We start from the raw sequence: 273844 nt of genomic DNA on the forward strand, positions 1-273844 counted from the left end.
TAAATTAATTTTTCTTCCAATGTAAAGTAGAGATTGGAAAATGCTTTGTGATCTGTTTTAGATGTGGTGCTACTTATTCCTAGATTAAGTTTTCTCTCATTCGTGTAGCATGTCTCCTTGGGGTCTCCTCATGATCTCTCCAGAGTTGTGATATTTCTGCTGTATGAACACCATCTCCTCCTGCATTAAAAGAGTTTGTCAACGAATGTATGTACAGACGTGTGTATGGTGTTGTTTAGTCGCCTTCTTTTATGTAATTATCAACTTGTTTTGAGATTCAAGGGAAGGCACTCGTGAGCTGTTTTACTGAATCCTAAAAAGTGACTCAATGTAAAAAGATTTGCAAACTTTAAAACAAATTAATCCTTGCCCCTTGTGTAATTTAAGTCCAGGCTTAAAGCTTATGGGTCCAATTCTTATGGTGGGCTTGAACTCTATTTTACGTCTTGTTCTAACAGAATGCCATGTCTGTAGAAATGTGTCCATGAAAGTGGCCATTATTTATTTCCCTGTGTATGAAGTCCTTCCCTTGTTGTTGTTTATTTTTTTCTATCCGCAATCGGGTGTGTGCCAGTGACGCAATAAATTAAAACGGAAAGATAAAAAACTAGTCTGCAGTTTTGCCTGTTGCGCGCTGTTGCGTCCCGTGCTCAAGCGTCGGCGTCCTCCAGGGGGCACGCGCCCATCTGGTGCAGGGCGCGGGCCAGGCTGAGGGCGAGGCGCGGCGACGGCGGCCTCGTGACGGCGTGGGGGCGCATGGAGCGGGCGGGGACGGCGGGCAGCGGCGGCGGCGGCGGCACCAGCATCTCTGCCGACACGACGGCCGGGACCACCCCTACCCCTACTCGCACCACACCAGCCGCACCTAGGGGACGCACGCACAGACCGCCCAGTCTCAACGCCCCTGTCGTCTTCGTCGCTCGGCCTCTCTCGCAGTGCGAGGGAGACAAAGCGACGGGAATGGCTCTCGGAATGGCGTACTGACGGCCAACTCGGAGGCGCTCGGCCGTCGCGGCGACCGGTGCAGCGTCCCGCACCACGACGACGGGGACGGAGGCGGCCGGCGCTTGCTGCCGCTGCCGCTGCTGCGTGGCCGCGGGGGCCGCGGGGCCGCGGGGGCTGCGGGGGCCGCGGGGCGTGGCCGCGGGACTAGCGCTGGCGTAGCCGCGGGGGTGGGCGGCCGCGCGGGGGTCCAGGACCAGAAGTGGCACCTCCGCAGCCCGCGGGCCAGCCTCGCCCTGCCGCGCCCCGCGGCGGCCTGCACGCGCCGCCACCAGCCCATGAGGACCCGCCCGGCATGGCGGCGGCCGCGAGGGGGCGGCGGCGGCCGGGGGCGGGGGCGGTGCCAGTCCCGGCAGCGACCTGGCGGACATGCACCACGGCGTCAAGGAGCTCGACGCACGCATGGTGCATCCCGTGACGGAGCGGTCCTTGGGCTCACCTCGGCCACACCAGCCTGCTGGACGCCGTGCTGGGCCTGCTGGACTTGCTGGGCCTGCGCAGCACCGCCTGGACTCACATGGCGGCCGGCCCGGGCCAGCCTCCGCCGGCCTGCTGCCCCTGCTGCCCCTGCTGCCCCTGGCCGAGGAGGCAGAGACGGGCAGCCCGCGCGGCACGGACGGGGCGAGTGTTGGCGCGACGGCGCGCCACGGTGCCATTGTCGCGCTGCCGATAATGCTCCCGCCGCTGTCTCTCTCGCACTCATGGGGCGCCCCGTGTAAGTGCGAGAGAGACAAGCAGACACTGACCTTCGAGGCACTCCTTTGTGGCGAGTCGCCCTTCGGCGGCATCGATCTTCGCGTGGGCCTATCGCAACACGCCGGCTGACTGATGGTCGCTGGGGGCGCCCCGCGAGTGCGAGAGAGACAGGGCGACGAGAACGACTCTCGGGTGGCGGCCTGGTGGCAGCGGCCCCGCCGACCGCGGACCGCGATGCAGTCAGACGACCCGGTCCATGAGGCTGCAGGCTGTTGCATGGCTAGCAAGACTAGGTGCACAAAAAAAAATACGAAAGAAAAAAAGCCTGAGAAGGACCCAAAAACGAGAGACTTCATAGTAAAACAAAGAAGCAAAAACTACGCAGCAATTTTTATTATTTATTTCAAAAATTAAGAAATAAAATCCAGAGAAGAAACAACAACAATATTAACAACAGCAACAGACGGGACGAAGTTTTGGTCCTCTGCAGAGGCACCGAGGCCCCGTCCTACGATAAACTTAGGCGGGGGTCGTCGTTGGCGTGTGGCTCGGTGTGGCTCGGGGATTCGAGTCCCGGGGTCCCCGCATATGATTACACTTGGCGGGTGTGGACGTGGACGCCAAGGTCCGCGTTGACGGCCACCTCGCCGCGGTGGGTGGCGTGTGTCATCTTCGTTGCCCAACGGCCCACCGCGCTGCGGCCGCGCCAGCCACACCCGCCCTGCCCACAGAGTGACAGAACGACCCAAAAGCCGAGGCCTGCATGCCTGCATAAGCACGCCGCACTCCCCCGCGCCGCGGAGCCGCGGAGCCGCGGAGCCGCGGCCTTGGGGACGGCCTTGGCGACGAGGAGGCTGGACGTGTTCCCGGCGTTCACGGCCAGCCCGCGGATGCTGCGCCGCCGTCCGCACCCGTTGCGCGAGCAGCCGCTCTGTCTCTCTCGCACTCCAGGGACCTCCCGCAGGGGTGCGAGAGAGACAGCGCGCTTAGCTGAATCTGCCCGCAGCGTACTTTTCGAATCTCCAGCCAAAACAGTCGGTCAGACGGGCGGTGCAGTGCTCTCTCCGGGAGACGAGCACTAAACCCTATCTCTGTCCACGTCAGAACGGCGAGCCTTGCGCAAACGCTCGGAGCGCTGGCAACGCTGCAACGCTGTCGTCTGGCGATTTTTAGGCGCGCCCGCGGAGTGCAGGCGCAGTGCGTCGCCGAGCAGGCCGTGCCTCTGTCTCTCTCGCACTCGCGGGGCGTGTCGTACGGGTGCGAGAGAGACAGAGCGACGAAAACGGCCCTCCGAATCGGCCCGCTGCGGACGATTATTGGAGGGAGAAAGAGGACGCCCCGGGGAAGGACACGGCCCGGGCGCGTGTCACAGCGCCCGCCTGGCCTGCGTAGCCTGCGTGGCCCGTCCTGCGTCGGTCGGGTCAACCGGGGTCAGGTGGGCGGGGGGCGGGGCGGGGCGGGGCGGGGCGCTCGCTCAGAGGCGGCACCACCATGCGGGTGAGGATCGGCCCGAAAAGGTCACTGCATCATTGTCTAGCGGCCTGACCCGAGCCAACCCAAACACACACACAGACAGGCACGCGTTCACGTTCACGAACACACGCCTTTTCATCAAATTTTAAAACATTGGCAAATTTTTTTACGCAGCATCAAAACAAAGAAACATAACTTACTGCAATAAAGTCCTGCATCAACGATAAGAGCAGCCAAAAAAAAATGGACACAGTATAATGATCTGAAGCTTGCGGCGCTATCAACACCCATCGCCTTGCTGAGTGCCGAGTTAGCGCTCTCTTTTCTCTCTCTCGCCCGTGCGAAAACGAAAGAAAGTCGGCGGAGCTGTTTTTGGCCGCTTTGCAATCGCCACCTGGGAACCGCGACGTTGCATAGAGGCGCGTGGCCGCTGGGTGGCGGAGAGAGAGGGGGGGGGGGCAACGAGAGGGGCCTAGGTAGATGCAGAGTGTCGACACCGAATCCAGCTGCATCGCCGGGGTATGCAGCATGGGGACTACGTGAGAAGCTGGGCGTGCTGTACCAGGGCGTGGTGGTGGTGGTGGTGTGGTGGAGGGGCCGCCGCATCGCCAGGCGCCAAGGCTGCAGCGCGCGCCGTGCCGCCTTGCAGGCCTGCAGGACTCTCTGGACTCTCTGGACGCACCGAACCGGCTTTTGGAACACCGCAAAGGCGGCGCAAGGCCGGGCGGCACTGCTTCTCCTCCTCCTTCTCCTCTTTCTCCTCCTTCCTCTCCTTCTCCTTCATTTTCCCCTGCTTCTTCTTCTCCTGCTTCTTCTTCGCCTTCTTCTCCTCCTCCTTCTTCTCCTCCTTCTCTTTCTGCCTGATTAAAGACAGCCAGGTGTGGTGGAAAACGCCGCGGTGACCGGGAGTCGAACCCGGTCACGACTCGTTCCCAATGCTGACGCGTGATTGACGGTGTAGTCGATGGATCATGTCCGATGTCACTGCGCCGTCGCCCAGAGAAAATGTGCGAAAATGTGCAAAAATGTGCGAAAATGCTGCCAATTTGGGGCCCGATGAGTGAACCGTCTCGGCGCGAGACGAGAAGGTTGGAACAAAACACCGACTCATCGACGCCGCGCCAAAAAACGAAAGAAAAAAAAAACGTCTGACATTGAAACGGCTGAGGGCTGTCTGGGAGCGTCTGGAGAGGAACGGGATTGCCTTTATTTTATTTATTTTTTTTTTAAATTAAAAAAGGCGCGAAAAGGGAAACAGTGCGCGAGGTGCGTGTCGACTGCTGCCAATGCCACGCCCCGCGTCACTAAGCGTGTGCGTGCGAGGGGGCGGGACTAGGCGAGGGCCACATTTTGGCGAAAACGGTAACGCCTGACCCTGGCACGGCACGAGCAAGAGAGAGAGAGAGAGAGAGAGAGAGAGAGAGAGAGAGAGAGAGTCAGGGGCATCGCGCGTGCACATCAACATCCTCTCTATCGCAAGTCGAGCGCGGGGATGCGTCCGAGGGCCGCGTGTTGGCGAACACTCAGTCTTCCAGTGTCGAGGCAACAAAGCCCAGCCACTGGAAGTGCATGCACTTGCAGTGGCCGACATGAAGGAGAAAAGCATAGACATAGTGTGGCGGCGTACCCCGCTCCCGCGTCGAGGTCTCTGTGACCGCGCTCCGGGCACGCTTGGGGCCGCTGGCCGCCCGTCGCCGACGGTGTGCCGACGGGGTGCCGACGGGCTGCTGACCCGGAGCACGCCGGGGGACAACTTCGAGCACGTCATCGTGACCGTCATGGGCCGCGTCCGCCGGCCAGGCGGCTGATACGAGTTAGTGCGGCTGACGTGCGAGTCTGTGTGCGCGCGCGGTGGGCGGGGCGGGGCGCGGCGGGGCGGGGCGGGGGGCCTCGCCGGCTGGCCGCATGGAGCGCGGCGCTGGCTCGCCTCGCCTTCAGTCCACCGAGCGTGGCCTGGCCGAACGCATCGCACAGGCTATCACCGAGTGACTTAGTTCTATGTGCCCGTGCTGCCCACGACTGCCGCCATGGGGATTAGGATTACCTTCTTAGCGCTCTGCGTAAGTCTGCCCATCACCCATTCATCACCCATTCATTCATCATGCACATGCATTCATTCCGAGGCACATTCATCCATTACACCATGCCACCACGTGTCACAAAATTCATCACGTTTACTCCTAAATTGAGCCAGCTTTAAAAGTTCATAAGATATTATTTTTCCCGGAAAAAAAATTACCCCTTGCACTTGAAAAAAAATTTTAAGTGCAAGGGGAAAAATGTGATTTATCTGATTCTTTGTGAATGACAGATTTTGAGAATCGTCCCGTTTCAAACATAGGCCATGAAGTTTCATTCATTCATTCATCAATTATTGTCATCATAGCTTTAAGTCCAAACTATCTCCAATGCTCTGTGAAATGCCATCAACGATATTGGTCAAAATATAACTCTTTCGTCTTGCATCTTTTCTTGTCGCGCGCGGCCGGGCAGGGACTGGGAGAGCACTGACATTTACATAGACGTTTTTCTGCCAGTGCCGTGTCTTCCCCCTAAGCTCGCCGTGACGCTTCGCTGTGCCAACCGGTCTATGAGTTTTTGACACTCCGGGGCACTACACTTGCGCGCACTGACACACACACACACACACACACACTCATGCTCGCGCACACGCACACACCCACACACGAGCTCGGTCGTGACTCACCCGTGACACCGGCTCAATGAGCTAGCGAAGAAGAAATGCGGCTGGTTTTGGCACCAAAACAACCCGACACCTGAAGGGTTATCCACTCACTGTATGGTACTGCGAGTACTGCTCTGAAGAGTGCTCCGCCAAAGTACGTACGTCTCTATGTTTTTTTTGTTTTTGTTTTCAATTTTTTTTACGCGGACATTGGGACAGTGTAGGCGCTTTGTATCGACAGAGTGGGTACACTGCCCCCGATTCAGCCCGCCGTAAAGGTCTGGATCACTTGCGTGTGCACACCCAAAGCTTATAAATCGAAATGCCGAATGGCTTTATGGCAGGCAAATTAGAAGGCAGGTGCTAGAGGTCACTGGGCTGGACGGGGTGCAAGCACACACTCAGACACACACTCACACACACGAGCGCACGTAAATTCATCCAAGATTCATCTTAACTCATCGGCAATGGGCGAAAAAATCAAAAGTCAAAAGTCATCAAAAGTCACCGACACCACACTGCTGAAAGTGTGCGCGTGTTCTGGTGTGGTATTACTCACGGAAAATTAAGCCTATGTATTGCATGCGGGGCTTTGCTGAAATGAAGTGGATTTCGAAGTTCGTACCTGTGTGTGTGTGTGTGTGTGCATGCGAGTGTGTATTCGAGTGTGTTGGTGCTCACACACTCGCGCACGCGCCGCGGCCAAGCCGTCACTTAGCGCCTGGACGCATCGCCGCCACACTGCAAGGCTCGACCGTGCCGCGGCCGAAACGAATTAGTATTGCCCAAGCACACTTTTATTTTCTCTGGTCGTCGAGACTGTTTAGCCGAAAACTGCAAATCACCGACGGGCAGGGTCAACCATTGTGCATCTCTGTTTATGTGAAGCCGAGGCTCGAGAACCACAACACTGCTGCGACGACGGTCACGTGGTTTGGTCAACTCGTGTTCTTTTTTTGGTGTTGTTGTTTTTATGGTGTCGAGAATCAAGGCGAATTTCTCCGAACGACAGCGACGGTCGACCCCATCATTCAGTAGCCAATCTTCCTAACGAACAGGTTCCCCGCGTCGCCGTCTTTTTCTAGTGGAGCAGCGGCGCGTCCTTGTCGCTCCTGGACTCTTTCCATCAGATTCGACTGCCAGCCAGCTGCAGCCAGCCAGGCGCCGCTTGGCCGCCGGCACGGAGCAGAAGGACAAAACCGTACTTTGTACGGAATGGTACAGAAATTGACGGAGGCAGGAGAAAGACACGCCGACTTGCCCCAAATGAACCCAGACAGGGTACGGAAAAAAGGTACGGAACGCCGAGTGCGACAGTACGGACGGCCCAGGCAAATATGACCAGACATGTCCGACTCGTAACGTGGACAGACACCTAAACCACCGGCGCATCGTCCTCCGAGCGTCCCCCTCCCCTCCTCCCCTGAGACGCGCTGGGCCGCTGGGCAGCGCTGGTGCCTAACCTTGACCAGGGCTGACCGCTGCTCCCCCCCCCCCTCCCTCTTTCTCTCGCCCCGCGGCCGCTACTCCCGCACTTGCGCTCTGGTGCCGCAACGCCTCCCGTTGCCCCACCCTTTCACCTGCTGCATAGCTCTTGGCGCCTGCCAAGGAACGGATAGGCAACCCGCCAAGGAGCCATCCACCCGTGGTGCCTAACCTGCGTTACCATTACCATTGCGGGCTAGACCACAACTTAACCTGCAGGTCTGCCTCCCTCGCACTCATGGGGCGCCCCGTCTAGAGACCGAACGACGGAACAGAACGGCGGCCAAAATTCTAGCCGCGTTTTGAGCTCCAGAGTCGCTAAATGGGACTCGAACGAACGTGTGACCCCACCAATGGATTGCTCTCCGAACGAGGAATCCATTGGTGGGGTCACACGCTATATTGCGAAGTAGTTTAATTTCCAAACACCATGTTAAATCGTATACCATTTTTTTGTGTTGCCTGAAATGCTTGGCGTGTTTCGGCGAGTGTAGTACACGCGGGATGGAAGGTTTGGAACAAGCGACATCATAACGAGAATGGCTGTTGCTTGTCGTGTGACGCCTCAGGTGACAGTCCGCGACATGAGCTATTGTCTGTTCATGCACGCGTTGCCTCACGGGGCAGGGCGGCAGGGCCCCGCAGGGGGAAGGGGGCACTAGGACAAGGATAATGAGGATGGAAAGCAAACTTGACAAAAGGAGTTTCTTCCTGTGGAATTCGGCTGCCGAAATGAAGGAAAGTTGGCAGCGTTTGCTCGCCTGCATGGTGGAACACAGACCGGCCGCCGGACGGGCGACTGGTTCCAGGCCACACTGCAAGCGAGCCACTCTTGTGCGAAAAGACAGTGATTTTGCTGGGGCCGTATCGGCTTGCTAGATCTCCAAACAGTGTGCGTGCAACAAGTCTTCTTTCCCCGGCCGGAGGCCCGCCCGTCCGGAGCCAAGAGCCGCCAGGCTGCCAGGCTGCCAGGGCCCGTCGGGCAGATAGCCCAGGTGGAAGGCGGTTGCGCAACTTGCCCTTGCTCCTTGAGAGTCCGGTGCGAGTCGGGTGCGTCCGATCCGGTCCGGCCGAGGGCCCTGCCCGCTGCCAGCCTCGTCTGGGCGGCGCGCCCGCCAAAGGGCCGCCAAGGGCGTGGAGGCCGGGGCCATGGACCGCCGCCCCGGCAGGGCTGGCAGGGCCGCAGCCAGAAGACCCGCGCTGCGCTGGCGGCCAAAACTCTAGACGCGTTTTGAGCTCCAGAGTCGCTGAACAGGACTCGAACCGAACGTGTGACCCCACCAATGGATTCCTCGTTCGGAGAGCAGTCCATTGGTGGGGTCACACGTTCGGTTCGAGTCCCATTTAGATACTCTGGAGCTCAAAACGCGTCTAGGATTTCGGCCGCCTCCACTGGTCCTCTGGCAAATCCGCTGTGCGGGGCACTGACGGCGTGCTTGCTCTCGCACCCAAGCAGGGCGGTTCCCTCGCGGTTCCCGCCTCCACCGTGAGAAGCTAGAAGCAGGTTGCATTTCGCCGGGCGAGAATGTGCCTGAGATGCGACCTTGAGACAGAAAACGCGTATAAAACGAAAAGGAAACTGGTGCAGGGCGTCAACACACGAACGCAAACACCTAGACGGACAGACACGCATACTCGCGCGCGCCATGTGGAATGGAGGGGAGTGAAGAGTCGGAGTTTAATTACGTATTAGGCAACGCAATGAATGCACTCGGGGATGAATAGGACGTACGTGTGTGTGTGTGCATATACACTGCAAATTCAAATAATGCCTTGCTATCTGAGCCGATCTGAGCGCAGCGCAGCATGTCGTGTGTTGGTGCGCTTGGCCTTTTAGTTTTTAGCGCGCCTTTCGAGCGCCGAGATAGTTTATTCACTGGACGAGAGCGAAAGTGAGCAAGCGAGACGGCGGGACGGTGAAAGACAGAGAAAGACAGAGCTGGCCCCGGCGGCCTCGCGGCCCGCGTCGCGAACCGGTCCACCGTGCAGCTGCACCGGCCTGGACTCGCCTGGACTCGCCTGGAGTCCAGAGTCATGTCCAGTGACTGTATTCCAGTCCAGTCGGCTCAGCAGTGTCGCCCTTAGTGCAGGCCAATCGCCGTGGGGCAACGCTCGCGCCGTCAAGGTGACGTGCCTGCGTTCGAATACCGGCCGTAACCTATTTTTTTTTCACCCAGTTTTTTTCCTTGTTCTGCTATTTTATTGGGAATTTTGTTATCTGGAATCCCCCTACACCCCAAAACAACAATCGTTTCTTCATCCGAGATAATTTTCCTTTCCATGTAATTTTCTTGGAACAGTCAAGTAATTACACTTGTTGCGCTTAGAAATGGAAATTAGTTTCGATGCACGGGCGCGGCGAAATTCGAGTTGAATCGCGCTGTTTCGACAGCGCGTTCACAGTGCAGCTGCACGGTGCTGCCAACTGCGCCGAACGAACGACATAATGCCTGACACTCTCCGGCGACCGAGTGCAAACGTTTTACCGCAGAGAGAGCTTTTCCACACAGCGGGCGTTTAATTTTTCGATGGCGTCAGAGGCTGTAACACTGCGCCCTCAGTTAATAAATTAATGCATTAAAAATATGCTCACTTCGAAAAACATTTTTAAGGGGGGGGGTGTCTCCTTACTCGAATGGATTAATTTTAAAGGAACTAATCCTCAAAACTAAAACAATGCAATGTTGCCTGTGAGGTCTGACACTGTTAGGATTGCCCAGATGACGCGACTCTCGGGTCCCCGTTGACGCAGCAGGTGCTGGACTGTCCTTTCGGGGATTGGCAACGGGAATGATGCCCGTTGGCCAAGGCAGCTTTTACAGCACCGCTGTATGCAAATGCCAGCGCCAATCAGAGAGCGCACAATGCCATCAGGTGGCATCGGGTGCCGCGGAGCACGCCGAGCAAGCGGAGCCATCAGGCGGACCTTTGGAGAACACTGTTGGAAACACAGTCAAACGGGGACGCTGTCACTCCATCAAATCAGTCAAATGGTTTCATTCTGTCTCTGTCCCGCCGCGGTGCGAGAGAGACAGGGCGACGAAGCAGGTCCCTCGCACGGCTCTGCCAGGCTCTGCCGACTTGAACTTGAAACGCGTTTGTTTACCCCTGGCGTTGCGCCATTTCACCGTGTTGTGGTCCGGCGAAGGTCCGGTGGTGCGGCCGGCGGCGCAGCCGAGCAGCCCGGCGGCCAGGCGCAGCCGCTACTGTACCCGCACCCGGTATAGCCCGTCCGCGGCCGGCCCGACAGGACAGGCCCGGCCCCCTCCAAGGGGCGCGCCGGTGGCGCTGGGCAGGCTTGGCGGCGACGCGCTGTACCTCAAGGTCCTCGACGCCCGGGTCAATGCTAACGTGCTGGCGGGGCGGGGCGGGGCGGCTGTCCTTTCTGCACTCGCCGGCCGAAATGCAGCGGCTGGCGTTTGGCGCCCCCCCCCCACCTCGGCATACATTATAGGCACGCGGCCCCAGTGACACAGTCACGCACACACACGCAGGGCCGAGCCTAGATGCTGAGATTGCCTATCGCCGTGTCGACAGCAGACAAAGTATACCTTGAAGCTGCCGCTCTGCCGCGTCTGGCGGCGAGAATTCGGCGTTGGGTAAAAAGTCGTGACAGGTCCGAGCGTGGATCCTCGGGTTCAAGTACCGGCGGCAGCCGGCAACTCAAAAATACCGGTGGAGGCGGCAAAAACTCCAGAAGCGTTTTGAGATCCAGAGTCGCTAAATGGGGCTCGAACCGAACGTGTGACCCCACCAATGGACTGCTCTCCGAACGAGGAATCCATTGGTGGGGTCACACGTTCGGTTCGAGGTAGAGCAGAAGGAATCATCTGCTTGCTTTTGTCGACAGGTGCTGGCGTGGGCGTCGGTGGGCCGGGCGTCCCCCGCCCCGCGCGGCATCCTCTACACGCTGCTGCGCGACAACGTGGCCGGCGCGCCGGTGGTGCACGAGAAGCAGCAGTGGTCCTTCGACCCGGACGTGGGGCTGCGGCGCCGCGACGAGTTCCAGCGCATGCACGGCTACCGCGCCTACAACCTGGTGGAGCAGGCCGGGCTGGGCGAGGACGGCCGCATGGAGGAGCGGCGCCAGCAGCAGGCGTACCGAGACTCGTTCCCGGTGCCGCCCGAGCGCGACTGGCAGCCCGGACAGCCCCAGCCGCCCCTGCGCAGTTCCAGGAGCCCCGGCCGCGCCGCCGGCACGCGCACCCTGCGCAGCCCGCGCTTCGGACTCCTCGGGATGCTGCTCTAGAGCTCTAGTCAGGTGCGTCTGCGTCCACCAGCCAACACTCTGGACGCGTTTTGAGCTCCAGAGTCGCTAATGGGACTCGAACCGAGCGTGTGACCCCACCAATGGATTCCTCGTTCGGAGAGCAATCCATTGGTGGGGTCACACGTTCGGTTCGAGTCCCATTTAGCGACTCTGGAGCTCAAAACGCGTCCGGGGTTTTGACCGCCCCCACCGGTCTTCTGGCCCACTGTGCTAGGGAAGTCCCCCGCGCGCCATGCGGGGCTACAAGTTTGGCGGACGCGTTGCGACAAGGGTCGCGCAGCACTTGCCGTTTTTGCAGTGCACTGTGCCGGAACAGGACACGGCACGGCACGGCACGGCACGGCGCGCGGGGTGACGGAAGGGCAGAACCCATTGTTTGCTTCTTGTCGCACGACGCGTGCTTGTCGGTTACGTTTGAGTGGCGTGCCGGGACGTCCTGGCTGGCTCTGTGTATGTATGTGTGTGCGTGTGCGCGTGCGGGAATGTGTGAGCACCGCGCATAGACCCCCGGCCTTCAATTGCGCCACTCTTCGAAGGGCAGAATAATAAGACTGTTTTGGCAGTGCCCTAGCTAGGCGCGAAGACAGTCGGACAGTCGTCGGAGTGACGGACGGGCGCAGAAACCGGCTGGACCGCGATGGATTTGTGACGCTGATGTGGCGATTATCCAGCCCGCCCCGTCAACCCTGGGCCTGGACCGCTGCAACCCCCCTCCCCTCCCCCACCCCGGCCAGCTAGTCTGTCTCCGTCACACTGTCAGCGGAGGGATCCCTCCGTGGGGGACAGCGAGACAACGGCGTGCGTGCGTCAAGTCACGCTCGCGCCTGGGAGCGCCGTGAGGGTAGGCAGCCCATCTGACGGCCGCGCCCGACTGGCTGGCTGCCCCGAGGCGTGACTGGCACACTGGCACGGTGACTCGTCTCTCGCTGGCTGGGCGATATGGAGATCCGGTTCCGGTCGGCACCACTGACCGCGACCTTGGGGAACGGGCTGCGTATTTCCCTGCAGCGGTTACGTCCAAGGCGGCGCAGTGGGCCAGAAGACCGGTGCAGGCGGCCAAAACTCTAGACGCGTTTTGAGCTCCAGAGTCGCTAAGCAGGACCCGAACCGAACGTGTGACCCCACCAATGGATTCCTCGTTCGGAGAGCAATCCATTGGTGGGGCCACACGTCCGATTCGAGGCCCGTTCGGCGACTCTAGAGCTCTAGGTGGCGTTTCGGAGCTTCGCTTCGACTCTTCTTTAGAGTCGCCTTTGGAACAAAGGGAGTGACCGTGAGGAGCGGCCAGTGTGTCCCCCTTACCCACTTTCATTGGCCGTACCTAGAGGCGCGGGCCGGGCCGGGCCGGGGTGGGTGGTGGCGGGGTGCTTCGGCACGGCTTGGCTCGGTGTCATGGCACGTCTCACAGTGCATCAGAGGGGGGAGAGAAGAGAAGGGGGCTTTTCGAACGCCTGGCTCGCCTGCCTCTTTCTTTCTTCCTTTTTTGTTTTTCTTGGGGCAACAGTGCGGGGTGCTTATGCATATTTGCAAGGTGGGCACACGTCGCGGAGGTGCGTGGCGCGAGTCGGCCGAGGGAAGCCCACACCGCTATCCTTGGCGGGCAGAACACTAGACGAACCTGGTGTTTACCTGCAAAGCTCGGCCTGGAGGAGAAAGGGAAACACCGTTTTCAAATTAACGGGACGCCGGGCACTCCACTGTTTGTTGTCGCCGACAAAAAGAAACACTTCTCTCCGGACCCGGTAAGAAAAAGATAACACGCCCGCGTTTCTGTCCATCCCGTCCTTTCAGTTGTCACAGTTGCCTGTGTGTGTGTGTGTGTGTGTCGGTGTGAATGTGAGCATCAGGGCAATCCAAATCCGAACCACAGGCCTATTGTGACAACGCTCCGCGTATCCTACAGACATCATTAGTGCTCTCTTAAGGTCCTTGATCCCCATCTTCCTCAGTCAGTCAGTCTGTCTGTCTGTCTGTCTGTCTGTCTGTCTGTCTGTCTCTCCGACTACCCGTCTGTCCGCCCGCGAGCTAGTGTGTCAGTCCGTCTGTGGAACGCAATCCGCGATGCACCTTGCTTGAGACTTTCTCTCCGCTCTGAAACCGAAAGTGAATCTGGGGAGGGATGGGCGAGAGAGGGGGAGGGGAGAGGGGGGGAGGGGGAGGGGGAGAGGGGGGAGTGGAGGGGGAGGGGGAGTAGGTGCAATGAATGGTCGGTCACGCACGCCATCGGTCGGCCAGTCTTCGCCCGTCGGTGCCAGAGTGAGGTGCACGAGTACATGCGCGTGCGTGTGTGAGAGAGAGAGAGAGAGAGAAAGAAAGAAAGGGCGCCATGGTCTCCAAAGTCACGATGCTCGTGGTCCTGGTGAGTTGCCGAATGTTTCGAGGACACCGGGGTCGGAACTTCGCTTTATATTTTGAACTTGCCTTTGTCTTCTGAGTCGGCAGGCTGGGGTTGGCAACCCTTTCGACACTAGTGCATCGTAGCATCGTCGTGTTGCAACACTCTTGACTGCATTTCTAACGCGGCTTTGGTGTTGCAGGTGGTGGCGGCGTTGGTGTGCCTCGCCCCGGCCAGCGAGGCGACCATCCCGCAACCCCGAGCGCCCAACTTCCAGTATTTTGAAAGGTGCGTACAAAGCCGCTGCACAGTGGGCCAGAAGACCGGCGGCCAAAACTCTAAACGCGTTTTGAGCTCCAGAGTCGTCAAATGGGTCTCGAGCAGAACGTGTGACCCCACTAATGGATTCCTCGTTCGGAGAGCGATCCATTGGTGGGGTCACACGTTCGGTTCGAGTCCTATTTTGCGAGCTCAAAACGCGCCTAGAGTTTTGTCCGCCGCTTTGTCTTCCGGCCCACTGTTGGCACTCCTGGCAGTGTGCATCCCCTACATTTGGCGGGCCGGTGTTGGCCTGCTGGTGTTGCAGGCCGCAGTACCGGTACCCGTACTACGACGCGGCGGGCCGGGGCCGCCTCCTGTACGGCTACGGCGGCAACGAACTCTACCAGTACCGCACCTACAGCCCCCTGGAGGGCATCCACTGATGCAACCGAGCCCCGCCCCGCCCCGCCCGGCCCGGCCGGAACGCCGACGTTGGAACCAGCCCGTCGGGCGACACCGACCGCGTGCGGGTGAACGTCAGTGTAGCAACTCGCCCTCCAGAAATGCCAAAGCCTACCTCATCACGTAGCGAACGACCGAAACTTCTTCGGCAACTTTCCGCTTTAGCAAAGGGGTGTAAGTCTTTTTCGGGGTTACAGAGAAAGCGAAGGTTTTTTAAAATCTAAATATTTCTTTACTCTTTGTGGGCACTGTGAATTATTCAAGACCAACGAGATTTACAGAAAAGGCCCGCTCTAGAATGTTTCGTTACCCTGAAGAATTCAGAACTGATGGAATGGCCCTATTAGTTAGATTAATCAATTTGCGCACCAATTCGCCATGATCATGTCTGCTCATTATTTTTCATCAACCGAAAAATGTCATTGTCATTCAAATCAAAATCGTTTAGCAATGTAAGGACTTTGCCTGAATGGCATCTGTAGGTTTTAGTTATGAATTTGAAAATGTGATATATGTAATGTGAGAAAGTTTATGTTAAGCTTTCTTTGATGTAACTTATGTGAAATTCAAACGTCATGCCTGAATGTCCATATTAAAACTAGTCTAAAAAGTTTTGAGTTACTCCTTCCTTCCTGGTCCGTGGGATTGAAATGAAAGAAACCAAGACGAGAAACAAGTTCGTTTTAATGCCATAACATTAAAGCAAATAATAACTAAAAATGAATAATGATAATATCACATAAGTTCGTGAACGAAACAATATCTCCGAGGTCGTGCCAAGGAAAGTCAAAAGACCGCATTAACCAGTAAATGAGTATTGCAAGCGTTCATTGTTTGGTATGGCAAGTACTTGCAAAAAAAAAGTCAACAATGCGTGATTGCAGCAGTTGTAAACAAAAGTAAATAAATAGCAATAAATAAACACAAATTAAATCTAAACGGCAACGAGTTGCTCGGAACATAATAGCATCAACACAAGGGCAGAATCACTATTGGTAGAGTTTTGTTAGAGACACCTCCGGAAAATTGGCGCAAGTTACATGAGGTAGCTGCTAAGACGTGCGCCGCTCAGACGGCCGGCACGGCGGCCAGGGGCGCCGCGGGTGCCGCCGGCGACGCGGGCGGTCGTCGAGGAGTCCGCGGCCGCGGGATGGCCAGGACGACGCCGGCGCCGCACGACGGCTCGGGTGACGGCGCCGACGCCTCCGAGAAGGCCGAGGACGGCGAGTGGCAGAAGCTGGGGCTGGCGCTGGGTGCGGCGGGGGCGGTGCCCGCCTGCACCGGGGGCGGCCCTGGGGGCGGCGGGCAGCACGTCGTCAGCGCCAGCGCGGCCAGGGCCACGGGGCTGCGGCGGGGCGCGGCGTCCCGGTCGGGCCTCTTCAGGAGCTCCTCGATGGAGTACGGGTTCTTCTTCTTGGCGGCGTGGGGCGTCGCTGGCGGCGGCGTCGGGCACGGCGACGGTGACCGGCAGCGCTTCTCGCCACCGTGGCTCTGGAAAGCAAACAGTCAGTCATCACCACTGAGCGGCGATACTCCGGGCGCTGACGATACTCCCGGCTCGTCGGGCGTGGCGTGGCGGGGTATCGCCGCACGGCGAGCATCCCGTGGGATCGTCGACACCTTGCCGCCCTGCCGCCTAAACGCGGATGCGGTGCGCGGCGTCACAGCGCGGCGTCACAGCACCACGCTCGACCACGCCATGGAAGCCGCGCAGTGCTCCGCCGCTCCGCCACGGCGCGCGCTCTATCTGATCCACGCCCTGCACCCCGTGATCGAGCGATTCGGCGGGTGTATACCGTTTGTCGACCTTTTTTTCGACGGCCTGCCCGATTCTCTCCCCACCCCTGTGCGCCAAAAAGGGCTCGCGCGAAGGGCTCTGGATCCACCCTAGCTCCAGGTGCCAAAATTTGAACAAGTGCCATCTTTTTTTGGTGTTTTTTGTTTTTATGAGCGTTCTACGGCAGTGACATCGGCGTGCCGAAGCGATTTTCACAGGTGTGTGCGTGCATCTCTTCCCCTTCCCCTTCCCCTGGCCGGCCTGGCCGGCATGGCCACACGCAATGGGGACAGGCAGCCTCAGTAATAATGCATGCTGGGCATGGTCAGGCACTGCAGGGCCATGCCTGGGCCATGCCGCCAGGCTACGCCGTGCCATGTCGGGGCGACGGGGTCGTCATCAGCGGGGTCATTCCGAACCGTGTTCTCTGTCTCTCTCGCACCCAGGGGGCGTCCGGGCGTCCCCTGGGCGTGCGAGAGAGACAGAGCGCTGCCTGGAATCGGCCCTCAGATCAGCCAGATAGCGCGGCCAGCGCGTCTACACCTCGTCGTTGGGTCGACGGTCGAGCCATGCCGACGAACGCCGTGAGGGTGGGCAGCCCAACGTACGCCCCCAGCGGCGCGGCCCCAAAGTTGAGGCGCCGGACTTGAACGGATCGCCATAAAAACGTGGAACTCGTTTCGGCGGGACACTTATTGAGAGAGTCGTCTTCGTCGCTCTGTCTCTGCCGCACTCGCGGGGCGTCACGGTGCGAGAGCGACAGAGCGACGGAAGGGGTAAAGGTCAAGCTCACCGCGGCGTCGGTCCTGTCGGCCCTGTCCATGGAATCGTCGTCGCTGACGGCCGCGTGCTGGTGCTGGCCGTGCTGGCCGTGCTGCTGCAGGTGCGCGTGCTGGAGTTGCTGCTGCAGCAGCTGCTGGTGCAGCGAGGGGAACAGGGCGTTGTACGGGTGGTGCGGCGGCGGCGCGCACAGCAGCAGCCCCGACCACGCCCCCGCCGCCACCGCCTGCTGCTGCAGCGCCGCCAGCACGTCCCGTCCCGGCGGCCCGGGGCTTCCGCGCGAGCCTGCGGGGACGAAATCGCGGGTTCAAATACCAGCACTCGGACCGAACGTGTGACCCCACCAATGGATTCCTCTTTCGGAGAGCAGTCCATTGGTGGGGTCACACGTTCGGTTCGAGTCGCTGAATGCGGAGCTCTGGAGCTAAATGGAGCTCTGCACGCGTCCGGAGTTTCGGCCGCTCGCAGTGCACCTCCTCGGACTCACTGGCAGGGCTGGCGTGCTGCTGCTGGGCGTGCTGCTGCTGCCGCATGAGGTCCGCGTCGCTCCACGCGCCGCTGTTCCTCAGGATGCGGTTCACCGAGGACACGGAGGGAATGGCGTGAGGCTCGCACACGCGCTGCGTCACCAGCTGGTCGCGGATCTCCCACGCGAACATGCCCGGGTTGTCCTGCTTGTAGCGCAGGATCTTCTTCACCACGGTGGGGGTCGCCACCTGCTGCAGGGACACACGGAGGAGGCGGCCATCAGTACGGGCGGCCAAGACTCTGGACGCGTTTTGAGCTCCAGAGTCGCTAAACGGGGCTCGAACCGAACGAGTGACCCCACCGATGGATTCCTCGTTCGGAGTGCAGTCCATTGGTGGGGTCACACGTTCGGTCCCATTTATCGACTCGGGAGCTCAAAACGCATGTAGAATTTTGTCCGCCTCCACCGACCGCAAAGCGAAGGCACTTTCCGTGGAAGAGACGGACACACCTGAACGGTACTTCAAAAGAAAAAGGGGGCGAAAAAAGAAGGAAAAACTGTCACTGCACGGCAACGCGTGACGCGAATCCCCATTGCACCCCTTGCAGTGGCGTGGCAGTGCCGTGGCAGTGGCGTGGCAGTGCCCCGCCGCCTTATCTGATGCCGAGCCCGCATGCCACACGGCACTTTTCTCCGTCTCTCTCGCACCCACGCCCCGCGCAGGCCCCGCGCACGCCCAGCCCTCCGTCTGTCTCTCTCGCTCGCGATGCGTCGCCGCGTCGCCGGCTTCCGGGTGCTAATTACGACCCCGTCTGGCTGACCTAATTTGTCCTTACCCCTCTTTTATTAATAATCTTGTTTTATTTTGTGTTGTTGTTGTTCTTTTCGAGACGCACGCGCGGGTCGCGCCGTGTCGCCTACTCGACTGTGGCTCTCGTTTGTAACGGTTCTCGGCTCGCGCGCCGGAAAAAGCATTTGATCGTTTCGAGACAGTTTTCCGGGTTTCCAGGGCTTTTCGAGGATAGTTTGAATGGAAGTGACTGCTACGAGTCCGGCTTGTGCGCGGCCTGGCCCTGTCACTTTACGACCGTGTGTGCCGGCTGCCCTGCCCTGCCCCCCGTGGGGCCCTGGAGGCCCTGCAGGCCCTGCAAGCCCTGCACGGCCCCGTGGGGCTGCGGCGGCGCCTTTGAGCACGTCGGCCCTCCCGGAGCAGGCCGAGGGGCCGAGAGGCCCCACGGGGGGCTATTAGGGAGTCACGCCTCGCGTTCTGCTAACGCCTGCTAACGCCCCACAGTGGGCCAGAAGGCCGGCGGAAGCGGTCACAACTCCAGACGCGTTTTGAGCTCAGTCGCTCGACAGGACTCGACGCGAACGTGTGACCCTATGAATGGATTCCTCGTTCGGAGAGCAATCCATTGGTGGGGTCACACGTTCGGTTCGAGTCCTGTTTAGCGACTGTGGAGCTCAAAACGCGTCTGGAGTTTTGGCCGCCGCCTCTCGCTGTGCGGCGCTCTGCAGAAACGGACAGCAAACAGACGTGAAGCTCGCTCGGCCGCCATGACGACGTTATGGAATGAGAGACAGAGGCCGTTACTGCGTTACCGCTTCACGCTGAGCCAGGCCATGAGGCTGTACAGTGGCGTGGCCGGCCCGGCCCTGTGATGCTGTGCCGACAGTGTGCCGACAAGCGCCAACCGGCAGCCCTCTCTCTCGCACTCACGGCGCGCCCCGAGACGGAGCGAGAGAGACCGTGCCTGACCGGCCTAACAGCAGTGATTACCGCCAGGCATTAAAGCGAGATGGAGTTATTAGCACCTCTGTGTCGGCCTCCTGGTACTCCTGGTACCCGTCGGGGAGCGCCAGTGGTGGCGCCCTCACGGCCCGCGCGGACGGTGCTGCACTAGTCGTCGGCGAGGGACCCGGGGCGTCCCCCTGACTCACCTCGGCAACCTGGACAACGCCGGGGCGCCGCGGACAGAGCAAGGGGGCCTGCGTTAGCACACATTCCAGAACCAAACCCGTTCTAACGCAAACCCTGAACCCAACCTCGGCCGCAGAAAGATCACAACGCCAACCAAACGCATGTTTTAGAACGGAATTTCGGGACTCCATTTTGGCAGCCTGATTCCAGTGTATCGTTTACGTCGCCCCCACGCGGAAGACCCCAAGAGTGCGAGAGAGACAGAGCGACGAAATCAGTCCGCAGGCGGCCAGGGGCGGCCAGCACCGAGCCCGCCGGGATTCAATCGTGTGCGAAGGCCCACAGGCCCAAAGGCCCGAAGGCAGGGCCGACGATTGAAAGCCATTCAGGGTGAATGGGGCGAGGAGCAGCGCGGGGGTGGGTGCCCTGCCGTGCCATGCCCGGCAGTGGGGATGGTATCAGTTGGGATTAACGCCCACAGCACTGTAGCGATGCCGCGGCAGCGCGGAGGTCACGGCAGTGTGTGTGTGTGTGTGTGTGTGTGTGTGTGTGTGTGTGTGTGTGTGTGTGTGTGTGTGTGTGTGCGCGCGCGCGCGCGCGCGCACGGGGGGAGGGAGGGGGGGCTATTGATCAAGCGCATCCGGCCTATGGCAGCCCATGGCGGCCGGTGGGAGGGGCTTAGCGCGTCGCTGGCTCCGCCCCGCCCCGCCCCGCCCCGCCGCGCCACTGTGGAATGCGTTTGGCGGGAACGCCCTTCCGCCCAGCCCTAGCAGTGCAGGCGTCTCCGCCTCGAGACTCGCGGCGCGGAATGCGTCAGGTTTACAGTGGCACCGTTCAGTTCCATTCAGAAAACGCGTCACTCTTTCGGCTAGCGTCAGCCTGCCTCGGCGCGCATTTTGTCAGTGGTCTCCTTCAACGGCCACAGAGGTCTTAAGTCTAAATTTAAATAACGTGGAGTTTTGAACGTACCCATTTCCAGTCCCCCCGCCGCCTGCCTCGGTCCACATTCTGAAATCACGTAACATTTACATCAAAACACATAGACACTGACGTGCGTTCAAGTCTCCCCGACCGGCGGATGCGGTAGACGCGTTTTGAGCTCCAGAGTCGCTGAATGGGACTCGAACCGAACGTGTGACCCCACCAATGGATTGCTCTCCGAGCGAGGAATCCATTGGTGGGGTCACACGCTCGGTTCGAGTCCCATTCAGCGACTCTGGAGCTCAAAACGCGTCTGGAGTTTTGGCCGCCGGCACGCCTTGCAGGCAGGTGGCCTGAGCGCCGTGCTCCCTGCCTCCTGACAAATGCCCTGATTTCACGGTACCGCGGCTGAAGGCGGCTGAAGGCGGCTGAAGGCGACCCTGATACCCTCTCGGCCCCCTGCTGACCCCTAACGACACTCGCAGTGAAAGCCCTGAGGGAGCAGGACGATCACACACGGGTACCAACGCCATAAAACAAAGAGTTTTGGGGAAGTTCTTGCTCAAAACAAAGCAATTGATTCACAATTTCTGCCCTCTTGGGGTCGATCTAGCCCCGGCCCTGTTGCGTCTAAAGCCGTTGGGGCTCAACCGCGACGGGGATCACGCCCTGCATGCCGAAAAAACTTGGAAATAGAACGAGATTACTCTCTGTCTCGCCGCTCGATTAGCCTAGTTAGCGGTCCACGCGTGGCCGGGGCGTCATTAAGCCGCCACACTTTTTTCTGGTCTTTTGCTTTTCTTTTTTGGCTGTTATTCATTTTTCTGATCGCGATGCGGACTCCTATAGCTGCGGCCGGTGTGGCTCCGCGAGGTTTCCTAAAGTGTTTCCCCAAAGAGTGCATCGGCGATGCCGTTGGCCAAACCCTCGAAATAATGGCACGCCTAATGCGTGCACTGTGTGTGTGTGTGTGTGTGTGTGTGTGTGTGTGTGTGTGTGTGTGTGTGTGTGTGTGTGTGTGTGTGTGTGTGTGTGTGTGTGTGTGTGTGTGTGTGTGTGTGTGTGTGAGGGGTCACGGGGCGTGGCGGGGCGTGTGCGGCGCGTGGCACGAACAAATTAAAAAGTGTTGCGCTTAGCTGGGCAGGGCGGTGGCGGGGCGGGTCGACCGGCAGCAGGTGTGTCGTCCTCCTAGGCCTGTCCGCACGACCAACACGCGACCGCCACAAGAAGAAGAAGAAGGAGAAGAAGAAGAAGAAGAAGAAGAAGAAGAAGAAGAAGAAGAAGAAGAAGAAGAAGAAGAAGAAGAAGAAGAAGAAGAAGAAGAAGAAGAAGAAGAAGAAGAAGAAGAAGAAGAAGAAGAAGAAGAAGAAGGGTTATGGCGCTGTAAAACTTGGTCCGCGTGTCCATCAGATGGGGCCTTTTACTGTGGGGAAGGGGGTGCTAGGTCACTACTACGCACCACTACAAAAATTGAAAACAAAAACAAAAAAAAATTGTTTGTTGTGTAATGAAGCTGGCGTTATAAACTACTGGAAAACTTGTGCGCCCAACGACAGGCAGGTTCAAGCAGGGGGAACGCCCCGGGTCAGTTCGAACACGACGGGTGCTAACTAATGCGTTGGCGCCGCCCCCGCGCCGCCCCCGGCCGAGGCACCCCTTTCGACATCATTTCGCCTGGATCGACTGCACTGAAAGTGTTTTATGGCGGGCGGCCGGGCGTTGCCGCGCTATTTGCTCAACAGATAGGCCCGGGCCGCCCCGCCCACGCCGCGGCGAGCGCTGGTGAGGTTAGGTTTGCCGCCCACCGAACTCACTCCGCCGGCGGGTGATAAATTAATCGCTTCTTTACACCTGACTGACTCCCGGCACCTCCCGGTCGTAAGCCGACCCCCGTTTATGGTAATGAAGTCGCTGATTGATATTAAATATTCCGCGCGCGTAGTGTGGGTGTGGCCCGTCATGTTTTACAGCGCGCCGACTGCAGTTGGGGTGGCGGCACAAATCTGGAGACGTTACGTACGTACTTTTCAAATATTGAATCAAATACCATGATATCATGGTACCCGATGGTACCGGTACCAATAGATTAATTTTTTAAAAATACAGATCTGAAACCGCGTGTCTTGAGCAGTCCATTTACCGATGACTTAATATTTTCAAATTGACATTCGCTTCCACCTCAGACGTCGATTCACCTAATTAACTTTGGCCACGTGTTATGACAAAGACCTGTCAAATCAACGGCACTTGGACATGATCGCCTTTGGGAAAGAGAGACATTCGGTTTCCGTGTCGACAAGCTCGGCATGTTCGGCACGCGAGGCGGGCGAGACGTCTCGGACGGGACGTCTCAATGAGGGGCAGATGCGGCGGTCAAGGGGCGCCTCCCCCGGCCGGGCCCTCTGAGGGGCCCTCCGAAAGGGGCCGTAAAATACGGCCGAGTTTGCGTGTTGCCGCGAATGCGGTCAGTAAGCAGGTAGTCGGGCCGAGGGCAGCCGAAGGTGCGAAAGCCGGCGCGAAGCCGACACAGCGTGGGCCGAAAATTCCACAGGTGGAGGCGGCCAAAATTCTAGTCTCGTGTTAGGGCTTTAGAGTCGCTTAGCAGGTCTTGAACTGAACGTGTGACCCCACCAATGGATTCCTCGTTCGGAGAGCAATCCATTGGTGGGGTCACACGTCCGGCTCGAGGCCCATTCACCGACTCTGGAGCTCAAAACGCGTCTAGAGTTTCCGCCACCGCCACTCACTCTACAAAAAATGTCCTGTCAACGCCGTTAATTTATTACCAATGTTTGCTGTTATGCAATTCACGGCGTTTGCTGTGAACTAGTTCACGGCGTTCACTGTGATCTCGGTTACAGTGTTCACTGTGATCTGGCCACAGTAAACGCCGTGAATTGGAGCCTGATTTGCAGAACTTCGGTGCTCAGCGGCGTCAAACTCACAGTGTTTACTGGGGACCAGATCACAGTGAACACTGTAACCGAGATCACAGTGAACGCCGTGAACTAGTTCACAGCAAACGCTGTGAATTGACCTACAGTGAAAGCTGGCAATAAATTAACGGCATTTACAGGACATTTTTGGTAGAGTGCTGCCGGTCTTCTGACAAATCCACTGTGTTAGAACGTACCTTGGTCTTGCTGCCGCCGATGGAGCCGGGCCGGATGGAGCCCGTCTCGTAGAAGCGCGTGAGGATCTTGGAGACGCAGCCGTGCGACACGAGGAGCTGCCGCGAGATGTCGCACGGCCGCACGCCCATCAGGGCCAGCTCCACGATGCGGCGACGCACGCAGTCCGGCAGCGGCCGCCCGTTCACGAACACGCCGCCCAGCTGGTTCACGCCGGCCTGGCCTGCAAGCAAACGGGGGGAACTTAGACCTGTCTCCCAAACATATGGGGTTAGGTTAGGTCAGGTTATCTCAGGTTGGGTTAGGTTAGGTTAGGTTAGGTTAGGTTAGGTTAGGTTATGTTGTCTATGGGTCTCTCTCGCACCCCTCGCCCGACAGCCTGTCGGTGGTTCGCGGATACACCTGCTTGTCACACGTGTCGTGTCGCCGGGGATTGAGCAGTCTAAGTCCTTGGTCCTTGGGACAGGAGCGGAACAAGAGGGGACGCCGTGGAAAGCCCCTGGGCGAACTGTGCGTGCGCCTGTGTGTGTGTCCACGAAATCCATACCCCGTGCCCCCGAGCCACGACGCTGTCGGAACCTTTGAGCCCTTGGGTGCCTTCAGACGCCGGCACTTCCATCTGTCTAATTATCACACGCACATTTCGGGGCCTCACTCTCTCTCTCCCTTCTTTTTCTTTGTTTTACCCCGTCAATCATTGGCGGTCATGGTGTCGATACAGTTTGGCGTGCGGTTTGACCGACAGGAACAAAACGACTGCTACTGCTGCACCTAAGGCAGCTGCTACTCCTACTGCTGCTAATGCATCCTACTACTACTGCTGCTGCTCCACTACTACTGCTCCTCCTACTGTGCTGTTGTTGCTCTGCTGCTGCCTACTGCTCCTGCTCCTGCTCCCACTGCTGCTGCCGTACGCGCATGCGCAGGCCCCGGCGGCTTTGACGGACAGGTTTCAAGACAATAAAGCCGCAGCCGTTCGGCCCGATTGAGACATTAACGCCCGCCTACTTGTTGTTGCTTTTCTTGTTGTTTCGTAAAAACAGGTTGCCGTACGTTTGCACGCGATCGGGCGCCCCGTTCCCGCTCCTTTCCCCGATGCATCGGGAAAAGCGTTTCAAACGCCGGAAAGATGAGACTCTGGGACGAGAGGGGCCGGCGGTTGCCCGAAGCCCCGCAAATCACCTCACTACGACCTAAACGCGGCCAAAATTGGGGATTGGGGCTCATGTTTGGGATCAGTGCTGATACACAAGTAGGCGAAACTTCCCACGACGTTCCAGCGTCGACAGGGTTGCCAACCTCAGAAGTTGTCTTGTTGGCAGGCTAAGGTTCGCAACCCTCTCGACACTGCACGGTTTTCCAAAGGAGCTCCCAGGTTATCACACCTTTGGGTACCGCCTCGGGGAACCAGGGATCGTTCTCAGAGAGGAACGAAGTGAGAATTTCAGCCGAAACTTACGCGGCACCTCTGTTTGGGCCTTATTGGAGCACTGTACGCGCGTGGCTCGTTTGTCACCCTCGTTTGGCGCGTTTGGCGCTTGGCGCACGGGGGCAATCCAGTTAACGACCGTGTTTGCTCTCGCACGTTGATTCGAGAGGATCGATGGCAAGGCCTTGATTGCGCGGTGCGTGGCCTCCGCCTCAAAATTGTTCACGATAAAAAAAAAAGAGGAAGAAACTGCTGCGAAAGTTTGCTCTGGTGACGAAGCATCTGCCAATAATGAGGGGAGGCCCAATTATTATTTATTGAGTGTGTACCGGAGGGCGTGGCAACGCAAATAAGCAATCAGGACTCGTGATCAAGATCATCGTGCCAAAATAAAAGAAAATTCAAAGCCAAAAAAAAGTGAATTTTTGGCGTGACTGGAGAAAACTTTGTCAATGTGTTCGAAATATTTATTTTTTTTTTAAAAAAAAAGCTGTTGGGAAAGACTTTTCACGAGTCCCACGTTTCTCCGACAGTGCACTCCGAGCAGTGTCGCCAACGAAAAAAGAACGTAATAAAATTTCCCGAATTACTGCTTATTTTGTGCGGCTGCCGGCGCGGCGGCTTCCATGTGCTGGCCCATCAGTGGACACCGCGCTCCGCACGAACGTCTAGCGTGCCGTAATTTATAACGGTAATTATTGGACTTCGTATGTGTGGTCTGCAGTGCTGCGTGGGCGCGAGGAGTGGAGACGAGTGGCGAGGAAGGGACACAGTCACTTACGTGTCAAAACGGGTAATTGTCATCTGGACTTGCTGAAAAATTGGATCGTCACTGGTTTTTTTTATCAGTCTGACCGGAGTGCCATCACTGGAGAAAGAAATATGCTACGCCAAAATCGACTAAAATTGGTTTCAGTTTTTTTTTTTAATTTTTCGAGAGAGTTTATTGGGCACTCTCATAGTCAAAATGATTAAGAAATTGAATTTTAAAAAAATTTTATGAAATGGGATAACCAACTTGACTTGACCGTACTTTTCATAGTGATATGGTGCGATATGAGCTAAGCCCCGGGCTCGCTGAAATTTTAGCATACGGCACTTGAAAAAAGTCTAAACCGAATGCTACCGAGACGAAAACATGAATGAAAAAGGAGCGAGAAAAAAAAGAGAAGCTGAGGAAAAAAAATCAATCTGCTGCTAATCACCGACAGCGAGTGCATTCGGACTCGGGACGACATCCAGCGACCCAGGTGCAGGGAGGCACCTGCTGCAGGGACCAAACGTCCCAAAAACGCCGAGAGAAAAAAAGACGACGGTGCTCTGCCGGCCCCTCCCGCCCACTGTGCCGGGGCTTCATAAGGTAATTTTATAGCGTAATGAGTCCAATGCTTATCCGGCGGATCTGGCCGGTGGCGGGGCCGTGGTGGGCACGCGTGACTTTGGCGGACCGTTGCAGTTTCGATACGCGGTCGGGAGACGGATTCAGACAGAAGTCGTTTCCACCGCTCTGCCTGACCCCTGTGGCTGCGAGAGACGCAGAGCGAAGAGAAGGACTCTGCTGGGCACGAGCCACGGGGGCGTGGCGGTGTCCAGGCGGTGTCCGGGCTGTGTCATTAGGCCAGTGGCGGTGCAGACGGTGCCAGTGGCATGCCACCCCGGTGGACGATTCGGCGATCGGCGGTGCCAATCATTGGCCCGAATTACAGGCCGCGGCGCACACCTACTCACTCACGGAACTCATTTGTCAGGCTTTTTGTTTTTTCGGTGGAAGACTTACCGGTGTGCGGCATGGTGGCAGCGTCTGTCCGGTGTCCTGCAACGCAAAATTGGGCAGGTAAGCTGACTGTCGCAGGAATGATTTGTACACGAAGGCAAGTTTTCGACAAAGTCCGAGCTGCGCGCCGCCCGTCGTTCATGTCTCCAGCCAGCAGTGCTACGTCCGCAACCGTCCCGTGCGTGTGCTCCAGATTTCTTCTCTTCGGCTATTTCCGGACATCAGTGAAGACATCAAGACTTCAAACAGAAATTATAAACTGTGCGGAGGCATGAATGGAAGTCGGTGAGCCAGGGCCGAAACCAGGTCAATCTTTCCTAAAAGTAAAGTGCGACCTGCCTGGGTTTTTTCTCTGTTTATGCTGTTTAGCCTTTTTTTCTCCCAGCAAACACCCTCAAAATAACAAAAAAACAAAAAAAAGACCACAACTGAAACGTACATTAGGACGAACAGACTTTAATGCGCTTTTTCGGTCGGCACCGCCACCTACACTGCCGCGCGTGTCAAATGACCGTTTTGCTGTTGGTCAACTGCCCCCCCCCCTCTCTTTCTGCCCCGGAGGTTCCCGCGCGCACTTCCCGACCCTCCAATCTAAAACGATGGATGGCACAGAGGTCGTCATCAAGTGCGCGCCGCACCTGTCTCATACCTGTAAACACACCTGTACCGATTTCTCACGCAACCGCCGCCACCCCGCGGCACGCCCTGCCACGCCATGCCGTGCCTAGCCGCGGCCCTATACGTCATCGCGCACCTCTCTGCTTATCAAGCCATCCTTCCATCGACCCACCCGCCCGTTCTAGGTTATGGCTGGACACTTTCAAACTACGCTCATGTTTTTTTTTTCTTGTCGGTCTGACAATGGATGGACAGTCGGATTTTCTAGTGCCTATTGTGTACTCGTGGGGCGTTGCGTAGGGGTGCGAGAGAGGCCAGGCCGACGAAACCACCATATCACTGTGCAGCACCCCTCTAGCGGCCCCCGCAGCCAATAATTGTGGTTGTCTTGTTACGAGGGCGGAGGCAAAGGCACCGCCTCGTTTGCGGTGTGGCGGCGCTTCCGTGAAGGGAGTCCAACAATCTCAAAGGTAGCGCCTTGCTTACGAGTCGTTTCCGCGAGATTTTCTTTTCGTCATTCCTCGAGGAAACGACGGTAATTTTAAATTCTACATTTTTTGTGAATGTCTCTTAAATAAACGTGCAATGCAGTCAATGGATTTCAAACTATGCTTTTCCTTCATTTGCCCCCTTTTTCGCACTCGGATCATTCTTTAAAAAAAAAACTTGTTTTTGACCTTGTGTTTTAACTACTTTTTTTGGACTAGCGTCAAAAACGTTGCCCCCCCGGAATAAACGGTGAAAACGACTTTTCAATTAGCTCCCGAAGCGCGCACATACACACGCATAGCGGTGATTGTGATTTTACCCCTTTTTTTGGGCGTCGTCTGATCCCTTCCTGTCGACGTGTGTGGGTCCTGTTAGTAGTAAGTGACGTCTCACTCCCCCGGATCCCAAAGTCATTTCCCCATTTCCCACAAAAGGGTTGCAAGGCGCTGCTTTTTTGTCGCAAGCAGAAGCGGTGGTTATCGTGATAGGACCCGCAGGACTCGGAGGACACTCGGGGAGGACAGCCCCGAAGGCGAGGCAAAGAGTCGGTGAAATAACGGGCAGATAGCCGAGCCCAACGAGGGGGCCAAAGTGACGTCACTGGTACAAAAAAAAGTGCAGCAAACGTATGGAACATGTCTGGTCGATTTTTCACTCAGACCATCGTACGTACCTAACCGAGTTAGGTACCTAACCTAACCTAACCTAACCAGCAACGCACTGCGCGACGACGACCCCAGTTCAAAGTGCACTCATTCGCTTCGACATGTCAACTGGGCGACACACTTTTCCCTCACACGGTGAGCCTTTCCCTTTATGTTTCCCTTGTCGTCCGTCCTCCCGGCCCGAGTTAGCGAAATCGCCTTGATAGCAGTTATTAAAGCCATTATCATTATATCGGCTCCTTTCGGCTCGGCGTCCCCAAACCTCAATTTTCCGAGGCGGCGCGGAGCCACCGGCAGCAGGCTGGTTTCTGTCTCTCTCGCACCTAACCTAACCTGCGGGGCGCCCCGCGAGTGGGAGAGAGAGAGGGAGGTGCTGTTCGGAGGCAGCCTGCAGAGCGGCACCCGGGGGCAACTCGGACACGTCGTAAACATCGACTTGATGAAAAGGCGGGGACCAGGCGGGGCCCGGGCGGGGTCGGCTCGCGACACCAATGACACCGCAGCAGTCGCACACATGCACACAGACACACAGACACACAGACAGACAGACACACACACACACCACACACACACACACACACACACTGCTGAAAAGGTGACGGCCCCGTTCAGTCATTTTGACTATCTTCCGCCAAACCACGTGATGCGCCTTGCGTGTTGCAGTGAGGTTGCGGGGATGCGAGGCCCGTCCGAATTGTAATTGATAGTGATTGGGGGGATAATCGTGGATCGCAACGAGGGAAGGCAAAAGGGGGCTTTCGATTAAACGGGATCACGCGCGTGTGGAGTGAGCGGTCGCATTTCCAGGATCACCAATTGAAGGGGTGGCGCTCATTCGTAGAAGCGAGGGGCGCACAGCACAGTGGGTCAGAAGACCGGCGGAGGCGGCCAAAACTCTAGACGCGTTTTGAGCTCCAGAGTCGCCAAATGGGACTTGAACCGAACGTGTGACCCCACCAATGGATTATTTCAATGGACTATTGGTGATTCAGCTTCACTGTCACTCGTTCTTACACAGACAGCCGGACAGGCAGGCACACACACACACACACACACACACAGAGCGTGACGATACGCGTCTCCTTACCTTCAAACGGTGTCCTCCACTGGCAGCATGTCCTGGCGCACTGGGTTCTGCACTCGATGTACGCTTAGCTCCACTGGGCTGGGCTCGGCTCGGATCCGCTTGGCTCGGCTGGCTCGCGCGCGCCGCCCGTGACTGGGTGGCGACCGGCTCGCTACGGTGGCCGAGGACGATGTGAGGCAGGATGCGCTACGGAACGGCCACGGCACGGCCACGGCACGGCCACGGCACGGCCACGGCACGGCCACGGCACGCGGGGCGAGGCGTGGCAGAGCGTGGCGGACGGGTTAGTGGGAGGAGCCTACTGGTCCCTCCTACCAGCCTCATCAACCCCGTGCCGCCCGCCCCCCCGCCCCGCCCCGCCCCGCCCCGCCCCGCCCCGCCCCGCCCCGCCGCTCAGTCCACAGTTACGCTGTCTCACCTAGGGCAGAACACGAAGCCACGCGAAGCCACGCGAAGCAGGCCGCGCACGCCAGCACGCAACACGCCAAACAGGAAAAAAGGCAGACTGCGAATCGAAGCCAATGAAGCCATAAGTCGGAAGGCGGTCCCACGATCCAACGGTTCAAAAAACATGTTTGAATGAGGATTTTGGAGCGTGACGCTTTGATGCGGTTGCGAGCAAAGCCGAGGAAAATTCGACTGCCGCGTTGAATCGAAGTGGAAAACCTCGGTCCTGGACGCCGAGTTGAACTTCTAGCGGTTCCAGAGGCAACCTAACCTAACCTAACCTAACCAAGCATGACACTCCGCCTGAAGGTTGGCCAAAGGGGTGTCGAGGGCCCCCCAAAAAGCCGTCCTGGATCCGCCCCGGAGGCGCGCCGGCGTGGGACAGGCGTGGGCGGCGCTGCGGCGCGGGGCATGGCCCACTGGGCATGGCCAGGGCGTGGCGGGGCGAAGCGCGAAGCACGCAGTGCACGCGGCACGCCAAGCATGGCGAGGGGGAGGCCGGCGTCGAGGACGTCGCGGGCGTGCCGTGCCGTGCCGCGTGCCGTGCCGCGTTGCGGGGCGTGAGGCGTGAGGCATGCCGTCGCGGCGCCCCCTCCCGTCACACCCCGGCCAGGCCAGGGCAGGCCGGCGCGGCGGCGCGGCTCGGCGGCCAGCCAATGGCGGCTCGCGTCAGCAGCGGCACGACGGATGCGCTGCGGCCGACCGACCAATGGCAGCGCGGCGAGCACGGCGACGCCGCGAGGCACGGCACGGCGCGGCGCGGAACGGGCGGCCCCACCACGCCGAGCCACGCCGAGCCACGCCGCGCTGTGTCCGTGGTGATAATTCCGTTCCGAGCCCCTCCCCGCCCTCCCCGTCGGTTAGGGGCTTAATTCGGGAGAGCGCCACTCCCGGCCCGCAGGCCGATTCGAGCACGTCTCTCTGTCTCTCTCGCACCCGCACCGCGGCGCAACCGCCCCCGCGAGTGCGAGAGAGACAGAGCGACAGGCAGCCCGCTCGGCCGATTCACAATATAACTCCCTAGAGGCTTGCCGGGCTTTATCGCTGGGCCGCACCTTGGTGGCGGAGCGCAGCCAGCGCAGCGTGCAGGGAAGGCCGCCGGGGACGCCGAAAAGCGAGGACGATTCTACATACATTTTAGAAAATCGAAAAGAAAAGAGTGCTAAAACAGCTTGCCTCAGGTGAGGCTCGTACTCTGAAAATGTCCTTGGGCTGTGGAAATGCTCTTGGCTTGTGGCGCCGGCGGCAGAGTTTTGGCCTCACGCCGCCGCGCCGCCGACGGCCATGCGGTCATGTCGAGTACCGACGCGACCGAAGCACCTCGGGTTCCGGCGCGGCTCGCCCGGTCTTTATTGGACATTAACGGTAGACCGAGTCACTGATGTGCCATTCGAATGAGTCTGCGTCCGAGGCAGTGTCGCCGCCGGGCTGCAGTGTGCGAGTACGTAAGAGACGACAGAGAGACCGCTTCGGACGTCGTCGCCGGGGCGAAGCGTCTGGACTGGACTCATATACGCCGGGTGATACTTTGGCGGGTCGCTCTGTCCCTGTCCCACTCGCGGGGCGTCCCGTGTGGGTGCGAGAGAGGCAGAGCGACGGCCGAGGTTCGCCATTCAGAGCCACTTCGCTCCGCGCCACATGTTGCTGCTCCCGTCTGCCTGTGCGACACTTGAAAAAACCTAACCCAGTCATATGAAACAATTTCGCAAAAAAAAAAATTAAAAAAGTTTGAACCCGCATCCGTGAAAGCTTTTACGTGAGTGTCTGTCTCTGCAAACCCACATGCAGTACCGTATCGCTACTCGATTCCTTTGTTTTTGATGAATGTTTTTTTTTTGCGGTGCACGCGGTTGAAAGGCATCGATGAGGCGCTAATTTCGAGTTTAGCAGGAAGGGTTGCGGCGGCTCCGGACCCCTTCGAGGGCTGCGCTGTCTCTCTCGCACACTGACGGGACGCCCCTGGAGTGCGAGAGAGACAGGGCGACGCCACAGGGACAGAGCGTCGTTAATTACCGACGTCCCCCCGTTTTATAAGTCAATCTACCGCGAACATGCTCAGCTGCAGCCGTGGTGGTGTGCGTGTGCACCTTGCTGCACCTGCCTGCATCGCCCTGCACCGCCCTGCATCGGCCCGCTTCGCCTGAATCGCCGCCACCCAACGGCTCGGGGAGGAACCCTAACCCTAACCTAACCTAACCTAACGTAACCTAACCTATCGTGTGAGCCCACCAATGGACTCCTCGTTCGGAGAGCAATCCATTGGTGGGGTCACACGTTCGGTTCGAGTCACGCTTAGCGTCTCTGGAGCTCAAAACGCGTCCGTGATTTTGGCCGCCTCCACCGGCCTTCTGGCCCACTGTGCGGGGCGAACCTCAGGCGGATGCCCCGGCCGGCGGGTACCCCGTGTACTTTGTGCGTAAAACGAGCAGTCGTTTGTTTGCCGTTGGGCTGCTGCAAATTGGGTAGTCCAGGACGTCCAGGACGTCAAGACGGTCGAGACGGCGGCGGACGTTCCGCGCGCGGCGGAGTGGCGGTAAAACAAATGCCCGTCGGCTCCGGACAACCTCATCCACAGACTCGTCGCTCTGTCTCTCTCCCTGCCGCGCGGACCGCCCCACGAGTGCGAGAGAGACGGGGCAACCCAGGCGGCGGCTTTACGTTTTAATTCGCAATCCTCCATCCGGGAGCGGCGGTTCGTCGTCGGCTTGCCGTCGCCGTCGTGCCGGGGAGGAGGCCGTCATCGCTGGTATGACAAATGCAGCGGCCAGAACCAAATCGTGAACCAATCCGAAGCGTTCCCGTCTTAGGCCGGATACGGTGCTACACTGTCTGCTACACTGTCTGCTACACTGTCTGCTACACTGTCTGCTACACTGTCAGTGACACTACACTGCACGAGGCGCCTTGCCGCTTCCTCGGCGCCATGGACTGCCGTCAGGCACTGCTATAAGGCTGTCTGTCTCTCTCGCACCCGCAGCGGATGCACCACGGGTGCGAGAGAGACAGAGCGAAATAGTTTTCCCGGCTGGCCTCTACGCGACGGCAGGCGATAGCCTCGGTCGCCTCGCCATAAAGGTGCAACAGTGACCACCAAATTGGCTCGTTAATTTCAGATCGGTCCAGTGTATCCGCACCACTGCAAGCAGACCGGACTGAATCGACTTTTGCAGTCCGATTTTATTATTAAAGTAAAGGACAGCAGTGCACTGCTCGGAGTAAAATAGAACGCATAAAAAGGGTGGGGCTGAGAGGCCCTCGAACCGAACGTGTGACCCCACCAATGGATTCCTCGTTCGGAGAGCGATCCATTGGTGGGGTCACACGTTCGGTTCGAGTCCTATTTAGCAGGGGGTGGAAACGGGGCTGATTTGGCGGGCCTTGGCTGCGGCGATGCGTGCACGGCCGTTTTTGCCGTTTTCACCACTTTACCGCGTTAGTTGGTAAACCACTTTCCAGCTGAAGTAGTCGTCTTAACGACAAAACCTCAACGCGTACTTAAAGAGTAAGGTTGAAGGATCAGCAAATAAGCTCCTTGGGCCGAATTGATACTTACAAAATGAGATATTCACATTTTTGTAACTTGTTTACATTTTTTTCGGCGTTTTCAGGCCAGAATCGCCGCGCCCGAACGCGGATGAGCCATTTAAAACAAGTTACAAACATGTCCATGACTCGTCCTGTGGGTTTCAAATCTTCAAAACGGGCTTATTTTCTCGAAGAGACAACATTACTCTAGAAGTACACGTGCAGGATTTGTGCATAAGATGTCTACTTTAGCTAGAAAGTGGGTTTCTAGGAACCACAAAAAAACAACAAACAACGGCCGTGCACGCATCGCCGCAGCCATGGCCCGCCAAATCAGCGCCGTTTCCACCCCCTGTATTTAGCGACTCTGAAGCTCAAAACACGTCTGGCGTTTCGGCCGCCTACCGGTCTTCTGGCCCACTGTGCGTGGTGGCCGCTGGAATCGGCGTTGCGTGTTGAGCGTGCTCGGCCGGCACGCGCACGCACGCTCCACCGCCACCCTGGGTCATCCCTGCCGTTCTGTCTCTCTCGCACGCCCGCGGGGCGACCCGTGAGTGCGACAGAGACAGAGACAGCGGTCTGATGGGCCGTCCCAGAGTCCCCGCGCGAGGTGTCGGTGAGAACTTCTGCTTCAAGTGGCAGGCAAACAGGCAAGCGCGTGGTGGCGGTACGTTGGCACGCCTGCCGGATCGTTCCGACTGTCTATCTCTGTCGCACCCGCGCGGCGTCCGGTCGGGGTGCGAGAGAGACAGCGCGATACTCATGGGAACCGCTCGGTCGCTGTAATCGGCTGGATTATCCTGCAGTCCGATTCCGCTCTCGCTGTCCGTCTCCATCGCACTGCGCGGGGCGTGGCCGGAGCGTGCCGCGCGCAGTGCGCAGTGGGCCAGAAGACCGGTGGAGGCCAAAACTCGAGACGCGTTTTGAGCTCCAGAGTCGCTAGTTGGGACCCGAACCGAACGTGTGACCCCACCAATGGATTCCTCGTTCGGAGAGCAATCCATTGGTGAGGTCACACGTTCGGTTTGAGTCCCATTCAGCGACTCTGGAGCTCAAAACGCGTCCGGGAGTTTGTCCGCCTCCACCGGTCTTCCGGCCCACTGTGGGGGTGCGACGGAGACGGCGACATGGTGTCATGTCAACGCGCCCCTCCCTTATCGCGGCCCGCCCCGCCCGCCCTGCCCGCTGTCGTGGCTTTTCGACCCGATTGCACCCGCTAATGAAAATCCAAGCGTGCCCGCTCCGTCTCCCTCACACCGCCACGGCGCGGCCCGCGAGTGCGAGAGAGACGGCGCGACGACGCCACGGTGTGGACTCCGTGTTGCACTCCACGGGGGCGGCCGAAAAGCGCCCGTCAAAGTCGCGGGGGCGTTGCCGCACTTTCCCACACTGGGACATCGATTCCAGGGGGCATATTTTTTTCGTTGTGGCCACTGTGTCATGCACTCTCGCGCCCGTACGGCCTGAGACGCTCCGCGAGCGCGAGAGACGGTTGGCAACCCCGAGTTGACCCCGACAACCCCGAGGTGACACCGGAAAGCCTCTCCGGTTGCACCGACTTGGCAGTGCACTGGCAGTGAGTCGGCCGCAATGTGTCCGCGGGGTGCAGTGTGGTGGTCCGAGGCCGTGCCGCCGTGCCGGGGGTGGCCATGGACCGTGACGGTGTGGTGGCTAATCTCTTCCTGTCAACAAGTCTGGCACTTGGAGGGCAGCAGGTCGGGCCATAAACGCCGTATGTCGCGTGGAGAGCCCCGCAGCACAGTGGGCCAGAAGGCCGGTGGAGGCGGTCAAAATCCTGGACGCGTTTTGAGCTCCAGAGTCGGTAAATAGGACTCGAACCGAACGTGTGACCCCACCAATGGATTGCTCTCCGAACGAGGAATCCATTGGAACGCCTGTGTGACTACTGAGGTACGCAAGTTCTACCATGCGACTTTGGTTTCTACGAGGCTTCAAGTCGCTGAGGTCGCGGACATGTGACGCGCTGGCCCGCCCCCCGCCGCGCGTCGTGCCGGAGGGGGAGGGGAGGAGGAGGGGGAGGGGAGGGTGCCGGCAGGGCCAGGGGGTGCGCGCGTCGGCGCGTCCACGCGTCCGCTCGCGAGGAACGTGTATACAAGGGTGGTTGACTTTTTAAACGCAGGCAGCCGTGAAATGGCAGAGTGCGCGGCTGCAAGACAGCGACGCGTGTCGCGTGTCCCCGACGACGGCGACGCGGCGCTGTTGGGGAAACAGCGTGACAGTGGCGCGGTGACGGGGAACCACGGGGGACGCGGCGACGAAACGCGGCAGACGCCGCGCAGAGACAGCAGCGCGACCACCTGAGGAGTCCTCGGCGCGGTGCCGCGTGCTGTGGACCTAGAGGGTCACGTTGGAGGTGCAGAACGGTGGGCGCGTGCCGCCGGCAAAGGGTTGGACGGCCAACCGCCGAGGCCTTCCTCGAAGGTGGCGGCGAGTGGCCTAGACGTAAAGACCCTCCCCGCCCTCGCCAGTGGCCTTGCCGGCCTTGCCAGTGGCGTGGCTACTGGAGGGGCTGGGAGGGGCCGAGAGGGACGGTAATAGAATGGTTCATCTTTCTTATCGCGCTGTCCAGCCCTCCGCCACCCCGCTCGGCCACGCCTCCAGCGGCACGCAAGGGATGGCCAAAGCCCGGACAGCAGCCTTTCCAGCCTTCGCAGAAGTGGCCGAGCGGACACACTGGCAGAAAAGATAAGACAGGCAGGCAGGGTGGCCGATCAGGCGATGCAAAGTCAAGTTTTGCGCTTTGGATAACACTTGCAGTTAATTGGTGTAATTCATTTTATTTCATCACAATTATCTTTGTTCTCCGATGCGGAGCAATAGGTGTAAACTTGTCGAATATCACAGAAGAGGGAGCTGACTCCGCTCCGCTTCAGTTCCTGAGGAGCCTGCCCTGCTCGTCGTACTGCTCGCCGCTGCGGGCGTTCTCCTCCAGGGACCGGAGGATCTCGGCGGGGATTGGCGGAGGGGTGGGCAGGTGGTCGCCGGCGGCCCTGAAGCCGTTCTCGTCGGCCACGTAGCTCACGGAGTAGACCTGGCCGTCGTCACCGGTGTAGGAGTAGGAGCCCTGGGCGGCCACGGCGGGGCCCTCGGCGCTGTTGACCAGGGAGCCCTGCTCGCTGACCTGGATGCCGTTCTCGGTGGCGTAGCTCAGCTTGTAGGGGCCGGCGGGGTCGGCCTCCTGGACCTGGGACACGATGCGCCACTTGGGGGCGTTGAGGCCGGAGTAGCTGGCGCTGCTGGCGAAGGCGGCGGGCGCGGACGAGTACTGCGAGTACTGCAGCACGGCGGGCTGCTGGACGGCCACCTGGGCTAACACGGGCGCGGCCACCTGCCTCACGGCGGCGTACTGCTGGCGATAGGCGGGCACGGCCTGGACGGTGTACTGCTTCAGGGAGCTCTTCTGGAGGCCGCTCAGGCCGCTCAGGCCGGTCGCGCTGCCCAGCGACGAGAAGTGGAAGGTGTCGTCGTGGTAGTCGGCGGCGGCCACGGCCACCAGGGCGGCGAGGATCTGCGAGGACAAAGGGCGTCACCGAGACCACCAACACCCCCGAGGACTACGACGACGGCGTGCTGCAGAGGCGGCGTGCTTACCAGGAACTTCATGGTGCTGCTCGGTGGACGCTGGGCGACTGAGTGCCGTACGGGTCCACGGTCCTGCTTTATATACCGCCACGCCCGAAACCGAAACGGCATCGGAATAAAATGGGCAAAACCTCGCGCCCAGACTACCAGCGATGCGGGATGCGCCGGCCGGCGACAACCTGGCGGACTTGGCGACGAGATGAGTCGAGGAGGAGGAACGGTCCGCAAAGGTTGCTCCCGAAACGAGACCGGCAAAAAGAGCAAAGAGGCTGGAAACTGGAAGCGGAGCATCAAGGTCTAGGCGCCACCGCGTGGAGTCGCTTGGAATCCACGGCCCAGCGGCCCCATTTGAATATTTATGTCCGCTTATCGGAGAAGACGCTCCATACCGAAGGTTGAGCAGACCCGGAAGGGATCGTTATTGTTTTGGTTTCGTTTTTGGAATAAAATCCTTTTTTTGCACCACGCGGTCATCGCACAGCAATGCACCTGTCGCGATGCGAGCACGTGTCTCTCTAATGAAAGGGTTGGTGGCCGGCCACTGCAAGCGCGCGCGCGTGTTGGTGTGTGTGTGTGCGTGCGTGTGTGCGAGCGCCTTGTCCTATTGCGACTGCATTTCGATAATGACCGTATTGATTTATTGGAGCGGTGTGTGTTTTGGCGTCCTGCATGCTACGCACTCGGAACCATAACCTTGTTGCGGAGAGGGTTGTAAAGCTACCCCCTTTTTTCGTGCGTGTGTGTATGAGTGTGTGTATGTGTGTGTGTGTGTGTGTGTGTATGGATGTGTGTGTGTGTGTCCTCAGGGACCAGCCGACGGGACAGCCGGCCGGGCCCCAGCCTCGTTACCAACCCCACTCAACCCGAACGGCCATGCGGCCATCCATCCGTTCAGGCGATGACTTTATAGAATGTGCCGGGGTTGCGGCGGTAATGGCGTTGTGGTGTGGCGTGTGGTGGTTCCTCTGCACGGCGAACGAACGGAGGACCCGAACGGACCCGAACGGACCCGGGGACGGGCCCGAGCGGCTGTCGGCCAGAGAACCCAAATTCTAAGGCATGCCACCGTTGCTGAGGTGGGAAACTCTTAGCTCGTGCACCGTTCCGGCCTAATTTAAAACACTCAGTCTGTTTACTTTTCATTCACTTCTTTTATTATTTGTTCTGGCATCCTTTTGATTGAGATCACTTGGCAACTGTCCCCATCATCCTGCCAAATGTCTCCTACTTTGACCACAACAAGAATAAAATAAACGAAAACAAAAGACAAGACCGCGTCGTTCAGCAGAACTAGTCTTTTGGCCGGCGTGGGGTGATTCGGGCAGAAAGGTTGGCAGCGATGCACCGTAAGGAGTGTCATAACAAAATTACGGTTGCGCCAATTATCCCGTTTTAGTAGGTGGCCCCACTGGTGCGTCGCAGGCAGTCAAGGCGGTCGCAGGTGATGCGCGAACCTCCTCATCTCCCCCCCCCCTCTTTTTCCAATTCGACTGCGTCTCGTTCGATGCCCTCCGGCGCAGCCGACATCACAACAGAGCGAAATGGGCCGCGCGTGTGCGGATATTCAGCAAACGTTTCGAGCTTTTTCGAGCGAATTTCAGTCGTGGACTTTTCATTCATCACTTCATGCGCGCGTGAGTTGGCGGAGGTACAAAGTTCTCAAAACTTGTAAACTGTTGACGAACATCTCGGAACGGTTTTCCACCACACTGGTAACGCGTTCTCGTCCACGGCGTGGACTCCACGCCCCCGCCGAGTGGACTCGATGCATGAATTGGTATGAATGGAGAGGTGCTGCAACTAAGCCAGCGCCAAGGCATTGCTAGCGACCCCGTGCGAGTTCGTTAGTGCACTGTTAGGGCACCGCACTGTTCGGTGTTCACCTCATGAACAGCCGGCTTCCATCTTGCACGGTTCATAAAGCCGTCTCGTCTTCATTCACACGTCGCAGCGCTCTGTCTCTCTCGCACTCGTGGGTCGGCCCGCGGGTCGCGCAGGGGTGCGAGAGAGACAGAGCGCGTCTGGCCGGAGATCAAAGCGTTCCGTCCAGTGGCTGGACGACTCCAGCGCCTCAGCCCACTGCCATAAAGCAGCTCGTCTGCAACATTAGGTGTGATATTGTGATGCGATGCTCCGACAAAAACCAACACGACAGCGTCAAAACCGCTCAAAACTCTCCGGTTATTATTTTATATTATGCCCCCTACTCTGTATTTTCACTTGCAATACCCACTGCCTATTGAATAAAAATCTATCAAAATGAGGTCCTGTCCCATTCTCCGCTGTGCTGCCTGGAAAGCATCTCACCAAGCGGATCCAGTACTTGACTGTTCACGGAGCTGTCAGGGGGGCGTGTGGCCCACACTGTGGGCGGGGAAAGGGTGGGGGTGGGAGAATTCCGCGTGAGTTTGCGACGCGGGTGGCGGCGGTGGCAGCCTGGTGGCCGCGCGGTCGGGAACATCCCTAAGTCCCTACTTACCCCGCCTCGCCCGGCCCAGCAGGGTGAGTCTGTCTCTCTCGCACCCGTACGGGCCGTCCCACGAGAGCGAGAGAGACAGAGCGTGCAGGCCAGTGTCACAACCACCCTCCCCTCCGCGCCGCTCACTCCGCGCGGCTGCGGCACCAGCGATAACACCAAGTTAAATTGTACAATCTAATCAAATAATTAGATTCCCCCTCCAGTGGGCCGGCCCGCCGCGGCCCGCCCGGCACAGGGATTACGCCGGATGAAAAAAGGCGAGCGATCTCCTCCCTCTGCGCTGCCTGCGCTGCATATCCTGGGCGCGCCAATCATTCTGGAACGGACCCCTTTTCAATTCCATTTTTGGCCCGCCAATACGTGCGAGCTTACCGAGGACTTTGGAGGACGTGCAGGTAGCTGCCAAGTAACCATTTTGAAAACTCAAGGACTTATCTTAAACGCTCAATAAGTCATCCGCTGCCGCGCTGTTTTTTCGTGGCCGAACAGGACTCGCTGGTCCACTGTGATGCATTGGGTGCCACCGTCTCTGCAGTGTGCATCCCATTCCAGACGCCTCGTGAAAACGTTTTAGATAAGAGGGAAGTGCCAGTGGCGGTGTTTCGGCATCACACTGCAAAACAACCACGCCCGGAATCAACCTAATCCTCGGGTCCGCCCGAAATTTGCATGAAAACGTAAATTTGCATAGGACAACAACCACCCGGTTTCGTTTTCGTTGATTTGAAATGGTACCTGCCGCCTTTGCCAGGTTTTGCGGTTTTTATGCTGTCCACTGTCGGGCCCAGCTCTCCCTGCTGCATCTCGCAGCGCTCTCTCGCGGCGTTCGCGGCAACTTTCCGGGCGCGGAGTATCGGCGGCCGTCGCGGCTACTCCGCTCACTCGGCCGCGATACCCCGCAAGTGCCACCTACCGTGCCACCACGCTGCTTACTTTATTTTGTTCTCAAATCCCCGTTACAGTATTTTTCAAAATATCTCCGTCTTCTGGTCGTTTCAGCCGGTCCTTGCTTATTGGCAAAGTCTTGACGTGCTTCGGACTTGCACGGTCTCTCGGAGGCGCGCAGCGCAACCGTCAGGAGGAGTCCACTGTGAGCGCGCCGGCGCGCCGCGGACAGAGTCCGGCAGACGGCACGCGGAGACACCTCCTCGACCACATGCTCCCCGACCAACTCAAACTCCTTTCAGCCGCTGGCCAGCATAGCGGACATACTGTGAATACCGCGCATAGCGGACAGACCGCTCCCACTTCCCGAGCGATGTGCCCTTCTCGGACCCACTCAGGATATTTTACATGACAGCGCCGAAAGCCTGTCTCAGATAATGGTGCGCGGAACTTGGACGACTAACAGCCACAAGAACTCAAATTTGAGCTTATAAGATACATTTAAATATTGGGTGGGGCCACTCAGGTTATCCCCTTCCCATCTTGAACCCGAAGATCCAAAGAACGGTCATCGATGACTCAGGGACATGACGGGCAAACGGGCAATGTCCACTGAAGTCGGCCTCACGCTCAGGGAAGAGGATTACACCTCATCATCGTGGAGTTTTCTATTCTACTGTTGAGTAGAGAGAAAGGAAGATATACTACAGAAATGATTCTGTGAAGTATAATCTTAGATGTGTGAGTGCTCAGTTGGTCCTACCCAACCAAACCGGCGATGCGGGACCGCACCGCGAGGTAGTGTACAGACGGTGCCGCCTAACTTGCGCGCTGGGAAAACGCGCTCCGTGTGACGGGGAGTTAGTGGGGACCGACTGTGGCGTGGAAGTGGCGCCACCTCTCGGCCGCGGAGAGCGACAGGCGCCGCAAGGGTGGCCGAGCCGCGAGGCGCTTCGGCCGCGGGCCTGCATCAGGCACCACTCTGCGTGCCGCGTCGAGCCGGACCGACTCGGTGTCGACGCACCACGACACCGCCAGGGGAGGCATTGTTGGCCGTTCTGTCCAACAGTGGCTGGCGCGAACCCGGAGAAGACGGCGGCTTTGGCCAGGATGTTGTCGGTGTCGTCCTCCGTCCTGCAGCCCTCCTTGGCCTCGCTGCGGCCGCTGCGACTCGCTCGGGGGCTGCAGTGGCGAGCACCCGCCCGGGCTGGCGGAGGCAAAGGGCTCGGAGGGCCGGGCTGCGGCGACGGCGCGGCCTGCGCGCCGTGCCCGGACCCCCAGGTCTTCCCCCTGCCCGCCCCCGTGCAGACACAGCTCAACCGGCAGATCGGCCAAGAGCTGACGGCCAGCCTCCAGTACACCGCCTTGGTACTCACGCCCGCGGCGCTGTCTCTACGGGCGGCCCCATGAGTGCGACGGAGACAGAACGACTGACCCCAGGGTAGGCGGCCCACCTCTCGGGGGTGGCGGTGTCCTTGGCGGGCGCTTCCTCCATGTTCCGCGCCAACGCCGAGGAGGAGCTGGAGCACGCCGCCGTGCTGGGGCGCTGGCTCGTGAGGCGCGGAGGCCATTACGTGCCCGTCGACATCCCCGCCCCGGAGACCCCCGTCGGCTTCAACTGCCAGGGCTGCGCCTGGGAGACGCTGCGAGCGGCCCTCTGCACCGCCGTCCACATGGAGCGACAGGCGAGGCACTGCACTGACCGAGCCCGGAGTCATTTCGTCGGCTGTGCCGTGTCTCCCTCGCACCCTCAAGGGACACCCCACGAGAGCGACGGGACGACCCCTCGAAATAGGTCTGCCGGTGCTTCAACCCCCCCTCCCGTCTGGTTGACTGTGCAGGTCACAGAGTCCCTCCTGCTGGTGCACCAGGTGGCGCGGAGATGCAAGGACGCACCCACCGCAGACTTCATTTCAAAAACAATGCTATCAGAACAGGTCACCTGCCGGATTTTCCCTGCATTCCTGGTGTTACTTCAGTTTATTTTAAAATGGATATAAATAAAAAGGTTCTATATTCAGGTGCAGGCCCTGTACTTCCTTGGCCAGCTGCAGACTAAGCTTGGGCGTGTACGAGACTCGCCATCTGGTCTGAATCTTCTTGATGAATCACTGCAGTGCCAGTTCAAGAAAAGAAGGTGAATATGCAAGGAGATAACAAAACAAAGAACTTTGAGATTAACAAAATACAGCACTCGTTCTTTATTCATCATACCAGACATCACATTTCTTTGTTAAGAATAAGGAAAGCGGAGAGAACTAACTTCAAAGTCCATGCAGACGCAAGTAATGTAAAATACATTCTTATTTCTTAAATAGTAGAGTAGTATTTTATAAATTTAGAGGACACTAACAAAAATGACACTATATACTGATAGTGCATCAACTTCAAGACTTACTTTTGAACCCCACCAAACTCAGCCCAGTTCCTTTTTTAAATATGATATACATACTGTAGTACTACAGAGTAACAAGACAACATACAACAGTGTTATTAACGAGATTTGTGGAGAAAACGAGTAAAATCAAAATCTCCAAGAAAATAAAAAACCAATAAAAGAAAAATCCCAGTTACAAACTACTATAAACTAGATACACATATCACAAAAGTTGACACATTACTCACGTATATGATCAAAAAATAAATAACAATAACAAAATAAAAGTATCCTAATCAAACCCTGGAATCTCTCACAATGTTTGGATTATTTAGTAATCTTGAGCGTACACTCCTCCATCCCCCCCCCTTTTCCCCCCCAAAATAGAAAAAAAATTGGTAGGAGTTTTCATTTGATTTCTTCTACCGTGTTTTGAGAAAGTCAGTCTTCAGCAGCAGTTAGCGAGAGCTTCATAAATTTGCTAGCTTCACGCAGAACTCTTATCCATGCTATTTCTGATAGCTGGCTGCATCCTCTAGAGATTATAGGCTCGCTCTGTAAAAAGGAGAACAAAAATTCTATTGTTAAGGATAGTGTAAATACAAAAACAAAATGGATGCAGTTGAAGAAGTTGCACCTTTGGTTCCAAAAGGAGCATATCCTCTTTCTTTACGGAACTGCCAAGACGATCCTGATTGGGCAATAAAGATGAACTCTGGAAAAGAATTGAAAATTTTAAGATATTAACTAACTGTAACCAACATTTATGAAGTGAACGAAAAAAATTGTTATGCAATTTGACATGCCTTTAATGATGCTAATAGATTTATTTTAGAAGCTTTTAAAGACATTTGAAGAGGACTTTTTCGGTCTGGTGATGAATCTAGGTCTGCATCGCTTTCCTCCTTGACCATGGTGTTTGTTGGACTAGACAGATTGCCATCAATTTTTTGAGGTACAGAGGAATCGGAATCATCATCGATATTGCACCTCCGCTTTTTACAAGGCTGAATAATATCAGAACCACTAGAGTCACTTTCACAAGTGTTCACTTCTTGAGGTCTATTTTTCCCATCTTCCAGAACATCCAAGCCTTTTTTATTTTTTCTCTTTAATCTTGTTCTAACAGGTGGCTGTTGCTGTTTCTTTTTTGAGGTATTCGTAGCAGCAGAAACAGTCTCATTTTCTTTCCCAGCAGCTAGTTCATTATCGCATCTGGTTGCAATGCGATTATCAGCTTCAGTAAAACACCTCTTCTTGCGCATCAGCTCTGTGAAAGCATTTCTTACCACTAGTTTGGCATTTTCTGCACTTATCTTGCTGGCCTCCAATTGCTTCAGTCTCCTGCTTCTTCGTATCACCATGGAGTTATCCTTCTCTGGAGAGGGAGCACATTGGGGTGGGCTCTTGTTGGTTGCAGTCTCCTGTTCCTCTTCCTGTGAGCTCGCCTTACCTGCCGGGTCTTTTTCACTTTCATAAGCCTCAATGTCAATGACGAGATCATCACTGTGTGTGCTAAGAACATCATCTTCACAAGAAGCATTTTGTTTCGGACTAGAGGCACGATCAACCCCCAAGTCTGACCCACCATTGATATGTTGGTGCCCATTGGTAGAGTCAGGTTCATGTGGCTCTTCTGAACCCTCAGAATTAGGTTCATTGTTATCATTGTTGTTATTATCATCATCATTTCCGTTTAGGTTCCCTGCCCCATCATTCCCATTTTCATCATTATCATTATTCTCTTCACCATCTTCGTCTTCACCATCAGCGTCATCATCAGGCTGTTCATCAACCTCATCATCATCATCCCCATCTTCGTCGTCTTCATTTCCTCCATCACCATCACTGCTGGCATTATCATCAGACCCGCTGTCATCTTCGTTGTAGTCGTTTCGGTCATCATCTGAACCCGAATCACTACGGCTGCCATCGGACTCACTAACGGAGGAGCTGTCAGAATGAGTTGCCTCCTGGGTGGGGCCTTGAAGGTTGTCTCGATGTGATCTCCCTTTCTTGCATTTACCAGCTTTCAATGGAACTATTTCCGCATTGGCACGAATGAAATTTGCCAATTTGCAGACAACATTGTGATAATGTGCTGGGTTCCTCACCAGCTTGGCAGGTTTCGATGCACTCTTTACACTATTACTAGAGGGGTTAGATTTGTGTGTTAACTCCTGTAAGAGTGGCTGCAGAATGCTGGCTACGGAAGGATCATCTAATGTCAATCTCTTGACAGGGCTGTTTTCGGTACTTTCATTAGAGCTTCCGAACGAAACTTCATTAGCATTTTTTCCTGCCACAGAATACACTTCCATGTCCCCACTGAGCACTTCCACAACTCTGGCACTTGAAGCCTCACCAGCAGATAGCTTCTGTCCTGGGATGAGGAGAATTGCTTCACTCTCCCCATGTGGACCATCAACTATAGTTTCAGCACATAGAGTTGCTGACAACATGCACCCACTTTCATAAACTGCTGCAATTTCATCAGCTTGTGAACTAAATGGAGGACTGACAAGTTTCACAATATTTCTTATAGTGGTGGGCGTCACAGGCCTTTCCACAGGGATTACATCACCATTACTTCCTTTTTCCTCACATGAAAGTGTGAGAACATTGGATTTCACAACATTATCAGATTCATTAATTTCTATCATAATCACATTTTCTTCAGGAGACTGTAGATTAGTTTCATTATCCTTCTCTAATATAACTGCACTGTTGAGACATGTTTCAGCACATGGTTGAGTCTCTCCAGAGAGAGAGTTTTCATCCAATGTATCTGAGATATTATCAGCCATGTCAGCAGCTATCAAAGAACTTCCTCTCAATTCAATTGAAGCAGCTTCATCTCCAATCTCTGAAGTCTTATTCTTCTCAGACGAAGCTGTTCTATCCGAGAAGTCTTCAGTAAGAGAGCCAGTCTGTTGACAGGATATATTTTCTTCAATTGAATCAAAAATAAGAGGCATATTCTCCAAATCCATTGATACTCCATCCACAGATTCCAAAGTTTGTTCTTTTTCTGGCAAGGCGAGGCAGTTTTCAGAGAGTGAGCAGGCTTCCGTGGGATGGGCATTTCCTTCAGTTGGACCAGAATTGTTTGCATCAATGATTTGAGAGTTGTTTTCTACTTCAATCAAAACACCCCCTTTCCCAACTTCGAAAACTTTGCCAGTCAAGCTTGAAATAATACTATCGTCCTCTCCAATCGGCAAGGGACATAGAGCGCCCTCATCTTGCAGAATCACAACATTGTTTTCATTGACAATGTCAACAGAGTCAGTCGAACACAAGCTGCCTTGTCCAGATGTCGCAGAAGCTGAAGAACTCGACATTGATTTGGACATTTTTGATCTCGAAGAAAGCTTCTTGTTTCTACGGGTAGGACAGTCGGGGCTTTCTTCTCTGAAGTCGAGCACTTCCACAGTTCGATCCGGAGCTAGAAGGACTTTTTCCACCCCGCGGTTGACTAGCATTCCAGCTAGTTTTGTGGCCATAGCTCGCTTGGGAAGACCTTTATCTTTGCGCGGAGCCTTAGGCCCCTCTTTCCTCTTCGGTTCTGCTCTGCCTTTTTCATGAATCATGAGGTGTTTAGTAAGTGCTTTCTGAAATAAAACAAATGTATAATGTGTGTCCAAACAGTGAATGAACATGAATGGGTGAAAGAAAAAGTATCAAACAAGAATCCTACCTTGCTGAGAAATTGCATCTCACAACCCTCCCAGCTGCAAGCAAAGCTAGAGGTCTTCTCATGATAAACTCGTATATGGCTATTTAAGTTTCTTTCCTGATAATAAAACCTGAAAAAAAAAAACAACACACATAAAAATTATTAGAAAAAGACAATGACATGTGACAAAAATTATGAACACTAACTGTGGGACTGAGAGGCTTACGTCAAGAAAAGTGACTAGGTATATCTATAGTGGCTTACCTAGGACATGAATCATAAGTGCACTTGTATATTGTTCTTTGGTCCAAGTGGGTCAGAACATGATTTCTCAAATCTGACTTCTTCTTGAATACTTTATTGCAGTGAGCACATTCTAAAGCTGCAGGAAATAAATTCACAATTATTATTAATTTAAAGGAACATTAATTCTGGTGTGTCTACAACCTTAAGAAACTCAACATGAACTTACACTGAAAACATTTGTTGTGCTCAGCCTTGTGTTTATGAAAAGCAGGGTACGTTGAAAATACTTTATCACATCCAGACACATCACAGACATATTGTTTGTGGGTCCTCATGTGACGTTTTAGATCCCTGTCAGAGAACACTCCAGCGTTGCACTGCTCACACCTAAGACAACGATAGATAAGAAAATGTATGAAGAAGGGCTCGGATATACATTGGTTGAAATGCAAGAAAAGGCAGCAGCACGATTTACCTTAGTGGTGGGTCTCCATTGTGCTCTGCTATGTGAAACCGAAGCTGCCTGTTCTTAGAAAATTTCTTATCACAGTGGGGACATTGAAATTTCAAATTTTCAACTGAATGGCTCTTATTTATGTGGCGTTTCAAACCACTTTGAGATTTAAATATTCTATTGCAGCCTTCAGAAGGGCACCTGGAAAAGATTATACAGTGAAACAGCAAGTACCATAGAAATAATAATGTAAGATAACAAATTAAGAAATACTCACATTGTCTGAGCAAGGATGACAAGATCAGAGTGGGACCTAGATTTGTGCCTTTCTAGGTGATTTTTGTAAAAGTATCCCTTTGAGCACCCATCTTCATCACATTGGAACGGACGAATTTCCTACAAAACATGTTTAATAATAGTTTCAGATTCACAAAAAGTGAACAATATTTGTATTGCACTTGTAAGCACAACTAACCGGTTGCAGATGTTGCTGAAGGTGGGTACGGAGCCGCCATGGTCGTTTAAATTTCATATTACATATGCTGCACTCATGCATTGCATCTGTTGAAAGATTAATGCGATTGATTAGCAAACTAAGAACACTAGATCTATAAGACACAATCAATTAATTAATTACCAAACTCATATCCTTCAGCCTCAGAATCCGATGCATCAGCCAAATCCATTTCAATAGAAGCATTTCTCTTTTTCCTCTTGGAATTCTTCGCTTTTTTAAGTGGGACACGGGGTGTGTCTGCAGACTCGCTCCCACTGTAGTCCCACTCCACAGATGATGCCCGCCGCCTGCTTTTCCTCTTGGATTGAGTGGTCACCTTGGCCGTTCTACCTTCTCTCAATCTCAATGGTGTAATCTCAGATTCAACTTCGTCTGATACAGGCAGGCTTGTTGCAGGTAATGTTTCAGCCCCAACAGGAGTTGATTCATTACCAGGCTCTGTGGGTTTCGAGAGTTCATCTTTGAGCGTAGGTTCGTCTGAACCTGCAATCTTCTTTTGCTTATCCTTTACTGAATCATTCTTGGATGCGGAAATTTGACTGGAGGCTTCTTCCACCTTTGAACGAGCATGGCGAGCATGAGACTTCTCTTTCGCAAGAGACAGCAGCTTCGACCAGGGCTCCTTGAAGTCTGGACCGGCGTTTGGGCTCCTGCCATGGTCTGTCACAGTGTCAGCAGGCCTGAAACACAACATCAATTTCAATGAATCTAACGACAAAACCAATGAGCGAATGCTACCAGGTGGATGCAAAACCCAAATCGTCCATTCAGCTAGCCAGGCGACAGCTCAGCGGAGGCTCCCCAGTTCCATTCTGAGAGAGCCAGGCCTTCGCTAGGGCTGTCTGGCCGGCGCTCCGACTGCCCGCCTGCGGCTGCCACCACTGTCACCTTACCCTGGGCTCGGCGGGGCCGGCGAGGCACTGGAAGATCCTCCAGGGCCGGATGGGCCAGGTGGCTGGAGGTTAGGGTGCCTCGGGGGCAGGCCAGTCGAGGCCGCGCAGGACGCGTTCTCGGCAGCGTCAGCGCCACGGACGTCCTGCGGAGGCTGGTTCATGACGATGCAGCACGCCATGCTGACGGTCGCGACCGGTACCCTCCGTCTTGGGCCTTAAATCCGCCGTCGAGGGCCGTCAAAGGGGGCCGTGGCACCAAAACACGCGTCTCGCTCTCGTCTCGCCGCGACAATGACACTGGTAGTGACGTCACGAGCTTCGGTATTGCCAACCAAGGAACTCAAACGAGCGGCTGCGCCGACTTGGTGGCCGTAGGGCCAGCCGCTGCAAGGCACGACAATATTTTCGGGCATTTCCCCGCAAAGCTAGCAGTCCCCTCCGTGACGATACATCGCCATTGTCGTGGCTGACTCTTACGGCCTTTGCTTTGGCATGTGCACGGTGTGGTAAGGCAAGACTGCTTGAGTAGCGCCAAGTTCCCTGTGTCCGGCGGGGTTGCCTACCCGCTCCAACGCAGGGGATAGGTTCATTCCACAGTCCATTCATTCGAGTCACATCATGTTATTCTTGTCACACTGAGACCAGTCTTTGTCAGCAGCAGACATGCCTGTCTTGTCAAGCAAATCGGTCCACAGACACCGAAGTGTGTAACAATACAGACATTCATTTCATTCCCATAATGAATTTTTCACCACAGCTTAGGTCAGAAACAGCACATGTACTCTATTTTAAATACATTTATTTCAAAAATATAATAGCTGATCTCTTTCAATTTCGGCCTAACTCACACACCACAAATTCATTATAAGAGTAGCAAAATGTATGTACAAAACTAGCAAGACTAAAGTGTAGAAACATTAATAATATAAACAATTAAAATTAGTAAAAAAAATAGCAAATTTCTTCCTAAAATTAAAGTTTTATACCATTCTTCACTCCTTTGCATGATATTTTGTGGTTCTTGCGATGAGACTTTTTCACAAAGGTAAGATAACACGTTTTGCACTTGTAATAATGAATCAAGTTTTGGTGTATTTTGAGATCAGCGGATGTAGAAAAGTCTATGTGACACTTCATACACACTCCATCTACATGATTTTCCATGTGGTCCCTTAGTTCGCAAGCCTCATTAAAATAGATATTACAAAGATAGCATACATAAATTTTTCTACCTTCAAAAGGCAGAGTTCCAACAGTTGGGAAATTCCGAATGGACACATCTGATTTTTTTCGCTTCCTTCTTTTACGGACTTTATCATATGCAGACAACCTTCTTGTTTCTTCTTCTGCTAACCTCTTCTCAGTCTGTACGAAATAAAAAGAAAATTAGGACCAAAAAGTGTTTGAGGTTTTTGACAAGAATCAAGTTGTGCAGGCAGCAGCATCCTTACCTGATGTTCTCTGTAATGGGCAGTCAATTTTTTGAACCCAAAGCAAACCTGTCTGCAGTATGAACAGCGATACTGCTTCAGCTTCGTCACCTCAGAAGCTTCCTGACGTCTATGGTCTTTATAATGTTCTAGAAGTTTTGGTTTAGTCTTAAAGCCTTTGCGACACAAATCACACTGGTAATAGAACTTTATCTCTGGGTGCTGAGATCTGCGGTGTAGCACCAGTCTCCTCTCAGTTATAAAGCTCTTTGAACAGACAGAGCATCTCATTGAGTGTTTCAGTTCCTTGTGGAGAACATAGTTGTGTAGGTCACTGCCAGTGAATATTTTATCACACAATTCACACTTCAAGACATTTTTAAAACATTCACACTCATTTCTGACATGATTTTGGATGGCCAATTGATTTGTGAAAATCTTATTGCAATGGTGACAGACATAAGCAATGACTGATTTCCCACAGGTGAGACGTCCGTAAAGTTTTGGAACTATTCCTGCTTTTCGTCGTCGCGGGGCCTCCGAATCCTGAGTAAAAAGGGAAAAAGCAGAACAAAAAGAATTAATTTTTTAAATGAATCAATGAGTTGTACAACCCTAAAACTTCAAATATAATTCTGAAAATAAAACTTTTGTTGTCAAAACTGGTCACTACATTGGATTGCAGGGGCAAGATTTAACGCAGGTCAGGCTACGATACAGTCCGCATCGAATTATTCTTAAAAAAAAAAGAAAAAAAAAGGAATTCTGAAGCGCGACAGCTTACTTACGGAGATTTTTGAAGGGGAATAATCCCTCGGAAACTTCAATCCACGAATCAAAACATACGGATCCATTTTTCGGCAGTCGCGTCGTTGGAGCAGAAGAGAATAGCCAACCTCTGAAACACAAGCAAAAGAACCTGCCGTAACTGAACTGTCGCTATCAAACTGGCTGTAATTTCAGTTTCTAAATTTCACCTTATGTTTTCTTTAATCTTTAAAAAAAGTTTTATGCAATGCGATAAAGGCTTCCAGAAAATCAATCTATGCTTACGTTGTGTTGGTGTACCCGTGTCGCAGGAACCTTTCACTTTCTGCTTCGCGTCTAATCGCTCGGATACGCCGATGCAGTTCTCCGTTCTATCAGATTTTTCGATGCATCCAATCCGTTTCAAGAAGTGCCCTGAGGCGGAACGCACCAGAGTCGCCTTCGAGTCACAACTAGAGCAACAATTTGAATCTGGCGGCTTCTCGGACATCAGCTGACTGCGCGCACCGTGCTGCCCCCTGGCGGCCAGTGCTGCGTAAGGTTGCAGCAGTAACCATAACCTTACTGCGCAACCAACGGGCTTTCGGAGCGCGTTCGCGTCGGGTCGGATCGAGCGCAGTGCACGTTCGTTTCGTTCTTTAGGCAAAGACAAGTCGGAGTCGCGAGGACACCACAGGGGGTCCTTCTGTTTACAAGTAACACCGTGTGATCTGCGTCGCTCCCCGCGGAATAGAACCCCTATTTGTTGTTGTCGCTGTCGCCATCGCGCGGATTTCCAGTGAGATATTTGTCCTGGGATTTGAGCAAGTGTTTCCACCATCCAGAAGGCCGTGCTACAGATATTTTCAGAAACGGGACGCCATGTCAGATTTTTTGTGTTATTGCGTGAATAGCAGATCCGTATTTATTTAAAATTACCATTTCATCGTGGTGAATATTCCCAGAAATCATTCAAGCTGGATAGGCTACCAGAGTACCTGCGTGACACTGTGGACTGGTTTATGGGGTGAGTACAGCACAAAGGGCTACATTCGAGCCTCTATTTTAGCTTGTCAAAATAACGACGGATTTATTGCCTATTTTTAATGAGAAAAATGGACACTGTAATTTGGAATTGTGTGTGCCCACCAAAACACTTGCATGCCCCTGGTGTGCGTGTGCTTGGAGTTGGCCTGTGTTTTGGAGCTGGTGAAAGGCCACTGATGGGGTAAAAGTTGATCATGGGTCTTTTTGAAGGAGGGTATGAGTTGTGCACTATTGTATCTTGTTCACATTTTCCTGGGCTATTAGTGTCTGCCTTGTGACATTTCCTTTGCCCTCAAAACTCCTCTGTTTTTTGTGAACAATGGCATTTGTGTGCCTTGGGCTGAGTGTGTGCTCTACATTGTAGCAACTTTGTGCAATCATTGGGGTTATTGTCTGGTTTTGATAGGAATAGATAAGGGGCTAGTTATAATTTTTTAGCATATACTTGGCTGCCTTCTAGAAAGTATAATGGATTTCAATCCCATCAACTAATTAGAAGCCATTCACAGTTTTATTCTGACTCTTACCAAGTGTCTGAGGACCAATTTTTGTTTACCTGTGATGTGAAGAGTCTGCATTTTAAGGCACTCACTTTTCCACTACTGACAGTTAATTTTAGTTCTTTTGCGCTTAATTGCCTGTGCAATTTTTACCTTTTTTTTAATGCTGATGAAATTTTGAATAATTATGTCATAGGTTTCTTTGTCATTGGAGAACTTCATACTTAGTGTCCTCCATGTTCAAACTTATTGTCACTATATTTTATAATAATAGCAGTAAACAGATTTTTTTAAAGTAAAAAATTCTAGAAGAGTGACAAAACATGTTTTTTTGTTTTTTTTTTAAATGTTTTTGCTATGCACTCAGCTCAATAAGACAAAAAATGTATTTCTGCAAGTTTCAATGTTTTGGCACATCAGGAGAGAAAACATCTTTTATTGTGTTTTACGTGTCATCTTTTGATTACTCACTTCCATGAGCAAATTGATAAGACACATTGCATTATCAGTGAAGCTTCCCCTACTGCGTCCCATTCTGCCTCTTGAGAAACTCTGTGTTTTCCTTCTCCGTTGCTCTTAGGTGTCTATATTCAGCTTGCCTTTCCATTGGTAGCTAATGTGTCACCCTAAGGGCTGGTGCACTGTAAATTTTTACAGTGGAGCTGGGATTTGTTTTCATTAGATGACAAGCAGTGCGACCAAACTAAGTAGTAAGCATTATCTCATTTTTGATAGAAAAAAATCGGTGTCTCTAATGAAGCACCTAATTAATCTGTTTTGATGGGAGAAAGGGGGGGGGGGTCATGCAGTACATTGTACCCCACTTGGTCCCATCGTTGGGGGCGACTGGGACTCGAACCCCGACTAGGGCCGCCTAGGGCAGGTCGGCCTCGGCCTCATGAATGGGCGGCCTGACGTAGGAGTACTCTGGTCGCGTGGCGGGGCGGACTGGTGGCACCGCCAATGGCACCGCCAGGCATCGTCAGGCATCGCCATGACGGACCTGAATTAGAACTTTTGCTCCCATCCGTTTTGGCACGGCCCTCCACGGCCCGCCTGCCTGTCTTTCGTTCTGTCTGTCTAGCTGTCTCTGCCTGTCTGTCCGTCTTTCCTTCTGTCTGTCTGTCTAGCTTTCCTTCTGTCTGTCTGTCTGTCTAGCTGTCTGTCTAGCTGTCTCTTTGTCTAGCTGTCTGTCTAGCTGTCTGTCTGTCCGTCTGCCTGTCTTTCCTTCTGTCTGTCTGTCTAGCTGTCTGTCTGTCCATCCGTCTGTCTGTCCGTCTTGCCTGACTTGGCGCCGCACTTGCGAGAGGTTGATCGAAGCTGCAGCGGTTAGGTGGGACTGGCTGGCCGGCCCGGCCTGGCCGCCCCGACGGCGTATCGACCAAGGGCCTAACTGCCCCGCGGTGTGTCTAGCCGACTGGAAAAGGAGGGCTTCCTGGAAGAGCAAGCGGCGTCGGCTGGGCATAAAAAAGAAAAAAGTGTCTTGTTTTTAAAAATTAATTGAACGGACTCGCGGGATTTAAATGATACGATCTCGGTCAGCTTTGTTGAGTGAGCTTTTTATTTCCACTTTTTCGCACGGTTCTTTTTTTTTCCTAAATTTTGCGTTTGCTCACACACTCTAAAAGTGGCACGTGCCGTGCCGCGCCACTGCTATCTGCTTACTCCGGGCCGTCTTGGCGCCGCCGCCAGCTGCCACTGTTCGCTCCCTCCGCCCCCCCCCCTCCACCTTTCCAGCCAATTGTGGGGTGGCACTGCACAGTGGGCCAGACTGGCTGAGGGACAGACTGACCGCGCCGTTTCAGCCATCCGCTTGTTTGGCTTTCATTAATTAAGACGGACAACTCTTTCTCCGCCTTGTGGGATGTTGTTTTTTTTTTTCGCCTTCATTTGGTTTTGTTCTGTTTTTATTTTCTTTTTTTTTTCCTTCTTGAAGGACGTGACTGTGCGCGATAAGACTCGGCGAGTCTGGACGTCCGATTCACTCGCGACTCGAGATATCGACTCGGCCGAACCGTTTGGCTGGCGCGTCGGAACGTTTGAACGCGCGCGTTAAAATGCGCCAGGCTTGCCAAGCTACCCGTACGATAAAGAGGCTCTCTCTCTCTCGCGAGCTGTGTGTTTGCCTATGCGACAGATACAGCACACATGCATGCTCTCTCTCACACACACGAGCTCGAATGGCCATGTGTGTTTGTGTTTGGCTGTCGCGGTGTTTTACTCTCAGTGGTGCGGCGGCCCCAACAGGAAAATTGGGCGTTTAGGCACGGGGCCTTCCTCCAGTGCCGAGTCCAGCTTGCGTCGCAGGCGAAGATGGCATTCATCCGGGGATGGCTTTCAGCACCTCGGCGCAGTTTGACTCCGAGCAGTGCCCTGGTCGGCTGGCGACACCCCGCGTGCGAGAGAGACAGCGCGACGACGAGCTGCAGACAGTGTAGCAGCATGGTAGCAGCCCAAATGCGGCTCTATCGACCAGGCATGCAGCACAAGGGGCCGGCGAGGACTGGGGCAAGGACTTGTGTTGGCTCATTGAGTGCGGACGGTCCGGGGTTCGAACCCGGCCCGGTTTGCGGGCCTTTCCCACGGCTGCTTTTTTTCCCGCGGCGCCTTTTGGTTGGCTGCCTTGGCCGGAGGCGTGCCCCCCCCCCCCCCCCCCCAACGGTTTGTCTGTATGCAAAGCACGGGGCCGCGCGGCTGCGGCCGTCCTCGGGGATTTCAGGGGATGCTGGTCCTTGGGGGGGTTCGCGCTGCCTCGCTCGCACCGCAGCACGGGACTTCCCTCGAGTGCGAGAGAGACGGGGCGCCACAGCCTGGCCGACCTCATCACGACTGTGAGGCGCTTGTTGTTCTTGGCCTCCTCGCGTCGCGAATTTCGGACGAGACAGTTTTAAAGTGGGGGCGCGTCGTTGTGATTGGCCGCGGCGGTGGTGGCGCGGCTATCTGGATTGAATTGGGGGGGGGGGAGTCAAAGGATCCCGGTGGCGCCGGCTGGGCGCGTCGAGCCGCGTCGGGCTCATCCCCTGCATGCACCCCCTCCCCCTGGACGCCCAGCCTTGGGCCACCCCACCCCTCAATATCGTCCGGGGCGGTGTGAACGCCATGTCCGGCCTGGCCGCCGCCAGACGAGACGCGTCACCGTCAAATTGTCATATCGGCCTGCTGCACAGTGGGCCGGAAGACCGGCGCAGGCGGTCAAAATCCCGGACGCGTTTTGAGCTGCAGAGTCGCTAAATGGGACTCGAACCGAACGTGTGACCCCACCAATGGATTCCTCGTTCGGAGAGCAGTCCATTGGTGGGGTCACACGCTCGGTTCGAGTCCCACTTAGCGACTCTGGAGCTCAAAACGCGTCTAAATGCTGTCGCTCGGGGTTGGCGAAACTGAGGTTTTTGTTTTATTGAGCAGACGTGACGGAGAGTACGCGATGGGTCCCGCGGGGCGGTTTCAGTTACGCTCCGGCATAAAGGGGCCGGTTTGAGTTTTACTGGCCTTTCCCGTGGACCCCCCCCCCCCCCCCCCCACTCCACTCCACTGCGCTTTCCATGCCGAGGTCAAGGGCGGTCCCAGCCCGCCCCCATCCCCCTTCCGCCCCACCCCCTTACAGTGTGACTCACCCCCATTCTTTCCGGCCGCCCTCAACCTGGACTGCTTAAAACTTGGTGCGCCGCCGTTGTAGTATCACTTTTCGCGTCGCTTGTCTCCGCTTTTTCCTTGCCTCTTCCCTCCGCCCTTGTGGGAGGGCCTTTACAGTGCCCCCCCCCCCTCTCTCTCTCCCTTTCGCCTGCTTGTCGGAAAGAGGTGCCATTTGTTGGCCGGAGTGGCGTAGGCCATGGGGTGGGGGGGAGGGGGCGGCCCGGCACGGGGGTGTATAACACGAGTCAGAACTCCGCGCTGGGGGAGAAATATCGTCGTGTCTTGTTAAGTTTTTTCATTTTTTTTCTGTGGAATCTGCGGATAAAGGAAACGACGCGGAATTTTTTTTTATCGCTGGGATGGTTTGCATTCTGTGGCCGGCCTTTAATCCCCCCTTGTTTTTTTTTCGGGGGTGGTTGGTTGGTTGGTCCTGTTCCGGTTCTGTCTGTCTGCCTGTCCGCGTCTCTGCCCGGCCGGCCGGCGAGGAGAAAGAGGGTAGGCGCAGGGCAGGGGGTTGTAAAGGATCTACCCACCAACGTATTGGGTGACGGAGCTAATGATCGCAGCGCGGGCCGAATAATCGCTGGGGCCTCTCCCTTCCCCCACCTGCCGAGCCGCGCGCTCTGTCTCTCTCGCGCCCCCACGAGGCGACGGAGACAGCGCGCTTTATGGCAGGGCGGAGGCAGAGGGCTGGTGCATCATGGCCTGCATGAAGCCCTAGCAAAGGGCGGCCGATGACGTCATTGCGACCGAGTCGCCGTGTCCGACACAAAGCGGCTTGCTGAGCTGCCCTTCGTGCCCGCCCTGCCCGGCTGCTTTTTACAGTGGATTTGCCAGGAGACCGGTGGCGGCGGCCGAAACGCCAGACGCGTTTTGAGCTCCAGAGTCGCTAAACGGACCTCGAACCGAACGTGTGACCCCACCAATGGATTCCTCGTTCGGAGAGCAGTCCATTGGTGGGGTCACACGTTCGGTTCGAGTCCCGTTTAGCGACTCTGGGGCTCAAAACGCGTCGGTTTTGACCGCCCCCACCGGTCGCTGGGGCCCTGTGCAGCGCAGCTTATGGCTGTACCGGATGGAGCCGCCCCGCCCCGCCCGCAGCACTTGCACGTGTTCTATGATGCACCTGGCCAACCGTCCGGCGGACTGACGTTCATATCTTGCCCGTTTACACTTGAGCGCGCTGCGACTGCAACTGAAACGAATTGATGGACGCTTGGATTGCCTTTGAGGCTGCAGCTTGGCTGCACTTGGGCGCAGTTTGGGGCGGTTCAAAAACGATCAAGTTGGGCTGGCCGTGGTGCGTGTGAGTCATCGCGCAGGCCTATCTTCCTTATCTGCCTTCCGCGCGAGATACTCCGAGCGAGGTCGGCCACCCGCACAAGCCGCCGAGCCGGCCGCCGCAAGGACGCATGGCGGCAGCGCAGCCGCGGCCAAAACTCAAGACGCGTTTTGAGCTCCAGAGTCGCTGAATGGGACTCGAACCGAACGTGTGACCCCACCAATGGATTCCTCGTTCGGAGAGCAATCCATTGGTGGGGTCACACGTTCGGTTCGAGTCCCATTCAGCGACTCTGGAGCCCAAAACGCGTCTAGAGTTTTGGCCGCCTCCACCGGTCTTCTGGCGGGATGTCCCGCGGCGGCCGGATGGCGCATTGGGCGGTACAGTAGTGAAGGCACTTCCTGTAACTGTGCGGAGCTGCGACGCGAGATACAGTGTTGTGCGTCATTTTCTCGCCGCGCCTCGGCCGGCGCCTTGGTGCGATCACCACCAATTATACACGGCAGGCTCGTCTGCGCAATGAGTCCTCAAACGAGTTTCTCCGTTTGCTTGTGCCTGTATAATTTATTCCACTGGGAAAAATGGTTTGCTCTGCGTGGAATTTTCCCTTTCTCGTCGGAAAAGTGGGAAGCTGGCGAGGTTTGTGGGACGGTATGACCCATTTGGGCGTGCCCTTCCAATATGGGATGGGGCCCCACCGCGGCGGTCGTGCCCCGCCGCGCCCCGCCGCGCCCCGGACAGTGATTGAGCGAGTTTACACGGAACCGGCCAGCAGGCGGCGTTTTAATTTTTCATGCCAAACTTTGAACGCGCCGCCGGCGAAGTTTGGGGCCGTCGAAGGCAAGGCGTGGGCCTCGCGGGTCGATTTTCGATTTGGAGTGGCGGAGAAGGGGCGATGGCGCCGGTGGGAAGCTCTAGGCGCGTTTTGAGCTCCAGGGTCGCTAAATGGCACTCGAACCGAACGTGTGACCCCCCCAATGGATTCCTCGTTCGGAGAGCAATCCATTGGTGGGGTCACACGTTCGGTTCGAGTCCCATTTAGCGACTCTAGAGCTCTCCGCAGTCAGACACGACTTTTCGGAGGCTGGCCCGGCTCGGCTGGGCCGTGTTCCCGAACTGCAGGCTTCCCTCGGCTTCCCTGCAATTGTTTGGTCCCCCTCGGGGTCCGTCGAGCGATCCGGACGAGCGCCCCGTCTCTCTCGCACCCTTATGGAGAGCCTCATGAGCGCGACAGAGACAGACTCTTCTAGCTGGCTAGGGGGCCGCCAGAGGGTCCCGTGCGACGTGGGCCTGCACTGCAGGGGCTGGACTGGAGGGCGAGCTGCAGTCCCTTCGTCACTCTGCCGCAACGAGATGACTAGTGCCTCCATGCGAGGGCCTGGCGCGGGGTTCGCGCCCGGTTCGGGCAAAGGCTCGGGCCCAGCCCGCTCGGCTCGGCTCGGCCGGGCGGCGCGCTCGGCTCGGCTCGGCAGCACCGCTCGCAACCGGTTCGCCTGTTCCGCCCTGCCAGAGTAGACGCGCTAGACGCTAGACGCGCTAGACGCCGTGGGGTGGCGCCGGCCCTGGCGGCCCTGCTAGCACGCTGCTAGCCCCGGCCGGGCGGGATCGCCCCCTGATCCACCCCCTCTAACCGCCTGGTTCCGCCCCCTCCGACGCCACCCCTCAGGACCGCAAAAACGCAACACCACTGGGAGGCTGTGCGCTGCGCGTTATACCTAACTCGTGCACGGAGTCACATTCGTTACGATGCCGATTGAGTCACATTTGTTTGAACACGGTGCCGGCCGTCTGTCTCTCTCGCACTCGCATGCCCTGCAGTGCACTGTCAGTGCACTGTCGGCGCAACGTTGGCCACGTCCCCTTCCTATAATTGAATCAGCAAATATTGAATCTGAAGGTTTTTTCACTTGAATCTCTTTCTTTTGGTCAACTTCGTTTCTTTTTATGCGGGAGGGCGCTTTCTGCTCGTCTTATTGGCTGCCGGCGCCGCCGCGCGGAGGGCGGTCCGATCCTCACTGATTCTGAAGAGTCGTTTCGTCTAGTTTCGTCTCTCTCCCCTCTCTCTCTCTCTCTCTCTCTCTCTCTCTCTCTCTCTCTCTCTCTCTCTCTCTCTCTCTCTCTCTCTCTCTCTCTCTCTCTCTCTCTCTCTCTCTCTCTCACCCTCTCTCTCTCTCTCGCACCCAAACACGGTGACGAAAGCGCTTCGGGATGAGTCCCCATTTGACTCGGGGGCGTGCAGGTGCGCAGGGCCGCGCATTTACCCCCGCCCCCCCCCCCTTTCCACCGCCCGAACCTCATTTCAGTTTCCATTTCCGGCCTTGTTTCCGAACGACAGGGTCACAGGGGCGGCCCGGGAGGCACTGCTGAAGGATGGTCGCCCTTCCGAACCTGGGTGTGGGTTTTGTCGTCCACTCAGTACTTTTTCTCCTCTCGATACTTTTAACGACCCAGATCCAGATAAGGTCAGTTTTTTTGGGGGCATTCGCAGAATGAAGATGGAAGCGCATCCCGCGAGTCGCTTTGCAATGTTTATTAAGCTGTGGTAGTTTTTTTAAGACGCGTGCTCTGCAGATGCGAGTGGAGATTGTAAGATGCATGGTGTCAGTGAGATAATGACGCAGCATATTTTGTCTTCTTTTTCTGTTTTGGTAAAGAAAAGGATGGCGAGACGGGGGGAAATTGATTGACCTTTATTCCATGTGGAAGGGCCGGTGGGAAAATGAAATTTGATGCGTGTAGAGCGCAGGGCAGTGGTTAGGTTAGGTTAGGTCGTCGCTTCGACAGCCCTGGTAGCCCTGGTTGCGGGCTGGGCAACGAGTTCGCGTCGTGGTCCGTCTCGGTTTGACTTGCTGTGTTGGTCAGTAGCTGGCCTAATGCCGGCCAGTGATAAGGGGCGGTCAGGGGGAGGAGGGGGAAGGGGTGCAGAGCCCAGGCCGAGACGGGGCTCGGAGGCCTCGGGGGCTCGCCCCATCACTGTAGTCCCGTGGGCCAAGTCCACGCCAGTCCACGCCACGCCATGTTCAATCGGATGCACAGACTCTCCCGCCACTGGTGAATTCACGCACCCGAAATGCGTCAAATTTTCATGTTGCCGTGGGAGTGTTGGCTTTGTTGATGACCTGTTGAATGTGGAGCCATGTTGTTAGGTTTAGCGCCAAGCTGTCAAAACTGTGGACCCAAAGTTCTCTGATGAGTTGGAGTCGGTATATGCTAACACGTTTTTTTTTTTTGTTTGGTTTGTTGACAGGAAGGCGAGACGGAAAGACCGGGAGCTATCATCATTGTGTTCAGACGACCCGAAACTATACTTGGAGGAGGGGCTTCTAGAACGAAAGTGTCCTGACATCGACTTACAAGTATTACTGGAACTCCCTCCCGGTCTAGATTACAACGAGTGGCTAGCATCTCATAGTATGTCTTATTAATGCCTTTCTGATTCCTCATGTACTGTGGGTTTCACCCATTTCAATGTGTAACATTTTTCATTTTGTTTTCCAGCTTTAGCGTTTTTTGACCATATAAACTTAATATATGGCACAATATCAGAGTTTTGCACGATGTCGGGATGTCCTGAGATGACAGGACCCGGCCTCAGGTCAGTTTTTCTGTTGAAACAGATGATAACTGCTTTTATAATTGTGCTTGGGTAGAATTGGTTCGCAATTAACATTTCTTGTTGTTTTATTTTCAGAACATACCTATGGTTTGATGAAAAAGGCAAGAAAACCCGTGTCGCTGCTCCCCAGTATATTGACTATGTGATGACATTTACCCAAAAAACTATCAGTGATGAAAGTATATTTCCAACTAAGTATGGTAAGTGTAGCTATGCATACTCCAATTCCTGACCTTTTAACTATTCCACTAAACATATTTCAGCGTTTCCTCATTTTTCCTTTCCTTTTGTTGCAGCCAATGATTTTCCTAGTTCATTTGAATCAATTGTCAGGAAAATATTGCGGCTTCTATTCCATGTATTGGCTCACCTTTACCACTGCCACTTTCGGGAGGTGGTGCTGCTGAACCTCCATGCACATCTCAACTGCGTGTTTGCACATCTTACTCTATTTAATGCTCGTTTCTGCCTAATTGATTCCAAGGAAACAGAGATCCTTCATGATCTGGTTGTGGCTCTCAAGTTACAACCAGAGGGTGATGTGTCACATACTGAAACCTCCTCAACCACTGGGGGAACCGGAAATACAGGGAGTACTGGTAGCTCGTCTGCTGCTGTGGGTTCTGCCCAACAAACGGCAACTACTACCGAAAGCTGTGAAGCAGCTAATACCACGACAGCCTCATCATCATCGTCTCAATCATCAGGTTCTACAGGTTTACCTTCAACATCTGTGCAGCGTCGCTCAAGTAGATGTGAGGACAGTTATTTGCAGTGTGAAGTGCCGCTTTTAAATGAACCACTAATGGGCAGACAAGAAACCGTAGCGGGGGTGTCTCACTAGTCTGACTAAACGGTACCGGTACCTCATCATGTTGTTATTGTATGAATATTTTAGTTTGTAGTTCTGTTTCTCCTCTGAGGATGTGGTTCTCTTATTTCTTTGTACTAATCAAAAACAGTCACTGTTTAATCACCCATCAAACATTTTTATAAGAATGTCGAAAGGGACACCCTCCCAGGCGGGAAGTCTTTTATTGTTTTCAATTAATTGGTTTCATTAGTAACCACAACCTCAGAAGAGATTGGGACACCAACTCACTCAGATAAACTGCAAGATTTTTATGAAAATTTTTGGATTGATGCAAGTGCAGATCAGACACCAAGTCCAGTTTGGTTGAGATGAGTTGATGTTCTCTTGTTATTGCTTTTTTAGGGGAACATTTCACCATTTGCTTTCATTATTTTTTTCCTCATTTGACTCTTGTGTTTAAAACACTCAAATGGAAAGATGTTCAGAGATGTTCAGACTTACTTTTGAATTAATGGTTTGTGTTGAACTAATTGACTGTGACATGGCTGTTGCGTACTCTTGTAGGCTGTTTACTGTTTATAAGTGCTTCTTTCACAGTTAGTCTAATCCCTACTTCCAAGCAATGCTGTGAATATGTCATATCCATATTGTTTACTGCAACTTTTGTTTCCTTTTCTAGTTTTGACCAAGAATGGCTCTCAGCTATTCCTACCTAGCCTGCTATGTAGTCCTCGAATTTTGTGTTGCCTGTACCAAAATTGTGATTTATTTATTTTATTTTGTTGACATTCTTTGACTTGTAAAGCAAAAAGGAAAATAATAATCTTGACGCAAGATTCAGAATTTTTGAATTTTGTTTCGTTTTGTTTCTTGAGCAGTGTCAGCTGGTAGATCTCCCTGATAATCCTCAAGTTCTCTGAGGAAATGTGATTTATGTGATTGAAGGCAAATTGAAATGTCTCCAAGCACTTCTGTTCCCTTTCACTACTACACTAAAAGAAAAGCTGAATTTGTTTTATTTTATGTAGCTTAAGTTTCCTAGTGTAATTTATGAACTGTGAAGTTATTGTTGGATTACGTAAATAGTATATGTGAGTGGTCAATCTTTTATTTTCCTGTTTGAAAAAGAAGTTGGTTGTATTGTCTTGTGAGCTTAGCATTTAAATTATTTTCCTCAAATGCTGTGGCAATGGCCAACATGGAATCACCGGTGCAGTGCAAGACCTATCACTTTTTAAATGAGTTGTTTATATTGTAGAACAAAAGTGCATCCATGCCTTTGTGTATAAAATGCTCTTATTTAGCCAAGCCAGTGATAATAGTGATGCAACTTCCACAAACGAACTGAGTGGCCTGTGACCATTTTCATCATCTGTCTATTTTACTTGGAGTTTAACAACACAAATCAATGTGATGTTAGCCACGTAATGCTTTATAAACTCTGTGGTATTATAAATCTAATGTTTCCTTATTGAAGTTGCCAGGCTTACTGTTCCCCAGTTTTTAAAATGTCATGAGGTGTTTTGTATGTGTTTTTATACAGTCTGGGGTGATGCTTTTTCTGGTAAGATGTACGAGTTGTTACACAAGTCACAAGAGAATTCATCCTCCAGCATTTTTAAACTGTTTTTCTTTTCTCTTTTTCTCTTCTTTTTTTTATTGTTAAATTATAATTTTAAGGTTCCTCTACTGGTGATAAATCGACTACTCTGAACAAAGCTTGTACTATTCTCTGTTTCTATTATTTTAAACCATTTTAATGTCTTCAGTGTCAACATTTGGAGCCAAAACAATTTTAGTGTAGTAAGGCCAATGCATAGACAAATGTCTGCTGAAGTGAGGTGATGTTGGAGGCATGTTTTGGATTTGAACAATCTAAGTAAACAATCCTGGTTTTCCATTTGTCACCATCAATGGAGTCTCTGCTTAAGAGTCGTGAACAAGATCTAACTTCAAGAAGGTGATTCAGAAATTAGGAAAATCAAGACGTGTTTGTATTTATTTTATGCATGTCACTTGAGCTGAACACTTGTGCATATGTATGCGTTACATTCATGTGTAGGATTGTGAACAATATGCGTGTCTTTGGGGTGAATTAGTTTCAGGTGATGGGAAGGTGAGATTTGTGATAATTGTCATTGGCTTTAATGTTTAAAGAAATGTTTAAGTTACACTTCTTTCGCACGTAAATGCACCAGAGCATTGGATTATTAGTATCAGACTTTCTTCTTCCTGCTATTGTGTAGTGTTTGAGTTGAGTTACCATTGCAAAAACAAAAGTTAGGCCTGTTCCTTGTGGGTTGCGGTCATGGTACAGTATAGCCATGCTTGACTAAGACTTTGGCACATGCTTTTCTTACCACAACATACATACTGTATTCATTTTATCATGACATTGCTTCTATCATAAACAATGCACCCTGTGTCAATTACTGTGTTATCAGTTTTAGACAGTTACTAACTTAACATTTCACCTGCTCATCATGGAGCAAAATCACTTTTCAAACTGTTCTGGAACACAATTTTGTGAAGTGGTACTTCAATGTCTTCAGGTGTGGTTGTGTACTGTTTTTAGAAGCAGGTTTCTCTGTAACTCTTAAACCAAATATAAACCTGTTTACTGTGAAGAATTTTTGTGAGTTCTACCAAAAATTAATGCAGTTTCTCAATTTCTCTTAAATTTCATGACTCTGAAAGTGGGTTATCTTAGGGTTAATGATGTTTACCATAAGCAGAATAGCTGATGCCCATTCTTTTAGAATCTAATATTGCATAAAACTATTTAAAGAGCAGCGCACTTTGATAAAACTACTAAGATTCTTAAATATTTCAGCCTGTTTGTTTCACCCTTAACGTGTGTTACTTATACTAACAAAAAAAAACTAACTGTTGTAGTTCAAAATTTTTAAATAGTGTCAAGTAATTCTGCATAACATTCTCATTGAAATACTTCATGAATATGCAGATCTTTATTTGGTAATGTAGTGTACTGTCTTGTACGTATTTTCTTCTTTGGCGCTGGTGGTGGAACCTTACCAACTCCTTTCAGGGAAATAACTAGAACTTACGTAATTTCTTTTATCCCATACCTTACCTCAATGATATTTGATTTGCATTTTATCAATAGTCCATCTTTCTGCAACTCTTACTTTGCATTTTAATGTGCAGCTGTTAGGAAATGCGAAGTTCAAGGCTTGCACATTTATATGCCAGCAAAGTTCGAAACCTTTTCCTCTATTTCTTTTCAAAAGCATTGTAATAGCCGACTTCTAGCGAGACTGATTTGTATTGTGATTCGTGGTTGTTAAAATAATTCCAAAGGACCGTTTCATTCGGTTCCGTTTGTTGATGTTTACAATTGTTTTCTCTTGTTTTTATTTAATGAGCTATTTTCTAGGGTGGTGACCTAAGTAGTTCCTTGATCATATTTCATGTTTTCTATTTCCCTCCATTATAAACGTTTTGCTTCATGTGGATTATCATTATTTCACTGCCCTAACTTTTCATTTGGTTTTTGTAGCTGTGTGCAAAGTGAATTAAATGATGATGAAGTTGTTAATCGTGCTCCAAACCTGTATACAATTTATGCTTTCTGCAATAGTTTGAGCATTAACTCCTATCTTTTCTTGGAAGAATTTCGTTGAACAAATTGTTTTTGTATGGCGTGTTTTTAATGTCTCAAGTTAAAGTGGCATGTTTTCAATTTGGTATTGAGCTTTTTGAACTGTTTTCTGACAACTATAAAATTTCAAGTATCATAAGGACTCCAGTATTATAGCAAAAAGCATAAATCGTGAACACACTGAGCCATTCTGTTGTATATGTTGTGGGTGCTTGCTCCTCAAACTCCGAACTGTTGGTTTGTATGGAAGTGAGATGTGATTAGCTTGAGGTTATGTAGATCCTTTCTAGCATCCTGGTTGTACAGCACTAAGATTGAATTGCTCTCAATGAATTTATGGAAGGAAGTTAAGTTTAACATTAATTTAGGCTACATACACTGTTGCACGTGTTACAGGCTGTGGATTTCTATGCCTATTAGAAGGCTCTTAGTTATGTAATTATGTTTGGAGAATAATGGAGCAGAATTGTGACCCTTTAATGCAGTGCGAACCAAACAATAGGAAAATTATTTCATTCATTGTGGTAAGCGAAACCTATTATGCTAATCATAGTTTTGATACAGAAATGGGAGCTTCTCCTTCACTGCTCCTGAACCTGAGGAATAATCCTGGTTAAATTAACATCGTCATCTCTGTAATATGTTAATGCAAATTATTTTTGAGAAAAGCAAAAAGTCAATATTTTGATTGAAATCGTTAGTGCAGTAAAGGGTTAAGTCTGTTGCCGCTGGAGGATCTAAGTCATAGTGTATCTTTCGCTTTTGTAGTATTTTACAACTTTGTTTACTCTTCTTTTCCAAGTGTACTTGATACTTCATTTGTCATTAGGTAAAGTGTTAGCATTGTGGGGATTTGTTTTTAATTGTGTTGTTGTTTCTGTTTATTCCTAGAAATGTACTTTTTCTCACTTCTTTTCATTTTTCTTCCGTTTTTTTTTTTTTTTCAAAGTGACTAGTAGTATTTGAAAGTGAAAAAGATATCTATGGGATTTATGAGACGTGTACCATATCTTGTTTGATCAATGAAATTCTGCTAAGTTGCACTTCAGATTGACAGAAATAAAAACCCATGTACTTAATTTGAGTAGAAATTTGTTACACTCATAGTTAGCATTCGTCGTTAAAGCAGACCCTGTCTTCTGTGTGGTCTGTTATTGCTGACTTTTGGGGAAATCTATGGTCATGAATTTTCTATTAACAAAGTTTCTGAAACCAAACTTGGAAGCGCAATCATGTAAACCTTTCATACACTGTTAAAATTTTATTAGTTTTATTGGCATAAAACAAAGAAATATGAATAAAAAATTAGTGTTGCATCTTATGAATGATAAGAATTGCTTTGGGGCATGTTGATGTGTTTTCTGTTTCGTTCAGATTTTGTTTTGAGGGACCATGGAGATATTTAATTACCAGGTTGTTGGGTCACTTGTTCTCCGCTGGCAGTGACTAGGGTTATGGTAGTGGGCCTTTACCTGCCGTTTGGTTTTAGTGCCTTAGTGGATTTGGACATGTGTCGACATGTGTGCACCCTTGTACTTTAATGTGCATTCGAAGGCGGAGCACCAAAACAAAATAGCTGCTTGACTGCCTGTAACATTGAAGTTTTTGCAGGAGTGCTTCCAGTCCCATTTAAAATTCACACATGACGGAAAACTTATGACCAGACAATATTTTTTCTACAAATCTATAAAACTTGATCGCTGGGTCTAAACTCTTGATCGGATGTTGGGTCAATTCCTCATAAATTGTTTCTACGACTAAGCAAGGCAATGTCTAGATATGAGTAATATCTAATTTTGCTCTAGAGTGTAAACAGATTTTAGAATTATGTGATTGTTATCAATTGGAACTCATTGGTGGCACATTTGTAAATGACCATAGATTGATCATTGTTACACACATGTTCCTTTCAATTGGCAGATAAGATGGGTTAAGTCTGGATGTTGAAATCTGGTGTCAATGTGTTATGGTGCAATATCTAATAAACCTATATCAAACTTGTAAGTACATGTTCCCTCAGCTCAGTTTGGTAGCTATAGCTCTTTTCAGCTTAAGCTGCTTTTCAATTACCATTTGTGCAACTTAAAATTCTCCTTAAGTCAGTTCCTTACCAACCCTGTTGAATTGATCCCAAGTTTCTCCAAAAAAAAAAAAAAACAGATGATTTTTGAAGAAAATTTTCTTGATCAACAATAACTAAATTTTTGGGGACCGGAAGGTTCATAATGTGTACTGCTGATAACAATTTAGAAATTAAATTGTAAGTGAAACAAAATAGTGAAACTAGCAATTGAGCATGTTGTGTGTGAGTGAAGAAACGATCATATAAATAGTTTTAAATATGAAGGAAGTATTTTTATTTTTGTTGGTGATTAATGTGAGGAGTGGTAGGAGTGGTATTTTACTACAAAGGCCGGCCGCAGCCGCTGCGCTCCACTGCTTCTGATAGTGTACATTTGTTCTGTATAGCTGGGAGAAGTAAAAAATAAAATGTGTTAACTTATTTGTGCCTTACTAATTAAAACGCCCCTTCCTCGCTATGCTGCTGACTCTACTACACTTGACGCTCCCAGGTACAACAATGCGCCACGATTTGAAACAAGATTTTACAAACAATAACAACAAAGAAACGCGGAATGTTAGCTAACGGTAGAGTGGCGCTGCGCTACCACAGCCCAGCAGAGTGTCCTCCAGGAGGCGTCCTCGCCGCCAGCGACCTCGACGCCGTCCTCGACGTCGACGGGAACCACGTCTGGGAGAGCTGCTGGTGCGCGTCGGCCGAGCACACGCCGGCGGCGGGCCGGTCCTCGGGGCGCGGGGGCTCGGCGTGGCCCTTCGGGGCCTTCTGGGAGACGGCGGCGTTGACGTCGTCCTCGCCGGCGCCCCGCAGCGCCGGGGTGCTGCGAGGCGGGCTTCGCGGGCGGACGTCCTCCGGGATGCCCTCCGGGACGTCCCCGAGTGCCCGCTGGTCCGGCCGGTCCTCGCTCGGCCTCGGCGCCGCGGGCACCACGTCCTCGAGCTGCGCCTCCGGGCCGCGCCAGGAGGGCTCGTCGCCGACGAAGCCTGTCTGGGAAGGGCGAGGGTCAGAGCACTTCCCGGGGACCCTCGTTGCGGCCGTCGAGCAAGGAGCCTCGCCTGGGTCGCCCGGGGCCGCGGCTGGCGACGGCACGGACGGCACGGGGGGGATGTGGAGGTTGGCGAGGTACGGCAACGCCCTGGAGGCCAGGGCCGCGGGGATGAGGATGTCCGTGTTCGGGGTGACGCGGCGCTTCCGGAACGGCCGAGGCTCTGGCGGCTCGTCGTAGCCCTCCCCGGTCACCGGGTTGCCGTCTGGTCGGGCAGCGGCAAAAGCAGCCCAAGCAGCGCGCTCAGTGTCGCCGCAGGCAGGCAAACACTTCCGCCACACCAGTGGCGCTAAGCCTGCCCTGCCCGCGCGGCAATCTGGGCTTTGCCTGGCTTTGCCAGACGTCGACCGCAGCTAGAGACCCTCCCGCACCCTGCCGGCACCTCGGCTGGAACGCCTGAGCACGGCTGCGCACGAGAGCTGGGGGTTGCCTACCCAGCACGGCGCTCCAGCCGCCGACTCGCTTGGCCTCTTGGCCGCGCACAGAGTGCACAAAGCCGGCTCCCTTCCTACTCCTACAATGCGGAACCGCCGTCCCTTCTTCGTCTTCCGGTTGCAGACCCGCGACTCTGCCGCGGTCCGCCGCCTCCCCGCTCACCTGGCTTCCTGCAGGCATGCCGGCCGCCGTAGGACCACATCTCGACCGGGATGGCGGAGTGTTGCCGCGATGGAGTGGTATGGCACTGGCACGGGGAATTTGCCTCGGGTTGTGGCCGGGGGTGGAAGGGGCAGGGGAAGGAGGGGCGGTGCCCGCGGTGCACTGAGGACCATTGTTGGCGACTGGGCATCCAGGCATCCCCCTTCCCCCGCCCCTCCCCCGCCGCGAGTGGAAAAAATGTTTTACCACCGCTTGAAACTCACAAGAGTTAAGCAGAAGAGGGAGAATAAAAACGCAAATGGCGGAACGGACTCAAAGCACTGGGCTGCGTTCGGGGCTCAAGTCATAAATGCACTGTGCACTGCGAGCACCCCCCACCCCACATACACACACGCACAGCACCCACCGACAAAGCTGGTGGGGTGGCCCTCTCTTATGGCCCCCTGCGTTTAGCGTTTCGTCCGGCCCACCTGTAATGCCCGTGTTCAGTGTTCACTGCTTTATAGTTGACGGCGTGGCTTGGCAGTGCAGTGCCATGGCCATCTCCACTGGGACCGGGTCGTCGGCGACCTCCAGGGGCTCCGAGGTGGCGCCCGCCCCGATGGGGTCCCCCCTGCGACAGCGCTACTCCTCCGTGGCGACTCTCCAGACGGTACTTCCCTTCCCTCTATTCGTTGTCGTTGCTGCTGTTGTTGCTGATGGCTGGTGCTGCAGTTCTCGGTGCCGGACCTCCGCACCCACACGCCCCCGACGGACGACAAGCGGGTGCCCTTCTTCGACGGGCTGCAGCCCATCGCGCTGGGGGCGGCCGTGTACCTCCAGGTCCCGGTCACGTGGACGGCGTGGAGCAGTAAGGGTGGGGGACTTTGCGCGCCAACTGAATCAACTCAATTTGCCCCGCTGTTTCCATTCCGACTGGCGAACTTTCAGGACGGTCCTCGCCGCCGCCCAGTCCCCGGGGCCAGGTCGTGTCCTGCTTCGACAACAAGAAGGCCTTGGTCAGTCCAGTCGAGAGTCGCGCGGCGAGCCACCCCACCGGGGCGGGGACTTTCGGCTTTTAAAGTTGAAACGCTCTGTCTTGTCGCTGTCGTTGGCAGGGCTGCGTGCCGCTCAGCCCGCTGATGCGCTGGGCGTCGAGGCTCAGGGTGTGCTTCCACCCGCTGCGCTCCACGCTGCTGCTGGTCGGCGCCTCCATCGGCCTGAACCTCTGGTCCACGTACAGGCTGGTGCGTCCGCGCCTCCCTGGGCGTTTTGGCCTCCAGAGTCGCTAAATGGGACTCGAACCGAACGTGTGACCCCACCAATGGATTGCTCTCCGAACGAGGAATCCATTGGTGGGGCCACACGTCCGGTTCGAGTCCCATTTAGCGACTCTGGAGCTCAAAACGCGTCCGGAGTTTAGGCCGCCTAGTCTCCTGGCAAATCCACTGCGCACCGTTGCCCTGCTTCTCCCAGACAGCGCGGCGGCTCACACACCTGGCCGAGGTGGCCGCCGGCCCGGACACACTGTCGGAGCGCTACATCGCCGCGCTCAGCATCGTGTGCGCGCTCTGCTACCTCGCCAACATGCTGTGCATGCTGGCGGAGGCCAGGCACCTGGAGCAGCTTCGCGGCCTGGTCGAGCCTCTGACGGTGGGTCGCTGGGGGCGTCGTCGGGGGCGTCGTCGGCGTTCTTTCCGCCATGTGGCGACACTGTTCCTGTCCCCAGGAGTCCTTCGGCTTCGTGCTGCGCCCTTCCGGCCGCAGCAAGCTCGTGCTGGAGGCCGGCAAGTACTGCCTCAACGGCTGCTTCATCTTCTCGCCGCTCATCGTGCACCTCTGGGTCTACGTCAGTGTCGGCTCGGGTTCGAAACAGAGTTGCCGCAAAAGAAGGCAACTCTCTCACTATGCACCAGTGTCGAAAGGGTTGCCAACCTCAGCGCGTCTACTCAGCAACACCAATGCTCTCGACAAGTTGCTGGGGTTGGCACCCCTCTCGGCCCAAGACTGGGAGGCACGGCGCGGCCACAGGTGCTGTCCAACACCGACTACACCGACTGGACCCACGTCCCCGTGGGCATGTACCAGATGGGGCAGGTGTACACCCTGACGACGGCCATCGTGGGGCCGCTGCTCTGCGTCGCCGACTTCGCGCGCCACCTCCGCGACCAGCTGGAGAGCGTGAGTCAGCGTTGCCACCTAAGCGGCCGGAGGGCCCACGACACCAACCCTTCTGGCTGGTGCACCAATGTTTGCCTTCGTCTACTCGTGTGGCTACACAGGAGCTGCGCGTGGCTGGTTTGGCCAGAATGTCTGCCCCCCGTCTCCGCCAGTTCCGCCTCGCCTGGCTGGACCTCCGCGCCCTCCTGGAGGGTCTGTTCGTGATGCCGCTGTCCTGCCTCTGCTACATGCTCATGGCCCTCCTCTTCACCTCCTTCATGGCGTACGAGGTTCGTCGCGCGGACGCTGCGTTATCGTGGTTTGCCTAGCGCCCCCCCCCCTCTCTCTCTCTCTCTCTCTCTCTCTTTCTGTCTCTCTTGCAGACTTCCGTTGCGATTCGAAACGGAAACCTCGTGTTCCTCGCCATCATCTGGGGGTTCTCCACCACGTGGATCTTCACGCTCGCGGCGTTGTGCTTGTCGGCTGACAGTGCGGTCGCAGAGGTCAACCCCGCCGTCGCATTTCAGGCTCCAGGGATCTCACAGTGGGCCAGAAGACCGGTGGAGGCGGCTAAAACTCGCGACGCGTTTTGAGCTCCAGAGTCGCTCAATGGGACTCGAACCGAACGTGTGACCACACCAATGGATTGCTCTCCGAACGAGGAATCCATTGGTGGGGTCACACCTTCGGTTCGAGTCCTGCTTAGCGAATCTGGAGCACAAAATGCGACTAGAATTTTGGCCGCCCCCACCGGTCTTCTGGCCCACTGTGGAGGCCAAAGGTCTTCGTAATGCAAAGGCGATTCTAGATGGAGAAATTTTTGGACGTTCTGCTGGAAAAAGCGCAGCACTGGAGGCGGAGCGCCGAGGAACGTCGGGAGGTGAGCTTAGGCGGCACTACGGCGCAGTGCGTGTGTTGCCGGCGGTGCGGTCTGAGTGTGAAGTTTGCTGACTGCTTGCTGACACACTGCAACGCTCCGATTCCAGCTCAACTTGATGATTCGCATCGTCAACTCAAGCCACCCGTGTGTGTCTTTGGCGGGGTTCGTCGACCTCAACAAGGGCTCGCTCGCGTCGGTAAGTTCCGTCCCAGGCGAAAACAAAGAAAAACTCGTATTTTTTTGAAACCAAACAAAGCCTTTTTTAATGAAATATCACAGCTTCGCAAAGGGATCTCATGGGATTGTGACGATGGCGAACATGAAGGGGGATGAAGTGGCGGAGGGGGTCGTCTAGAGCTTGGACACGTTGACCACGGCCTTGCCCGTGTTCTCGCCCCGCAGCATGCCGATCAGGGCGTGGGGCATGTTCTCGAAGCCCTCGTAGACGTGCTCCTGGTAGACGATCTTGCCCTGGAAGCGACGCGGAGACAGTTAGCAAACCATCGGCAGCACACTGGCAAATTTTCCAAATAGAGCTCCGGAAATGAGGTTCAAACCAACGCACCTCCTTGACCCACGCGTGCATCTGGTCGGTGGCCTCGGCGAAGCGGTCGCGCCATCGGCTCACCACGAAGCCCTCCATCTTGAGCTGCTTGAACACCAAGGACGGCTGCACCACGGGGGCTGTGGGGGCAGAGACATCAGTTAACAGCTAGACAACACCCATCGCTTCTCTGAAAGAACAACTTTCGACGGCGAGGCGACACCGACCTAGGGGCGGGTCCTTCATGTCGGCGTTGTAGGACGAGATGGAGCCGCACACTGCCACGCGGCCGAAGAGGTTCATCTGGGACAGGATCACGCTGCTCATGGTGCCGCCGACCTGCAAGCCAAGACAAGACGTTGAACCGCGTGCCCCGCACCCCTACGGAGGGTGGAGGGTGGAGCGGGACCCACGTTGTCGAAGAAGCAGTCCACGCCGTTGGGGGCGGACTCGCGGAGCGCGTTCAGGATGTTGCAGGTCTTGTAGTTGAAGGCGAAGTCGAACTTGAGGCTCTTCTTGAGCCACTCGCACTTGCTGTCCGAGCCCGCGAAGCCGATGACGCGGCACCCTGAAACGGACAGGCCGACGTTGTTGATAAGGCACTGCTCGACCTGGAGTCCGTTTCTAAGGTCCACACGCCTCACCCTTGATTTTGGCGATCTGGCCCACGAGCGAGCCCACCGCCCCGGCGGCACCGTTCACCACCACCGTCTCACCCGCCTTCGGCTGGCAGAGGTCCAAGAGGCCGAAGTACGCGGTTTGGCTGAAAGGCAAAGCGCTGTCAGTCTTGTGCGAGACACGGCAGTGGGGCAGCGCGAGGCACTCAGTGCCACTCACCCAGGCATGCCCAGGACGCCCAGGTTGTAGGACAGCGGCACGTCCAGGTGGCGAACCTTCTCCAGGTCGCCCTTGGTCATGTCCCCTCGGGTGCTGTCCGGGTTGACGATGGTGCGCGTCGACCAGCCCAGGTAGCCGACCACGTGGTCGCCCACCTGGAAGCCCTTGTTCTTGGACACCAGGACCCTGCGAGGAGAGGAGCCAAGTTACGCCAAGGTACGCCTCGCCGCACAGTGGGCCAGAAGACCGGTGGAGGCGGCCAAAACCCCAGACGCGTTTGAGCTCCAGAGTCGCTAAATGGGACTCGACCCGAACGTGCGACCCCACCAATGGATTGCTCTTACTCACTTTCCGACCTGCCCGCCGATCATCTTGGTGCCCGGAGGGTAGCGCACCATGTAGGCCCTGCCAAAGGACGAAGTCGCATTATTATCGAGTACAGTGTCGTTACGTGACAATCACGCGCAGGCAAGGTCGGAGATAAAAACACAGAAAAGTGGCTGAGAGGGCTCACCTCATGTAAGGGTCGACACTCATCCATTCCGCCTCGACGAGGATCTCTGTAAACACGATAAGAGGAGTGCTTTCCCGATCAGCTAATTTGGGGATCGAAATAGACACCTCCACCAAAACCCAGAGTGGAGGGGAAGCACCGCAAACAGTTTCCAAAATTATGATTATTCGGCGTTGGAAGTGTCTATACACCAAACCATGTTTGGCTTCCGCGTTCTCGGCTGTTTCGCACCTCGCAACCGTGATGACCGGTGACTGTTAAGTGCGGACGCCTAGCTCAGTGCCCCCCCCCCTCCCCTTCCCGACCGGTCCTTTAGCCCTTTACTCTGTACTGCAATAACCACCGCAACTACTTCAAGAATAATCCCGGAGTCCCCTGGTTACCATCGCAAACATCGTGCAACAAACCACACTACCGTCCAAACGCGCCGGGCGGCCACGCCTCCCAAACAAGGCCCCCCCTCCCCCTTCCGGCCGTAAAAAACTAAACACAGCGCGCTGCCGGCCGGCTCGCAGTGGTACAGTGTATGTACAGTACGGCTAGAACGAGCGGAACGTAGTACGCACCTCCATCCTTGAGGTCCGGCAGCTGTTCCTCCTTGAGCTGGAAGTCGGTGGGCTTGGGCTCGCCGGCGAAGTTCTTGGCCATGTAGATGACTTTGGCTGGGGGCGCCATGGTGGACAGGGCTCGTGGACGGAGTGGCTGGACGAGGGGGACACGAGCGACAGTTGTCGATAGGCCGGCGAGCAGCGCGCGACGCAACAACATTCTGTGTGACCACACGTCTTCTTGTAGACACCCGGCGACTCGGGGTTTGGTTCGGCTCGGCACGGCGCGGCTCGGTCGCGTTCGGCTGTTCGGCTCCACTCACGGGGCTTCGGCTGCGTTCGGCGTGCGGCAGCGTGCGCGCTCGGCAGCCGAAGCCAGCCGAACGGGCTTAAGTGAGATAAGTGGTCGCAACGTGTGATCGGACAAAGTGCAGCCCGGCGTAGCCCGGCGTACCGCACCAACACTCGTCGCCCCGGCAAGGAGGACGACGGGGGGACGGACAGACTCACAGACAGACAGACAGACAGACAGACTTGACACTTTGACGGATAGACACTCAGACAGGCAGACGGACGGACGGACGGGCGGACGCCGAGACAGACAGACGGGCGGACAGTTCCTGCCTTCCCTCCTGGGGGCACTCCGAAAAAAATTAAACTTTCTGGAAAGAAAAAAAAAACAAAAACCACTAAAAATTCAAAAAGTGCATGTCACTTGGGATGCAGGTTGCGGGCGGTGAGTCGGGGTGTCATGCTGGTCCGAAAGTGCAAGTCGCGTCATGCGTGCCAGTGCCAGGCCAGTGCCAGGCCAGTGCCAGGCCAGTGCCCCGGAGGTGAAAGTGGCGCCATGCGAGTCAGTGTCAATGTCGCGTCATACGCGATGACTCGGGAGACCTGCGAAATGCTCGTCACCGCGCTCGGCTCTGCTCGGCTCGGCTTGGCCGGTCCGCGCTTGACCGTCGGCCTCGGTGGGGCCTCGAGGTCCCTGCCGTGCTCCGCGACCAGAGGCCAAGCAGCAGGTGATGCCGCGATGTGCCCCGCTAGGCCCTAGGCCCCAGCCCCCCCAGGCCAAAGGACGGGTTATCTGCGTTATCACCGCGCAGGCATAGGCGCATCCAGGAAGCGGAGATAATCGCCTGGGAGGAAAAGGAAAACATGGAATGAGCGTTTGCTTCTAATTTTAGATGTTCGCCGCCGTGGTGGCGTACGTCGTGGTGCTGCTCCAGTTCCAGCAGAGCGCCGAGAACGTCTAGCGCGCCCAGCGCCCCCCACGGCAAGGACGAATGAAATAATAAAGTCAATAAATAAACTCAAATGAATAACTGATGGCGATTTGAGACTCCTGAAGTTAACTGCATCGATGCCCTGACCTATGCATGACAAAGAATCTTCCCGCGGAGAACACGCCTCGGGTGTCGCGCACCCGAGCGGATAGAATAACAGATACCAAATTTTCCGCCGATCCCCACCTTGTGAACCAAACACGTTATATGAAGAGCCAGCCTCTCAGTCGCTTTATTTTTTTATTTTTCTAAACCGCCTGTCGGTGCGTCCGCTCGATGGTGGCTTCGGCGGCGGCGCATGGATAAAGGATGGCCCGCTGGACCCTGGACCGGGCAGCGGTCGGTGGCCGGAAAGCTCCAGCGCTTCCAGCCCGCCTCCAGCAGCCTCCAGCCTGCTTCCAGCAGTCTCCAGTCGCCCGCCTCGCCGTCGCCACGCTCTTCTTCTAGTCCTCCAGAGATGGCCTCTGCCGCTTGGGGGGCCTGCGCGCTGCTGGCGGCCGTCTGCAGCCTGTGGTTCGCGTGCAGTGAGTGGCGGCTGGAGAGACTTCCGAGTGTACGCAACCAGGGTCTCGTTTCGCCAACTTGTTTATCGTTCTTACAGGCACTGTGGACGCGGTAGGATGGGCTGAGAAATTCGGAGACAACATCAACCTGACACTGTACCTGTAAGTCCTTCGGAAGCAAATTCTTGCACCACTCGTCACGATTTTTACGTATGGCAATCCTGACCGGTCCTCTTCCAGGCGCGACCAGAACGTCACGTTCAACATCAACGACTCCGCCAAGATCCTGGCGCACCGCGGCTTCGACAAGGCCAAGCCCACCGTGCTCTACATGCACGGCTACACCGAGTCCAACCAGAGCGCCAGCGTGGGGCTGGTGGCCAACGGTGAGCGCCAAAGGGAATTGCAGTCAATGAGGTTCGGGTTTTAACGAGACTCAAAGTCTCACAGCTCAAGGCCGAGGAGAATTTCGGAATCCGTATTTAAACTCAAGAAGGTTTAGGCCCGCTCAATTTTTTCATTGCTGGATATCTGTAGATGGAAGCACTGGCGTGACCTAGAGCCATTTTGAAACTTTGCAGCCTTCCTTAAGCGCGGCGACCACAACTTCATCCTGGTGGACTGGAACTACTACGCGGAGACCCCCTACGTGAGGGCCTTCTTCAACCTCTTCCAGGTGAGCCACGCGCTGGCCCGCGCCATCACGCGCATGGTCAAGGCCGGCCTCCGCAAGGACTCCCTCTGGATCGTGGCGCACTCCCTGGGCGGCCAGCTCGCCGGCGTCACCGCCAAGGACCTGGACTTCAAGCTGCCCCGCATCACAGGTAGGGTGGGGGCAGTGGGTTTGCCAGACGACCGGTGGAGGCGGCCAAAAGACGCGTTTTGAGCTCCAGAGTCGCTAAATGGGACTCGAACCGAACGAGTGACCCCGCCAATGGATTGCTCTCCGGACGAGGAATCTATTGGTGGGGTCACACGTTCGGTTCGATCTCAAAACGCGTCTAGAGTTTTGACCGCCTGCGCCGGTCTTCTGGCAAATCAACTGTGGAGCGCCAAGGCCAAGGCCGTCGGCGGCTGGAGCGCCGTGCTGGGTAGGCAACTGCAGGTCCCGCGCGCAGCCCTGCTCGACGGGACTGCCTACCCACCACGCGTTCCACCCTTAAGCGCCGCTTGCGCCAACCCGCCTCCACTCCACAGCTCTGGACCCCGCCCTGCCCGGCTTCACGTTCGAGGGCATCCCCAACCTGAGCCCCGAGGACGCCGAGCTGGTGGACGTGATCCACACGGACGCCGGCTTCTTCGGCTTCACGCAGCAGAACGGCCACCTCGACTTCTGGCCGAACAACGGCACGCGCGTGCAGCCCGGCTGCCCCAACTACACTGGCGTCGGCCTCTACGACGGTCAGTGGCACTCCGACACACACTCTCTCTCGGCCGCACAGTGGGCCAGAAGGCCGGTGGAGGCGGCCAAAACTCCTGGCGCCTTTAGAGCCCCAGAGTCGCCAAACGGGACTATCGAATCGAACGTGTGACCCCACCAATGGATTGCTCTCCTCACGAGGAATCCATTGGTGGGGTCACACGTTCGGTTCGAGTCCCATTCAGCGACTCTGGAGCTCAAAACGCGTCGAGAGTTCTGGTCGCCTGGGCCTGCAGCGCCAATGCCGCTCTGCCTCTCTCCGCGCAGGCCACTGCAGCCACCACCGGTCCTGGCACTTCTTCGCCGAGGCGCTGGCCAACGAGACGGCCTTCCCGGCAGTGCGCTGCCCGTCGTGGGAGGACTTCACCAAGGACGGCTGCCAGCACAACGACGTCGTCTACATGGGCATCAAGGCCGGCACGGCGCGGTGAGTGGTCTCTCTCTCTCTCTCTCTCTCTCTCTCTCTCTCTCTCTCTCTCTCTCTCTCTCGCACTCCTAGGGCGGATGCGCGAGAGAGGCTGTTCTGTTTCCCTACTAGTGTGAGTGAACTCTGTTGGTTGGGCAGGGGCAAGCGCGGCAAGTACTACCTGGTGACCTCCAACGAGGCGCCCTTCGGCAAGGGCAAGGCAGGCATCGCCAACATCGCCTCCGGCAGCTCCTTCACTGGCTGGATCAGCTCCATCACGGGCATCGGCTCCAAACCCCTGCCCACCAACTGGGGCTGGGATTCGTAAAGGGCGTGAGTGGAAAGGAAAAAGGAAAAACAACAAGCGTACTTAAAATCATTCTCCAAGTGTTTTATTTACATCGTTTTCTGGTATTTACAGAATAGTACAATTTTCCTGGAATGATTGTCAGAAAAGTAACAAAAATCATACATGGGGTACCAAAGGCTCCCTACCTACCATCACTGCACAGTAAAATGAAAATAAATAGACCAGGGGATCCTTGAAAAATGGATCAGAAGATCTGCACATAAGTACTGATTATGAGCATAGGGCAAAGAAAAATCCTACACTTTGAAGATTGAGTGTTATTTTGCATAGCACAGACACAGCAATCCCACAAAAATGGCCGACGGAATCAAATCTAGACCAGCCAATATGAACAATATTGAGGGCTGGTCATGCAGGATCATTTTTATAATTTTTGCACACAGGTGACCCTATTTCTTTGATTTGTGAAGTTGAATATCACATGACACCACACTGTACAGAGCAATGAAAAATATGGTAAATATGACAATTGTAAGATAAAAGGTAGAAACAAAATCCATATCATGGGAAAGGTTAGGCGCAATGAACAAAATAACACGCATTGCTAAGTCTACTAACAAGTATATACAATGTTATCACAAAATAGATAATTTCATCAAATGCATAACAGCAATATATTATCAGTGAGCCAACATATCAAGTACAAATAAAAAAGAATAAAACCAAAGCACAACTCAGATAGATTCAAAAAAATTATCCTAAAACGGAATGGGCACATTAAGATACTGAGTCTAAGGAAAATGATTCACACACTGTAAGGTGATAGCAACAAAAGCACACAGCTATACCTAGATTGTACAGTCTCAATGAGAAGGGCTGCCTTTTTCCTGTGAAAATAAAAACACCTTCAGAAATTAAGGACAATCCACTCATCAGCATCTAATTAGATATACGTATATCTTATACAAGAGAATTTCTCAATATTGAAATTCTAAATTGAGACATGAAACATTTTATGATGAGACATAGACAGTAGGCCATAGGATGAGTATATTTTCTGATTGATTAGTAACAAGAGTATTGCTTGCTTATTGCTAGATTACATGGAATAGTCTACAAAAAATATTGGAAAAGGATGTCTACTACCTCAAAATTTGATAGAAAGGGAGATTGCGGAAATTTCTGATTATCTCACTAGAAAATAGGCACAGCAGAAGGGGCACACACTTTTTGGAAGAAGACCACAGAGTCAACCACCCACTAACTTTTTCTCTCTCTCAAACTCATACCAATAAAAGAAGAAATGGGAGAAAAAAAAACTATCAGAACCTCTTTATCTCATTCAGGAAAAATACTCTAGCTATTGAAGACGAAACATTTAATTTTGCCAAATTAAAATCAGTACTTGGCATCTAGTCAACAGGAAGGCTACCAAGACACACTTCAGGCGGAGAAAAAGTATGTAACATTAGTCTTCACTGCTTAACTGCTATTACTACTTTTAAAAAATAGACATCAGAGAAAATTTGGCACAGACAGACAATGAACATAAAACCAATTCATTTGCATGAGAAAAAGACAAACATAAGTCCAGCAGCGTATAAGAGTAATTCGTAAAAACAAGGTAAGAATTAAAATCAGGTCAAACACACTTGGATCTATCATTTCTACCTACAGTCATGAGTGTAAAGTAAAATGCTGATCTTCAAGAGGAAAAGTATTCACATAAAATTACACAATTGTTTCATACATCTATACAGGTTCATTTCATTGTTCCAACAAAATAATCTTTGGTGTAAATTTTGGTTGAATAAAAATTGATGCACTGAATAACATATCCAAATAGTGGAATAATATGATAGAGGTTGCTTTACTTGTTGGCAGCTGTTGAGTTCAATTAAATCGTAAGACAAAACAAACCACACAACAACCTGGTTTGTAATGTGATCATGGATGTTAAGAAGCCAGCCATGTTACATCAATTTTTTAAACTCAACTAGTTACAAGGTACACTTACAAAAGAAACAAAACAATAACATACTATTGAAAAGAACCCCCTCAACCACAAATTAAAACATTGAATCTCTTCAAAGGGTCAATATCAGACATTAAAATAATATTATAAATAAAATATGGAACAGAGGATAAGTGGCCTGCACATATCAATTATTTTTTAAAAAATTTATTCCCTTTTTTTGTTACTTTTTACACTTTGTTAATTGATTACAAGTGTCGAGCTGAAGAAAATCAATACTGCACAAATGCATTAGTAATGCATTGAAGGAAAGATAAAAGGTAAAATATGACAGGATTTGTTGGGGCAACAAGCCCAAAAGTTGATAGAGAAAATGGGGCCATAACGAATCACTCTATTAAAATGATTGCATGTGTAATAATCAGCTGCAAGAAATAAGGTAATGCCATAATACTGTTCACACTCTTGCCATACAGAGCAATAGTAATAATTACAATAATAAGTCTTCAGTAACATGTACGAGTGGGCTAGTAGCTAGAGGCCAAAGCCAAATACTAATTTTGTAACTGAGCCTGAGCATACCTAAACACGAAAAAAGGCAAGGACTTAGCCTTTTGAGAGAGGAGATGGAGGATGCAATAACTAGGGTAAAGGTAATGTCATTGATATAGAGATGGTATCTAACAGCTACCACAAATAAATATGGTTTTAGTTTAGCTTATACATGCTCCAAACTAATTTGAGGCTCATTTGGCCTTCATTATGCACAATAAGACAAGGGAGCAATATCAGTATTACATTACCATGGACATTGGCTACCCTGGAATGGTTATTAACACAGACCAAGATCTAAATAAAAATAAATATCCTCTTTGAAAGCCTCCTTAGTGCATTCGCAATACTTTGCTCTTGCATCACAGCACCTCAAATTGCGAGAGCTTTCCCTTTTTTTCTTCCTCAACAAAGAACAGAGCTCCATACAAAAATATGACTTCAATATGAACACAAAAAATTAGTAACATTAAAATGTTGAGAAGAAAACAATGTACAACTCTTAAAGATCTAATACACACATTTTTAACATCACAGAGAGGAGGAGGTATTGCACACACCTAGATTGCACATTACATAAGTAAAATCACTCTAACACAATCATAAACCAGTTGCATGTGGATAATGAAAGAAACGGCAACTCACAAGTAATAAAATGTATCCACACTCAATAATTTCTTTTTGGGGTTGGGTAATGTTTACAACTATAGTATTCACTGGAACGAAAAGAAGATAGGAATGAACTGCAAAGGTGGCAAAAAGCTGCCATGGAATGAACAAGAAAAATAGAAAGAAGCACCATCAGAGTCCACATTCAAAAATAAATAAAATTCCCATACTTACAAACAGAATTATTTGTACATTGCTGAAAATGGTAAGGAAGCCAAATAAAACATAGGTTCCAACTTACCAAGTTCAAAAATTACAAGCCTCACAGCTTGACTTTGACTTGTTTAGTTACCATATTAGAAGTGTATCTACATAACCACTGTACTTCTATGCAAAATACTTTTATAAGTTTTCAGAACTATGCAATTTCATGATTATGCAGCTCGCACAGTCAATGATATATTGTCACAGTTTCACAGTTCAAGAAATACAGGAAATTTAATACTGATTCTGGTAAAAGTAATACCAAAAGCAGTGCTAGGTCAATATCACTTTTATATGGAAGTGCTGGGCATGAAGAAACAATGATTAACTTAAATGTTAACTTCACAGTACCTAGGTTGTCTAAATGTAACAAAGAGAAACGCACTCACAAATACATATAAATGGAATTCGCTGCATATGTCAAGAGTATCACATTTGACCATTGCATTGTCAATTATTAGAACGAACCACATATTAATGAAGACTCACAAACGCATCAGCATTCAATGAGAGTTCTTTGGCTAAATATATCATTCAAACAAAGCCTTCAAACAAACAATACATTTGGTAACTAACGTCGGTGTGAACTGTTCAAGAATAAGATAAATCATGAATACAGTTGCTCTTTCATTGATTCAGAGTCTCAACTACTTTATCAATTGAAATCAGAAAAATATCACTTCTTCCTCTTGCTGGTGGGTTTGAGGTTTCGAAGTTGAGTTGGAGTCTGGACTCCGCATTCGAAATTTGTCTGGGATTTTGGGAAAGGTGTTGGTTCGGCCAGCCCGATTTCCTCCTGACGTTCCTGGCAAAGTTGGTCCTCCAGACGCATGAGGTGAGGAGCTCGAGAGTGCCAACATATCAGGATGGGAAACATTTTGCATCATGGCGGGACTTGATCCGGTCCGAGCATGACTTGGGATCAGAGTAGAGACTGGGGCAGAGGCTGGTGGGGGGGGACTCATGCTGCCCGAACTAAGGCGATGGTATCCACTTAAAGTTCCTGCAAACAAAGCAAAACTACTATTATTTACTAAACAGTCACACAAAAGCTAGAACATAATAATAGAAAACATAGGTGGTATTTTTAAAACTACTGTATCTACTTTTAATTTTAGTACTATCACTCATTAGAAGGCCCTCCAGTAGTAGGATGTACTTATTTGCAACGAACTACAGGTTGCCTGTCCTTTGCATGCAAAACAGCATCCACCAAGTTAACAGAAAGAGTGATGAATAAACAACTATACACAGCTTTGTCAAACATAAATCTTAGTGCATTTATCTGGTAAAATTAAAAAAAAAAAAAAAAAAAAAACTACAATCAACAGATAATTGTGTAACATGACACTATAATAAAAAGCAAAAGCAAAGCAGATAAGGTGATATGATTTTCAACATATTTGTAATAACAACAAAGACACTGAATCATATCTATGTACACAAAGTTCATCGAACTTAATACACAGAACCTCTCCTATTCAAACCTCTCAACTTTAATCTCCTGACAACATCCCTGTTACAGAGACTTTACTTAAAGCAGTTACAGCTGCAAAGACATGCAAAGCATTGTGCATAAAGTTGTATATAAAATGGTGACAGCTAACTAGACGATCGAAAAACTACATAGTGCTGCACCATGCTAGCAGTGCTGTAGCAGTGCTGATGCTGGTGTTGCTGCAGTTGCATGCGGACTGGACATAATGAGTGACCGCACCCTTTCAGTTTCACCGTTTCACTGACCCGAGGCAGAGCCACCGCCTGCTCCGCTCAGACTACCCATGCTCCTGCGCGAGTCAACACTGCCTTGGCTTCCTTGGCTCAACTTCATTGGCAGCATTTGCTGAAGACTTCCAACAGCATTGCCTCCCATACCAGAACTGCTTCCTCCAGTACTGTTACTTCCTGAGCCAATGCTACTACTGCTCAGCTTCGACAATTTCAATGGTAACTGCTGTTTGACTTGATTTTGAGCAACCTAAAGTAAACACATACAAACAACACCAGTGTTATGGAACCATTTTTTAAGAGAGAGCCAGTTAAGATTCTTATGCTACAATTTTCATTAAAGAAACTTCACCTTTTGCTGATTGGCTGCACTTATAAGATTGATAGGTACAGCAGCAGGTTTGCTAAGAGGCCCTTTCCACTTGTTTGATTCCATTTTGCGGACAGGTGGGGAGGGAGTGAGTTGCTGTGAGAGACCTGAGCCGCTCGACAAAGAAGCTGAGTCAACATCATGTGAAGAGATTTCACTACTTTCGGCCCCTGCCATCCCACTGCCTGGAGTTGTTACAACAGGCATGTTGGGACTGATCAAAATGCCTTGATTGGTAAGCATTTCCAGCTTCCGAAAGAGCTGTTCCCGCTGCTGTCTCACATCAGCTTGCTCCGAACGGACTTGTTCCTGAGAAGATAAAACAAGATAAGATGGGATAGGCAAAAAAACAGGTTAAATTTATCTTCAGTTTCCTTCAATAACCCTCATTACCTGTTGTCTTTGAAGGTCGCTCTTACGCTCAGTTAACTCTTTCTCCTGTTCCTCTCGTTCTCTAGCCCACAATTCCTTCTCTTGAGAGAGGCGGTCTTGCAAGTTCCGCAGTTCCTCCAGCTGTTGCGCCTGCCGATAAGCAGGCTTCTGCCTGCTTTCGCTTTCCGTTGATAACTGCGAACGGCAAGCTGCCAGTTGTGCCTGCAAGCTGTAAAATAATAGGTATGAGGAGTGAGTGCTAGTAGGTAAGAATAAACCTGCAGCAAGTCCCGAGAAAAATACTCACTTATCAATACTGGTCATCTGTTGAGAAATGATGCTGCTGAGGGTGTAGACATGGTGAGACAACTGCAATGCAACCATTTGCTGCTCCTGTCCTAGGCTTATTAGGCTTGGCAGCTCACCAGGAGCCGAACTAGAGATTTGTGCGGCCGCGTGTGCATCGGGTGGAGCAATGAGCTGGGCAATACCAGATGGAACGGTAGCCATTATAGCACTTCTCAATGGCGACTCCTTCAAGGACGAAAACACAAGCATGTTAAATAATCCATACTAACAAAATATTAGTTATAGATGCAAAACACTTACGACTGAGTGAATAGACGGTCTCGAAGAACGCCCAGCTTCAGAATCTGGGGTTAAAGCTGGACTAGAAGAAATGGATGGTTCTCGGCTATGTCCATGTAGAGTTACTTGAGGTGGGGCTGGTTGGGGCTTTTTCAATACTGAAGCAGAGAGAAAAAGTTTCATGAAGGCCTTTTTCCAATAAATGCACGCATGTCAAGAAGTAATACTCACCTTTACTCATGGTACCAGTACCTTGTTCTTTATCTTTGTTGGCATTATCAAATCCACCAAAAGTCTCAGCCCGCTTTGGTAGTGTGGGAGATACATAGGCAGAGCTCTGGTGTTCACCAACTGAACTAACACTTCGAGAAAGGTTCGTTCCAGAAACATACAAAGAACTCGCAAGTCTATTCACCTCCTGGGAAAAACACAAAACACAAAATAAAATCAGTATTGCTAAATAAATTTGTCTGGTGTGCATCTACTCAAAACAACACTGCCAACTAGCGTACCCTTATGGCTCGCAGAACTTCTTGCCACATACGAGGTGAGTCCATATCTTCCGACACCAGATGGCAGTAAGAGGGAGAATCCACTGTGCTGTTGCTTGAAGAAATACCGGCTAGCTGTTGCTGCAGCGCCATTTTCTCTTCCAATATCAAAGCTTGTTCTACGTCTTTTTGTCTCAAAATTCCTGAAATAGTAGAGAAAAATATTACATTGAGTTTCAAATTTTTCAATTTTATGAAGCCTGGCACAACAAGGTGATTGATTCACAGAAAAAATCCCTTTGCATGTTTCAAGGGCACAAAGGTGGCATGAACCTTTGTGGTTAAGCCATGCAAAGGGGATTTGTATATCAGCCACATTCCTAAAACCAAAAACCAACGGCATCTAAGAAAAAACAGGGAGGGAAAAAAAAACACCCACAGACCTATTTTAATTCTTAGTTTGATCAAAAATTTAATTCTATTCAAAATAAGGCTTAAGATGAAACAGCATCCAATTCCTGGCCTTTTTGAGGAAGATACCTGCCTCATGTTTGGGTACATAAAAAGTCTATTCAGCATGCTTAGGAAATATAAACCTTTAGTTAAAAAGCCACTTTCACGTTAAGATAACGTGGAAGCAATCATTTGCTGTTTTTACCATTGCCCTAATAATTTACAAAAGAAGCATCTTTGATAAGTTATCAAATAATTAGTGTAACCATTAGATTCCGAAAAGACGCGAACGGATGACTATATAGCCAAGCCATGAACATGCACCAGAGGGCGGCCATAGGGCGGCAATACAGATGACTCTAAAACATGCCTGGTTTACAGCTCAGAGCTACTGTACCTTGAACTTCTGATTCCCCATGGGGGGAGCCTTCGAAAAACAAACAAACCTTGTTAAAGTCTTTTTCAAATTGAATAGAAAAGAAGAAATGCCCCTCCCCTCAAACTCTAGCTCTTGAGTCTTTAGTGTTTACAGAAAGAAATTTCTCAAATAAATGACAAGTTACCCCACAGACATTGAGAAACTCAACTGATGATGTTTTGGAATGAGCCTTCAGTATGTTTGGGGTTAAGATATGGACAGATTGAAACTTACCGACTATTTGTCTTATCTGTTCTTGTTTTGCATCAAAGAGTTTCTGTTTGGCTTCTTGACTAAGTTTAGTCCCATCCTCTTCATCTTCTGGACAACATTGCACAGCAGCCCTCACAGCCTGAATCCATGTTTGCTTATCTTTGGGTTTATGCACTTTGAGCTCAAACATTTCAGGATCTGCTGGGTTTGAAGATATCAGGTATATCCCCCTAGATTCCTGACCTGCTTTTTCTCTGACCAATAACTTTTGTAAAGATATCACACCTGCCTAAAAATTGGAAGCAAACAGACCCATGGTTGAAAATTATAAATACTGACATAAAATGTTTTTAATCTTTTTTTTTTAAGATTTGGTTACCTTGTTATCTGGGGTGAAGAAAGAATATTTTTGGTTGTTTTCAAGGAGGAAGAACAAGACATCAGACAATACAATCACAAGGACAACTTGCATTTTACTCCTGCCTTGCATCAGCATTGCGACACCTTCAAACCTTAACAGAGAGAAGAACGAAGGTTAACATTGCATAATAGGGTAGAAAATGATTATTATTATTTACTGGGAAATATTTACCTTAATTTACGACTATCAGCAAGAATATCAGACTTTTTGAATTTTCTGCCTCTGTGCAATGTAAAGGACTTGGCATCAATTTTATGGTATATTTCAAGTTTCCGGTCTTCTTTCTCTTGCTCTGCAACTTGGGCATCAACCTCCACCAAAATCTCCTTAACAAGAGCCAGAGCTCGGTGAAGTTTTTCCTGCTCCATTTTGTTATCTTTACTGGTTTTGATCAGAGGTTCAATGAGGAGAGGATACTTAGTCAGCCGCTGAGTAACAAATAAAATGCACTCAGGAATTCCTTTTTTCTTAAGCAAAGGGTTCCCCTGCAAATTGAAAAACCAAGATTTTAGACATGAGCCACCAAAAATAAGTGAATTAGTTTTAGAGACCAGCTACTTCTCTTTACCTGACAATGCTTGACAAATTCCCCAAATCTACGATCGTGCTGAAGGTAATATTTGTACATGTTGACAGCATCACGATGCCTTGAGCAGAATTCTCCATAGCACGCTTTTAGTCTTGATGCTCCATCTCCAGAAAACTGCTCCAGTAAGATATCACTGAGAGTGTCTATCACCGGAGAAGCTCGTTGTTTCTCTCTTAGTTTTGCAAGGAACTCAAGATGAATTTCTGTGAGATCAGCAAGTCTGGGGAACATTCTTGCCAAATTTGGACCCAGCTGGAAATGTTTTTGAAGGCCTTCCACAAAAACCTGGTAAACAGAAGATATATTAAGAATTCAGCAAATTTAATTTGAAAGAAAAAACAAAAAAACAAAGAGACTGTTTGTGCTTACCTTTTGCATAACTCTGAGTGTCAAGCAATGATGCTTTTCTGTCAAAATAAATTCATACATATGTTCCTGCCTCTTAATTTCTTTCTCTTTTAATTTCTTGGTCACCTTACATAAGAATAAATGAGTAATTAGTGATTGGAAAGTAAAGTGACAAGCGAACTTTGCTATTCATTTGAAACAAATGCTTACTTCTTTACTAACTGTTGGGGTCCAGGAGTCTGGTTCTTCAGCTTGCAAACCATGAACTGGATCTAACTCTAGTTCACTAGCAGTCACTGGACCTGAAAGTAAATGAAATGTGTCATTCATTAGACATTGAGAATTATGAAAAATTAATTTTCATCAAGAGACTACCCACTTTCATCCAGAAACTCGTACTGCACTAAGGGCACTTCATCTGAGTAGCTGAAAGACAAATAAATCATTTAAACTTTACCCTTTACCACAGCACTTAAAAAGAGCACCAAAATTACATTACTTACTTGACTGTATCATGCATATGGGATCCATCATGATCCTTCTCTTCACTTATTATTTGGCTGTAAAGAAAATGAGAAAGGGTATTGGTGTTAATAAAAAGACAAAGCTTCTTTACACAAGATATACTCTTTAAAGGTGATTTTTTTTTTCAACTACACTACAAGAGCAGCACTTTCTGAACAGCTGTCAAAGTAGAAAAAAAAAGGTCAACCAACAAGTTTATCACTAGAGCAAATCAGAGATCTATTTGTTTCTGACAGTTCTAATGAAGTAAGAAAGCTCACAAACTGTAAAATACAAAGAGGCTCGTTTTCAAGGAAGATACAAATATCTGAAGCAGTCTGAAAATAATTCGAACAATATTGGCAAGAAGGAGGCAGAAGCAGAAGCAGAAGAAGTCAAAGCAGTAATCTTAAAGAAGATCAACATGATATACATGGCCCTCATTGCATCCATCAAAGTTTTGAACTATGGCTATGCACAGTTCACATAATATTGTGACAATAAGCTGACATTATTTGATGAATTCTGTAGATGTGTTTAGGTGGCCACCATGTGGATACTATCCACAAATGGCAATTCATCACTGATAAATGGCATCAGTCAACAACATTGTCACCTCACTCAGATAGGGAGGGTTACAAGCTCAGTTTCCTGCATACATATATCTACATTTGTAAATATCATTGTTGATTTCAGCGCTGCTAAGAACACTACAAGAAAATAAAAAAACAACTTAAAACAGAAATCATAGTTGGCAGATTACATCGAAGTACGGTTGTAGTTGACCAAAAACTACTTTCCAAAACGATACAAGTCGAATTCAAACAGCATCTATCTACGTCATCCCAAGAGTCTCCAAAAAAGCTCAGTCAGACAGAAAATGAAAAGAAGGTGACAAAATGACAGTTGTCTCACAGGGAGGGAAGACAAGAAACAAGTAACTTGCAATTATGACAGCACAGTAAATGGTAGGCAGCAACAGTCTGAATGAGCTCTGTAGCCATCCTGACAATATCTTGATTAGCAGAACTTACTTAACTCCCAACTTGGCTGCCACCCTCCTCCAAGGGGAGTAGCACAACGTGGTCCTCCTAGTAGGTTGTGAGCAGAGCGTGCCAGGTGCGCCAACCAACGTGCAAACGTTGGGCAAACGTACGTTTGGCGAGTCGTACAGAATGCGTGAGCGCGTGCCAAACAGATTTGGTGTATCAAGCATAGATTAGCAAGGGGGCTCTGGGCCACAGTTGGTGGGCAGTATGTTTTGTCACGCACTTCCCTATTGGTATTTTGCTATTTTAAGAGGATTAGCCCTGTCTTACAAGATACAGGGTGCAGATTGGTGTAAAATTGAGTTTAAAAAGGGGCCATGAAAACATGCATAATGTTTTGACTGGTGTTCTCACAATTCCACTCAATGAGGATGTTCAATGGGTGAAGTTTTGAGCTTATGTCATTGACAGATAATTATTGAAAAGGGGAAAAAAAGGTAGGAAAACAAAGTATCTATGGTGGAACAATGTGCTTAAGTTGACCAGAAGACAGGTGAAAGTATAAGTGTAAACTGGAGAGATGTTCAGGAAACAGCACAGACACAACATAGATGTGAATCGGGAAAAGAAAAGATTTGGTTATGAAATTTAGCAAATGGCTCTCTATCGCAATTTTCTTAAGAGGATCAATTTTTAAGAAAACTAAGAAATGCAGAAAAAGGATACCTAGACACATGACATAAATTTTGCCTCTCAGACAAGTAGAGGACATGCCCTGGTGCAAGCAACTGTCACTTTTTAAGCCATATCATAAGTGTGTGGAAACTAGATAAATTGGAAAAGAAAAAAAGTTCCCTCTCTAGACAGTTATCTGCATATAAATAACATTATCTAGAAGCAACAAGTGTTCTTGTTCAAGTAACATTGAAAGAATGGCAAAAGGTCCATAAATCAGAACAAATGCAAGTTTGCCAATATTACAGTCCCAATGATCTTTTTCTTTAAAAACACAGCTGTTCAGTTCCAGCGTCATGGCATGAATTTCAGATAATATTTATAAGGTCAATAATGACCTTATCAGGAAATCAGGAAATTAAAAACACTGAATTAAGAGCACTGCATAAAACAGTACATTAGATATAAGAAAATTTTTAAGTTCATCATGCTGCACAATCTATGACCTAGAAGCACTGAAAACTATCTTATCAAAGCTGCAGAAGAACCAATTCCAAACACTTTCTCACAGCCTTAGCAATGTGAGTGTGCTGTTCAGTGCTTTCATTAATCTCTACACATGCTACACAAAATAGCTGCAATTTAGTTAGGACAAAACTGAACATGTAATATCTCCATAAAATGTTCTCTGACAAGAGGACAAGTGATGTGACCCCATACCCAAATACACGAGCAGAAGCAATTTTGGGATAACATCGGTCATTCTGATATTTTAAAGCAACCAAAATTCCAATCTATGCACAGTAGCATGACCTTGCCACACTCTTAACAAAAGTGAAAGTAAAAAGAGCCATCTTATCTTACAAATCTAATAAGATAAGGAAGGATCTACAAGCATGCATAAGATGGAAAAACAGATAAAGACAAAGAGAAGGAACAGAGATAACCAATAGCATTGTTTTATGATTAAGATTCTGAAAAGGGGTAAAACGAAAGCTCAGCTCAATCACCCGCCTAACAAGTTAAACTGAAAAAAAAAATACCATGAAAGTGCATGAGGGAAATAGACATAAATTGAGCCATTAAGAAACCTGGTCAAATAAGGATGCAGTATCCTTAAAAGATAAATGAATCAAATTAATTTCAGACTTCTGTGTGTTCCAGCTTATTCACTAACAATGACACAATTTTCAGAACAAATCACAGCAAAATTGTGTGAGTGAACTGCAATGAATGAGATTTGACAATGTGCCCAAGAAAGAAGTTGAGAAATTACCTGCTGGATGAGTTGGACGTCAATGATACACTGGTAAGACTCTTCTTCTTTTCATTAGGCTGTTTGTTGACTGGTGCATGACCCATGATGTTCATACCTGACTTGGGGGCATTCTGAAAAAAAAAGAAGAAAAAAAAAGTCAAGAGCTGCTTTAAGACATTTTCAAGTATAAATTGAAGAACATCATTAGTAAATTTCGACATGTTACCTTTGAGGTCTTTCCCTTGCAGTCCTGTATATGATCTTTACAGGACGTCTGATGGACAGTAGCAGAACAATCTGAACAAACCAGGTACCATCAGCATTTGCATTGAAACTTCAGTTCACTCTACAATGATCATGAAATATGATACTTACTATCACAACAGAAGGCGGGTTTATTTGTGAGTGCCTTGGCACACCAATCACAAGTGTGAGGGGAGACATAGCAAACTGAAACCCATTGATGAGGTACTTTCTTCTTGTCCTGAAACATTTTTGCCACAGTTTGAGTTATGGTCCTTCAAATGAAATACCACACACAATGCAACACATTTCTAGAGCACATATATTAGTGTACACACACCTTTTTCTTCCTGAAAAATAAACTACCTCTTTTCCTACGCTTTTCAGCGTGATTGTCATAGGCAGGACTGAAACAGGAGAAGAGAGAAGTCATCATTAACAAAGCCCGCCGAATCAATATCTGAAGCACAGAATTTCACCAAAGGCAAGACCCAGTGAGAGTCAAGGATTTACAAAGGATGGTGTCCTATTTACAAATGCCTCCTTAAAAGAAATCAGTCAGGCATCTAGTATTTTCTCTCATGCAGTTTTGAAATTGTTTGACGAAACAAGTACAGATACCTTGACCGTGCATAGCAGCTCAAGGTACATTTTAGAAATTGTATCTACACAAGTACTCACTCAGCAAGCAAATGGTGCAGTGAAAGCTGGCTAGTTGCAGGAATGAGCCGCGTTTCTTCTTCTTCTGTTTCACTTTCCGTGCCCAGTCGTTGACCACTGTCGCCAAGGCGTGCACATACAAAGCTACAAGTGCCAGAAAAGCTCAAAGGAGTGCTAAGGTGCCACAAGCATACAGAACGATGCTTAGAAGGGGAGAGTAGTGTAAAACTTTCCTATTTCCATTGGCTTTTTATAGATTTTTCATGAAAAATTTTTTTTCTTGAGAGACAAGGTTTATAACATTTAATATTGTGTAAGAAAGTTTGCCACTACACACTCCCTGAAACAAATTATTATAAACCTCTACACCAAAACAAAAGTCCTTTTTTTTTTAGAGGATATACTGATTAAGAAAAATAAATAACAAAACAGTAAGAAAAGAAATCTGGACTCTTAAGTCAGGAAAGGTAAGATAAACCATGCAACATTCGTTTCATTATAGTGCTGCTTTAAGAATTAACAGATGAAGGTCATCAAGTGTTCTGATGCAAAACATACATATCTACAAACAGGTTTTGTTAGTAATTATGTTGTTGCATACACATTTTCTCAGAATTAAAAAGAGTATGCATGTACTGTTACTTTCATGATATAAAATCTTTTATCATACTGGAAGAAAACTCATCAAGTCCTGGTCCAGGTTATAGGATGTATCAGTGAAATGTACAAGTAAAGAAATGCCATAACTCTCCAAAACTATTAATTCACAAATAAGGAACAAAGCAACAGTCATATTGAAAAAGCAAAAGACATGAAAAATAAGTATAAAAGATAAATCTCTTAACCATAATAAAATTGAAAACTTACTTCGACAAACTTGGCACTTGTTCTCTAGAATGCCATGCTTTGCAAGCTTGAAGTGTTAAAATCTTTCAGAAGTGTAACTTCATGCTGTTTGTCTACATTTTCAGTAATGTATTTTATAAACCTAACATATTATGTTTCTAAAAACATTGTACTTACGGTTGGATAGCAGGAGCTGCCCCGTCATGTTGGATTGTGGCACTTGCCAAGTCACGCACTGCTATTATTGATGGGGTGGACACAGACTTTTGAAGAGGCAGTCTTGCAGGCATCAGACGAGATTCTGCTTCTCGTTTTGCTTGAATTTTTGCAAAATCGTTCTAAACCAACGGATACAAAAGTGAGGAAAATCTTTTTCTAATGCCTTTAACAAATTGCATTTATTTAAGAAAAGCCTACCTGCAAATCAGCTTCATTTAAAGAATGAGTGGAAACGCCACTTCTTCGGCCACCAACAGCAGTGCCAGATTGGTGGCCAGGACCAGAACAAGTCGTACCGTCAGTTAGAAGAAGGCCACCTCCACTGTCCGGCACATCTATGAAAGGATCCTCTGCTTCAGAGTCCATACTACTTAAACTCATACTGGAAATAAAATATTTAAGTTAGGGAGCGTTGGCAAGCAAGTGTATCAAAGAAAGGTACTTAACAAAAAACCAAAACAGTACCTCCTTTGTCTTGATGATTTACGTTTTACTTTGCCGTTAGAGAGGTCCTCAAGAGCAGTCCAGCTGCGGCGTCTAGATACCTCTGAGCCAAAACCAACACCTCTCCACAGCCACTCTTTAGAGGCCGAACCTTGAGGAAACAATACATCATAAGCAGTGAATAATAAAGTAATATAATTGGAAAATAAAAGTAAAGTTGACTCTCAATATTCAGTTTGTGTACCTTTACGATGCATTATATCATTAAATGCCGCAGTCATATGCGAGCTAATAAGGCCAAGATTTGGTGCTTGAATGGGTGAAGAATTAACCGATGATAGGAGATCTGGATCTGACCCAGGGTCTACTGCTAACGATGGGCAAGAAGAGCTTAATCTTGAATACTGGCTGGAGCGCATTAGCTAAAATAAAAGAGAAAAGAGTGAGCAAGAAAAGTTTTACAATAAAAATTATGAAAATTCATAATTCAAAACCTCACCTGTGAGTTGTAAGCTTGCACACTGAGATCTCGCATTTGCTGAATTGATTCATGTATCTCATGAAGATGTTGCAGGTTGTCCTCTGCACATGGCAAAAAAAAAGAAGAAAGAATCAGTATTTGCCTTGAAACAACTCAAGCAAAGAAAACTTTTTCAACGACTGATTGCAGTTGAAGCTGACCTAGCACGGGGTAGTGCTTGCCGCCCATGCCCATGCCGGGGCCCAGCCCCATGCCGAGCCCCATGCCCATGCCGGGGGAGTGCGGCGTGACGCTGATGATGGGCACGAGGCCGGGCACGATGCCGGGGCCGTGGCCGACGCCGTGGAGGCCGTGGAGGCCGTGGGGGTGGCCGGGGGCCCCGCCAGCCCCGCCAGGCCCACCAGCTGGGGGGTGCGGGGTGGGCGCGGCGGCGGCGAGCGCCCCGGCAAGCCCCAGACCACCTCGCACCGCCATGCTGGCCGAGGACAAGTAGTCCGTGATCACGTCCTCGTCGCTGTCGTCGGCACTGTTGCTCTGCCCGTACTCATCTGCAACAACAACAAGGTCAAAGGGGCGCTTCGCACAACAAGGGTGCATTCGGAGGCCCGGGGGGAGGGGGACAGCTTCAACAACAACAAAGGTCTCGTCGAGGGGCGTGTTCAGCAACAAAAACAACAACACGGGGGTCGCGGCAAACAAGAGCGAGGCCCTGGCACCACGGGCAGCACACCGCGGGGGGCCACGCCAGGGCCACGCCGCGGACGACGAGGAGGTGGGGTGTCAAAGTTACCATCGGAAGTGTCAGGCAGCGTCAGGGACAGGTGTCGTACGTGTCACAAAGGACACGATAACACGATAAGGACCAGCGAGAACAAGTGTGTGTGTGTGTGTGAGCGCTACACGTGGTGCCGGCAGGGGGGTGTACGCTACGCGCGCTACGCGTGGCAGTGGGTCAAGGACGGGCAAGGCCTCGCCAAGGCCAGCCGCTCGGCCAGGCATTGTGTATAAGGGGCGCAGCGTGAAGGCCCCCCCCCCCCCCCCGCTCCATTGGCCCAAGGCGACCAGGACCACTCCGGCCTCCAAGAAGGATCAAGTCTCAATCTCCACGTTACCGCGTCGTCGCTCTGTCCCTCTCGCACCCGGGAGTGCGACGGGGACGGAGCGACGAATCGGATAGGCGTCTGGCATGATGGCCCAGGCCGCCCAGGCGTCGTCGCCGGGGAGCGAGAGAGCGAGGCTTAGCGCCCGGCTGGGTAGGCAATGCGCCCGCGGCGACGCACGGCCGCTCGGCGGGCAGGCCGCCCCATTGCCATTACCATTAAGGGCTAGACCAGCAGGCCGCAGGCGCTCCGGCCAGCCTCTCGCCTCTCGCGCGACTCTTTATTTGCTGACCGCAAACGCGGCGGCACTCCGGCCACAGCCTCTCTCTCTCTCTCTTTCTCTCTCTCTCTCTCTCTCTCTCCAGGGTGAGCAAGAAAAGGTGCGCTCGCTCCAGTGCGCGACTTTGAGCGAGCGCGAGGCGATAGGCGATCGAGAGATCGATACTCCGTCGCCGGGAATAGACGAGCGGGAAGGGTCCGTGCTGCTGCTTGCAGGGCTGTTGCACGCGCCGGGTCTCTCTCTCCCTCTCTCTCGCACTCATGGAGCGACCCATGGCAGTGCGAGAGAGACAGAGAGCGAGAGCGAGAGAGAGAGAGAGAGAGAGAGAGAGAGAGAGAGAGAGAGAGAGAGAGAGAGAGAGAGAGAGAGAGAGAGAGAGCGCGATTCGGAGTGATTTGGCGCGCCCTTCGCGGGGTTGAGTAGCACTTGCCGGGAGAACGACACAGCGCGTCGCTAGTCCGAGAGGCTCTCAACGCCAGCCCCAGGGATGGACAGACAAACAGACAGACAGACAGACAGACACCAGCAAGGCTTCCCGTGCACAGCGTGCTGGAAATGAGAAGGGCGGCTCTTCCGTTTCAGACTCATTCCGCGAGGCGCTTTCCGTCGCTCCGTCTCTGTCGCACTCACGGGGCGCCCCTGTGTGGCCGCAGGGGGTGCGAGAGAGACAGAGCGACGGCCGGCAAACATCTCTGTATTGATCTGGAAGCGGAGCGCGGCGCGTTCGCCACGTCATTTCTGCCTTCCACGTTTCGGCTGCAAACTCTCTCTCTCTCTCTCCCTCCCTCTCTCCTCCCGATGGTCCCCATCATCACACACACCCTCAGTGTCACGGCCAAGGCTAGCGCGCTGGCGCCACCCCGCGCGCCAGGGACTGTGCGTGGCGTAGCGTGGCGTAGCGCACAGTGGGCCAGAAGACCGGTGGAGGCAGTCCAAAGTCCGGACGCGTTTTGAGCAGCAGAGTCACTAAATGGGGCTCGAACCGAACGTGTGACCCCACCAATGGATTGCTCTCCGAACGAGGAATCCATTGGTGGGGTCACACGTTCGGTTCGAGTCCCATTCAACGACTCTCTTGCGTTTCGGCCGCCAGCGCCGGCGCTCCGGCCCACTGTGCTGCGGGGGCTTTTAGGTCAGTCTGCCGCGCGTGGCGGAGCCTTGCTTGTGGAAGTGAGACAAAGCGTATCGAATGCAGCGGCACGGAAACCGCCGAGGGGAAGGGGGATGCTGAGTGATGGGGGTGGAGGAGACAGATGCGGGGGGAGGGGGCGCGGGGTGGTTGATGACGGCAGAGAGGCAGCAGAGAGGAGACAGCCGCGAGGGGAAGGGGGGGGGGCTGTGCGCACAGACACACTGATTGTGGCAGCGATCGTCGCCACCGCCCGACCGCAGCAACAGCAAGCAAGAGGCAGCCAGGCAGGCAGCCAGGCGGCAGCACAGGCAGGCCAGGCGGCGCCAGCGGCAGGCGCCAGCAGCAGCAGCAGGCAGCAGGCAGCGGCGGCAGGCAGCCAGCAGGCAAGCCAAGCCAGGCGGCAGGCAGGCAGGCATCAGCCAGCAGGCAGCCGCAGCCAGTCGCTACGAGGAACCCGCAGCAGAAGCAGCTGGCAGCCACTGGCAAGCCAACCGTTCCAAACAATCAGGCGCAACATGCACGCCGAGGGGCCACACTCCGAAGCAAACAACCTTCAATACGGCCAGTCGCGAGGGGCGCGCGCGTGTGCGAGCAGACACCGTCAAACGGAGTTCCGAGTGTGCCGCGGAGCGAGCGCCCGCAGGAGCGGGAGGGCGCACCATGGCGCCTGGCAGCAACGCTAAGGACCGGGAGAGCAAGAGCTGACGACAAAGACTCCCCCGGACTCCATTTTTCTTTTCTCTTTTTGCGAAAACGAACGCACCGTGGTGATGTCGTCGTCATGGCAGCGAGTCAGTCGCTCTGGCTGGCTTTTGTTCGGCACAAAACGAAATCGGAACGCCAAGACCGCGCGGCAGACAGACAGGCAAAAATGCGTGCTCTCCCTGTTGACAGGATTAAAGCCCCGCGGGCGCAGAGCCGCACAGAGCACGGCAGCAGCGCGCTGGAGCGAGTCCTGGGCGACGCAAAGGGATGCAAATCGAAGGCAAAAAGCAGCCATTAGCGCTTCCCCGCGGGCTTTGCGGGCGGCGCACAGTGGGCCAGAAGACCGGCGGAGGCGGCCGAAACTCTCGACGCGTTTTAGCTCCAGAGTCGCTGAAGAGGACTCGAACCGAGCGTGTGACCCCACCAATGGATTCCTCGTTCGGAGAGCCATCCATTGGTGGGGTCACACGCTCGATTCGAGTCCAATTCAGCGACTCTGGAAAATTTCCAAATTCATTTAGTTAGTGCAAACAGTCCGTTTTCCTTTTTTAAAGTCAGGAAAACCTGGAATCGCGTAACAAAACTCCCACGGGCACTTTTTATTTCCCAAAGCCTTCCCTTCTTGCCGCGTTATCGAGGCTAAGCCTGTTCCGGGACAATATCCCGGAGGGCCGGGGGGAGGCGCGCCACTGTAGCGCGGCACGTGGGCCCCGTGGACGTGGGCCCCGTGGACGTGGGCCCCGTGGACGTGGGCCCCGTGGACGTGGACGCCCCACGCCCCCATCTACGTACAAAGCCCGCCCGCTCCGCATCACCGCTCCCGCGCTGACATGCTCCCTCATTTTTTTGCCCGACCTTTTTTTTTATATATCCCTTCCATATTTTCTTTTTCCGCTCAAAGGGAGACAGGACCCGGCAGCATCAGAGACCGCTGCCAGCCAGTCTGCCGCACAGTGGGCGAGAAGACCGGTGGCGGCGGCCAAAATCCCGGATAGTTGAACTCCAGAGTCGCTGAATGGCACTCGAACCGAACGTGTGACCCCACCAATGGATTCCTCGTCCGGAGAGCAATCCATTGGTGGGGTCACACGTTCGGTTCGAGTCCCATTCAGCGACTCTGGAGCTCAAAACGCGTCTGGAGTTTCGGCCGCCTCCACCGGTCTTCTGGCCCACCGTGCGGGCGACCAGGGCATTCAGAGGCCTCTCCTCCCGCTCAGGCAGGACCTACACTGTAGCAGCAACAGGACCTCGGCGAGGACTTTTGAATAAGAGGAGTCCCTGTAATCCAAGCCGTTATTTGCAGACTGCCTCCCCCGCAGTGGGGCGACAGGCGGCCCGCCACTCGCCGGGGACTGAAGTAAGCCGAAGCAACAAGCAAAGCCCGCTCTCCTGTCCTCGAGCCGCTTCGCGTCCAACCGTGACAATAATTTGACTGAAAGCTCCCCATCCCCTCCAGGCGTCACACTTGAAAATAAATTACCACTGAGCGGGACGAGGCGCCCTTGCGTGTGTGTGTGTGTGTGTGTGCAAGAAAGAGATAGCATGTCCTTGAGGAAAATGAGATCCTTTCAGGAAAGGTGCCGTGGGGTTGGTACACATCAGCACACGTTGGCAGAGCGAGGCGAAAAAGGGGAGGGGGTGGGGGGCGACCTTCTTGAGCCCCAGCAGCCACACAGTCTCGTCTGGAGAGGTAAGCCAACACGGAGGAGAAACGTACCTCAACAGAAACAGTGTTTACAAGGCCCCCCGTTCGACCGCCAGAGGGCGCCGAAAGCGCCGGAGGGGCCAAAAGTCGCGGGTTCAAAACCGCTCGGCCCGCGGCTCGAAATAGGCCGGCGGCGGCCGAGGCAGGCCAAGGTCAGCGCCAAGGTCGCCGATGACACTCCGCTTTCAGGCTTTCGGCAAGCCGGCTCAAAAAGCGAGGTTCGCCCCGCTCTATTAGGGCTCCAGCCACGCTCCAGCCACGCTCCAGCCACGCTCCGGCCACGCTCCAGCCACGCTCCAGCCACGCTCCAGCCACGCTCCAAAACCGCTCCGGCCCGCGGCCACGCTCAGCCACGCCAGCCACGCTCAGCCACGCTCCAGCGCAGCGCTCCAGCCACGCTCCAGCCACGCTCCGCCACGCTCCGGCACGCTCCGGCCACGCTCCAGCCAGCTCCAGCCACGCTCCAGCACGCTCCAGCCACGCTCCGGCCACGCTCCGGCCACGCTCCAGCCACGCTCCAGCCACGCTCCAGCCACGCTCCAGCCACGCTCCAGCCACGCTCCGGCATGGGGACCCAAACCTGCGGAGGCCGGGCGTCTCGAAATAGGAGCCCCATCGACCGGCAGACAACGACACCGCCTTCCGCTGCCTCGCCACCACACTGCGAGACGCACACAGTGGGCCAGACGACCGGTGGAGGCGGCCAAGGACGCGTTTTTGAGCTCCAGAGTCGCTAAATGGCACTCGGACCGAACGTGTGACCCCACCAATGGATTCCTCTCCGAACGAGGAATCCATTGGTGATGTCACAGTTCCGGTTCGAGTCTCATTTAGCGACTCTGGAGCTCAAAACGCGTCTCGAGTTTCGGCCGCCTCCACCGGTCTTCTGGCACACTGGCCGACGCCACGACGCGCACTGCAGACTTGCGCGCCACTTTTTAAAACGAATCGGAGCGAGCGGCGTCAGCATAAACATTCATCCTTCCAAGATGAATAAGGCAACGCGGCAGCATGGCGCAGCGCACCGGGGCGGGGCAGTGTGCCAGCCAAATGGATGGGGCGGCATCGCGCAGCATGCCAAACGGGAAAAAAAGACAAGCCCTAATCAACAACAACAACAAATGGCAGGCTCATCTGTCCCTGATGCGATGAACGACAGGGATCTGCCCCCATGGAAACAGCCCAACCTCTGTCCCTCTCACACACTCAGAGTAGCTTACAGCGACAGAGAGGGAGACAGAGAAAGAGAGAGAAGGACTGACAGGCACATCGCTCCATAATTGATACCGCTGATACGGCTCACTCGCCAAAACGCGCAACGCACGGGACACGACACTGCCAAAAGGACGTCGCTGAAACGAGTGTAGGTTCACTGAAGGGAAGTGGCAGGGCCACCTCGCTCAACATTTCAACAGGTATTCCGGCACAATTTTCAAACTTGTCCGGAGCCCCAGAGTCGCTAACCAGGACTCGAACCGAGCGTGTGACCCCACCAATGGACTCCTCGTTCGGAGAGCAGTCCATTGGTGGGGTCACACGTTCGGTTCGAGTGCCGTTTAGCGACTCTGGAGCTCAAAACGCGTTTTTGGCCGGCGGGCCCCGCCCCCTCACCGCAGGGGCTGCCGTCCACCTGGAAGCGCTCCCTCAGCACGGCGTTGACGGCCTCCACCACGTCGGCGGCCTCGGGCGGGCCGAGCGCGGCGGTCGACGCCGAGCCCGGTAGCGGCGCGCGTGCGCCGAGGACGCGACGTGGGACCGACGGAAGAGCGGCATAAGGACTACCTCCACTTTCTGCCACCGCCTAATCTAGATCGGCTGCAGCGCGCTGCCTGGCGCTGCCGCACTGATAAGGCAGCCCGTCCGCCCGCCGCCGGGCAGACAGACACACTGGCAGACGGACAGACATAACCACCCCTCTGCCCCGCACGCACTCAGGCTGGCGCCACCACCACGCCGTCCTTGCGGCAGAGTATTACGAGGGGGCGGGGGAGGGGGAGGATGTGCGGACGCAAGAACATCGCCCCGCCACAGTGGGCCAGAAGACCGGCGGAGGCGGCCAAAACCCTAGACGCGTTTTGAGCTCCAGAGTCGCTAAACAGGACTCGAACCGAACGCGTGACCCCACCAACGGATTCCTCGTTCGGAGAGCAATCCATTGGTGGGGGCACACGTTCGGTTCGAGCCCCATTTAGCGACTCTGGCGCTCGAAACTCGTCTCGAGTTTCGGCCGCCTCTACCGGTCTTCTGGCCCACTGTGCCGGGGCACGCCGTAACGTAATGAAATTCCATCTTTGAGGGTTCCCGTAAAGGTTGGCACACGCTAACACAAACCGCCGGCTGAATCTCGAGTCCCAGTCGACGCAGTCGACGCCCACGGGCCTCGGCCCGCGGAGAACGCCCGGCGCGTGGGCAACACGCCCGCACCACTGCCCGGCGGCGCTGCCTACCCCGCCGTCCGCAGGGGCTCCGAGACGCCGCCGCCGGGAAGCCACCACAGCGCGGGGCGGGGCGGGGCGGGGCGCGGCGGGCAGCAGGAGTCGGGTAACACTCCCAACCCCAGCAGTTTTACCCAGCATCCAGGTGGTGGGGGGCGAGTGTCTGTGAGTACAGTGTAGCAGTGTACCACGCCGAGCCGTGCGTCGCCGTTCAATAATGCACGGGGACGCACAGCCCTCGGGGGCGTGGCGGGGCGTGGCGGGGCGTGGCGAGGACAACAACCTGCACCTGACCCAACACACACTCCCACGCACCCCGCGCGTGCCGCCACCGTACCCAAGACCCGCTCTCTGGAATCGGAGCCAGCTTCCCTCTCTCTCCCTCTCTCTCTCTCTCTCTCTCTCTCTCTCTCTCTCTCTCTCGCACTCGTGGGGCGTTCCGAACGGGTGGAGAGAGAGAGAGAGAGGAGAGAGAGAGAGAGAGAGAGAGAGAGAGAGAGAGAGAGAGAGAGAGAGAGAGAGTTTGCCGCTGCACCACCAGAAGGCCCTCCACCCCTCGGCGCCCCGCGGGGAAAGGCTCGCCATGCGGAGCACCGACACGGAAACACTTTCAAACACCGCAGCCGTTAATGCAGCGGCTGGAGGGGGGGGGGGGGGGTAAGGAAGCCGAGTCTGCGCGGGCGGCGCCATGGCGGCACAGTGCAAACACGGGGATAGCGCACAGTCGGGGCTGACTTGGCCCGCCGAACACACAAACCACCGCCAGCTAAACCGGAGCAGTCGGCCTGTGTCGCACAGTGCCCTGACCGGCGGAGGCGGTCGAAACCCCTGACGCGTTTTGAGCTCCAGAGTCGCTAAGTGGGACCCGAACCGAGCGTGTGACCCCACCAATGGACTGCTCTCCGAACGAGGAATCCATTGGTGGGGTCACTCGTTCGGTTCGAGTCCTGCTGTGCGACTCTGGAGCTCCAGACGCGCCTGGAGGTCTGGCCGCCCTGCCGGTCTTCCTGCCCACAGTGTCCCCGCTGGCATTCTCCAGCAGCCTCCAGCGACCGGAAGCGGCCCGGCGCTGCCTTATCGCGTCCTTGACAGCAGTGCGAGGCGGCCGTGGCCGGGCGTGGCGCGCCTACACCGCAAACGAGCGGCGTCGTCGCTACCCCGCGCTCTCGCCAAACAACCGTCGATACGCCACGCGCAGGGCGCCTTGTCGTTTCTTTCCCGCGGGATGGTGAAACAGTGTGCCACACAAAGGGGCGGTCAAACGGAAAGGGTGGACCAATGGCGGGGACGCGGGCATGACCATGGCGTGACGCAGCCGGCAGTGGAATCCGTGGAATGCCACTCGCCGTTCACGGTTGGGCCCCGCCGCCACACTGGAAAGGGGGGGGGGGGACACAGTGGGCCAGAAGACCGGCGGAGGCGGCCAAAACTCTAGACGCGTTTCGAGCTCAAGAGTCGCTAAATGGGACTCGAATCGAACGTGTGACCCCACCAATGGATTGCTCTCCGAACGAGGAGTCCATTGGTGGGGTCACACGCTTGATTCGAGTCCTGTTGAGCGACTCTGGAGCTCTGCGACGCGTCTTGGCCGCCGGCGCCGGCCTTCCGGCCCACTGTGCGCTGGCCGGCTGGCCCTCTGGGTGGAGGTTGAGGTCGGCCAAGTTTCGAATAACTTTGTCGAAGCTGCTTACGGCTTGCGATGGCCTTTTCGCGTGGCGCGGCGCCGCGGCCGTCTGCAGCAAGGCGAGCAAGGCACAGCTGTGGCCGGCCCAAGTTCGGCGAGGAGGGGGCGGGGCTTGGGGCCGCTTAGCGACGCTCTGCGACGCTCTGCGACGCTCTGCGACGCTCAGCGAGACGCCGCCGACTTTTGACCGGCGCGCGACTCGCGCCCGAGCCGAAGAAGAGGGCTCCAACTGTTGAGCAAGTTCCACAGAGGTGCGGGGCTTTTCGGCCGCCGCCCGGTCGCCGCCAGGTCGGCCCGGGGATCTCGCTCGGGGCTCCGGAGTCTGAGCCAGGCAGGAAGAAAGGCGCGCCGCTTCACTCTAAATGTAGGGTGCCCAGTAACTGGGCGCCTTTGTCGCCCGCCCCACTTTTTAGGGTGCCAAATGTCGCCCAGTTTCTGGGCACCTTTGTCGCCCAGTCTCGGGGTGGACAAATCATAGAGTAACCGGCCCTCTCCCAGGGTAGAACATGTTCAGGTGTCTAGTTCCTGGGCGACTGAGGTGCCTAGATTCTGGGCACCTTTGGCACCTCAGTCGCTGCTGGTCCATGGGTGGAGGCAGGTTCCTTAATGGTTTGTCCACCTCGAGACTGGGCGACAAAGGTGCCCAGAAACTGGGCGACATTTGGCACCCTAAAAAGTGGGGCGGGCGACAAAGGCGCCCAGTTACTGGGCACCCTACATTTAGAGTGTTGGCATCGACAAGCCGGAACCAAGTTCCGCACTGTTCTCCTCTTTATTCCAATTTGCCTTTTCTTTCCCCCCGTTAAAACTTGGTGGAGACTTGAGCGCGAAACTGTGTCGAACACCGATCGCTTCGCAGTGTGCTGACGGTGTGGCCACGGTGCGGCTGGCACGCTGAGGCGAGCGGCTTCGCAGGGTCACTGCTGAGGTCACCGCTATCCATAGAGGCCCAGGGAGGCCCGCAGAGCGGCCCGCAGTGGGCCAGACGACCGGTGGAGGCGGCCAAAACTCCAGACGCGTTTTGAGCTTGAGTCGCGAAATGGGACTCGAACCGAACGTGTGACCCCACCAATGGATTCCTCGTTCGGAGAGCAATCCATTGGTGGGGTCACACGTTCGGTTCGAGTCCCATTTCGCGACCCTGGAGCTCAAAACGCGTCTAAAGTTTTGGCCGGTCCTCTGGCCCACTGTGCGCGGGCAGACGCACGGCTCTGCGGTCCCCACGCCGCTCCGCCACACCGCAAAAAAAGGAAGAGCGATTCCATCGACGAGGAAACTTTCAAGGAAATCGGGGGGAATTAATTATTTGGTCGAATCAAGCGGGCCTCGGCCGGCCTCGGCCGCCCCACCCCCTCCTTTCCCTCCCCTGCGTCCGAGACCGCCGGGGGCGCCGCGCAGCGGTCCGTTCAAGAACCAACCGCAAAGGGAGGACGAGCAGCCGGTGTGGACACAAGCGCACACACACACACACACACGCACACCTTGTCCATGCTAATCAAGCGCGTGGGCGCGTGCATGGCGGCACACTGCTCATTGGTTTGCAAATTAAGGAAGGGGTGGGGGAGGAGCGCTTGACCAATGGAAACACCGCGGAGGCTGCCACCGCACTGCCAAGCCCGCTTCCCGAATCGCCCGACTAGGCAGCCCGCACACAGTGGACCAGAAGACCGGTGGAGGCGGTCAAAACTCTCGACGCGTTTTTGAGGTCCTGAGTCGCCAAATGGGACTCGAACCGAACGTGTGACCCCACCAATGGATTGCTCTCCGAACGAGGAATCCATTGGTGGAGGTCACACTCGAGCACTGGCACTCTGTCTCTCTCACACCCGTGCGGGACGCCTCGTCAGTGTCAGAGAGACGAACATGGGGCAGGTCGTATGAAAATGGGGCGAGCAAGCAAAGCAGACGCGCCCCGACAGTTCCGCCCTTCCAAACTTATCTTCCCGTCCCATCCTAGCCCGTCCCGGCGTTCCGGCGCGCGTCTAAATTTGGTGAGGGCAGGCGCGAGCGCGCCAGGCAGTCCCAATCGACCAGTGTGCCGAACACTGCCAAAAGACAAAGCGATCCAAGCGTTCAACTTTTCCGAAATTCGGCTGCTTTATGGCACCTCTGCTTCACTACACTTCGGCCCTGTGCGCTTCGCTCCAGTTTACCTCGGCTCTGTCCGCTTCTCTCCACTTCGTCCTCCACTGCCCCCCCCCCCCCCCCCGAGCGCCACTGGCCCCGCCAAATAATTGGCCCAACAGACTCGAGCTCCGGGCTAACAGGTGTCATTAGCGTCAATGGAGCGCGCGGCCGCCGGGCAGACAGGGCTGGCAGGCCATTGTTGGGGTGCTTTGTCCCCCGCGGTACACCCTGCTACGGGGGTGCTACGCCTGCTACACTCTAGTACACATTGTTCCATTTACAGCGGGGGAGGGGGGGGGGAGGAAACCGATTTGCCGGTCGCTTTTCCCGGGGAAAACATGGTCAAGCGAGGGGTCATACGTGCACCCCAAACCAGCAAGCTCGCCAGTTTACGTTCCCCCACAAAGTTGGACAAAGTCGACGTACCGAAAAGAATAATCAAAAAAGAAAAGGCGCGTCTTTAATAAAAACGGAACGCCGACCAAAAGTTGAATGTTCTGAGGTTTATTTTCCTCTACTGTGATCCCAGCCCGGCTGAGCAAACTCTGTGACTGACAATGGTCGGTTCATTGGAGACCCAATCGGGTGGATGACTGAATCGCGCTCTCTGATTGGTACAGCAGCTCCTGGCCCGTAAACATTGACCACTGCCCTTCTTGGGTGGGGGGTGGGGTGGCGTCGGGGAGGCCGTCGGGGAGGGTGTCGGGGAGGCCGTCGAGGACCTGGTGCGCACTTGCGGCTCTCGTTCAAGCAACGCCAGAAGCTCTGGGAAAAGGCCCGAATGGTTTGTCTAGGTCAGGAGCAACGCGGCCCACACTTCCGCGAGCGAGACGTCGTCGTCGGCGGTGGCGCCTGGCGGACACTGGTGGCGGGACCACCTGTGCGGTGGCAGGCCATGCCGGCCATGCCCAACCTCCAGCTTCCCAGTTTTGGCGATGACGATGCGGCGGCACTGGCGCGCCAGCGTGCTGCTCACCTAGTCCAGGGCGTCCAGGGCGGGGTCCGTGCTGGTTCGCGAGGCCGGCGCCGGGGCTGCGGATGCGCACTGCGGACCCAGGGTGTGCTCCGCGGCTCCGAGGCTCCGCGCTCCACGCTAGGCGCTCGGGGCCTGCGGCTCGGCCTGCGGCTCGGCCTGTGGCTCGGCCTGTGGCGCTGAGGGGGCCCTGCCCTGGCCTGCCCTGGCCTCCGCCCAACCGGCTCAGCTCCGCAAGGACTGCAGGCTACTGCGACCAGAGCGCCCTGCGGCCCGCGGCCCTGCCCGTGAGAGTCCTAGGACCAGCCAGCCCAGCCCAGCCCAGCAACCCCCACCCCCGCAGCACGGCCCGTACGGGCAGACCCACGCCCCGCTACGCCGCTACGCCCCACGGCCTGGGGGTTGGGGGCGCCGAGGGGGTGGCCGCGCTGCCGCGCACTGCGTGGCCCGTCGCCGGGCCGCCCCCACCCCACGCCGTGTTTTGCCAGGTTGCTTCCTTCCCTTCCCCCACTACTCCTGCTCCTTGCTTCCCAATCCTTCAAGACGCGCTGCTCAAATTTTTATCCCGCCCCATTATCCGCTTCCCGCCGCCTCCCCATCGCCCCTCATCCGCGCCGAGTTCTTCCCTCCGCTTATCTCCCTGTTCTTTTGTCTTGCCTTGCCTTCCCTACCCGGCCTACATTTCTTTAAAGGCTTCAGCCCCCTCCCCCTCTGCCCCCCAATCCCTCTCCCCTTCTGTCCTCGGTTCCCCACCAGGTCATGATGTGGCTTCCTGAATGGAATGGAGGATCTGACACACACAAAACTTTGTTTCTGACTCAAAAGAAAGTTGTCTGCATTCCCCGATGAAAAGTTGGGGTAGGTAAGGGACAGAACTGGTGGTAACAGAGCTGTGCTTCTCTACATGCCATCTTGTTCAGAATTGTTCTGAGGCAGGACTTACCTGAAGAGAACGGTGCAAAACGAACATCATGCTTGTCCATTTTGAAGGATTTGGATTGGCAGCAATTTTGTGGAAAATCCTTAAAAGGGCATTATACCCTTTGCAGCAGTTCCATGCAAAACACTACAGCATCTACAACAGCAAACAAATGCAATCAACATTGCTAGCAAAACAAAAATAGTACATTCAAGTTTGAAAAAAAATTAAGCCCAACATATAAGCTACTATCAACACCAATAATGAGCAGCTAGGATCACAACTAAAATACTCGACAAGCAAAAGTCAATCGCATGGTGTGAAGTTGAAACACTTTCTTACAGAATTTATGATATTGGGTTGCTGGTCTACAATGCATTGTTGATACAAATAGAAAGTCGGATTGTGCATGGAGCGGCTCCAAATTTACTGAACCGTTACATTGATAGTTGTGACTCAAAATAAATGGTAAACAATGCATTAGGCATGATATGAACTAATACGACTTTTAAATTTACTTCTAAGACCTCTGAAGATCAATGAAGCCAAGGGAAAACTATCGGAGAGTTCCATACATGAGGCCATCATCTAAACACACTCTAAAATTTTCAAATAGTAATTTAAATTAGAATTGATCAACAGGTGATGATAAGTAAGGCACTTGAACAGAAATTGAGCAACATTCCAGAGCACAGCAAATATCAGCACTTGCTGTCTAATTTGCTGTTCATAATCTCCCACCTGTGAGAAGAAAGTACGGTGCCAAAGTGGCTCAAAATCAAGATACAAATTAAGCTGTAAAATGTGGGTCGACGAGTAACCTAACCTTTAGGTACATAAGAAAACCCAGGCTCTCCTGCCTGGTCTTGTTGTAGGCCTACAACGGCCCAAGCTCGCACCCGCCCCACATCTGCCGCTCGGGTACTCACCTCCAACGTAGCTGTTCACATTCTCCACTTCATATGTATTCGCAATCCACTCACGAAGCGGTTCCTAACATTCACTAACATTCAAATTAGCTCAATAAATACATCGAGTACGTTCACTGTACATACACATACAGACACCGGACATGACGTAGTTGTTTATTTTCTTTTTTCTGACACTTGTTCCCCCACCTACGAGCTACGAGCGCACCTGAATATTCACCTGTCACTAGGACCTAGCTACAGTTTACTCCGGGGTTTCAGCTTTTATGTCCCTCTCCAAACATAATTCGCGCTCCGTTCTCGAAAACTTGACTGTGGTCGTCCAAGACTCTGTATCAAGGTGGATAGACAAATCTAAGATTTATCTTGTGTTTTGGACGACATAACCTGTATCAACTTCCGCCAACAGGTGGGAGGAGATGAAAAGGAGAATAAAGGAAGAAAACAAGGTTGTTTACTTCTAGTCTGCAAGGCGCTTATGGCCTGTCTGTGCCTGGACTAGCCTGGACAAGACACTTGTTTCGAAATTATTTCTTGTCTGCCTTATTGACCGTAATAATAATGTTATTGTCACTTCATTTGGCCCAGCAGCCTGCGTTTAAAGTTGTCCTGCTGCTAATGCTTCTGCTTAGAGTCAACAGTCACTTTACGTACACTCTGTTGTACACAAACGTCCTCCCTAGTCTGGTTGTGCCCAAGTGAAAGATGCCCATTCCTTTTTTTTAACATGAAAACCTTTTAATTTTGCTCGTCGCTTGTGTATCTAACGCCTCTATGACGTACTACATTTGGCCATGCGTGGCAGTTTGATGAACTCCTGATACGACTGGAATGCTGTCATGTTTTCGGACTTCAATGTCATACCAAATAACTCCTCTTGATTTATTTTCGGTATGTAGCTTATTCAAAACAATCAATCAGTGTCGCATCACTTTACTCTGTCTTTTAAACTTTTTAATTTTATGTCTGTGTATTGGTTGTTTTTATCTGCCGTACCAGTCACTGTTGTCAAATGTAATAACATACCCATGTCTTTGTCCATCCAGGCAGAATGTTGCTGTCGTCCACACCTGGGAAAGCACTTATTATAAGGCTTTCCTCGCATCGATTAACTCATCATGTCCACTCTAAATGCGATAAGCCACGTGCATCAGAAGTACTCACTTGCTATCTACAACAATGCAATGAGCCTCCTTGGACATCATATTTCGTTAAATACAAAAGTGTTCAGGATGATCAATGGGGTCTTTCACATTTTAATTGGACTGTAGGCAAATCAAATTATCATATTTTACGCACAGGTTGTTATCCCTATATCAAGTATCATTGTTCGAGGCGACCCATTCAGGACCTTTCCTTGGAAAATCTTTTTATGAGAATAATTAAGATTGCAAACCTTTGTGAGTAATCAACCTAGTTAAAGTTACTCTGATCTGCTGTACATTGCTGTAATTCATGAATACTGAAGCTTCTGCTTTCATTCCAGGTATACCATGCCTCATGTATGGTCTGGCAGCAACACAACTTATACGTCATACAGAAACAGTGCAGACACATCTAGGTCCTGTTGCTATTTACTTTTTATATCCGGAAGATAAAGGATCTCTTTACTAGAATTAATATTTTAAAAAGAAAATTATCTACGTAATCAGTGATATCAAATAAGACCCTAGTTTTCTAGTCAACAGTTTTATTTTTGCTGTCATTAATTCTCTTTTTCTTTCCTCTTAACTCTTTCTTGTTGGTATAAAAGTACACACATAATCATTTTTGTAATGGTTAAAAAAAAAATTGTGATGTTGATAGCAAGTAGCTTTATTAAACCTAATGTTAAGTTATTAGGGTGTTAGTCGCATTAGTTTGAAGATTGGCTAATTAAATCGGTGCTAGTTACCTACGTAAATCAAGACACATTGTTAATGTCTTAGAATTCTAATTTGCCCGCATTGAAGACACCTTATCATTATCTGACAATCATTTGTCATACAACCATTTAGCTGATTGCTTCTGGATTGTCTGTCTATTTTCAGTAGTAGAGTCCTTCCCCCATATTGGATTTAGGCTTTATTTTCATACCTGTATCCATTTTAGATGTGAATGTGGATGTTTTGAAAGTATGAGCAATCAGTGGCACCCAAGCAATTTTGGTCACAATATGTTGGAACCCCTAACTTGAAACTAGAAACAGCAAATGATCTTCCCTCTCTTCCTTGTGACATATTTACCTACCTGATTTCCCCATTCAGACCCTTTTCCTACTATCTTTCTCTTTCCCTTATCTTTTTCTCCCATCCTTTCAAAATTCTCGCTGCAGCAGGTGCTGCTGTGTGAACCCCATTTGGGCGCCACTGTGTGCAGATTGGATTATTAATTTGTGATCTCTTGAAACTCCTAGTACCATCCGTTTTGTGATGTTCGTTCAGTGAGAAGTGAGTTTGTTCTACCCTGTAAATAAATATGCATACTAAAGAAGCTGTGAAAGACTATGGCATCATTGGACCAGAGATTGGACCTTTTTTGTGTGAGCCTGTCGGTGTGTGAGTGCGAATGCTTGTTACTTGTTTTCAGAACTAATAATGATTTACCAGGATTCTTTGAACTGTGTAAGTTAAACCACTGTAAGACATTCCTCTAACTCTAATTCCACCTCCTAATTTTCACTTTTTCTAATGATATTGTTGACAGTTATTGGATAAGGATACACTTATCAGTGAAGACTGAGACTAAAGTAGCTTTCTGGCCAGTTATATCCAATAAATGCTTCTAAAATTTATTTTCAAGCTTTATCTACCTACCTACCTGTGTCAACTATCTGTAATAACAGTGTTTGGGCTAAGGTATGAAATATTTATTTCAAATTACCAAAGTTTTGTCTGATTTGCCTTTGATAAAGTGTATTTTTACACATTTGCTGATTTATTCAAGCTGCGTTCCAAAAAATCCACTTACAAATGTGTCCCAACCTTCAATAACGTTTTCAAGGTAAATGGAAGAGGTGTGTCGAGAGTTGAATTTTTGTGATTGGTCGCCAGTCCTGGTTCTGTGATTTAAATGAGTGTGTCAGAAGGAGTCCTTGTTTTGTAATGTCCTTCTGGTAATGACTTTTGTTAACAGAGTAGTAGTTGTAGGTAATAAATAAAAATATTTCATGCATGAATAACATTTATTTCAAATCATGTCATAAATGGGTATGCCCCACTTATTGGAGCACATGGATTTCCAACAAAGATAATGTTGTATCAAAATTATTAAGTCTGCTTCTATTTGTCTCGTCAGATGTGGGATTTTCAAGAGGAGGTCATGAGAAGGTCTTGTTTACAATAATGCAGTTGTTACAGACAGCGCATGCATGTTTAAAGATAATTATCTCTTAGAATGATCATACCTAAGCCTTTGTCGTAACAATATTTTCAAGTTTAATAACATAATCACTGCACTACTATGACTTACCATCTCATCACTCAAACTACATACTGTTTTACTAGATTCATATGTGAATTGAATTATCCATTCTCCCCTCACATGTGATCACATTTGTGACTGCCTCAGTAACTTTCTGTAGTCCTTCTAAGTCACACCCTCCTACCCATTATGAGGTCAAAAAGGGTGTGACACAGAATTGGGTATGCTCCAGAACTGGAGTTTCCATTGAAGATTTGCAAACAGGAACGTTGATATAGAAGAAAATTTATGCTGTCTTATACAATTAGGACTCAAATATTTTTAAAAAATTGAAGGGTGCACATTAGCGGGGCTGTAACTACTCATTCAGGATTCTACTTTTATTTATTAACAAAAAATTTGATTGCATGGGAATAAGTCAAGATGTGACGAAATCCATTTTGAGCCAAAGTGACTCTCACAGTCTTTAGAGATGAAATGAAATCGTATGAGCAGAAAGTACGTTAAAGCTTTAAAATTGAAGAACTTGACCCAACCGTTACTAAAAATTAAATACAAGGAAAACTTACACATACTTACACTGCTACAGAAATCGCAATAGGGCATCCAACAGTAAAGATAAACGTCACCACAGCCGGTCGACATCTCCAAAGGAATTTCACTAGATGTGTACAGGAATTCTATTTAAAGGTACTTTTGCCAATCCATACATGTGGGTCATGTGACTGCATCATTTAGTTTCTTTCAAAATACTGAATGCTGGTAACCTTCTTGAATATCTACACACTGCAGACAACTTACATCATACAAGTAAGATAACTCTAGCTTTGTTATTTTCACACACAAAACTGACTGCAAAATTATCAAAAAAGACAAACAAAATGCATAATAAATACACTTCTGGCTAAGTAACAGTAGCAATATCAACAAATATTTTCTCAACAAATCCACGGGCTATTTCTAAGACTGGGGGTTTGAATCAAGTACTTCACAACCCATATCACTCTCCGCACAGTAATTAATCAAGAAATTACTTGAAATTAAGACAAATATTCATAAACTTGGCAACATTAAGCATCCCTGAATGTGCGCAGGCAAATTTATACTGTAGAGTCACACATCCACACCACTTTCAGTCCATGCCACAAAAACTACAGCAAAGAAAGATTTCCCTCTCTTGACTGTAGTCAATAACTATGGCTTTATAACCCTGTGAAACTCTACAACCGATCATGACCCAGTTATAAGAGCAAAGTTAATCTTTCTCAGTGCTTCAAAACTGCTTCAACTGCTTCCTGAGTTGGACTATGTTGGATCTCTTATCCTGATCAATTCTCTGCGAGACCACTCATGAGACTATGATAAAAAAAATAATTCAAACTATATAACTGCTCAACAATGCAATCATTTCCAATTGAAGAGATATCAGTTTTCTCAAACAATAAAAAATATTCAATAACATCTTGTATAAAAACAGATTGGGAAGAAGCCCACATATTTATAAAGGGAGTATTAAGAAGTCATCCAAAATAATTCTGTAATACTTCATTTGACATAAGGCATTTTCAAATCCAACAAAAAGAGGAAAACACTAGTTAAGAAAAGTGACCCCATCAACTATGAGGAAAATACCTTCTAAAGCAAATAATGTTTCTTTTTTTTTAAAATTTTAAACTACTTTGGTGCATTGCACGTATCATATAAAAAATAACTACCATTGACCTTACTAAAATTTTGAGATGGTTGTGTTCTCAACCCAGGTACTATAGCATAAAATAAAGTGATTGTATGGATCATTGGGATCCTCAAAAGTTTAGTATAGATAAACAATTCTGCTCCTAACTGTCCTAAAAAGATATTTATTAAGTGATGTACTTCCTCCAAGGTTACTCAACCACCGTGTGGCAATTTCTCTCTCCCAACTACGCGCAACAGTATGGGCAGCTGCTAGGCAGAATCGCTGGGGAAAACTAGAACATTGTCAGAAGAAAACGGGGGTGAAGGGGACTGTGGAGGCGAACAGCGACTTGCCGAACTGAGGCTGCTGGAGCTCAGATCAGAACAGCTCGCGAGTGATTGGCACCCTCCTAGAAGAAAACAAACAAAAATAAATTGTAGTCTTTTGTGTTGTGACCTGCCTAGATCTTAAAATCTTGCTTGAGTTTTGATTGAGCCCTGTAATGCTAATAGTGGAGTTGCAGAAAGAGAAGAGAATTTGTGTCTTTTGATGTGTCAACTGTATCCTCAGAAAAAGTTTAAAATAAAAAACAACAATAGTACTTATTCTTCTGACAGGAGATTATTTATATAATCAACAAACCATCACGAATAATGTAGATTGGGACTTGGTACAAAAAGAGATGAGGCTTTGAATATAAAAATAAATGTATTTGCATATAGTGTACAACACAAATCCAGGTTCACAAATACAAGAATGTCAATATGCAGACACATCTGAATCATTTTGGCAATGTTTCATCAAAAATTCTGTTTACACAAATTTCGCTTATGCCAGAAGAAAAAAAAATACAGGCTGATATAGGAGTGGGTGGATCATGTGCCTATAAAGTTGCCACAAACTGGAGATAACTGTGCCAAAGTTCCTTATTAACAATAATACAGTATAATGTTGAAATATCAATGCTCACTATGACAGTATGAGAGAGGGGCAAAGGGCACCCTCCTCTTATGACGACAGTGATGTTCTCTAGTACCTCCCATAAGACATGGTACATACTGTTCATACCCAGCCAGGTTTTGAAGTAAACACAAGGGTGAAAGGAAACAACGTAGGCCTAACAGAACAGCTCAAAAAGGACATTAGAGTTTGTTTCTTTGTTTGAAAAATTATACTATAATAGAATTCAATTCAAAGAGCAGTGGTGGCATATGTCACCAGGTTCTAGGTGTCATCTTGAACTATTGTTTTCTAAATGTTTACTTTGCTAAGTATTACAGACATACTAACACCTAAAATGAGGTACAACACTAAAACCTTTATTGCATAGAGTTAATTAAATTAAGCAAGTCTGACAAAATTTACCCAGATACATGAAAATAATTTCAAAAGTTACATTGAAATCTCATCTTGGTGATCCAAACCTAAGTGCTAAATGTGACAGACAATGAAGTTATAATTCCAGAGTCTTACCAGGAAATAAATTTCCTCTTTGTAAAAAATACTGGATGAATGAACTCAAAAAGAGCTCTCAAAGTTCATAGTCGATGAGCAAAAATACAAGATAATCACACAAAGTGTGAACAGCAATGCACCAAGAAACACCAGTGGTTGTGTTCAGGTGTTATTCACAAGCCTGTCTGACAGCGCAGCAGGAACTTATCACCACTTATCACATTCTCACGATACATTAGATCTTATACCTTGCATTCTTTGTATTCCGTTCATCGACATGCATGACGTAACTAGTTCTCACAGGTTTATTTTTTTGTTTTCTTTTGGCTTTGCATTTTGCTCAGCTCATAAAATAAGCACTTTTCACTTTGAAGAAAGTGTAAGTTGAACACAACCATGACACAACAAAATTCAGGAACTTAAATAAAACTTATGCCAATTTCACAAAGAACAAAAACAGAATTGAAACAGCCTTGTTGTTGGCACTATTTCAACTCCACTGTCTAATATGTAATTGGCATAAAGGCAGATTTCTAAAACATTAAAATCATCATAAGCCAAGCAAAATAGATTTTTTTTGTACGCTCTTTTCAGAGTTATGACTTTATCCTGCAACAACGAAGCATGCCCAAAACAGCAAAGAACAGAAAAGTAAACACACTCAATGACAAGCTAATGGTAATCTTATAGGTATGGCATACCAAATACATTTTTGTTTTTGTTTTTGGTAGGATAGTGTTATTCCTTTCCTACAATATTCTCACACCAGCATTACCAAGTAAAATAATAAGTAGAAAATGGCATGTTGCACAATAATATCATAGAAATAAGTTAGTGCACCAAAACAAATAATGAGAAACCCCAATATACCAGTATATCATGATAAATAGAACATGAGAGCATGCATGTTTATTGGCTTTTGAGATTTTAATATTTTTTTCTTAGCTTTTACATTTCTTTGGCTAAACACAGTCTGAAAGAAAAATCTTCCTACCTGAAGACTGCTCATTCATTATACAATCAACAAATCTCCAATGACTGAAAATAAATTATAATATAGTCGCACACAGTATACACTAATGGTTGCAATGCAAACACACTTGATTTTTTTTTTACTTTCATCATAAAAATATTGCAGAGCTAACCAGAAAAATTAGTTACCATTACAACACTTCTGTAAAACACAAACATTAACACCCCTATTCCACCCTACATAGTTTCTAGCTATGCAACCAATGAAGATACATACAATGTATTTTTGTGTTTTATGAAATGCAGCAACAGAAAGAAACAGCTGATCAAATTGATGGACAAGTGTAATCCTATTTTCCTAAACAGATGGCAAAAACCATACAGAGATGATATCATAGCACTGTACTTAGCACTACCATCAAAATCAATAAAGGTATACAAATTCTATTTGATTAAAATGTACAGCCACAAAACTTGTGGAGATGAAAGTTGCCAACTGCTTTCATGGAAAGCAACTCTGTGGCATGAAGAATATTCCTTTGTTTTTAATACTGTGCACTTAATGCCCTTGAAAGTGTCTTGTCAGTAATTTTCTGAGATTGAACACAAGGTGGAAATTCTTAACACTTAAGCTTTTGAGTAACTTCAACAAATCTTGGCGAACCTGTGGTGTGTGTCGCGCCATGACCTTGACCTTCGTATCCTATTTAAGACCCAGCTGCCCAGAAGGAAGGCAACCAGTGACACAATCCGTCCAACTGTTGGCAAAAACAAATTTGATTTGATTCCCCCCTCCCCCTATTCTCCCACAAGTTTCCAAAAACGCTACTGAGGCAAACAAACTCATTTCCTCCCTTCTGATTTGTCCTCCTAGATGAGTCGCATAGAATGAAATGTTAACTCCAAGTTAGAAAATACTGGTAGGACATTCAGAAAAACAGACACAGAAGATCTGAGAGACATGTTAAACAGACATGCCCTAACCACTGCAGACCATACAAAATGCAGGTTGCAATGAAAGTTCCTTGAAATTCATAGAGATATTTACAAAACATTTAACAGAATAAATAGAATAAAACATGAACACAAATACACAAAAGCAAAATGCTTCAGTACAGCTATAATACTATAATTAAGAAAATAAACTTTTTTCTTCTTTCTGATAAGATTATTTTTCTGGGATTTAGCATTAAAATCTACACAAAATTATCTCACAAAGCATGATTAAGAGGAATTATACAGTCCATGAAAAAGTAGTGAAGAGCAATCAATCAAGAGTCTGACATAAAATGGCTTGAAAGAACCATTGACCTTAAGCATCTCAATTTTTACCCTTACTGACGTACATTTTCGCCTACCCAGTCTTTGTTCTAATCAAACACTGATCCCTCTGGTCTCTCTAAACTTCATCCAAGAAGTCACAAGAATAGAATGGTTTCACGTCATAACCATTGTTCTGCTTATGCCTACAACCCTGTTACAACAATGGGGATAAACCAAACGCAGTCCACCTTTACTGAATCAATTACCTACAAGCGATGCACAAGAACATGCATGAGATCTTGATCAAATTTTGTTTCAAAATACGAACAAGGAAAGAAGAAAAGAATCACATGGTCAGAGAAGAATCTCTAATTTAAAAAAACGTTACCATACATAAAGGTAAAGCAAAAAGGTAAGAATTGTAAAGTCATAAAATCCTAAGAAAACTCTTTGATATGAGGTCCCAATTAAAATGAGCACTTAACGCTTTATTCCAGAATTATTGAGGGCAGAAAAATTTATTCTATTTCTGCACATGATGATACAGAGGCCACACCTAGAACTCTTGACCCAAGACACAAAACTAAGACCATCTATATTCAAAGTTGGTTTCTTCAAAAAAAGAAAATGGGAGGACACTAAGCAGATTGTGAAATAGTGGTCAATAGAACTGACTCTACTTAAGCTCTCTATGATAGTCATTCATATCTTACTACTAACACTACAACAAAAACCGTTTCATTAAAATCCATTTAAAAGAAATAAAGGAAAGGGGCCACTTCAAACAATCTAGTAGACACATTTATAGGGCATTGTGCATTTGCAATAGACTGATATATTTTTATTTCACCCAAAAGAGGCAGTGCAGAAGATGCTGACTTTTATTGTAACTGCTCAAAGTGTCAATAAAAAAGATTGAATAAAGGGGCAAATTGATGAGATAAACTGTACAGGAGGAATATAATAACAACTACCGCCTTTTCTTTCTATGAGCTTTTGAACTTCTGTTAGGGATGGAAAGTGGTTTTTCAGGAACTTTGACAGGCTCTTCTGCTGGCTTTGGTACTTCAATGATTTCAACGGTATCTTCTCCTCCACCAATAATTTCCTCTACAACATTTTCTTTCCCTTTGGTCTTTGGAGAACTAGAAACACTACTGGGATCATTCTTTTTCCCCTTTTTGTTTTCTTTCAGGCAATTTTCTTCCGTCTTTGTTTCTTCTTCTTTGCATGCAGCATCTACTATTGCTTCCAAGTCCTCAAATGTGAGCTTTTCAATGTCCATTTCATGAGAGTTGATAGAGCTGGGTACTTCCCAACCTCTTTTAGGCTTTGAAACTTCTACAACTTCTCCTGCTGGGTTACTCAGACCTTTGGTGCCTTTATCAGACTTAATCTTTACTGGACATTTATCATCAATCTTTGAAGAATCATCAGATATATTAATCCATCCTTTCTTTGAGGCTTTGCTTGGCAGTGCTGGGAACATATCCGAATCATCTACATGATCAATGTTGCTTTGATTACTCCAAACATTGGAAACAGTAGTTTCAGAAGCAGAGACACTTTTGACAATTTCAGCCAATGGTTTGGTATTCTTGTTTTCAGGGTCATCAGGCTTCACTTTGGAGAGTTTTGAGCTTTTCTTGCCACTTCTAACTGGCACTTGAACAGGGGAGTCATCAAGTACAGGTGCCAGGTCAAAGGAATCCTCTTGGACTTCTACTTGAAAACTAGGTTCACTTTCTTTATCTTCAATTGCACAGGATATGTAACTGTACACAGAGTTTTCTTCCTCACCCTGCTGCGCTTCAACAAGTTCAGATTTACTGACAGTGTTTTCACTGTCTTTGGACTTACAGCCTCTCTTAGTCTTTCCAGGAGCAGCTGTTTCTTTACTCTCTGAAACAAAGCATGGGTCAGCAGGCATTTCTTGCTCTGCTTTCTCCATCTTTGTAGCTTTTTTAGAACCTTTAGATGGCACATCACTGATTACTTCACTAACATGACCCTCATGCTTGCATGGGTCTTTGGTTGGTGATTCCTCACGAGAGTTTTGCCTAGATTTTGACAACTTTTTACTGATCTTAGAAGATGTTTGTGATACAGGTTTTGAAGATTCAATGGTAGAAACAGTTTGATCACTGCTACCTTGCTTATCGGAGGTAAAATCTTTTTTTCTACCAGAATTTTTTACTTCTACATCAATTACTGCTTCTACCTTGGTCTCCTTATTAGCATCAAAGGTTGATTGTGAAACTCCTTCCCCTGCATCTACATCAACTTGAATGACATCCTGCAAAACCGAAGATACTACAGAAATACAGTCAGAAGTTTCTTTCTGACTTGTGAAGTTATGATCTTTACCTACAATAAGTTCCACATCAATTATATCATTTTTCAAACTTTCCCTCAAGGACTTCTTTTTAGTCTTCTTTGATGATGTTAACATGGGCACTTCATCACCAGGGACCATTTCAGGTGACACCAACAACCTCTCTGTATTCTTAGTTTCAGGTATTTCTTTCTGTGGGGATGGTGACTTTCTGTTAGCTGCTTTAGGTAAAATTTTAACAATTTCATTTGGAGAATATTCTTGAAGAAATTCTGTGTTTTTCGCCTTTTGGTCTAGAGCCGTTTCAACCACTTCTGCCACTTCAACTGCTTCCAAACTTTTGGACGTTTCATCAGATTTGTGGGAATTAGTATTGAGAGATAAAGTCTCTTCTGTCTGATTTGAATTTACTAGTTCATTGTTAGTTTCACTAAAGGACAATGGTTCCACTTCCTTCACTAATTCCTTCCCCCTTTTGACCTTTTTCCGAGTTGGAAGTGATTCTGAATTATTGGTGACCTTGTCAGTTTCAACATCCTTTTCTGCACTGCCTTCTTTCTGGCACTGCATCTCCCTCTCAGGAGTGCCCCCTTTTTTGTAACTAACCCCAACTCCACCCTTAATTTTACTTTTCCTCCTACCTCCTGGTTCTTTCTCAGCAACAGATTCCTCCCCTACACCTTTGGGACCTACATCAGCAAATCCAAGTTTCACTTCTGAGACTACATTTTCTTTTAGAACCTCAGGAGGCTCTTGTACCTTGTCTGCTGTTGGCTTAGCTGATTTCAATGGATGAGCTTGCATTGGTGGAGTTTCCTGAGTTGGCTTGGATGACTTTGGTGGTTTGAGTGGCTGCGGGTTCTGAGCCAACTCAACAGGCAGCCTCTGCAGTCTGGAGGCAGCAATGGTGGTGACGAGTTGTCGCGTCATCTGGGAGGGAACCCTTGGGTCGTGGGAATCGGAGTCCAGGGGGTCCAGGGGGTCCAGGGGGACGGGGATCAGGGGCGCAGAGGCAGGGATTGCAATTGCTTCCCAGTGGGATTCTGCCAGGCCGAGGCTTTGGCCAGATTGGCCAAGGCTTTGACTGAGGTCCAGACTCGAGTCGGCCTCCTCAATGAGATGGAGGCCTGTCTCAGCACTGGACTTGACCGTGATCTCAGCCCCACCAGGGTTCACCACTCGCCGGATAGGACTAGCCCTTGGGCTGACCCTACCTCTCCCCCTTCCCTCCCCCAGCCCTTCACCGCCTCCTTCTCCTCCTCCATCTCCACCACCTCCTTCTCCTCCTACAAGACCACAGTATCTTCTTTTCCCTACGAAAGAAAAAAAGAAAAGAAAATAAGCCAGAGTAAACCACCTTCTCGTTACATTTCTGCAGCTGTCAATCAAATGGGTCAGGGTAGCCTAACATAAAAACAACTTTCTGCATAGTCACAGGGAAAGAAAAAATTACACAGAATAGAAAATAAAGTTTAAATCACACTAAAATAAGAGTGAAATTTCAGGGGAAAATAGGGGAAGCTCAAGCGTTTTAAAGTATTAGTGCAAATTATCTGTTTTGAAGGTATGTGAAATTAAAGCCAAAAACACCAACACAGTGCAAAACATTACACACATGAAAATTGTAAGATGGTGTTTGGCCAAAAAATATTTCACAAATAGCATAAGTTGATACAGAGAGCAATAGCCCTTCAACCAAAAGATAACTATAGGAAATCAAATTGATACAATAGATCAGATCCACATGCATGGAGAAAACTTTTGGGCTGTACACCAAATTTGCAAACTTCATTATCTGACAAAACACACATGCATCTATTGCTGCTGCCTGGAAGAAAAACTAGCAAACTTGCAAGCTGCAGCACGAAAGGGTTCTGTACTGAGCCACTCACTCTGGCTTATTCTTTTCCTCTTTTCTTTCTCAGAAAGGAAAATGTATTAATAAAACAAATGTGTCACCAAGGTACCGCCACCACAACTTTAGATACCTCATGCCATCAGGCATGCATCAAAAGACACAAGATTGGCCCAATAAGAATTGAATCAAGCTTGAACTCCAGAGTAATATCAACCTTGACGTAATAACCGTTCCATCACCATTCTCTGACCTTAGGTGGAACAATGATGAGGGGGTAAGGGATGAACAACAAAGGAGCTTGTCTAGTATGAGCAAGGAATATTAGATTCATTACAACAATAAGGTTAATCTTTACTTCTAGAGTTAGATTCAATTAAGCTAATTGAAAGTATATTGGGCAATAAAACAAGCCCCCTTTCAACAAAACAATAGAGTTAAATTCTCTTATGTTACCGTTACCATTAAATTTCAAATGCCTTACAAGCAATGTAAGGACAAAATTAATAAATATGAACGGGCAAGTGGGAAGGTAGAATGGACAATAAATATGATGGGAAAGAATGGAGATGATCATATATACAGAACAGGATAAAGCACATAAATAGAATAGGTGGAGTTCTACAAAGCAAAACTAGTGAAACAAAATAAGAGCCTAATCTTACGCTAATTTAGAAGTGAATTTTTGAACAATTCCAATGTACCCAACCCTCACAGAGCTCCACTTCACATATTGAATTGGTCATAAGAAAGCTGCATTTCAAAGAAATTCATAAAACAAAGTCACTTAAAAGCAGGCAGTTGAGTTTAAATTTTAATAAAAATAACCAAAATTAATTTGGAAAGGGGTCAGTTGATACAAACACAGAGGAGCTCTTGGGGACAAGGCAATCATTAAGAAGCATTATACCAACAAATATCCAGTACAAACTTATCCAGGAAAACATTTGCAAGGTACAGCACCGAGCTTTAGAATTCTAAAAGCTCAGTATGAGTGGAGTATCTATGTATGACAGAGTAATTGTAGTGTTGCCTGTGTTTCAAGAGAGGAATGGATGTAGGAGATTTGTCACGGGATGAACCACCCCACTTACATAATAAAACTGGAGCGCACCCCATCAAACAAATAAGTGAAATGCATGTGAAAGAATTAAAATAAGTAAGTTATACACACCACCCTGGTTATAGGACCAAATGCAATTTGCTTTCTTCATTTCTTCGATTAACATATTACCTTGTTCATTCACATTTGCAACATTCAGAAATTATTTACAAATGAGACAGTTACAAATAATTTTTTTCAGAAACCATTCTTACCAATAAAGTTAGAAAAGTGAAGGAAATTTTCACTCAATCACAGAATCAAGCAATGCTTTCCTGGCTTTTAAATGTCTAGTTCCACACATTCAATCACCTACACATGTCCCCACTCCACAAGCAAAATAGACCTACCTTTCTCTCGTGAAGGTGCTCCAGGGCTCTCAAGCATAGCATCAGCAAGATCCTCTCGCAGCCTGGAGTCTCCATGGCCCCCCCAGTGCTCAGCATCCCCTGAATCAGCTCCATACACTTCCAACAAGTGGGGTGACTGCTCATAGCTACCTGCTCGACAAAACAAAACAACAAATGGGAGTTACTGAGACTGTTGAACTACAAAATAAGTTTATAAGATTGCTCCTATAACTTGGCTGAACAGAAGCTCAATAAAATGGAACAAAGACTTACTTCCAGATCCTGACTCAATCAAAACTGGAACAATTGGTCTGCCTCCAGAGGGCATGTTCACAGGGTTTGAACGAGCTGGTCGAGACACAGGTACCGTTCCAACTTCAACAGCTTCAACATCTTGCAGCAGCACATTTGACCTATAATATTGCGTAAATTAACCAACTAAAAACAAATCCTGCGGAAAACCATTGTGAACAAATAACAAAATTTACCCGGAAGTGGTATTTGTGTATGTTTTGAAAGTGATTTGAGGTCCCATCCACAGACGCCGATGAGGGCCAGCATGTGTAACAATCTCCACCTGAAACTCAACAAGTTGGTATCAAATACCCCATTTAAAAGTAAGCCAAAAAATAACGATTGTACTCAAATTTATCTTACCTGTGAAAGCCACCTTTCTTCAAGTTGTCCATTATTTTCTGACTCTACCGAAGGCATCCGGAGCTCTGGGCCACACAAAAGGAGGTTTGATGGAGACAGAGGAGGCAGAACCTCAGCAGAGTGGGAGGAACGTTGAAGTGGCCACTGGGCCTTAGCCTCTACTTCCAGCTCAATCTGGGTATCATCGCAGATTTTCTCACGTGGACCAGCTGCCATGGAAAATTACATCAGCAAAGAGGGAAGCAAATACATGAAAGCTCAAACTGCATGAGAATAGTACTTGCCTGTAACTGGTTTGGGGTCCAAATCATACTGAACTAGATTGCCGTGGTGGGCCATGACAAACAACGAGTCCACAGGGCGCCGGAGGACTTTGCTTGAATCTCTTGGCCCATCACGGGGATGAGTGGTTTGGGAATCAAGAAGCCACGCCCGAGGAGAGGCAAAGGTGGCACAAACCTTGAGAGAAATGTCAAGAGCACCAGCAGGGGGGAGTGGGGGATGGGGCGACTGCCGCAATTGAGACAGAGGAGATTGTACAGTGGGATGCGGGTAAGGAGGTAGACGAGGATTCGCATGTGGTCCTGTGAAATGATAAGGACAGTGTCAAACTTCTCCAGTTTCATTTTGTCATTTATCAAGTAAATCATCTTCAATAAATTTAAATTTATGATGAAGGTTAGCTAACCTGCAGGAAGGCAAGGTGGAGATTCTGGACTTGGCACTGGGCTACTTCGACCATCAGCACTGAGACCAGCACTGCGATGGAAGCGGCTCAATCGATTTACAACAAGTGGTGATCCATGAGTGCGGAAGCCCACTGGCCCACCATAAGGAGTAAGTGGAAAGACATGTGTTGTTCCACGCATTGTACTCACAGCCACCCAACGTGAGTCATAAGAGAAGGACACATTTTGAACCTGAAAACAAGTGAAAGTCTCAGTTTAAGTCCTAATTTAAGAACAAGCTAAGAGGCTTTGAGCATGTGTAGAGACGCACTTTAGCTGTTGTATCTCCTCTATGTAGAACATAGAGATGGTGTACTGCAGCTAAGGAAGAGCCACTTGGATGAGGTTGGAGCCGGAAAACATGAAAATCGTGGCCACGTCTATCAGCAGTCAGCAACAAAGTCCCACTGGGGTCAAACTCCAAAGCCACAATTGCCTCATTGTGGGCTATGAAGTGAGCAATGACTGCATCGGTTGCAACAGAATTGCCTGAGTGCCCTTCATCCAAGCCATTGCTTTTGTTTGATGAGGCCTGCAAAATTTAAATTGACATAGGAAACAAGTTATCCAAGGAAGCCCGTCTATCAGGGGAAATAAAAACTCACCTCCAGGTCTAACACAGTTACAATGCCAGGGGAACTATGATCCACACCATTCACAGTGGGTGGAGAACTGCCCAGGAGCCCCATAGAGCCACCAGCATGATTGCGGGGCCCCGTCAAACTGCTGGCCACTGACTCACTCAATCCACGAAGACCCCTCCCAAGTGTTTGGGCAGCTTGCAAGACAGTAGCTGTATATGACTGAGCGCCTCCACCTTAATGAAAGATAAGTGGTCATGAATAATTATCTTGTAGAAAATGGACTCAAAGTCTCATATCACTCAGAAAAAATTATGTTCTTACCTCCTACACCACCTGAGCTTCTCTGCCAGGCTACCAATTTTTTCTCGGCATAAGCAAGCCACCGCGAGCCAAGTGCAACTGGATTAGCATTGGGGCCAGGACTTGGATAGCATGTGGTAACACTTAAGAGTCGGTCTTCCAGAGAACAAGCATCAAACACAGCAATTCTTTCAGGAAACGTCACAATGACAGATCGACGATTTGCATACACATCACAAACGGGGTTTTTATTAAATTTGATACTTTTTACCTGTAATAAATTAAAGAAGAGACATAGAGGTAACTATACAGATATTGCAATATTATCAACAAACAATTTGTAAAAGAGCACTTACTTGGTCACCAGTTTTAAGGGAAATGAAACAAACAGAGCAAAATGGAGGACCAGGACCTGCACTATCACAAATAGCTACAAGTGGTCTCTTCGATGCATAAGGATCAGAGTTACGGGCTAAGTTAGACAGGGGGCTTGGAAGAATACGAAGAGTACGAACACTACCCTGGCTCCAAGATAGGACTTGAGTTGCTTCCCCATTTGCGGGGATGGCCCACACCTAAATAATCACAAACAAGGAAATGAGATGATAAAATTTTGTCTTGAGCAAATGCCGAGGATGACATTCCAAATGTAATCACCTGAACACCAGTATTGTAACCTAAAATAAGAATAAGTGGCAGCACTGTATCTGATGTGCAGTCAGGGAAGAAGGCTGGGTCATTGATATCAGCTGACTCAAAACGAGCCCATGTTATGGTTTCCTTACAATCTCCAGGTAGAGTGCTTGTGTAAGCCTGTAACATAGAAGAGTGTAAGGGCAAACACCAAAACACACAACATTGAATTAAATACAGCTACACAACACTGTTCCAGAGAGGAAATGTACATGTGGTGTAATCAATTTCAGAAAAAAAAGAAGAAAAGAGCTTCAAAATTTTGATGACATAAACACCATAATTGCTCCAGTTAGTTTACCTGAGGTACAACATCATTGATAAAGCCAGTGACACTGTCAATGATGGACGGGTCAGTCACAGGTTGTGGTGCAACTACTAGGCCTCCACCATTTGCAGAGACTGCTCCCCCGCCCTGGCGATTCATACGACCACCTGAGCGTCTTGGGGAGTCAGCTGACATCTTCCTGAGGACAAAAGACAAGAACCTATGTTGAATACATGCATCTACCTTGTTTAGCACCATACTGCCAATTTGGGCAACTCTCAATCAATACAGCATAAACACGATTTGACAATAATTGGACTTAAAATGAATGTAATCAGAATTAAAAGAGGAAAATTTTAATACTAAACTCAAGCTATTTTGACTGAAACAATGAGATGGAAAAGTTTGTGCTGATAAGCAACTCACTGCACCAATGACACCTCAGACAAAGAAAACTATTTCATATCACAAAAAATCCCAGGAAAAAGTATAAATAGAGACACTTCTTGTGAACTTCAATCAGAAAATGAGGCACGGCTAACAAATTTGTACCAAGATTTCTTAGTTTAGACCCATTTTGGGTACAAGGCTGATTGAGTCACTTTCATAAGTATCCCAACATACAACCACGGGCAGTACTATCGTCGCAACAGCAAAATGAACCAACGTTTAATGAAATCGACGTCCTTTCACGCGAAAAATCGGAAATCAGAAAGTTACAGAAAGATGACCAAAAAAGAAACAGATCCTGTCTTGGCGACACAATCAGCTGTGAGTGTTGTGTTTAGGCTAACCATGAAAAAATAATAATAGAGGGTCCGTTCTAGCCTTGAACTTTTCCACGCCCCTCTGGAAGAGAATGAGCAAAGAACAGAAGTGAATTGTTACCCATCGAAGAAGTAAAGGAACTTTTCTTCACGTTGGGACTAAAGGAAATCAACTTACTGTTTTGAAGATAGAGAATAGTGGGAATTTCATAGGTATGACACTGGTCTGTCCTTTCTTCTGCAAATGCTACTGCGTCATTGTAACTGACAGCTGTTTTTGTTGTTATGAAAAATTTTATGTTCAGCGTAGCTTGTGTCAAAATATCTAGTTCCTAGTTTTATACTAGTTTGAAATTTCAAGGGCTGAATTTTGTTAACCAAGGGAGCGCTTTAGCTTATTTTCTAGGACTAACCCGAAATTTTTCAATTTCAGACGTTCATTATAGAGCTTTATCAGCGTTGTCGAAATTCGACTTTACACCGCAGAACTGTTAGTTTCTCATAGGGCTGGGGAGCTCATCTTTTGGGTGGCTTCAGAAAGCAAAGACGTCAAATGATCAATAATTCGCTGACAGCTGCTTTTCACCAGAAAACGCAGACTCTTGCTTGAGTGATAACGATAAAGAAATCACGCACGTATTGAATCAACAAAAAAGGAATGCAAATCTTTCCGTTTCAACGGGAACCAGCAAACACTAGCGCCTCGCGTGGGTAAAAGAGAAACTACAGAACTAAACAACACCGGCGTCGATTCATCGAAGCAGTGGCTCGTTGTTCTACGTTAGAAGGTTAGGTTTTCTCAAGATTTTCTAATTTATGGACTAATCTTCATTAATTCGTGATAGACGTCTTATGGCAATTAAGAACGTTGTTCTTTTCGATCTTTTACTCATATCATTATTGTTTATTGTCATCCACCAAATGTCTTTACCACGTATCAAACTACTCGACTACCGTCTGCTAACAACTTACTTTTTAATCTTTCAATCTCGGTGTTTTGTCCATTTTTTAAAAAACTCCTTATCAACCTTACAGAATAGTATCGTTGGAGGAAAGATGGGCGATAAATCAGCAACTGAATGGATACATGACCAGTTGTCACAAGTTTTGGGCTTTGAGGTCCCACAGGAAATGGTTGGGTCTGTACACTTGTAGCGATGTGACATCATTTAATTTTTCTGCTAATATAGCTTTACTACCATTCGCTTCTTGGTCAAAAAAAAAGAAAAAGCTTAGTACTCGCCTTTTCTTCTCTCTTTATCTCCTTCAAATTCTTACAGGTACATAGTCTCTATGGAAACAGGACAAGACCTAGAAGATTACTGCCGATCTCTACTGAACTTTGGCAATCCTCAACATAAGCAGTTTTACGACAGTTTGCTGATCCGCCTTAAAGGTCTCATCTATAGAGAAAGTGTTTTAAAAATTGCGTATCAATTTACATAATTAACGTTGACCCTTGTCTGCCCTAAGGCTCTTCCAATGCTGGTGGCCAGCCCCAGCCAGTGGGTTACAAAAAATCCCAAAATGAAGAAGTTTATTTTGTTGGCAACTCAGACAAGAAGGGAAAGGGCAAGAAATCTGGATCAAAGCCTGGTACTCAAGTAAATCATGATGATCAGAAACCAGCACCACCCCTATTGGTCAGTTGCTCAAAGTATCCTTGCATTATAGTTTTTGGGTTCCTATTACAGTTTAAAATTTTGTTGTTGTAGGAAGAACCTGAGACCAGTGCACCTGGCATTAAAAAACGTCCTAAATTTGTCAACCTGTATTCTCAAGAAGGCCAAAATAAAGATACCATTCTACTTAAAGGTGGGATTTAAGCTTAAACTGCTTTTTTTTATTCTGGTAGCCTGAAGGATTAATTGATAAAATTGTTTTAGGGCGACATGCCTGTGAGTGTCAAGCAACCAAGCATAAGTTAGTCAACAACTGTGTTAAATGTGGCCGCATAGTTTGTGAGCAAGAGGGTGCAGGGCCTTGCTTCTTTTGTGATAATCTGGTAATATATTACACAAATAATCTTAAAAGTCTCTCACATTTTAGACAACAAATCTCATTCTGTTTGTTTGTCTAACAGGTTTGCTCACCTGAAGCAATGAAAGTTCTTCAAAGAAATTCAAGGCAATCAGAAGGTCTCTTGAAGAAGCTCATGAGTCAGGGTAAGCCATCAGATGTTGATGCTGCAGTAGCTCAGCGCAACCGTTTGTTAGAATACGACCGTACCAGGTACAGTATTGTCTCATATTGACCATAAAATTATCTACTTTACAATACAATGAAAGATCTGTGGCTTGTCTCCCTAGTGAACGGCGCACCAAAGTAATTGATGATGAGAGTGATTATTACTCATCTAGTTCGGTTTGGCTGTCGGAGACAGAAAGACAAAAGTTAAAGAGCCAGGAAGATGCTGAACGAGCTCGCAAGCATGCTTCTAGAAGGGATGCACGCTTTACCCTTGATTTTGCAGGTTTGTTGGTTAAATGGTTTTGAACATAATGGCCGATTTTGATTGATTTTATTTTTATTTGTTGTTTCTTTTTTTTTCAGGACGTCAAGTTGTTGAAGAGCAAGTTCTCTCTGAAATAATTAATGAAGAAGAGAACAGGAAAGCCCTAAAAGAACTACAATTAAGTGGTGGTAGTGCTGGTCTCATGGACCCTGGAATAGACTTCCCGGAATTAACAGTATGTCACCTCATTTTGAGTGATTGTAATTGCATCAAACATTTCTACTGAGCTCACTTTTTAATGTTTCCAGTTCCAAGGGTCTGTTATGGAAGATTTACCTTGGAGACACTCTCCATCCCCTGAAGGCGATAGGAACTTCCCCCAGTCCAACCGTGTCCAAGACAAAGAATTCCTTGAAATGACAGATTCTGGACGTTGTCTTAGTATGCACCAGCCGTGGGCATCTCTTTTGATTGTAGGAATAAAGCTGTAAGTTCCCAGTTGCTCTGACATCTGAAATCTTTGGATTATCATAAATTTGTATTAAGAAGTGTGATTAAACCCTACAGCCATGAAGGTCGTAACTGGTACTCTGCTCACAGAGGGCGGCTCTGGATTGCTGCCGCCGCCAAAGAGCCTGATATGCAAGAAATCAAATCATATGAAAAGGCAATAAGTCTTCTGCGGGGAGGTAAGCCATGAGAACAGAGGTCAATTCGAGGGTCAATTCATACAATCTGCTATATTGAAATTTAAAAAAAATTCATTATGTGATTGTTAAATTTTCTTGTGTCGATCAGATCCCAACATCCGCTTCCCTGAGCATTATCCTACTGGATGCTTGCTTGGCTGTGTCACAGTAACCGATTGCTTAGCCCAAGAGGAGTATCGTCAAAGATACCCAGAAGGAGAAAGTGATTCACCATTTGTTTTTATTTGTGAAGATCCTTTGGCTTTGCCTGTACGCTTTCCAATGCAAGGTCAACACAAAATTTGTAAGTGTTTCTCTCTTTTTTTAAAATTTTTTAATTGTAAGAGAATTTATTATTACAGTAGTTTCTTTGTCACTTCCAGATAACCTTGATTCAAAGATTCATAATGCAGCTCAAAAATCTATTCAAAGGATGGCTAAAATTCGTGCTGAAAGATACAGTGAAATAAAATCGTAAATGCAATTAAAATGTTGGAAATTCACAGTTTACAATTTATGTGATACTAATGTACAACTGATCATATTGATATATTTTTATTATATTAAAGAATAGATTATTTTCCTTTCTTCAAGGAATAAAAGAGATCTTATCTTTTTATTTTCCTGTAGTACCATGGTAGTACTGAAATATCCTGCGCGTAGCGTGTTTGTAAGCCACTAGAACCTGATGCCCACACCGAACCCTTCCCTCAAGTAAACCTCGTTAAAATGGGCAGGATCTCGGATATTTTCCCTAGGCTTCCAAGGGTTGACAAGTGCCGCGATCGCGGAAACGAATGAGAAAAGAGTGAATGAATGGGGAATGGGCGTAGTGCGGGGCATCTGTCCTGTCCCGTTAGCTTCCGTGGCCCGCCGCTTCCAAACCACGCGCCTTTCACTTTCGAGAGAAAAGTTGACATGTTGTCGACCAATCACAGCTCAGTAAGAGAGCTGGAGTTCGTTGAGGGTCTAAATGTAACTGTCACAATCGACGCAAATTTTCTCTCCAAACTCCAATTGCCTCATGGCAAGTATTTTTTATTAAATTCAGCTCAGGAGATGAGGTAGCTTCATGATATCATTTGAGCTTTAAAAAAGTTTATAGCCATTCAAGCTCTGCTATGACTTGGTTTTGTCGCTTCCGGCGGCCAAGCTTGTAGCAGGCAGAGCACTTCCGTGTAAGTTTTGCAGTCAATAATGAAAATGGCGTGGCAGCCGAAAGAGGAAGGTCTTCAACAAATTCTTCAACTCCTTAAGGAGTCACAATCTCCAGATACTGCAACGCAAAGAGCTGTACAAAAAGTATCCTTTCGATATTTAGAAACCAGCAACATGTAAGGTTTCTTCGTTTGGGATAATCCGAAGGGGTTCTTGGAGGCCTACACCATGTCCCTGCCGTAGCAACGCAGGGTTTTCTTCGGGGAAAAATATTCTTTTAGCATTTTTTGTAAGTGGAAGACAGTGATAGCGCTCTAATTTTTAATCAATTTTCTTCACATGAGCTGACCTTTGTTCGCGTTTTCGGCCATTTATGACGTATTTGACGAGACACCGAAACACCGGGAACTGCCTACTTCTATGGAAAAATGCTGCGATTTGCGTTCCCCAAGCACGTTGGTGCCTCTTGGTGCACTCGTACTTAAAGTTGCATCCGTTTTATGATTAACTTTGCGTGATCCTTGCAATCTAATACATTGTAAGGGTGCGAATTTGTGATGACTTGACGACTAACCTCATTCCTGGCCCAGGGTTGCTAGTGCGTTGGGTTTTCTAATCCGACTGTGTAGACGGTGCCCTTGGGCGACTATTTAATTTTTGCTGTTGTTCTTTCTTCTATTGAGGACCCAAACCCTCTATTTGTGCTTTTATTGGTTGAATCCGTCTTATTGTCCTGCCATTGATACATTAGTTTGTATTATTTATTTAATTGTGTTACCCTTAACCAAGCTAATTAGAAATTGGAAGAATTGAATGAATTTCCCGATTTCAACAATTATCTCATATTTGTATTGACAAAGTTAAAGTCTGAAGGTAAGACTCCTTGTATTCTTGTAATTATGGTTTTCCAGGTAGTCATGGCTTGTGACATTTACTATTTTTACTTTCTGTTTTTAGATGAACCCACCAGATCTCTCAGTGGTCTCATCCTTAAAAATAATGTCAAAGCCCATTTCCACAAGTTTTTACCCGAAGTCAGTGAGTTCATCAAGGCGGAATGCTTGAATGCCGTTGGAGATCCTTCACCTCTGATACGAGCTACAGTGGGCATTCTTATCACCACAATTGCTTCCAAAGGAGAGCTCACATCTTGGCCAGAGCTGCTTCCTGCCTTAGTTACCCTGTTGGATTCTGTGGATTACAATGCTTGTGAGGTATGTAGTGACGCCAATCCTTCCTCTCTGTGTTTTGCGACTCTTTGATTTAATTCATGGATATTTCTGATGCAGGGTTCATTCGGGGCACTGCAAAAAATTTGTGAAGACTCTGCAGAGATTCTTGACAGTGATGCTCTAAATAGACCTCTCAACATCCTCATTCCCAAATTTCTGGAGTTCTTCCGACATTCTAGCCCTAAGATAAGGTGAGACGATCATTAATCTATTTACCTACAGCTACCAGTGGGTTTAGTGCATTCATTTTATTTTGTTGCTGCCTCTTTTAAGTAGCAAGCCAAAATGGGTGCTAAAGCATTGAGAGATTAAGCTGACACCACAAGAGCCTTGGCTCAATGAGTGGAGTTGAGAGTAGACCTCCCAACAGAATTTAGATCTTAAATAGCTTTACTTGGTTTAGTGCATCCGTTTAATATTTTTGCTGCCTTCGTAAGTAGCAAGCCGAAATGGGTGCAAAAGTATTGAGAGATTAAGCTGACACCACAAGAGCCTTGGCTCAATGAGTGGAGTTGAGAGTAGACCTCCCAACAGAATTTAGATCTTAAATAGCTGTACTTGGTTTAGTGCATCCGTTTAATATTTCTGCTGCCTTCGTAAGTAGCAAGCCAAAATGGGTGCTAAAGCATTGAGAGATTAAGCTGACACCACAAGAGCCTTGGCTCAATGAGTGGAGTTGAGAGTAGACCTCCCAACAAATTTTAGATTTTGAATAGTGTGAAACTGTTTTTGTGCATTCATTTTATATTTTTGCTGCCTCTTTAAGTAGCAAGCTAAAATGGGTGCTAAAGCATTGAGAGATTAAGCTGACACCACAAGGGCCCTGGGCTCAATGAGTGGAGTTGAGAGTAGACCTCCCAACAGAAATTAGATCTTAAATAGCGTGCGTTGTTCTAATGATTACTTAAATTATTCTTTTGTTTTTTTAGTCTTTCATTTTATGTTTCATTCCAGGTCCCACGCAATAGCATGTGTGAACCAATTCATCATTAACAGGACTCAAGCTCTTATGACTCACATCGATCCTTTTCTTGAAGTAAGAGATTGAAATATGTTCTTTCCATTGTGCCTTAGTGTTGTTGTATCTAACCCTGATCTTTTTTTGTTTTATCAGAATCTATTCCACTTGGCGTCTGATGATGATCCTGATGTTCGTAAAAATGTTTGCCGAGCATTGGTCATGTTACTGGAAGTTCGTATGGACCGGTTAATTCCGCATATGCACAACATCATTGAGGTATGTGTTACTTGTTGCATTTATTGAACTAATCATTGAAGTCACTCAACTTGTTTATAACCTTTATTTTTCTCCCTGTGTTTTTCAGTACATGCTAATGCGTACTCAGGATCAAGATGAAGCTGTTGCTCTTGAGGCATGTGAATTTTGGTTATCTTTGGCAGAGCAACAGATTTGTAAGGATGCTCTTGGCCCGTACCTTACTCGACTCGTTCCTGTTCTTGTGAGGGGAATGAAATATTCTGAGATTGACATCATCCTGTTAAAGGTATTTCTTGTCTATATGTTGTGCATCTTTCAGTGTTGTTTGACAATCTCACTCATTTTTTTTTTTTTGTCTTAGGGCGATGTCGAAGAAGATGAGATGATACCAGACCGTGAAGAGGATATCCGGCCACGTTTCCATAAATCCCGAACACACTCTCACAAGCACACTGAGAATGGGGAAGAGGGTGAAGATGATGATGATGATGGACTTGATGATGACAACTCCCTTTCAGATTGGAATCTAAGTATGTGGCCAAATCGCCAGGTTTCTAACTTGTTCAAACTATGCCCATTTGCTTACTTGCTTTTTTCTAAATGTTTAGGGAAGTGCAGTGCTGCTGCTCTGGACTGTCTTGCAAACGCGTTCAGAGATGACCTGTTGCCTGTCCTTGTACCAATCTTGAAGGAGACCCTTTTCCATAATGAGTGGGTTGTAAAGGAAAGCGGTATTTTGGCTCTTGGAGCTATTGCTGAAGGTGAGTAATTGCTGATGCTTTAAGTTACACAAATATCATTGGTTTTAGCTGGATACACATTTATCAAACTTAGCCCGTGAGAATGGATTGAATTATTCCGTATCATCAATCTCTATGGTATTGATTAATTCTTTTTGTTTTTGCCAAATTCAATGTTGACTTAAAAGGTTCAATACTTTTATGTTTTCTTGCTTTTCTTGTTAATTATTTAAAAATTGCGTCATTCTTTAGTGATATTGTAACAATTTGTGTTTTTTTTTTTTGCATTCACTCTGACTTGCAGGCTGCATGCAAGGTATGATTCCTCATCTAGGTGAACTGATACCTTACCTGATTAGCTGCCTTTCTGACAAAAAGGCTCTTGTACGAGCAATTACTTGTTGGACTTTGAGTAGATACTCTCATTGGGTTGTTTCACAAAATCATGATCTATATTTTAAACCTTTAATGAATGAGGTAATGCGATTTTCTTCCATTTCACAATCATAATGTTGCTTAACTCAACAATAACTTAGAACTTTTCATCTCTAGCTATTGAAAAGAATTCTGGATGGAAACAAGAAAGTGCAGGAAGCTGCTTGCTCTGCCTTTGCTACACTGGAAGAGGAAGCCTGTACAGAGCTAGTACCTTACCTAGGCTTTATTCTTGAGACCTTGGTCTTTGCATTCAGCAAATATCAGCATAAAAATCTTTTAATACTCTATGATGCTATTGGTACACTTGCTGATTCTGTTGGCCACCATTTGAACAAAGAAGATTACATTAACTTACTGATGCCCCCACTCATTGCCAAATGGAATGTCCTGAAGGATGAAGACAAAGACCTCTTTCCTCTTCTTGAAGTGAGTATTTTGCACTTGAAACATTTGATCATTCTCACTGTTTTGAACCAGGGCTAATGTCTACTTCTTCATTTATTCTTTATTCCAGTGTCTGTCGAGTGTTGCAACTGCACTGCAATCAGGTTTCCTTCCCTACTGCGAGCCAGTTTACCGGCGCTGTGTGTGCCTAGTGGAGCAGACGTTAAACCAACATATTGTAAGAACTTGCTTTCTCAAGGAGGTTTCTTCTCCAAATGCATTCTGATTTCTATTTGGAACCCTCTGTCCACAGGCCAACACTCAAAGCCCAGACCAGTTTGAGGCTCCTGACAAAGACTTCATGATAGTTGCACTAGATCTGCTCTCTGGACTTGCAGAAGGCCTTAATGGTCAGATTGAAAAGCTTGTTGTAGATTCAAATATTATGCATCTCTTGTACCAATGTATGCAAGACCCCATCTCTGAAGTGAGACAATCATCATTTGCTCTTCTTGGAGATTTAACAAAAGCCTGCTTTCAACATGTTCATCCTTGTATACGTAAGTGGACTTGTGTTTTCAGATAACAACAATATTAATTCTTTTTTTTATTTAAATGTGCTCTTCTCTCTCCAGCGGAATTCCTTCCTATCTTGGGCCAAAACCTCAATCCTGAGTTCATATCTGTTTGTAATAATGCAACATGGGCCATTGGTGAAATATCAGTCAAACTGGGTAAGCTTGTTAAGTCATTATTTGTTTCAAATGTACCTTAAGCCTTTGAATTTTTTGATGCATTCTTTGTATTTTCTAGGTCAAGATATGAGACCGTACGTTCCTTTGGTTCTGAACCAACTAATTGTCATTATAAACCGTGGGAATACTCCTAAGACACTACTGGAAAACACAGGTAAATAAAATTGCATTTTATCATACTTTCTTTTTGCTTCCTGTTTAAAATTTCAATTTAGGCTTTAGAGTATTTGGAAGCAAACTAGACATGATTAAACCTTGTTCCTTTGAATCCTCTGAGATGCATCATTTCATTGCATTTTTGCTGGGATTCCAGTTGCCTGCAGTGAGTGCTGGTGTTGTGAATGTTCACAACCATTGTTCGGTTGTTGAAACAGGATTTACTGCAGATAATTGATTTTAATATCTTGAAGTATTTCTCTTAAAAAACATTTTTAACAGCTGTTTATCAATCCTCTCTCTTAACGTTTGGCAAAGTGTTGCCCACAAGTATTGTGCACTTGAATGAAATGTTAAAGCTTAGTAGTTAAAAAGTTTTACTCCATAGCTTGCAAGCCAGTATTTTACATTACTGTTGCAGCAATGTAATTGATGTGATTTTTAGCACTGCACTGATGTGCTGTTAAACCTGATTTTGTTCAAATTTTCACTATTGATTCTGTATTAGGTTTTCGCATTTTAATTGGAATGTTGAAGCATGGTATGGCTACAAACGGCTGCCCTACATGAAATGATTTGGAAATTTTGCACTTGTGCTGTTTCATTCTGCTAGTGCATTCGACTGTTTATTAACTTTACCTGTTGACAGACTCTCTGTTGTTCTGTTGACATCAAAATTTGTTTTGGTATGATTTCTGACATTTTGTGCCGGGTGGCAGTCTTTTGTCCTTTTTGGAAAGCAGTGTCTCCCTGGTGTTTTATCAGCCTGTTCTCTGCCTGGTAGTTGTTCCTGTTACTTCCTTAAATCCTTATAGCATGTCACAAATGAACAAAGTGCCTGATGGTGTGGTATGGTGCTGTGATGCCTGCAGAGTTGTCAACTTCTTTCTTGTTTTGTCTTGGTATATTGCACAACAAATTTTGATGTTCTATTAATGAAATCAGTACGAAAGAAATCCAACTTTTTTTACCAATTATTCCCCTTCCCCTTGCTTGGTTAAATCTGCTTGTCCAACTGGACTGGTTCTCTTACAGATTTATACCCCTAATTTTTTTTTGTCTCACTGCCATGCCACACTGTAGCAATTATGTTTGTTTGTTGTTGGTCCTTATTGTATTATACCTCATACTGTTCAAGTGAATTTTCATTTGTTTTTGATTATTTACTTACACCTTTTGTTTTCTTTTTGTCATTATTAGCAATTACAATTGGCCGGCTAGGTTTTGTGTGCCCTCATGACGTCGCCCCCATGTTGCAACACTTTGTTCGTCAGTGGTGTGTAACATTTCTTTTTACTATAATAATTTTAAAAATTATTTTTAATCATTATTTTAGTCAAGTTCTTGTTCAACTGGTATTTTGTCTCAGCCTTAGTCTATTAAATTCAGGAATGAATTCAATATTGTTGAGTTCATCTAACTAAGTCTTCAGCAAATGTACTTATTTGTTCCTACATCGTGACTTATTCTGTGTAGCAAACCAGTTGAACATGAACTTTGGTTTCAAATTGCTTTCTACGTAATTTTGTGAGGTGTGGTGACAACCACATTAATTCAGTGAAGTATGTAGCCTTTTTCATTTAGTTAGTTGAAGGTAAGGTAGCAGTTAGTAAGACTGTCCTTAACTTAACCTCAACTCAAAGCATTTGAATTTTGAGGTTGTCTTCATCTTTTTGATACACCCTACTGTTGTTTGATCATGCAGTTTTAAACAATAATTCTGAATGTGATATTGGCATCGTCCTGTCACAGTAGAAGTTCTTTTAAATAGATTTTGCAGTTATTGTAGTGGATCTCATGTCCTTTGATAGTAAAAATAATTGAGCGTCCAAGGGCTTTTCATTTATTTTAAGTACTTATTTGTTGCTACTTTATTTGAGTTTCTTTTTGTTTATAGCAACGTTTACACTTAAGTTCACATGGCTTCAGTTACTCGGCAAAATATGAAGTTCGTCACACAATTCAAGGCTAAGCAATTGTAATCATTTACTGTTGCTTATTGGTATTTATATCCAGCTAGTGCATTGCCAAACTATTAGTAAACTGTTTCCTGCTCTAATGCCTTACCAAGTGGCTGGATATTGGCTTTACGTGGACTAGCTTGCAGCTTCAATTTCTGTTGGAATTGTCTGTAGTATCAACTTTTGAGTAGGAATTCTGGTGGGGTCAATTGGATGTTGTCAAATGGGATCTAGGCTACATAAACTGCAGTGATTTTATAATTTTAAAGTTTGGAGAGGGGCATACCTGACCTTTTTAATCAGCTTCATTGTCTGAGTTGTCTGTGCCTCTCTGTTTAATATTGTGTTCATTTAGTTTTAGCTTTATTTGTCCTTCAATCTCATGTTTTACTTTCTCTGTTAGGTGTTCCTCCCTTCGCAATATCAGGGACAATGAAGAGAAAGATAGTGCTTTCCGGGGAATGTGTCAGATGATAACAGTGAACCCAGCTGGCGTTGTACAAGATTTCATATTCTTCTGTGATGCAGTTGCATCTTGGGTCAGTCCTAAAGAGGATTTAAGAGATATGTTCCACAAGGTATTTGTCATTCTCTCACAATTTCCATTACAACCAAATTTGAAATTATTGTATTGTGTGGTTCAACGGTGTGATTTTCTTCTAGATACTTCATGGATTTAAAAATCAAGTTGGAGATGAAAACTGGAAGCAATTTGCTGACCAATTCCCTCCGCAGCTTAATGAGCGATTATCAAGCACTTACGGTGTTTGAGGCCATGAGGTGTGTTGACTTTTTTTATATCCATATTTAATGTCAAATGAGAAAACTGTGACTAGCTTTTCAAACTATCTTCTTCTTATTTGATTTGTTTTCAGATTGCTGTGGGGTTTAAATTTCAGGGGTGGGTGGGTGAAACCACAAGCCGCCGCAATGCCTATCATTGCTTCTTCATACGAAATCCGATTATCTGTTGCTGAAGGGAGGGGAGGGGAGGGAGGGATAGTTTCCAGAAGAATACCCTTCACTGAATGTATTTGTCACCAAGGAAGATCGTATGCTTGTTAATATTGACCAATTGTTGCAAAAGCTTGCTCAGGGTTGACTTTGAAAATGTGAAATGGTTGCTCTGTGGATTGATTCAATGCAGATACTGTAGGTAAACCAAATCAAATGGGATGGGAATTCATTGTTTCAAATTTCTCCTTTTTTGAATGTGTGTGTGTGTGTGTGTGTGTTTGAAACACAGTGCGAGCAATGCACCTTTCTAAAGTCGATTGTGTACTGCTTTGCCTTACTTTCATGATTTTTCAAATGCTATCCACAGAAGCAAAACTGTTCACAATACACTGAAGCATTATGTCTGTATGCTCTAATGGATGACTCATTAATACTCTTTGCTGTCTGTAAGTTACAGCAGAAAATGTGTTCTGGAAGGGTCAAATACGGCATTTATTCTTCAATGAAGTTGTAGCACTAAGATTAAGAATGAATGGTTTAGTTTTCGTGGTGAGGCATTTTGTTAGTCTAAGATCAATTTTATCTAGGGAAACACCTCACCATGGTCATTTGCTTTCATTTAGGTGGAGCTAACTTGTTTTTTCAAAATATGTACTTGGTGCATGTATTGGACAAACTTGAGGCTAACTAGTAGCATATAAGGCAATCCTAGAGTAAGTTTGATTCATACTAAATCAATATAGTCCTGTTCTCATGTAGCTCTATTTTCAAAGGAAGTTTTTGTTTTGGAACACATTTTGGAAAACTTTTGACCCTTACTCTGTTTAAATACAGTCAATGACAGTGAGTATTAGGGCTCAGAGTATCTTAAACCAAATGTACTGTTTGAGTTATGGTATGTGATATGCGTACCATGAGGGCAGGATTTGTATATTGTATTTAGTGCTATTAAGTAGTCTTGGTCGCTCTGCGATACCTCCAATGTCCTAAACCCCTCTTCCCTACTGCCAGCGAACCGGCAGCCGAGACCTATTTCATTTTTGCAAAGTTCTACCTTTTGTTTCTTTTTTGTTCCCAAGGTGGATATTTCATGTAACTTTGTAGCAATCTACTGATGCTACTGAATATAAAATATTTGAATTTTAAGAAATTATTTTAAGTCTGACTATGTTCTGAGTGAGATTGTTTGTGACATACCATTCTGAACATGATAATTGATCATCTTGGCAAGGACCTTTCTTTCTGGCAACTTAAAATGTGTGGTTTGTTCAAACGTATTTTTCCTACAGCATCTAGTCTTGTGTGTCTGAGAGTTTAAATATTATGGTGCTATGTGTCAATTGTTAGGGTTATAGGGCTTCGCTCAACAGATAGCAGTAATAGTTTTAGGATTCCTTTGTTGGGGATTTAATTTGAAAGCCTGTTGTAAATCGTTAGTTGTTTCAGATAAAACTGAAGATGTGAAAAGTTTATTTAGTGATTTTTTCCAAAGTGTCAGTGTTGTTAATTAATCGTGTGTTCATACATCTAAGTAATTCGGAAACTAGAAGCTCTTTTTTTTTCTTTCTTAGACAAAAAACTTTTTAAAGTCTGTTGCAATTTGCCCCTACTTCTGATGTTTTCAAGGATTAAAAGAGGGATCTAAAATGATTATTTCTTATTTTCTTAATTTTCTCATTTCCTTTACACTTTTGGCTTGATTTGAGTAGCATCCTTACAGTTTATCTTCTTTTCCAACATTCTTGTTTACTTTTTCGTACCTGTCGGGGTGACTAGTTATTAACGTCAATGGCATCAAAAAATTAGATAGGGTTTTGTCCTTGTGGTCCCTTACGATCGTATTGTTTTCTTCCTTTATTATTTTAAATTTGTTTTTTGGAAATTTCATTGAAGTTTCTTAGTATTTTTTTATTTGCTCAGAATAATGGTTATAAAATCTGATACATTATAGTATATTTTCTGTGAGTGGGAGCTTATTAATTGTGTAGATTATTAATTTATTACTTGTTGAGAGTATTATGTTTAAATAAATTCTTGAGTTCGTTTAATTTTTCTTTTAGCGAGACTCGTATTGTTTTAAATGTGTCAGTGAGCAATCTAATATTGAATTATTTGCTGCTTGCAGAAGTTGTTTCTACCTCATGAGTCTAAAGGGTAATTACGCTTGTACTTATTTAATGATTTTCTCAGAGGGTCTTGTTATTTTTCTTAAATCAAAGTGTTAACTGTGTCTAGGGTTAAAGATTTATGTCCTGGTAGGCAATGTTTTCCTTGTGGGTTACCAGTATCATCTCTTTTGTATGTATTAGGGTTCTTTTTTTAAAAAAAAATGGAATACTAGTGAGATTTAATCAGTGTGAGAAATCAGTGTCCAGTATAGTCAATGAAAGGTTCCTTGCCAAGTGTTTCTACAAATCATCCTTAGTCACCCTGCTCATTTCATTTGTCCATAACTAAAAGAAATGAAAGCTTCATCAGAACTGAATGAATGTCACCATTGAGCTGTGATTTTACTACATTCTCTATTTTACTAAAAGACTTGAAATTGACAATTTTAGTTTGTTTTGTATGGTTCATAATATACAATTAATAAACTTAACTTAACGTTATCGTTGTTGTTTTTAGTTTTTTTTCTCTTTTTTTTATATAGGTGGAACTAATGCCAGTAGTTTCTGTTGAGTCTCGGCAAGGTTCTGTCAATGTGCAGTTCCTATCCTATTCCTCATCAATCCTTCCCCATCACCTAATTGTTTGATATGGTGCAGTGGTCAGTAACCTGGCCCTGCTTGGCCAAAACAGAAGTCTGCACTCTCATGAAATCAGGGTCATGTTGCCAAATTGTTGTTGTTCCTAAGCCAAATGTTACTGATAACTGAACTAATTAATGCCTGTTTTTATTCTTTATCTGTATTATGACACTGGTACTTGAGTCATGTAGCATCTGTAATGTGAAATAAGTGCATACTTCTGTTGTGGCCCTTAGTTAGCAAATTGATCTACTTAATTAGAATATTTCAAATCAAGATATTTATTAGTTTTTTTTGTTTTGTAACGAATTTGTGATAGCTATTAATTCTGTCTGAATGCTTGAATCTGGCAAGTAATGGAAATTGTGAAATTTGGTGTCCTTGAAGGGGCATTGATGCTTCTTATTTCAAAATCTGTACCGCAGTCCAAAATCAATTGCTATGCTTTTAATGAACTGAGTTTTCTTATTGAAACATTGCTTTGTATTCATCTTGTCTTCTTAGAGATCTTTCTTGTGTATTTGATCTGGTTTTTTTCTTAATCATTTATTAAAATTTCATTTAATGTGGACAAGATTAAAGATCAGACGTTAAATATATTTTTTGTAGTTTTACTCACTTGTTTGGAGGTATAACTGTTGCATTCCTCACTGTACTTTGTTTCAAAAAGAAACTACAACTTCGTTAGTATAGTAGCTAATGAAGCCCCGCACCATTCACATTGCACAGTAATTAAGTCGCAGGATCTGCACAGTATCGCAGGGTTTGCTCAGCTGTCCCAAGTCAAAAAGAAGTGCACTGAATCTTCAATTCAATTTGGCTATCCTCTAACCTCTTTCCCCAATACATGTCTAAGAAAGGGAAAGCTTCCTTTATTGTTTTTTAAATATATGTCTGAATATGTTTCAGATAATGTTACTACTCTTGTATGTTAGTTTCACAAATCGTTGCTCAAATCAGTGCTGCTTCTACATATTCCAAGATCAGTGAATACATGAAATGTGATAAATCCTATTCTAGTTAACCAGATTTTTACCAGGGTTGCTCTGCTTTCAATGTTCTTCATAATTTTGAAACTTTTGTGTGTCCTGTACATGTGTGCGGGTTGTAAGTTGGGCCCAATTTTAGCACTGAGTGCTTTCAGAAGGAGGTTTCAAAGGAACCCATGAGTCACAGGGGCCTCAAAACTATTATTAAAGGAATTGATGTTCTCTCGGATGTTTTAATGTCCATATAGGCACCAAAATTTGGAGTGACAAAATATTCTTTTTACGTTATTTGGGTTCGGAGGGTACAAAGTATTAACTTGTGTTGTTACTGGCAAACTACTGCATTGATAATTTGGATTTTATTGCCAGCAGAATGTTGAACCCTTCAATCTTAAAATGAGCCTGAGAATGTGGACTTAACAGTGCCACTTATCACACTTCCTAGCTAAACCTAGTAAAACAGTATTTGTCATGTAATTTTTGATGATTAGAAATGTGTTCAGTTAAACAAATATGCAATGAAAGTTAATTTACAGTTTCAACTTAAATACTTGTGAATTTTTCCCCTTTTATGTTTGTTATTGTTGTAGTTTGGTCTGTGATTATGTCATACTTAAATAATGATCTTTATGTAATTGTTCATTCATAATGAAGTTCTTATTGGAAATAGTGTACCGCACTTTTTATGACATTCCAGTCTACTTGTAATTTGTCAGGTCCCCTTGTTACTTTCTTCAATGGAAGAAGATTGGCTGGCATGCTCATAGTATTTTGAGGTTCTTGAGATAGTCACTTTTTGTCTCAGATGGCACCAAGATTAGTTTGGATTTCATAAATGTTTACTTTGCATGATGTGGAGCAACTAGCTTGACTTAGTTCTAAACAAGATTCAAGTACTTTGTGGAGCAGTCCCTTTTTAAGACACTTAAAAGAAGTGTTTTTTTTTAACTTTTGTGCAGCCTGCATCTATGATACAAAGGTAATCCTATCCTGTTAACAAATGTTAATCTTGAAAAATGGCTCTGGGCTATTTATGTGGCTGTGGTTTCGATGCAGCATGCAAAATATATTGACAAAAAAAATTTGAAGCAGCTTGTCTTGAAAGGGGAAACTCTACCTTAGATGAATTTTAAGCAGATTCTGTAATAACTCATTTGCATTCTTTTCCAAACGTTATGTATGCATTGAAGTGTACCTTTTCTTTGAACTATTACCTCAAGTTTAGTTTTTAACCCGCAGGTAACGCTGCTATTATGGTGTGGAATTTCATTGAATTAACATGACTTGAGTGGCTTCACCTTGTTGGGATCTGGTGTGATCTACTTTGGTTGTGTTTAGAAAGTCTAAAAATAGTGATTGCAGTATTTCATAAATTCAATCACAATTGTATGCAATCTTTTCCTGTAAAATTTCAGATTAAGTGATAATTAAAAAGTAAGTGAGCTAAATAATATGACTGATTTTGTTGGATAGGACTTTGATAATTCAGAAAACAGCTGTATTTGAGAGGCTTTTTCAAATTGATGTCCTTATTGTTTCTGTGATATTTGTCTCTTAGAAGTGTGACATATCTTTTTCCAAAACCAATATCTACTGTCTCCAAAGTTGAAGCACCAGATCCTTTGAGCTTCCAGTGTACTCATTAGCATTTATGCATGCATGTCAACTTGAAGTGTTGTGTCTGTTTGTATTAGTGTGCCTGTGTGTTGCATGTTTTATTAGTAGTGTTGCTGGTTCTGTGCCATGCACATATTCTTTGTTAAGCACTTGCTGGTGCCTTATATAGTTGCTTGTGAAAGTAGGTAGTCAGCCCTTCTAGTTCAAAGGACTTAAGTCGTGTTATCAATTGAAGGTGCAGCTGCTTGACTTTTGCACTTTGTGTGACTTGCATGTTGTATATTTGGTGCCTTGGTTCTGTGGGGGTTGTGTTGCATGTGAACTGGTTGTCTTTTTATCTAGAATTTAATCATGTGTTTATAATAATCTCATAGCTCATCACCATATGTATGCTATGTTAATCAATATAAATATTAGTAACAAAATTATGTGCCAACACTATTCGTTAAGTGTAATAGTGATTGAATGACACTCCTTTTGTTTATAAAATCTGTTGACTCTTCAATTTTTTTGATGGAGAATTAATTAATCACTTCCTGGAGTACTTGTTTCCTCTATCAAAGATAATTGACGGAAAGGGTTCTTCAGTGTTTTATTGAGTACAAATTAGCTTTTTGGCTTGTCCTATGAAGGCAGAGAACATAATGATTCCTGTTTTTCAATTGCAGATCTCCCACTACGGGAGCTTTACAGAATATGTGGGATATGAAACCTTGTGCCATTCAAAAACTCTTGGTGAAGGTTTTTGTTGTGTCCCGAATGTATGTCCAACCTTGATTTATGTAGAAACTCTGAATCAGCCCTTTCCTCTGTTACCCGTGACAGAAATAAAGCACTGGTTAAGAGCTGTGAACGGGAGTTGTTTGATATGGGTTTTGTAACTCTCACGTGTTCTTAATTTACTGTGATTTTCTTTGTTTTAATTTTAGCCTGCTGGCACTCATAAATAATAAGACATATCTGATCTAATTTGCATGATTTGAACTGTTTTAAATTTAGTTAAAATTCATCCTGTATTGTGATTCAATGTTATAAAGAAAACCATAACTTTATCTCCGTTTCCTTTCTCTTCCCTCATACCCATGTTAAAAAGAGAAAAAAAAATTTAGATATGCGTGTTTTGATAAAACTATTGCTCACTTAATATCATAAATGCAATAATTATTTATTATAAAAGAAAGATAAAACACTTAGAGTACTGTACCTGTACAACAAAGTTACAAATCAAGCTATTATTCTTCTCTTGTAAGGAAAAGGTTGCTATAAAACCGAACTCCCTCCAAGCTCTCATCTCTGCAGGCTTTGCCTTGTTTTTCAGTTGTGAGAAGACGTTCTTTTGCTAGGAGAACTGATATTCCTAAGACTTTAGCTAGTTCAGTTGCTGAAAGAGATCCATGTTCTTCAAGCTGCAAGAATATAAGGGAATCAGTTTAAGTCTTTACAGGAAGAAGAAAAAACGATCAGCTTGTAATTGTAGTAAATTTTGACTCACTGAAGCTGCAGTATTTTCTACAATTATACTGTCGTTATGATCGCTGAGCTGCAGAACAGTTGCTCCGCTATCAAAAGTTCTTAGGCAGAGACCAAGTTGAAGGGTGGACATCAAGCGGCAAGCAGACATTAAATCTTCTGGGGACAGTAACTCAAGGCCACGGGCCCTGTTGACTCGACAGTACACATCTGCCATGGACATCATTCCTCCAACTTCCTACAAAAATCATATTAGAAGTGATTTTGAATTTTCCCAAAGCTACATTGATTTTGATTTGGACAAGACTCTGAGATGTACCTTGATTGGCTCTTCAAGTATTTGTGCTAGTTGACGTGAAAGACTCTGAAAATATTGGTTTTGATTGCTAAAGGCACCTCTTGTAACTGGATCATCAATACCCAGACTCAACAAATAGGACTTGAAACGAACTGTTTCATCCTCTGTAATGTCGCCTTGTTTTTCCTGAAATTAAAAAAGAAAACTTTGAGGAGTTAAATGGGATTTCTCTTTTAGCATGTGCTCTGTACCGCAACCAACCCGAATTTTGGTAGATATACTGCGAGAAATGGCAACCATATCCTTAGCCATGTTCATCAAACGACTCAGGTCTTGAAAGGCTAACGATATACTTTCATCTGTAGCTTTGTGCTTTTCTTCAATCTTTCTCTCTATGCCAACAATGCCACTTCTCCACTTTCTGTCGGCCTGCAAAAAGTTATTGAAGTGACTGAGTGCATGATTATCACAAATTATCAGTGCCATTTAGAAAAGATGCCTCTGTTTATGTCAGTACCATGCTTTGAGAACCAGTAGCTGGTGTTGGGCCAAGCTGTAGCTTCTCCCAGGCTCGCATAACTAATGCGTTTTGAAGAATGGCCATGAAGTCATGGTGGAGGCCCTCCTTGAATGACAATTTCACAAAGTTGTACTGGCTCCAGGTGACTGGTCCTTGAGCTTTTCCTGCAAATTATGTGAATAATTTTTACAAGGACCCTTCCTTTTTTTAACTTCGATGATTTTAAAACAATACAGTTTAATTACTATACCTTGACGTGGTTCTGAAAGATGCAGAACAAATTTACGAGCACTGCTGAAGCTAAAGGTGCGTTGTTCTTCTTCGATGAAAACAACATAAAATAATGGCAAACAAATGCAAGTCTGTCCTCGTGGAATATCACCGGGCCTGCCCCACAGGATGCGTGTGTTGCTCACTACAGCCTCTCCTCCTTCGAAGGTGGTCTGTTAAGTTTAACACATTGATTTCAATTAGTACAGCAGAGGAAATTAAGGTAGCATTCATTCTTTCTATTTTGAACAGAAATCGTAGCTAGATGAACGTGATGAGAAAATGTCACAGTAATATGTTACTAAAATTAAGTTATAAATGACTAAAATTAGTTATTAATTACTTTATTGTCACCATCATACAGCTTAACCCCATTTTCACGCATTAAGAACTCTTCGCTCTGAACAGGCCGGGGATCGGCATACTCAAATCTATCCATTATAGGACAGGTAACTCAGTGCCAGTTAACAACAGGTAAATATTATGGTTATTAAAAGTAAGTTCAAAACTTTCTGACGGTTTCTGCTATTTGACAGGAGCGGTGTGGGAGAGGGGAAGGAAGGTAGGAGGGGGAGGGGACAGCTGATCGGTCTCTTACCAACTTGACCGACAGAATATCACCCCACTGCTTTTAGCCGCTTGGTCTATTTGACTGAAACATATCACTCTTTTGAGCTTTGCATGATGCATTTGGGATTTGACGATGTGTATGATGAAGGAACCTCTGATCCTGTCGAATAAACTAGTGTAGCCCGTCGTGGGGAGTTTGTCGCACACTGGCCGAACTTTTCGGCTTCCTCTCCCAACCAAGAGGCAAGGAAGAAGAAGAACGAGCGTTGTTTTTCTTCCTCTTTACCCTAGGAACCTTCCTTGATCCGTGTTCCACCACAAGCCATCAAGTGAGTGTTATCCTTTTACATCTTAAGTAAATTTTAAATTTCACCACGTAAGTATCGATACCCTGGCACCCCGATTTTCGATGCCCTTGGATTTATCCAGGGTACTGCGATTACTTGGGTATTTTCAAGTCAGTTGCCGGTCCAAGTCGCGCTTTGGCTCAGCGACGTGTCTACGCGGGCGGCGTGCGGTTATTTCAACACTTAACTCTGTACATTTATTCTGACCGCGTATTTAGTTTTTCTCCTGTGTATTGTTGGATTTGGTGCACTTTTCGAAGTCTGGTTTACGGATTTAGTGTTCACTGGCTTGCCGCTACCGTGTTCAGTACACTACTAATTAGAGGTTAGGTTCCCCTTATGGCCGGTCCCTTGTTTTTTGTCTCCACCAATTTTGTTCATGCCGAGCTCTGCTAGACACATTTGTTTACGTTTCGACGTCCCTCACTGTCGAGTTTTACTTTGCCGTCTCTGTCCGAGAACTTTGTGCCCCGTTGATGTAATCATTTTTATGTGAGCTTCAGAAGCCATTCTAATTTGTTGTACGTGTGTTTGAAGTCAATTATTATCCATCATTTGTGGCACTGTAGCTATTTCAAACTTCCGTGCTTGTTCCCGAGACGTGTGTCCTCCGGTTTTTCTTCTGCTGTTGTTTGTTTACACCATGTAATGTATGTGTCTTGTGTTGTTTCAGAATGTTGATGCCCAAAAAGAACCGTGTGGCCATCTATGAGTACCTCTTCAAAGAGGGAGTCATGGTGGCCAAGAAGGATTTCCATGAGCCGAAGCATCCCGACCTGGCTGACTTGGGCATCCCTAATTTACATGTCATCAAGGCTCTTCAGGTTAGTGTTATGTGCCCTCAAGTTGCCTGTTCAAAATTGTGTTGCTTGCATTTGTCTGACACACCGTGTATTTGCAGAGTTTGAAGTCCCGTGGATATGTCAACGAGCAGTTCGCATGGAGGCACTACTACTGGTATCTCACAAATGAAGGAATTCGTTATCTTCGTGATTTCCTTCACCTCCCCCCTGAGGTGAGTACTTTTCTGGTTAATTTATTAAATCCACATTTAAAATACCTTTGAATTTGATTTTCCATTCTGGTTAGTGCTTGTCAGAATGAGACCCATGAATTTCTTTACTGATTTCCACGTTGTGGGATATAATGCCATTATGCAGTCTGCTGTCAGATCTGCGGTAACTGCTAGAATCCTAATTATTTGAGTTGATTTCAATTGGACGCTATTGTACAGTGAGTCGTCTGTGATTTTAGTTTCATGTTCTTAAAAATTTGTGAAAGTTGCATGGACTGCCTTCCTATTAGTTAAGAGGCCTCTTCATCCTCTTATGATCATGCATCAATCCAGTTTGACATGATGGGTTACTTTAATATTTCCAAACCTATCAAACATAACTTCACTTTGAATTTGAGTGATTGGGGATCCAGTCTAGTTGGGTCTGGTTGAGGCGGCCAAAACTTGAGACGCGTTTTGAGCTCCTGAGTCACTAGATGGGACTCAAACCGGTCGTGTGACCCCACCAATGGATTGCTCTCCGAACGACAAATCCATTGGTGGGGTCACACGTTCGATTCGAGTCCTGCTTAGTGACTCTGGAGCTCGAAACGAGTCTAGAGTTTCGGCCGCCTCCGCCGGTCTGTGCACTGTGAGCGCAGATGTGGGCGGTTGTTGACATTGCTTTTCCTCGTCGTTCCGCAGATCGTGCCCTCCACCCTGAAGCGCCAGAGCAGGCCCGAGCCCGTGAGGCCCCGCACCTCCGCTCCCCGCTCGGAGGGCTCCAAGCCCGCTGCCGACCGCGAGGCGTACCGGCGGACTCCCGGCGCCGCTGGCGGTCCAGACAAGAAGGCTGATGTCGGTGCCGGCACTGGCGAGGTTGAATTCCGTGGTGGTTTCGGAAGAGGACAGAGGCCGCCTCAGTAATATCTTGTATAATAAAATTTAAACAAAACCAGCCCAGGACTTCTGTTTCTCTCCCTTGTCACCTCATTGATCACATGGCGGTGGTAGGAAATGGACTTTCTCTACTTGGAAGCTCCTCAATTTAATTTTCAAAACGGCGTGGAGACACTTGCTTTTCAAAGAGACCAATGGATGATGACTGAATGAAATCATTGTTGTCAATGCTCCTTAAAATTGATTCATACACTGTCAGAAAGGCAACTAAATGATGTGCAACCAAGTCAGAACAAACAGTGGAGCTCACAGGACGGATCATGATGTCTCACCAAGGAGAGGATCGTCCGCAAACACTACGTACTGGTGACAGACTAGAACACGGCGCAGGAAAAGGAAAAGCTCGCCAGGGTACGAAGCAGCGTGAGCGTGCGGCCGCCCGGTTGGTGGTGTGCCCCCACGGCGTGCGTGTCGGTTGGGTCGCCTGCCGCCGGGCGGAGTACGAGGCAGGCGAGCCACTATTACCATTACCATTAAGGGCTAGACCACTAGGCGAGCCACACGGCCAGGTGCGCAGAAAGGGGGAATGACACAAACTAGACACGACCACCGCGGTGCACCGAGGCGAATCGCTTCTCCAACTCCAACGGGCCGCAGCCGCACTGGACCCGGACCGGAACCCTAACGATCTCGTTGTGCTCGGCCATGGCTCGGCACCGCAACGGGGGCACGCAGTGGGCCAGAAGACCGGCGGAGGCGGCCGAAACTCTAGACGCGTTTTGAGCTCCAGAGTCGCTAAATGGGACGAGAACCGAACGTGTGACCCCACCAATGGATTGCTCTCCGAACGAGGGGCGGCGGGTAGAGGTCACGGAGTGAGCGCAGTGCCAGCGGAGGGCCTCCGCTCCGCGTCCTTGAGGGGGAATGCACGAAATGGCACGGCCTGCACGCCTCGCGGTGCGCTGTGCGGCTGGTGCGGCTCGGGGCTCGCCGAGCCTGACCAGGCCTGACGGAATGTCTGCGCTGACGCTGCAGGTCGTCGCTCTGTCTCTCTCGCACCCCCGCGCAGTGCCGCAGTGCCCCAGGAGTGCGACAGAGACAGCGACGGCGATGAGACTCGGTGAAGGCTGTCGGTTCACCTTTTGGCGGCACAGACGCCCCGCCTCAGCGCCACCTTGGCGCGGTGCTCCGCGTTCCGGTCAAGTAGTGCCAGGCCGAGCACTGCCAACCCTTGCATTAGGGAATTCCAGCCCGTTTGTGTGGCAACACTGGCGGTGTTCGAACCCGGGCCTGGTGAGGCGTTTCGGCGACGCGTGCGGCGGTGCGGTCTTGTCTTGCGACGCGGGGGCGTGGGGTCGTGGGGCGATCCGCGGAGACCGGAGGCGATGACTGTGCCGCGGCGCAGACCATGCTCACACAATCCCGCCTCGGCGGTGCCGCGGTGCGGTCCGCACGGTCCGCAGTTTTCCACGGACTTGTGAAATTGAATGCGGCATTGTGCAGTCGGGCCGAGTCGGGCCGGGCGCCAATTTGGCCGGGCGACGCGGCGTCTTCGCGGAGACTCAAACAGAGAAACACACTTACCCGTCAGTGCTTGCGTCGCTCTGCGACCAAACATGCGGCACCAACGTATTCCTCGAAGGGCAGCCACTGCGAGTTTGATTCGAGCCCTGATACCGGAGAGAAACAGGGCTGCCAACGCAGAACGCACGCATTGCCTCGCTGCACCGCGCCGGAGGGCCGCGTGGGTGGTCGCCAGGGGTTGGCATTAATGAGACGTCATCATCGGATCTCCCTCTCTCTCTCTCCCTCGAGTACAAGCAGACAAGTAGCTCCACGCGGCCGCAGCAACGGGCCGCAGAGTGCATCACGATGATGCTGCAGTCGGCAGGCCGCAGCGCCGCGGCACTGCCCGCGCTGTCTCTCTCGCACTGCCGTGGCCCGCGGGCAAGCCGCAGGCAAGCCGCAGGGGTGCGAGAGAGACAGAACGTCGCAGCGCCGTTCGGAATCAAACGACCGCGCTGCTCATGATATGCGTTCCCAGCGCTCCGCTCGGATCTTCTTCCTCGATGTTTTAACCGAGGCGGATTCACCCTGGTTTGGATATACAGTGAGCCGGACCGTTCCACTGTGGGCCGGAGGCGGCCAGAACCCTAGACGCGTTTTGAGCTCCAGAGTAGCTAGACTCGAACCGAACGTGTGACCCCACCAATAATTTCCTCGTTCGGAGAGCAATTCATTGGTGGGGCCACACGTTCGGTTTGAGTCCTGTTTAGCGACTCTGGAGCTCAAAACGCGTCAAGAGTTTTGGCCGCCTCCACCGGTCCTCTGGCCCACTGTGTGTTTGGCCGGTCACACTGCAACCCGCAGGCATGGCACACCGGCACAGCGTGCGCAGCCCTTCAGGAATAATGCGCCAAAGTCGCTTGTTAGAGTCGCCCTGCAGCAGCCCTGCCGCGCTTTCAAGTCGACGCGGCGACTCTGCATTCTCCCGTCGCGGCCGTCTGCGAATCCACAAATCCGCATCGCGACGCGACGCGGCGCCACGCCGTCGTCCGGGGCATTCCCCCGCAGTGCTGCCAGTGCAGCGGCGGCGGCGAGGCGGCGAGCTAATTTTTGCTGTTTCTTCTGCGAGCCGGTAGTAAGACGGACGTCCAATCAGATAGCCCATCCAATCACTGCCACTTGAGGTGCAGCGGCGGCATGGAGCGGCCGGAGCGGAGAGGCCGGAGCGGCAGCGGTTGCATCTAGGCATCTAGGCCCGTGCCGCCGCGCCGCGCCGCCGAGCCGCCAAGCCGCTTGCAGCGACGGCCGCGAGAGCGCGCCGCCGGCGCCCCGCTGCGGCGGCTCGGGCTCGGCCAAGGAGAAATCGTGAATCTGGAAGGAGGCGGGGCGAGGCGGGGCGAGGCGGGGCCCAACCGGGCTGCGGCGGGGTGGGGGCGGCTCGGCTCGGCCCGTCCGCGGTCCGCGGTCTGCCGCGGCCGCCCGCTTGAGGTGCTCAGTACCTGGCGAGCCCTGCCCTGCGACGCCGTGACGCAACGACGCGACGCCCCTGGCCGCGCAGTGCCTTTGCTGCATCCTCCGCCATTTGCAGTGGCGTGCCGTCCGTTCCCGTGGGTCCCGTGACCAAGTGCCTGTGTGTGACAGTGTCCAGTGCTTGTGGTGGTGCTTGTGCTGCAGTGTTGTTGGATATCCGTTCGGCGCCGCAGTCTTCGCCCACGTCGATCGACGGTCGACTGACAGGTATGGCCCTTGGTTGGCCCTTGGCTGTCCCGTGGTTACCTGTTGGTTCCCCTGCGGCTGCCCCTCGTCTCTTGGTTACCTCTTGGCGGTGGCAACCTCGCACTGCTTGGCACTGCTTGCCACGCCACTGTGTGCAGCCCGACCTGCCCCAACGACGGCTTGCGACGTCGCACAGTGGGCCAGAAGACCGGTGGAGGCGGTCAAAATCCCGGACGCGTTTTGAGGTCCAGGGTCGCTAAACAGGACTCGAGCCGAACGTGTGACCCCACCAATGGATTCCTCGTCCGGAGAGCAATCCATTGGTGGGGTCACACGTTCGGTTTGAGTCCCATTTAGCGACTCTGGAGCTCAAAACGCGTCCGGGGGTTTGGCCGCCTCCACCGGTCTTCTGGCCCACTGGGCGTCGCGGCCCTTTCGCCGTGTGTGACGACGCGTGACCACGCGTGACAGCGTGACGACTGTCCGCAGAGCCCCTTCACCAGCAGTGCGTTGGTACTGTCTCGCGCTTTCAGCCGGGAGTATCTGCACACGCCTGGACTGTCCTGGACTCGCATTCTTGAGGCCCAGACGCCTCTTACTCGGCCTGGTGCGTGCGAGAGAGACGGGTACGGGGAGTGCGAGTGTGTGAGAGAGAGAGTCTCCTCCCCTCTCCCTCCGGGACACGCATCAGGTGCGTCCCGATACCTGCCGGGATGAGGCAACATCGTGAGGAGATCCCCCTCCCCCTCCCACAGGGAGTCCCCCGGTTGCCATGGCTACCCTGCTCACACCCACCTGCCCGCCCCCCGCCCCCTGCCCGCCCCCGGCCCGACGATGTTATTCAAACTTGCGGCGGGCTGGGCGGCCCACAGTGGGCCAGAAGGCCGGTGGAGGCGGCCAAAACTCTGAACGCGGTTTGAGCTCCTGAGTCGCTAAATGGGACTCGAACCGAACGTGTGACCCCACCAATGGATTGCTCTCCGAAGGAGGAATCCATTGGTGGGGTCACACGACAGAGACAGATCGACGAGGCGACCTTCCGGAATGCGTCTGCAGTGTGCCGGAACTGGTTGCCTGCGCTTGCGTTTAAGTTTCTGACGAAGCAGTACCCCATTGTGGTGGACGCCGCGGCACTGTCAGCGCCGTGGAGTCGCTGAGAGCCGAAGGCATGGGTTCCAACGTCAACCATGGGCGTCGGAAGCTCTGTCCGCAGACCTCGTCAATCCATCGGCAACTTTAAGTGTTTTACTGAATGCGTTTTTGAGGACTTGTTTTGAGGACTACGTACTGCGCCCCGCCCCGCTCGGCCCCTTTCAGTGCTGGTCGCTCCAGCGCGGCCCCCGCCGGTCCCCGCCGGTCCCCACCGCAGCACTGGGACTCATGACTGGGAGCTAGCAGTGTGTCTCTCTCGCGCCGCCACGGAGACGGCAGGGCCTTGATCTTGCGGTGGATGACTAAGCCTCCAGAGGCGCCACCCCACTGCCATGCCTTTGTCTCTCTCAGACACGCGTTGCACTCTTTCGCGGAAACGGCAGATTGATGCGGGGAGCGCGTGCCACAGTGGATTTGCCAGAAGACCGGTGGCGGTGGACAAAACTCTAGACTCTCCGTGAGCCGTGAGGGTGCGGGAGAGAGCCTTCCACGTCCGCCAACCCAACGCCAAAACGTTTCCGCCGGTTTCCGCTTTGGATTTTGTCAAGTTGGTAGCGGCGGGCGGGCCGGGCAGCGCCATGGCCAGGCTGGCCAGGCGAAGAGCGAAAGTTACTCCAAACCGGTGCGTTCGTGGACTCCGCACCGCCCCACGCCGCCCCCCGCCCCACGCCGCCCCACGCCGCCCCCATACCACATCGGCCTGGCCGGACTGGTCAAGTCAGCTGCCTGGTCCTCCTTCACGGGGAAAAGAAACACAAGTCCGTTTTGGTGTTGGCAAGAGAGGCAGAGCAAAAGGAACGCCTGGTGCGGTGCAGTAGTTCTCACCTTCCAGGCCTGCCACGTGCCGATGCCGTGTGTCTACCCCTGTCCGCTGGATTCGATTCGATTCGATTCGATTGGATTGGAGCGACTTTGGGATAATCGATCGGTCGAAACGGCCACCACGCTGGAAATTAACATGCAGAGGAAAGTTTGCCGATGTCGATCGGCCGTTCAGCGTTTATTTTGGCAAAGTTTTTTTTTTTTTTGGGGGGGGGGGCACACAGCGGGGGCACTTTAGGAGGCCTCGTTCGCTACGATATCATCATGACAGCGGGACCTGCGTGCGTGTGAGTGCGTGTCTGTGTGTGTGTGAGTGCCAGTGTGTGTGAGTGAGTGGGCATATCGTTTGGGGTTCATCTCGCACACTCGTCACAGCGACCCATGCGTATGCCTGTCTGTCCGTCTGTCCGTCCGTCCGTCCGTCCGTCTGTCCGTGTGGGACCGGGCGGCTCGTGTCGACATAGGGAACGGTGGGGCGCACCGCCACATTCCTGAGTGCAAAAAAAAGTGATTGAGAATCAAATGCTACAAGTACAACTTCTTTGCTCAAATCAGACAAACATCAAACCGAAAAATGTGAACGGGTGCCATCGTGTCAAGGCTCGCCTGGAGAGCAAGCCTGGAGCCGGGACGGTGGCTGGCCGCAACTCACCAATGAAACAGCGGCTTTGTTATTGCTGTTGTTATTGTTGCTGACGCGGTAAATTATTGCACGGGAATGCGCGCTCGCTTGCTGGCAGTGTGCTGGCAAGCCTGCTGCTGCCCTTCAGTGCATATGCATCGGCGCGCCCTGCAGTGCAACCAACCAGCCTGCAGTGCAGTGTCGCTCAATAACGAGCTCGGGACACGTCTGTCCATCCCTCTTGCTGTCTGTCTGTCTGTCTGTCCGTCTGTCTGTCTGTCTGTCTGTCTGTCTGTCTGTCTGTCTGTCGTCCGCTCCTTGCTCTGGACTGCACCTGTCATTTCGCACTGTCCCTATGGCAGTTGGTAATCCTGCGAGGTCGTAAAATTGGCGCGAGGGGTCGTTTGGTTGGCGCATGGTTGGCGGCACTGCGAGGCACTGCGAGGCACACTGCCTCTCCGACGACGGTAGGGCGCCCAGGCTGCGCCCAGGCTGCCCGGCGCGCCAATCCGGGTTGGCCAAGGTCTATCTAGACCTTGTTGTTGTTGTTGTTTGAGGAAAAGGGGAGCAGAGAGGGAGTCGGCTCCCCGCGCTCGCTGACTGGCACACTGGCTCACGTCCAAGCTGAGGATGAGTGAAGAGCAGGCAAGGTTCGGCCGCGTAGCGCTGCCTAGCCTCGCGGAGGGGTTCTGCGTGGATCGGCTTTCAGTGGGTGAACGGCCCGCTGAGGTAGGCAACCCGCTGAGCCGGAGGCATGCAACGGCGGATACTGCCGGGCGGGAGAGACACTGAGGAAATAAACTTGTTAGTGGCCATTGTCGGCGGCCGTCGGCGCGGCGAGGCGAAGGAGGCATTGTCTGTTCGGCCCCATCGGCCGAATCGCAGAGGTGTGACCATTGCCCCCCCCCCCCCTCCCCCCCAGGCGGCACTTCCAGTGGGGCGATAAGCGCGATCGCTGCATTGCGCGTTCCAGTGTGGTTGCGGACCCCACGGACGCACGGGGCGGTCAAGACGCGTTTTGAGCTCCAGAGTCGCTGAATGGGACTCGAACCGAACGTGTGACCCCATCAATGGATTGCTCGCCGAACGACGAATCCGTTGGTGGGGTCACACGTTCGGTTAGAGTGCCATTTAGCGACTCTGGAGCTCAAAACGCGTCTAGAGTTTTGTCCGCCTGCACCGGTCTCCTGGCAAAGCCACCGTGCGCACTGCACTGCCGGCCCTAGACGCGTGCGCACCGCCATAGCGCGTAACGCGATGTGCTCCAGACTGTTGGCCAACTTGAAATGACACCACGGACCCGTTAACGACCTCTTTTCTTCTTCTTCTTCTTCTTCTTTTTTTATCTCCGCGGTGCCGCTGGCTCGGCGGCGTCAGCGCGCGCGCCGCCCCGAACGGCCGAACGGCCCAAAGTGATTTCGAGTTATGAAATACTGGGGCGGCGGCATGGCAGTGGCGGCAGTGGCCCGCAGTGGCCGTAGCAGGTGCACCGTCCAGGTCAAGGCTGTCCACACACACTGCGAAAAGGAGCGGGACGTTTCGGCCCCGCATGGACGACTGGAATCGAGAAGGAAAAGTTCGCCCAAGGCGAACACTAGAGTAGTCACCGATGGATTCCTCGTTCGGAGAGCAATCCATTGGTGGGGTCACACGTTCGCTTCGAGCCCCATTTGGCGACTCTGGAGCTCAAAACGCGTCTGGAGTTTTGGCCGCCTGCGCCGGTCTTCTGGCCCACTGTGCTGGCCGCGGACGGACTGCCGGGAGGAGCGGGCCGCAGTTTACGCCGCGTTGTTCGCTCTAAAATAAGTGGAGCGCCTTGCGGCCCGGCGCAGCAATTAAGCATTATGTTCATGGCAGTGCCGTGGCAGTGCCGTGCCACGGTGAATTAACGATGCCTCGCGTGTCCCTGCGCGAGCGGCCGTGCGCGCCGTGAGGCCGACACTAGTCATGATGCCATATTTTTCATTTCTTAAACAATATTTTGAATATATTTTTTTTTTTGAAAGCAGACGATTGACTATGACAATTTTGACCTTATGGCGCTAGAAGGAAACTGAAAACACATTATCACCTTTCTTTCATAGAGTTTTTTTTTTTTGTTAAAAAACAAAATAAGTTTTTTATCTGTTTTTTTTTAATGTGTAAAATTTCTTATAATTGTGAGGTACTCGCGTTTCCATTTTCGTTTCTTTTTTTCCCTTTTTCGTGGCGCCCGGGCCGGCCGGGCTGGCCGGGCCCCGCGGGGCGCGTGCAGCCGGAGAAGGCAGAAAGAGAAATCTCCCCGTGCCGGCGTCTGATGGCGCCAATCACAGCACAGTTTAAGGCGGCTGGCGATGGGGCTTCCGAGAGGCGGCACCGCCCCGGCACCGCCAGCATCCTCGCAGAAAAGTCAAATAAAAATGGAAGACAACGCGGCCAAGCCAGCGCGCACAGCGCGCCACGGCGTGCCGGAACAGAGCTGCGTGAGTGGCAGAAATAGAACTGCCGACGGGTTCCGGACGTTCCGAGTCGAGTCAAGGCTAGGAAAGGCCTAGCCCGACGTTAAGGCCGCGGCTGCCGCGGTGTACCGTCGCCGTGGCGCTACTGGCTCGGCTCTGCTACGACCCTGCCCTGCCAGGCACCGCCAGGGCTTGCAGTGTACGCGCATGGCGCCGCCGCCGCGCGCCGCTGGACACAACAGGAATATAGGAATAGGATTTGCCGAGAGGGAAAGTGCTTTCCAGACGAGCGTGCGTGTGTGTGTGCGCGTGTGTGTGTGCGGGTGTGCGTGGGTGCGCATCCCTTCGGAAACGCAACCAAGGCAAAAAAAAAAAAAAAAAAAAAAAATAAAACAAAACCGGGGGATACTATAAGGCTACTTCGTGCCTAAAAATGAGTTTGGCTTTTTGGCGGACGAGTCACTTGACCCTTGACTCAGACGCCTGAGGTGCTGGGGTGCTAAATACAAGTATTACCAACGAGAAAAAAAAAGGTTGTCTGCACTGGAACGAGTACTTGACCCTTTCGCCTCGTGGACGCCATATGTGCCGGGGTGTTAGTGAGATGAGCACGCGGACCTTGGGACGCTTGCCTTGCTTGCCATAGCGGGGTGTGGCGGGGCGGGGCCCTTCATGTCCCGCCATTCTTGGGCACCGGTCCGCTTTAGCTTCAGCCAGACCGGACGTGGCTCGGGGTCAGCGCCTTACACTTCATTCATTCATTCATTCATTCATTCATTCATTCATTCATTCATTCATTCATTCATTCATTCATTCATTCATTCATTCATTCATTTTTCGTCCTTTATGAACAGTTTATTCATTCTGTCATAATTTATTCAATACTTGAGTCATCAATCATTGTAGTTTTCATTCATGATTCATTCATTTCCCAGCCTTAGTGCTGGCTCAGCAAACGGCGCCCCGCTCGGTTCCGTTGGTGGCGTTGGTTGCCCCGCCCGCCCGGCCGGCACACAGGTGCAGTCAGTCCCTCTGATGTCGGGGGCCACTTTCCTTCCCGGCTCAAAATAAAGTCCGTCCCAAATAATAATAAATCGGAAGTGGTTGTCGTCTGGGCTGGGTGCCACCGTGGTGCCACCACCGCACCCATCGGCTAGGATACGCGGCCCAGCACTTTCTATCAACTTTTTCCTCCTCGCGCTGGCGCGCTTCGCCTCATGGACAGGGAGCCCCACTGGGGGCCCATCGGACTGGGTGGTGTTCGTAATCAGTGGCCAGCTTGAGGGGCGCCGACTTTCGAACGCGCTTGCGCTTAAGACTGGGGGACACCATTCTCGAGGAGCGGACCTCACAGGCCGGAAAACAAGCTAAAAAAATCCTTGTAACTTTTAGTTTTGGCAGGTTTTTGTTGTAGTTGCTCAGTTGTACTTTCAACGATTATTTTTTTAAAAAAAAAGTGCACTAAAATTAACTTCTTAGATAAAAAAACAACTTTTCTTGTTTTTTTTGTCAATCAAAATTACATTGATCCAAACTTTTTTTTTGTCTTGTTTGAAAAAAAATCTTGTGTCAATTTTTTTTTTGCAAAAACCAAGGAAAGTAAGGAAGAAACCATTTTTCAGGGTGTGGGAATGGACTCACGCGTGCATCTTTGTCCTTTCTCGATTGTGGTCGATTCTGGTCGCGACTGGTCCACTCTGGTCGATTCTGGTCGCAGCCCTCGAGAATGCGCTAGAGGCGGGTTTTACGACTCCCTCGCGCGTGGCGTATCGCCGGCCACCACTTCTTTGTCGCGCGGAGTAGCGGCGACTCCCGTTGTGAAAGATGAGAGAATGTGCGCGGCGAAATGATAATTGAAAGCGTTACGTCACGAGGATGCATTACGTACTGGGGTCAACCCGGCCAGCTCGTTGTCTGGAATGTGGTGCCCCCCCCCCCCCCCCCCCCCCCCCGCTGCACCGGCCGGTCCCGGCGCGGTCCTGGCGCGGTAAGGCGATACGGCAGGGCCAGCTTGTTGGGCCCGGCAGGCAGGGCAGGCCGCGGCCCCCGTGCAGGCGATGCAAGGGCCAGGCTGGGCCAGGCAGCCAGACCGGCCGGCAGGGCCCGCGAGAGAGAAAGTTCGCCCTGAGCGACTCTATGGCGTGGCCGGAACCAGCGTGGTGACCAGCCCGGTGGCTTGCCGCGCTTGCCGCTCGGACAGCCAGCTGGGTGTCGATCACAGTGGACTTGCCAGAAGACCGGCGGAGGCGGCCGAAACTCCAGACGCGTTTTGAGCACCAGAGTCGCTAAACAGGGCTCGAACCGAACGTGTGACCCCACCAATGGATTCCTCGTTCGGAGAGCAATCCATTGGTGGGGCCACACGTGCGGTTCGAGGCCCATGTAGCGACTCTGGGGCTCAAAACGCGTCTTGGCCGGTGCACTGGAAGGCGGCGGGCATCGCGGGGTGCGGAGTGCATAGACCCCGTTGTGCCGGAATACGGTGCACCGTAAAGGCTGGCACTTGGTCACGCACGCGTGCGCTCTGCGTGCGGCCTGTTGCACGGCTCTCTCTCTCTCTCTCTCTCTCTCTCTCTCTCTCTGTTCGGAATCACTCCAGCGGGGCTCGTCTCTGGAACGGGGAGTGTCGCTGAGACTGGTCCGGTAGGGTCCTTTTCGATCCAAAGGTGTGTCCAGGGGAAGGCGCGGCTGCGCGGCTCGGGGACTCGTCTAATCGATTTTCCCGTCTTGTTTCAGGTTCGTGGCCCCCGAGCCCCTGCCGCGGCCCCCGAGCCCCACCCCGGGCCCCGCCGCTGGCTGGAGGACGTCCTCGCGACGGTGGTGCGACCGCGGTATGCCTCTGGGAGGGAGCACACTGCTGGAACCACCACTGGGAGACTGTACACCCAGAAAAATGGTTTCTTAATTTTTAATTTTTTTGGTTTTCGTGAGAAAAAACAATTTTGACACAAGAAAAATTTTCTTCATTCAAGAAAAAAAAAATTGGATGCAGAATTTTTTTTGCAATCAAACGAGAAAAGTGTAATTTTTTTTGATCCAAGAAGTCAATTTTTTTTTGGGTGCAGGTCCGATTCCTTCAAATAAAACTCTAAAAAAACAATAACAAACACATTGTGACACTTTTTTTTCCAAATTTTGCCTCGTGGATGCGAGACAAGCGGTTACTGTAGCCCCAGCAAACGGTTCAAAAATATGAAAACTTTTGTCGAGGCTCTGTGGGGCTCCCTGGTACAACGCAACGCTACCTTGCGCACGGCGAGCCGACCGTTGCCACGCGTGCTATACGCGTGCCCAGCAAACTCACTAGGCATGTTTCATACATTCCATACATCGTCACGATTTTTGTTAGTATTCACCGCCCGGCGGATCGGTCCCGTTGCATCAGAGCGATTATCCGGCCCCGGCGGCGGCTTTAGCCTCCAAAGAATCGTAGACGAATCCCGGCGAATTATCGGTGTCGAAAGGAAAGGAACAAAACAAAAACAACAACAACAACAACTGGAGGCGGGGAAGGGCCTCGCGGCTTTGCGTGCCTGGGTGGGTCGTTTGGGCCCACGCGGTGCCGCGCTGGAGTATTTTTCTCCAGTTTCAGTCTGGAAGTGCAACGACACTGTGGAGAGAGAGAGAGAGAGAGAGAGAAGAGAGAGAGAGAGAGAGAGAGAGAGAGAGAGAGAGAGAGAGAGGAGAGAGAGAGAAGGGCGGGAGGGGAAAGGGGCAGTTTACTGTGAGTGGTGTGTGTGTGTGTGTGAGTGAGAGAGTGTGAGTGTGTGCGAGTGTGTGTGGAAGTGCTTGGCGTACGCGGTGTACGGTGTACGCACGCCGCCACACCGCCGCCCAGGCTGGCGGGTCACACAGTTTGTGTTGCGCGATGTTTCCCCCTCGTTACAAAAGCGCGACCGGCCGGCGCCTCTGCGGGCGACGGATTCCGAGAGTCACCCCGTCTCTCTCGCACTCACGGGCCGTGCCGTGGAGGTGCGAGAGAGAGACGGAGTGGCTCTCGGAGTCGGCTGGGCCCGCGGGCCGGTGTGGGGCCCACACTGTGGGGCCGCGCTGCCGAGTCGCGGTAGTGACCTATGCGAGTTGCACCGTAATGGTGGGATTGGTAGGGCAGGTCGGGGAGAGGAAAAGGACAGGTGTTGCGTACACTGTAAACAGACGGAGAGGAAAACGAATGGGAAATGAATGGAAGTACTACAAGTAAAATGTAGTGTGTGAAGCGAACGGAGTAGCGGTACAATAAGCGGATAAAAACCAGGCAATAATAAATAAATTGCGAAGTTTGTCTGTGAAATTCGACTGTCTCAGGCTCAGTGTTAGAAAATCAGTGGAACAAAAATTTCCACGCGAGCGTCGTCTTTCGTTTGGGCGTGCTTTGGTACCTTCCCGTATTCGTTGGATTCGGCCGCGGCGGCGGGAGCGCTGGATCGGGCGGGATTGGGCTGGGCCGGACTGGGCGGGGCTCCCGGCTTTCTCCCATATTCCTCTAATTGATCTCGTTCGATGAGTCGCTGCGACGGGAAAGTTTCTTGTCCCGCCTCAAATTCCTGTGCGCGCTGGTGGCCAAGGCCGCCGCCGCACAGTGGGCCAGCAGCCAAAGACGCGTTTTCAGCTCCAGAGTCGCTAAATGGGACTCGAACCGAACGTGTGACCCCACCAATGGATTGCTCTCCGAACGAGGAATCCATTGGTGGGGTCACACGCTCGGTTCGAGTCCTATTTAGCGACTCTGGAGCTCATAACGTTTTGGGCGCCTCCTCCGGTCCTCTGGCCCACTGTGTCGCAAGCCGGAGCGGAGCGTCCCCAGTGACGGATTCTGCAAATCACTTAAAAGACGAAACAACGCGGCGGCGGTTATAAAGTGAAAGTGGCCTTGCGCGAGGATTTGAACCCACGACCGTCCGCGCGGCCCGCGCCTCTCCAAGGCTAGCCAAGGCGAGCCAAGGCCGGCCGGGCGATGGGTCTGCCGAGTACTCCGCCCGGCCGGCTAGTTTGGCAAGCCGAGTGGTTATATCATGTTTGGCCACCATTATCCCAGCGGGCCCAGAACCCGTCAGCACCGCACGCTCTCTCTCTGTCTCTCTCGCACTCGCAGGACGTCCCCTGTAGGTGCGAGAGAGACAGCCGGTGCCTGACCTTTTTGACCGGCGGAGGGGACCGCGACGCCTGGCCGAGGCTCGGTGAGAGGCTAGAAACAAATACAGTGATGCACCTGTTGCTAATCAGGGACCTTAGGCCGCCAGGGACCTTGGACCGTCACTTCGCCATCACCTGCGGTGTCGCGGTGCAGTCCGTTCGCCTGTCTGTCTGTCTGTCTGTCTGTCTGTCTGTCTGTCTGTCTGTTTTCCGATGAGAATCAATAACACCCAAGAATTGGAGAATCCTCGTGAAAGATTGTCGACTGCGCGCTGCGCTGCGCGTTCCAAACATGCCAGCCGTGTATCGATAGTATCGAAGTCGGCAGTCGAGATCTCGGATGCCATCGCGCCGATACCTCGTTTGCACGTGCTTTGCAGTGTGCTTTGCAGTGTGCTTTGCAGTGTGCTTTGCACCTGCCCGGCGAGTCGTCGCTCTGTCTCTGTCGCACTCATGGGTTCTCCACACGGGTGCGAGAGAGACAGAGCTCGACCGTCCAGCGATTTAGCCGGCGGCCTGTGCGGCCTTTCGACACCCGGCACGCCGGCCAAGGCACGGCCGGGGCGCGCTGTCTCTCTCGAACCCCTACGGGACGGCCCGCGAGTGCGAGCGAGAGAGACAGGCCGCTCGGCGGGGGGCGCGGGACACGGCCTACAGTGTACCAATTAGGAGAGTCACTGCCTGTCGATGTGTCGATCGCATGTCAAGGACTCCATACGGTGTCGGCGCGAGTCCTGCGAACCCGTTCCACGACGCGGTGAATTTCGGGGCTAGACGCACAGTGGGCCAGAAGACTCCAGACGCGTTTTGAGCTTCAGAGTCGCTAAACGGGACTCGAACCGACCGTGTGACCCCATCAATGGATTCCTCGTTCGGAGAGCACTCCATTGGTGGGGTCACACGTTCGGTTCGAGTCCCATTTAGCGACTCTGGAGCTCAAAACGCGTTTAGGGCTTTGTCCGCCGGCGCCGGTCTTCTGGCCCACTGTGCGACGGCGCTTACAAAAAGGTCGGCGATCCAATGCGGCAGCGCTGGGCCGCGGGGCGCCGCGGGGCTGCGGGGGCCCAGTGGCCGTGCGGTAACACCCAGTAGGAAGGCATCACCCGACCCGCGACGCGACGCGACCCGACGCTGCGACCCGACCCCAGGAAGAGGAGAGGACACCGCCAGACACGGCGGTGCCTGCATTGCTTGGATTGCCCAAGCCAAACCATTAAACGAAACCAATGTCCAGGCGGGAAAAGCAACTGGCGGAAATAAAAAGAATGTCAGGTGTGGGGTTCGAACCCACGACCCCATGAGGGGATCAGAGCTTAAATCTGACGCCTTAGACCACTCGGCCAACCTGACTGGCTGCCGAGTGGAGCGGCCGGGACGCGAAATGAATGAAGACTGTCGGTAGGCAAGGCCACTCGGTTCCCTGCCCCCGCCGTTCTGGAGAGCCGGGCGTGGTCCCCCCCCCTTCCCCCTAGCACTGCCCCCCTCCCCCTTCTGGACACCGGTCGCTCCGCCATGGCTGATCCTAATTGTTTTTCGTACAGTGCTAGGCGCCTGCGTGAAAAATAAAATATTTTCACTGTGTCCAGTCAAGTAGTGTGGTGATGATATTACGTCCGGGGAGAGTTTTTAACTTAATGTTGCTTTTTTCTTAGCATCTTTTTACGCGCGAATGTGGTTGCAGACCAGGGAGCGCAGACTAGCCATGCTAATTGCTGCCCGTGCCCTCCCAGCCCGGCCCGGCCCAGCCCGAGCTAGCGGAAGCGTTTGTTGTGACAAGCAAGTTTCCGTTGCGTGGACGAACTCGTTCTGGTGGCTTGCCCGGTGTCCCAACCCAACCCTTGGCGCCGGCCCACAGTGGGCCAGAAGACCGGTGGAGGGACAGCGAAGACCGCGAGAGAGACAGCGCGGCGAAAACGACTTTCAGGGCGGAGCCAGGGCACGTATGTGTCTCCAAGTACGCCGTCCCCAAAGTGTCGTAATCATGTTAATGAGGCCCGCGACAACACTGCAAGGAGGAACAATTGGACACGCGCTCAAAATCGGTCACAAGGGCGTTACACTGCCAAAATTAAACTTTTTTTTGTAAATAGTCGGAAGACGCGGCACTGCTAAACGGTTCGGCGATCGTCAATTGTTTACGACTCTTCTTTTCGACAGTGTAACGTGTTGTACAACAACAGGTGCATCGGCCGGCTCGGCATTCTTTCGCAACAGTGCAGTGTCCTCACTTCATTTTGCGGCCATTTCGCCTCATTGCGCGCCGCGGCTCGTTTTCTGCGGTGGAGTGCAGTGAGATGGCCGCGCCCCGCTCCCATCCACACGGTGGCCGAGCGGTCTAAGGGGTTGAATTCGAATCCGGTGACCGTGGGTTCAAACACCACTGAATTATCAACTTTTTTTCCCTTTGCAATTGGGAATTGGTGCTGAAAGTGAAATGGCCGAGCGGTCTAAGGCGTTGAATTCGAATCCGGTGACCGTGGGTTCGAACACCACTAAATTACCAATTTTTTTCTTTCGCAAAGTTGAAAATGGCGTTGAAAGCGAAATGGCCGCGAGTCAACAAACAAAACAAACGACAAACAGACGCGTATTGGAACGATGGCATCACTCCATTGTTTCTGGACACTCATTTGAATCGCGCGCCATGACGACGCGATTGTTGTCGCTCGCTTTCATCGGCCCCCCTCCCTTTCCCGCCTTCACCGAGTCTGTCTCTCTCGCACCCATGCGGGGCGCCTCGTGGTCGCGAGAGAGACGGAGTCTCCAGAAAATGGAGAGTCTGCCCGACTCGGGACGGCGATGGCGATCACCTGGAGTCGGGGCAGTGACGCTTTTTTTTCCCCCGAACCTCTGGAACACTGCGGGGTGACGGCGGCGGAGGCTTTTGGCGATGTCGCTCCTTCCTGTAGACTGATTCCGAGAGTCGCACTGACTTTTGGAACGGGGACGCTGAGTAGCCGCTGGAAACGCCGTGGAGGTAGGCAACCCACCCTCCTCCAGCGCGCGGGTGCTCACCGGGGTGCCTACCCCGCCAGGCTGACTGCCACCCCACCAACGGACCCCTCTCCGAACGAGCAGTCCATTGGTGGGGTCACACGTTCGCTTCGAGTCCCGCTTAGCGACTCTGGAGCTCAAAACGCGTCTGGAGTTTTGGCCGCCTCCGCCGGTCTTCCGGCAAATCCACCGCGCGGCCCCGGAGGGGTTCCTTGGCGGGTGGCGTGCCTCGGCGCTCTTTTCGCCGCCAAACGTGTCGTTTCCGGGCGCGACCGGAAGTGAGGGATTTGCCTTCCGAAAAGGCGGTATCGCCGCCACTCCAACAACAACAACAACATGGCGGCAGCACGATCAAGAGAACAACAACAACAACAACAGGGGCGTGGCGTGGCCAGGCGCGGCGTGCACGTGCGTGCGAGTGGGCGTGGGCACGCTCGGCCCGAGGCTCGGCCACGGCGTGTCACGTGGAGCTTTCTCCGCGGTACAGTGGCGGAGCGCGAAGCGCGAAGTGCGCGAAGGGTCAGCCTGGATTAGTGGCCGAACGGACCAGAATGGATCAGAATGGACCAGAATAGGTCAGAATGGGTCAGAATGAGTTTGCATCGATGCTGGCATGCCTCAGCATAGTGCATCGCTCCATGGTTAGACCAGTTTGACTGAATTAAATCATTTTTTTCCTTAAAAAAAAGTTTTGAGCCGACGGTGTCACGAAAAAAAAAGATCAATTTCGTGCATACAGACAGCTGCTGAGACACATGCTAGCACACAAGCAGACAAACATTTGCAAACACGCGGGCGAACACACACACACGCACACACACGTTGACGCCGAATGAAGAGTGTTGACTTACGCGCGCGCGTGTGTTTGTGTTTGGATACGCGGGGGGGATTGTCTCCCTCCACGACTTACAACTCTGTGTGTGTGTGTGTGAGTGTGTGTGTGAGTGTGTGTGTGAGTGTGTGTGTGAGCACAGGTGTGAGTGAGTGTGCGATTGCGCGTGTGAACTGCACGCGCCGTGTTCGCGCGGAAACTGTATCTTGAAATTTTGCAGCGCCGTTGCATGCCGCATTGCTGAGATGCTATCGGCTCGACACTTTGCCCCCCCCCCTTCTCCTGGGCCGCGGCCCGCGCGGTCCGTGCATAGTCCGCGCGCCGCCTCGGCCGCCATCTCACGGGAAAGGCGCCGCACCAGACGCCCCACACTAGTGCTCTGCACGTGTCTCGGAGTGCGGCGATATTTCCCACTTTGTAAGGCTTTTCGATCACTTGGATAGCTCTCTCTCTTTCTCTCTAAAAAAAAAAAAAAAACACACGCACACACATTTTGCATCCTAGCCAGCCCGGCCAGCCCGCCGCCGGCCAGCGGTTGCATATTATCGGCCCCGCTATAGAAGTCATCAGAAGGACGCGTCCGCCCAGCTACACCTTGTGAAACCACGTGTGTGGTGTGTGTGTGCGTGTGTGGTGTGTGTGTGTGTGTGTGTGTGTGCAGATGCGAATGAATAGAGCGAAAGAATGGCGAGTGGGCGTGAGGGGGCTTCGCCGTCGCTTCGTCACCTGCAAGGCCTGCAAGGCTGATTCCGAAGAGTGTCGTCGCTCTGTCTCTGTCGCACTCGCAGGGCAAGCGAGGAGTGCGCGTGAGACGGAGCGAATGACTCGGACGGCGTCGCGGCAGGTGGCCGAGGGTGCAATGGCTGCGGCACACTGGTTGGGACACGTCGCGTGCATTTCTTGTCTTCTTCTTCTTCGACAACGCAACGCTGGTGATGGATGCGCAGTCGGAAGCAGCCTCGCGGCACTGCGAGAAAAAGATCCTCGACAAAATCCATTTCCCCCCCGCGCGGGCGGTCGGCGCCAGAAGACCGGTGGAGGCGGACAAAACTCTGGACGCGTTTTGAGCTCCAGAGTCGCTAAACAGGCCTCGAAACGAACGTGTGACCCCACCAATGGACTCCTCGTTCGGAGAGCAATCCATTGGTGGGGTCACACGTGCGGTTCGAGTCCCATATAGCGACTCTGGAGCTCAAAATGCGCCCACTGTGCGCTGCGTTGTCGGGATGCTTGCTGACGCCTTGTCTCTGCTTGTCCACAGGTGGCAGTCCGGATGTGACGGCTTCCCGCCCCCGCCCCTCCGCCATGGCGCGGTGCTCGGGGAGCTCGGGGAGCTCGGGGAGGTCGCGGTGCGGGGCCTGGCTGGCCGGCGCGCTGGCCGCCGCCGTGTGCCTCACCGCCGTCTCCGCGCACGTCGCCCTCACCTACCCGCCCGCCCGCAAGTACGACCTGGACTTCCTGGACAACTCCAGGACGCGCGGCCCCTGCGGCATGCCCAAAGGTGAGTGCCACCACACTGCAGGGTGGATTGACGGCCGACCGACAGGGTTTTTCAAACTGCTGGCCGACTTTAAGCAGCCACAGCGTCTGATCCCAGGCGGTATTTCGTCCTCCCTCAACGGGCAATTGGTCTTTGGACCTTCCTTTAGCATGCCTTTGTTGCGGAGTGCGATTATCTGCCTTAGTTTGGGAGCAGTAGTGCCGCAAAGTTGATCAAAACAGTCACAAATGTCTTTGCTCGACTCTGGAGGTCAAAACACGTCCGGGATTCTGACCGCCTCCACCGGTCTTCTGGCCCACTGTGCGCCTGCGAGATGAATATTGCGTCCATTGGAAATATGGCGGACTTCCTCTCCCTCGCATCTGTGCCGTGTGTGCGTGTGTGTGTGTGTGTGGGGGGGGCAAGGTCGTTTCCCACGGCCAGGTCCCAGCGCTGCGGTCGGGTTGGCCCGCCGCCCTCCGCCGCCCCCGCTTAGGCAACTCGAACTCGACGACGCCAGCCCCCCCCCCCGGGTCGCCTAGTATCCCTGGCAGGCGTCCGGCCCAATCCCCGTCTCGGAGACCCCTACCGACTAGAATGCACGGCCCTGTGCGAGTGTGTGAGTGTTTTCTGCGCGGTGTGTGTGTGAGTGGCTTTCACTCTGTAGTCCACTTTTGCTTTCATCGGGGCGGCACGGCGGCCGCTGTAGCATTGTTTGGCCGAGGTGCAATGAGAAGTATAATCGCGCGCAAAGTCTTTGTGTGTGTGTGTGTGTGTGTGTGTGTGTGTGTGTGATGTGACTAGTGTGTGTGCATGGCCGCCGCCCCCTTTACCGTGCTCTAGCAGCCAGCGCTTGGTTGGCGAGCGTTGCCTCGTGTTCGAGAGAAGGGCACCCAGTTTACGCACGGTCCCTGTCCCCCGTTGGAGCTGGAACGCTAAATGGGACTCAAACCGGACGTGTGACCCCACCAATGGACTGCTCTCCGAACGAGGAATCCATTGGTGGGGTCACACGTTCGCTTCGAGTGCCATTCAGCGACTCTGGAGCTCAAAACGCGTCTGGAGTTTTCTCCGCGTCCACCGGTCCTCTGGCGAATCCACTGTGAAGCACGGGCGAACGCGGGCGCACGGACGGAGAGCCACGCTGGGCCCGCTCCCATTCAAAGTGTTGATTGCAGGCCTGCAAGGGGGATCCGCTCCTCGGAATGAGGGACGCCTCCTGTGTTTTTGCGAGCGTGTTTCTGTCGGCCGGACGGGCGAGGCAAGTCGGAGGCAATGCGCTCTCCGCCGCGCTCTCGTCGCTCTCCGGCGCTCAAGTCTCCACTGCTCGCCGCGCAAACAGCCAGCCTGCTGTCGGATCGTAAAAAAAGAGGAGGAAACCTAGCGGCGCAGCAAGACTAGATTTCGGCCAGCACCGACTCAATAGTAATTCGGCGGCGAAAGTACCCTGGCAACTCCGCAACAGTGTACCCCGCGAGACTATCGTGCGAGTAGTCGACAAATAAGAGTGCACATGCAGTGTACACACCATGCTTCTTTGGCCGCCATTCGGCGTGTCATGTCCGTTGTGTGCGTACTCTACACTGTCGAGTTTCTGGAGCGGTGACGTTGGCAGGGTAGCTGCTTTTATGTGGACCCGATATCGGACCGCCATCGAACGGGCGTCAGGCTCCGTGCTTGGCAGGCGGCAGAGGTGAAGGAACTGCACAGCCTTCCCCTTCTCTCTCTCTCTCTCTCTCTCTCTCTCTCTCTCTCTCTCTCTCTCTCTCTCTCTCTCTCGGTCCAGTGCGTTGTGTTGGTGGCCGATGGCTTCCATTGTTGACCGCTGCCACATCACTTTCACTCGTCGGGCTTCCCTTTCGGCTCACTTTATGCACAGCGCGCCATTTTTAATTTTTCTTTGAACAGATTCGTGATTTTATTTCGGTGGGGATCTTTCTCGACAGCCCCGGGAAGTGCTTTTATTTGCACTGTCGTGAAACGGTTCGTGAAAAGTAACAGATTCGGTTCGCTTTATCCAATTACACTGTAACATGAACGGGAGGCATGCCCACTTCTTATCATCATTAATGAGCAAGTGTTTACGGCAATTACACAGAAGCGCCTCGGCCTCTGTGTGTGTGTGTGTGTGTGTGTGTGTGTGAGCGCGTGTGCCTGTCCGTAAGCAAGCGGGGCGGAGGCGCGGTCAGATGCGGTCAGATTACCAATAGCAGCTTCGCGCCGCGCGGGTAGGACCGCCCACCTTTAGGACCGAGTTACACAAGTCGCTCTCGTGTGTGTGTGTGTGTGTGTGTGTGTGTGTGTGTGTGTGTGTGTTCCAACCTACACGGTTCGGCCCAAGGTTCAATGCGATGGCGCCTCGTGGCTCCCGTTTCTCGGCCTGTGATGAATGCACAAATGCCACACGCACACTCACACACACATGGGCGCACGCGTTTTGGCACGACGGTGCTTCTCTCGCCAAAGTGTTGCGCAAGGCGATGAGAATCTCACCCAATTTGTCCGAAACGAAACAAAAAAAAGGGTTAAAACAACAACTGGTACTGGTCGGGCAGTGGCGGGCTCGTCGGTGGGAATGCTGTTCTGGGCGGCCCGCTTCCCACACGCAGCCTCCGTTTACACTGCGGCTGTGCTAACAGGGCTGACCGGGCCGTGACTCAATTTCACCGCGGTTCCATTACGGGAGCGCCGAATATTCATTTTCATCTCCAGTTTCGGAGTCGGCGCAAGAGAACGATCCGCCATTTTGTGGAGTCGAACGGGCGTACGGGACTGGCCGAAGACGCGCGCCGCACTTGCTTCCCGACAGAATGGCCAGGCCGTCCTATTAGGCCGTCTTCGGATCCGCCATCCCATCCGACGCGGGTAGAAAGTCGCTTTGACACTGGTTCATCTAGTCCGCTAGGCCGGGCCGGGCTGGGCCGGGCTGGGCCGCAGCCTCAGGCCCGCAGCCCCAGGGCGTCCGGGTGGCCTTCACCGCGCCGTCGCCGCCCCTCTGCCAATGCTGCCAACTGTGCGAATGTGAGGCCGTCCCACCACGGTCCACCGGCCCCAAGCGCCGCTTTAACCGGGTTGCCGGACACACGCTGCCAACGCCTGCAAAAAAAATAAAAAAATTAATAGGACACATTTAAAAAAATAATTTGGGGGTGTAGTACCTCATGTTTGCGTTTGAAACAACTCGGTCCGGACACACGCTGCCAACGTTGGCAAAAGAAAAGAAAATATAATATTTAAAAAAATTGAAAGAAAACATTTGAAATATAATTTGAGCGTGTGGTATACCCCATGTTTGCGTTTCGAGCACTCGGGCGGTCCGACATGACTGAGCCATACGGTGCCACTCGGTGCGGCGAGCGATGAGCTCTGCTTTCCAAACGGAGGCTCTGGATTAGGCGGTCTGCAAAGAGTGATCCCTGCTCTGTCTCTCTCGCACGACTGCACCAGCCGGGCCGAGAGTGCGACAGAGACAGAGCGACGAGCAGAGCCAGCCGGACTGGGAGCCTCGCCTCCGGGCAGAGAAGGACCTAGCAGACCGCAGTCCCATCGGACGCTGGAGCGGCGGCCGCGGTCACACACACTCGCCTCACTCCACATACAAGCACACACGTGTACCGCTATATTACTTTGTTACAACTTGAAAATCCACGAGAAAGTGGCCGGTTCAAAACTGTGCGTGTTGTTTGTCGGTGGCGTTGTTGCGATTGGCTGGCCGTGCTGGCCTGCTTAGCTCGCGCACCGCCTCGCCGGTCCCTGCTTCGCCTGCTTCGCCTGCTTCGCAGCCTTGCATCAAACCGGACGGACTGCAACAGCGGCGCAGCCGTGGCGCAGTGCAGCGGCGCGGCAACCTAACCTAGGGGCCGTGTCGCGCCGCACAGTGGGCCAGAAGACCGGCGGAGGCGGCCAAAACTCCAGACGCGTTTTGAGCTCCAGAGTCGCTAAATGGGACTCGAACCGAACGTGTGACCCCACCAATGGATTGCTCTCCGAACGAGGAGTCCATTGGTGGGGTCACACGTTCGGTTCGAGTCCCGTTTAGCGACTCTGGAGCTCGAAACGCGTCTGGAGTTTTGGCCGCCTCCACCGGCCTTCTGGCCCACTGTGCGGGCAAATGTCCGTGTTATTTGCCGTGTACTTGACGAGGCAGTCTTGGCCACTCCGTCTGCTCGCTGCCATGGCAACTGCAGTGATATGGATAATAGGGAAGCGCCATGCTCTGTTTGCCTCACCCACTTGTGTGTGTGTGTGTGTGTGTGTGTGTGCAAGCCCAATAACGGCTTGTTTGAACAGCGTAATCCTGTCGTTTCCTCATTGTGCCTTTCCGGCCAGGTCGGCCTGGAAAGATTATGGAGAGAAGAAAAAAAAAGCACCTGGCTGTGGTTATTGAGGTTCGTGCGGTGAATCGAATTGGCAAGCAAGCAGGAATTTCTTCACGATATGCCACCGCCCCGGCATCAGAAACGGGTGTGCTGCCCAGCCTTCCTCTGCACGTCTTCTGGCACGCAGGCCGCCATTTTGGCCCATTTTGGCGCGGTTTACACCCAATAACGAACGGCCTGTTTGGACGCTACACCCGGCAGCGCGGTGCGTGCTTCTCTGTCTGACTGTCCGTCTTTCTTTCGGCGCGGCGCCTCGCTGCCAGTTTGTGATTTTCTCTCCAAATGACGGTCTTTTGGTCCTGGCCAGTCCCGGCCAGTCCCGGCCGCTCGGACAGGGAGAACCCGCATCGAATGCCCTGCCACAAAAGTGTCAAGGAAATTCTGTTGGCAGCATTGTAAAGCTCTTCCTATTTAATTTTTAAACAAGAAAGCTAAAATAAATGCTACAGAAAAATTAAAAACAGTTTTGTTGGAAACGGCGTTTGAGGTTTAAACGACATCGGTTCGAACGCCTTGTTGTTTTTGTTTTGCTTCTTGTTTTTGGCTGGTCCCGGCGAGCTGCAGAGCGATTTGCGTTGGCGGGCCGTTCGGGGCTCCGTTCTCATGGCGAGGCGGCCGTTGACGCCAAAAGAGACCGTCCCGTTGTCTCAGCATCATTGTCGCTCCAAGTAAAAAAAAAACTGGAGTTTAGTTTCAATTAACTTTTTTTTTAAATTTAGAGAGCGGCTTAAGTTTCAAAGATGCTTGCACTGCGGTGACGAACCGACGCGGCTTCATATTAATAGAGACTCGAAATACTATTCATGGGCCGCGTGCGCGGCGTGGCGTGGTTTAATCGTTACGGTTCGAACATGAATATATTCATGAGCCCTGCAACCCGCGGACAATGATGCATGCGCGAGGTCCTCGAGGAGGTCCTCTAGGAGGTCCTGGACGTCCTAGAGCCGGTCCAATTATTTATCGCAGTGGGGGAAAGTGGAGGGTCCTTGCCCACAAACGGGCACCGCTCTTTTGCCGCCTTTCCGGGCAGGCTGTGCACTGGAGGAATGTGGCGCGAGTGCGGAACGCCATGCTACTTTTTAATGGGCGGTAAACAGTTCCCGCTGCTCTAGCCGCGCGGTCTAGGAGGTCGTCCCTAGACCGAAAGGTTCAAGGTTCGCATCCCCCATATTCCATGACATTTTTCATACTTTACTTTTATTCTGCGTCACTTTCTGGTCACTTTGAGTCATCTTGACGTTAAAATGGTCCCCAATATTCACCTTAAAATGAATTTCAATGTGTAGCTGGGGTCACTTTGATACGAAAATGACTGTCCGCCACTCTCGGATTACCCTTTTTTCTGGCAGGAGATTGCCTCACATTTCGATAGACTTGCCAACTCGCGGTTTCGGCTGGCTCACAGTGTACCCACCGTCGACGTGGCGAACGCGCATTTTCTTTCTGAAATCCGAAGAGTCATCCCGGTGGCGAAATAACGATACATTAATGGCGACGTGAAAAGATGACAAGGAGCCGTTTCACTTTGTCCGTTCCCACAGTTTCGTTATTTTTAAGCGTGCACTCTCTATGAAGTAACTTTGAATCGACTGTCGAAAATTAACAAAGAGTTTTGGTGGATTCGAGAGACTGTTTTTTTCCGGTGGCGCGGCCTTGATGGCCGTTTTGGCGGGAAGATGGACCGCCTGCGATGAACGGCGCATGGCGCGAAAGCGGCGCCCATCGCACTAATTTGCGGTCAAAGAGCAAACCGGAAAAAAAGATTGATAAAATGAAACGAAATGAAGGTTGACGCGTTGGCGCGCTCTCGGCCTTGCTGGCCTCGCTAAAATGGAAAGTGCAACATCGCACCTATTGCGGGGGCTGGCCGGGCCGGGCCTCCTTGGACGGCGAATTAGAGGGCGACGGTCAGTGGGTCGCTCTGTCTCTCTCGCACCCGCCCGGGCCGAGAGAGAGAGAGATAGATAGAGAGACGGTCAGTGGGTCGCGTTGTTGAACCCGTCGATGAGGTGACGAGAAGCGGACGGGGAAAATGATGACCCTGTAGAACGGCCACAGTTTCCAAGTCCTGTTTTGTTTCAAGTAAGTAAAATTTCCAACCTTTTTACATGATGCGGTCCCCGTCATAAACAAAACTGTTTAAAAATTTTTTTGTGAATTTTTTTGAGGGCTGAAATTCCCGGGTGCAGTAACGCACGCGTTTCTCGTCGAAAGGTATTCGTTATTTCTCCATCGCGGAACGGCGCGTGTAAAAACTGTGGCGCTGGAATGGGATGAGGAAGTTTTCACGAGGTGCAATGCCGGCACACACACGCACACACACACACACACACACGGCGTGAGCGCGGCGGCGGCTGGGTCGCTGGAGGGTGAATCCGTGCCACAGCAGGCAGCCCGGCGCAGACGTGATTCCGAGAGTCGTTCTCGTCGCTCTGTCTCTCTCGCACTCGCGGGGCCTTTCCCTACACGGGTGCGAGAGAGACAGAGCGACCCTTCTGAGTCGGTTCTGCAGGCGGCCCGCGCCGGAGGCAAAAGGCCCCGAGGCGAGCGAAGGCATCCCTGAAGAAATGCATTGATTGATGCGATAGGCCCCTTCGGGCCTGCGGGCCTTCGGCCACCTCACACTTTCTCCGGGCCAAACACACACAGAGACGCCTCCGGGCCTCCGGGCCTCTGGGGGGCGCGCGCAGGGGAGCACCCTGCCAGGCCCTGCGGGACAGGTTCAAGGAGACGCACCGCTGTGTGTGTGAGTGTGCATGGGCCATCCGATCGGCCTGGCTATTGTTTCGGTGGCCAAAGAGCGTGGCCGGCGTGGCCTGGTAAAAAGGGAACGGCCTCTCGGTGGGCGTCGCTGCCGCGGTCGCTGCCGCCGAGCGATCCCGCCGCGGTTCGGTCGCTCCGTCTCTCTCGCGCCTCCGCGGCCTGCCCGAGTGCGACGGAGACGGGCACGCTGTACGGAGTGAATGCGTGGATGAAAGGAAAAGTGGCGGTCCGTTGGGCGGAGGCCGAAACTCGCGCCACGTAACGTCACCGTCTGAAAAGACTTTTTTCAAGTGGGCAAATTGTGGGGTTGCAGGGTTTAGAGAAGCGGCGGGTTTCGGTCGATAAATGGCACTCGAACCGAACGTGTGACCCCACCAATGGATAGCTCTCCGAACGAGGAATCCATTGGTGGGGTCACATGTTGGCTTCGAGTCCCATTTAGCGACTCTGGAGCTCAAAACGCGTCTTGAGTTTTGGCTGGCAAATCCACTGCGCGGCGCGGTGTCTCATCGCGGTGATGCCCAGGGAGACGGGCGGGCTGGCTCGCGGTTGCTCGTCACGGTCCGGCCTTGGGCGCCCCGGGCCCCGTGCCTGGCCGTGCCGCGGGACAGCCTTTGCTCTGCCTTTGCCGATTAATGTCCTCCAGGTTAACCGAAATTGCGGCCGAGCGGTACACTGGTAAAACTAAGGCGTAGTATTACGCCTCTTTGAAGCGTACTAAAGGCTGGAACGCCGTGCTTCAAGCGTAGAGTTTGTACGCTTGAAGCCAAGCGCACTCAAGTCAGGTCAGAAATTCTTACGCCCTGCTTCAAGCGTAAAGTCAGTACGCTCAATTTCAAGCGTAAAGAAAACCTATGCTCAATTTTACAAGCACAGGAGAATGCGCACATTCATCGTGTGAAACCAGCCTAATTTAATTTCAGATAATATCTTACATTAGCTTCATGCATCCTTCAGTCAATAAATGAACTTTCAAAGAAAATTACAAAATGTATGAAAAAGATGTTTGGGGGTCCAAGTCCTATAGGCCTTTAGGACTCCAGAACACTCCAAAAGTGTTTACACCTGGCGCAGTTCCGGCATTCACTCTTGAGACACTTACCTTGTAGTGCTATCCATTAATTGTTCCTGCTGGTTTGGTTTTAATGTTTATGATTTGTTTCTTAGTCTCAGACCGCTAGCGCTGGTTTTCATGTTTCCTGATGACATGCTGAAGGCCTGGCCCCACAGACAGAGTACATAACCTCTTGGTGCTGATAGGACAGTTCGATTTTACTCTACTTTCAAGTTTGTGAGTATGCTGTGACTGTGAGCATAAAGATTTCTTCGGGCGACACACTGGGCACAACTTCCAAATGATTGACATGGTGCAAGTGATGAAACTGATCCGTTTGAAATAAAGTTTGTCAACACAAACACACATCTTGACTATTCACCCTCAGCCTCGAGTGCAAATAAGATACCGGAGTGTGAAAAGCAACAAGTAACTTATTTGCACTCGAGGCTGAGGGTGAATAGTCAAGATGTGTGTTTGTGTTGACAAACTTTATTTCAAATGGATCAGTTTCATCACTTGCACCATGTCAAGCATTTTGAAGTTGTGCCCAGTGTGTCGCCCGAAGAAATCATTATGCTCACAGTCACAGCATACTCACAAACTTGAAAGTAGAGTAAAATCGAACTGTCCTATCAGCACCAAGAGGTTATGTACTCTGTCTGTGGGGCCAGGCCTTCAGCATGTCATCAGGAAACATGAAAACCAGCGCCAGCGGTCTGAGACAAAGAAACAAATCATAAACATTAAAACCAAACCAGCAGGAACAATTAATGGATAGCACTACAAGGTAAGTGTCTCAAGAGTGAATGCCGGAACTGCGCCAGGTGTAAACACTTTTGGAGTGTTCTGGAGTCCTAAAGGCCTATAGGACTTGGACCCCCAAACATCTTTTTCATACATTTTGTAATTTTCTTTGAAAGTTCATTTATTGTATGAAGGATGCATGAAGCTAATGTAAGATATTATCTGAAATTAAATTAAGCTGGTTTCACACGATGAATGTGCGCATTCTCCTGTGCTTGTAAAATTAAGCATAGGTTTTCTTTACGCTTGAAATTGAGCGTACTGACTTTACGCTTGAAGCAGGGCGTAAGAATTTCTGACCTGGCTTGAGTGCGCTTGGCTTCAAGCGTAACTCTTCTTTACGCTTGAAGTCAAGCGCAGAAGTACGCTTCAAGATTTTACGCTTGAGGAAAGGCGTAATACTACGCCTTAGTTTTACCAGTGTAATCACGTTGGCTTGCAGTGCCGTGGCGCCGTGCCGGAGAAAGGGAGGCTACACTCGAAAAGTCCGTCTGCCGAGCGATATTGGCGGCATTTTTGACGCGTCTCCTCCGTCGCCGTCATGGTCGTCATCACGAGGAAATGAGCCTGACAAGGTCTCCGGGCGTCGCGACGCGTGTAGAGACTCCTGGAGGGGCTCCAGAGGCTCCAGGAGAGACTCCAGGACAGGCTCCAGAGGCTCCAGGAGAGACTCCAGGACAGACTGCAGGACGAGGCGCCGCCCAAGACGCCATTAGGATCCGGATATTTCCTCCGAGTGGCTCGTGTGTGACGCAAGGCAAGACGGGCCCTGCCAACAATAACAACCTTGGCCCTGCCGAAACAACAACAAGCGCTGCCCTTTCCGCCTGCAACAACAACAACAACAACAACAGGAACATCAACAACAGGAACAACAACATCAAAAAGCTTCTACGACGCTGTCCCTCCTCATTCCATGCGACATCCCCATCCCGAGCCGCAACAAGAACAAGAACAACAACAACTGCATCAACCTGCCGGCTTTGATGGCCCGTCGACGCTTATCGGCACTCGCTGCGTTGATTATTGGCACGCGCGATAAGAACCAGAGAGCGCCGCCGCCGCCGTCCCGCTAGATCTAGTGCGCTCGCAGCGCGCTCGCAGCGCTCCTAGCGGCGGCGCTCCGAAGCGCTTCCCGCCGCCGGTAATGGCGGCAAACGCCAAAGCGCGCCAAAGGGCGTTGCCGCGTCATATTTACCTTGCCGTTGTTGTTGTTTGTTGTTGTTTGTTGTTGTTGTTGTTGCGGCGGTTTGGGCGCTGTGTGCTCGCGTTGCCAACTGCCGCACTGCCGGCCGCTCTGCCCGGCTTTGCCGGTGTTGCACACGGAAACGGCGCGTCCTGCGCGCGAAACGGAGTCAGTGTCGCCAACCTCGCCTGGGGGAGGCCGATAAACGCCGTAAAAAAATAAAAAAAAAGGGTGTGGAAAGATTTAAATTTTTCTTGATCTAAGAAGTCATTTGTGTGTGGTGCGGTGGACTTGTTTACGGCGGTGTGCCAGCGAGATGCGCGCAGGGATGCTGGTCAGGCAGGCAGGCAGCGCTGGCGGCCGTCCAAAGTGATGCATTATTTACGGATTTACAGTGTTGCCGGCAGCCCTATCGTCGTCCCAGTCTCGCGCCAAAACTCATCATTTCTCAACCGACTCATCAGCAGAAAAAAAAAAGAAATACGAGAAGAAAAACATAGAGGTTGTCGGATGGTACTTGGATCGTGAACGTGTTTCCCTCCGATGTGCCCCGCCGGGCAGGCAGGGCTGGCAACCCTGCTCCGTAATTATTTGTACGAGGCCCTTTAGCCTCTCCGACACGTGTGGAAGCGTTGCGTAATTACGACTCCAGCGCGCTCAGGCTCCAGCCGTTCCAGCGGGCAAGGGCGCCTCCAACGCCACAACGGCCATTATTTTACTCTAAGAATGTCTGTCTGTGTCTCTGTCTGCCTGTCTGTGTCTCTGTCTGTCTGTCTGTCTGTGTCTCTGTCTGCCTGTCTGTGTGTCTCTCTGTCTGTCTGTCTGCTCGCAAAGTCGCGGCTGGCCGGGATTTCAAGTGTTTTTCCCGGACGGAGATTCCATTGTGGCGGTTCCGTTTTGGGCCCTAGCGCGCCTCCCATTCGCACGCTTCCGAGGCAAATGCTTCTTCCAGGCGTCGACGTAACAACATAATCGTTGCGATAACGACGTCCTCGACATGAGATTTTTTTCCTGTCGGGACGACTTGAAGGAGCACTGGAAAAAAAGATGAAGGGTTTACTGCGTACGCACACGGTGGCAGCGAAGATTGGTCCGTCGAGCGCCTGCCACGCGTGGGGTAGGCACCCCGCCGCGCACGGAAGCGTCGAACCCGCAGGGTGGCCTACGCTGCAGGCGCTCACCAAAAAAAACTCTTTCCTGGACCTAAAAATATTACTAGAATTCAGTAGACAAAACGTGAAGGTAAATTCACTAGTGTCTTGGTTGACGAAGCGACGTTTTCGGTGCACTGTAAGCGGGTCGGCTCGTCCATCGGATCTTCGGTGCCTTTGGAGCTCGTTGATTAGCATGCAGACGACCTTGCCCAACGCGGTGGCCTGGAGGCGGCCCCTTTGGGGCCTTTGGGTCTTTGGGGCTTTGGACTCGCCTTTCCCACGAGGCCGTTTCCACACTGTAGGTACCCCTGACAATGAGCGAGCCGCGGTGATGTCGGATGATGCAACGCGATGCTGCGCGGTTCCGGCCCTCGTTCCGGCCCTTCGCGGACATTACAGTGGGCCAGACCGGTGGGGGCGGCCGAAACTCTAGACGCGTTTTGAGCGCCAGAGTCGCGAAATGGGGCTCGAACCGAACGTGTGACCCCATCAATGGATTGCTCTCCGAACGAGGAATCCATCGGTGGGGTCACACGAGCAGTTTGACCACCGCAAAGAAAACATAAAGTTTGCTAAGGAAACAGCGAAGTGATCGCAGTCGAACCCACGCCAGGGGCTCTCATTTCGACACCGTTCGGCACTGGTCCTTACATCCCTGCAGGAGATGAGATAGCGGGCAGGGCGTGCTAAAGCAGTGCTTAACCTTTCTCGCAGCAAACAGTGTAGCGTCACGAGGATGGCATGCAACTTGCTGTGGTGCAGCGTGGCGCAAGCGCGGCTGCAGTTTGGTTAGGTTCACATGCGCAGTCCGAGCCTCTCTCTCTCTCTCTCTCTCTCTCTCTCTCTCTCTCTCTCTCTCTCTCTCTCTCTCTCTCTCTCTCTCTCTCTCTCTCTCTGCGGGTTAGCAGGAATTGCCAGTGTCCCTCCCCCTCCTCCTCCTCTTTCGGTGAGGCAGCCTGCACTTCAGATTCAAACGAGTTTTATTAGAAACCTTTTAAAAAGTGATCGAGTGAGGTACGAAACGCCTGGCGATGATTACGCGGTCTTCAAATTACAGATCGGCTCGGGGTGCTCGAGAACGAGCGCACGGGGCACCGTGGCCGAGGTCGTAAAGGCGTCAGCCGCCAGTTAGACATTCCAGGTTCGACTCCCCGCGTCTCTGTGTTATTTTTTTTTACCGCGCGAAGGGCCGCAGCAGTGAACGGCGGGGATTTTGACCGCCTCCTCCGGTCTTCTGGCCCACTGTGCGTCGTTAAGAGCCACTCAGGCGGGGAGGCGTGGAAGCCGGAATTACGTAGAGCCCAGCGCACAGTGGGCCAGAAGACCGGTGGAGGCGGCCGAAACTCCAGACGCGTTTTGAGCTCCAGAGTCGCTAAACAGGACTCGAACCGAACGTGTGACCCCACCAGTGGTTTGCTCTCCGAACGAGGAATCCATTGGTGGGGTCACACGTGCGGTTCGAGTCCCATTTAGCGACTCTAGAGCTCAAAACGCGTCTGGAGTTTTGTCCGCCGGTACCGGTCTTCTGGCCCACTGTGCAGGGCAGCCCAGCCCAGCCGGGCCGGACGGAAATGGACCCTCTGCGTTCCCAGGGCGTTTCAATAGAGACCGCGTAGCGCCGCGCAGTGGACCCTCCGCAGACGTCGCTGGTCAGCCATTCAAGCCGCCTGCTTTTTCATAACCCTTGGGGTTGCCGGCACTGCCGCCACTGCCGGCTCGGAGGGAAAGGGTGTATCGCGCACAATACTCCCAGAGATGTGTCAGAGAAAGTCGGCTTTGACCAGCGAAAGGCAATGGCTAAACGCAGGAGGTTTTCTACGAGGTCCAGAAACTGCCTTTGCAGTGATGAAATTCCTGGGGTGTCTTTTGCGTAGAGATTTTTTTGGTTGACCGTTGGGTCCATCGTCGCGCAACTAACTCGTCTCTGGCTCCACTTAAATTTAACCAAAAGTGACCTGCTGAAAAATTTAAAAAAAAAATTGGCAAGGGGAGGGGGAAGACTTGAACCGCGACCCCGGCGCACGGAAGTCAACGCCCCAACCCACTCGGCCGGCGGAGACATGTAGGTCATCCGGCGTGAGTACGATGGGTAATAATCAGGCTGCCGCCGCATCGATTTGCGGCACGCGACGCGTGTGTCTTGCAGTGCCGGTCGCGGGGCGTAGCGGGGGCGTGGCGGGGCGTGGCGGGGCGTGGCGGGGCGTGGCGGGGCGTGGGCGTGGCGGGCAGCGCCGCGTCGCCCCCTAGACGGGATGTTGCATTCCGACCGCAAGAATGCAATGCACACCGCCGAGTGCTGCAATCCGTTTCCAAACGTTGTCACCCACTTGGAAATGGATCCTCGATGCCGCGACGCCAAGCGTCCTCCCAACCCGCCGTCCTCCGCTAACCTGGGTGAGTGTGAGTGTGTGCCATGGCGCCCGCCCGGAAAATGTAGCAAGTGCATTAAGGAGATTCCTATCCCATTCCGAACTCACTCCCCCCCCTCTCTCTCTCTCTCTCTCTCTCACACACACACACACACACACACACACATGCAGAGTCTCTATGTAGGCAGACTGCTGGCGCGAGGCGCGGCGTTTGAAAGTAGAGCAAGGTCTACGACGTTGGCTTTGCTCGCGGATATATGTGTGTGTGTGTGAATGTGTGTGTGCGCGCGCGGCTTGTGTTTGTGCGTCCTGAAGAGAGAGAGAGAGAGAAGGGGAGAGAGAGAGGCATCAACATAAAATACGACAGAGACGGAGAGAGGGTAGTTTAAGGAGAGAAAGAGGTATGCAGCCTGAGCTATGCGGCGGGTTGAATGAAAATAAAAAAGAGAGTGGGTCTCTCCTACACTCCTATTTGGCACCTGTGACACACACACACACACACACAACTGTTTCCCCTCACTCATGCAGCTCTACCAGTTCTCAGCGACACGTTAACACGTCGAGTCGTTTGCGGGCTTAGCTTCCTGCTGAGAGAGAGAGAGAGAGAGAGAGAGAGAGAGAGAGAGAGAGAGAGAGAGCGATTATCGCTTTTAAATTCTTAGCAGGCGATTGACACTTGTTTGCGCCCCCGGCCCCGGCCTGCCCCGGCCGTCCAGGCGGCTTCGCTGGTTTTTCAGGCGCGTTTTTCAGGCTGCCGAGGCTTGGCAGGCAAGGCAGTCTTCGACCGGTGCCGTGCCGACTCGGTGCTGACCCGGGCCGCGCCGGGGTCGAAGCGTTTAATGGTGCGCGGGGCCTGCGGGGCCTGCGTGGCCGCGCTGTCTCTGTCGCACTCACGGCGCGTCGCGGCGCCGCGGAGGGGTGCGAGAGAGACAGCGCGACGCGCATACCTAGCCGTGCGTGGTGCGCCGGCTCGCATTCCACGGGTCGCGAATCGAACCCCCACCAGTCTTTGCTTTCCTTCTTGGGCGCGAGCCCCGCCCCGCCCCGCCCCGCCCCGCGCGTATGACGCGGAACGTACGCAAGGGCATCGAGGTCCTTTTTCTGTCCCGTTGGCGCGCGCCTCGGCGAGCAACGCCCTCAAGACCGTCGCCGAGGTGTCCTCCTTCACCGCGCCGCACTCACTCACAGTGGAGAAGAACAATTCCAACGACGCCGAGTCCAAAAACTCTGGACGCGTTTTGAGCTCCAGAGTCGCTGAACAGGCCTCGAAACGAGCGTGTGACCCCACCAATGGACTCCTCGTTCGGAGAGCAATCCATTGGTGGGGTCACACGCTCGGTTCGAGTCCTGCTTAGTGACTCTGGAGCTCAAAACGCGTCCAGAGTTTTGCCGCCTCCGCCGGTCTTCTGGCCCACTGTGTGACGGCCTCCACCCTGTCCCTCGGAGCGAGGTAACGGTTCAGTGGACATGCCTGGCTTTGCGTGGCTTTGCGTGGCTTTGCGTGGCTCTGCCGCGTGGCCTGGCTCCTCTCCAACTTGACACCGGCCGACGTGTTGGCAGCGAGGCAAGGCTGGCCCAGCACACCTCAATCCCACTCGGGGAAGAAAAAAAAAAACAGGTGCCCGCTGATGAAATGCCTCCGACTCCGCAGCGCGAAGACGAGAGGGATATCCACTTACGGGGCTTTCCCCCACCGGAAACGGACCCTGATGGGATTCGAACCTCGGACACTCGGCGACCAAGGAAGGCTTTTATTAATCCCCGCTTCCGATCAGTGCGCCGTCCGTCCGTGCGCTTGACGTGCTCGAGGCTGTCGAGGCAGGCCTCCGCCACGCCCTACATGGCGAGGAGGGCGATTGGAACCGCCGCCATCGGGCCCTCGCGTCGCCACACCCTGGAAAGGCTTTCCTCAACCGGGGTTCGCTTACCTGGGACGAGAGAATTCACTTCTGGACAAAAGCACTGAGGACCCGAGTGTGTTTGTACTACTCCCACCACTTACGGTGGAGGGCGGACCCTTGCAGGGAACCATAAAAGTTCGCCACCAGGAACGCAACCAGCATTCTTGTCCCTGCCAATAATGCGTTTCGAATGACGGACGTCTGCATCTGTGTGTGTGTGTGTGTGTGTCTATGTTTTTTTTTTACAGTGGCACCTCGCGTCGCCGCCGCCATACGTCCCCTGCAATGCCGCAGACGCTTTTCGAATCGTAATCAGCGACGCCAAATCGAAGAGAGAGGCGACTCCCCCCCCCCCTCTCCCTTGCATCATGCTGGAAAGGCTTTGAATGGGCCGTCGTCCATGTCTCGCAGACATTGACTGTCCCGAAAAGTTTAGCGTCGCTTCTTCGAATTTTGGTTCCCTGCGTACTGTTTAACTTCTCTTCCAGTTGGTATGCGGTTTGTCGAAAATGCGAAGTGGGTCTGTGCGAAATTTTTGCCTTTTGCTCTTTGCTGACGAGCGTCGCTTTCTGTTGCAGGATCCATCAAGACGACGTTAAAGACGGGATCGGCCTTCAACGTGACGTGGCACCTAGCCTACCCCCATCGGGTGAGTTTCGGACCGCAGTGGATTCGCCAGAAGACCGGTGGAGGCGGCCGAAACGCCGGACGCGTTTTGAGGTCCAGAGTCGCTGAACAGGACTCGAACCGAACGTGTGACCCCACCAATGGATTCCTCGTCCGGAGAGCAACCCATTGGTGGGGTCACACGCTCGCTTAGAGTCCTCTTTAGTGGTCACCTGGCCTCTCTCTCTCTCTCTCTCTCTCTCTCTCTCTCTCTCTCTCTCTGGCGCCGTGACAGCGTAATAAGCGGCGCTAATTAGTGGTGCACGTCGTTAGCCCCGTCATCCAGGGCGGCCGGGGCGGCCAGCCTGGCGGAACGGATCAGGCGATGGCCCATGGCCCATGGCCCATGGCCCGTGGCCGCCGCGACACACTGGTCCACGAATTACGTAACGCCTCGGCGATGATGGCGTACGCCCTTTAAAATTTCCTTTTCGCTCGACCTGAACGGAGTGTGTGTGCACCCCAAAAAATAGAACTTCGTGGACCCCAAAAAAAAAAAAAACTTTCTTGTTTTATTTTTTAAAGAAAAATTTTACTGAATCAAACTTTTTTTTCCTTGTTTGAGTAAAAATTTTCTTGTGCCAAGACTTGTTTGCTTACATAAAACCAAGAAAATTGAAAATCAAGAAAGCATTTTTCTGGGTGCGCGGCAGTGTAGGCCGTCCCGCGACACACCGTGGACCTCATTGTATTCCAAGCCGGGCAACGCAGCAGTGCTGGTCGAAGGTCGGCTATAAATACGGATGGCCTTCGGCTGTGCCTTCGGAGTCCCTTCGGTCGGCATCTAGATCGGCAAAGGATGCGCGGTGCGGCGCGGTCCCCTGCTTACCCGGTTCTAATACCGACAGAGGAAAACAGACCTGCCTCTGCTCCGCTTCGGCGCGCTCCGCCTAACCTTGCAAATAATTCAGGGCCTCGAAAGGAAAATTCTGTATTTTTATCAAGAAAAAAAAAGTGGTCACCGTCGGGTGGCGAACCCACGCTTTTCGTTTAGCGAGTCACTGCCGCAACCCACTCGGCCACGGTGGCGCCTGAGTGGCGTCACGAGAGAGGAAGTCATTCCTCAGTTGATCCCCGAGAGCTACTGCAATTGCCGCGATTCCCCCGGCGTGACGCGTGAAGCGCCTCGCCCGCCCATCGCTTGACCCTCCCGAATCATTCTCCGCCTTCGGATTGGACGCGCACTTTCGCCTCTCAGTGCGTCGCCGCGTCATCGCGGGACTCGAACCGAACGTGTGACCCCACCAATGGATTCCTCGTTCGGAGAGCAATCCATTGGTGGGGTCACACACTCGGTTCGAGTCCCATTTAGCGACTCTGGAGCTCAAAACGCGTCCGGGATTTCGACCGCCTCATCCAGCCTTCTGGCGAGTCCACTGTGGGGTGACACCTGTGGCTGGCGGCCTGCCTAACCGGGCCTCCGCCGCGGTCCCCGACATTTCCATGCGGCGTCAGCGATTCCGCAAGCGTTTCGTCTGTCTCGCACCGTCACGGAGCGCCGTAACGCCCCCATGAGAGCGAGAGAGACAGAGCGACATGCATCGGCCCGCCGTGGCGCGCCGCCGAAAGTTCATGGACTGTCACGGACTGTCACCGACTGTCATGGACCCAGGGAGGGGGCTGCTCCGCACTTGTCGGCTGCAACCACACTGCGCGGACGGACAGACAGACAGACAGACCACGAACAGACAGTCACTCGGTCGGAGAAAGGACAGAATAAATGGCTGTGCCTACTTTATATTAGTCAGAGCGGCAGACCGCCTTGCAGGTAGGCAACGCCCGTGATGCAACGCACCGGTGTGCTGCGGTTGTCTGCCTGCAAGGCGCCCTGTGCGTCAGCTGTCCGCCTGCGTTTAAGTCTCTCGCAAAGAGGTCAATTGTTAGCTGATTGTTACTTCTATTTTTTTTTAACGGAAGGGTTGAAACGAAAATTTCACCGTTGACATACTGGTCGCAGGGACGGTTCTTTCCAGGGCCGCTCGCTCGTCGGGCCTGCGAGTAGATTAAACTCCAACGAAGGAGCAAATTTTTTTTTCGAGTGCAGTGTGAGCCTCCTCCAACGACGCCGGTCGGGCGCAGAAGAATCAGTCAATGAGGGGCGACCCGCCATGCCGCGCCACTTGGGCTGACATTGCGCAACGCCGGCAGGGAATCGCGCAGTTACGCCCTTCCGATTGCCTGGCGGACGGACGGACGGACGCGGGCAATGACAAGCAGACAGACAGACAGACTGGCACTGCGGTCGCCCGAAAGTTGGCTCGCAGTGTGTCCTTGCCCGATCGAGGGCCTTCCGGGTCCCTTATGTAAGTGAGTGTGCTGCCGTGCCGGTGGGAACCTGGCCAGTGTTTGTCCTCGTGATGACTCTGTGACAAGGGAATGGGAGCGATTATCAGCGTCGTTGTGACTTTTCGGAACGACAGCGGCCGGTGACAACTGCAGTGACCCCACCAATGGACTGCTCTCCGAACGAGGAATCCATTGGTGGGGTCACACGTTCGCTTCGAGTCACGTTTAGCGACTCTGGAGCTCAAAACGCGTCTGGAGTTTAGGCCGCCTGCGGCGGTCTTCTGGCCCACTGTAGGGCGTTCCGAAACGCCAGTGCGGGTCGCAGAAGAAGGCTGGCTCTGCGTTTTTGCGCGTTTCTTTGGACCGCGTCGCCACGGCGTTGCCGCGGATTAAAAATGTGGCGGACGGGACAATTGAATTTGCCGCCTGACTGGGCCGCTCGGATCACGCGCTGATCGAAAGGAACGGGACCGGGGAAAAAAGGACGAAATTAGGTTGAAAGGAATCTAGGATGAAGGTGTCAGCAACGGTCTCTCTCTCTCTCTCTCTCTCTCTCTGGCTGTCACGTCGCAGAAGAAAGTGACGATCGCGTCCCAAGCCGGCAGCGCGCCAACATCGAACAAAAGAATTGGTCCTCTGCTTCCGGCCTTCCGGTGCAGGCACCCCGGAGCCGCCCGGAGCCGAACCGCTTCAAACGCTCATTGGCCTGTTTGTCAAGTGCAGCGTCGGAGAAACCTACCGCCAGTGTCGCCACATGTTCAGTCAAAAAACTCCCACCCTGACACGCTTTTGGCTGTCCGCAGGGCGGGTACAAGCTGCAGGTCCTGGACAGTCTGCAGCGGCCGGTGCTGGACCTCACCCCCGTCACCAAGGACTCTGAGTTCGTGAGGACCGATGTCACGTAAGTATCCCCAAGAACCTTGTGTGAGAAGTGTCCTTTGGGTTTTACGAACACCGATCGCTTTACCTCCGCCTTGCTGGTTCACAGCGCGCAGTCCTACGGCATCCAACTGCCGGCCGACTTCGTGTGCAACGACTGCTCGCTGCGGCTGCTGCGCCAGGCCGACGAGTGGTCCAGCAACTACCGATTCTGGTCCTGCGCCGACGTGGACATCCGACCCGGTACGTCGCCCTGCCTGCGCGCCTCACGGAGCGCCGGCCAAAGACGCGTTTTGAGCTCCAGCGTCGCGAAGTGGCACTCGAACCGACCGTGTGACCCCACCAGCGGATTCCTCGTTCGGAGAGCAATCCGTTGGTGGGGTCACACGTCCGGTTCGAGTTCCATGTAGCGACTCTGGAGCTAAAAACGCGTCCGGGATGGTGCAAGGCCTGACGCGGTCCTCTGCCCCACAGCCAAGGACTTCAAGGAGGACTGCTCGGGGCACGGCCGCCACCTGCTCGGCAAGTGCCGGTGCGACCGCCTGTACTACGGGCCGCGCTGCCAGTTCCGTGACGAGTGTATCGACAGCAGTGACTGCGGCGACCGCGGCCGCTGCGTGGACGTCCAGGCCACCAGCGCGCCCAGGAAGCAGTGCTACTGCGAGCTGGGCTGGTTCGGGCCCGCCTGCACCAAGCGTAAGCACAGCGGGAACATGTTTTGGCAAAACAAACAGGCTTGGGGTGTTGACGGTGGATGCCCGCAGGCTCGCCCGTGCGCTCCATGGACCTGGACTACGACTCGTACACGCGCCGCGACCTGAGCCCCAACTTCCGGCTGTACTGGCGCATCCTGCGCGACGAGCAGGAGATCGAGGTGGTGATGCGCGTCAACGGCACGAGCTACGCGGGCCTGGGCTGGCGGCCGCGCTCCCTCACCGCCGCCTGCAGGAACTTCCCCTTCCTGGAGGACCCCGCGGGCACCGCCACCCCCACGCCCACCCTGCAGCCCAAGAGCGAGCCCAACGCCGAGCCGGAGCCCGGCAGCGAGGTGAGGAGACATTCGCATTTTGTTGACCTCCGACCGCATGCAACGCACTTAAACATTGGACTTTCCAGCCGGAGCCTGAGGGCACTGCGGAGCCCAGCAGCGAACCCGAGCCCAAGAGCGAGCCCGAGCCCAGCAGCGAACCCGAACCCAAGAGCGAGCCCGAGCCCAGCAGCGAACCCGAGCCCAAGAGCGAGCCCGAGCCCACTAGCGAACCCGAGCCCAAGAGCGAGCCGGAACCAGCTGCCGCCAAGAAGGTGAAGAATGTCTCGTCCAGAGCGACGCGGGGCCACGCGCCCGGACACAACGCAGAACTGCTGGCGGACTCCACCGTGGAGACGAGCGTGTCTTTCCGAGTCAGCTCTAGTTCCAAGCACAGTAAGGATACAGTCTTGGAACATCGCACTGGTGTTTCGTTTCGAAACGACTCTCAATATTTTTTCGCTTGCAGGTAGCAGAAGATCAAGGCGTGAGGCAGCTGAGGGTAAGTGCCCGGCCCCTTCGTCTTTGTTCTGTATATACATGACACATCTTGCACCTCACAGAAAATTTTCAAGGGGCTCCATGTTCCTTGGATGTTTTCTCCACTGTACAAAATGTGCACCAATAACATTTTGGCCTACAATTAAGGTCTTTCCCAGGTTGATCAGATCCTTCACCAAACCTAAAATTATTATAGCCAGGCATACATCGTAAACAATCTACATGTGTGCCTTTTTGAATCCACGATTTTGCCGAAAACTAAGTGTACATAGGACCCAATTTTTGTTTCCTTTAATCTTTTGGAAAAATTCATTTTGTACTAATTATGAATTGTTTCCTTTTTATAGTTCTATAATAACATTTTGTCCCATACTTCAAAGTGTTGACTTGCACTTGTTTTTATGTGATACACTAAATATGTATATACTGTTCTTATTTAAAGTGCAGTTGATCTGATAGAGGTTTATCCACCTATTTTTTTTATGAGTACTCTACTGCTTTATTGGTGGTTGGTATTTTCGGGTTGTGGCACTTTCTGCTTATGTGTCCCCACAGGCGCACCTGCTCCGGAGCCCAGCGCTGAACCTGAACCTTCTTCAGAGCCAGAACCAACTTCCGAACCCGAACCCAAATCCGAGCCTGAGCCCAAATCTGAACCCGAACCTACCTCTGAGCCAGAGCCCAAGTCCGAACCCGAACCAACCTCAGAGCCTGAGCCGAAGTCTGAACCCGAACCCACATCAGAGCCTGAGCCCAAGTCCGAACCGGAGCCTAAATCTGAGCCAGAGCCAAAGTCCGAACCAGAGCCTAAATCTGAGCCAGAGCCCAAGTCTGAGCCTGAGCCTACATCAGAGCCTGAGCCTAAATCGGAGCCTGAACCAAAATCAGAGCCTGAACCAAAGTCGGAGCCAGAGCCTAAATCTGAGCCTGAACCAAAGTCCGAGCCCGAACCTAAATCTGAGCCCGAACCGAAGTCCGAGCCTGAGCCTAAGTCTGAACCTGAACCCAAGTCTGAGCCTGAGCCCAAGTCTGAACCTGAACCAAAGTCTGAACCTGAGCCCAAATCCGAACCCGAACCTAAGTCTGAACCTGAACCAACTTCTACGCACAAATCCAAACCTCAAGGTGAGCCTGGACACGGCACCAAAGCATCAACAGCCTCAGGTACGATATAGTGAGCACAGGTATTAACACTTTTCTTGTGGCATAAGTTGTGAATGTGGTCTTTCCTTTCCAACAATTTTCTCGTTTTGTCATGCTTGTGTGCACTTGACATGTATGTATATTTGGAACTTCTTTCTTATCGATCACAATTATGCATGGTATGGGACTTCAATTTAAAATATGCGCGGTATAAGTTTTTTTTTTAAAGTTAAAGTGGTCCTAAGTAGCATAACAGTAAGCAGAAGACTTCTTTTTCTGTCATATGTATATTTCTTGCTCTTTTACTTTGTTGTGTTTTGCATCAAGATTACTACATCGATCTACTTTTTCCTTGAGTTTGTACAGATTCCTAAAAACCTTTATCTTGTCACTGAGCTGCATGCATTGATTTCTGCACATTTAGAATTAGCTCAGATTCAAATCAAATGCAATAACACTATTAGAGCACAATTTCTTATTTTCTGGTGAATGAACTCTATGAAGTCTGTTCACTTGCATGTTTCTTCTACGTTTATTTATAGTCGTTTACATCTCAGTTTTCGTTTTTCATAAATAAATTAAGAGTTTTCCTGATAAAAGGAAGTATTAAAGATGAAACTTGATGCGAGGTTGCCAAATAAGCGTTAACCAATCAGATGTATTAAGAAAGGAAAAGATGGTCACTTCCTTAATTTTTAGTTGCCTCTAAGATGACGATTTGTTGACAACCGTGTACAAATATGCTGCATTCTGCAGGTTTTGCTAAGCATCCTTATGCGCCTGCTCATGATTTCAACCCCATGGATTGTACTGACATGGTCATTGGTATGGCTCGAGGAACTTCCAGTCGCATTTGGGATTACTACACTCGCGACAGGTAATATCTTCTTTTTTTGCCACAAAATCAATTATTTTTTTCTGAACAAAGCGACTAACTATTTCGTTTAACTTTGTGCTGCAGATCAACGCCAAGGTTTGACACTTTCTGGGGAGGCAAGAATGACCTTACTGCAGCTATGGGCTTTGAAAAGGATGGTGTAACAACCATTTTGTTCAGAAAGAAGCTTATCGGTGTGTAATGTGTAGAAAGGTCGTCATCTTAATCCTCATAGGATTATATGTTCATTTATGTCATTATTTCCTTTTACAGCCAAAGAACCAACTGACCATTCTATTGAGAGAGATCTCATGCACGTTATCTGGGCTAAGGGTCAAGAGGCTGGAAAGTATGTGCATCTGCCCAAGTCAGGTCTTGAAAAGGAGGCTGCGTCTGTTAAAGAGTTCTACAAGGCAGATGAACTCAAGTACCACGGACATGGATCTCAGCGAGGAGTTGCTTCAATTAATTTCTTCGGTGAGTGAGATGCTGTACAATTGTTCTGACTAGCCTGCCATCCCGAACAGAAATACAAGTACTTTTGTTAACTTTACAGAGGAAGCAAATCGAGAGCCAAGCAAGACAGGTGCCACTGAGGATGAAGACATCTGTGGTGGACATTGGCAGACTCCCCGCAACTGCAACCCCGCAAAGAAGAACTGTGAATACTATGCCAAATGGGAATACTTAGAAAAGAAAGACGAAGTCAAATTTACAATTCAGACAACTCACACTGATCTCTGGACGGGAATCGGTTTTTCAGATGATCAGAAAATGGTAACAACTCCCTGGTGACCTCATCCTTTTCTTTAACTTTACCTCCCTCTGTTTTCTAATATTGTTGTATTTCCAGTCTCAAACTGATGCCATCCTGGGATGGGTTGACAAGAGTGGGCGTGCGTTTGTAATGGACACGTGGATCTCTGGGTACACCGCTCCCCAACTTGACGTGTCTCAGGACGTGTACAACACTAGTGGTAGCATCCGAGATGGAGCCACTACCTTGTCCTTTGTCCGCAAACGTGTTACATCTGACACTAAGGTGAAGTTTTTTTCAACCCACCGACTCTTTTAAAACGTTGCCCAAAGTAACCTTAAGCCGATCTAGCACTAACAAGTGTCATCTTTTGCCAATAGGATATCTCGCTCTCAGACGAGAAGTGTGTCTACTTCATGTTCCCAGTGAAGGGTGGTGCTAGAAATGATGTCAACAAGAAAATACGAAAGCATGAACAGGTTCCTAGTTTATCGACGCAGAGAGTCTGCATCAAGTCTTGTGGAAAGGGTAAGATCTTCACAGACTGACATCAGTTTATGATAATAATTAGGGGTTTAAATTACTATTTGCAATATTTTGTTTGCTAGGATCTGGTACTAGATACACAACCACCCCTGCTCCTCCAAGATTAGCCTACAACGTCAAAGTCAAGTTGACTAATTTGGGTGTCAACTTCCAAACTCCCAAGAGAGGTACACCCGATTTCGAACAATTAGCTAACACGGTTGGCACTGGATTCAGTGACGTTTTATCCAAGACACCTGGTTTCCACAACCTGGAGGTTGATGACTTCTCAGAGTAAGTTACAACAGTGAAATAACAGGTGACAATTTTGTAATGAAACTGAATGTAAAACAAGTCTCTAATTTATTTTTCAGTGAGGATGGCCAGATTGTAGCCAGGATGAACCTGGTGTTGGATAAGGCGAGTCTCATCGCTGGTCGGTCCTTAGAAGCAAATACGGATTCTGCTGCAATGGCGGCGGTAGCCGGGAGCCAGGCAGAGCGTCTGCTTCAAGAAACCCTGGCCACAGGGAGGGTCGGTGCCTTAACTGTAGATCCACAGTATTTGGTGTTCGAACCTCAGATGCGTAAGTTGTTTCGTAAGGAGCTTTTCGGTCTATGAGGATTATTATTGATCACTGACGACAACTTTCCCCTTTTCTTTGCAGTTACAGCAGATTTACCGAATGATGACTCCAATGACGTCCTTCTCTCTGCAACAAAGTTGTACATAGTTATAGGTTGCATTGTAGCTCTAGTCCTTGTAGCTATTATTCAAGCGGGATGTACTATCTATCGCACTGCCAAGAGCCCTTCACCCCATCACAAGGTAAGTCGACCTGCAGAGATATTTTTAACAATTAATGGGATTTTCAACTCAAATGATTTCAAACTTCAGCATGGCATGACACAACCAGATGTAGAAAAAAAGAATCACCAGGACGACAAAAATTTGTTTTTCTCCTTTTTCTTTTTTGAAGTATTCATGAGGCTTCTAGAATGTCTGAAACATTGTTAAAAGTTAAGATTGCTGCAGCTCTCTGTATCAAAACTTTAAAAGGGCCTCTTCAACTTTGCATTTTGTCTATTTTTTTATTGTACTTGATTATTACAGTTGCATGTGACCTTCGCCTGCTTCTGTTCTTTCTTTTCATTGTTTTGCATCGTCTTTAAGTCAGTAATAATATTTAACTTTGCTGGGATTTGAAATCTTGACTTTCAAAGGAAACAAAGTATATACTGTACTAGAGAAGTGACGAACCAATAAGACAGGTCGAAACTAGATTTGAAGTGGTGATCTGAGATGCATGCTCAAGTAGAGTTGAATTGGTTGAGATGGTGAACACACACTTGTAACTACTGTCACATATTTTACTTTGAGGTGCCTGAAACAAAAAGTGCTCCTGTTTTTAAATTACTTTTCATTTTTTAAAGATCAATAACTAATATTTCAACTTTGTGTTACGGAAAGCATCCGTTCAAGTCAAAATGAAATTTCCTTAATAACAGGCGTCTCACTGTAAAATTATTTGTCTGCCCATTGTATGGTCATCTTAATTAAGCTGAGTCATTGTGCGTGTTTCCAAATAATTTCCTTGGTAAAACTATTTTTCTCTGTCTCTGATACATTAAGTTTTCATATTAAATTCTAGTCTCTTGCTGTGTCTGTCAACCATAGAATGTTTGATCACAATATTAGCTAGCTTGCTGCACAATATTGATCATACATATGCTCATGATTTTCAGCTGCCTATGCGCATGTGAAACATTTCATAAACTCTGAGTCCCGTCCCGTGCTCCACAGCTTTTTTCACTTTGACAATGTCCCCCTTTTGTAAACGAATTGAACTGTTATACATGGCAGAGGCAGCTGCTTATACGCCCAGACTGACAAACGGACAAAGTTTGGTGAAAGGGAAACTGATCTTGTGCAGGATGAAAGACTCGTGAAAGACTTTCGAATTTATATTTCAACCATTTTGAAGGGGACTACTATTAGAATTGTTCGGACGTTGCGCAAGGTCGGTTTCCCTGGCTGCCCTGACTGAGACGTAGTAGGTCATGGCATTGCTTTCTGCCTTGCGTCAAACTAATGCAACGGTTCGTTGGCCCCACATTTTGCCCCCTGATGCCATGCCCATGCTCGTGTCCTGGCAGCGTGTCTACGCCATTCCTCTGGGCGCCCCCGGCCAGTTCCACCCTCGCGACGCCCCCGCCCCCCAGTACCAGTCCACCCTAACACACAACCCCCATTCCCACGCCTACTGGACGCAAACGGGGACCATGCAGTCGCAGCAGTCGCGAAGTTCGCGGTCTGCCGACCGGCATGGCGGGGGCCGGGGTAGCGGGAACGGGAGTCACGGCCACCAAGGCCACATGGGTCATGGCATGGGTCATGGCATGGGCCACGCAGGCGCAGGCTTCGGCACCCTCGGTCACGGCTCCGTCCATGGCCACGGCATGGGCCACATGGGCCAGGGCCACATGGGCCACGGACAAGCCCAGTGGTGAGGTGAGTCAGGTCCAAGGGGACTCCAGTCCTACGGCAGGACAGGGACAGGTCCCCGCCCGTCCCAAGGCCTTTCCAAAGGGCCCGAAGGACCCGAAGGGCTTGTCCTTGTCCGCCCGAACCCCTTTGCCTATGCACTGCTACATGCTGCTTCGCTGCATTCATGCTATTTGGCAATGTGCTTGTGGAGCTCTCTTTCCCGCTCTGTCACAAAGGAATTTCTGCCACGGTCAAATTCCTTTGTGACGTTGCAAGAGGAGACCCTGAAAGCATTTCGTATGCTTCCAACCCTTGTGTCGATATAAAAAAAGTCAGAAGCATGATCCGCTCTCTTGCTTCTCTTGCGTGACAAGACACCTACTGCCGCATGTTCACCATCTCAACACATGGAGTGGCTCCCTGACCAAAAGAAAACTTCGAGCACGCATTCTTTTATAGAGAAAGAACGATCTTTGCTTCTGTCATTTCATGGTTCAAATTGGAAAATAATACATACTCTTACGTACGTATGCCTTTGTTTTCAAGCCGTAATAATTCAAGTATAAAATTATATTTAGCTGTTATGCTGTTGTAGTGCTCCAGGTTTTACTTTGCTTTGCTTTTTTGCACATTTCTGGTGATGAAGAATAACAGCTTGTGTGTATGTAAATAAAACTAATTGAGGTTTTTGTAGGGTTCTTAATCATCTTACATATTTCAGGTGGTCTGTCTGATGGTTCACAATGTCAGCATACTGGAAGAAGTGTTGTCTTGAAAAGAGTTTTATCCGATCTGATGATTCAGGGTTCAAATTCGCGAGTAATAATGTCTGTTTCCTCTGCTTAAATTTTAAAAGCACCTGTTTTCCATTTTGCATACCTTATAATTTTCTGAAAATAGTGCTCGAATTCTTGATTTTCTTTTCGTTGGACAGAGATTGATACTAACCTGCATGGGCTATATATATTCTGATTTCATTTTCCCAGCAATTTTATAATTTTTTTTACTGAAGACTTTTAAGCATGGGTAGCTTTTTGACTGCGCTAATAAAAAGCACAAGAAATCTTCAGTGGTGGCCTCATCTTACGTTAATTTAATAACAACCACTAAGAGTAAAATCAAGAATTTTATTTGCTTTCTTTCTCGTCGAAGCATGTGGTTGGCCGCCTGGTCTGGAACCCCTCCGAAACTTTATTCCGCATCAAGGAGGCTCCTGTTTCCGCATTTCAATTGGAATTCCTTCTAAAGGAAACTGACCTCCTTCGCCTAGTTGTTGAGCGACACGACATGATGCCACTAACCCGCTGCTAACCCCGACTCGGCTCGCTCCCCGAACAAGGTCCTTACCGTCCCTGCCTTGGCTTTGCAGGAGCACCTGATCCCCAGCTCGGCGTGGCGGGACTACTCGGCCGCCAACACCAACTACGCGTTCGAGGCCTTCGAGTCCGAGGAGAAGCCCCCGCAGCCCGGCGGCCCCGGCGCCAGCTCCAACGGCTCGTCGCGGTCCAACGGGGGCCGGGACGTGGTGGACGGCGCGGGGGGTGTTGGGCGGCCCCGCGGCCACGGCCCGCCCAGCTACGGCCACGGGGACTCGCGGTCCCTGCAGAGGCACAGCCAGGGCCCGGCGCCGCGCGGCCACCACGCCGGCCACCACCAGTACCCGCCCGAGCGCAGCACCTACTCGCTGCCTCGCACGGCGCACGGCCCGCCGGTGCCGCACAACGGGTACTACACGCAGGACCGGCGCAGCCACAGCGGGGCCCACGGCGGGGCCAACGCGCAGGGCGCGGCCAGGGAGCTGCAGCCAGACTTCTACTTCATGCCCTCGCAGCGCAAGTACTCCGGCGAGGTCGTGCGCGTGTACGTGGACTACAACACGACCCCCCGGAAGTAGCGCAAAGTCATCCCGCTTTAGTTAATTTGTTTTCCGTGCCAATTAAGTTAGTGTCGCCTCGCGGCGCTCTCCGCGCGGCGGGCTGTTAGTGATAAACGGAATGGTGCGGCGTGCCGGTGCGCAAGGCGTTTGGAAAATCCAAAGAACAGAACCCGTTTGGAAGCCTCACGTGGACTTTTGTTCTGTGGTTCTTCCCCACCCTGCCGGCACTTTTAGTTCCCCTCCATTGTGCCTAATAATCTAGGAACGGCAACTGAACGTGTTAGCTTATCTGTACGAAGAAAGACAAATGAGGTATTGTATGTGTGATAGGAACCTTTTGGAGCAGGGGTATGACAGGGGTTCGTGTATGCTGTGGACTGAGAGTGGAATGTTATGTGTGGATGAATTTACCAATAATAAAACTATGTTCGTGCTCAATAACAGTATGTAATTGTGTAAAAAATGATTATAAACTCTAGCATTTTTTATTATATTTTTAATGATTTTAAATGATTTGTACAGTTTAATAGATTTTTATGACAGATTTAAGTCTAGCTAGAAAATGTATATGAAGACATTAAATGAGTATGAGTGTTAATGCAGTTCTTGTTTTATTTTTCTATTAAATTGTTTTAACATGTGAGACTCTTCTTTATGTATTTTACAAACTGCAGAGATAACGCATGTATGTAAAACTGTCACCAAACATGTGAATTTATTTTGTCTCTTATGTACATATATTTGTCCTGTACTAATCATGTACATGTATTGTTTCCATGTATTTGAGTGCAATCAACTGTCTTCAGGTTGTTTTCAAGTTGTTACTGTTAACCACCCAACGTGGTGAAAATAAACACAATTTGTAAGAACTCATATTGTGTCACAAACAAAAAAATTACTTTAATCTGGAGTGTGTTAAACTTTATTTATGAAAGACTTGTCCATACTTATCCTGCGCACTGTACTTAATAATGTGAGGAAGTACTTAGCTAATAAGGTTGTTTATATATGATGTGTGACTGCCTAGTTATAGAATCTGTCCTCAATTATCTGAAAACCTCAACAACCGTCGCTACCAAATTTCCTTCGTTTCTCTGGTTCCATTTCAATTTTCCGAGAGTCTTTTTGCCTTTATGAAGCCCACCCCATTCCTCTTAATTTATACTACGAGTTTGCCCATTAAGGCTAAAGTTATCAGTGAAATGAGTAATTAAATAATTGTTTTAAGAATACTGCTAGTGTCTTCATTGCTACAACCCTCGGTGCAAGCCGATGTCAGTCGGTTGGTACCCAACAAACAAACCCAAACAACACACATGTGTGTGCATATATATGCACATAATCTGCACCCTTTACATATTGACTCTCTTTCTCCCTCCCCCGCCCCGCCAGGCCCGCCATTCGGTCGCTCCGATTGTTGCGGCTTGCGCCGTCCGTCGGGCTCAGTCCGGCCAGTCAGCGCCTTGCTGCGCCTTCCTCCCTTACCTGCTCGCAGAGTCGAGACCGTCGAGACGACGAGAGCCATGCCGGCAGAGCGGCCGGCCCGCCCCGCCGCCACCATGATCCCCGTGGATGCGGCGCGCCAGGAGGGCGAGGGCGGCGACGGCGAGGGGTGGCTGCCCGCATCCGCCGTCTTCATCCGCGCCGTGTCCAAGCAGATCGCCGCCATGAGGGTGGAGCTGCGCATGGGGCTGCCCGTGCTCACCAAGGAGGACCTGCGCAGGTCCGCACAGTGGATGTGCCAGTGGACCGGTGGCGGCGGCCGAAACTCCAGACGCGTTTGGCCCCAGGTACCGCATGTACGACGCGGGCTCCGTGCTGCTGGAGCTCATCAACTCGGGCGAGGACTGGGCGGCGCAGACGCTGTGGCAGCTGCTGCAGCTGGACGGCGCGGCGCGCCAGGAGCTGGACGTCGTGGCCACCAAGGCCCTGCGGCGGCCGCCCCTCGCGCGCTGTCCTGAGCTGCTGCACGCCCTGGGCACGGGGCTGGCCGCCGCCGACAAGGCCGCCACCAAGGACGGTGCGTCTGTCTCTCTCGCCTCCCGCTCAGTGCGACACAGTGACCCTTGGCCCCGCAGGCGACCGCGGCCTCGGCGGGACGCAGCTGCTGCAGTTGGCCGAGCTGACGTGGGCGCGCGGGCTGCCCTGGTGGTGGCTGACGGAGAGGCTGCTGGAGCTGGCGGCCGAGGCGTGCGCCGGCTGGCGGCAGGACGGCGGGCTGTGCGAGGCGAGCGTCGCGCTGGCCCACGGCGCCTTCCTGCTGCACGAGTGTACGTTCGGCAAGCTCAGGGCGACCCTCTCCGTTGCGTAGCGGGACCTTTCTCCAGCGTGGGCACACTGCTTGCACTGCGCAGTGAAGGAGTGCGGGGAGGGCCTGGCCAAGCTCACCCTGGGCGCGCAGCTGTCCGCGGGCAAGCCCTGGACGGCCAGCCCCCCGCTGCTACTGCTGCTGCCGCCCGAGTACCGCAAGCCCGAGAGGTTCGACGCCGCCGCACAGTGGGCCAGAAGGCCGGCGCAGGCGGACTTCAAGTCGCGAAACGGGACCAAACCGAACGTGTGACCCCACCAATGGATTCCTCGTTCGGAGAGCAATCCATTGGTGGGGTCGCGTCCCATTTAGCGACTCTGGAGCTCAAAACGCGTCTGGAGTTTAGTCCGCCGTCGCCGGTCTCCCGGCCCACTGCGCGCCGCCCCGCCGCCGGCGTGCTGACGCGTGCTGACGCGCGCTGCAGCACCGTGGACGGCATGTTCCAGGTGGCGAGCCGCGCGCTGAGCGAGGCCCTGGTGCACGAGGCCAGGGCGGCGCGCGCTGAACAGGACCACGGCAGGGCGTCCGCGCTGTGCAGGGAGGCGGTGCAGCGCGCGCACGACGGTACACTGCATTCGGCGTAGGGTTGCCAACGCTGCCGCACGCTGCCGCGCTACAGGGTTGCCAACCCCCACAGCCAGGTCCCCCGAGCTGGAGCTGCTGGCCGAGCAGGAGCTGGGGACGAGTCTGCTGGCAGCGGGGCAGCCCGCGGAGGCCATGGCCACCTTCAGGACGTTCCTGGCCTTGGCGCAGCGGGCCGACAGTCCGCGCGACGTCATCACGGCGCACCTCAAGCTCGCCTCCTGCTGCAACAGGTCTCTGTCGCTCACACTGGGCACCCCGTGAGGGTGCGAGAGAGACATGGACCATTGCTCCGCGTTGCTCGCAGCCAGTCCGACTCGGACGGCACGCTGCGCTGCCTCCGCGACGCCAAGGAGGCCGCCGAGCAGTTCGACCAGCCCGACCTGCTCGCCAAGGCGCACGGACACCTGGGGGAGTTCTTCCTCAACACGGTGGGCGCGCCAGGGCGTTTCACAGGCGCAGGGTAGGCCACCAACGCTAGTGCTGGGCACACCAGTGCGGCGGGTGGCCTACCCCGGGCTCCACAGGCGTACAGGCGCAGGGTAGGCCACCACCACCAGTGCTGGGCACACCAGTGCGGCGGGTGGCCTACCCTGGACTTCACAGGCGTACAGGCGCAGGGTAGGCCACCACCACCAGTGCTGGGCACACCAGTGCGGCGGGTGGCCTACCCTGGACTTCACAGGCGTACAGGCGCAGGGTAGGCCACCACCACATGTGCGGGGAGCTACCAGTGCGTGCGAGCGCTGGCCGCGTGGCCACAGGCGTACGTCGCAGGTAGGCCCCACAGCAGTAAGTTGGGCACACCAGTGCGGCGGGTGCCACCTGGATCCGGCGTGGCGAGGGGGCGCGACCTTCCACACGGGCGGGAAGTGGCTCCTTGGAGCCCCGAGTGGGGCGGCCAAACTCCAGAGGCCCACAGAGTCCGCTGGCGAACCGAACGTGTGACCCACCAATGGATTCCTCGTACGGAGAGCAACCCATTGGTGGGGTCACACGCTCGGTTCGAGTCCTGTTCGGCGACTCTGGAGCTCAAATCGCGTCTGCAGTTTCGGCCGCCTCCACTGGTCTTCTGGCCCACTGTGCAGGGCTGGAGCTGTGGGGGTCGCTGGTGGCGGCGCTGCGCGAGAGCGGGCCCGACCAGCCGGCGGCCACGCGGCGCCAGCGCCTGCTGCAGCTGGTGGCGTGGAAGGACCGCAGGACGCCGTTCTGGGCCGACGACGTCGTCGTGTCGGAGGCCGTGCGCCAGCTGGAGCAGCACGACCCCAACCCGCCTCCGCGGCCATCCGCCCTGGTCTGTCTCTCCCACACTCGCGTGCGTCGCGTTGCAACCAGCTCGCTCACTCCGACGCCAACCTAACCTAACCTAAACCCAACCTAACCTAATCTAACCTCCCAGGAGGAAGAGCAGCTGCAGCGAATGGCCGAGGCCGCCCAAGCGAGCGCGTCCCGCGCGTCTCGCCAACAAGCGGCGGACTTCGACGCACCACAAGAGGATGACATGGTGCGGGTGGAGGACGAGGATCGCACATCAGAAGAGCAAGACCAGAGTTAGTGTATAAAATACTGTATTTGATGATTTTAAAAAACGTCGCATGAAACAAGACATTCACATTAAACTTTTCCAATCACAACCAACTTAACTTGATTGCACAAATATTCAGATTATAACGTTATTACAAGATCGAGTAACCTGCTAATTATAATCATAATAATAATAATTGTAATAATTAAAATGATACACTGATCAACACACGATACCTTCCAAGTCCCTTTCTTGGGTGTAAAACCTTGAAGTATATAAAACCTTTCAGCGAAAAGTTAAGAAACATCCCATTTATCACATAAACAAACACAAACCTCAAAAGAGGTCTGAGAACGCAAACTAAAACTAATAAAATTTGCAGGATAGCACACAAATTTCAAATCAATAAGGGGGTACAGATCATAAAATTAAAGAAGAAAGTGGTCTTCAAGAAAACTACTGCAACCACACAGAAAACTTACATATTAAGACAAACCACAATATTGACCAACAAAAATTGTTTCCTCATTGAAACAGATCAAAGGAAAAACTATGATTGATTAGGGAATGAAGTGTATGTGTGTGTATAACAAAGTACACATAACATTCACAATAATGTCCTCACTAACAATCCGAAAAATGACTGAGTTAAAAGCAAGTGTCTCACAATTTATCAGCAAACATTTAATTCCCTTGTGAGGTTGAAGTTATGAATAAACAGAACTTAGCTTTAAAAAATTAAGTTCCTCAAAAGTATTTGAGAAAGGCAAAAAAAACAACACCCTTTGAAATTACCCTTGTCCATATATGGTATAGAATACAAAGCCTGGAAATAAAACTGAAATGACACTACAACACATTTAACCCTCGCAGACAAGTATCGGTTATATCATAAAAGGCATGGGTTGATAGCCCAACCCCACATCTCATGCATCCAAAAATAATCTCCTCCCTTCAAACATGGAATTATAATAACAAAATGAGCAGTGAAACATTCCAGACTATCACTTCACATGGCATGTATGCCACGGAACATTGACAGGTAGAGTCATTAGATTTCACTCAATTGTTTCAAATTAAATTTCAAAAAGTCTTATATACAGACAAAACCAAGCGGTGTGCAATAAATGTCACAATTGGGCAGCTATATGAAAGGAAACTAACACCTTTCAATAACAATTAAGTACTTCATTCATATCACACCACAATCTCACAACAAAGCCAACTTAGAAATCTGTTGGTCAAAGAAGTTGAACTTGAAAGAAAAATATCATTAAGAAAATGTGGCGAGGGATGAAGCATCAACATGTGTTCATAATACTAATGTCTTACTATAAGTTTACACTAAATGACTTTGGGCAAGTGGTATCTCAAGCAGTAACTTGACATGATAATCCAATCCAAGCACAAAACTATGCACATTGGGTAGAGAACAGACAAATGATACTGACAAGTCAAACAAGGTTAACTCAAACAAGCCATAAGGTGCATACACAAAGTTAATTATTTTCACCTTTAGTAACCAAAGAGTTTGCAGCAGAATTTTGTTTGTTATAAAGGTGGTTAAAATTGATCAAATTAGGTTCTGAGGGAAACTTGGAAAAACACAAAAGGGAAGAAAACAAAATGTTAAAGACGTATGCCTCTTTTACAAGCAAATGAAAATATGGGGAGAAAGGGATTAAAAACTAGACCAAAAAAAAAGTCCGTTTGTTGGAAAGTAAACCATTACAGCCATTACAAACTGACATACATTATGAATTTAAATCATGGTTTTCCCAAGCTGACATAAGAAACTTCACAACCTCAGTCAATCACAAAGTTTCAGACCTATGCACTGTGCTCCAGACAATTCACAACAGAAACAAAAAATCTTTTGGAAGACCAATCTCATGAATAGATTCCTTACACAATCTTGCTGAATTCTGTCCATAGAAAAGCAAACAAATCTTTCGTTTTCTTACACTATCTGGGACTACCAAGAGTTTCAAGGGGCAAACCCATACACAAACGTTTCTCAAATGATTGAAAACAACAACAAATTAAAAAGGATAAAGCTCAACATGAGGTGGGCCAGCCATTCCTAAAAGGCAAAATAAAAAGATAAGACAGCAGTTCTTCTCCTTCCCAAAGTTTTGAAAGGGCTCCAAACAAAACACCAAGGAAAACACACAGCTAAGTTGGGTTAATAACATTAATTGTCAGAAGAACGCAAGCATGTAACACTTACACATATGTTAAAAGCAGAATTGATTCACAGGTTCAAAATTACAAGGAAATTTAAGTTCAGTAAAGAAACTGTTATGCAATACTCAGAAAACAAAAAAGAGAGACAATTAAATTAACATTGCTAAGACCCTACTTACTAACTTCCTCATAACATAAAATGTACAAAGGTTGTGAAAGCTTAAAACAGTCATGCACATAGGTGCTATAATTTGTTTTTATCTCAATTCTTTCTTATCTTTCTTTCGAGTGTTACAATAAACCTAAAGTCAGGTCTGAGCCGCAACAGAGATCTCTATTGAATGATTCACAGATAATACAGGAGTGGTTGATTTAAACAAGTACTGAAAGTATTCCAAACATATTTTTGGCACAGTGCAAAAATAAAACAAAGCGGAACACAGGGCAATGAAGCCTCAATGAAAACACTTCATGCAATCCGAATTGTATTATTCAAGAACACTAGACAAGATTTAATGACAGCAACCTAAATTTGAAGCTTAATTTTACTTGATGACAATGACTTTATGTAAAGTTTTCAAATGTGGAATATGCTCAGGATCAAGTCCAAGTCTTTTCTTTCTCGACACTTACTTGTGTCTTGGCATAGTTTGTTATCATCATTGATCTATTTATAAATGGAATTTTAGCCAGATTTGAAGCTGGCTAATATGAAAATGCAAATGATAAAAGCAGACCACATATGAAATAGGCCTGAAACCTGCACAATTCATCCATGCAGGTGGGAAAAGTGGGACTTGAGAGGAAAACATTTGAATTCAAGAAACCCATCAAATATCAGAGTGGAATATTTTTAACATTGATATGACAGTTACATGTTTTCTCAGAAAAGTTGGAATAATGCATCTTTCAGTTTACTTTGGCTCTACCAACCGATCAAACTAATACTTACGACAATAATAAAAATCGCCCTTCGACACAAAAGAAAATGTCACAGTTAACTATTTACATGTCCATGTTGTTGGCCTCCATTGGCTTAGTCTTTGCTATTTGATTCTTATTCTTACTCAGCAAAATTGGCACCCAGCATCTGGCTAGAGCACTTAATTATTGCAGATACTTTCAGCCCAGTTCTACAAACAAATGTAGTACTGATGTGATTTTAGCCATATATACACACACACAAACACACACAAAGAACAGAGTCAAGAAAAGGTAACAAATCATTGTCAGCCTTTGCAAACATCATAGCATTTACCCTCATTGATTACAGTCCTAGAGGAATAATTGAAATTAAATGCAGGTTCAACTGCCACTCTGTAGCACGCATGCTCCTGATACTAATTGTACAAAATGTCCTAACTCAGTTCCAAAGTATGAGCTCCCACTCATTTAACATCCATATTGAGTGTTTATAACTGAATTACAAAACTCAATTCATACCAAGAGCTACTGAGCTCACATTAATGTCTATTCAACCTAGGAGCGTCTTAATATAAACACAGCAAGTACACAAGTATTTAACAAATATCAACATCATATATTCATTCTCAAGATGTAGAAACATACCTGCAGATCATGTCATAGGATCACACACATTGAAACAAGATTAGAAATTCCTTGGTAAACCTACAAACAGTAAATGTAGACTGGGGGCACATGCCATCAGAAGATGAAAGCAACACGAATATTACAGGTGAGGTACTGGTGCCCCATTAACACTGGTTATAGCAAACTTCAAATTGAATTACACATGATTCAGCTTACAACAATATAATCAGATAAATTATTTCATTTTACAAAATGTAAATAAAAGCACAAAAAGAAATCGCCCTTAAAAATACATTCATTGTTTGAATTTTTTTGCATTATTAAATATATAAGACTTTTGTAACACTTATTTTTAGAAGAAAATAGACAGCCCCATATACAGCAGAGAGTGCAGAACATAAAAATGAAAATGACAACCATCGAAAATTTGTTCCTGCATTGCAAAAAAATTACAAACTATCAAGTCTGCTGTCTGACTGAACATACCTGAGAAAAAGAACATCTAATCACCCAGTGACAAAACAAAAATGCTATATAAACTTGTTGGTTGACTGAGCTTATGCAAGGTAAAACAATGGGTGAACTTCAACATAGACTGGTCTTGTAATCCTCGCTCACTAGTATGAAATTCCATAACATTAGGAAATCACAGTCACTAAAAATAAGATGGCAGAGAAGAGTTCACCTCAATCCTAGCAAAATTCATTGAGGTGCAGATGAAACACTGGGCACTCCCCTCAGACGACAGAAGCAGTCTGACCAGGCTCAAAATTCACATCAACTGTGCCAAGGCCTTATTCATCATTTCTAGCATCCAAATCACAATGAAAAAAAAAGTAAGAACACAAAGGAACACCTGCAGGGCACCCTTCAGCATGTGGTTTCCAAGGTGCCCTGGGCAGAACCTGCCGCGCCTGCCTCAGCAGTGGACCGCTTGCTTGACTTGGGTTTGCTGGGCTTGCCGCTTTTGCTTGCCTTGCCAGCATTTGGAGCGACTCGAGTCGGGGTGGGGGATCTCTGGGATCCCTGAGAACCTTGAGAGCCAAGAGATCCCTGCGACGCCCGAGATCCGTGAGAGCCCTGCGACGCCCGAGATCCTTGCGAACCCTGGGTTACCTGAGATCCTTGGGAGCCCTGAGACGCCCGAGATCCTTGCGAACCCTGCGACGCCCGAGACCCTTGAGAACCCTGGGTTACCTGAGATCCTTGAGATGCTAGAGATCCTTGAGAGCACTGGGATGCCTGAGAGCCATGGTGGCTCGGGGGCCTTTGGGGGGTGAGGTATTTGGCTACTAGTCTGTCCACTGCGGTGGGTGCCAACATGTCCACGGCGACGGGGTCGCGCGACGACGGCGTCCTGAGCAGCCAGACGGGTTCGAGGCCCTGGCCGTGGCCCCTGAAGCGGTGGTCGGAGACGGAGACGCTCTCGGCCGAGGCCGCCCCGGACAAGCAGGTGGAGTTGCAGGAGCCCACGGCGGACCCCGAGCTCACGCCGGAGCTGGAGCTCCTGACGGAACCCGCGGCCTTGCCGGCGTTGTCCGCCGCGCCTTGAGCCGAGCGTCGCCGGCGGCGGGGTGACCTGGGGGAGCGCATCCGGGGGGAGCGGGCGGCGCGCGAGTCGCAGGGGGCGTCGGGGGGGCCGTCGGGGGGGCCGTCGCCGTCCTCGCGTTGCTGGCGGGCCTGGCGGGCTCTACCAGCCCCGGCAGGTTGAGGTGCCGGGGCTGGGGCGTGCCGCTAGAGCAGCTTCTCCGTCACGGACCCTGTCGTCGTGTCGCTCACCGTCGTCTCCGTCTCCGTCGTCGTGGTGGCCGACGACGCCCCGCCGGCCGGGAGCAGCTGTCAGTTGACGAGCTCCTCGGACACGAACTGCTTCAAGCGGGTCAGGTACGCCCCGAACAGCTCCACGTCGTTGTGCCCGGCCCCCTGCAGCAAGCAGCGGCAATGTTAGCAAGTTGGAACGGAGAGGCCAAGCTCCCTGTAGGCGATGTTGTCCTCACCTCTACCCACAGTGGGTCCACCGCACGAGGACAGCTCTTGTAGATGTTGTAGCCATGGGAGAAGTCGATCACCTCATCCTCTGTGCCGTGGATTACGAGCACTGGAGAAGTGACTTTAGGAACCTTGTCGATGCTGCAAATGGGAGACCTCAAATATAGTCACTGAATCAACTCTTGTACACTTTCAGAAACGATCCCAATTTAAGTCATGTGTACCTCGGAAAGGCATCGAAAAACCAAGTCCGCTTTGTGTTGGGGAACGCCACTCTCATTCCAGACATGAGAGGGGAATGAAGAATGACAGCACCTACTTCATACCGTGCCGCCAGGTCCACGGTGGGTACTGTGCCAATGCTTTGGCCATACAAGATGATGTTCTCAGGACTGATGCCATATCGAGTCCTCAGCGAATGCCATGCAGCATCAATGTCAGCGTACAGGTTCTTCTCTGATGGCTTGCCTGTGCTGACTCCATAACCCGAATAGTCATAACTAAAAATGTTACAATTGATCCTGTTGCCCAATCCCCAGTAGAAGCTGCTCATCTGTCCCAAATCAACAGCATTGCCGTGGGAGAAAAGGATGGTGAACCTGCAAAACAAAGAAACATTATTATCTTATCATTCAACAGTAAAAGATTAAGTGGGTTAGGCTAACAGGGGACACTACTGAAGATCACAGCAGCTTATCAAGAATGTAATGAAGAATAAGGAAACAAAACAATAATCAATTTGTTTCAGAAAACATATTGTAAAAAGCAGAGTTTTGACGATGTTTTGCATGAATTGATTGCAAGACAGAGACAAGCTTAATGTCATGGAATGGATACTTTCACACAACAGAAGAAGAGCTGAAGAACAATGAAAATTTTCACACAGGTAAAATAGATTTAGAGAGCAAAACATAAACAACAAACCTTGCATTGGGGGAGCAGCGGACGAAAATACAACCGATCTTGTTGCCCCTTGAGGTGCGGGCGTAGAAACCTTCGATGTTCTCTCGCTCCCTCTCCGAGTGCTGCCACTCGGCCTTCTCGGTGAAATGCATCGAAAATTTGGTTCCGCTTTCATCTGCATGATAGCTGTACGTGGCCTCCGGGGGTAAAAAGGCCAATTTGGAAGCAATACGCGACGGACAGGGGGGACAGCACAGGAGGCAGCAAAGTTCACTTAGTGCAATGCCGTTCATGGTGGCGATACCCAAACAAAAAGAAACTTCCACAAAACTCTGCTGACCGATTCTCCTATTCGAACGCGCAAGAAGTAAACTAAATGTCCATTATTAATCAGCCATGACAGTTGTTGAGGTTGTAGGTACAGGCCCAGCCATGAATGCGCTTCTGTCTGTCCGTCCGTCTGTCTCTAGATGACTGTCTAACTGTCCGTCTGTCCACCCAACGCCATACCAACCCTCCGCCGCAAAAAAAACAAGATGGTTTAAGCGTGAGAACCGCAACTGTCGCTTAATCTCTGGATGCTGAACAACCAATAAATAAAATAAAGTAACACAAAACAGAAAAATTCACACGAGTCTTGAAAAATATTTCAATGTCAGTAACTCAGTCACACCGCGGGTCATTCCATCACATCTTCTTCTTTGTAATGAAGCATATGATTCACTTCAACCTTATCTCTTGGGAATCATCCAATGCGCATACTCACTCTAATCGTTCGTCTCAACTGACCTCTATGTTAGGAAACTGACGAAATGCATTTAAAAAGTCTAGAAACGTACCTTTCAATTTCTCATTCCTTTTCATGACCTCTCAATTTTTCATAGAACGCCCAAAAAACCCAAACAAGAACAAAAAAGAATTTGCGCGCGATCCAGTCATAAAGATTGTTTGTGTTTCGCGATTTGCGAGTTACTTCCCCGCTTTAGAGGTGTTTGATGACTTGTCCGTTTTAGGCTCCATGAAGTTATCCAGCTCCGCATCCTCTTAGTGCAGTGTGGCTCGGTAGGTCTACGTGTGTTTTTGCGGTTCGTTGATGTGCCGATTTGCCTAACCTCTTCCAAGCTCTAGGCTTCCCCGTCAGATTCGCTCTTAAATTTCAGTTTGGAATTTGATGACCACGAAATGCTATATTCCATGGCCCTCTTTTCATGATGCGTTCTTTGGTCGTGCTTTGAAAGCTGTTTTTTTTACCTTTGTAGGTTAACGTTTGTTAATTAAGATTCTACAACCCTGTTGTTGTCATGAAATATTTTTTTGTATGGTTAACACAGATACAATTTTGTCTTTGCTTCAGATTTCCATCATGTTTCGGCGATTGCTAGATGCAGCGTGCTTCTTCCCTTGTCGCAGTCAAGGATGAGTTCTCATACACCACCTTCTCCCAAAACACCGCCCCGAAAGAATCTATCATGGAGGCATCATGGTTCTCCTTCCCACATCGACAGTCCAGGATGCTGCTCCACTCCAAGTACATCCAAGAAGCTAAATGGTTTATCTCCTGGTCGGAAAATCCTGTGGGAGAAAAGGTCACCCTCCAAACACACCAAACTTCTGGGGTCACCCATAACCAAGCATCCCTGTTCTCCACAAGATTCGAAGTCTTTTAAAAGCTTTCAGTCAACGTCAAAAGATACTGATGCCTCAGATTTGTCTTGTAGTTTGTCAAAACATGTAAATTCAACAGACCCCTCATGGAGTAAAAGTTTCTCCAGTGCTGAAAGCAATGGCACTGTGACTGTTGAATTGGATTTCCCTCATGGTGGCTGGGATGAGGACAGCTCCAACGAAGACTCGCCTGGCAGTTTGGAAATAGTTGAATCTGATGCAGAAAGCCACGCTTCCCCTAATCAGAGGGGCAGAAAAAGGAAGCAGTCTGAGGTGTCTGAAGAAGACAATGCTATTTTGAGTGGGATGGGGGAAGAAATTGAAAGACAGCTTGAAGCTAAGGCCGAGAGAAATCGTTTAACAGTACCCAATGTTAAAAACATTCTAAGGAGTGTCATTACAAATCCATATGTTCAAGCTATGGTCAGGAGAAGCATCAAGTCTGGTGACGTTGCTGTATCCGGGGACTCTGATGACTTGTCATTTGAACCAAGATTAACCAGAGCCAAGGCAAGACTTCTCTGTGACAGCAATGAATCCAGTTATTCAGAAGTGCAGTGGGTTGGTACTCCACACAAAACCCCCTCTGGATCAGAATGTCAGGCTCTCATCAATGAAGAAATGAATGATGACTCGGAAGATGATGAAGAGTACCACCCTGGTGAGGATGAGCCAAGTGACAATGATTGCTCTGAACGTGATGGATCGGAAAGGGACATTTCCTTAGATCAGCAATCTCCCGCAAACTTTGATTTGGACACTGATTCCTGCCCAGCTACGCCAAATCCGTCTCCCAAACCTCTAATTACGGATTCTGCCACCCAAACAAACTGGTCAGAGGACGGAGTCTTCAAAGTGCCCATGGTTAGTTTGCCATCACATTTCATTGTCAAATTTATCTTATTTTCTTGAATGCATTCAAATAGTAATGGTTTTTTTCTTTCCAATCCACAGGCACCTTCTGAATTGCAGCTAGATCAAAATACTGAAGAAAATATTGCTTTACGAACTCGTTCAAAACTGCCTCTCAATGATACTCCTTTAGAGGAAATAGAACAAGCATTTATTCCTCCAGACATAACTCCTGACCTATATGACACTACTTGTGATAATGCAGATTGGCAAGAATTTTTGAAGGAATTTATGCAGCCCATGAGATCAGGTTTGTATTGTTTGGTAGTTGCTATTTTTGTGTGTCTATTTTTATATATATTTGATAGGGTAAGCCTAACAATTCATGTCTTTTGTTTCTTTCCCCTTGTATAGAAGTTCAAAACCCCGATGATGATGAGGAAGACCCAGAATACAATGTCCTTGCCGAGGAAGAGATAAGTAAGTGCCTTTGAGTGCCTAATCCTTTTTCCACTCTCAAAAATATTTTGAAAATCCTTTAACGAAATTCGCATTTTCTTTCCATTACAGTTGACAAGGAGGAGCTGCGTAGGGACAGAGCTGTCAAAGTTTCTAAGAGAGAATTGAATGAACTAATGAGAGAACTTCTCGAGTTTACTGAAAACTTTTCCAGTGAGGATGAGGATAAGGATAAAGATGGGGATAAGAAGCAGACTGCCAAACCAGCCAGCCCTCGTGCACTGTCTCCTCGATTGTCTACCAGCCCGAATGGTAGCAATGAAGATATGTCCATCCTACTGGATGCCTATATGTCACTGGGCACTCTGGCACCGCTAAAGACCACACCCCCTCCTCCAAGAAGTCCCAGCAATACATCTCTTCACACACCTGTACCACCCATGAGCCCACCTTGTTCAAGAACACCAAATACTGGGAAGAAGGGTCACCACAATGACTTGAGTTTTAATGTGGACTCTACCTCACTATCGTCAAGTGGTTATCATTCTGGAGGGAAAGGAAAATCAGTTTATCAGTCTCCTGGAAAGAAGAAAAATTTTCCTCAAACTCCAGGTAAACCAGACAACTACCCACACTCTAGTGGAAGCCGAAGTGGGAAGAAGGAAAGAACAGGCTTCACTCCTGGAAAACCGGACAGCTTTACCCCAAAGAAGTCGCATGTATTGGCAACTCCGGGGAAATTGGACAATCACCCAAGTTACTCTAATAAAAGCTCAGGAGAATTGAAGGGTAACCTGTCACATAGCAGAGGAAAATTGGACTCTTATCTAAATGCCATTAATGACAACCATGGCAATTCATCAGAGACCTTCTTTTACAATGATGACCCAAATGTTGGAATGGTGGGAAATAATGTGGCAGTACCAGTCACTAGCAATCAGTATGGTGGGAACACAGATGTGCTCTTCTCTCCTGGAAAGAATTACCTGGTTCTGAACTCAAGTACAGACTGGGATAAACCTGGTGAAACAATTGGCAATTCAAGTCATCTGTCTGCTGAGGTAAGTTTCCTCTCTAGATGGCATTTGGGGGGTTTGTCAGCATGCATGTGGCTCAATCTTCACAGCAATTAGTTTTCGTCATCCTGTAGTTGTTTGAAGTTGTAAATTTTCATGTGGCTCACAAACCCGGTGAAGCTATTGAATAGAAAGCTATCGCACAATTTTGGCGATAAGCGTGAACCGGGAAGCGGCCTACCCCAGCCTTCTCGAGGCGTGAGCTGTTTTTAACTGATGGGGAAAAGGCACATTCTATCATTTCCAACCCTAAATCTTTATTTCATTTTAAATCCTGCCACATTTGGTCATTTTCAATCATCTTAATTGCTCATATCATGTGAGTGAATTAATTACAGTGCACCATTCAATTATTTAATCTTTATTGTAGATGTGTAAATCTTTCATCTCTGTCTCCTTCTATGTATTTACCTCTCTTTTTGTTCATTAGGAAATTCAAAGCAGTGATGACAACACTTGGAGCAATTCTGTTGTTGGCATTAATACATGTGAGACTCTGTCTGCTCAAGCAAATGAGGAAGAGCAGAAGGAGCCTTCATCTGTTGAAGAAGACGACCCAGAGTTATCTGTTAGTTTGCCTGCTTCAAGCCCTCCCCATTCTCCAGTACCTGGAGTAACTTCTTGGAATGTTTACAATGGAGAAGCTCATTTATCTGCTCAAGGAGATGTATTGGTCAACAACACTGTGGTCCTGAGTTTTGCCCAAAGGCACGTTTTGGATCAGCAAATGAGGCAATATGTACAACTGATGACGCAACACTTCCTTCAAACTTATGAACATCCTGTGTACAATGATTATTCCTCTATTTGTAAGAAGCAATTGGTAGGAATCTGCTTTTTCTTTTCCTTCCATTACTTTCCTCTTTTAACCCTCACCACTCTATTGTGTAATTATTCCTTTTGCTAGGTTTCATTGGATACAATGGCAGCAGAAAAAAGAAAATCAGCTTTCAGATCAGCAAATCTTACACCAGCATTGGAATTGGTTGACAGGTGGGAAAAGATGATACAGTCAGAAGAAGGAACAGCAATTACTGGGTAAAACACATAATATGAACTTGTATTCAATTTCATTCTTTCATCTTGTTACTAACTTTTATTTTTTTTGTTTCTCCTGGCAGCTTTGTTGAACAGGAAATGGCTCGTGCGTAAGTGTCTTGGGAAGCTGTTCCTCTTTGTTATCTCAATATATTATTTAATAAATATTCCATTCTCTTGACTCTTGATTTTTGTTTGAACAGTAAACGTGTGAAGAATAGGAAAAACAGATACTGTGAGAGGTTTAGTCCCCAACTAATGAAAGAAATAGTTGATAGTCCTGCCTTCATATATCCAGAGCTCCTCCCTCACATGCCATTCAGGACAGTTGAGATGCAGAAAGTTATGATGGTGCTATCTGAAGAGCAGTAAGTCTTCAAAATTCACCTTGAGTGTATTTTTATAGTACATCTTATATAATAAAATATTATTTTTTGCCCCAGCCTCTTGGCTATTGGTCTAGAAGAATTTACAGAGTTTATCGCAGAGAACAATCCAAGTAAGAAGGACAAATGTCTTCGTTGGGCAATGTCTCTTGTTACTGAGTATCTTCTTATTGGAAAAAACCCAAAAAATCTTTATGATTACCTACGCAAAATGAAAAGGCGTAACAGTCCATTGTCGGTGAGTTCTGATAACATGTGCACTCATGTATTTCAGATCTTTAACCAAACCGTTGTTTTGAAATTATATTTTTATCTTTTCCTATTGCAGCATTTTTTGGAAACGAAGTGTGCCCCTGAAACCCAGCATTTCATCAAGCCTTTCAATGAGCAGCACATGCTATCAATTAGGGAAAGACCCAACTGTGTACTTCCATTAATTTGGCGGGACTTCATCCATCCTGCTCTTGATACCCTGAAAACAAGGAAGAACAAGTCAGGAGATTAAATTTAGCATGTATTTTTTTTCAAGAAATGCTGTTATGGACTGAACTTAGTCAATTTGAATTATTATTTTTTTCTCATTTTTGAAGTTTACATTGTACTTACATATATGGGCATCTATTTGCGCATGTTTTAATACTCTAATTATAATGATTAAGCTATATTTCCTATTAAACTATTGGAACACCTGTGATCAGTAGGAATGTGGGTGGTTAAATTTTGTGCTCTGTGACTTATTTCTGTAGGAAGGATTAATGCCAAATACTGCCAAGAAGATGATGTAACCTGACTGAATGTAGGATATGCTGTAATATAATAGTTGTAATTTTTTAAATTCCATATTGAAGCTCAGAGAAGACTACTCAAGGCTGTGAAATAATCCTCTCGAGGATTTGCATGTGTAGTAGAATTTATGTCAAAACATCTATTTTGAATATCTATTTTCTTCACTTCTACTATGACCCTAGAATAATGAGATAGGTATTTCATTTTATTGTAATAAACTCCTACATGAAATGAACAGTTGTCCAGATTTTTCCCTCCTCGCACCCAACACTGAATCCGACAATGCTGGACATTGCAGTGCAGCCTTTGCACATTGGGGCTCACAACGCCACTTTGGGGAGCCATTCAACCTATAAGAAAAGCGAGCGCTAGGGTCTAGATTCACTGAGACCGGCGAAATGCCCTCGTCCTGAGACATGACACGTGCAGCGCGCAGATTTAGACCTGCCCCGCGTTTGAAACTGGCGCCACGACAGTCCGTGGTGGTTCGGCGCGCGTCCGCCAGAGGGCGGCACCAAGGGGCGCGACGGCGCGAGCGCGAATTTGCTCAGTTGTCCGCCAGGCGGGGGAAGGACAGCACGGGGGTGATGTGCGGCACGGGGACGCGGCCCGAGCGCCGAGCGTCGGCCTCGCGAGCGTAGACACGCGTCGCATGCAGAAGGACGGCAGGAAGAAGAAGGAGGAGGAGAAGAAGTGGGGAAGGCGACCAGAGGGGCCAGAGCCGTCGCCGCCACGCCGCGGACCCCCGCGGGGCTAAAATAAAACTGTCGCCGGTGTCGCGTCCCCCGCGCGGCGGCACGGCGGCGGCCCTCCCAGTGCACGTACTCGGCGGTGGCGGTGCGCACGCCGAGCACAGGGCCGCGACGGCCACGTCGACGGCCTCGAGGGCCTCGAGAGAGGCGAGGATGCCCGCCGATGTTCGCGCTGCTGCAGGCACTGCAGGGGCCGCTGGGGCCTCCACGGCCTCGACCCCGATGGCGGCGAGCAGACCGAGCTGACCAGTGACGAGGGGAACATGGTGTCGACGATGGCGGCCGCGGTGGCGCTGCTCGCGGTCGCGTGTCTGCTCCCGGCCGCCGCCAAGACCACCACCACCGTGCCCACCGTCTCTTTGCGGAGGTTAGTGTCACGGTTGGAGGAGGGGGAGGAGGGGGTCTCGCTCAGCTCAGCAGGGCGTGCCCGCGGATTTCGGAAAGTTTACTCGAACGCGCTTCGTGCTTCGCGCTTGGGTTCGGATTAGCGACTGCCTTTTGTGCCGCGTTGTGTTGCGCGGCGTGCCGTTGTTCCGTTTCCTGTCTGGGTGACGTCATCCTGCCCGCCTCCATTCCAGTGACTGGAGGCTCCCAGCCGATTTCCATCAGCATTTCAGCAATGTGGGTCTCTGGGGCGGCGGATTGGAGAGGGGGGGGACTGCGCCAGCCTTGCAATCAGGGGAAGGGGAGGGGGCGGGGAGGCACTCCAGATTTTCGGGGCAATACGTGGTTGGCTCGCGAAGCCAGCGAAGCCAGCGCAGCACAGTGGGCCAGAAGACCGGTGGAGGCGGCCAAAACTCGAGACGCGTTTTGAGCTCCAGAGTCGCTAAATGGGACTCGAACCGAACGTGTGACCCCATGGATTGATCTACGAACGAGGAATCCATTGGTGGGGTCACACCCGTAATGGTAATGGGGGGTACGCCGGGATAAAGTGTCACCTTAGTAAGGACGGCCATGTCTCGTTTTGCAGTGCAGGCGGGCATGTGTCGGGCCCGAAATGGCATACGATCAATTGTGGTCTAGCCCTTAATGGTAATGGTAATGGTAATGGGGGGTATGCAGTCCGCCATGCAGGCCTGTCCGCGGGACTGCATACCCGCACGGCGTTTCTGGGAAATGATGAATGAAAAATGGCATTTTGCTAAGTTTGCGTTGGTTGCAGCTCCCCGGTGGACCGTCTGCAGAATGTGACGCAGACCATCTCTCGTGTCCTGGAAGGCTACGACATTCGGCTGCGTCCCAACTTTGGCGGTGAGGATCATCGGAGACTTGCACTTTGTTGCTGTCGCTGATAATGTTGATGTTTTTTATTTTTTTATTTGATTTCGACTCCCTGTATGTTTGCAGGCGATCCCCTTTACGTGGGAATGGACCTGACCATTGCAAGTTTCGACTCCATTTCCGAAGTCAACATGGTGAGCCCTTCCCCCGCTGAAGCTTCAGCCAGTGGCCCGGCTGGGCGGCCCGGCCCCAGCCAATGAAATCACAGCTAATGGGCGTTGGGGAACCTGAGTCCAGCCGGGATCACCCCAGAGGGTCCGGCAGACTCGGCAGACGAGACGGCCAAGGGAAAGGGGGAGGGGGCACCTCGAAAGAGCTGGACAGCGGGACAAAAGAGGGGAGGTTTTTCCCGCTGGAGGCGGTTCATGTAAAGCCTGGGCCAGGTGATGCCATGCAGGTGTAAGGCGAGCCAGAGCAATAACAAATCCTCGGGGCCCATCCCAACCCCTGCCTGCCTCCCTCCCTCTTCCTCTCTCTCTTCCTTCCGGGCACTACCACGCTGAGTGAGGTTAGGGTTAGTGGAGGCCTGCTGACTCGACGGAGCGGGAGGGGGAGGGGGGGGGGTCGCATGGCACAGGCACACACCTAAGAGGACCGCTTTCCAGTCCCACTCCTTTAAAAGAGGAGGGAAGGTGGGGAGGGAACCTTTGTGAGGTCCTTATTGGTGGGCACCCCTCCTCTTATTCGTGTCCGCGCGGAGACAGGAGTCCTCGCCCCCCTCCCCCTCCCCCGTCATCCTCTCTCCCCGCCTGATGTTGTCTGCCGTCTCGCCCCCTTGACTGGGGCGGGGGAGGGGAGGGTGGGGGAGGACCAAGCTAAATCAGAGGCATCATAGCGTCTGCCTGGCGGCCCTGGCGGCCCCGGCGGCCCCGGCGGCGCGGCCTTTTGGAATGGAGAGCTTTAGCCCGCCACCGCGTGGTTCCGTCACGACCAAGTTCATTCCACTGCTCAAAAACTAAACGCCTTGTGATCCGGCGCGCAGGACTACACCATCACCATGTACCTGAACCAGTACTGGAAGGACGAGCGGCTGGCCTTCAGTTCCGGGGAGGAGGTGCTCACGCTGTCGGGGGACTTCGCGGAGAAGATCTGGGTGCCCGACACCTTCTTCGCCAACGATAAGAACAGGTGAGGCTTTCGCTCTCTCGCACTCACGGGGCGCAGGTGTGGGTGCGAGAGAGACAGAGTGTCGTCGGGGAGGTGCTGGAGGGCGTGTGGCGGCCCCGCAACAAAGACGCCCTCATGTTGACCATTTCCCGGTTGCGGGCGCCCTTGCGGCCCTTGGGCTGCCGGCCGCTGCCGAAGGGCCTCGCTCTGTCTCTCTCGCACCGACGGGCACCCGACGGGACGCCCCGCGAGTGCGAGAGAGACAGAGCGACGCGCGCAGGCGCTGCACGTCCCTGCTTATCGACGGGGACAATGGCGAGATTTCCAGAGCGACGCAGACGGCGTCTGTAAGCAGAGCCGGGGGGGGGGGTGTAAGCTGCCTGCCCCGTCGGCCCGGCGCACAGTGGGCCAGAAGACCGGTGGAGGCGGCCAAAACTCCAGACGCGTTTTGAGCTCCAGAGTCGCTGAATGGGACTCGAACCCTGGACCTCCGGGTCGTTGTGTTGCAGCTTCCTGCACGACGTGACGGAGCGCAACAAGCTGGTGCGTCTCAACGGGGACGGCTCCATCACCTACGGCATGCGGTTCACCACCACGCTCGCCTGCATGATGGACCTGCACTACTACCCGCTCGACAACCAGAACTGCACCGTGGAGATCGAGAGCTGTGAGTCCCGATAGGGCCAAAGACTTTGCTTAGTGTAGTGCTGCAGTGGCGTTGCCGCGTCCACCCTTAGACGGCCGTTGACGAACGTGGCGGGATTTGGCGGCCAAATGCGGCGGGTCGGGGCGTCGGGGCGCGTGGCGTGGGGCGTTGGGGGCAACAATAGCCTCTCCTCTCGCAGCGCGGCGCGCGGCCGGTTGACTGACTGGTTGGCGCCGTTGGCGGGAAATCGTCCTCGTTCCTTATACCCGGCCGCGCCATGGAGCTCGAGACCGTGATCGAGGACGACTACGTCGACGTGGAGTCCACGGACGAGCCCGCGGCGTCCGCGTCGCGGAGCAGCACCAGGGTGGCCAGGTTGGGCAGGAAGCGGCCCATCCGGAGGAAGAAGAAGAAGGCCACGCCGGTGGCGGAGCCGGCCGAGGAGGCCGTCGAGCCGCCGGAGCCCGTGGACTCGTACACGGCCCTGGTGGTCGACTTCGAGGCGGCCATCGACGACCTGGCTCAAGTGGGTGCGCGCTGCTCGTCGCGCGGTGAGAAAACGCGTGCCTCGCCGGGTTTCGAACCCGCCACTTGCTTGCGCAGCGCGAGGGGCTGGAGAACCTCCACACCGAGTTCGCGAGGGTGTTCCGGCGCCTGGAGGAGACGCGGCAGCGCGAGGCGGACCTGGTGGCGCGGGTCGCGCAGCTCGACGCCGACCTGGCCCAGGAGAAGGCGCGTGCCGGCCGGGACGCCGCGCACGGCGGGGCGCGGTGGCGGGCCGAGCAGGCGCGCGCCGACGCCGTCAAGGCCCTGGAGGAGGAGGTGGCCGCCCTGAGGGAGCAGTGTGACCTGGCCGCCACCAGGGAGCACGCCGCGCTCGAGACCCTGGACGGCGTGCGCCGCCAGCTGCTGCAGGCCCAGCAGGAGGTCCGCGCCTCGCGCGGCATGGGGGAGGAGATCCAGGCAAGGCGGGGTGGGTCCCGGACCACGCCCAGGACAGTGTGGCCACACTGTGGCTGCATCCGGGCACAAATCCCCTGAGTGGTGGACGCCTTCCCGCAGGACATGGCGCACGAGAAGAGGGTGGTGCGGCTGGCGCGCGAGCGCGACCTGCTGCAGGTCAAGCTCGACGGGCTGCAGGACCGGCTGCAGAAGTCGCAGGCGCTGCAGGAGGACCTGCAGCACCGCGCGTCCGCGACGGACCTGCGCCTGGCGGAGGCGAAGAAGGCCCTGGAGCACGAGACGGACCGCAAGCAGCGCGAGATGGACGCGCGCGCCACGCTGGAAACCGAGTACCGCGCCATGCAGTCCGAGCTGGAGGCCAAGAAGAACGAGCTGAGCCACGCGGCCATGCAGCACCGCACGGCCGCCGCCAGGGCCAGTAGGCTGGAGGCCACCGTGGCCGAGCTCACGGACGCCAACGACAGCCTGACCAAGGAGTCGGCCGAGCTGGCGCAGCGCGTCGCCGAGCTCAAGTCGCTGCTGCGGCGCCGCAACGTGGACCTGGAGAACGCCGTCACCAACTGGCAGGACGCCACGGCCCAGCTGCACCAGGTGGAGGGCGGCCTGTCCGCGCTCGAGTCCAAGGTAGGCCTGGGGACGGCCACTGCGGACACAGAGCTTGGCCGCCACGCCACTGTAACCGCTAGTCGGCGACCGCCAGGTGAACGCGTCGGAGAGCCTCAACAAGGCCCTCGGCGCCGACCTGGACAAGGCGCGGTCGCGCGTCGCCACCGTGCTGCTGGACACGGCGCGAAGCAGGCTCGAGGAACGCACGCTGCAGCGCTCCCTCAACGAGACCAAGATGGACCTCGCCGCGCAGGAGCAGGCCGTGCGCGCGCTGGCCAGCACCAAGGACACCCTGGAGAAGCGCATCAAGCGCCTCACCACCGAGCTCAACGGCCAGGTCAGCCGCCAGCTCCAACCGAACGTGTGACCCCACCAATGGATTCCTCGTTCGGAGAGCAATCCATTGGTGGGGTCACACGCTCGGTCCGAGTCCCAGCGACTCTGGAGCTCAAAAGCGTCCGGGATTTTGACCGCCTCCACCGGTCCTCTGGCAAATCCACTGTGCAGCGGATGGCCGCGGCGCTGCTTGTAAACCCTCCCCCCTCCGGCCCGCGCCGTGCCGCAGGTGGACGTGGTGGCCAAGAAGAACGTGTACATCAAGGAGCTGGAGCGCTGCATCGAGGCGGGCCGCGTGGCGCAGGAGCGGCTGGGCCAGCAGCTGGACGCCATGCGGCGCGCGCGCCAGCGCCTGGACGGCGAGCTGACCACCATGCGGCGGCGCGCCGAGGGCGAGGCGGAGTACGCCTTCTGCGAGCGGCAGGAGGCGGTGCGCTGCAAGCGCGACCTGGCGCAGTGCGAGGACAAGGTGGCGGCGCTCAAGCTGCGCCAGGACGCCAACGAGCGCACCACCGTGGTGCTGGGCCGGCAGGCCGCCGCCGCCATCGAGCGCGAGGACAACATGCGGGAGCAGGTTCGAGCCGCGTTCGTTGGGGCGCTTCTTGGCCGGTTTCTGGCAGTACAGCGTGTGCCCCGGCCAGGTCAAGGAGCTGACGTCGCTGACGGAGCAGCTCAAGGAGGAGGTGCTGAAGCGCGAGCACGAGGTGCAGGAGGAGAAGCACCGCCGCGAGGCCAGCGAGGTCGCGCAGGCCCAGGTGCTGGCGCAGGTGGACCGCCTGCAGGCCGAGGCCGCCAGCCGCCGCGAGGAGATGGCCGACCTCCGCCTCGAGCTCAAGGAGAGCGAGGCCGCGGTGCGCGACCTCACCGCCGACCTGGACGCCGAGGCCAAGGTCAAGGAGGCCGCCCTCAACGAGAGGGACATCTTCGGGACGCAGGTCTCGCGCCGCAACGACGAGATCAGGCTGCTGCGCCTCAAAGTGCGTCTCGAGGTTCCCGGGTTCGAATCCCGGCCAAGGCCGTTGTTTTTCACCACGCTCGGCGCGCCCAGGTGGACGTGCTGGAGCGCGCGCTGCAGGCGGGCGGCCGCGAGCTGGGCTGCACGGAGGAGGCCGTGCGCCTCCTCAAGCTGGAGGTGCGCCGGCTGCGCTGGGAGAGGACGCTGCTGGCGAGGAACATCGCGGCCATGCCCCGCCTGGAGCAGGAGCTGTACCACGCCGTGCAGGTGGGCCGTCGGAGGCCGGTGGAGGCGGCCAAAACGCGTCTAGAGTTCTGGCCGCCTCCGCCCACTGTGCGTCACCCCCGCTGCCACCTCCACGCCCCGCCCCCCGCCCCCAGGACCTGTGCCGCACGCAGCACCTGGCGCGCGCCCTGGAGGACGAGCTCTCCACCCCCGTCAACTTCCACCGCTGGCGGCGGCTCGAGGGCAGCGACCTGCCGCACCTGGAGGCGCTGGCCAAGGTGCGCCTGCTGCAGCGACGCCTCATCGCCAAGTCGGAGAACATGCTGGTGCAGGAGGCGCGCATCCGGGAGACGGAGAAGCTGTACCTGCAGCTGAGGGAGTCCTGCGCGCGGCAGCCGGCCAGCCCCACCGCGGTGAGGGCTCGAAGCAACGCGAGGCAACGCGAAGCACGGCGTCAAGTACACGACCCAGGTTGACGACCGCCCTCTGACCCGCAGCTGCTGATGGCTCGGGCCGCGCTGCACCACAAGCAGCGCAAGATCAAGGGCCTGCTGGCCGAGGTGACGCTCAGCGAGTCGGCGTACACGCAGCTGGAGAAGGCCAACAAGGAGATCAGCAAGCTCAAGAGCGCCTCGAAGCAGCCCAAGCTAGCCCGACTGCCGATCGCCTCCGCCAGTTGACAGCGGCATTCGCGTCCCTCGGGCTTGCTTCGTCTCGACCTGTCAGTGACTGGCCAAGGCCGAGTCTCGGTCGGCGCCCTGTCCAGCACCGGCCTGGTGGCCGCACCACTCTGTGCACCCATTGACTGCGAGATGCCATCGTTCCATTTTATTTCTTGATTGCGCCAGTCGCGAATTTTAAACGGTTCGACCGCATTGACGTTAGTGCTCGATTGTTGTTTAGTGTTAAATAAAAGCCCTTTTGACTTAGGAACACTTTACTCGGAGTGGCGTTTTCGCGCGCCAAGCGAAACAATGACCCCCCCACCAATAACAATCGTCCCCACAGTCGCGTAGCAAATCCCCCGTTCAACTTCCCCATTCAGATTCCTCCATTGGCAGCCCGCTTGGGCGCGGCCCCGGTCCCACCCCCGCAGTCGCCATGCTGCCCCACAAGAAGGACAGCAGGTCGAAGAGCCCGCAACGCCCCGCCGCGGGGGAAGGGGAGGGCGACGCCGCCCCCCAAGAGCCCCCCAAGTCCCCCAAGTCCCCCAAAACTCCCAAGTCCCCCAAGTCGGCCAAGTCCCCCAAGTCGGCAGGTCGCAAGAAGAGTAAGTCGCCAGCGGGCCGCAAGAAGAGTAAGTCGCCAGCGGGCCGCAAGAAGAGTAAGTCGCCAGCGGGCCGCAAGAAGAGCAAGTCCCCAGCCGGTCGCAAGAAGAGCAAGTCCCCGAAAGGTCGCAAGAAGAGCAAGTCCCCGAAAGGTCGCAAGAAGAGCAAGTCCCGGAGCCGCAGCCGCAGCCGGCGCTCTGACAAGCCTCCGGACCTGGCCGCCGAGCCGGAACCGGAGCCATGGCAGCCGCGCAGGGCGTCGCAGGTGCCGGACTACGAGGCCATCCACGTGACGGAGTCCCTGCTGCCGCTGCGCCAGGACTTCTTCGCCGTGATGGAGCACCTGGCCGAGGACGAGCGCGTCAAGAACTACACGAGCGAGTTCGTGCGCCTGTACGAGCGCGTGGCCGCGGCCCACGACCAGAAGCGCGACCTGAACGCCGCGCTGGAGGAGCAGGCCTCCAGGAGGGAGCAGGACTCGCGGACCATCGCCAGGTACCGTCTTCGAGTACCAGCCGGGGCAGGTTTTTTTTTTTAAAGCGATTTTTGCCTACTGACGGAGGCAAAGAAGTGCGTGTTGCCCATTTTGCCGACGGCCTTCTAGCGCCCCAGGTGTGGGGGTCCGCGAAAAAGCTTGACGTGGTTTCTGGCCAGGTTTGAGGAGCAGGCGACGCGGGAGAACCAGGACGTGGCGGGGCTGCGGCGCCTGGTGGAGACGCTGCGCGCCGAGGTGGACGCCAGCCGGCTGCGCGAGCTGGACAGCAAGGGCATGATCGAGAACCTCCGCGAGGAGGTGGACCGCTACCAGGAGCAGATGCGGCACGTCGTGGAGCCCGCCGAGGAGGACGAGGAGATGGTGGACTACCAGCGCCTCAAGAAGCGCATCATCCAGGAGAAGCAGGAGATGGCCGAGACCAACCAGCAGCTCAAGAAGCACCTGGCCGAGATGTACGCGCAGCAGGAGGAAATGCACAGGAAGAACTCGGAGGCCACGCTGCAGGTGGGGAGCGCGTCGTGGATTTGCCGGAAGACCGGTGGAGGCGGCCGAAACTCTAGACGCGTTTTGAGCTCCGTCGCTAACCAGGCCTCGAACCGAACGTGTGACCCCACCAATGGATTCCTCGTTCGGAGAGCAATCCATTGGTGGGGTCGCACGTTCGGTTCGAGTCCCATTTAACGACTCTGGAGCTCAAAACGCGTCTAGAATTTTGGCCGCCTCATCCACCGGTCTTCTGGAGCGCGGACTTCCCCATCGGCGGACTTGGCACGACTTTGACTGCGCAGGTCACGAACCTCAGCGAGAAGCTGCAGCACGCCACGCAGGAGATCCACCGCGAGCAGCGCCTCAAGGAGAAGATGGAGGAGGAGCTGGAGGTCATGGCCGTGGAGCGCGACGAGCACGCCGCCAAGGAGGCCGAGTTCGCCATGACCGTGCGTGCCTCTGGCAGCCTCTGGCTTCAGACGAAGGGAAGGGGCGAACAAACACTAACCCCCGGCGGCGTGTCTAGACCCGCGCCGCGGACAAGACGATAGCCTCGCTGCAGGCAGCCGCCAAGGAGCAGCGCAGCGCCAACGACAAGCTGGTCAGGGAGAACGACTCGCTGGGGCAGAAGCTGCAGGAACAGCGCCGCGTCAACGACCGCCTGCACGCCGAGCTGGAGAAGGTGACGCCGCGCGTCAACCCCAGTGGGCCAGTGCCGGTGGAGGCGGCCAAAACTCTAGACGCGTTTTGAGCTCCAGAGTCGCTGAACAGGACTCGAACCAAATGTGTGACCCCACCAATGGATTGCTCTCCGAACGAGCAATCCATTGGTGGGGTCACACGTTCGATTCGAGTTCCATTTTACCGACTCTGGAGCTCAAAACGCGTCAAAAATTTTGACCGCCTCCGCCGGTCTTCTGGCCCACTGTGCCCCGGCCGGGACAGCGCGGCCCACCACGCTCCGTGTTCAGGTGCGCCAAGACTACCACGACAAGGCGTTCGAGATCGCGAGCCAGGAGGCGACCATCAACAAGCTGCGTAGCGAGGTGAAGATGGTCCGCCACAGCCTGGACAGCGTCTTCAACCGCCTCGGCGTGCAGCTTCTGCGCGGCAGACAGGTCAGGGTTCGAGTCCCAGCGGGGTGAGCGCGTTTTTCGGCCTCGCTGACCCAGTGGCGACGCTCTGCAGGTCGAGGAGCAGAGACAGGAGCTGGCCGTGAGCGTCAAGACCCTCGGCAGGGAGCTGGACGCGGCGCAGCGCGAGGTGGACCACGAGAAGAGGGAGATGGCGGACCTCAACCAGGCCAAGCAGCTGCTCGTCAACAAGGTCTGCGAGTGCGGCCTCGGACACGCACAGTGGGACGCGTTTTGAGCTGCAGAGTCGCTAAATGGGACTCGAACCGAACGTGTGACCCACCAATAGATTGCTCTCCGAACGAGGAATCCATTGGTGGGGTCACAGGTTCGGTTCTAGTCCCATTTAGCGACTCTGGGGCTCAAAAGGCGCCCAGAGTTCCGGCTGGCCTGCTGTGCCGCGGCCTCGGACTGACTGGTGGTGACAGGTGATGCGGGGCGAGGAGAGCTACAAGACGGCCGCCAACTGCCTGATGGTGTCGGAGAAGCAGCGGCGCAGCCTGGAGGCCGAGGTGGCGCAGCACGCCAGCGAGGCCGTGAAGCAGCGCCGCCTCATCGCCAAGCTGGAGCAGGAGCGCGAGCTGCTGCACGCCGACAAGGCCAACCTCAACAAGCAGGTCGACATCCTCTCCGACCAGCTCAACACGGCCAAGCTGGACGTGCTGCACTACCAGCGCCAGCTCTCCATCCTGGAGGCCAAGCTGCAGGCCCAGGTGTGTGTGTGTGCGCGCTGCGGGTGAGGGTGCACCGAGGGTGCGTTGTCTGACCGCGCGCGCTGCCCAGGTGAACCTGACGGAGGCGACCGTGCTGCAACGCAACAAGTTCGAGAAGCTGTACGAGGAGGCCCGCACGGTGCGCGACGACGTCAAGAGCCAGGTGCAGCTCATGTCGGCCTCGGAGCAGCAGCTCAAGGAGACCCTGGCGGCGCACGAGCTGGAGGGCCGGCGGCTGGCCATGGCGCTGTCCAAGGTGGAGCGCGACAAGGCCTGCATGGCCAGGGACGTGAACGCGCTGCAGCTCAAGACCCGCGAGCTGCAGGCCGTCATCGACGACCTGCAGAAGACGGAGGCCGCCCTGAAGCGCAGCGCCGCGGGGCTGGAGCGCGAGCGCGCCCGCCTGGAGCGCGACCTGCTTCGCGTGCACAACGAGCGGGACATGATCGGGACGCAGCTGGTGCGTCGCAACGACGAGATCCACCTGCTGCACGCCAAGATCGGCGTGCTGCAGAACATGATCGCCAGCGGCGAGGAGGAGTACCTGCAGCGCGTCGACGACGTGCGGCTGCTCAAGCTCGAGGTCTGCCTGTGCGGGGCCAGAAGACCGGTGGAGGCAGCCAAACCTCTAGACGCGTTTTGAGCTCCAGAGTCGCTAAATGGATCTCGAACCGAACGTGTGACCCCACCAACGGATTCCTCGTTCGAAGAGCGATCTATTGGTGGGGTCACACGTTCGGTTCGAGTCCTGTTTAGCGACCCTGGAGCTCAAAACGCGTCTTAGAGTTTTGGCCGCCTCCACCGGTCTTCTGGCCCACTGTGCGCCCCTGTGGGCCGACGGGCCTCCCCGTGAGAGCGAGAGAGACATCCGCTGTTTGCAATCCCCAGATCCGCAAGCAGCGCCAGGAGAAGGTGCTGCTGCAGCGTGACCTGGTGGCGGGGGCGGACCTGCGGCGTGAGCTCTACCACCTGTCCAAGGACCTGGCCTTCGAGAAGCAGCGCCGCGCCGCGCTCGAGTCCGAGCTCAAGACCCCCATCAACTTGCACCGCTGGCGGCGGCTGGAGGCCTCGGACCCCGCCTCGCTGGAGCTCATCCAGAAGGTGAACCTGCTGCAGAAGAGGCTGCTGGCGCAGCACTCGCTGCTGCTGGCCAAGGAGAGGCAGCTGCAGGACGCCGAGAAGCTGTACCTCGCGCTGCGCGCCACCATGGTCAAGCTGCCCGGGCCCGACGTGCTGCTGCGCCTCAAGAAGGCCCAGCACGCCTTGGAGCACCGCGCGCGCAAGATCAAGTCCCTGTTCGCCGAGCTCAGCATGCAGGAGGCCACGGTGCACGACTACCGCGTCGACCTGAACCGCACGCGCGAGGAGCTGGCCGACTTCAAGTCCATGTACTTCACGGCCAAGAAGAACCAGGACGCGCTGGGCAGGGTGCTCGCGCACATGGAGAAGGAGGCCCGCGCCCTGCCCCCCATAGACCCCGCAGTCGGCCCCAGAGCCCCCAGGGCCGGCCGCCAGGCCTGAGCCAGGTCAGCTCGCCAGCTAATCGAACAAAATGTTAATTCTGGTCCACTACAGCACAAAAATGAGGCGCCGGGCCGCCCTGGACGCCGCGGCCTCGCCAACCCGGAGCGGCAAACTTGGCGGTCATATGCAAATTAGTTGGGGGCAAGCCACGCTAATATTCCATTAACATGAACGCTTTAATTTAAATGGTTGTCTTGGTTGTAAAAGTTGAACCGCGCTTTTTTTTAGCCGGACGGTGGAAACGGGGATCGCTGAAAAGGCTTTCGCCGCTTTCGCCAGGTTACGACTCCCGACCCGCCTGCCAGCCCGCGCAGTCCGCAGCCATTGTCGCGCTGGTTTATGTCGTTTTAAACCTTTAAAGCCACGCGCGGCGCGGATTAAGCGGCCGGACTCCATGAGAGGGCCGTGCATGGATGACGTCATTCGAGAATTGGCGCGCTAAATCACGGTCTGGAGATTGAAAGGGACTGCGCGACGTTTTGCCAGGGGGGGGGAAAGGGGGGGGGGGCACGCCACGGCTGCTAAACGCGTTCGCGCGCAGGGCGCGGGTTCAACTCCCGCCCCCGGCGGCGATTTCTCGTTTAGCCGGTGGTGCTCATGAGCGCCTCCTGGGGCCGATCCCGGCCTAGGGGTGGGCCAGAGGGCAGCCCCGGAGCCCCGCAGCGGCATCAAAGTGTTTTTTTCGGCGCCCCGGCCGTGCCCCGGTCGAGTGTCATCCATCACGGTGTGCATGGTGTTGTTCCAGATGGCTACACCGTGATGGACGTGGTGATGTACTGGAAGGACCCCAAGGACGGCAAGCAGGGCGACTTCCTGGAGGACGAGGGCCCGGTGCGCGGCGTGTACAAGGCCGAGCTGCCCCAGTTCACCATCATCGGCTACGAGACCAACGACCGCAAGGAGCGGCTGGCGACGGGCATCTACCAGCGGCTGTCGCTGTCCTTCCGACTCCAGAGGAACATCGGCTACTTCGTCTTCCAGACGTACCTGCCCTCCATCCTCATCGTGATGCTGTCCTGGGTGTCCTTCTGGATCAACCACGAGGCCACCAGCGCCCGCGTCGCCCTCGGTAAGCCGAACCGCAGTTTCCATAACCAAGTTTTAGTATAGTCTGCTTAACTTTACCGCGTGGTTTTCCCCTACACTCGTAAAACAAAGGCATGGAAACTAAATGCTCAATAGTGTTTTCGCATCGTGAGGCAAGGGCGTGAAAATGTGATCGGAGCGCTTGGTCGGGCCTGATGACGAATACACTGCAAAAAAAAAAAACAAAAAAAAAGTTCCGCCAAGGCAAGCTTAGCAAAGCGGTCTTGCCGTGGACCGGCCGGGGAAGCCGGGCAGAGAGGGGGCAAGGAGGGAGGGGGTGGCTGTGAGGAGTGGGGACTGGCGCGGCGAGGCGGCGTGGCGGCGCAGGCGACGACGAACGACGAACGACGAACGACGAACCACGACCATGCAGTCCCCTCCGAGCGCGCTGAATGGATGGATGGGTGGATGGATGGGATGGGATGAGTGGGATCGTATGCAGAGCTAGAAGCGGTAGCAAGACCGCTTAAAAATGAGGGGGCGGCGGGATTCGAACCCGCGCCTTGTGACCCACTTCTTTGCACTCGTTGCGACGCGTTGTTCCTTATCGCCCGTCGGCGCTATCGACACCATCATTACGCCCTGCTTGTGCCGCTCGTGCCGCTTGTGCATCCCTCGGCGGGCCGGGCCTACCAGTGTGGGGGCGGGGTGATACGCCGCGGTCTGGAGGCCCTTGATGCGGGGAGGGGGGGACGGACGCCAGCCAGCGCCAGCCCAGGCCCTTTTAGCCTTCGCGCTCGATCGACCATCCCCACGGCGGAGTGGCCGCGCGGGCAAGGGCACCACTTTCAATGTTACAGGGTCATGGTTCGAATCCCGCCATGTTTCGTTTTTCGCTCGCGGTGGGAATCACCGCAAGCCGCGGCCGATAATTGTCCCGATTGTTTTTTAATGGAAAACGTGAGCCGCGCCGGTGTGGCCGCGTGCCAGGGTCGCCACACAGTGGGCCAGAGTGGGTAAAACTCTAGACGCGTTTTGAGCTCCAGAGTCGCTACATGGGACTCGAACCGGTGTCAGCGTGAACCTATACCCCCTTACCTAGGGTACTATTTCACTAGGAGGAAAGTACCTTGCCCTAGGGGAGGGTAATATTTCCCTAGGGATATCATACTCATGTAGGGTGGGGGGTAATATTTTCCTAGGGTAACTTTACCCCCTCTAGGGGGGGTAATAATCCACTAGGGGAAAAATACCCTCTCTCTGGAGGGGGTAAAAATTCCCTAGGAAAAAAATACCCATCACAGGGGGGTTATCATACACTAGTAATTTCTTACCCTCTCTCCGGAGAGAGGTACATGCCCACTAGGGTTAAGTTACCCAGGGGATCATAATTTACTAGTGAATTCGTACTTTCCCACCAGAAAACGAGTGTGAAGATGAAAAAAAAATCCACAAGCAATTAGAGAAAGCAAGTCATATACAAAATGAGTCAAAATAAATTCTAAACACAGAAAACAACTTGATTCACGAATTTTAATGTTTTCAGCACCATAGGTCATTTTTTTCTTAATTTTAAACTTTGCGAAATAAACGATGAGTTAGTCAGGTAGGTAGACGAATGCCCAAAACTCAGGAATGGGCGCCCGCTTTGGCTTATCCTTGGATTATGTAAAAATCCAATTTACTTTTTTTAAATTTGATTTTTCTGAAATTGCGTGTGGAACGTGTCTTTCAACACCTTAATGCTCGTTTTCTGGTGAGGGAGTACAAATGCCCTAGTAAATTATTAACCCCTAGGTAATTTTACCCTAGTGGCCATGTACCCTCTCAGGAGAGAGGGTAAGAAATTACTAGTGTATGATTACCCCCCTGTGATAGGTACTTTTTTCCTAGGGAATTTTTACCCCCTCCAGAGAGAGGGTATTTTTCCACTAGTGGATTATTACCCCCCCTAGAGGGGGTAAAGTTACCCTAGGAAAATATTACCCCCCACCCTGCATGAGTATGATATCCCTAGGGAATTATTACCCTCCCCTTAGGCAAGGTACTTTCCTCCTAGTGAAATAGTACCCTAGGTAAGGGGGTAAAGATACACGCTTACACCGGACCCCACCAATGGATTCCTCGTTCGGAGAGCAATCCATTGGTGGGGTCACACGTTCGGTTCGAGTCCCATTTAGCGACTCTGGAGCTCAAAACGCGTCCAGAGTTTTGGCCGCCTCCACCGGTCTTCTGGCCCACTGTGCGCGGGGAAAAGCCTTGGCGCGGGCTGGCGGGGTGCCGAAGGGAGCTGGGAGGTCGGCAACAAGTCGCACGTTGCACCTGTGGGTGGGCGACTTTTGCAAAATCGCCCCCAAGTCGCCCCCCTGAACCCGTCTCTGGATCCGCCGCGTGCGGCCGCGCCACGCAGCAGAGCCCCTGCGAGCCGCAGCGTAGGCCAGCCGCACAACAGCGGCGCGCCACGCCAGCAGTGCGGCCTACCTCGCAGGGGCCTCGTGGGGGGGGAGAGAGAGAGAGAGAGAGAGAGAGAGAGGAGAGGAGAGAGAGAGAGAGAGAGAGGGAGAGAGAAAGAGAGAGAGAGAGAGAAAGAGAGAGAGAGGGAGAGAGAGAGAAAGAGAGAGAGAGAGAGAGAGAGAGAGAGGGAGAGGGAGAGAGGGGGCATGGACGTGATCCTCGTCATGCCACTTGTGACGACTCCAGTTCAATAAATGAAAAAAAAAAAAAAAACGAATTGAAAAAAAAAAAAAAAAAAACAAGACCGCAGAACTGTGGGTGGGTTTGAAACAGGCTTGCCAATCCGTCTGTCCGTCTCTGTCGCGCAGGCATCACCACGGTGCTGACCATGACCACCATCTCGACGGGGGTGCGGTCGTCCCTGCCGCGCATCTCCTACGTCAAGGCCATCGACATCTACCTCGTCATGTGCTTCGTGTTCGTGTTCGCGGCCCTGCTGGAGTACGCCGCCGTCAACTACACGTACTGGGGCGCGCGCGCCAAGAAGAAGACGACCAAGGACAAGCAGGACGAGAAGCGGGCCGCGCAGGCCGCCAACGGTGAGTCCGCGGGTTCGAATACCAGGCCACTTTTTTTTTTGCGTGCTCTGCGTGTGGTTTGCTGCCGGGCTGTCCGGCAGGCAAGCAGCGGCTCGCGGCAGGCTCAACTCGCTCTTTTTTCCCCCTCGCGCAACTTTGGCGCCTGGATCTCCAGGCTGACAGCTTCGCTAGCGAAGTAGGCTCGACACGGTGTTGAATAGGCTTTACGTCACTTTGAGCCTGAATTGGCGCCTACAGCCCCGGGGCCGCGGTGGTGGCGGTGGTGGGGGAGGGCGCGCGTCGTGAAGAACAGAGCCGATGACAGCTGGGCCCGCCAGGCGTTGTCCCGTCAGGCCGCCGTCGGGCCGTCAGCCTGGGAGGGTATCGGAAGTCGTCGGAGCCTCTCCTCTCATTATACGGTTTTGATTGCATCCCCGCCTCCCGGCGCGTCGTCCCGGCGCGTCCCGCCGCCCTACCGCCCTTCTCTCATGTTAATGTGCGGAGCCGAGACCTCTTTCATCCCCGTCTAACCCAGAGCCCCCTTCCGTGACGGGCAAGTGCGGGCACCGGCGGGGACGGCCCCCAGATTGGCGATGCAGACACATGCCGGCACATGCCCCTACGTGGGGCCGGGGGGCCCACCTCCACTGCCTCCACGCACGCCGCGGGGCCACCGGGCCGCCAAACGCGGAGGCCGGCACACACTACACTGCGAACGAGCCGGAGGCCCGTGCGGGCGCTGCCCAGTGGGCCAGAAGGACCGGCGGAGGCGGTCAAAATTCTTTACGCGTTTTGAGCTCCAGAGGCGCTAAATGGGACTCGAACCGAACGTGTGACCCCACCAATGGAATGCTCTCCGAACGAGGAATCCATTGGTGGGGTCACACGTTCGGTTCGAGTCCTGTTTAGCGCCTCTGGAGCTCGAAATGGGTCCAGAGTTTTGGCCGCCTTCTGGCCCACTGTGTGCTTGTGTTTTTGTTTTGTCCTGGTTTTGTTTTTGAGACGTGGCCCCGGTGTTGCAGTGTCGACCAAGGACTGCTTCTCGCTGACGACGACGGCGCGCGACTCGCTGGAGGCGGCCGAGCCGCCGCTGTCGCCGCTGCCGTACCTGCGGCAGGGGGGCCACGGCCTGGCGGCGGGCGCGGCGGCCGCGGACCCGTCGCTGTCCCCCCCTCCTCCTTCCCGCCGTCGTTCCGCATCGCGCGCGCGTCGTACGCGGTGCCCGGCGGACACGGCGGCCACGCCGGCCACGGCCTGCGCTTCCGCGGCCCCAGGGGCGGCCCCAGGGGCGGCCCCGCGCACCGGCCGCGCGTCCTGCACGCCCTCAAGAAGGGCGCCTCCGCCATCAAGCAGTCCCTGCCGCGCATCCGCGACGTCAACATCATCGACAAGTACTCGCGCGTCGTGTTCCCCATGTCCTTCGTCCTGTTCAACGCCATCTACTGGATCTTCTACGTGGTCGTGGCGGGCTGAGCGCTGCGCCATGCCGCGCCATCGTGTGTGACTTTTTTGCAAGCCGCATTCATGGCTGGGCGTGTGTCCTGTTTCCAATGCCGCTGGAACAAGTGCGCTGATTGGCTGGACCGGATCCCCGCCCGCCAATCAGGCTGTTTTGAAAACCCACTGCCAACACAACGCGCGCGTGCCTTGAGAGGCCCACCTCATTTGTATTTGTCTTGTTTTTGTTGCCTATTTTCAATGACTGCTTCTCGCTCAGTAAAAAGAATAGAGCTTGGACTCTTTCGGTTCCGACTCGTCCGCTGGTTCAGGAAATCAATTTACGCGTGGCATACTTATTTTATAGGGACTGTACTGATTTAAACCGTACTTATTTTATGATTTAAGGAAATGAAGATGATCTATGTTTAACACTTTTCAGTGTGCTCCAATCTAAACTGTTTATTGCTTCGTCAAATGGGTCGCTTGGACGATTCGCCATTGTTTGTGATCTCAGCCATTTTTCAGTGTAGCGAGCAGCGAATCCAATCGTTTTGCCGCAGTATTATTGTAACATTTTGTGTCATTCGTCCCATTTGTTTTGTTTTGTGAATGTTCATAATTAATGAATACATAATGTTAAGCCCACACTTGCTTACCCATGCTTCCAGGTAGTGTGCAAGTCGACCGTCGTAGTGTATTGCCGTTGTGTACGTAGGATTATTTTAAGTGTGAGGTTTCACTCATTGAACCATAGATCTCTAAGAGAGAAATCAGAAGTTATCTTGTTTGTCTGCCGAGCCGTTGTTTTTACCGCATTGAAAATGTCTCATTATGATGGTCACTCTATGCTAGAATTGCCAATGAATAAAAACGATTCAATCCTACTGAAAACAAACCATCGTTCTTTTTTCCCCTTCCCCCCTCCGCCCCGCGTGACACAACTGTCCAGAGAGGACTGCAACAGGTTCAATGGGTTTGGAACAGAAGTTTATTATCACTTGACAGAACCACCGATGCACAGCCACTGTAGAATGTTCACGCGCAGACCGTTCAATCGCACTCACTGTAAGTCAGGTACACGCTCTCTCACACACGCAGCCACGTGACAAGAAACTCCTGCGGGTTCGCGTCGCCCCGCGTCGCCCCGCGTCAAGAGGCCCTCAAAGGGCGTGGATTGCCGGGCCGAGCCCCTCGGGTGTCGGCGGGCATTCGGGCAGCGCGTTCGGGGACCTCTTGCGGGCCGGCCGGCCAACCTCCAGGGTCGATACCTCGAGGAGCTCGAAGACGGTCGGCGGTGGGAACGTCACGCGCGAGACAACAGAGATTCCAAATTCGATTTTGCAGCTTGGTTGTCTCGCGCGTGAGGTTGGCACGCCTTGACCGGCCGGCCCTGCACTGCAGGGCGACCAAGGGCGACTCGCTCAGGCCGCCTTCACGACGACGAGGGCGTCTTGAACTTGTCGCCGTCCACCGCGTCCATGATCCGCTGGTACTCCGTCGAGGACATGCCCTTGAAGTTGTCGGCCGAGCGCTGCGCGCGCCCCGACCGCCGGAAGAAGTAGTCGTCGTAGTCCGTGTAGTCCACGTTGGTGTAGTACGTGTAGCGCGCGTAGTAGAGCGCGGCGAAGGCCGAGTACGTCAGCAGCACGGCGGTGCCGATCTGGGGAGCAAATAGCAATCAAGACGCAGTGGACTTGCCAGGACCCGCAGGCGGACAAAGCGCCAGACGCGTTTTGAGCTCCAGAGTCGCGAAAAGGGACTCGAACAGGACGTGTGACCCCACCAATGGATTGCTCTCCGAACGAGGAATCCATTGGTGGGGTCACACGTTCGGTTCGAGGCCTGTTCAGCGACTCTGGAGCTCAAAACGCGTCCGGGATTTCGGCCGCCTCCACCGGTCTTCTGGCCCACTGTGGCGGCGCGACGGTGGCGACAGTGGCGCCTCACTGCGACTGCCTGCGGCCCGGAAGCGACCGGAAGCGCCCGGAAACCAGCGCCACATTGCTTCCGGTAAAGACGGACGCACTTCCCACGGCCCGGGCGACCCGCAGCAGATTCATCAAGACGTCTCTGCGGCTATTAGCTGCCAGCTCGGTCCGACCCGGCCGGCGCCGGCCCGCGCAGCCAGCCACGGCCAGCCCGCCAGGGTGGTGGGCACTTTCCGCTGCGCGCTGCGCCACCCAGATTGCCCAGACACCACCGGCCTGTCTCCTGATTGATTGAAACGGACGGATTCGAGGGGGGGGGGGGCTGCGCCGTATCGAGGCTGTGTCCCGTGTAGACGGAACCCATTCCTCAGCGCTATCTCTCTCTCGCTTGCCGTATTTGGCGCTTTTTACACGCCCTCGATATCCATGTGACGCTCTCACTCGAACGCGACGAACAGTGGGCCAGAAAAGCGGTAGAGGCGACCAGAACTCTACAGCGTTTTGAGCTCCGGAGTCGCTGAGCAGCACTCGAACCGAACGAATCCATTGGTGGGGTCACACGTTTGGTTCGAGCCCCATTTAGCGACTCTGGAGCTCAAAACGCGTATAGAGTCTTGGCCGCCTGCGCCGATCTTCTGTCCCACTGTGCGGTGTGCGCCGCGGACGTACGAGTGTCTCAGCCGCAGTCTCTCTCTCTCTAACCGGAAAAAGGGGCCCCAAAAAACTTGTAGGGCGACCAGAAAAGCGTTTTGAGCGACCGGAGTGTTGAGGCGCCCGGCCCGACTCGAATCCGTGGGTGGGGTACCGTTTGGTTCCCAGCCCCCTTTGGGGCGACTCGGAGCTCAGCAACGGAAGAGCGGCCCGGGCCGCCCGACTTCTGTCCCCCCTGTGTTGGTTGAAGCTGTTTTCGGACGTTCGGTTCTCAGCCCATTTCGACTCTTTTACCTGGAAGGTGTACATAGAACTCTAGGAGTGTTGATGACAAAGTCGTATTTAGTTGGAGTACACTCGCAGTGTTGACGGTCGCCCGGCCCACTGGGCGCTGGGTAGCCGTGCAGGTCTGCAGCCCCCGGGACTTGGAAAGACAGAACCTGGATTCAGCCAAGTAACCGAGCAAAGCCGACATGCCAGACACTCCAGGGTAGGTCATCAAAGTGGCACTCCAGAGTGAAGTGTCATAAGTACACTGGGTTGAAAAGACATGATGTTCCCCCGGTGGTTCCCGAGTCCCATTTGTAGAGTATGGAGCTCAAAACGCGTCCGGGATTTGCACCGCCTGGCCCACTGTTCGGGTTTTGGCGAGGCGTGGCGATGACGGTCAGAGTGATTGCTTTCCCTTTCCGTTCTTAGCCGCGAATGCACGCACGGTCCGGCCCAACTTGCGGGCTCGCTCCGAACAGAGCGAGAGAGAGAGAGAGAGAGAGAGAGAGAGAGAGAGAGAGAGAGAGAGAGAGAGAGAGAGAGAGAGAGAGAGAGAGAGAGAAACGCCCGTTCGGAACGGCCGGCCGGTCGGTCACGAGGGGCGGGGATTGGCGACGATAATCCCCCGAAATCCACACCTTATAGTGTCGTAAATGGTTCCGACCGAAAGTGACGCGTGCTTTACTGCCGGGGCGTAATAACAAACGGCCAGGTCCGGGGTTCGAGTCCCGCCGGCTGCCATTTTTTTTCCGGTCTACTACATTTCCTATTGGCTTCCGGTTTCGTTCTTGCGCTAGTTATTCGATCAGCGACGACTAGAAAGCTCTTTGTTTTCTTTTGAGCCCACGAGCAGTTCCTTTGTTTTAAATCTTTTTTTTCGGTGTGTGAGCGGGCCGCCCGCCCACACCGTTAGCTGTCACTGAGTCGGGGCGCGCGGAGTGGCTGCAAAGGATCTAACACGGTCGCGAGACCGCCGCGCCGTCACGAGCGCGTCACCACTTCGTCACGGCGACACGTCACGCCTCGTCACGCCGCGTCACGCCGTGTCACGTCGGAACAAATAAGTGGTGACAGCCGTCCGTCTGCCTCCGCGTGTCTGTTCGATCGGCTGGCTGTCGTCTGGAAATGACTTTTGTTTTTTGGCCTCTCCCTCTCGGACTGCAGGCCCGTGCATCGCTCCGCGTCGCTGTCTCTCTCGCACCCCCAGCAGACGCGCTTCGAGGGCGAGGGAGACGGTGACTTTGGAGCCGCGCACCCACTGCGAGCAGCGTGTTAGGACGACGGCCTCGACCGCCAAATGGGTCACGTGGTTTAGAAACGACCCCCGCGTCGACCACAGCGCGGGTACCGAGTGTTCGAATCCGGGTCCTGGGCCCTGCCAGCCCGGCACTGACCTGGAGAAGCGCGTGTGCTTGCCGAAGGTCTCGGCCCCCGTGAGGATCTCCAGCAGTCGCAGCACGTAGACGGACACGGGGGTGGGCAGGGCGCGGCGCGGCGGCGGCGCGGCGTCCAGGGCGGGCTGGTCGTCGGGGAAGTCCACCTCGCCGTCGTCCTCCACGTCCTCGACGTCGGTAGCGTTGGCGGCGGCCGCGTTGGCGGCCCTGGCCGCGGGCACGGCGACGGCGGCGAGCACCAGGGCGACGAGGAGCCAGTGCAGGACGGTCATGGCGGCTTCGCGGTGCTGCGCGGTGCTTCGGAGTGCGGCCTGCCTGACGTCCGGACGATTCACCGACTGTTTGCCGGGCTAGTCTGATTACCGGCTGCTGCGGTCAGCGGTACCCCCTCCCCTCCCCCTCCCCCTCCCGAGTTCGCACCTCCCCACCGAGTGACCCCCTGGGACCGCCTCGCCGGCATCGCCTTCGGAGGGGGGAGGGGAGGGGGAGGGGCCATCAGCCCCGCTTACGCGCTCACCTGATCGTAAAGACGCAAAATCGGCTCTCGAACGGGCCTGGGGCAGGCCTGGGGCGCCCGGTGGCCTCCAGGACCTCCTCCGGGCCGGCGAGCACCCCGCCAACGAGTACCTACGTGGCCTGGCGTGTCCGCCGGGCCGCGGTTGCCGTTTCAAAACGCCCCCTGAGTGCGCCGTCGTCGCCGGTACTCCCAGCCGTCTGATAAGCCGCGCTCGGTCTCTGTCGCACTCGCAGGGCGTCCCGCAGGGGGTGCGAGAGAGACAGAGCGAGGCCGTTTGGCTGCATTGGCTGCATGGGTAGCCCCTCGGGTAACCCGCGCTCGGCCGGCCCGTCCGGGCGTCTGCTAGCGGCGCCTGGCTAGGCCTGCCTAGGCATTCCCCATCACGGTGTGTGCAGGCCGCGCTAGGGTCGCCCCGCGCGTGGAAATGCTAATCAACCTCCTAACGACGGGCTGAGGTGGCGGGGCGGTGGCGACGCGGCCTCACGAAAATGGGACATTTGTCGGTCTTCGTCGCCGGGCCCCGTCAGCATGCGCCAGGGCCCGTCGCTCTGTCTCTCTCCCCGGCGGCCCCCACGGGTGCGAGAGAGACAGGCCGCCGGCGATTCCACTAATTTAGATGGCCCTCCAAATTGGCATCAATCAGCGTTGCCGCCGGTCGCACCAAATCGATGCCGCCGCCCGTGAAATTGGTTCGGATGTGGAAAAAGATGGGGGCAGGTTGGTGATCCTGGCGGTGGCTTTCCACCAGCGCGTGGCGTGGCGTAGTGCCGCACCACTGTGCGTGACGTTGTGCGACCTCTTGACGAGGCGCGGGTGCCGCTAGGTTAACGGATCGGCACTTGTATGATGGCTCTAGTCTCGTGCAGGTGCCAATGACACCCCTCCCCCCCTCCCCGTCCCCTCCTTCCGCCCAGTGCAGCAGCAGCGGTCAGTTCCAATCAAACAAGCCGTTCGACAGTGTGCTTTGCCTAACCACTCACTCGCTTAGATACGAACTTCAGACTATTTTTTACTCGATACAACCATTTTTTTCCTATGCAACTTAATTTTTTTGAAAAACTGTGATAAACTTTGCTGTGAAACGGTCCTGTGAAGACTTCGCACCAAAACTGACACCCGCAATTTACGTGAAAAGATGGCGATTCTTTTTTCAAAAACTTGGTTTTGTTTTTATTTTTGTAAAGACACTACTGGTCAGACCACGTGCCAGGGCCGCCAGGGCTGCGAGGGCTGCCGGCCCTGCAGGCAGTCAGTGGACCAGTGGCCGTGGTGATCCCATCACGGGGCCGGGCGCATCTGGAGTCCGGCGCTCCAGCGGCCAGTGGGCCAGGCGGACAAAACTCTAGACGCGTTTTGAGCTCCAGAGTCGCTACATGGGACTCGAACCGAACGTGTGACCCCACCAATGGGTTGCTCTCAACGAGGAATCCATTGGTGGGGTCACACGCTCGGCTCGAGGCCTGCTTAGCGACTCTAGAGCTCAAAACGCGTCCAGAGTTTTGTCCGCCTCCACCGGTCTTCTGGTCCACTGTGCAGGGCTCGGCCAGCTCCAGCGAGGCGCCCCCTTCCCTCGGCGCTCCAGGCCGCCCCTGGCAGCGCGCCGCTCCGCCGCTCCGCCCTGGGCCGCTCAGTAAGGACTCGGCGGTGGAGCCGGCAGCATCGGGACGCACTGGGGTCCCTCCGCGCCGCGCCCCGCCCAGCCCCGCCATCCACGTGCTCGTCGGCGAGCTGCCTCTCGCGCCGCGCCATGCTGGCCCTGCTCATGGCCACCACCATGTTGTTGATGTTGTTGCTGGCCACCACCATGATGGCCGCCGTCTCGGCCAACGCGGCCTGCTGCTGCTGCCACTAGCGCCGTGGCCGCGCCGCCACGTCTTGGTGCATGGCGGCCTTGTCCAGAGGGGGCGCGCACAGCGCGGCGTAGCACAGCGCGGCGTAGCACAGCGTCCCACAGCGTAGCGCGGCGGGGCGTCGGTGCCGCCAGACCGCACCGCCCTGGCACCGCCAGCAAGCCAGCAAGCACGACGTGCAGCTGTCGGAAGCGGTGATGGAGGGGGGCAGCTGACTTACAGCGGACCGGAGCTGACTTGCAGCTGACGTGCAGCTGACGCGTAGCTGACGCGTAGCTGGACCAAAAGCTGACGCGTAGCTGACGCGTAGCTGGACCAAAAGCTAACGCGCAGCTGCCGCATAGCTGACGTGTAGCTGAGTGCAGCTGACGTTGGACTGACTCGCAGCTGACTCACAGCTGACTTCAGCGAGCCGCAGGTGAGTAGCTGACACGGGGCTTGTTGGACGCGCGAAACGACTAAATCCTCGTTTTTCATCGCTGTTTGATTGTGGGCGTGTTGGTGGAAGGGGGTGGTGATTTAATGGAATAGGCAGCGAATAAGTGAAATTGGATTGGAGGTGGGAAAGGGGGAGGGGGGAAAGGGGGGGGGGCGGATTCCCAGAGGTGGAGGCGGCTTCAGAGTAGGTGATATCGATGTTGACACCAGTGTAACTTAAAACGACGAGGGACCCGCCAGGATTTGGGATTTGGGGATGTTGAAGTGTCACCACTTGGGGGGAGGGGGATGTCAAGGGGGTTAGAAAGGAGGGGGGGGGTGTTTGGGCACGCCTTGGGGGATGAGGCAGGCACGCTGAATACGCGGGACACTAAAAAAAAGTTAAGTGAAGTCGACTCGAATCGACCAAAAATGTTTGATATGAATCCATTGAGATAAACCCGATCGTGTTTACTGCTCTAAGGGTTGGGCTGTGGCACTTGTGTTTTCCAAATTTTCATTTTTGAAAAATAGGTATCTTTTTGTTTGTTGCTGCCGTCAGGAATAGTGGAATTTGAAGAGGCATACTGGGGCTATATCGATCGCGACTCTGTCTCAACTTTACCTACCTCCTCCGCTCCATCAACCGCGTGACATGTTTTATTGAAAGCAACCCCAACGCGTTTCAATCTCGGGGAAGAATGCCGCTGCACTGCGGCGTTGCACAGTGGGCCGGAAGACCGGTGGAGGCGGCCAAAACTCTAGACGCGTTGCGAGCTCCAGAGTCGCTGAATGGGACTCGAACCGGACGTGTGACCCCACCAATGGATTGCCCTCCGAACGAGGGATCCATTGGTGGGGTCGCACGTTCGGTTCGAGGCCTGCTCAGCGACTCTGGAGCTCAAAACGCGTCTGGAGTTTTGGCCGCCTCCACCGGCTTCTGGTCCACTGTGTGGCGTGCCGTGGGATGGCGTGGGCGGTGGCGCCCCCGTCCGGCCGACTGGCGAACCAAAGGTGGCCGATCTGCGACTGACGCGGCCGTCACAAACAAGTGCCTGTTCGCGGTGCCCGCGCAAGGTCACGCAGTCAGACTGGGACAACACGGCAGCCAACCGACCCAGGCAATAATTTTGTTTGTAGACATTTTTTTTAAACAGATTGAATGGATTTCTGTTTTAGGTTCGGAGTGTGTTTTCAAATTAACGAACGACGTTGAAATGAAATCGCACGTCCGCGAATCGATTTTAACAGTGCAGTGGTGTTCACTGAGGCGGATAAGGGCGTCGCTATTTTGCTGCGGAACTAACTTCGGGCCTGCATTCCGCCGTCAATGCCACACTGTATGGAGCGCGTCCATCTCTGCGCGCCGCGCTCGCGAAACGCATGTTTTGTGTGTTTTAGGAATGCGCGAGGACGCTCGTGTGTGTGTGTGTGTGTGTGCGTGTGTGTGTGTGGGGGGGGGGTCGCAAATATGTTGGGGGAGGGCAGCTCGCTCATCTCCGTTACTGTATTACTGTAAACTTTTTAATTAGCTCTTTTCTGTTTTTTTTTTTTTTTTTTTACTAAAAAGCAGTTTACTACGATGAACATGAACATGATAGGCTAGACCGGGAATAATTCTCCGCTGATTGAGGCCCGAGCACCTCGGTCCATTCCTGTCTCTTTCTGTCTGTCCGTCCGTCCGCTGATGGTCCGGATGCACCGTGGAATGGAACATCCACGCCATCACGACCACTATTAGTTTAGCCTGCAGGCCGCGGCGCGGCGCGCTCAAAATTCGGCAAACACGAATAAGCAGCGAATCGCGGATGCAAATGCGCGCATTGTTTGTCGCTGTTTTTTCCCCCGGCGGTTTGCACCCGCTTGCATTCGGCTCGCTCGCATTGTGCCGACAGTGGAGGGGTCAGAGGTGGCGGTGGAGGTGGAGGCTGTTGTCAAGCCTAAGTCATTGTCTCTGGCGCGCTGATCTTGACGACGTTGTCGCCACACCTGGGGGGGGGGGGGGGGGGGCGGTTAACTCGGGGAAACTAGTTTCACTGCCAGTAATTGAAGGACGACCCCTGCGTACACTACACTGCCCCCTCTGCATTCTGGCCTCGCCCGGCCCGGCATTCCCGAGGGATGGTCTCCTCGCCAAGGCCAGTTGGCCACCCTAGCGGGCCGTTGTCGGCGCCGGGTGGCCACCCTAGCCGGGAAGGGTTGGCGGCCCTGGCGGCCGTGATTAGCCAGGCCCAGTTTCATCACGCCATCACGCGCCAATCGGCGAGCCGGGAGCGAGAGCTGCACCATTGTTATTTTCTTTGGGAAGCGCTGAGACTCGCGGGAAAGTTGGCCAAAGTCAAGAATGGATTTTGCTGATTTTTTATTCGGTTTTTCTCGTCGGCCGCCGCGCGCTGCTGTACAACGAGTGGGGTGCGGGAGGGTGTGGTGGGAAGGTGGGTGGGCAGTTGGGTGGGGAGGTGTGGTGGGGAGGTGTGGTGGGGAGGTGTGGTGGGAAGGTGCGGTGGGAAGGTGTGGTGGGAAAGGAGATGCGAAGGTGTGGGGAGGTGCGTGGCGTGTAACCAGGGTGTAACGGTGCCCCACCTCTGCCGCGCCTCTCGTTGCAGGGCTGGGCTCCAGGCTCCGCGCCTTGCGACATGCATTACTCTGCGTATAAAATTAGGTTTCGCCCGCTCAGCTGAAAGCACGTCAAGCGTCTCCCGGCCCGTCCCGGCTCCAGGCAGATCAGCCTGGGGAGCTCCGGGCGGTGTGCTGGGTGGGGCTGGCGGGCCGGGCGGGCCGGGCGGGCCCGGTGAGCCAGAGCAAGGGGTCCCTCTCGGACACTGCCTGGACTGTGTTCCATGACGTGCTGGAGCGGCTGGAGCGGGTGGGGCATGCCCAGCGTGGAGCCCAGCGGCTGGATTACATATTGTAGCCACTGCACTGCAAAACAAACGGCAGTGGAGGCGACGGAGGGCGTCGTCGTGGCATCGGCACTCCGCCATCTCCAAAGCAAATGCTTTGATCCGCCGGCGGCACGGCCCAGGCACCGCCCGCCTCGGTTTTAAGCCCTCATAAGTCGAGCTTTGCCGCAGAGGCGCCACAGCCTCCCTGTCCGCGTCGGGCCGCGTCAGGCCGCCTCAGTCTCCAGCCGGGTGCTCGGACTTGCCTCTCGTTATATCCGGCAGCCAGTCCGAACCATCTCGTCTCTCTCGCACCCCCACGCGTCGCGCTATGGTGTGCGACGGAGACAGAGGCGTCGAGCACTCGGGAGGCGAGAGGTACCCGAGCGCACCGGACGGCGAGGCCGGGCCGGGCCGCGCCCCCCGCACTCGATGCAAATGCCGAGCCCCCACTGTTAAAAATGTCTCAGAATCCGGACCGTTTCTGCCGGGCGATGTGCTCCGAGTCTCAAACTGCAAACTGACAATGCCGAGGTCTGTTTTCGGCTGTTCTCTGACTTGCGAGCCTCACCGTTTACGCACGGCCCCCGAGATTCGTCATTTCGTCAAAGTTGGCCGCGACCCCCCGCGGCGATGAGAGCCTGCGAGGCGCCGCCCTCTGTGTCGCCAGAGGAGAGAGAGAGAGAGAGAGAGAGAGAGAGGGAGAGAGAGAGAGAGAGAGAGAGGAGAGAGAGAGAGAGAGAGGGAAAAAGGGGAGGGGGGGGGGAGGAGAGGGGGGGGGAGAGGAGAGGGGGGAGAGAAAAAGAGAGAAGAGAGAGGGGAGAGAAGAGGGGGAGAGAGAGGGGAAGGGAAGAGAGAAGAAAAAAAAAAAAAAAAAAGAAGAGAGAGAGAGAGAGAGAGAGAGAGAGAGAGAGAGAGAGAGAGAGAGAGAGAGAGAGAATCGCTCCGCTATGCGCCCCAACTTTCCATTGGAAATCCGACACCCGGTGCAACACCGAGGATGACTCTGCGGTGCAGTTCCTGGACGTTCTGAGATTTGCCGAACGGATACACCTTGGTGGGGGAGCTTGTTGTGGGCGAGCGCGAGAGGAGGGGTGGGGCGGGGCGGGGCTGACTGATCGAGGATTGAGACCCCTAGCTGACGGGAGACAGTCCGGAACTGTGGAACCCCACTGGTAAACACGTCACTAGCAGAGCAGGGCGGGCAGGGGGGCGGAGTTCGTTCGGCAAGCCAAGCCCATTCCAGTGTAGTGGCTGCTGCTGAGGCGTCTGCCTGGCGTCTGCGGCGTGAGGAATGTCCGCGACAAGTTCGGTCGTACCCGCGGGGCGCGCGAAATGTTAACGGGTACTTCTGCGCTGCAGCTCTTTTTGTTGAGGAATTTCAGCTGTCGCGACGAAGCAGTGCTGGGAATCAGTGGGCCGGGCGTGTGCAACGTGTGCAAGCAGACGGAGTCAGACGGACGGGCGGGCCTACTCCTGATTGGCGCTCTTCCTCCAGTGTGCCGGTGGCGTCGTGGATGGGGCAGCAGCCTGCCGGCACAGTGGGCCAGAAGACCGCTGGAGGCGGCCGAAACTCCAGACGCGTTTAGAGCTCCAGAGTCGCTAAATGGGACTCGAGCCGAACGTGTGACCCCACCAATGGATTCCTCGTTCGGAGAGCAATCCATTGGTGGGGTCACACGTTCGGTTCGAGTCCCATTTAGCGACTCTGCAGCTCAAAACGCGTCCGGGCTTTCGACCGCCTCCACCGCTCTTCCGGCCCACTGTGCAATGCAGCCAGCCGCGCGCAGCGACGGCGTTGCCGCCAAACTCATGACCGACTCTGGCCATTCCTCGTCTAAATCACCTTCGCCCCCCCCCCACTTTCCGCTCGTCGTTTATACATTCCCCTCGCCGTGTTTACCGGGCGACGCTGCATCCCTCTCCTTCACGCCCCTCCTTCCCTCCATTTTTCTTCCTCCCCGAATTTCGGAATCACTTTGTTTAAAAAAATTTTGATCGCCGCGCCATTCCGCCGCGGTTTTGGTTTCGCCCCGCCAAGGAGAAGCGTCTCCTGCAGGAGTGCCGGCCATGGACACCTCGGATCGTCACGCGGAGTGGCACACTGTCACGCTGAGACGCACTTCGTCACTCTCTCTCCATCTTTTTTTTTTTTTTTGGGGGGGGGGGGGGGGGGGTCATTGACATTACGGCCAACAGCGTGACCTTAGGGATGCTGCCCCTTTGTTGTTGTTGTTGCCAGGGACCTTATTAACAGCCGCCTCTTTGTCTACCCGTGCCGCGCGCCGCAAAGAACGCGGCCGCACCTCCAAGTCACACAGTCGCGTTAAAAAATAATAATTTCGTTTTATTTTCCTTGTGTTTTTTTTTTTTTTGAAGAGTGTATTTCATTCGGCAGCGTTGGGCCGAGTTTCTCATTCCCGCGGATGGAATTAATGTAAAAAGACGGGCCGTGGGGCCGAGATGGCGCGAGATTTGAGATTTGGCGGCGAGTTGCGTCCTGGACTCCAGGGCCTGCCTTGCTCCTGCCGACGGCCTGCCGACCCGCGAATAGGCTCATTTGTCTTGGCGCGCTCGTCTCGGCAGTCTTGTCGCCGCTTAGCGAGCACCTCAGCGACTGCGCTGCTGTTAAACTTGTTGGTGGCTCATTCCACGCCGGGCCTCTCTACGGTCCGTCTCACCAGTGGGCCAGAAGACCGGCGCAGGTGGTACTGTCTAAACGCGTTTTGAGCTCCAGAGTCGCTTAACAGGACTCGAATCGAACGTGTGACCCCACCAATGGATTGCTCTGCGAACGAGCTATCCATTGGTGGGGTCACACGTTCGGTTCGAGTGCCATTTAGCAACTCTGGAATGCGTCTGGAGTTTCCGCCGCCTGCACCGGAAGTGCTCAGCACCCATGACACAACTGTCATATCACGAATTTGAGAGCGAGCCAGTTTCCACGCCATCGGCGCGTGCCCGCCACCCACTCCGAGTCCTGGCCGACCTCACCGAGGTCCTGGGCGAGGCCCCCGAGTGTGTGAGGCTGGCCTGGGTGGCCGGGGTAATCGCTGGGAAGTGGCGATAAGCAGACCACGCCCATACTGCCCGGCCAAAAAAGAGTTTAAACGGGGAGAGAAATGTGCCACGTGTACGGATAGTTGGCTTCTGTCAAGGCCGTGGCGGGGCCTGGGCGAGGCCTGCTGAGCGGCCTGGCCCTGGCCCTCTCCCAGTGGAGCATACTCATGTGCTGAAACCAGAGCGCCGCTGCGGCCGAGGCCGTGCACGGCCGTGGCGGGGACGCTCGCGGAATCCTTTGAGGCGAGCAGCGCGCCGCCGGCCTGCCTCGGCCTGCCCCGCCTGCCCGCTAAACGAGTGCCGTTGTATTTCTGGCCACCACCACGACCACCACCACGACCACCACCACGACCACCACCACGACCACCACGGCCACAACAGCCACCGCGTCGCTGGACGCGCCCTCTGGGGGTCGGGGCCGGGGCCTTTTGCGGTGGTCAGTGTTTGAAGGGTGGCCGGCGTCTTGGCGGGGCCGTGGGGGGGGGGGGCAGCCTTTGAGGAGACAACGCGCTGGCCGAGCCACGCAGAGCCACGCAGAGCCACGCAGAGCTACGCAGAGCTACGCATTGGGGAGAAGGTATGCTTTGATCGTATGCAGCCCCGAGCCCGAGCCACGGTCCCCCTGCCCCGCCCCCTGCCCCGCCCCCTGCCCCCGCTGGCCCCCCTGGGGGTCACTTTGTGCCTCCATGCGCGTGATGGCGCGCGGCGTAGCCACACCCTTCCCCCTCCCCCAGGGCGCCGCCCGGCGCACGGCCCATTGCACCCAATCGACAGGGCCCGGCTTGCGCGGCTAGCCCGGGTTGCCCGGCGAGACGCGATGACGGAACGCCACCGCCAAATTCGCTGCGATGCCAATCAGGCGCTTCCGTCTCTCTCGCACCCCCACGGGGCCCACGGGGCCCACGGGAGTGTGACAGAGACGGAACGAGCGGCGACGAGTCTTCATTTTCCCGCGCGTTTTTCTCGCGGTGCTGTTTGCCGCGCCTTGAGTTGCGAAGTCCGATCCGCCAATGGGGAAACGTTTTAGGCCGGCGTGTCGCCAGTCTGCCTCCGTTTGCACCTGCCCGTCGACACCCCTCCCCTCCCCACCTCGCCTCGCCTCGCCTCCGGTCACAGAGTGGAATCGGATTGCTTCGGTATTCCATCTGTAGGCACCGCGACGCGCCGCGACGCCCACGGGGGTGCCGCAGAGGGAGAGAAAGAGGGGGGGGGCTAGAGAGACCAGAGGCTGGATGTGCGGACGATAAAAAGTATAGTCAGGTGTCGGGGCTCGAACCCGCGACCTCCAGAGGGTACCGAGCTTTACACGGGACGGCGCCTTAAACCCCTCGGCCGAAACGAGCACACATCGTCGAGCTACCTGACCCGGTGGCGCATGGAAAATTATGGCTCGTGATCAAGAGGTGAAAAAAGGGGGAGTGGGGACTTTTATCGACGAATATCTGGGCTGAAAAACGTGAAAATGAAGTGGAGACTGGTGGAGTTTTTTTTTTTTAAAAAAAGGCAGGTGTGTGGTCTGAAAGGCACCAACCGAAATCTGAGGCGGAAAACTCATGTTGGCCCCAGGCGATAAAGGGGCTAGGAATGGAAGGGGCGTGTGGAACGGGGCGTCACATGGAGCGGACCAATCGATTAACGAACGAATGAACGAAAGAATGAATGAACGAATGAATGAACAAATGAATGAATGAATAAAAACGAATGAAAACGACTACGAAAGCCATGAACGACTACTTAATTAGTTGAAAAGGGACTTGGTTTTCCAAATTTTGTTCCACTTTAGCGCAGAGTGGCGCAAGGCCCGGACTGACTGCAGAGGAATCCTTCACACAGCTGCCGCTCGGCGAGGCTGGCGCGCTGGCGCGCTGGCGGTCTGCACAACTTGCGGCCCGCCGAGCAGACTCTCTCTGTCTCACTCGCGTCCAACGCGGAGAGTGCGAGAGAGACTCGCTGCATGGCAATGCAGTGCAGCCGCGCTGTCCCGTCAACTCGACGAGTCCCGACATTCATCCCTGGAGAGCGTGAAAGCTTCTGGAGGCGCGGCAGCGCGCTGCTGGAGTGGGTGCAGCCTCCTCTTTTTTCGGTGTTTCGCAGTGTAGCGGGGTTGGGGCGCACCAGGGGCGTACCAAGGTGGGGCCACTGCAGCGGAGCGACAGTGGAGCTCAAAACGCGCCTGGATGCCGCACCGGCCGCACAGTGGGCCAGAAGTCCGGTGGAGGCGGCCGAAACTCCAGACGCGTTTTGAGCTCCAGAGTCGCTAAATGGGACTCGAACCGGACGTGTGACCCCACCAATGGATTCCTCGTTCGGAGAGCAATCCATTGGTGGGGTCACACGCTCGGTTCGAGTCCTGTTCAGCGGCTCTGGAGCTCAAAACGCGTCTGGAGTTTCGGCCGCCTCCACCCCACTGTGCGCCGGCAATCTCACGGGCGCCGTGTCATCGCCGTGCTCTCATCACTTATTTGACGGCGAGGCCGTTTGAGGCCGTTAGTGGCCGATCCCTGTTTGAATAATTTGGCGGCAACAGGCCGAACTGCCCGGCCCCGCCCCGCCCCGCCCCCCGCCGACGGCGCGCCTCCGGGCGGCCTCGGGGTGTGCCTGGCGGCGGGCCCTCGGGGTCCGTCACACCCGTTTGCGGGACACCCCTGCCTCCCCTCCCCTTTACACTTGATATCTCCCGCCCCTCACCCCCTGCCCCGGCCCAGCCGGCCCCGGCCGAGCGATTCAGGACAGCCATCCGTCTCTGTCGCACCCTTGCGGCGAGCCCCGCGAGTGCGACAGAGAAAGACGGAGGCAGGGAGAGAGATAGCGAGCGAGTGGCCGTTGCAATCTTCTGCTCATTGAAAAGGGGCCGCTTTCTGTTGCGACGGTGCGGACGGCGTGATGGGTCCGTCCCCCCCCCTCCAAAGCCCCCGTCTGCTTGTCCGTCACCAAAGCGGGCTGCGGACAAATCCCCCGCCGTCGATCCCTCAGGTCCGTCCACGTCCGTGTTCCATCGCACAAAAAAAAAAGAAAAAAAAATTGGGAGATTTTGGCGATGCACACAAAAAGAGTTGTGTCAGTTTCTCCGAGACAGACAGCGAGAATCAAGGCAGCTTGCGGTTCTTCCGGTGCGGAGGGGCACTGCTATGCACTGCCAGAACAAACTCGCGTTTTGAGCTCCAGAGTCGCTAAAGGGGACTCGAACGGGACGTGTGACCCCACCAATGGACTGCTCTCCGAACGAGGAATCCATTGGTGGGGCCACACGCTCGGTTCGAGACCCATTTAGCGACTCTGGAGCTCAAAACGCGTCTGGAGTTCATCGGTCATCTGGCCCACTGTGCGGCGGTGGGGGAGTCTGGCGCCTTGCGGTATTCGGCGAAAGTACGTCGCAGCGGAGCGGCGGAGCGGCGGTGCGACGGACTGTCTTAATACAGTAGACACCCGTCGTTGTCCTTTCACCTCGTAGTATTGATTCATGTCGTCCATTCCCGACATTTTTTTTATTTTCTCCCCTCTGGTAATTGGCAGATGCGGGCTTTCGGGCGTGCGAGTCCCCGAAATTGGGTCTTTATCCACGTTCCACGGCCTCGTCGCGCCCCTTTGCTGGTTAACAAGTAGAAAGCCGACCACGTGACTCCAAGGCTGCTGCCTTTTGACCCGTGCTTTTGACCTGACCCAGGGAAAACAAGGAAAAAGTCAAATAAGCACACAAAAATAAAATAAAATTTTTGCAAGGTTATAGATTTAAACTGTTTCAGGGATTCAATTTGTAGTATGTTTTAGAAGAAAACGCGCAAAATAGATCGAACCATTTTTTTTCCGAAATTTGGGTTTCACGGCAGATTTACCCGCAATCTAACGGCGGGGCATTTGACGGTGTACCGTGGTCCGTGTTTGCATGAGACACAAGGCGACGTGAAGGAGTTAGTTGACAAAGTGTCTCGGAAATCCCGAAGCCCGACGCAGCTCGGCTACTCAAACACGACAGGACGAGGGACGCGCCGCTCCGAAAATCAATCGGCAGGCAGTGTGTCGGAAAGTAGCTTCTTATCAAGTGGATGAGCTGTCGGTCAACACTTTTCTTGCCTGAAAATTTTCACAAGTTCTTTTCAACTTATATCCAAATGTACAACAGTCCTTTGTTTAATTTTGTGTAGTCTTTCCCGCAAAACAGTTAATTTTTGTTTCTCCTGAAAAAATGACTAAAATCGAGTCATCTCTTTCTCCCGCGCTTCATGGATCAATGGTTGAACGAGGTTCTGCCTTTTTTGTCTCGCTTCTTCGGTTGCGACCAGGGAGAAAGAAGGTCCGTTCCAGCTCTTTTTTCATCTCTCTCTCTCTCTCTCTCTCTCTCTCTCTCTCTCTCTCTCTCTCTCTCTCTCTCCCTCTCTCTCTCTCTCTCTCTCTCTCTCTCTCTCTCCCTCTCTCTCTCTCTCTCTCTCCCTTTTTCGCTGTTGTGTGCGTCTTGGAGGGCCTGTGCGCGGGTGGCACGCACGCCGTCTCAAACTGCTGGAACGGGCCGCTGCCTGGAGCCTGCCTGGAGCCTGCCTGGAGCCTGCCTGGAGCTGCAGCAGAGGCTGCCCACGGCCGCCCACGGCTGCCAAGCCCTGGAAAGTTAGTTCGCTGAGGAGGATTAAGTATTGTGTGAGTGTAAGGGAACGACGCAGTGGAAACAGAACGGCGCTAGTGACCGCTACACCAGATCATCTCCGACCCCCCCCGCGCCCCCACCATCGCTATTACCGTCACTGGTCTGCCTTGGCGACGCTCCGCTGAGGGGGAGAGAGAGAGAGAGAGAGAGAGAGAGAGAGAGAGAGAGAGAGAGAGAGAGAGAGAGAGAGCGCTATGTGCGTGTGTGTGTGGCACTCGGCAAACTTTTCGAAAAGTGACTCTTCCACCACTCCGGCCCGTTTGGGAAAGGGAAGGGTCGGTGAGACGGCCGGCAAACAAGGTGAAAAGAAATTGTGTCGCGGTGCGACACACACACACACACACACTCAGACGCATGCATGCACACACAATCACACGCGAGCAAGCACACACTATCGCCACACTTGTCCCAATGATGAAAAATAGCCGGTGCCAGCAGAGTCGTTTTCGTCGCTCTGTCTCTCTTGCGCCTACACGGGACGCGGCGTGAGCGCGCGCGAGAGAGAGAGAGAGGCGGAGTGACGACCCTCGGAATCAGTCCGCAGGGAAGGCAACTGCTAGCAAACTGGCGCGCGGCGGCAGGGCCAGGCAGTCGGATCGGAACGGGGTCGAGGAACATATTGTGAAGGACTGGGGAAGGCCCCTTGCTGCCGCCCTGCCGCCCTGCCGCCCCACTGGCAGTGTAAATGTTTGTTGTATTCAGATTCAGCCGCCTACAATCCGGGAGGCCGAACCAAGGGCCGAACGAACGCCAGCCAACCTGGTTGCTTTGCATGAAAAATTCGTCGAGGCGGTGTGGCGCTCCGAATCTATAAACTACCCTGTCGCCTCGCCCCGCCCCGCCCCGCCCCGCCCCAGCCCGCGGAATGCGCAGTTTGATTTTTATTCACAAAGGAAGTGCGTGCCCCTACCCCCAGCCCCCCTTCGATGGGGACGATGCACTTGTCCGCCTTCTCGAGACGCTGCTGCAGCCTTGCTGCAGTGGCGCTAACTCGTCGCTCTGTCTCTCTCGCACTCGCGCGGCGCCCCGCTGCAGTGCGAGAGAGGCAGCTGCACAGCCTGCACTCCGGCGGCTCTTTGAGATTGAAATGACGCCCAGCTTTCCAATCCGGCCGCTTCCCGTCTCTCTCGCACTCGCGGGGCGAGAGAGACAGAGCCGTGATCAGCCGATTGGCGCACACTGCCAACACGATTCGAAATCATTTTTCCCGGAGCAAAAGGCGACTATTCGCACGATTTGCCAGGTGCTCCTCGAGGCGTGAGACGCCGCCAGGCGGGATCGAACCCCTCTCCGGGGCAACCGCGCTCGCTGGTAGGCGTTCCAACTTACCTGGGGGTGCGGTCGCGGCAGCTGTGCTGGGGGCGTGAAACACAGCCCTCTGGTGGCGGAGGGGGAGGGGGAGGGGAGGGGAGGGGGGGCTGCCTGCGGGACAGGCTGCCAGGTCGTGTCAGACGTAAGGAGCCTCAAACGCCCCACATCCTTAACCAGCCAGTCATGCACACCCTGGCGTTGCTTCCCCGTGTGTGTGTGTGTGTGTGTGTGAGAGAGAGAGAGAGAGAGAGAGAGAAGGGAGGGGCGCACCGTAAGAGTGGCACCCCTGTTTCCCACTGACTGACTGTCCGACGGCAGAGAGCGTGGAGCGTGTGCCTCTCTGCCTCGAACGCGTAAAGACGACGCACACCACAAATTAGGGACCCGCAAACGAACGAACCTTGACTAATTTTTACGTTGTCAAATTAAAAAAAAACTACACTGGTTTTTAAAGGTTTTTTTTTGACGTGGAAGGCGACCTTGAAGCAAATACGCTGTGCCAAATCATGATCCACCAATTTTTTTTTTATAAAAGTGGTGCGGAATTTTTTTTTTTACTCAACCGCGGAAGTAAAAAAACGACGACAACTCGCTCAAATTCAGTACGATGCGGCCGCGAAAACGGTTGGCACCCTCTCTGTCCAGTGAGGCGCTGGACGAAGGGAGAGGGGGGGGGGGGGCTCAAATTGACGAAACCACATTAGATAAGTCCTGCCGCTGGGTGCTGCCGCGTTGGGATGGCTGGTGCGCTCCGCACGTCCCCGCCCTTAAAATACTTGACGCTTCAAAAATAAGCGCTGGAAGGGGGGGGGGGCATCGTCGGGGTGCGAGCGGGAATCTAGGCGACGGGCGCCAGAGAGATCATAAATGCCCCGGGACGAAAAACAAAGAGGAGACTCATCTCCTTTGCATGTGAATATGCTAAAGATCCGCTGCTGCTTGGCCGTCATACGAAATCGTGAAAATTTTCATTTTTTTTTGGTGAGAATGGGGAGGGGGTAGGGCTGCTTCATGGACGGCTAGTGTGCGACAGCCCGCTAGGGGCGGGGCAGTTCGGCCCAGTCGCAAACAGATGGCTTTGTCGGCCATAACTTGGCCGCTCTTTCGATACCCATCCTCGATGTTTGTTGTTGTTGTTGTCGTCGTCCCCGGGTCGTCCATTCAGGTGCCCCCATCTTGCCATACGTCACTCTATCAGGTGCTTGCCGCGGCGCAGCCCCCGCGGGCTGTTCATTTTGGACAGTGCTCTGTCTCTCTCGCGCCCCTTGCGGGACGCCCTGCGAGTGCGAGAGAGAGGGGAACAGCTCGGCGTCGCCACATCCCTTCCGCGGACCTTTAGTGTAATGACTGGGGCGGCCCCGGGGGCCGTCGTGGTGACAGTGTGGTGGCGGTGAGCACGGCGTGAGGCAGCCTGCAGGCAGGACGCGGCAGATTTCCGCAGGGAGATGTCCCCGCCGTAATCTGCGCCAGCAGCGGCAGTGCTGCCACGCAAGGCGGCCAAAACGCTCGCCATGCACCGAAAGGGATGCCAACCTCAGCCTGCCCACTGCCCACAAGGTCTTCCCGAAACCGAAACCAGAGCCAATATACTGTCTGTTGCCTTCGGGGCGACTATGGTGCATGATGAGAACCTCGCCACGCCGCCCGGACCAGTAAAAGTCAATTGTTTTGAAAGAAATTTCAATTTTTTTTTGAAATTAGCATCTTTGCACCCATTTCGAAAGCGCTGAAAAGTTTGGCAATTTTTGTTTAGTGTGTGTTTTTGGGTCGGAGTTGGTGACACAGCCAGAAAATGAGGTTCGACCTTGCAGACTTGATGTGTCCCTAGTGGAAGGTGCTCCAGTGCGTCACTATAACTGAATCCTGGCCCGCCCCCCACCCCGCCCCCGCGTCCAGAAACCTCCGCAAACTCGTCCGCCCACCATCACGCCCTGTCTCTCTCGCTCTCGTGCGGCGGTCCCTCCGCGGGTGCGAGAGAGACAGAGCGCCGCATTGGCACGCATTGCCAGGTATCGAATGAAAGGGACTCGTCACAATGCCCGGGCGAGACGTTCAAATCCGCCAGGCGCCCCGGGGGCTGCGGCCGAGGCGGCGGCCGAGATGGTGGCCGTGCTGGCCGTCCTGGCCGTGAGTGCGAGAGAGACGTAGCGAGGAAGCGTCTTCGGAGGCGGCCGTCATCGTGCGTCAGCCCAGCCATCGTGACACATCAATTACACCCACAAAAATGGTGTCTTAATTTTCAATTTTCTTGGTTTTTATAGGGAAGTCAGTCTTAATTCAAGAAAAGTTTTCTGCATACAAGAAAAAAAGTTTGGATAAAGAAAAATTTTCTCGAAAAAAAAAAAAAACCACACACACAAAAAGTTATTTTTTTCTTGATTCAAGGGAGGTTGTTTTTCAACAGTGCTGCGCCTTCTAAACGCAGTAAGCACGATTCCACGCTCCGCCACGCTCTAAAAGACCGCGCCCTGTGATTGTTGTTGCCGTACAACGCGCCGCGTTTCGGAAACCTCGCGGAAAGAACTCGTTAAAAAGGCAAGGCACCAAATTGGGGCTCTCTCTGTCCCTTTCTCCGTCTTAATCATCGTTCGGTCGGCCCAGTCTCGAGACAGACTGAATTATTTCTCTTGTTTGGAACTTGGAGCTCGGAGGCGGTGGCGCGGCGGCCGCGAGCGGCACAACTCGACGGTGTGCGAATGAGTGCGTGCGTGCGAATGACAGAAAGAGGTCGATGAGTTACCTGAGAACCTTCCGCCAGGATCTGCGGTGCAGTCACGTGAACAAATTTCGAGAATGTCATTTTTTTTCGAGGTATGACCGATGGATGCAGTAAGCAACGTGAAATCCTGAAAACTTTGAAATATTCTTTGTGCGCATTGAAAAATTCGAATTTGAAAATTCTCTCTAAGAATTCAAAAAATTTGTGTGTGAATTTCAAAATTCCGTGTGTGCATATAAAAATTTCAAAATTTCCCTGTGAACTTCCAAATTCCCTCTGTCAATTTCAAAAATTCCCTGTGTGAATTTTTAAATTCTCTATTTTAAAAATTCTTTGTGTGAATTGAAAAATTCACTGTGTAGATTGAAAACTTCTCTGTGAGAATTGAAAAAAAAAATTATCTGTGTGAATTTAAAAGATAAGTGTGCATCGATGGAACTCCGCAGCCGGCTGGGGCTGTTTCGCCCCGCTGCGCTTCCGGACTTCCGGTTTGTGTGAGTGTCTCTTCCGGGCCGTGGCGAGGCGGAAGGCGGAGCGGCATTTGGCTCCGGGCGACGCGTCGCGAGCGTCGCGAGCGTCTCGCCGGCCCGTTTCCGGTTGCAGTGCAGCAGTATCGGCCACCCGGCCAATCGGCCACTGACAAAATTCTCTCCAAAACTTCTTTCTTACGAAGCGCTGACTGCAGCGGAAGGTTTTGAGGGCGTGTACCTCCGTGGCACTCCGTGGCCAGCACATGACGTCACAGGGGGGGGGGGGGGGGGTGAGCGAGTGAACGGAGTGACGGCTCAGCCGGCCAAGTCCGCCTGCAGAGTGATTCCCCGCTCCGTCTCTCTCTCTCTCTCGCGCGCGCGCAACCCAACCCACCCTGAGTGCGAGAGAGAGAGCAGAGCGGTGTTGCAGGCGTGTGGCTGCAGACTTACCCCCTGGAGCGCCGCTGTAAAACAAGGGGCGGCTCGGCCAAACAGTTTAATCAAACCGAATTGAGTCCCTGCTCTTTGTGTGGCCTCGCTTTGTCGCACCTGAGAGAGAGAGAGAGAGAGAGAGAGAGAGAGAGAGAGAGAGAGAGAGAGAGAGAGAGAGAGAGAGAGAGAGGACAATGTCACGCATTCACTCACTGACACATTCAGGTTCAGAAAGGGATTCCTGCCCGACCGCGCGCCGCGAGCGCCCCGCCACGGAATGCGTTTTTCTTGTGGTGGTCGAAAAAAAAGGGAAACTGGAGCAAACAGTGTGGCGGAAGAACAGAACCGCCTCTGCCGGGCTGCGCGCGGAGAGCGAGAGAGAGCGCGCGAGGGCGAGGAGAGTTCGAGAGAGAGAGCGCCGCGTCCGAAACGGCTAATTAGGCGTTTCACTCAATTTGTTCGTGTTTTCTCGCGCCCTTGCACTGGGGGAGCCCACACTGCCAAAAATGGGTCGGTCGCACTGGAATGGACTCAACCAAGCAAAGTCCCAAACGAGGGTCGGGTCACCATAGCCGGCGGATCTTGGAACCCTCTCTAACACCTGCCTAAGTAACCAGCAAGCCCTTCAAAGGTCGGGGCAGTGACCACAGGCCATCAGTGGCTTTATCAGAAAGGGGCGTGCCTTCCAGAGGAAAGTGGCCTAGCGAACGGACCAAGGCTGTTGTTGTTTCCACCTCCATCATTACTGGCCCCATTTGACCGGCGAGAGACAGCGCGCAGCCTCCACTTTAATCCAGCGGGCATATCCGTTGGCCGGCGGCCAGCGAGGCCACTGAAAAGCATAAACGCTGCGTCCCCAATGCACCGCGTCTGGCCAACGAAAGCAAAACGTTGCTATTCCTGCGTATTTTCGCAAGGACACGACGATAGGGCGTTCGCCTCGGGAGCGCCTTGTTAATGTGATCGACACGTCACTCACGATTCCACGAACTGCCGCGCAGATTGAAGCTTTTTATCAGTATTAGTCTCTGCGCTGAGATCTAACAAGAGCAGTACAGTCAAAATACTTCTTTTTTCAATTGGAGTCATTTTTGGCCCGCCCTTCTATTCAAAAAATAGGGGGAGGGCCTATGCATTTGCCTTTGTGCTGGTGTTGTTGTTGTTGTTGTGTAGTTGTTGTTGTTGTTGTTGGCGTCTGTGTACAAGGAAGGAGTTGAGCTAGAGTAACCAGATTTGGAGGGTACTTCAGGAGTACCGTCCAAACAAATAATCCGGTGGTGCAAATCCCGTCCGGGTCGCACAAGGGCTGCTGCAGGTGCATCATGGTTTGAGCGGGAGGGGGATTTCCGCCATTATTGGTGCTAGCAGGGCACATAGGGGTATTTTTGGAATCGGGGCGACGAGACAAGATGAATGGACCTGGTCCCGCCCCCATCGGCCGCTTTTACGAGTTGGCCAGATCAGGATCTTCAAAAAAAGGGGTCGACCGACTAAAAAAATTATTGCAGATTTCGATTGGTCTCAGCAAGACCTTTTCAACGAGGGGTCGGAAAGGGGGTCCAGGAGCCCGACTTCGTCTATTAGTCACATCAGAATCTTGAAAAAAGGGGGTCGACCGACTGAAAATTTTTACTTAATTTTTCGATAGGTCTTGGCAAGACCTCTTCAACGAGGGGTCGGAAGGGGGGTCCAGGAGCCCGGCTTCATGAGTTATGGGGAAAAGTGCGACGGACTCTTTTTGCGCTCCTGCTGTGCCTCTATTGCAAGGAGTTGCAGTAGCATGGCAAATATGGGTTTTTTCGGAATGAGGGCGAAGAGAAAATGTAATGGGCATATTCTAAGGACAGTTGGAGTAAAAAGTGTAAGGACTATTGCATATTGTGAATAGAAGGGGGGGCCTAAGTCACGATGGTACATCGATAACTGTGCTTTACCCGCTCACGGGGTGTGTGATGCGAGCGGGCCGAAGGCCCGGGCCTTCGACTGGCCAAGTTGGGTCTGATGCGAGGGCCGAAGGCCCGAGGGAAAAAGGGCCCCCGGCAGGCCAAGCTGGGCCGGCCCCCTGTCGAACCGAGTTGCCGGCGCAGCGAAGCGGAGCTGGCAACTCGGTTCGACGGAAGGGCGGGCCCCAGCTTGTTAATAATAGTATCTGGGCATCACCGTTTATTTCGGGAAGCATGAAAAACAGTGGTGAACTTTTTGGGCCCGGTGTGATATCAACGCCGTGTCCGTTTCATATTTACCGCGCCGTTTTCAATAAGCCACCTCCCGATAGATAGCGCAGGGCGTGGTGGGGCGGGGCGGGGCGGGGCGGGGGGGGGTGGGGCGCGGCGGGGTGCGGCCGAGCGGAGATATTGTTTCCCAGGCAGAAGAGGCGCGTGGTTTCCGATTTTGTTTGACAGGCCAAAGTGTGTGACTGGTGACAGGGCCCGGAGCCCCGCGCGGAGGAGGGCGACGGGGGCCTGTTGCAGCGGGTCGCGTCTTTTATTTATACTCTGCGAAAAAAGTTTTTTTTTTTTCAAATTGGACCAATCCCATTCCACGACCTCCCCCACCACCACTTTTCCTCACACGAAACGCAATTCGCTTATTCGCAGAAATTGGCTCCTCTGGTTCACAGGGAAGACGGGCCGCGCAGCGCCGCGGGAGTCCTTAAGGGCGCCTAAGGGGGCTCGAGGTAAACACCTCGCACGTGGCGTGTGTGTGTGTGTGTGTGTGTGTGTGTGTGTGTGAAAGTGGGGGGATGGGGGTCTTCATGAAGATTTTTCATCTTAGGCGGCCAAAACTCTAGACGCGTTTTGAGCTCCAGAGTCGCTAAACAGGACTCGAGCCCGTGTGACCCCACCAATGGATTGCTCTCCGAACGAGGAATCCATTGGTGGGGTCACACGTTCGGTTCGAGTCCCGTTCAGCGACTCTGGAGCTCAGAACCCGTCCGGGATTCTGACCGCCTGCACCGGTCTTCTGGCAAATCCACTGTGCGCGCTGCTTGCGTGCTGCTCGCTCGGTGGAGGGCACTTGAAGCCAGCTCCTCCACTGGCAAGCGTTGCCATCTTTTGCCTCAGCTTATTCATGGCACATTGGTTTGATATTCAAGGACAGCAAAGCAGCCCCGCTACTGGAGGAAACAAAAACAGTAACAACAACAAAAGGACGGAAAAAAGAGCCCCTTTAGCAAACGTCACGTTTTGCTCGTGTGAGTCGCAGCAGTGCGGATCCGAACCCTTATGTGCACTTCGGCCGGCCGTCGGGGGAGCCGGGGAATGCAAAGACGCACATTACGGAGAGAAAGAGAGAGAGAGAGAGAGAGAGAGAGAGAGAGAGAGGAGAGAGAGAGAGAGAGAGGGAGAGAGAGTGAGAGAGAGTGAGAGAGAGTGAGAGAGAGAGAGATAGAGAGAGAGAGAGAGAGGGAGAGAGAAGGGGGGGGCGTGGGTCGCGTTGGCATTATCTGTCAATTATATTGCGGCCTTGCCTGCTATGCACTGCTAGGCACCAAGGAGGGACCGCCTGCAGAAAGCAATGTAGCACAATTACATCGTTCTAATGCAGTGGCCCTGCCGCGGCGCAATTTCAATTTGGTGCCATCGAGACGGCGGCGGTGGCGAAGACGAGGCTCCCTCGCGGGGCATTAAGTTTCGGAACAGGTGGAGAGCGCGGAAACACAGATATGCATTGCCAAAAAAGTTAAAAAGTTAAAAAAATCCCGAACTTTTTTTAAATTTTCAATGAACGATATGAGCAGGAAGTGGTAAAGCAAATCTATGCGCTGGAAACGAGACGAAACGCGAATGAAACGACTCGAAAGACGCATATCTCCTCACTCTGACGATATTTGCATGGGTGAAACATTTCTTTTAGCAAACTTTAGCGAGAGGGCCCTTGTGTGCGCACTCTCTTTCCGCGGAGACATTGTCGAGGCCGTAATTTTTACTGGCTGAGCAATGCATGCATGCATCACGATGCAGTGGGGCCGCTCTGTGCCGTGGCGTGTGCCTTCGCGGTGCCGTGGTGGGGAGTTGCCGAGTGCCTCGCGTTGAGCAAGACGAAGCAATTCGCGATAAGTTTTGATTCATGCGTGGGTCTCCGAGGAGGGAGAGAGAGTCGCCGGTTCGATCCCCGCCGTCCCCCTTTTTACTGTTTTCCAAGTTATCAGAATGCCTCAAATACCGAACGTCCCGGCCCCTTCCTCGCTGGGCCCACGGTCTGAACCGCAGCGCGCCCCGTCCGTCGTGGGCGAAGAGCTTCTGTTCCCGTCCTTGTTGGACGCTCGAAATGAATGTTTGCGCGCCTCCGTCGGGTTCTCTCCGTCTCGCAGGATATGAAGACACACGGAGGCGTCCTGCGCACAATGTAGAGCGCACCCCTCAATTCCATTAATTCACCGACCAAAAAGTAAAGTCTCAGTTTTATAACGAGGGACGCGTAGCCTGGTGAGGTCAACCAACCCGGAGCGGCAAAAAAAGGGTCAAGTGCGAAGCGCGGGACTCAGCCGTTATCGGAGAAGGACTTCCATCATTGTCGTCAAAAGGCTTTAATCGGATCGGCTTGTTCCTTGCTCATCCCGTTATCGGGATTTCGTTTTGCTCGTTACTGTTCGTCACCGCTCCATTATTTGCGTGGATTACTGACGTTTTCAGCACGGCTTCGCCGCGGCCCCATTTGACTCGGCCCGGCCGGCCGCGCGGGCGTCTGGGCTGCCAGCCTCGGCTGTCCCGCTCTTGCCTGCCCTCGGCCCGGCCCGCCTGGCCCACGGTCGCCACCGAGGACATTTGGGGCTGACGGCTCCACTTAGGGCGCCGGGCACGGCATGGCCCTGCCCACCCTGCCCGCGCCCCTGCCTGCTCGGGGAACAACACATTATGCACGGGAGGTGCGGCACATTGGCGAAGAGTGGAAAGCGGAAAAGCGATTGTCGCTTCAATGACAGGCAGCTTCTCAACAACAACACAGACTAAAGTAAAGGGACGTTTGTTTATTTCAGCTCTCGAGTATCTCCGATTTTGTCTAAGCACCTCCTCAGTTTTTGTCCAGCATTCGCCGCAGGCTTGGCCGCAGGTCCCCGAGGCCCGCGGACGTTGCGCTCGCGGTTCCCCATATTGCCCGCTCACCCAAGTAATATCACAGTAATTTGAGGGAGAAATGAATAGAGGCCTCGGGGCAAACTGCACCATGAATCAGGCCTCCACGACGGCCTCCTCGACGGCCTCCACGACGGCCTCGGCGGCAGGGAATGACCACGATCTACCTTCCTCAAGATTCGTTATTAGTTCCCGCCAAAAAGAGACCATTGTGCGGACAACAGGGAAACAACACCTGTTGCTAGCGCCAACCTCACGTGTTCATACACTCTCCGAGCCTTGACGCCTGCATATACTGGCATCGTAATTTGCTTATTTTTATTCGGGGGTGCTTAAAAAAGAACCTCCGACCATCGGCGTGGTCATGTGGCCATGACGCTCACGTTATTTTACCCGTGTATTGCCCCTGGACGGGGTTGAAGCCTGCCACCCCCCTCCCCTTCAACCCCCATGGCATCCTCGCTAACTCTTCCCCCCCCCCCGGCCCGCTGCCATTGTCTGTCTATCTCGCAGACAGTCTGTTCCGCCACCACACTCACACGCGCGCGCGCACACACACGCCAAAGTTGAAGTTCTCAAGGGTTTGTTTGTCTTCTGCACGCAATATTCTGTATCAGGTAGTCTTTACAGGCCTGCGCCGAAGACAGGCGGACGCTCACTCACACTAACGCCCGTCGCACAAAGCGGAGAGATCAGGGAGGAGGGTAAGAGACATGTGAGGGGAGGGGTAGCTCTCGACCTTGCTTGCGTTGGGAGCGGCGCAACCGTATCCCGTCGTACGGTGACGCCCCCCCCCCCCCCCCCCGGTCGAACGCAGTCACAGGAAGGATCCGGCATTCATGCGCCTCTTTGTGCACTTGGTGGAGGCCGTCGAGTTGGCCGGCCACCACTACCCTTGGGCCTTGGGGCTTGGGGCTGCGGAGCGCTGCCGAGCCGTGTATAGCCATGTGGCGACGGGGATGGCCCTGCCGGCCTAGTGGTGCCCAGTGGTGCCCAGTGATGCCCAGTGGTGCCCAGTGGTGCCCAGTGGTGCCCAGTGATGCCCAGTGGTGCCTAGAGGTCATCAGGGATGAGATGCCGACGGGGGGCGGCCTCGAATAGGCCCGCCCACGCCCAAGGCCCGGCCGGACCAGCAGCCGCAGCGAGGAGCGGCGCGGCCGGCCAAAACCCCAGACGCGTTTCGAGCTCCAGAGTCGCTAAACAGGCCTCGAACCGAACGTGTGGCCCCACCAATGGATTCCTCGTTCGGAGACCAATCCACTGGTGGGGTCACACGTTCGGTTCGAGGCCTTTTTAGCGACTCTGGAGCTCAAAACGCGTCTGGAGTTTCAGCCGCCCCCACCGGTCTTCACTGTGATTGGCCGAGATTCCCGGCCGCCGCGATCCGCGGAACGAACGCATTATCCGACTGTCAGACGGATGAGCGCGCCGCCGCACACGGCTTGATCCACCGGGCTATGTTCCGACCGATTCCTGTCGGCTTGTTCGCACACTCGAAAAATTGCGTCCAATTTCAGTCGAATCGGATTAAAATTTGGTTCATTTTGGCGTGTACCGGTTCTTTCTGCGCCGCCATTAACAGCCGTCGGCTTGCGTTCGCCCGGCGACGCGCGTCCTGCGCGGTGGCACACTGGCAGCACTGGCAGCCCTGCCTGGCCGGGCCGCAGACGGGGTTCGTATAATATTTTCCGCTGACTGTGCACCGCGACCCGTTTCGTTATTCTAGATCGCATTTCCAATAATTCAATAAATAAGGAAATTGAGTGTATAATAAGGGGCTCGCGTACAGTGGCGTGCAGGGGGGTTGACGTCGTCGGAGGGCCTCGCGTCAAGGAGGCTTTGACGCGTGGGGAGGTTCACTGGCACGCTCCGGAGTCTCAGGGGTGCACAGTGGGCCAGAGGACCGATGGAGCGGCCAAAACTCCAGACGCGTTTTGAGCTCCAGAGTCGCTAAATAGCACTCGAACCGAGCGTGTGACCCCACCAATGGACTGACCTCCGAACGAGGAGTCCATTGGTGGGGTCACACGTTCGTTTCCAGTGCCTTAGCTCAAAACGCGCTGCACTGTTTGACACGAACCGCTATTTCTCCTTGTTGCAGATGGGCCAGATGGCGTCGTCGACGTGCACCGCAGGCGGCTGCAAGGCGGGCAGATGGCAGTCGCCAGGGTCGCCTCGGCGTCTGACGTCAGCATGACGTCAGCATGACGTCAGCCCGATGTCAGTCCGATGTCAGCGCGTCAGCCCGGCGGCGTGACAGGCATGGGACATGCTCAGCCTGATGCCAGTCAGATGGCAGCCTGATGTCAGCCAGATGGCGGCCCGTTCCGGGGGCTGCGGCCGGCCTGTAGTGGATCAGGCATAAGGGTGAGTGGCACGGCGTCCTGCGGGGCCGGGGCGGGGTGGGGCGGGGTGGGGTGGGGGCGCGGCGGGGCGGGGTGCGGCGGGAAGGGGCGGGGCGGTTATCAGTCGGTAGTCAGCGTTTTCTGAGAGGTCTATTCTCCACTTCTCTCCCTATGCGCCACGTCCCAGGCAGCCCCCCCCCCTGCTCCGCTCACACATGCTCTTTCGGCCCTCTGGATCCAGGGAAATGACACAGTGAGCCGCCTGCATGCAATCCGCAGCACTAGTCCAGTGTAGGACCAGCCGCCGTCTCCCTCTGACATTTCATTATTGCTCTATGCGCGGCCCGGCTTTGGACTGCGTCCGTGGGCGTGTCTTTGTTCTGCCCGTGTGTATTTTCCTGACGAGCAATCCGGACTGGGGGCTGCGGTTGGATTATCACCCCGCACAGTGGGCCGGAAGACCGGCGGAGGCGGCCACAACTCTAGACGCGTTTTGAGCTCCAGAGTCGCTAAGTGGGACTCGAACCGAACGTGTGACCCCACCGATGGATTCTCGGAGAGCAGTCCATTGGTGGGGTCACTCGTTCGGTTCGAGTCCCACTTAGCGACTCTGGAGCCCCTCGAGTGCGAGGGGGAGTGTTCGCCCCGCAGACTTATTCCGAGAGTCGGGCGCCAGATAAGCGGTACGGCGATAAGCTGTCCCAAATCACTATCGGCTCCAGTCATTTTGCATGCGCGCAAAAAAAATTGGGTCACGCCGCCGAGAAGGCGCAGAAAAAAATTATGGTGCTACATGACGAAATACGTCACCTCTTCAGCAGGGAGAGAGAGAGGGAGGGAGGGAGAATGTGTTGGTGTGGGGGTATGTTGGGTGGGGGTACCTTACAGGGGCGGCGTAAAAAGAGAGAAGCGAAGCGGCCTGCTTTGGTAGGATTAGATGGCCAGACCCTGGTCTGTATCAAGCCAGGCCGCTGGCCCACTCATTGTTCTCTCTCTCTCTCTCTCTCTCTCTCTCTCTCTCTCTCTCTCTCTCTCTCTCTCTCTCTCTCTCTCTCTCTCCTCTTCCCTTCTCTCTCCTTGATCCCCTCATTCTTTCCGGATATGAGAACATTGATAGATCCATAGGGGGCTGATCAGTCTTTGTGTGACGGTGGAATCATACTCCCGTGATTGCCGTAACCCAATCACGTCCGACGTAACCCGTCCTCGTCCTTCGCGCCACTGGCCGCCTTTCACTACTTGCCATCTCACTCCCTCCTTTTTGCAGTCCCTCTTTTCCTCTCTCTCTCTCTCTCTCTCTCTCTCTCTCTCTCTCTCTCTCTCTCTCTCTCTCTCTCTCTCCCAACCCCCCGCGTGTCTTTTGGTCACACCGGCTCCCCACGCAAAGTGTAGTGAGTGTGGCGCGTGGTGAGGACTTATGCGACATGATCTGGCCGTGTGTGTGTGTGTGTGTGTACAGGATGCGCAGAAAAGAGTATTTGACTTCTTTTTCTCGCGGTTTCTTCCTTGTTTTCATCGGTGCTGGCGGGGCGGGTAAATGGAAAGAAGGGTAGAGAAAACAGGGAGAGGGAGAAAGGGGGGGGGGGACTGCGGATAGTAGTGCTCCATTGAAAGGGGGTGGGGGGTGTCTGTTCCGAAAAAGTTTGGACAGCATTAGTGCGACTCGGGGCGGGTTCGTCGTCTGTTTGGGTTTGGACGAACAGACTGGATGCAACGTTCTCTCCTCCATTCCGTTTTCATTTTGTTTATTTCGAGTTTTTTCTCTTTTTTTAAGTGAGTTAAAAGTATAATTTTGGTTGTAAGAACCACTTCTAAAACGCGGTAGACCGGTTTCCTCTGAGGGCCTGCTCTCGAATCAGCGCCATTCAAATCAATAGCTCTGCGGATGGGGAAAGCCCTCATCTCACTCATTCCGTTTCCCTTAGCTCTCTCTCTCTCTCACTCACTCTCTCTCTCTCTCTCTCTCTCTCTCTCTCTCTCTCTCTCTCTCTCTCTCTCTCTCTCTCTCTCTCTCTCTCTCCTCACTCACTCTCTCTCTCTCTCTCTCTCTCTCTCTCTCTCTCTCTCTCTCACACACACACACACACACACACGCCCACTATGCGCATCCCGCAGTGAGTCCTGCTTCTATCGAGGCAAACTTTTTCACCCGAGAGCAAAACAGCGAGGCTGAAAGACTTCGGCAACACACGGTTTTGTCCAAGAGCCAATCGCTGGAGCGGGTAAATTAACCTTCAAACAACTAAAACCCAAAATAAAGTGCTGCTTTTTTCCCCCTTCTTTTTCCACACGTCATCGTCTCTGCGGCGGGAAAACTCTTTTCCTAATGCGTCGTGTCCGCTGGTTTTTTTTTTTCGGTGGATGTGTTCTCTTTTTTTTCTCTTTTTTTTGCCGCCTTTCTTCTTGGTGCGGCTTGCTTCCATTGTTATTTAAGGCGGCGTGGCGGGGCGTGGCGGGGCGTGGGGGGCAGGACGCTTCTTGTCCGAGCCGCCCGAAGCGTTTGACGGCCCCGCTGAGGGCGCATGGTGTGGCCGCCCGGCGCCCCCTCCCTTCCTCCTTAACCTAATAATGACAGAACAGCCAATTGTGTAAGGCTGATGAATTTTAGTGCGTCAACCACGCACACCCTGGGCATGCCCTGGCCGGGCTGGCCACCCTGGCCATCTGTGCGTGAGGGGGGCGAGGTAACCACCCTTCCTCTCTCTCTCTCTCTCTCTCTCTCTCTCTCTCTCTCTCTCTCTCTCTCTCTCTCTCTCTCTCTCGTTGATATGAACGATTCCTATCTAGCGGCGCGCGAGAAATCGCGTCTCCACGCACCGCATTGCTCATAGGAAATTGCTTCTCGAGTTGCGTCTGCCTAAACACACTTCCTGACCACTGCCGTGCGCCGCTGTTCCTACCGCTTGGTCACCTTCGCCGTCTCTGTCGCTCCCACTGTAAAGTCCGCGCGGAGCGACGGGGACGGAGCTAACCACACACGGAACGCCGTCTTGGATCTCATTCATTACCGGAGTCATCGCGGCGCGAGTCCCGAACAAGAGGCAACACAAACAATGTCTCTGCCGAGGGTGCGCTATCAGGATGGGGCTTATCCATGCCTTAATCCAGCCACAGTGGGCCAGAAGACCGGTGGAGGCGGCCAAAACTCTAGACGCGTTCTGAGCTCCAGAGTCGCTAAGTGGGACTCGAACCGAACGTGTGGCCCCACCAATGGATTCCTCGTTCGGAGGGCAATCCATTGGTGGGGTCACTCGTTCGGTTCGAGTCCCATTCAGCGACTCTGGAGCTCAAAACGCGTCTAGAGTTTCGGCCGCCTCCACCGGTCTTCTGGCCCACTGTGCCCAGACTACCTGCAGGGCTCGGAGTGTCATCAAGTCCGCCTGTTTGTTCCGGCGTTTCGTTTTTTTCCAACATTCGGATTGACTAGGGAAGCAATCTCCTTGGCCTTGCGCGGCCCTTGCTGCCCGTGCTGCCCTTGCACTCCTGGTGGTTTCTCCGACCCTATTGGCCCAGGGCCACGGGCAGGGCCACGGGGTGGAGGGCCCGGTCCCGACACATGCAGAACACTCCGGACAGCAGGTAGTGCCCTGCCAGGAGCACAAAACTCGGGAAAGCCGAGAGACGCTGTGATGCACCCGCCAAAGCGGGAAAAAAGCGATGCCGTCTCGGTATTCGAACCCGCGACCTTCCCCTCGCGAGCAACTTTCCCCGGGATGCCATCGGCACGCGGCGCGCGCTGCGTCTCGTCCTTGATTTGTTGAGGCGTTGTAGCGCCGGGCCGGGCCGGTGCGGTGGCGGCTCGGGGGCGGCGCGGGGCGGCGCGGGGGCGGCGCGGGGGCGGCGCGGGGCGGCGGCCCGCGGGGAAATACCTCGCCTCTCTCTCGCACCCGAGCGGCCCGCGGCCCCCGGGGACCGCGCGTCTCTCTCGCACCCACGGCGGAGATGGCGCGCGAGGCGAGCGCGAGGTACAAAAGGGTTCGAACGAATAATGCCTTGGATAATTAACTCGCCCCAAGACCCAGAGGCCGAAGGGTCTTGAACGGCCCCACGAGCCCCAGGCCGCCCCTGCAGACTGACTCCGAGAGTCGTTTTCGTCGCTCTGTCTCTCTCGCACTCGTGGGGCGTTGCGGGTCCGAGGGAGACAGAGCGACGAAAACGACTCTCGGCCCGAAGGGTGCCGAGGGGAGCCGAGGGAAGCCGAAGCAACCCGAAGCAACCCGAAGCAACCGCCCCGCCCGGCCTGCGGTCTCGGGTCGGTCAGCGGGGGCGGGGCGGGGCGGCGTGGGTGCAATTCAAATATCTAGCGTTTTCGCCGTTGCTAATGACGTGCTGGCTCCCGCGGGGCCCTGGACGTGGGGGCGCTAACCAACGCGCGGTGGGGCGTGGCGGGGCGGGGCGTGGCGGGGCGTGGCGGGGCGGGGGGGCGTGGCGGGGCGGGGGGGGGCGTGGCGGGGCGTGGCGGGGCGGGCGGGGCGTGGCGGGGCGGGGCGGGGCGGGGCGTGGCGTGGCGGGGCGTGGCGGGGCGTGGCCGGGGCGTGGGGCGGGGCGGGGGGGGCGGGGCGCGGGCGGGGCGTGCGGGGTGGGGCGGGTGAGCCACTGTCGTCCAGAAGGACAGCACACGTTTAATTCGGTCGCGCCAAGTGCATTTTAATTGGGCAGACTTTATTTTTGTTGTTTTTTTGCTTTGCCGTGGCTCTGCCGCCACCCTGGCCTGTACACGCCCCGCCCCCATGCTCTGCCCAGCGGTTCCGGAAAGGGCTTCTCTCTCTGTCTCTCTCGCACCCCTACGCAGCGGCCCACGAGTGCGAGAGAGACGGAGTGTGCCGGGCGAAGACGGATGAGGGGAAGCGGTGCCGGACCGCACTGACACCTCCACCTGCCATCCGCTGTCACCCGCATTTCATTCCACTTTTTACTTCTCTCCCTCGCCGTATTTCGCGACTCAAATTCCTCCCAGAGAAGTTGTCGGTTAATTTCACCGAACAGTGCTCTCGACGCCGTGTCTCTCTCGCACTCGCGGACGCGCCGAGGGTGTGAGAAGGACAGAGCGACGAACCACTGTTTGGAATCCGCCCGCTGGTGTCTGGGATTAATCAATTTATGGTGCGGGGTGTGAGTGAATGTTTCTCTTATCACCTCTCTCCCTCCCCCTTCTCTCTCTCTCTCTCTCTCTCTCTCTCTCTCTCTCTCTCTCTCTCTCTCTCTCTCTCTCTCTCTCTCTCTCCCTCGCAGGTGTACGCAGGGCGGATGTCTCGATGAGATGACGTCTCCGTTCCTCTACCATTCACCCTCCGTCCCCCAATACCTATGCCTCCATTATGCCCTCGGATCATTCCTCGTCCTCCGAGTACCTCTTGATCCAGAATGATCCTTCATTTGCGCTTACCCCCATGAACATTCCCGTGACCCTTATGACCTAACCCCGTGACCCACCGTGACTGTCTGCCAATGGCCGTCACTGTCACCCCTGTAACTACCACCGTCAACCCCCTTTTCTTTGCTCTCCGCGGCAAGGCAAATGCCACGGTGTTTGCCCTACACTGTGAGTACACTGTGTGCAGTCCAAAGACATTAGCTAATTCGCACTCGGCAAGTTTGGCGCGGCGGAACGTGTGGAGAGCTCTGGGGGGGGGGGGCATCCTTGGAACGATCACACTCAACTCTTGAGTAAATTACAAGTTTATGCATTAAAAATAAATGTCCGCACCGGGATTTGAACCAGCGTCCTTGTGTTCCAGGTCGGGATGGCCGCAGGGTGGCCGATGGCTGCTCGTGTCTGGTCTCACTTGCTGTTCGGCTACTACGTCGTCATCGCCCTGCTGTCCCCGCTGTTCGCCGGCCAAGACCTGTCGTAAGTGCACCAACATTTTTCTCTGCTCTTGGTATCAAATTTGAAACTAGAAAACGGAAAGAAAAATGTGGAACTCTACACAATGGGGAGGCCCCCTGCTTTGCATCGGTGTTCGGGATGGGAACCGGTGCTATCAGGTACCTGGGGTTCGTGACGCCTGGTAGAATTTTTTTGAACCGGACAAACTGGACTGGAACAAGGAAATGTAGCGGCACGTAGATGCTTCGAATAACTAACCGGGGGCGTGCCTTTTGGGGCCTTTTGGGGCCTTTTGCGGCGTGCGCGCGCCAGACTTTCTTCTCTTTTTCCTCTTCCGGAGTGGAATGTGTTAATGGCTGGCAGAAAAAGAGGAGTGGGTAGCCGAGCCGCGGTGACAAGCCGTATGCACAGCAACGAGCAGCCGACTGGAGGCCCTTTCGTCGCGCTGTCTCTCTCGCACCTATGCGGGACAGCCCGTGAGTGCGAGAGAGACAGAGCGACGAAGACGACTCAGGGAATCGCACCAAATGCATTTCAAAATTCAATTCTTCATTCGCTCCTTCGTTTCACCGAGCAGTTTCAGTTTTTTTCGTGAGACACAGACAATATCGAATATGAAATTTAACGCGACAAATTTAACTTCCGAATAAACTCAAACAACATTTCATTGTTCATTTTCGCGTTTTTTTCTCCCTCGCTGCATTAGGCGAGTGTGATGGACCTTCTAATGAGGGGTGGCTGTGATGAAGCAGGGGCCACTATCACACGGTGCACTTGTGTGCACGCCCCCCCCCCCCCTCCAGCGCGTGGACTTCCATTTAGCGAAGCCGTAATTCTATTCCTGGCCCGCCGGCACCTGTAAACATAGTGCAATCCCACCCCGCCTCGCCCCGCCGTAGGACGCATAACACACACGGTCCGTGGAGCTCAGTGCACTCTCCGTCGCCATGGCTACGCCCGGCTGCGGGCCGTTTTTGCCGCCCGTCCTCGCCTCTGGCTGCCCCCGGCTGCCCCCGGCTGCCCCCGGCTGCCCCCGGCTGCCCCCGGCTGCCCCCGGCTGCCCCCGGCTGCCCCCGGCTGCCCCCGGCTGCCCCCGGCTGCCCCCGGCTGCCCCCGAACGCCCCTGGCCAGTGGAACGGTGAAGCCGGGCGGACGGACAGACAAGCGATCCCGTTGCGGACAAAACACACACAAACAGAAAAATCTCATTCAACGAACGTTAATGAAAGCAGATGATCCGTCGCGTTTCACAACTGCTGTGATAGCCGAGAGGTTAGAGACGTGGGGTCGAGTTACCGCAGGCGGGCGTTCGAATACCAGCGTCACATACGTTTTTTCGACTTACTATCCTTAGGGTGGTGGTTCGAGGCCATCCGAGCGGAGCCGTGTGCAACAGACCCACATGCCGGAGGTTCGACTCCTAACAAATATTTCCATTTAATTTTACTGCCTCACCCAGTGCGGTTGAAACCCGTGAACGTGAGCCCATTCCGTGCATGGGACGTGGTGGTCCAGGGAGTAGAGGCGTCGGTTTCCAATGCTAGGGTCGGCGGTTCGACTCCCCCAACTTCTTGCGAAATTTTGACCGGATCGGTCGAGTCCTGTTGCGTCAAGAACCCACCTCACACCGGTCCCCTCATCATGGGCCGTGGTGGCCGAGAGCGTAAAGTCGTGTGATCCCGGTGGCGAGGTCCGGGGATCGGATCTCATCATTTCGTTACATTTTTCGACTGCCTTCCTCCCACTGCAACTCAAACCCGTCGTCCAACACGCTGCCAGACGTACAAGCGTGATAGCGTAGTGGTCAGAGTCACATTCACCTGGCCACTCCGCTGTGGGTGTCTAAAAAGCAATCCGCTTCGGCGGGTTGGCCTCGGCACTGGAGCGATGGAGTATTTGATCCATCAATCCAGACCATCCGGTGTGTGGTTGCGGGTGGTGCCTCCTTGACTCGTCGGGGAGGCGATGATAAGTCCTTTGAAGCTGGCCTAAAACGCTGTATGTTCGGTACGGGAGCGCCGGACAGTGGGGGTACCATGGGGTACACAACCAACCCTACGAAAACAAAAAGCTCCCACCAAACCTCTTCTCTGTCTGAGTCTCTCTCTGTCTCTCTGTCGTCTCACTCTACGTCCCGCCCCTCAAAGAGCTTCGTACTGGGTGCTCTCACCCAGCTGCCTGAGCTTTGGGGTCCTACTGGGTCCCCCGGCGAACGCTTAGAGTCGCTGACGGGATTAACCCCAGGTACCTGATAGCACCGGTTCCCATCCCGAACACCGAAGTAAAGCAGGAGGCCTCCCCATTAAGACTGGGGAGGGGGTGTAGAGTTCAAATTTTTTTCTTTTCCCTTTCAAATTTCTCAGTCAATACTCGTTCGGTTTCCTTGTACGGGGTAGTAAGTGGGCTCATTCCAAAGATAGTAATTAAAATTGTGTATGAAACAAAATGTGTGTCTGTGTGTCAGTGTGTCTGTGTGTCTGTCTGTGTGTGTGTGTGTCTGTCTGTCTGTCTGTCTGTCTCTGTGTGTGGCTCTTCCAGAGCCCCTCGGGAGGCCGCGCGTGCGCCAGACTTATACAAGGATCTTGTTTCTGATCGTGTCTCTCCGCCCGGATTGATAAGCATTGTGGCTCCGCGCACACGCACACACACACACACACCCACACACACACACACACATTGGCACAGTGTACGCTCCCCGCAGACACACACGCACACACGCGCACAGACGCAGGCGCGCGAGAACACAGTTAGGTCCCACTCAGACACGCGCACGCCCCCGCAGAACGATTCCGCCCCAGGCGGTCTGGCCCGGCCTGGCCCGGCCTGGCCCGCTTCAAGGATCTAGCGCGGAATGAAATTTGACGAATCTGTTGAGGCTCTTGAGAGCCGAGGCCGAGGCGTGAGGCGCTCCCTCCTGGTCCCCTGGTCGGCCGGCATGGTAATGGCCTTGCACTGTCTCCCTCGCACTCGCAGTGCGCCAGAAGACCGGTGGAGGCGGCCGACTCCAGACGCGTTTTGAGCTCCAGAGTCGCTGAACGGGTCTCGAACCGAACGTGTGACCCCACCAATGGATTCCTCGTCCGGAGAGCAATCCATTGGTGGGGTCACACGTTCGGTTCGGGTCCCATTTGGCGACTCTGGAAGGCCTCTCCAAGCCTCGAGCGCCTGCGATGCCCGGCCTAGGCCACCCGCTCCACAGCCGTGCGCCCGTCCTGCCTACGCGCCGCTCTGCAGGGGCCCCCCGGCTCAAAATAGGGACAAGCAGGGACCTCATTCACGTGCAAATTTTCACAACATACGTCAATACTTGTGCACGGAGAGTCTATAAGCTTTTAGTTTCCTGCTTCGCTGCGGGACAGCATGGCCTTCTCGCGCGAGCCGGCATGCGGCGAGCTCTCTCCGTCCTTCCCCCCGCCGGGGCCCCGCCGCCCAGATTTCTCCATTATTTTACGGAGCCAACTTCGTAAACTACTCCGGGCCGGTGGTGCTGCCCTTGGTTTTTGTAATCCGGCTCCGGCCCGCGTGGATGGGAGGTGCCCGCGCTGGCGTCGCCTGCTGCAAGGGGGGGGGGGCAGATTCTCTCGCAAGCAGTCCAGTCTATAAACGTGTCGAAGGTGGCTTGTTCGGGGACTCCACTCCCTGTTCTCTGCCCCCCCCCCCCCCCCGGCTCTGACGGCGTCACCTGTTCGCCTGATACATTGTTTTCGTGCTGCAGTCGTAAAATCGCGGCGTGGAGCGAGTTTTAAGACTCGAGGAGTTCGCTTGCCGCGGTGGATGCGGGGCGGGGCACTGGAAGACCGAACGATAATAATGGTGTGGTGCTGGGAATTTCGAGTTGATAACGTTGCACTGGCGAATGGCATCGCATCGGTTTGAAGCAAATCGAAAACAAAAATTGCTCCGTCTTTTTTTCCTCAAGTTGTTCTCCGTACAGCAGTCTTTTTTTTGTGTTTTTAGGGGGTTATAAATTTTTTTTGCGAGTAGGGCGATAGGAGCAGCAGGAAGGCGTTGATGAGACCGATGTGCCGTGTGCAGTGGGCTGCAGCGCGGGGATGTCCTGCAGGGTCCCAAGAGTCCTTCTCGCTCGCTCCCGCACGGGCCGCCCGCAAAAGTGCGAGCGAGACAGAGCGACGAGGACGACCTCCGCGGAACCAGCCCACTGGGACGGACTGACGGACTGGGGCGGGCGACCGGCCGGGTGATCTGCATTTTATTTCCTGATCTCGTTATCTAGAGCGCCTCAACCTGGTCGCCCCGCCTCTCTCGCCCTTTCGTTCCGCGGGAGAGAGAGACAGAGAGGGAAAGCTCCGCGCTGGAGAGGCCGAGAGGCTGACGGTGGAGAGATCGCTGCAGTGCAGGCCCTCCAAATGGCCAGCAGCGCGTTTATTTCTTTTAGTTTACCTTTTTTAGAGTAAATACGTCGCAATCAAGGGCCGGATGGATCGCCGTCGCGGATGAACGGATGAATGAAAACGAAAACGCGAAAACGAAAACTTCTGTTCAGTACAAAACTGCCTGAAGGGGGACAATGAAGATGTAGAAAAAAGCTGAGAGACTCATTGATTGGCAGGCACCGCATCCCCGCCGGCCCCACGGTCGAGGCGCCGCAGAGCAACAACCACAAGAACATCTCGGACCTCCTGGACGACCTGCTGCGAGGCTACGACAACAGCGTCCGGCCCAACTTCGGAGGTGAGTCCAGTGACGTCACGATGACGTCGCCGTGACGTCACCATCGACACGTGCCCGCGCCGGCCTGCGCCCCCGGCCGTCTTTGTGACGACGCCCTAATCGTAGAATGCTAATGCGATGACACCGGGCCTATCAAAGTTGTCCCTCGGGTCTTGGAGGGCCCAATCCCTCCCCCTCCCCCGCTGGCTGTGGCTGAGCCCCACGCTGGACGCGCGAGGAGAACTTGTCCGATTTGGCGGGAGCTGAAATGTTTACCAAGTTTTTTTTTGTTTTGTGTTTCCGAGTGGAATTAGCGCGGCCCTTGCAATCGCGAATTGATAGCCACGTGGTAGAGGGCAGCGCTGAGAAGACCGGGATTCCTGGTTCGATCCCCTCTTCCGCAACTTGATTTTTTTTTCACTTTTTTTCTTGATTGGATGCTTCCAGGGCCGCCGGCCGTCGTCGAGGTGGACATCATGGTGAGGAGCATGGGGCCGATCTCGGAGGTCGACATGGTGAGGGGTGTAAACAAGATGATGAGGAATGAGCCGGCGCGACGATTTACTAAACTGTCAAACATTCCCCCTCCAGACGTACTCCATGGACTGCTACTTCCGGCAGAGCTGGGTCGACCGCCGCCTCGCCTTCCAGGGCAACAAGGAGACCCTGGCGCTGTCCATCAAGATGCTGCAGCGCATTTGGAAGCCCGACACCTACTTCTACAACGGCAAGCAGTCCTACCTGCACACCATCACCACGCCCAACAAGTTCGTGCGCCTGTACCAGGACGGCCGGGTGCTGTACTCCTCCAGGTAGGGCCCCACGCACAAATCGGTGGAGGCGGTCGAAATCATGGACGCGTTTTGAGCTCCAGAGTCGCTAAATGGGACTCGAACCGAACATGTGACCCCACCAATGTATTCCTCGTTCGGAGATCAGTCCATTGGTGGGGTCACACGTTCGGTTCGAGTCCTGCTTAGCGACTCTGGAGCTCAAAACGCGTCTAGGGTTTCGGCCGCTCCCACACTGTGTCCTGCCAGGACGGCCAGAATGGCTCTCTATTGCCAACCGAGCATTACCCGGCAACGGCCGACAGTTGCCGTGGCGGCCGCGGATTTTTAAATATTTTTTTTTACCGTGCTTTA

At 52.3% G+C, this 273844-nt stretch overlaps 21 protein-coding genes, 2 non-coding genes and 1 pseudogene across 34 annotated transcripts in view; 12 read left to right on the forward strand and 12 right to left on the reverse strand.

Moving 5' to 3' along the window:
* LOC117648452 (zinc transporter 9-like) overlaps window positions 1–610 on the forward strand; it is a 4479-nt gene extending 3869 nt beyond the window's left edge. Inside the window, exon 14 of the mRNA XM_034390956.1 lies at window positions 1–610. This exon is cut by the window's left edge and continues 645 nt beyond it. The gene's annotated coding sequence lies outside the window, so the exon portion shown is untranslated.
* A 4506-nt stretch (window positions 611–5116) lies between these two features.
* Window positions 5117–14581, forward strand: LOC117648459. Its single transcript, XM_034390964.1, has 4 exons — window positions 5117–5231; window positions 11193–11603; window positions 14150–14235; window positions 14534–14581. The coding sequence occupies exons 1-2, from the start codon at window positions 5199–5201 to the stop codon at window positions 11589–11591; spliced, it is 432 nt and encodes a 143-aa protein (XP_034246855.1). The 5' UTR covers window positions 5117–5198; the 3' UTR covers window positions 11592–11603; window positions 14150–14235; window positions 14534–14581.
* A 3029-nt stretch (window positions 14582–17610) lies between these two features.
* LOC117648408 (paired box pox-neuro protein) lies at window positions 17611–26911 on the reverse strand. Its single transcript, XM_034390915.1, has 4 exons — window positions 26876–26911; window positions 23672–23892; window positions 20587–20625; window positions 17611–17946 (listed from the first exon to the last, which is right to left on the reverse strand). Exons 1-4 carry the CDS (start codon window positions 26886–26888, stop codon window positions 17611–17613), a joined length of 609 nt encoding a protein of 202 aa, XP_034246806.1. The 5' UTR covers window positions 26889–26911.
* A 9558-nt stretch (window positions 26912–36469) lies between these two features.
* On the reverse strand, window positions 36470–37392 carry LOC117648065 (endocuticle structural glycoprotein SgAbd-8-like). The gene is made up of 2 exons (XM_034390232.1): window positions 37316–37392; window positions 36470–37232 (listed from the first exon to the last, which is right to left on the reverse strand). The coding sequence occupies exons 1-2, from the start codon at window positions 37325–37327 to the stop codon at window positions 36594–36596; spliced, it is 651 nt and encodes a 216-aa protein (XP_034246123.1). The 5' UTR covers window positions 37328–37392; the 3' UTR covers window positions 36470–36593.
* Window positions 37393–41187: 3795 nt separating this feature from the next.
* Window positions 41188–41405, reverse strand: LOC117648692. The gene has a single exon (XR_004587928.1). It is a non-coding gene; the product is annotated as a small nucleolar RNA U3 (small nucleolar RNA).
* Window positions 41406–42840: 1435 nt separating this feature from the next.
* On the reverse strand, window positions 42841–49156 carry LOC117648600. The gene is made up of 11 exons (XM_034391179.1): window positions 48837–49156; window positions 48064–48623; window positions 47902–47987; window positions 47704–47822; window positions 47448–47627; window positions 47199–47359; window positions 46991–47108; window positions 46748–46856; window positions 43854–46661; window positions 43685–43762; window positions 42841–43602 (listed from the first exon to the last, which is right to left on the reverse strand). Exons 1-11 carry the CDS (start codon window positions 49013–49015, stop codon window positions 43489–43491), a joined length of 4512 nt encoding a protein of 1503 aa, XP_034247070.1. The 5' UTR covers window positions 49016–49156; the 3' UTR covers window positions 42841–43488.
* Window positions 49157–49617: 461 nt separating this feature from the next.
* LOC117648601 (zinc finger protein 605-like) lies at window positions 49618–51555 on the reverse strand. The gene is made up of 4 exons (XM_034391180.1): window positions 51320–51555; window positions 51055–51164; window positions 50288–50812; window positions 49618–50201 (listed from the first exon to the last, which is right to left on the reverse strand). The coding sequence occupies exons 1-4, from the start codon at window positions 51522–51524 to the stop codon at window positions 49809–49811; spliced, it is 1233 nt and encodes a 410-aa protein (XP_034247071.1). The 5' UTR covers window positions 51525–51555; the 3' UTR covers window positions 49618–49808.
* Window positions 51556–51817: 262 nt separating this feature from the next.
* LOC117648602 (MOB kinase activator-like 2) lies at window positions 51818–68030 on the forward strand. 2 transcript variants are annotated; one of them, XM_034391182.1, is made up of 5 exons: window positions 51818–52040; window positions 60723–60886; window positions 60974–61070; window positions 61167–61291; window positions 61388–68030. In XM_034391182.1, exons 1-5 carry the CDS (start codon window positions 52036–52038, stop codon window positions 61933–61935), a joined length of 939 nt encoding a protein of 312 aa, XP_034247073.1. In that variant the 5' UTR covers window positions 51818–52035; the 3' UTR covers window positions 61936–68030. The 2 variants fall into 2 exon arrangements, with proteins under 2 accessions (XP_034247073.1, XP_034247072.1); XM_034391181.1 differs by lacking the exon at window positions 51818–52040 and adding an exon at window positions 60426–60526.
* Window positions 68031–72596: 4566 nt separating this feature from the next.
* On the reverse strand, window positions 72597–74978 carry LOC117648638 (prostaglandin reductase 1-like). Its single transcript, XM_034391282.1, has 9 exons — window positions 74730–74978; window positions 74164–74209; window positions 73998–74054; window positions 73650–73835; window positions 73457–73575; window positions 73226–73380; window positions 73040–73151; window positions 72834–72952; window positions 72597–72739 (listed from the first exon to the last, which is right to left on the reverse strand). The coding sequence occupies exons 1-9, from the start codon at window positions 74929–74931 to the stop codon at window positions 72620–72622; spliced, it is 1116 nt and encodes a 371-aa protein (XP_034247173.1). The 5' UTR covers window positions 74932–74978; the 3' UTR covers window positions 72597–72619.
* LOC117648637 (lipase member H-A-like) lies at window positions 73754–79493 on the forward strand. 3 transcript variants are annotated; one of them, XM_034391280.1, is made up of 9 exons: window positions 73755–73865; window positions 75896–76518; window positions 76596–76659; window positions 76738–76883; window positions 77079–77321; window positions 77695–77898; window positions 78185–78344; window positions 78483–78656; window positions 78745–79493. In XM_034391280.1, exons 2-8 carry the CDS (start codon window positions 76293–76295, stop codon window positions 78649–78651), a joined length of 1212 nt encoding a protein of 403 aa, XP_034247171.1. In that variant the 5' UTR covers window positions 73755–73865; window positions 75896–76292; the 3' UTR covers window positions 78652–78656; window positions 78745–79493. The 3 variants fall into 3 exon arrangements, with proteins under 3 accessions (XP_034247172.1, XP_034247171.1, XP_034247170.1); XM_034391281.1 differs by lacking the exons at window positions 78483–78656; window positions 78745–79493 and having other exon boundaries at window positions 73754–73865; window positions 78185–78348; XM_034391279.1 differs by lacking the exons at window positions 73755–73865; window positions 78745–79493 and having other exon boundaries at window positions 75855–76518; window positions 78483–78704.
* LOC117648636 (rho guanine nucleotide exchange factor 18-like) lies at window positions 78691–94677 on the reverse strand. 2 transcript variants are annotated; one of them, XM_034391277.1, is made up of 29 exons: window positions 94544–94677; window positions 94362–94444; window positions 94107–94284; window positions 93884–94013; window positions 93617–93800; window positions 93377–93537; window positions 92375–92497; window positions 92034–92100; window positions 91826–91934; window positions 91677–91747; window positions 91469–91581; window positions 89563–89619; window positions 88528–88584; window positions 88404–88450; window positions 88235–88326; window positions 88046–88150; window positions 87656–87961; window positions 87259–87572; window positions 87046–87178; window positions 86688–86955; window positions 86433–86462; window positions 85604–85785; window positions 85323–85509; window positions 85113–85249; window positions 84811–85037; window positions 84525–84732; window positions 84114–84440; window positions 83777–84011; window positions 78691–83036 (listed from the first exon to the last, which is right to left on the reverse strand). In XM_034391277.1, the coding sequence occupies exons 1-29, from the start codon at window positions 94611–94613 to the stop codon at window positions 82699–82701; spliced, it is 4539 nt and encodes a 1512-aa protein (XP_034247168.1). In that variant the 5' UTR covers window positions 94614–94677; the 3' UTR covers window positions 78691–82698. The 2 variants fall into 2 exon arrangements, with proteins under 2 accessions (XP_034247168.1, XP_034247169.1); XM_034391278.1 differs by lacking the exon at window positions 86433–86462.
* Window positions 94678–108741: 14064 nt separating this feature from the next.
* Window positions 108742–111777, forward strand: LOC117647982 (uncharacterized protein C15orf61). 2 transcript variants are annotated; one of them, XM_034390019.1, is made up of 3 exons: window positions 108742–109223; window positions 109379–109732; window positions 109819–111777. In XM_034390019.1, the coding sequence occupies exons 2-3, from the start codon at window positions 109384–109386 to the stop codon at window positions 109944–109946; spliced, it is 477 nt and encodes a 158-aa protein (XP_034245910.1). In that variant the 5' UTR covers window positions 108742–109223; window positions 109379–109383; the 3' UTR covers window positions 109947–111777. The 2 variants fall into 2 exon arrangements, with proteins under 2 accessions (XP_034245910.1, XP_034245911.1); XM_034390020.1 differs by having other exon boundaries at window positions 108742–108884.
* A 2324-nt stretch (window positions 111778–114101) lies between these two features.
* Window positions 114102–127099, reverse strand: LOC117647976. 4 transcript variants are annotated; one of them, XM_034390009.1, is made up of 15 exons: window positions 126920–127010; window positions 126769–126823; window positions 126008–126173; window positions 125671–125826; window positions 125370–125588; window positions 125035–125284; window positions 124735–124946; window positions 124401–124661; window positions 124090–124321; window positions 123686–123985; window positions 123402–123610; window positions 123233–123321; window positions 123018–123157; window positions 122745–122894; window positions 114102–120750 (listed from the first exon to the last, which is right to left on the reverse strand). In XM_034390009.1, the coding sequence occupies exons 3-15, from the start codon at window positions 126167–126169 to the stop codon at window positions 118073–118075; spliced, it is 5058 nt and encodes a 1685-aa protein (XP_034245900.1). In that variant the 5' UTR covers window positions 126170–126173; window positions 126769–126823; window positions 126920–127010; the 3' UTR covers window positions 114102–118072. The 4 variants fall into 4 exon arrangements, with proteins under 4 accessions (XP_034245900.1, XP_034245899.1, XP_034245901.1 ...); XM_034390008.1 differs by lacking the exon at window positions 126769–126823 and having other exon boundaries at window positions 126920–127099; XM_034390010.1 differs by lacking the exon at window positions 126769–126823 and having other exon boundaries at window positions 126863–126999.
* A 272-nt stretch (window positions 127100–127371) lies between these two features.
* LOC117647978 (activating signal cointegrator 1) lies at window positions 127372–130370 on the forward strand. Its single transcript, XM_034390013.1, has 13 exons — window positions 127372–127529; window positions 127777–127880; window positions 128022–128137; window positions 128215–128384; window positions 128457–128556; window positions 128628–128746; window positions 128825–128973; window positions 129051–129214; window positions 129295–129431; window positions 129505–129683; window positions 129764–129885; window positions 129995–130189; window positions 130269–130370. Exons 2-13 carry the CDS (start codon window positions 127798–127800, stop codon window positions 130361–130363), a joined length of 1629 nt encoding a protein of 542 aa, XP_034245904.1. The 5' UTR covers window positions 127372–127529; window positions 127777–127797; the 3' UTR covers window positions 130364–130370.
* Window positions 130371–131031: 661 nt separating this feature from the next.
* LOC117647977 (transportin-1) lies at window positions 131032–142231 on the forward strand. Its single transcript, XM_034390012.1, has 19 exons — window positions 131032–131187; window positions 131841–131916; window positions 132001–132257; window positions 132333–132466; window positions 133230–133311; window positions 133390–133512; window positions 133601–133780; window positions 133856–134024; window positions 134103–134255; window positions 134539–134711; window positions 134787–135098; window positions 135187–135294; window positions 135370–135616; window positions 135692–135790; window positions 135870–135965; window positions 137168–137243; window positions 138332–138506; window positions 138592–138708; window positions 138804–142231. The coding sequence occupies exons 1-18, from the start codon at window positions 131083–131085 to the stop codon at window positions 138697–138699; spliced, it is 2673 nt and encodes an 890-aa protein (XP_034245903.1). The 5' UTR covers window positions 131032–131082; the 3' UTR covers window positions 138700–138708; window positions 138804–142231.
* Window positions 142232–145354: 3123 nt separating this feature from the next.
* LOC117647979 (vacuolar protein-sorting-associated protein 36) lies at window positions 145355–147235 on the reverse strand. The gene is made up of 7 exons (XM_034390014.1): window positions 147140–147235; window positions 146777–146969; window positions 146524–146690; window positions 146268–146435; window positions 146028–146192; window positions 145731–145946; window positions 145355–145644 (listed from the first exon to the last, which is right to left on the reverse strand). Exons 1-7 carry the CDS (start codon window positions 147233–147235, stop codon window positions 145471–145473), a joined length of 1179 nt encoding a protein of 392 aa, XP_034245905.1. The 3' UTR covers window positions 145355–145470.
* Window positions 147236–147536: 301 nt separating this feature from the next.
* Window positions 147537–149666, forward strand: LOC117647981 (40S ribosomal protein S10). 3 transcript variants are annotated; one of them, XM_034390015.1, is made up of 4 exons: window positions 147537–147695; window positions 148387–148537; window positions 148615–148728; window positions 149413–149666. In XM_034390015.1, the coding sequence occupies exons 2-4, from the start codon at window positions 148388–148390 to the stop codon at window positions 149632–149634; spliced, it is 486 nt and encodes a 161-aa protein (XP_034245906.1). In that variant the 5' UTR covers window positions 147537–147695; window position 148387; the 3' UTR covers window positions 149635–149666. The 3 variants fall into 3 exon arrangements, with proteins under 3 accessions (XP_034245906.1, XP_034245907.1, XP_034245908.1); XM_034390016.1 differs by having other exon boundaries at window positions 147639–147742; XM_034390017.1 differs by lacking the exon at window positions 147537–147695 and adding an exon at window positions 147921–148038.
* Window positions 149667–152624: 2958 nt separating this feature from the next.
* On the forward strand, window positions 152625–198171 carry LOC117648160. The gene is made up of 20 exons (XM_034390415.1): window positions 152625–152850; window positions 168084–168323; window positions 184494–184564; window positions 187671–187768; window positions 187856–187989; window positions 188221–188442; window positions 188511–188794; window positions 188863–189169; window positions 189243–189275; window positions 189830–190438; window positions 191174–191294; window positions 191379–191488; window positions 191568–191771; window positions 191851–192071; window positions 192148–192336; window positions 192432–192579; window positions 192660–192870; window positions 192951–193162; window positions 193244–193404; window positions 196433–198171. The coding sequence occupies exons 2-20, from the start codon at window positions 168128–168130 to the stop codon at window positions 196955–196957; spliced, it is 4056 nt and encodes a 1351-aa protein (XP_034246306.1). The 5' UTR covers window positions 152625–152850; window positions 168084–168127; the 3' UTR covers window positions 196958–198171.
* On the reverse strand, window positions 164263–164346 carry Trnal-uaa. Its single transcript has one exon. It is a non-coding gene; the product is annotated as a tRNA-Leu (tRNA).
* Window positions 198172–206731: 8560 nt separating the features above from the next.
* On the reverse strand, window positions 206732–208745 carry LOC117648121 (alpha/beta hydrolase domain-containing protein 17B). Its single transcript, XM_034390360.1, has 4 exons — window positions 208006–208745; window positions 207306–207680; window positions 207090–207222; window positions 206732–207015 (listed from the first exon to the last, which is right to left on the reverse strand). Exons 1-4 carry the CDS (start codon window positions 208275–208277, stop codon window positions 206932–206934), a joined length of 864 nt encoding a protein of 287 aa, XP_034246251.1. The 5' UTR covers window positions 208278–208745; the 3' UTR covers window positions 206732–206931.
* A 113-nt stretch (window positions 208746–208858) lies between these two features.
* On the forward strand, window positions 208859–214481 carry LOC117648120. 2 transcript variants are annotated; one of them, XM_034390358.1, is made up of 11 exons: window positions 208859–209046; window positions 209339–210513; window positions 210604–210811; window positions 210916–210981; window positions 211072–212021; window positions 212467–212859; window positions 212944–213074; window positions 213158–213184; window positions 213278–213442; window positions 213518–213698; window positions 213789–214481. In XM_034390358.1, the coding sequence occupies exons 2-11, from the start codon at window positions 209401–209403 to the stop codon at window positions 213963–213965; spliced, it is 3411 nt and encodes a 1136-aa protein (XP_034246249.1). In that variant the 5' UTR covers window positions 208859–209046; window positions 209339–209400; the 3' UTR covers window positions 213966–214481. The 2 variants fall into 2 exon arrangements, with proteins under 2 accessions (XP_034246249.1, XP_034246250.1); XM_034390359.1 differs by lacking the exon at window positions 208859–209046 and adding an exon at window positions 209126–209239.
* A 665-nt stretch (window positions 214482–215146) lies between these two features.
* Window positions 215147–233127, forward strand: LOC117648345 (gamma-aminobutyric acid receptor subunit beta-like). The gene is given in 9 exon segments (XM_034390839.1): window positions 215147–215365; window positions 216164–216252; window positions 216349–216416; window positions 217265–217410; window positions 217899–218056; window positions 227486–227809; window positions 230589–230819; window positions 231821–231945; window positions 231948–233127. Coding segments are annotated over 9 exon segments (1569 nt in total). The 5' UTR covers window positions 215147–215261; the 3' UTR covers window positions 232272–233127.
* Window positions 233128–233203: 76 nt separating this feature from the next.
* LOC117648409 lies at window positions 233204–236753 on the reverse strand (annotated as a pseudogene).
* A 2218-nt stretch (window positions 236754–238971) lies between these two features.
* LOC117648410 (gamma-aminobutyric acid receptor alpha-like) overlaps window positions 238972–273844 on the forward strand; it is a 51469-nt gene continuing 16596 nt past the window's right edge. Inside the window, exons 1-6 of the mRNA XM_034390916.1 lie at window positions 238972–239266; window positions 261955–262220; window positions 267937–268049; window positions 272599–272720; window positions 273147–273214; window positions 273291–273511. Of these exons, the coding sequence (XP_034246807.1) occupies window positions 267943–268049; window positions 272599–272720; window positions 273147–273214; window positions 273291–273511 (518 nt within the window). The 5' untranslated portion in view covers window positions 238972–239266; window positions 261955–262220; window positions 267937–267942. The remainder of the gene's footprint in view (window positions 239267–261954; window positions 262221–267936; window positions 268050–272598; window positions 272721–273146; window positions 273215–273290; window positions 273512–273844) is intronic.

This window comes from Thrips palmi, unplaced genomic scaffold (genome assembly GCF_012932325.1).
Source record: "Thrips palmi isolate BJ-2018 unplaced genomic scaffold, TpBJ-2018v1 HiC_scaffold_3, whole genome shotgun sequence".
Classification (NCBI taxonomy): Eukaryota; Metazoa; Arthropoda; class Insecta; order Thysanoptera; family Thripidae; genus Thrips; species Thrips palmi.

Bases quoted from the DNA above. Each gene is read 5' to 3' on its own strand.
- LOC117648408 (XM_034390915.1), bottom strand. The intron at 20,626-23,671 runs GTACGTTCTAAC...ACGTGATTTCAG, and splicing joins TCGGCGGCAGCAAGACCAAG to AATGTGGACCGAGGCAGGCG. The intron at 17,947-20,586 runs GTACGTTCAAAA...GTGTCCCTGCAG, and splicing joins GGCGGGGGGACTGGAAATGG to CAGGTGGCGACCCCCACCGT.
- LOC117647976 (XM_034390008.1), bottom strand. From the start codon at position 126,169: ATGTCAGCTGACTCCCCAAGACGCTCAGGTGGTCGTATGAATCGCCAG. The intron at 125,827-126,007 runs GTAAACTAACTG...TCTATGTTACAG, and splicing joins TCAATGATGTTGTACCTCAG to GCTTACACAAGCACTCTACC. The intron at 125,285-125,369 runs GTAAGTGCTCTT...AATTTATTACAG, and splicing joins CCCTTAAAACTGGTGACCAA to GTAAAAAGTATCAAATTTAA.
- LOC117648638 (XM_034391282.1), bottom strand. From the start codon at position 74,931: ATGTTGTTGCGTCGCGCGCTGCTCGCCGGCCTATCGACAACTGTCGCT. The intron at 74,055-74,163 runs GTGAGCCCTCTC...GTCCTTTGGCAG, and splicing joins AGTGTCGACCCTTACATGAG to GGCCTACATGGTGCGCTACC. The intron at 72,740-72,833 runs GTGCGTTGGTTT...CGTCGCTTCCAG, and splicing joins TGCACGCGTGGGTCAAGGAG to GGCAAGATCGTCTACCAGGA.
- LOC117648600 (XM_034391179.1), bottom strand. From the start codon at position 49,015: ATGGCGTGCTGCATCGTCATGAACCAGCCTCCGCAGGACGTCCGTGGC. The intron at 46,857-46,990 runs GTAAGCCACTAT...TTTTTTTTTCAG, and splicing joins ACTTATGATTCATGTCCTAG to GTTTTATTATCAGGAAAGAA. The intron at 43,603-43,684 runs GTGCAACTTCTT...TCCTTTTTACAG, and splicing joins TGCTCCTTTTGGAACCAAAG to AGCGAGCCTATAATCTCTAG.
- LOC117648601 (XM_034391180.1), bottom strand. From the start codon at position 51,524: ATGTCCGAGAAGCCGCCAGATTCAAATTGTTGCTCTAGTTGTGACTCG. The intron at 50,813-51,054 runs GTAAGTAAGCTG...CTTTTTACTCAG, and splicing joins ATTCCCCTTCAAAAATCTCC to GATTCGGAGGCCCCGCGACG. The intron at 50,202-50,287 runs GTAAGGATGCTG...TATTTCGTACAG, and splicing joins CCCATTACAGAGAACATCAG to ACTGAGAAGAGGTTAGCAGA.
- LOC117647978 (XM_034390013.1), top strand. From the start codon at position 127,798: ATGGGCGATAAATCAGCAACTGAATGGATACATGACCAGTTGTCACAA. The intron at 128,385-128,456 runs GTCAGTTGCTCA...TTGTTGTTGTAG, and splicing joins AACCAGCACCACCCCTATTG to GAAGAACCTGAGACCAGTGC. The intron at 129,215-129,294 runs GTTTGTTGGTTA...TTTTTTTTTCAG, and splicing joins CTTTACCCTTGATTTTGCAG to GACGTCAAGTTGTTGAAGAG.
- LOC117648121 (XM_034390360.1), bottom strand. From the start codon at position 208,277: ATGAACGGCATTGCACTAAGTGAACTTTGCTGCCTCCTGTGCTGTCCC. The intron at 207,681-208,005 runs GTTTGTTGTTTA...TTTGTTTTGCAG, and splicing joins CGCTGCTCCCCCAATGCAAG to GTTCACCATCCTTTTCTCCC. The intron at 207,016-207,089 runs GTGAGGACAACA...TGCTTGCTGCAG, and splicing joins TGGACCCACTGTGGGTAGAG to GGGGCCGGGCACAACGACGT.
- LOC117648637 (XM_034391280.1), top strand. From the start codon at position 76,293: ATGGATAAAGGATGGCCCGCTGGACCCTGGACCGGGCAGCGGTCGGTG. The intron at 76,884-77,078 runs GTGAGCGCCAAA...GAAACTTTGCAG, and splicing joins CGTGGGGCTGGTGGCCAACG to CCTTCCTTAAGCGCGGCGAC. The intron at 77,899-78,184 runs GTCAGTGGCACT...CTCTCCGCGCAG, and splicing joins TGGCGTCGGCCTCTACGACG to GCCACTGCAGCCACCACCGG.
- LOC117647981 (XM_034390015.1), top strand. From the start codon at position 148,388: ATGTTGATGCCCAAAAAGAACCGTGTGGCCATCTATGAGTACCTCTTC. The intron at 148,538-148,614 runs GTTAGTGTTATG...GTGTATTTGCAG, and splicing joins ATGTCATCAAGGCTCTTCAG to AGTTTGAAGTCCCGTGGATA. The intron at 148,729-149,412 runs GTGAGTACTTTT...GTCGTTCCGCAG, and splicing joins TCCTTCACCTCCCCCCTGAG to ATCGTGCCCTCCACCCTGAA.
- LOC117648459 (XM_034390964.1), top strand. From the start codon at position 5,199: ATGGGGATTAGGATTACCTTCTTAGCGCTCTGC. The intron at 5,232-11,192 runs GTAAGTCTGCCC...TTTTGTCGACAG, and splicing joins TTACCTTCTTAGCGCTCTGC to GTGCTGGCGTGGGCGTCGGT.
- LOC117647979 (XM_034390014.1), bottom strand. From the start codon at position 147,235: ATGGATAGATTTGAGTATGCCGATCCCCGGCCTGTTCAGAGCGAAGAG. The intron at 146,691-146,776 runs GTATAGTAATTA...CATAATTTGCAG, and splicing joins TCTTTCAGAACCACGTCAAG to GAAAAGCTCAAGGACCAGTC. The intron at 145,645-145,730 runs GTGAGTCAAAAT...ATATTCTTGCAG, and splicing joins TAGAAAATACTGCAGCTTCA to CTTGAAGAACATGGATCTCT.
- LOC117648602 (XM_034391181.1), top strand. From the start codon at position 60,492: ATGTTCAATCGGATGCACAGACTCTCCCGCCACTG. The intron at 60,527-60,722 runs GTGAATTCACGC...GTTTGTTGACAG, and splicing joins CACAGACTCTCCCGCCACTG to GAAGGCGAGACGGAAAGACC. The intron at 61,071-61,166 runs GTCAGTTTTTCT...TTTTATTTTCAG, and splicing joins ATGACAGGACCCGGCCTCAG to AACATACCTATGGTTTGATG.
- LOC117648120 (XM_034390358.1), top strand. From the start codon at position 209,401: ATGAGTTCTCATACACCACCTTCTCCCAAAACACCGCCCCGAAAGAAT. The intron at 210,812-210,915 runs GTTTGTATTGTT...CCCCTTGTATAG, and splicing joins TATGCAGCCCATGAGATCAG to AAGTTCAAAACCCCGATGAT. The intron at 212,860-212,943 runs GTAGGAATCTGC...TCCTTTTGCTAG, and splicing joins CTATTTGTAAGAAGCAATTG to GTTTCATTGGATACAATGGC.
- LOC117647982 (XM_034390019.1), top strand. From the start codon at position 109,384: ATGTTGCTGTCGTCCACACCTGGGAAAGCACTTATTATAAGGCTTTCC. The intron at 109,733-109,818 runs GTGAGTAATCAA...CTTTCATTCCAG, and splicing joins AATTAAGATTGCAAACCTTT to GTATACCATGCCTCATGTAT.
- LOC117647977 (XM_034390012.1), top strand. From the start codon at position 131,083: ATGAAAATGGCGTGGCAGCCGAAAGAGGAAGGTCTTCAACAAATTCTT. The intron at 131,188-131,840 runs GTATCCTTTCGA...CAAGCTAATTAG, and splicing joins CGCAAAGAGCTGTACAAAAA to AAATTGGAAGAATTGAATGA. The intron at 132,467-133,229 runs GTGAGACGATCA...GTTTCATTCCAG, and splicing joins CATTCTAGCCCTAAGATAAG to GTCCCACGCAATAGCATGTG.
- LOC117648636 (XM_034391277.1), bottom strand. From the start codon at position 94,613: ATGGGCATGGGGCTCGGCATGGGGCTGGGCCCCGGCATGGGCATGGGC. The intron at 92,498-93,376 runs GTAAGTACAATG...TGGCACTTGTAG, and splicing joins GCAGCTCCTGCTATCCAACC to CTTTGTATGTGCACGCCTTG. The intron at 92,101-92,374 runs GTGAGTACTTGT...CTCCTGTTTCAG, and splicing joins CTGCACCATTTGCTTGCTGA to TCCTGCCTATGACAATCACG.
- LOC117648160 (XM_034390415.1), top strand. From the start codon at position 168,128: ATGGCGCGGTGCTCGGGGAGCTCGGGGAGCTCGGGGAGGTCGCGGTGC. The intron at 168,324-184,493 runs GTGAGTGCCACC...TTTCTGTTGCAG, and splicing joins CCCCTGCGGCATGCCCAAAG to GATCCATCAAGACGACGTTA. The intron at 192,337-192,431 runs GTGAAGTTTTTT...TTTTGCCAATAG, and splicing joins GTGTTACATCTGACACTAAG to GATATCTCGCTCTCAGACGA.